At 37.8% G+C, this 288,358-nt stretch overlaps 2 protein-coding genes across 2 annotated transcripts; one reads left to right on the forward strand and one right to left on the reverse strand.

The window, feature by feature from the left end:
* Window positions 1–54,773: 54,773 nt before the first annotated feature.
* Window positions 54,774–216,252, reverse strand: NBAS (NBAS subunit of NRZ tethering complex). The gene is made up of 52 exons (XM_033055335.1): window positions 216,109–216,252; window positions 211,755–211,809; window positions 211,052–211,088; window positions 209,337–209,414; window positions 208,371–208,418; window positions 207,239–207,282; window positions 206,705–206,838; window positions 205,901–206,034; window positions 205,680–205,778; window positions 204,266–204,404; window positions 202,763–202,828; window positions 199,185–199,313; window positions 197,265–197,328; window positions 195,865–196,058; window positions 194,532–194,789; window positions 193,629–193,754; window positions 192,332–192,483; window positions 191,446–191,580; window positions 191,096–191,174; window positions 190,295–190,399; window positions 189,875–190,011; window positions 175,414–175,497; window positions 174,836–174,989; window positions 172,637–172,822; window positions 171,460–171,633; window positions 170,376–170,509; window positions 169,538–169,600; window positions 168,738–168,860; window positions 167,187–167,289; window positions 164,721–164,944; window positions 162,260–162,372; window positions 159,669–159,782; window positions 152,603–152,716; window positions 151,580–151,737; window positions 150,139–150,237; window positions 142,070–142,237; window positions 141,362–141,475; window positions 141,004–141,127; window positions 136,414–136,490; window positions 135,733–135,870; window positions 121,655–121,884; window positions 118,490–118,600; window positions 115,010–115,260; window positions 112,657–112,991; window positions 101,967–102,185; window positions 101,518–101,720; window positions 94,591–94,680; window positions 92,166–92,361; window positions 77,208–77,347; window positions 70,927–71,071; window positions 64,944–65,072; window positions 54,774–55,536 (listed from the first exon to the last, which is right to left on the reverse strand). The coding sequence occupies exons 1-52, from the start codon at window positions 216,250–216,252 to the stop codon at window positions 55,261–55,263; spliced, it is 7,146 nt and encodes a 2,381-aa protein (XP_032911226.1). The 3' UTR covers window positions 54,774–55,260.
* A 2,018-nt stretch (window positions 216,253–218,270) lies between these two features.
* On the forward strand, window positions 218,271–238,718 carry DDX1 (DEAD-box helicase 1). Its single transcript, XM_033055920.1, has 26 exons — window positions 218,271–218,329; window positions 220,237–220,288; window positions 221,158–221,221; window positions 221,743–221,772; window positions 222,654–222,750; window positions 224,232–224,279; window positions 224,413–224,496; window positions 225,810–225,893; window positions 226,319–226,395; window positions 227,624–227,696; window positions 227,809–227,885; window positions 228,574–228,688; window positions 229,181–229,319; window positions 230,336–230,396; window positions 231,489–231,587; window positions 232,268–232,357; window positions 232,944–233,132; window positions 234,141–234,192; window positions 234,629–234,775; window positions 235,448–235,539; window positions 236,079–236,151; window positions 236,590–236,662; window positions 236,787–236,829; window positions 237,096–237,191; window positions 237,934–238,054; window positions 238,389–238,718. The coding sequence occupies exons 1-26, from the start codon at window positions 218,314–218,316 to the stop codon at window positions 238,517–238,519; spliced, it is 2,223 nt and encodes a 740-aa protein (XP_032911811.1). The 5' UTR covers window positions 218,271–218,313; the 3' UTR covers window positions 238,520–238,718.
* Window positions 238,719–288,358: the final 49,640 nt, after the last annotated feature.

Below are 288,358 nucleotides of genomic sequence, written 5' to 3' on the forward strand. Positions count from 1 at the left end.
ATCTTCATATCTTACTTATCTTTTTCCTCTCCTCCCTGTATGCTCTTCCTCAGTTCAAAATAAACTTTTTCTTAATCGTGGCAGATTGATTAAATTGATTACTGTGTTGTCCTTTACCTTTTCTCCAGTGGAAAGGAGACAACACTCTATGTGCTTATAAACAATAAGATCAACTTTTTTCTTACTTTCTCCTCAGCTGCTGCATGATAATGCAATATAGCAAAACAGGGCACAACCCAGGAAGTCTCCTCCTCTTTAAGAAACTATTTTGTGCATTCACTATTTCCAAACCTGACTCAACTATTGCCTACTATAGATGCAAAAATAAAGTTCATTTTGAGAGCTACTTTCAGATTAATGAGCACTCTGTCCTTATAGGCATGCTTTCTCTGTAAGCATCTACACATGGGCCAAGTCTGATGCTACAGAAAGGTAAATTAGAGGCAAACTCTGTTTCACTTCCCACTGCCTGCAATAACTTGCTTTAAGGGAATGTCTGCCAGAGGATGCAGTCATGCTTCCTTCATGGGCTAAGCTGACTGCATTTCCCACAGGCACAGATTGCCACACCACTGTTACCTGAAAAAAACTGGAAAATGCAATGACTTACTGTGGTAACATCATCTTTGCATTTAGGTTTTTGTAAATTGTGAAAACTTAGGGTTGAAGTTTTACACACTTCAAGTGATGAATGCATTTGCTTCAAAAAACAGAACAAAACTACATTTTCCACAGTTTTCTATCTGTTGCTGTAATTTAAGAGGTCTGTTTCAGACTGATAAAATTGGAAACATTTCTAAGTGTGAGCAAACATTTTTGTTCAAAATTATCAAAGACTCATAGCATATCTTCTGGAACTTTTGACGTTTTCTATATAGGGCAGACTGAGCTCAGGAATCAGGAAATAATTTCTTTGGCTCAGATCTAAGCCAAGTAAGTATAGAACTTTGTTAGTTTTGATTAGGCTTCTATGCTGAGAGAAAAAATATTCCTGGCAGCCAAAAATTTTTTTTTCCTTTTATGTCCTACTCAGAAATAGACTAAATTAATATAACAAAAAGAAAACAAAATTATTGATTCATTAAGTAAGTTTGGCTCATGAGCAGATTCTTGAGCTAAGTAATTCTGAATTGTCATTTATAGAAATATATTAGTAAGTTGATTCACTTGAGTAGCAAGGAGGAAGATGGGTTGTGAAGATAATAGTATATAACAATATATAACTATGTATAACTACCTATAAAATAATTTCTGGCAACATCTGGTGTGAGGGAAAGGCAGAATTAGGAGGAACAAAGTTACCTTATTCAGCACCTAATTCCAAGATGACTGCATTTTCAGATAAACAATAGGTCAATGGAAAAAAGTCAAAAAACAAAGAGTTCCCTATTTGAAACTTTTTGAAGTGACTTCACCTTAAAAAGAGAACGTGAAGCAGCACACTGTTGAAGTCTGAATACATGCATAGAAAGGAATTTGAATAGGTAGTTAACAGCTGTTATTGATTAAATTGTATGCAAAAATAAAAAAGCATAATAAAAAAAAATTGTCCTTGAAAACCTGAAATCCAGTACACTGTGTAATGATAGATGAAATGTATCAAGACCCCTGACAAAATGGTATGTGTATTCAACCCATTTTTAAATACAAGGCTAGAAAAGCAGTGAGCTGAATCTCGTATGGCTCCTGCCTTAGCTTCTCTTCAAAAGCATCTTTAAACGTTTGCTTAGCTTCAAATGCTTTATAGAATTCATTATATTGTGTGACTCACGCATGTGCTTAAGAGTCTGAATAAAATCACTTTAAATATGTGCTGTGTTTGACTAAACTGGACTGTAAATGTATCTGGTGCTTTTCCCAGTGGGAAACAGAACCTGGCAAGATTGTTAATTAAGGTCTAAATTAAACTAGTCATCTACGTTTCCTTGTCACTGGAGACATGATTGCTCTCCAGAGGTGATTTTTTTTTCCTCGGCACAGAGCTGTTCCATCTGGACAAGTTTAGACAGACAAGTAATTTTGAGATGGCTCCCATGCAGACCATGCAGAGCCAGGACTGATTTAAACACGCTGCCTCAGGGTCCAGCAGGAGACTGCCACCTCCAACAGGGACAATGTCCCTACTTGTGCCACTCACACTGCTCCTGCTCCTTCAGCAAGACCAGGAATGTCTTCCATCTGCTTGCATATATGAAAAACAAGCAGTGCAATATCATTGCCTCTCCAAAAAATACATATTCTTAATTGCTTTTTTTGGCACAGGTTGATTCTCTGAAATAGTTTGAAAAAGAGGACAGCAGGTAGCACTTCATGACTAGAAAGAAGTTGGGAATAAGAAATTACAGAAGCATTTCAATGTAAAAAGGAGTGAGACTTGGGAGTTATCATCATCCTCAGCAGGCTGCCTGCTCAGTCTGCCACTTTTCATGGAATCCCAGCTGAAAATTTTCATCCTATCCATTATTCAGGAAACCAATCTGTTCAATCCAGGTGTGGATTACAGTGCTGAAAGAAAGCAACCTAAAAATTATCCCCAGCAGTGTCTGAGTGAGATGTCAGTGTTGCACCAATGAAACAGCTGTGACAGTGGTAGAACCCAGAACCAGGACTGTCCCACAGAAAACACAAACTTTCTATCTTTTGGCTGAATCCTGAATTAGATAAATCAAAATGTACCATACACTTCTTCACAACAGAGGGGCAAATAAATAAATTTCAAGTTTATGATACTGGGATTTTGTGAGAGCATTTATGTAGAAAGAACTACTCAGCACTGATGATGTCAGACCTGGAATACTGTGCTCAGTTACAGGCTCCCCAGCACAAGAGAGAAAGGGACACACTGGGGACAGTCCAGTGAAGGGCTGCTGAAGTGACTGTACTGGAGCATCTCCCCTGTGAAGAAAGACTGAGAGAGCTCACGCTGTTTGTTCAGCCTGAAGAAGGCTCAGGGGAGATCTCATCAATGCATGTAAATACTTGGAGGGGGGTGCAAAGAAGGCAGAGCCAGGCTCTCTCCAGTGTGCCCAGACAAGACCAGAGGCAATAGGCACAAAATGAAAAGCAGGAGGTTCTGTGTAGTGGTCTGCTCATCCTGAGACCAAGCAATGCAGCTTCATTCTGTACAGATCAGCTCTGTTCTTCCTAAAATAAAGTGGTTTCATCTGTTCTGTCTTATAGGTCCATGACTTTTATTAATCGAAAACTAACATTATCTGGGCTAGTGCTAAGCAGCAAAACCGAAAAAAATGTGCCAAGGAATGCACTAATGATTAAAGACTATGAATAATCCCGTGAAAATGCTGGGACAATATCCTGGGCTTGTTCAGTTTAATGGTATAGATATAGCTTTTATATTTATAACAAAATAAAGGACATAAAATAGAACTCTAATTTCATCGCATTAATATTCAGCATCAATTTCCTCAGCAACATCTTATTCAGTGCTAAATCTTATAGTGATGTCTTTGGTTTGATTTCTAACCATTACTTCCTTTCTTAATAAGATTATAGTTTTTGGTGTGAGATGCCTCCAAGAAAATCAAGAATTTTTAAAAATAGATTGTTTGTCACTATTGTCATTAGATTTGCATCTATAAATGCACATAGGGCAGAAATCTCTAGAAATTTATTTTACTTTCATGTACTTTTTTTATAACTTAAATTTAAGGAATAAAAGGCTTCTTTCTGTTTCTGAAAATGAAAATACAAGTTAGAAAGCTACAACTATTTTTGCCTGAAATTTCTATACATTTGTATCATTAAGCATTTCTTATAGGAAGATGCTTTGTACGTATTTCAATCAGCATGCCTGAAAAGCACATAAATAAGCAAAAATAAATTATGCACCACTGATTAAAGGGAAATACATAATTAGGTATGAATATCAGAAATGTTGGGTGAAAACCAGAGATAGAAGGCTTTGTATCTTTTAAGGCAGAGATTTGTAACTCTCACATTTGCCAAAGGAAAGTAGTCACTCCAGCATTATTTTTTAGTCTGAAAATGTGTTACAATTCTTTGCTTTCCTTATGGCTGCACTGGTATCAAATTTAATGATCCATGTTCTTACTAAAATTAGTCATAGTTTTGAAAAATCAAGTCTCTTGTTTCTCAGTTTCAAACAAGAGTAAATTTTCTTCAAATACATGAATAATTACAACTCCTTCAAATATAATTTAATATATACAGTTCTTGGTTTTGAATATGGACAATGTAAGATACAAAGCTTAAGATAATTCAAAAATATTTTTACTACACTTTCAGTTCAGACAGTGTCATAGAAAAACTGATATGTCATTCTTTGATGAGCCTATTTTTCTAAGAACTAACGAATGTGAACCTTTTCTGAGTAGCAAATTGTCCTTCAAAATAATCATGCTAACAGGAAAGGTCAGCTTCAGATTAAGTACAATTTCATTGTTATTTCTTTCATTACATCCTGATTAATTTATATAAATTGATGTTGAGCAGAGGAGTTATGGTTTGGTGACTGCATGAGCATTAATTTGTCCCTCAAAATATACAGGATAGTCAGAAATTCTTCTTTTCAACAATTACCTGTTAACACTGTACAGCTTTTAACCTTTAAACAAGGAAAGAACCTCAAATTAAAATTAATAGCTTCTATCCTACACTTTCTGTTCAACACCAAGCCTCCATTTCTCCCTTCTTCCTCTGCCTTACTTGTTTCAGTACAGACATTGACTTTGCAAGGAATATAAGATTTCATCCTATTTGTCCAGTGTACGTGCCTTTGAAAACAAGGAGCCATGGTCAAGGTATAGATCACAGAAGGGGAAAGCTGGATTCTCATCTTAGCTTTGCCTTGACAGTTTTCAAAATCTGTGCAAGATTCACTGAAGTTTATTTTCTGAAGGTATAAAGGGAAGAAATATAACCCCTATTATTTTCTCAAGTGCTTTAGGGATTTAGAAATGTGAAATGAAATGTTAGATTGTGGCATCCCCAAAAAATATTCTTGATATTTCTGTAATCCCTGTAGATACAATTAATAAGATGTATTTTGATATGAACAAATATTAACAGATCAGAAACACCTCATATTATATGCATATAATTTATTATATTATATTATATGCATATAACTTAACAAAGTACATAATTTTAAACGCTGATAAATATTGAAGATATTTTTAAAATTGGAGTTATCTTTAATTTGTGATTTTTCCACTAACCAGAAAATTTGAATCTGCTTAGTCATTAATGGAATTTTTTAACAATCTTTCTAGATTTTACTTTGCTGGGGTGCTTTCATTTTGCCATGGACTTTCTATTTATACTGCAGGCTGATAAACATCATGTTACCTTGTTCACCTTATGTACTCATTACACAGATAATTACTTCAAATGTTCATGTCAAACTCTAGATTTCTTACTTTTCAAAACATAGGGAAGGGAATGTAGTATGTCTAAAAAATGATTCCCAGTCTGGACTCTGGGTAGCTCAAACAGTCCTTGTGATTGTCTAAGTGATGACATCTGGCCTTTCATCTCTTATGAAAAGATGGTCTAAGTTCTCTAATTGGGACGTGATTCTTCTCCAAATTGTAAGAAACCCCAAGAACGCTTCATCCAACATTCATCAATGTTCTTTTCTATTTCAACTCACTCTCACTGCATCACTCTGTTTTCTGGAAATCTACTTGTAGCTTTCTACTGTGACTTCCATAGGAAGATCCCATTATTTAACTAAAGACAGAAGACACTGGGACAAGGATGTGAATAGGGAATAAGGCAACTCCAATTAATCATCATCTCCTCCATCTCACCTGCCACAATAAGATGAGAAGACATCAAAAACGTTATTTCTCTTTTTCTGGTGTAACCAGTTTCAAGTTTCCTGGCTAGGAGAAAACTGTTTTGGTGCAAGGCTGCAAGAAGCTGCAGGAGTCAGGGAAATTGCTGGAAACAGGGCTGCAGAGGAAGTGTACATATAGAGTCCTTGTAGAAAAGTGTTCATCCTCCCCAAACATGGACCGGATGTGCTATGGATGAAGTTGGAGTGGGAGAATGGAAAGTAACCAAGAAGGAACACTGGGAGTTGGACTGTGAGAATTCTCAGGGGACTGAGGGCACAGGCAGCTGTGCCAGAGGTCATTTCTGTGAGGGAACAGGGAGCAGTGGCCATCACTCCAGAGGAAGCTGGATGTCAGCCCCCAGCAGGGCTGGAGGTCCAGGGAGAAGCAGGAGCAGCTGGGAGGATGACCCAAGTATAAACATGAAAGCCCAACAATGACATTAGAGAATGGTGGCTCTGAGAGATATGAAGTTATGGCTGAAGCTGCCCTGTTGGAAAGATTCATTAATCTTCATCACAAATTATTCACTTAGCCCTGAATTTAATCAGTAATCTTTTACTGCATCATAATATAGGAATAATAATGTTTAAATTCTGTTATGAAGTCATATTCTGATGTGATCCTAAGCAAAGTAGAGTGGATATTTAAGAATATCACTAGGTAAATATTCACAGATATTTCAAGATACACACTTTTAACAGCTGACACTTGTTAAAAATATGTATATGTATATTTCCATTTTGAAAAAGATAAAAGCAATAGGTATTGATTTAATGCTCATTCAAATGATTTGTTAACAGAATCACAGAACACCAGGTTGGAATGGATCCTCAAGAACCATCTGGTCCAATCTTTCTTGGTAACAGCATAGTAAAATACTGGTCTAGACAAGATGGGTCAGCACCCTGTCCAGCTAAATCTTAAAGGTGTCCAAAATGGGGAATCCACGACTTCCCTGGAGAGATTAATACAAAGGCTGACTGTTCTCACTGTGAAAACTTTTCCCCTTGTGTCTAACCAGAATCTCCCCAGAATTAACTTGTACCCATTATCCCAAATCTTATCTAAAAAGGAACTCTCCATCTTCTTTGTGGCCACTTTTTAAATACTGGAACATGGTGCCAAGTTTTCACCCTTCAGGGGTGAGCACCCAGATCTCTCAGCCTCTCCTCACACATCAGGCTTCCCAGTCCTTGGATCACCTCTGGACCCTCTGCATTCTGTTCACATCATTTTTGTATAGGGGGACCAAAACTGACCACAGGGTTCCAGGAGTGGCCTGACAAGCAGGAGTAGAGTGGGATGAAGCCTTCATCTCTGCTGCTGATGTCCCTGTTGATGCATCCTCTTGGCTTTCTTTGCTCCAGAAACAAAGAGGTTTTCTTGCACTTATTTTCCAAAGTTTCTTAGGTACTAAGATGATGCTTTCAAGACATAAAGCTTCTCTCTGTCATATGATCAGATCTTTATCTTCTCCTCCTCCTCCTTCCAGCTTGTAATGGGAAGCCACAGTCTCTTGTTTATTAGGCCATCGAGGCAATTAGATGACAAAACTTGCAGCCACTAGTAATCCTACTCCGAAAAATGTAAAACATTTGACTATATGTAGAATTGACTTTAATTAAATCTTGTCAAAGGAATAAATTTTCAAAGTACAAACCCCACAGCATGCAAGGCAATACAATCATGCTTTTCTAAACAAAAGCACTTCATGTGAAATTAATTTCCTTCTAAACAAATTAATAACTGTCCCTTCTGTACCCAATTATATATTCCAAACTATGCATAGGGGAAATACAAACAGAACAACACAAAGAAAAAGAAAAAACAACAGCAAATAAACACAAACAAAAGCAAACTAATAAAAACCAACCACCCCCCCAAAAAAACCACCAAAACCAAAAAAAAAAAGAAAAAAAAAAAAAAGAAGAAAAAAGAGAGAGAGGATAAAGCTATCCATCTACTTTCATAAAAATTAATGATTATAAAAACGGAACAAAACTCCCATTGTGCCAGGATGGATATATTATCAAGAGATTAATGAGACATAAACTCTTTCTCTATGAAATCTGTTTAAGAGCTGGTTGTCATGACACTGGACCATCTAAAAAGCAACTAAAAACCTCTATTTAACACATCAGATTACTTATATGAAAAGAGTTGGAGCCTCCATTCATTCCCTAATGGACTTATTACTCACGATACATAGAAAATATGTGAAAAATCAGGTGTAATTCTCTCTCATCCAAAAGTACATCTCATGCTATTCTAAACCTTAAACAGTTCCTCTTCTTCCATCAGTAGCTTACTGTGTTTGATTTTATTCATTTGAGATGTGTCAAACCCAAAACCGGAGTATTTACTACATATATAAATATTTATGTCATGATTCACACAAACTCCCCGATTTCTCCTTTATGCTGTTCTTTCACACTGCACATAAAACAGAAAAGAAAATCAAGCCCGAAAGCTGTCTATGCTAAAGGCAAAGAACTATATAACATAAGTAGGGTGGAGACCTTGTACATCCCCAGTGCACTGTGCAGTTCTGTTCTTTAGGAACAGGGGAAAGAAACAGGAAAGAAAAATATGTTTCACTTTGGGGAACACAGGAAGTCTCAGAGAAGTCTACAGCAGCAATCAAAAGTAGCGCATGAATTCCTGGTAAATTATTGTGTTCTCTGCACAGATTTCTTCCTGTATACAGTCACTCCTTTCCTTAAGACCACATGCTTGTTTACACAGCTAAAACTGATGTTAATGAAAAACAGGTGTTTGTGTTCTCAGGTGACTAAACAGAAATGTCAGATTTGTGTTAACCTGCACAATCTTTGTTCCTTCCCTTTATATTTCTATTCTTTTCACTGAGGCAGCTATTTTGTTAGGGAGAAAAGACTGGTGAGTGTATGTGTAGAGTTTATAGCACACTGTAAATCCTCACAGTTTCTGAATGGAAACTGGGAAAGGGCCAAATAGATATGTTCATTTTCTGATTTTTGACTACTTATTTCTACAATTTATAAGTCTTCCATCTGTGGCAAGGAAGTTCTTAAAGAGAGGATGTGGTTCTGGTTCCAGGTATAAGAGAACTCAGCCTAGTTTCAAGGAGTTTCTGCTGTGATGAAGAACATCATTCCCAAACAAGTCCTGTAAGAGAAGCTGGAGCTGTATATGAATTTGAGGAACAGATTCAATCTTGTTTTCACTTTGTCCACTCAAACCTCAGTCCCATGACAACTGTTCTGACAAAGTTCCAGTGCAATTAGTTTTGTTATTACTGCTTTTGAAACGGTCTTTTCAAGCCTATAAATGTTGTCTTTCTTCACTATTGTTCCATTAAACTGCTAAACCTTTTCTAGGAAATGCAAATGAGGATGGAAAGGCCAATTTCTAAAGGTTGAATGACTGCAAGGCAATCAAAATGTATATGAAACTATGGAATAAAGCTTGAGAACTTTTTCCCTTACAAATGTCAGAAGTTCAAAAATCTCTTAACAGACATCAACTTCTAGAAAGGCACCAAAATATATACAGGAAATATTAATAAAAATGCACAGAAATCAAATGTAAATTATTAAAAATAAGTAGATGAAAGTAGAATTTTTCCTTGTTTATGCTCTAAAGCTTCAAAACAGACTTAAATTTCATTCTAAAACTCAGGTTGTCTGCCTTAAAAGATGATGGATTGCATCACATGTGATGAGGTGCTGAGCAGCTGTACCATTCACAGATAGACGAGAAAACATCTGATCACCATCTAGAAAAGATTTATCAACATGTTAAGAATATGTAAAGACATAAAAGACAATCAGGAATGCAAACCTTCATCCAAGGTGGATCAACATCTTTCTTCATTACATGCCCACAGGAAAAATAAAAACATACTAAAAACATCCCAGTTTTTTTTCCCTGTTTGTTTTTTTTTTAACACACACACAGACAAAAAATAAACACTGTCCCCATCCCCCCCACCCCCAATATCCTTTTGTAACCTGTATTTAATTCAAATAGGCATAAAAATAGCTGTTATTCACCATCTCAGATGCAATGAATAAGAGCAGGATCCTTTTCTGGGACCAAGATTGTAGGCCTGCTGAGGATCAGTATGAAGGGCTGATAAGGATTTATCAGTGAGTAAATGAGCACTTGTGAATTATCTTTAAGAAATGTGTTTTGACTTTTTAATAGCTAGATCCTTCTTACCCCACAAAATATGTGCCACACATAATTTATATTTTAAAAAACTTTTAGCTGTATTTCTTTCAGCCTGTATTCTTCATATTCCATTTTATTTACTCCTTGTGCTAGTGAAGCAGCAAAAATATTCTTAGGTCAAAAAAATACTGAGAGAAACATTCACTGTCACTGAAAATAAAATTGAACCATGGGTTATTTCCAGCCTACAAGAAGCTGATAAAAAAATACTGTATTAGGGAAGATAGCAGGATATAAGCAATGATCCTAACATTTAAAGTGCTAAAAAAGTCTGGTAGCAAGTCAATCACCTGCTACCTTGTAAGCAACAAATGAGCATTTCTAAAACCTAGCTTGTTATTCAACTAATGTAAACTACTGACTTGGACCAGGAAACATATTCCAATTAGGAATTGACACATGGGATTTTATAACCACCTTTTAAATTTTTTTTCAATATTACTCATAAAAACAATAGATTTTAAAAAAGGATCAAGCATTTTTCAAGAAAGCACACATCCATAACTATTGCTACCTAGTCTTTCCTATAGAAATAAGGAGTGAAAATTGGCCAGTGCTGAAAGTTATGTTCAGTCAGTAATGAAGCCAAGCAATTCACACCTACTCAGCAAATCTTCAAGTTATGCTTCCCACAGAAAACACAATCCACCAAATCCACAGACTTTAGTTAAAATAGTGCAAAAGTAGACTTGAAAAATTTATCTAAGCTGACAACCCCCAAATGTTTTCTTTTGTTAAAGTTATTCAGTGACAGGAAATCTCCAAAGGTCTCAGGAGATTTATTCCAGTATTACATTATGGTTACAGTTCAAATATTTTCCCAAATGTGTAAACTGATTTTTTCTTGCTGCAACTCAAATAGATTATTTCATGTCTTATATACACTGAATCTGTAGAAAAGGTCACCTGCCCTTCTTTACAACAAAACTGTGTATCTGTGAGCAGTAACTGCAGCCCCATTCACAGCCCCAGTCATTGTTGTGCATATCATATTGCCTTAGCCACCTCCTGTTGGTCTGTGTCTTTCCTGAAGTCCAGAAGAGAACCATTCCTGGAAAAGGCTTTTGAGTAACAGACAGTGCAGTTATAGCACTTTACAGATCCATATCTGTACTTAACTGTTCCCATTAATTTACAGTACCTTGTGTTATATTGCAGAGCTTTGTCTTATTTTCATATCATATCTTCAATTTCTTATGACCTGTTGAATTCTAATCTGTACTTCAAAATAATTTCATTATCTCCCAGTTTCAGGTAGTCTGAAACAGCAATAATTGAAGTGTTTAATAGAAGTACTTAATAATACAAAATGTAGATGTCTTACATTTCCATTAAAAAAAAAAGCAAACAGAATAATCCCACCATGAAATTTCTCTCTCTGTATGTTTGTACAATCCCTGTTTACCCATCCTACAGTACTTTCCTCAAGAATGTCTCAACAGCTTTTCTTGTAAGATGGGTGAAACAGTGCCAAAAGCTTTTCTGAAGCTAAGATTTATCATATCTACAATTTGTTTCTATAGAAAGGCCTCTTACCTTCCAGAATTATTGAGGAAATTGAAGATAAGTGTCAGGTTTATAATCCCCTTTTCCTTTTCCCTTTCCTGCTTCTTCAAACTTGCACACTATATTTGTCTGGTTTCAGTCTTCTGGCATTTCATGAGCCTTTCACACACTATCAATGAGAACATTTCTGAAATTACCACAGACATCATTTTACAAATACTCAAATGAAAGAATTTTCCAAGAGATTAATTATTTTTAGGGTCAATATGATAAATTACACTTTAAGGAAAAAAACACCCCACCATAAGCTCCCATTCTGTATCTCTACATTGCAGAACAAATGGGCTTAGTGTCCACTTTATGGTAGTCAGGCACTGATCACAGCAGCATGTCAGGACCATGGTGGCTCATGGACAGCTCTCCACTTGCAACCTGGATTACATAGGAAATGCAAAGGAATAGAAGAAAAACTCAGGGGGAAAAAAGTACTAAACTAAATGTTACATTCATAAAAAATACACTTTTCTAATCCAAACATGCTGATAGGACTGAATAAGCACATTTTAAACCATGATGTTTAATTTTCAACACTTCCTATTCGGTTCACCTCAATCACAGACTTTTCTTAAACAAACAGTTCATGATCACACAGGTGCCAATTAAACCTGGTTTATGTGGATTCATGCCCATTGTTGACAGATTGTATCTGAAATACTAATCTTAGAAAAATTGAGATTTTAGTTAAACTTAAATAATTGATTGATCGTCTGTCATCTCATGTTTGCTCAGCTGTGCTTACAATGGGAAAAGACGAAACTGGTAAGCAGGCCTGAAGAACAATCGCAACCAGAAACCCATTCTTTGAAAAATTGGAATATCCCCAGAAATCATTTGCATTGTAATTAATAGAAAAGGGTCAAAAGTTCAGGGCGAAGAAGACTCGCCTTACTTCCTCCTTTTAGGACCCTCCCCACAAAAACGACCCCAGACTTAATTCAAGAAGCCAACCACGCATGCTTAATAGCCATTCAAGCTAATTACCATAGGAAGCAGGGGGTGGGAGAGGCTGCTATTATGAATATGTATTTATTTAAACCTTTTGTCAATAAATAGACTCTGTAACCACCTGTAATTTCGCAGTGCATATTAGGGGACTACCCCACGCTGCTGCCCAGCGCTGAATAAACATTCCCTTTCTAACTTTAAATTGTTAGAGAGTCTTTTGTCCGTCACAGTTGAGTATCAGTGTTAGACCAATACTCATATTTTGGTAGATCATATCTTTTCTAAAAATTGGGAGTTCTTTAAAGGGTTGCCTCACTTGTGAATTCTCTACTGCCTGTGCTGCAGAGCAGTGCCATGGAAAGGGACCTGGGGGTCCTGGCTGATGGCAAGTTGAACATGAGCCAGCAGTGCCCTGGCAGCCAGGAGGGCCAGCCCTGTCCTGGGGACATCAGGGACAGCATCACAGCCAGGCAAGGGAGGGATTGTCCTGCTCTGCTGTGCTCTGGGGCAGCCTCACCTCCAGTGCTGGGGTAGTTTTGGGTGCCACAGTGTAAGAAAGGCTTTAAACTATTGCAGTGTCCAAGGAGGGCAGCAAAGATGGTGCAGGGCCCTGAGGGGAAGCCGTGTGAGGAGGGGCTGAGGGCACTGGGTCTGTTCAGCCTGGAGGAGACTGAGGGGAGACCTCAGTGCAGTTACAGCTTCATTGAGAGGGGAAGAGAGGGACAGACACTGATCTCTGCTCTGTGCTGACAGGGACAGCACCTGAGGGAATAGCCTGAAGCTGAACCAGGGCAGGTTTAGGTTGGACATCAGAAAAAGATTTTTCACTCAGATGGTGGTTGAGCACTGGAACAGCTGCCCAGGGCAGTGCTCACAGCACCAAGCCTGACAAGAGTTTAAGAAGGGTTCAAGTAATGGTCGGAAGTTAGGCTTTGATGATCCTTGTGGGTCCCTTAGTATATTCTGTGATTCTATAATCAAGAAGTCCATGCTGCAACCTCTGCAGCAGACAAGATTCTTTGGCAGTTATTCTTTTTCCTGTCCACAGCTTTCACATTAGTTTTATAACTTTATGAATTCTTTTCCTGCTGAAAGTCTAAATCAGATCATCTTGCCCTCAATAACTAAAAAGAACTTGGAGAGAGTGAATCCTGCAATAAAATATCTTAAGACGATCCCACCTTTAGAATACTCTTATAGTGGACAAAGATACTTTAATATTTTTCTGAATAATCCTTAGCTTTTCTGCCTAAATCACTAAGTGTCGTTTAATAAGAGAAGTCTTCCTGGTACAAAACTTGAAGACAGTGAAAAAGTAAAAATATTACATCCTGGTAGTGAATTTTCCTTGCCCTAGATTTCACCTTCAGCATCAGGAAACACAGAGAGAGAAAAAAAAAGGCTTGGACACCTGAGGACTTGTCAGCTCAAAATCTTCAAACTAAATTCAATCTGCTCCTTCTGTGAGTTAATAGCATGAGCTGTGGGAAATACCAGGAACAAGGTTTTGCAGACAAGAGGTAACCCTGGGATGACACAGCAGTGAGTTAGCACAGCAAGACAAGACATTCAGCAGATTCTTTTCGTGAGTACAAGATTCAGCAATGCAAGACAGAGAGTTAGAAAATCAGCCCACAGCTCACAAATATTTTCAGGATATCATGCGCAGAAGTGTGCATATCAGATTTGTGTTCACAGGAAATAGTATTTTTACTTAATTATTCCAGAAATGGAAACTCAACAGAAATGTATCTGCACAATTAAAACAGGGATTGACCACATTATCAAGTTTAAAAATAGCAACAACAAAATTTAAATTAAAAAATAAAAATCACAATTAAGTAGTGAAATGTGCTGCCTACAAAAGGAAGTTCTTATGAAGGTCCATCATTGTTTATTGGACCTTTTTATCAAAATATCTCTGTTAAAAAGTAAATTAACTTACTCCTTTTAACTGCCTGAAAAAATAGCCTTTTTACACTAAGAAAATTGTTCCTGACTTTTACCTCATATGGCCTTGTCTTCACCTAACAGTTCTTTTGCAGAAATTTGGAATGTCAGCTTTGCAGTGCAGTCACTACACTGCTCTACTGTCTCCTGCAAATAGACCTGATGCCTCTAAGTGCTTTTATGAAATACTTTTTTCTTTAAAAGTGAAGGAAGGTAGTAGACATGATGTAACAATAAGGAAATGAAAAAAAAAAAAGCCTCCATTCTTAAGCCCTGAGGATGAGAGAGTAGACGTGAATTTGTTCTCACCCAATGAGGGGTACACACAGACTGGCACTGGGAATCACCCCTCACCCCTGAAAACTGCTAAATCATGGCACCCATCATTTGGAATATTTCTGCTTTAAAACAGTCAAGAACATACTAGGAATCATGATAATAGTTCATCAAGATGATCAGAGTGCTCACACTGTCCCCGGCTGTGCTTGGTGTGCTGCCATGGAGCCAGGCAGGGTCTGATGGGGAGCTACTGCAGATACTGAATACTAGGATTGCATAGCTTCCCTTTCTAGAAACTAATTTCTCTTTCAAAGAAGCCTCAGCCAAGGAATGGAACCAAAATCTGTTTTACAGGAGATAAGTAACACTGCTGAATTTTCTGACAGAGAAGCTATGATAAAATTGACTAATGACACAGAACAAAACCTGAGCGTTACATTCAAAAGCTTCAAATCAAAATCTACCCCTGACATGTCTTTGTTCTGACTAGGTCTGAAGGCTTTAATAATTTACTCATGTAAAATGGCTTTATTAATATTTAAGCTCAAGGATGGGTAGGCATGTAGAAAATAACATTAAAACCACAGAGCTTTTTTTCTTTATTTCCCCTCTAGTCATGTTTTACAGCTGTAAATATCAATGGAGATGTAATAATTCTGCATTTATATTCTGTCTGGCATACTGGAGAAAACCTAAGTGACATATGCTACATGCTATATCATACAAACCACTGCTTAGCTAGTTACACTTAAAATGTGTTTCTCAAACCCATGTGCAGGCAGAGACATAGCATTGATATTTCCTTACTGCACACATATTAACTTGCTCTGTATGCAAAATCAACAGAAATTCGACAAATTCCTTAACATTTGAAATGAGATTTATTTATTCTTTAGTTTAGTTACAAACTAGGGAAAGATTTTCCTTTTTTCCTCAAGAGGTAATTTAAAAATCAGAAACATTCATAAAAGCTAATTAATGGTTCTTTCACTGCTTTCCATTTCTTTGTTCAGACAGACACACAACTCCCAGTCACAGGCACTCCTTTTGCACCAGCCTCTGCAGGACTGGCTTTCAATCACAGACAGCTAGGCAACAGAGCTAGATATTTTGGGTTTTTTCCAATGTCTAATTCAGAAACCAAGGTAGCTGTCCTCTTTCATGAGAGAGTGATGAAGGCAGTCTCACTGAGCTTAAATGCACCTGTTAGCTGAACTCACTCAGGTGGACTAATTGGCAAAGATAACTGTCATACTATGTTATTATCTCATTATTCATTATTTCTGCAGACTAGCTGGTAACAGGTTCAGGCTTTTCTTGGGGGAGGAATTGCACATTTTTTCAGAAAATACAAGGAAGGAAGACAAATTCTGGTGAAAAAAATATTCTTTTAATGTATTTAATCCTTAAATTAAGACTGAGTCATTGTAATTTTTATTATGTAACATCTTAAAATGAAAAGGAAGTATTTGGGATGAAATGGGAATAATCATCCAAATTAGCCATGTCTATTTGAGGAAATAAAAGGCTGAGAGCACAGGCTGAAGCACTGGCATACATTGTTTTACTTTTCGACATTTAATGAGCGCTGTATCACAATATCAGCACAGGCTTTCCCCCAGTACCTGCATGTAGTTCAGGGGTTGGCTGAGCCCCAACAGACAATTTTTGTGCAGTCATCCTGTTCTGGGGGTGTCAGATAATCCAGCTGGAGGGATATATCTGTGCCATGCCAGCTGGCCTCAGGCCAGCCATCAGCCCCTCTATCATTTCATTTACCAGCCTGGCTGTAGCTGTTCGTTTATAGAGAAACATGAGAAAATGTGATAAATAGTGGGATTCCTCCATGTTTCTTCCTTGGACACAGAAAAGGCTTGCTGTCCTTAATAGAGGTAAACAAACCCAGAATTAGACCTTACAAAAGGCTCTTTGGGAAATCAGGACCATCAAGCCGTGTGCTTTATATGTTGAATCACAGGATACAACTGAATTCTTCCTTTCAGATTTTCACATCCCACTGGCTTTATCTAAAGAGCACTTTGTTTTTCTGTTTACTTCATACTTAAGAAATAGCTATCAAATTGCACTTAATCTTGAATCAGTTGAATGTTACTTGAAAGTTTCTTTCCCCAAATAGTCTGACAAATCCAAAGAAATTTAATTGTTTATACCACTGGTGAAGGTGGTGGGGGATGAAGTTTTTCTTCTGAGCCATAGAACAAACAGAGGTACAAAGGTAATTTGCTGCATTTAATAAAGATGGCAAGACATTACCATTGCAGAATCCTGTAAAACTACAAATACTACCATATAAATGTAGAACAGCTCATCTACCCATGAATGAGGTATGAAAGCAATGGTCATAATTGCAAAGTAAGGTGGGAACTGGCATTTGGAGGGGAAGGGGCCACACCACACCTGGTCCTGCAGGAGGTCCTGCTGGTCCTCTGGTCAGGCAGTCACACGGAGTTGTCCTGCTGCCACTTGTGGATGTGCAGAGTGTGTGACAAAGTCTGCAACTACTGCAAGAGATAAGAGCTCTGCAAAAGTGTGTAGGAGCTGTATCACCAGCCAAGGACTTAATGACTTGTGAATGACCCCAGCATTTTCTCAGCAGTGCAAAAGCACAGGCAATAAAGAGCAGATGTGTCAAGAACCAGTTAAACCTGGAGATTCATTTTCACATATAAAGGCTTTTATGTCAAGGTCATCAGCTCAAATCCAGCTAATAGTGGGCCATCCATCTACAGCAGTTCTTGTAGGCACTCATGGGAGGTGAGGCTTCCCCAGTTACTGTCGAGGAAATACCTGACACTGATATTCTCAAAGTGGAACACACTTTGCCATCCTCTTGCAGACCTCCTGAGCTTTAAGAATGTCATCATGACACACACACTTGTGTATAAATGGAGACTGTTTTATACAGCTGACATGGCAGATCTCATATGTATTCCATTTGTCTTAGAAACAAAATATGTGCAAGCTTATGTAAAGCCCATCCCAGGCATCAGTAACTTGGAAGCTGTTTAAACTGTGATAGCAGAGCTCGTGATGGAAGTCCACAAGGAAATAGATATGCAAACACGGTGGTGTGTGCATTGTTGCAGGAGATGAGAACTACACAGCCTTAAGCTGCACCTGAAATTCATCCTAGACTGCAGAAAGACTCGTTTATTAACCTGCATACTGAAATGTTTAATAAGGTCTGCAATTTTCCTCCAAATGTTTTAGACTCTATATGCAAGGCTCAGTCAAATCTTATGGGTGGATAAACCAAATCTTATGGGTACAGCTAAACCAATGTTCAGTAATCCAGAAGGGTGCAGTAATTCACAGAAGAAAACTGACCCAAAATTATGGCGATGTTTTTTGTCTATATTCTTTGATTATATACATACAGTAATAGAAGGTATATCTCTCTGCTTTACAAACACAACAGTATTTTTGGACAACAAATTAAAATATGGTTAAAAAGTATAAATAGAAATTACTGGAAAAAAATTTGGAATAAGAAAATGGAATAATGTATAATTTTATCAATATAATATATTTATAATTTAAATTAGGATCTTTTAAGAATATACATGTTATTATTATGCTGAAATTTTAGAAAAGATGGCCAATGGAGCCAACACTGAACATAGACACAAACCCCAGAACAACAACAATTCAAGTCTTTGTTAGTTCTAGTTAACATAATTTTCGTTATTTGTGAGTGAAATAATACCTGACTACCTGTTCACTGTTGAATCATCTGGCAGCAAAACCAAAACAAAGACTTAAAAATAAAGCCAGAACTGAAGCTGCTTCTCTATCATGTTCCTCAAAGTGATACAAATTTTTAACTAAGCATCCAGCTACCACTTTACACATTTTACTATAAATAACTCTGGGATTCTGCACAAATAAATGAACAAAATGTGGTTCTATGTGCTACATTCTTATTTCAGATCTATGTCTTCATCATCTCTCCTCTTTAGATATATTGCTCTGGACTGAAAAAACCCCATATCTTAAACAGAAAGAAAAGATTAGTGTCTTAAATTTCTCAGTTTATACATAAGATTTTTTGTAAAAGAAGATAAAAATTAAAGTTCTAAAATGATAAAAAGATAATAAAAATGCAAAAGACCTCTTCAGAAGACCTGTTCTTCTGTTTTATATATTTATGCTATATATTCATTCTATTTTATATATTCATGCTCTTACACTATACGAAAAAGATAAATGAAGAGGTGTTCTAATGTCTCCAGCACTGATAAAAACAACAATAAAAATGCAATTTATTTAAATCTTGTTTATAGTCAGTAAACATTTGGCTAAGAAATCACTTAGTGGCCACTGATAAATTCACCAAATGTCTGCTAGAATTAACAAATACAAGAATTTAAAAACAAATCCATATTGAAAAATATTACATTTCTCAACAGGTCAGACAGTTACTTTAATATTGTCATTTTTTAGCTTTCATGTGGCAAAACAATTAATGATCAGTAATACATTTTAAATAATTATTTAGATAGAAAATCAATGTTATGATATCTCACCTAGAAAATGCTACCACTATTTTTTTATTGTTTCCTACTCTTTTCTTTAAAATTGGAATTTTCCTATTTCAAAGCCAAATCTATCTCTATTTATCTTTACTTCCCAATTTTCTCACTTACTTTACTTTCCATTTTCCCTTGCTATGACTGAGAGATACAACAAGAAACTGAGTTTATAAAAAACGGGGCTTTTTAAGTCAGAATATGGAAACTTTTAACATCTGTATATTTTTAAAGGGTTATCATACACCTCATTTTGCAACTCAATTTTCAATATTTTTCTCTGTCTTGGCATTACTGGCTGACTGCTAAATCCAAATTAGTATGAACAAAGTCTGTCTTTTATTTCTACTCTGAGCTGCACAGAGGTGCTTGGCTGTACAAACTTCAAGGATGTTCCATACAGGAACCTTAAAGTGTGGTGCTACAGATGCAGTGAAAAGCTGTAAACAAACTGGCCAGGAAGAAAGACAAATTGCATCATCTTATGCCTTTGGTATCACGTTTTCTTAACAATGAAGCAGAAGGAGTGACCCACATGACCCATTTTAGTCAAATTATTTGGTTTATAATATGCCATGCTGCATAAACATTTATATTTCTCAGATTTGACAGAATCCCAATGTCAAAGTCACATATTTAAAGAGTGTCAATGCTACCCTCTATGTATTTATGTATAAAATTACCTGACTGTATTTGGAAGTGCTTCCAATTTGCAGTAAAACATGCTACAAGAAGTGAAACCATCTGCTTATGAAAACAAGTATACAGCTATCTTATATTCCATACGACAAGAACAAACCACCCTTATTTTTCTCCATTTAATCTTCTTTCCAGCATTGTCTCCTGGCTCATTTCCTCTTTCTCCTTGCATTCTCACACCTTCAGCTTTTATAAATTCAATTTTCAAGTCCATGTATTATATGGCTACTCAGCCATCTACTTCTGTGCCTTTTACCTCATCATTTGTTTATAAATCGGGGAACGGATCTCCCACACCCCAAAACAGCAGGCAGCCTGAGCACTTTCTTTAGCAGGGAATTTCTGTTGCTCACCCCTCTCTTGCTGTCTTTCTTTGGAGGACAAGGTATCAGGCTCAGCAAGAAGATTTAATTCAGCAGAGAACACAAAAAAAAAAAACAAAAAAGAGAGCTGGGAGAAATTAGTGGACTGGAATGGAAGAAATAGCCCTTGACAAATGCAGTCAAAATGTGTATTAGGATAGGCCATAATCCAATTTTTTTGGTAAATTTACAGTCCCACAATATTTACAATTCCTAATCCTAGGCTACAGCGCCTCCTAGTCTGGAGTGTGAAATTTCTGAATAACCCTACATCACAGATAAAAATACATTTTAAGCCACCTCTATCATAGAGATTAAACTTAAGGCAATGTTTTTCACAATGAGTGGTTGAGTGCTGGGATGTGATTCCCCTAAAGGTTATGGAATCAATGTTTCTGGAAATACTCATATCTCAGCTGGAAAAAGCTCCAAATAAACTGATCCAGTTTTGGGAATGGCTGTACTTTAAGCAGTGGGTTGAACAAGATGATCCCCTCCAATCTAAATTATAGTGCTTTTATAACTGAGAGATGCTTAAGAAGTGATCACAAGCATGTCTTTATTCTTACCTGCTTCTGCTTGGAGACAGGGCAAGGAGGACTGACTGCAAGGTTGTGGATTCTAAACAGCCATCTACTAAAATGGATGGAGGAGTACATTTACTTCCTCTGCCAAGAAGCAGGACAACCCATAAAGTGAGACATTGGAGCATGGAAGTGTCTTCCTGGAACAGCAACAAACCCAAACCAGAACACTCAACAGTTTCTATCACAGATGGCTTTAGCCCCTGAGGACTGCAGGGATTTGGCAAACTTTCTGTCCAAGATGGAACATATAAAATCTGAAGAGCACAAAGCAAGTTAAGTGATACAACCATATAAATGTTAAGGCTGGAAAAGGCCTCTAAGATCATCGAGTCCAGCCATCAACACACGACCAGCACCAGGTTAGACATCGGGAGAAAATTCTTCACTGAAAGAGAGATGGGCACTGGAATCATCTGCCCAGGGAGGTGGTGGAGTCACCATCTCTGGGCATGTTTAAAAAAAGACTGGATGTGGCACCCAGTGCCATGGTTTAGTTGATGAGGAGGTGTTAGGTCATAGGTTGGACTCAATGATCTCAATGGTCTTTTCTAATCTGGTTCATTCTGTGATTCTGAAAAGCATGTCTTCCATTTTTCCAACACTTCCAGGGAGGGTGACTCCACTACTTCTCTGAGCAGAAAATTCCAATGCTTTACAACCCTTTCAGTGAAGAAATTTTTGCTAATACCTAATCTAGACCTCTCTTGTCACAACTTGAGGCCACTTCCTCTTGTCCTGCCTCTAGCTACTTGGGAGAAGAGCCCTACCTCCACCATGCTACAGCCTGCTTCAGGGAGTTGCAGAGTGATAAGGTCTGCCCTGAGTCTCTTTTTCTCCAGGCTAAACACCCCCTGCTCCCTCTGCAGACCATCACACAAATCCTCTCATCAAAATATGAAGTTAATTTCGTGAAGGCCTCGTTTCATACCAGATAAAGATCAACTCAACAGCGGTGTCGACAGCTGAAGCTCTCTGAGCTCTACTGTACTATTTGAGCATTTAGCTGCTGAAACCAATATATGGAACACAGTAAGAGCACAGTTTGATCTGCTCACTTCAAAGTACATACAGGATGGTCAAATATACATGGGAAAAGAATATTTTCCTCTAATGAGTTTTGGACTACTACTTGTAAAGTTTCATTTGTAGAAGCCTAAATTCAATCATTCCTTGAGAAAAAAAGATAGTGAAACGAAGTCTGCTGACTCTGAAATGTCCCCTTAGGAATTAGATTACCAGAGCCTGCTTATTGAGATATCTTTTGTGATTATGATTTATGCTGACAGTTTTAAATTGGAGGTGCAGTTGACTGAAATGAGCTAATTCAATTTATAAATGCAGACTGCAAGAAAGAAATAGTTTTTTTCAGGTCCAAAATGAATTTCATTTTACATTAATTAGGAGAATATGGGGAAACAGCTTCTAATTTACAGTATAAAAGTAAAAACAAGTAGTTTTTAAGATCAGTCTTTAAAACAAGAAATAGACAGTGTAAGACTATTGTTCATTAATCAGTGCATATGCTTCTGTATTTATCACGCAAATTCTCTGGAATTAGATTAAAAATCTCAGTTCATTTTCAACTGCTTAAGCAGCAGAAGAAAAAAGCTAAACTAAGGTCAATGCATATGACATGGGCATGAATTATTATTTTACACTTTAATATTGATATTTAGGGAAATATTAATCCTCATGGCAAGATCGAGTCTGACGGATTATTTCTCAGCAAGTAGCAATAATCTTGCACAGAAAAAAAGCACTTAATCCTCTTAAATACTAGTAAATTGTTAATACTAGACGTTGTTTATGGGATGGTCCCTTGCTTCACTGTCAGAAGAGTCTTTGAAAGGAGAGAAGATGAGCACTCAGAGTTAACAAATCAGACTGTACATGCAGAATATGCAGAAGATTTATATTCTCTGTGATGGGAAGAAGAAGAACATATTTCAAATATACTAACTTGCAAATGATACCCAGTCCTTGGTATAACCACAGCAATAGATTCAACCTTCATCAACAGATCTGTGACCAGAAGGAGATGTACATACACTAATAGAAATAATGCAAATGCTAGACTAGAAAGAGCAGTTTATGTCCTAGAAGGAACATTAAATTAGTGGATAATTGTTTTCATGACACCAAGTCTGCAGTTCTGCATCCACCTCTGGGGTTCTGAGCACAGGAAGGAGTGGACCTGTTGGAGAAAGTCCAGAGGAGGCCACCAAGATGATCAGAGGGATGGAGCACCTCTGCTATGAGGAAACACTGAGAGAATTGGGATTTTTCAGCCTGGAGAAGAGAAGGTTTCAGAATGACCTATTTCTGCCTTCCAGCACCTGAAGGGAGCCTACAAGAAAGATGGTAGAGAGGCTCTTTACAAGAGCCTTTAGTTATAAGACAAGGAGGAATAACTTCAAACTGAAATAGAGTAGGTTTAGACAAGCTATTAGGAAGAAAGTTTTTACTGTGAGGGTGGTGAGACACTAGAATTTGTTGCCCAAACAAGCTGCAGATGCCTTGGCCGTGGAAGTGTTCAAGGCCAGGCTGGACAGGGCTCTGAGAAACCTGGTCTAGCGGAAGCTGTCTCTGTCCATGGTAGAAGAGTTGGAACTAGATGATATTTAAGGTCCCTTCCAAACCAAGCCATTCTATGATTCCATGACATTATACTTTCAACTGCTTTCCTATTTCACTATAACCTAAGGAATAATACTAAACTGCGCTTAATTCCCGAAAGTCATGGGAATTGGAATGGCACTCTGCTTAAGCCAGATTCTTTGACTGCTGAAGAGGTTTCTTTAGTAACATATTTTACATTTCTTTAATTTCATCCCAAACAGCATCACAAATACAAAAAGTGAAATCAACATAGATATGTTGAGTGCACCTCCATCCCAGGAAGAAGAGAGCTATTCCCTTCCATCAGCCTGGTAGATAGTATTAAATAGTAAAAGAGATTTCTCAAAATTTATAATAATATATATAAAATAACTACGGTGCAAGATTAGGTGTTTGAAGAGGATAAAGAAATGGCAGTGATTTCAAAACCTGCTACATGGAAACTTGGAGCCTTGCCCTTCCTCCACTGAGCTGAGACACATTTATTGGTTTGGTTCGCTTCGCCCTGATGCCGCTGGAATTGAAGAGCAGTCAACCTGAGATTCACAGGGAAAATGGAATAAGTACAAAAGTCTGCACTATATAAAAATATTCAGCCATGTCTACAAGAGCTCATACTGAAAACCACCTCTTGTGCTGGTGTTCCCAATGGCTTGGTGACCTCTTTTGAAGCTGTGCTTGTGACTTTTGGGAGTTTGGGGCTGGAGGCAAACTGGAAGTCGATAATCAAGGACAGGATAAACCATAACTCTTCTCCAGCATTCTGGCCTTGTCGTCAGAAGATTGTTTTCATTAAAAATAATTTTTTTGTTCAAGGCAACACCAAGGATGAATGTCACGCATTTGTGTGCATACAACTCTCTGACAAAGGAAATAGTTTGCTCCTGAAGCTCATACCTTTCCCAATCACACAGCAACTAAGATAGCAGTGCTTTTTTTCCTTAAATAAAAAGACAAGCAATGACAATAGCTGCTAAAAAATTACTATAGGAAGATGATAACCATGAGAAGAAAGCATTCCTATTATCATAGCATTTCATAGGAGAAATAACAATCTCAGAAATATTACAGATCAAAAACCGTGTTATTTGTCTGCCTTCATCATCAAGAAATGCAAGTTTTACAGCATTTCTCCACAGCCAGAGGTTATTAGAAGGTTTTAAATAATAAAAAACCCTCTGGAATTTCCACCACCTCCCTCTACCTTAATGAAAGCACGTACCACGATTTCCAGGGCAAGAGGTAAGGTTGCACTTCTTCCCCCAGGGACTCTGCAAGGGAAGCTGGAGAGGTATCAGAGTGAATAGAGCAGAAGAAAGATAATTTTGCACATTCTGGGACTTTGCAATGCCAATATATGCTCTTCTAAATATACATTTCAAAAATGCACCTGGGTCCACTTGAAACCACAATAAAAGCAGGACCAAAGCCAGGCAGCAGCAAGATCTGAATGAAGCTGAATGTGACATACAGAGCCCTGAGAAACAAGCATACAGAGCTGAGACATACTGCAAAAAGTTGACTCTTGGCCTGGGAAAGAGGAGGAGGAGCAGCTTGCTAGGGCTCTGCAGCATCTCTCTGTAACTATAGGACTTGCTTGCACTGTTTGGTGCCCATAGTTTTCAGAATTCGTATTTTTTCATGCACATTGCAGTCTGTGGCAGTTGCAGGAGTGTACATATTTGTCATCACGTCTGCTGAACACAATGAAGTCTCTATTATATTGTCATCTTCCGGTAGGTTCAGGTCAAACAATACACACATTTCACATTTGTGTAGGAAGACAAAAGTGTACTCTGAGATCACCAAAAATAAGGAGCTTTCATTATCAAACTCTTTTGGCCTCCAAAAGTCATTAATTTTACACTACACTGATATTATATAAAAATACCCAAACCAACCAAAAAAAAAAAAAAAATCCCACCAGCCCTAAAAAAATTAAACCAAGCACATACTGGGGAAGGTGCATGAACTGGCAGTCATAGATTGTTGCCAGCCCCAAGATCACAGCCACCCTTCTCAGTCAGAGAAATAGTGATGTATGGACAAGAACAGATTCAATCATCTGGGGACATTCAACAACATCCAGTTGTTCTGGAGTGTGCTTTTACAATAGCTGCAGACTTCTTGTTTAGTAATCATCTTTCCCATTTTATTTATTTTCTATCCTTCCTTTTAAAATTAAAGTCAGAAATATATTAAATTTCAACTTCTGAAACAATTAAACCTATGGAATAGCTTCCAGGGCCTATTATTTATTAACATATCCCCACATTATTAGTGAGCTTATCAAGTGAGTTTAATATTTTTCAAAGAAAAAAGACAGAAAAAAACATTGCAATGGACAGATGAGACAAGAGGAAAGCCACTATTCAGTCATCACAGGGACTCCTTCAGAATTATATCTTTAATGATATGGATGTGTAAGCTATAATAAGGAACTATTTTAATGCCAGGTTATCAAGCACAATGCAGTTTTCAGTTTCCACAAGCTGTCATAGAACAATGCCATTATTTGCAATGTAAATTTTCACTCACAGAATGTTCATTGTGAAATGTTTAAGATTCCTAGTAAGTTAACATTTTGAGAAAACATCTCATGTTTTCTCATTTTTCTGTAAACATTCCTGTATTTTAGTAAATTATTGCAATTTCAGAAGTTTAAAATTTCTTCCTTTTCTTCTCCAGCTGATTCAGCTCTGAGGATCAACCTTTGCTACAGTTCCCAGGTAAGGTAGAACCCATTTCATGCTAGAACAGTACAAAACTTCCCCAGGAGTTTCGGGTAGCAAATGCTCCAAAAATAAAACCACACAACAGTATTAAGACTTTGTGCTTAACAGATCAAAATTCAATTAAAGTTTCTAGGCAAGGAGAGACCATAATTATAACTCTTTTGAATTTTGTATACCCCTGGACTATTGGTATTGATATGATATGCAAATCTTCCTAATATCTGTAGCATGGGCAAGTTTCTAGGAAGATAGAATTTGAGAATGCTATTCTATTTTTTTTAAATGGAGAGAAAAATCAAATATGCAGTAAATATTATATCATCTTAAGAGTTAAAAAAGCTCACTACTGCCTGTAGAGTCCTTAAAAACAGTGTGTTCAGAAATTTGCAGGTTACTTACTATCAGAAATTACTGAATCCTCATTTGCAAATAAATTGAAATGAAATTAAAATTGGAATTAATTTGCTACAGTATTAAATATTTTTTTAAATCTATCCTAATCTAAAGTTTAAAGGTGAAATGTAAATTACTACAATAAAATACTGAGAACTTACAGTATTTCTCAGCCACAGTTCTAAAAGTATTTGAAAAGTTGCTTTTTAACAGCTTCAATTTATCAACCAACTTACTAGAACCTGAATTTAATTCACTTGAGTCTAAATAATGCCTACACAGATATGCTACCATATATTTGATACATACATATCTGTGTAATGTTCATTATTGATCCACAAAGTTGAATATAGACATTTGACCAAGGAGCCCATATTATTGTTATTAATTATACAAAACAAAACAGCATTAGAGAAGCCAAGGGGAGGCAAACATCAACTGCTTTTCCCTCCAAACCCTCATCTCCTCTGATACTGCACTTTAAACATCAGCTCCCCTGTCATTTTTTTAAATTTTGCCAAAGAAAATTTCTTTAGTGTGAAAAGATGCAGGGATATCCAGAGACTTCCTGCTGCTCCCGGACTAGCTTAGTACCAGGAAGAAGCCTCGGATCCCTGCACGAACAGGATAAAAAATTCAAGAGGCTCTCTCCTCCGGAAGAAATTCCAAGGTTCATTTCTGGAGGGTTTCCAGGAGAAAAGAGGCCGGGTACAGAGGGTACAGGGATATTCAAGGCTCAGAGAGGGGCAGAGGGAACTGGACCCCAGCCAACCAGGTCAGGTCAGAGGGGAAAGGGGAAGGAAAGGGGTCACAGCACAGGACAAGCTACAGGGCTCTAGGGATAAACCATTTTCAATGCATCTAGTGAATTACAAGAAGAAGACTTTGCTTGAATCCAAATGAAATCATGATAGTCACATTAACTGGTTTTACTGAAGTGTTTTTCATCAGAAAAGGCAGATTTTACTTTATTTTCAGGAGGCTGATGCAGATTTGGTTAAGCACATATGAAATGGATATTACAATTTCTTTCTGGCACCAGACTAAACTTCCAAAAGCAGAATCCTCGCGTTTTTCTTTCTTATTCATCTATAATACTTCTACAGTTAAAAAGAAAAAAATTAAAAAACCAAAACCAAACCAAAACAATCAGTGTTTTGATCAGAAAATTAGTTAGAGGTTAAAACACAGACCAAGATCCATTATCTGTTCAGCTAGGTCTGTCTTGTCAGTGCCAGCGCTCAGTGACCCTCACTCAGAGAAGTGTTTCCTGATGCTCAGGGGAGCCATCCTGTGTTTCAGTTTGTGTCTTCTGGTGTGTACAAACCCTTCAGTGCCCCCTCTCCACTGTGCCCTTCTCCCCCTGGTACTGCAGAGCCTGTAGCTGGAGCAGTGCTTTGGGTGCTGCCCCACCAGTGCTGAGTCCAGGGAATGTCACCTCCCCCATCCCACCAGCATCACTCCTGAGTGCAGCCAGGGGGATCCTTTGCTGCCTTTGGTGTTGGCTCATGCTCAGCCTGGGATCCATGAAGACTCCAGAGTCCTTTGCTGCAAAGTTGCTTTCCAGATGGTCACCATTCCTGCCAGCACATGGGACATGCCAGCAATTCCCAGCTCTCATTTCTAGGATTTTCTACTTAAACAAGAGAAAAGTGGGAGGTTACATGGTGTCTTTTGAATTTTGCAAACAGCATTTAAACTCTTAGGAAAGGTAAAGGAGAGAAAATTACAACACAACTCTACAGCAAACAGTAAATCCAAAATATTTCAAGAGGCCAAGATGGTTAATGACAAAAAATTGACCACTTCAGATAAAACCTACCTCTTATTCCTGGTAATGTTTACTGATATAACAATGAGGATTACCACAACTCAGTTTTACCTTAAAGAGGGTGTCCCTATGATATTTACCCAAGCCTAAATCATTGTAATATTGATGCCTGGCACAAGGGCTGGACCAGGGGATGTGTGGGAGGCTCTGCTGCTGAGGCAGACAGGTCTGATGCTGTGCTGCCAGCCAGCTCACACTGCAGCCAGCTTGGGTCCAGCCTGCTGTGCCTCCTCTCACAGAAACCCAGCAGCACTTTTAATTCCTTTAGAAGGCATGGCATTGCTACAAGATTCACACACTGAATGCCACAAATCCCAGTTCTCTAAATAGATTCCTTCTCTTTCCTTTGAAACCATCTTTATGTGTCTTGCCTGTGTGCTCTTCCCTCCAAGGCTCCAGCCTTGCTGGACAGGCATGCTTACACAAACTAGATGAGTTCTTAAAGTTTTGTATGTTAAAGTATGTTTGTAATTATTACAGTTCTCTCCTGTTTACAACACAGTTTTTTAAACAGAAACAGACACCAATGTTATAAGCCAGATGTGCAAAGTAGAGTGGTCACACCTTCTCAGTCCCAGACAGATGCCAGGACAGTGCTGCTCTCTAGTTCATTGGCTGGCCATCAGCAGCTAGCCCCAGGATAGAGCTGCTAGCCCCCTGCCTCAAGAGCAGGGCACAGGCAGAGTTCCTCCTGTCAGGTGTCAGAGCAGCTGAATCATTTCATCTCTCCTTGCAATTACATCTCTCTTCTCCTTTCTTTTGTCTGCTTAACCTCTGGAGCAATGATTGTTTTTGTGACTTACAAGACACACATTACACACTGTGTCTGGACCTCAAGTATAGGAAATGGAAGGAGCCATTGGGACTTTCAATATTCCTCCCTTTTCAGTTTCTCAGGGTTGGCCTACCATGCTTACACAACCACTTTCCTGTTACAGGTAGGATTTTTTTTTCCAGGACACTCTTATTATCACAGCTATGAAGAACAGAATAGTATTCAGCCTTAAGGGAGAGTAAAACCTTTTCTAAATAGCTCTCCTACATGGGGGGCTCCATAGCCAGCTGAAAAGGCTTTAATTTGATGCTACAGGATTGCTGCAGTATCAAAGTAAAGGGTTACTTCTACTAAATATTAATCAATGCACTTCTTGAAGTTATGATGGTAATAATCTTTCTCAATATCTTAAATCATGTCTCAAAGTAAACCTTATATTATTGACCTCTCTCAGTTATAAAACTGCAATAACACATCTCAATTTTAGTGAGCAGTGAAATCTTGAAATGGAAACAATTATGTAAATAAATCACACAAGTACAGGTAATATAATCTGAAAACACAATGAGGATTTTTCACCTGATAAAATCAGGAAGTGGACAAAATACTTCAAAAAATAGCCTTGAAAACTATCCATATAAATTAATATCAGAGATTTACTGAAGAATGAACACCTTCTAACTGACTTTATGTGAGAGTATCTGATAACGTAGAATGGTATCTACGTGCCTTAATCTACATCTGTGTGCAGAAGGGCACTTAGTCTAAGATGAGAATAAATTAGTTAAATTCTAAAGGAAAGAATTTTGGACATCAGCTCACCTGACAAGATGTTACTCTATGCATTTACTGCAGAAACTTTTATATGGGTTTTACTAAAGTTTGGTCATCTGAGAGAAAATACCAATAAAAATAGTAAAAGGTTAAAGAAATCACTTTTTAAAAATATTTGTTCAAGTGGTTAATTGTATCTACTGTTTAAAAAAGTTTCTGATTAATCCAAAGCCTTCAGCGTATTGATAGCTCTACACTTACATGTAAAAATAAAACCTTTTCAGTCCTCCATTTGCTCCACTTAGGAGAGTCTTATCCTCAAATATCAAAACACCTCATAGTGCTCTTTTGCAGAACTTTCATCATACTAAGCTGCCACTGCAAGACAACTATGAATCAATTCTAAGTTCTCAGTAATTTTATTGCATTTGCAAAGACTTAAATGACTAATCCACTGACTCAGCTATGTTAGATGAAAATTACCTTCTTATCCCACTCTCTACTATCCTTATCCAGCACCCAGGGATTAAGCTTACCTTTTCCACCAGGGCAGGAAAACTAGGAACACTTCATCTAGTGAAAAATTGGACATTTTATGTGAAAAAACGTTATTGAAAATTTGAAAAATTAAAGAGATCGAAATATATTTCCTATTTCTCATAACCATAGCAAATATATATTCTAACTAGGTAGAAGAAAGCACTGCTGCCTTGCTTGACTTCATTGCATGAAACACCTTAGGCCTGGAAACAAGAACTTCCACCTGAATGATTCTTTGTTCAACTTATTCATGGAAGACTGAGTTTGGCTAACACTCACTTTGTCTCCTTTCAAGCTGCTGTACTAAGACACTTGTGGTTGTCCCAAATAGTTGCTGGCTGAGAGAATTAGTGCCCTTAAGGGAAGATGAACAATTTCAATTTTACAACCATTTTTGGCTGAAGGACCAGACCAGCGTGCTACCATTTTTCAGAAACAAGACCTTTAGTTTTAAATCATTCACATAACTGCTGGCTGAGCTCCAGGATTTTCTTTTCTTTACCTACTCTGATTTGTGAAAAAGAATGGATCACCAAGAGGATCCTCTGGATATTCCTTTTGTAAGATCCCTAAAGTCATGTAATTAGTTCCAGCATAAGATCCTTTTTCTTGTTACAGATGGGAACTTGAGCTTACAAAGGTCCCTTACCTCATTTCATTTGCACTCCACTTAAAGACAAATGTTGAACAAAAGAGTAAATCAGGTTCTTGCTGCATACTTTACCACTGGGTTCACTTTATAGGGAACAGACTCACTTCTTGCTCTTTCAAGAGAATCATTACTTAGATATGTCTGTGCCTGGTCCTCTTTACAAAAATATCAGGAATAGTTTTGAGGCAGACTCAACAGTAGTTTGGAATGGTGTCAGATGTCTAGGGGGTTTTATTATTATAAATGTATTGGGCATTCAAAACATAAACAGTGCAAAATTTGCTATCTCATTGATGGTAAAGTCATGCTGACCTTTTAGTAAAAAGCAGTGTGCTTAGTGGCTATTAAATCCATTTTAAGTCTCGAGTCACAGATAAAGTCACTGTGTCTTATCATTTTAATGGGCCCTTTCCCACCCTTATTGTACTGAGGGGTTGTCCCACTCTGCTCCTTCTGACTTTGTTTATCAGCCAAGCACACTTGCTGCTGTCACTGGTAAATACTAATAAGAAGTAAATGGTATGTGATTCATCTCCAACTGAAACTTTTTTCCTCCTGCAAGAGAATCCTTGGGACTGACATCCCTTCTCTGTCATCGTGGTGCAGACACCTGCACCCAATGAACTTGTGCATAAACCAGTGGAATGGACCTCCAGGTGTGCTGGGACCTCCTGCCACCGCCACTCAAAGGTAGCAAATAAGAAGTCCCTGCAAGCCTGTCTGACATGGCAGGACTGAAAGGGAGTTTGAGGCAGCACAGGCTCATTTACATGTAGCTTACACTCCATTTTAAAAGAAGTCCAAGTCTCTTAAACCTTTCTGAACTGGTAATTCTAAACTGTTAACAACAAAAGTAATTGCTATATGTAGATTAACCTCAACTGTTTGTAAAGTTCAGCTCCATCTCCAGCTCTGTTTTTCACAACGTAAGCATTCCAGCAGATCTGCATTTCATTGCACAGATGGTCTCTCAAAAAAACCACCGCAACAAAAACTACTCATTGTTAATATGTTTCTGGTTCCAAGACACACAGAAGGTTTATATGCCACTATGGAAAGGTAAGATTGAAGCCAAGCTGTTTCTTGGGTAATAAAATCATCTTTTATTTCGTCTTCTCTTTCACAAGGGTAGCTGCTAGCCTGGATCTCACTAGGTGTTCAGCGGACAATATAAAGGAACTTTCTTTCCAGAAGCATCAGCACTTCTAACTAGTTTGTTAAACCAAACACGTTTCTCATGACCATTCTTGACTTCCCTAACAACCTGTCCAAATTCATGTAAATCACAGCCACAGCAATCTGATGAGAAACGTTGCTGCTAGCTCTGTATTCAGAGAGCTCAGCCAGGTAATCCCTGTGTGGGGCACAGCCCTGTGCGTGGGGACAGGCAGGCTCTAGTCTCAGATATTAAAAGCTCTGGTTTTAAACTCAATTCTGCCAAGAAGTACATACTTTTATAAATCTAATCCTCATCCAAGTCTGGAATTGAGTGTCATCTGCTCAGTGCAGTACTCTTATCTATTGGGACAGATGAGTTGTCCCAGTAAGTCTGAAAAGATTTTGTGAATACAAATAAACTTTCATTTCAACCAAGACTGGGGAGAGGTTTAAAAGAGTGCTAAGTCATGGAAATCTCTTGTTTCTGCCAGGACAGCATCCATGAGCATCTCACTACACAGCAGTCCTCTTCATTAATATAGGCAGCCCCACCAGCAGTTTTTGAAAGTGCTGTAGAATCAAAGAAGCACAAAGCCAAACTACCCATTGTGCTGAGGTGTCAGGCAGAAGGGAGACAAAGGATGGAGTGTCATTTCAAGGTGACAGACAGCTGTGGCCAGCTGAACTCACTTCCTCCTCACCCCAGCTGTCAGCATGCTACCCAGCATCTACTTTCTATTTCCCAAACCAAACCAATTAAACCAGTTAACTTGTAATTGCTTTTGTTCCTTACATCATGCTTATGGCAACTATTCCATAGTGCTCAGCAAGTCCTTGGGGATTTCTTTTCTAGTTTCAGTGTGATTAGCTGCTCTGTCTTGGTCTGCCTGTGACAAGTCCCATCAGCACGTTGGCCAGCGATGTCTCCTCACTGTGTGAAGAGTGCACATCAGACACACAGCACCATTCCCCCTGGGCAAGTGAGTGTGATCCTCTACACACAGCACTGTAATAAACCAACCAACCAACCAACCAACCAACAAACTTACAAAAACAAAATAAAACAAACAGAAAACTTTGTTAGCCCAGGCAAATTCAGAGTGCAGGCACAAGACACAGTTGCATAGGACAGTCACAAACATCACAGATGACAGAGGCCTTTCTTAGCTGCTCTCAGATCTAACAACAGCTGTTATCTCATGTCAGAATCCAAGTCTTTCTTGCAATATCTTTTTATACTATACACATTTAAGAAAAAAAAAACAGTAGAAGTGCATTCACATAAAGCAGCAGTGTGACTATTTCAGAGCCTGCCCTGTCACCTTAAAACTATTAGTTCTCATTCCCATCAGATGGTCTGAATTCTGCAAGTGCCATAGATAGCATCCTTTTTCATTCATCAAGAAAAATATAGCAGTAAGAAGTCAAATGCTGAACTATGACTTCTTTGCCACAAAAATTCTATTTGCTACCTGGAAGAGATAGTTCAGTCACAAACAGCACACTGAAATTGCAGGGGGCAGCTAGGTCAAGGTAGTGCTTGTGGATGGTTAATCCACACTCATTGTCTCTGTCTGCTGTGGTTCTTTCCAACCTGGCACACAAGAAAAAAAAAAAGAAGAAAAAAAATTAAATATCATTATCACCCTCCTTACCTCCATAATCTAATCTAATGTTTATGGATTTTGTGGCTGTAAAAAGAGATATCCAGTACAGGTACCAACCATTTCTTTCTCTTGCAAGTACTTAACTTTTGAATCCTGTATTTATCATAGTGTGTGGGCTTGCACAGATAGATAAACCATTGTACTCCACATAGGAATATATACATAAATCACCACTTTCCACAATTAGCAAGTTCATTTTGGCCTGAAAAATGTTCCAAATCATTAACTAAATGGTTTTCAATACATTCCAGCTCTACTGTTCTGAGTGTACTGGAGCTGAAATAGAGCAATACATTAAAGCCTGCAGAACTTCTCCTTGATAAAGCAAGAATTAGAATTAATTTTAGAATAATTAATTAATTACTTCTCCAGATCTACTGGACAATCCTTTAAAAAAATAAGATGTTGAAGCAGAGGAAGTTTTAGTGAATGAAACCAGATATTTTTTAACCCCAAATCACCCACTGCACCTTTCTGAAAACAAAATTAATTTCAGTGTTTAAATGACGCAAAAAGCAGATAGCTCCATTTATTTAGAGCAGCACACTGCTCTGACTTTACACTCAAAGCTCACAGAATGGGAAACACAAGATCCAGTCTTAAAATTCAGTATTTTCCTGCTGTAGCCTGGGATCACTCTTCCTGGGGTGCTGGACACCCATTGTTGGCTGCAGAGCTCTGGGCCTTGTGCTCTTGTCCTCAGCCCTGGCTGCAGCAGCCCTTCAGCACTTAGAGGGGGCTCTAAGAAAGATAGGGACAGACCTTGTTTTATAGAGTCTGCAGTGACAGGACAAGGGGTAATGGTTTAAAACTGAAGGAGGGTAGGTATAGATCAGATAAAAGGTTTTTTACAGTGAGGGAGGTAGAACAATTTGTCCAGAGAGATGGTGGGTTGCCCATCCCTGGAAGTGCTCAGGGTAGGGTTGCACAGGGCTCTGAGTGACCTGACCCAGCTGAAGATGCCCTTGCTTGCTGCAGAAGGCTTAGACTGGCTGACCTAAAGCTCCTCCAAACCCAAACTATCCAATGATTCTGTCAGCCTGGCCCAGATGCTCAGGATAAACACTGAACCTACTCAGTTGTGCAGAGGAACTGCCCCAGGGTCTCTGCAGGCTGATGGAGGGAGTGCAGCTCCCAGCACTGCACAGAATCTGTCACTTGTGCTTACTGAGCACCAGTTCTACAGCGAGTGTGCACATATGTACATACACAAAACACACAACAAACACTGCCAGCCAGTTAAACATCTGCTGCATACCCAAGAACTGTAAAACTCATCTATTTCCCATATTCTGTAGACAGTTTCAGGGTTTTTTTTTAACCTCCCCTCCACTAAAATGTTCACAGGATATCGTCATTAACACTTGTTCAGAACACAGACATACACAAGAATTCACTTGAAGGGGCATGAATTGGAGAACATACACAAGAATTCACTTGAAGGGGCATGAATTGAAGAACATATACAAGAATTCACTAGAAGAGGCATGACTACAGAGCAGTCTGAGGGTGGCAAATACACCCCCAAACTCATAAGACCCCTCAGTTATTCTGTGCTTGAGGTGCTGAATCTTTTTACAGGTCACCAGGACACAGGAGGGGAGAATCCAGCTTCACCTGCATATGCCAGGCTGGAGTTAGAGGAGAGCAGTGCCTTTTTTCCAATTTGCTTAGTGAAAACTGAAAAAGAGCATGGGAAAAATCCGTCATTCAAATCCTTCCTCCAACGTGCAGAGAAAAGCAAACGGAAAACACCAACAATTTTACTAATTCTTCCCTTCACATTAGGAATGCAAGTAATTGATCCTTCAGTTTTCCTCTAGTTTTTGCTTCTTAGAGTACATAGAATATAATTTCTTCCTGCAAAATATAAAATAAATTGGTCTAGTTAACAATTTAGCAGAAAAAAATTGTAAAATCTACAAATTCATAAATATTTCTAAAACCAGGACACTAAATTTCTGGTCTATTTCAAATCATCACGTGGAGCTAAGCATAAGAGAAATTCTAAAAGAAAAAAAAAAACCAAACCCTAACTAAATGCAATAAAGTTGTTTATATCATTGGTGATATCACATTTGAATAATTCTTAAAATTTAATGTTGATATAAAATCAGCCAAAATAATCCTTTCAGTGAAGTAGTTTAGAAATAAAGATTAATTTCATCTTTCAACTATGGTGAAAGTTTGTTTGAAAGAGTTATCAAAATAACACCCTTCAATGATGTTTTTATTTCTATAAATTTATATTTCATGAACCAGTTACAAATGTGGCTCAGCTAGTTGGCTTTGTCCAGCATCTATCTGGATTTCAAAATTCTTCTACTTGGCCATCTTAAAATTCCCATTTTCACAGACAGTTCCTCTCTGCTGCTTTCTCTTATAACTTGATTCTTCAAATTCTGACACCAGGGGTTTAATGTGTGAGGGGTTTTTCCTTTTTCTTTGACTGTCAAAAATATTCCTCTTTTAGCTAAACCATATCTTTCATGTTATTGGTACTTCAAATTGTGTATTTTTGTCTTTGCTTAGCCCATTAATTTATATATATAATTTAATTAGGTTCAGTTACCAAAAAAAAAATCAGAATAGGTTATTTATATTTTTTCATAGTATTTATTTTGCATTTTGTTTTGTGGGAATAATAAATATTAAGCCAGTCTCCTTAAGATAGCACTGCTTTTATTGGCAAAAATACAACAGGTGCTGATTCACCAGACTTTTATTAGTAGAAGCTAGGTAAGACCGGAGTAAAATAAGATTGATTTTCTCTTGAATCCTCACCAATCATTTCTCTTCATTAGACATTCAAATTCCACTGTGATGAGGGGCATAAAACTAAGACAGATTTGCAGATGGAAAGATCATTATATTCTTTCAATATAATCTCTGCTCAAGACCCCATCACAAAGTAATAAGGACTTCACTTTCAGGGACATGATGGAGGTATTTTTGTGACAGTACTTAGGAGGTTTGACAGCCCAGCTTCTGCTTGTCTACAGTAAGCTTTTTAAACATTTCATTTAAAGGAATGCAGTTATTTTTCAGGTTTCCTGAAAGGCGTAGGAAAAATGAGAGCAATCTGAACGTGCTTAGATCATAAGAAATAATTGGATTGAGTATGAGCCATCAACTTAAGCATGAGGTAGATATGCAAAGATTACCAGGAAGCACAACTAATGAGATGAGATTGCTAAATAGTCAGAGCTGACTCGTGTTCTCAGCCCAGGTAAAGTGACTGGACTTACAACCAGACAAGCAGTTTCAAAGTAATTAAATGTTCGTGCTCTCAGCTGCAAGGTTGCCTCTCCAAACTCACAGCATTTTCACCAGCATCCAGCAAACTGCTAATAAGAATGAGGAATGAAACAGCTGGGGGCTGCAGAATCACGTTGCCATAGAAACCACTGCAGGTGCGTGGTCCAAGGAATAATAAACCCCAGATTTTTAGAGTTTATAAAAAAAAAAGGAAGAAATGAAAAGAAGACAGAGAGAAATAAATAACATAAACCAAGGACATTGCAAACACTTTTGAGAGAAGGACAGACTAGTATTGTTAAATGGGACCTGTCAGAGAGAACAGTGCAGGGGACAAAGGGACTGAACTGAAAAATATCTCAGTGCATAAGTATTCCAGAAAGAGGAAGAAGAAATCAGAACTAAACAAAAGAAAATACAAACACCAGAGGGCACTGAAACAGAAATAAAATCTATTACAGGTCACTGTGTTTAGTAAAAACAACAGAAGAAAAGAAGAGTTCAGAAATTGATGTGGGAATCAGGACCTCTTGGATTGCCTAACATAGTTCTAGTTCTCTCATGCCCAAAATTATTTGTACATCAAGTCTCCCACTTGTATAACTCATGCACCAGCCTTTCCCAAAATAACAGCTCATTCATCTATGTACTTTGCAAATCTGCTGGATCTGATTTTCAAAGGTATTTGGAGTCCCAGTACTGTAGCTGGTGGGATTTGCTCAGCTCCTGAACAGGCTGAGCACTTAATTCACATTCATGTCAGTGAACTGATGTTCCTCATGTTCACCTCATCTGTCTGAGGACTACTGGCACACCAAAGTTCCTCTACAGCAAGGGGGATGTGCAGCTCTAAGATTTACTGAACCAACCAAGATTTTAATTGCTTTCTCTCTCTCAAGTGACTCTATAAGACACGTTATCAATACCATTTTTATTAAGATTACATTGGTCTATGCAGCTTCCTATTTGTAGAGTTTATGAGCAAAAGGAGGAATGCTGTCTGGAGATGCCATGCAGTGATTTCATTGCAGGCTTACAATACTCAGGAATGCAAAAGAGGAGTCTCAGGGAGACCACAATGCCCCCAACCCCATTTGTGGTGGTGGCTCCTCCACACCCTGGGCACATGCTGCCCTGCAATGCAGTTACCCTTCACAGACAAGGAAAGCTGGGTTATACAGGTGAAGGATTCAGTCACCAAGACCACTGGTGACAAGAGTTTTGGTGCTAGAAAGCCTTCTATCATGTTTCTGACTAAAAGGAAACAATGTCCTGTTTTAAACGGCACCTTAACAGCAAATCCAGGGACAGCAGCTACGGTACAGTGACATGCCATAATCCAGAGAACAGCAAGAGAGAGGTTCTGCAGGCAATATGCAAGTTACTACAGAGAGCCCTAAAGAACTCCCTGACAGCACACCCTGCATTTACTACTTAGTGGAAAAGCAGACAGAAGGTGAAATCACAGTGCAAAAATTACAAATTAAGTCATAAAACCTGTGTACCTTCAAATACAGAATAGAATAGAGGATGTCAAAACTCAAACAGGAAAATACTTTGGCCAGACTTGAGTAAAAGAGAGCGGGAAACTAAGCAAAACAAAAACAAAACCAACCAACCAAACAACAAAAAAAAAAAAAAAAACAAAAAAAAAAAAAAACAAAAAAAAAAAAAACCCAGAATCTAAACAAAACAAAACCAAGTAAAACCCATAAAAACCCCCACCAAAACCAAAGCACAGTTATATTAGGCAACATACTTGGTTTTCATACATGCGTTCACTTATTGAGCAGGTTAAAAAAATGCAATGTCCTCTCCCCCAAAACCTTAATGAAGTGGTTTATCTCAAAAGTGACATCACACAGAAATAAAATTGGGAAAAAAAAGTTATTTTCAGATAACACATGAAATCCAAAAGGTGCAAAATTTGGAACTATGACAGAAATTGTTTAAATATATCATCCTAACAGCTGAAAATATAACCAGTCATGCCTGAAACACAAACTAAGACTAGATTGTCCACAGGGATGAAGCATGAAGTTAGAGAAGCTGCTAGAAATAAGATGGTCTTTTGAGTCATGTCCAAACAAAGAAGGAAAAAAGAACTCAAAGAAAAATTAAGGTAAGCAAAAAAAAAAAAAAAAAGGAGGAAAACGTTGCTAAAGGCATAAAACAAATAGAAACTACTCCTTCATAGAAGCAGAAAGCCTGACAAGAGTGTCTCTAGGGCTACTAGATGATCAAGGTGTAAAAGAAGTGTTCAGAACAGATATTACCCCAGTAGAAAATCTAAACAGGTTTTTTTTATGACTGTGCTTATCAGAAAGAATCACAGTGTCATAGAACATCCTGAGTTTGGAGGGACCAACAAGGATCACCGAAGTCCAGCTCCTGGCTCTGCACGAGTCACAGCCTGTGCCTGAGAGCGTTGTCCAAGGGCTCCTTGAGCTCTGCCAGGCTGGTGCTGTGAGCACTGCCCTGGGGAGCTGTTCCAGTGCCCAAACACCCTCTGGGGGAAGAGCCTTTTCCTGATGTCTAACCTAAACCTCCCCTGACACAGCTTCATGCCAAGAAATCAACAGAGACAGAGGTTTTAAGGAGAAGTAGACCAGTAAGGTCAGTGTTTGTACTGCCCTGACTGCATAACTGAAACTGCTAAAAATAATGCAGTTAACAGATACACAGTTAAGTATCAAGTATCTGAATAAATGTCAGAAAGATGACAAACAATCTCCAAACCATTAATGGTTTCCTGCAAGAGCTCAAGGAAGGTAAGATACATTCCAGAGTATAAAAGTACTTACCCTTACACGAAAAGAAATAAAAACACATCAGTCACTCGGGAATTGAAGATCAGACTCTGAAAGTGGTTGATATCTGAAAGTGGAAAAAATTTGAAACAATTCATTTATAGCTAGGACACTTTACTATCATGAGAAGAAATATGAAAATGGATTTTATAAAGTTCGCGATGACATAATAATGAAATTTACTTCTCTGACAGGTGAGGGGAGTTGACTTTGGCCTGACCAGGAGCCCACTAAAGCTGCTCCAGCCAGGAGCCTTCTCCAGCACAGATTTTCTGTGAGGTCACAGCCTCTTTCAGACACCTACCTACTCTCATGTGGGTCCACCAGGAGCTGCAGGTGGATCTCTGCTCCCCTGTGTGCTCCTCCCTGGCTGCAGGTGGATCTCTGCTCCCCTCTCTGCTCCTCCCTGGCTGCAGGTGGATCTCTGCTCCCCTCTCTGCTCCTCCCTGGCTGCAGGGGCTCAGCTGCCTCTCCCTGGGCTGCACCAGGGCTGCAGGGGAATCTCTGCTCCAGCACCTGGAACATCTCCTGCCCCTCCTGCACTGACCCTGGGGTCTGTGGGCTTGCTCTGCTCATGTATTCTCCATCCTCTCTTCTCTGGCCACAATTTCTTCTGCACAGTAACTTCTCCCTCACCTCTGTTATCCCAGAGGTGTTACCACCACTGCTGGTGGGCTCAGCCTTGGCAGGGGTGGGTGAATCTTGGCAGGGGTGATGTTTGGTCTGTTGGACATGGGGCTGCTTCTCACAGAAGCCACCCCTGTGGCCCCTCCCAGCCACCAACAAGTTGCCACACAAACCCAATACGCAGGGATATCGGCTAAGTGGAAGAAATTTAATTTATGCATCTTGTCTTTGGTAAAACATCTGGAATTTGATATTTACCTCGGAAAATTAGGGATGTATGGTTTAGGCAAAGTCAATATTAACTGCCTGTGCAGCCAAGTGACAATAATAAGAAAACAACATGTTCATAAAATAGTTATTAATAGTTACTTTTAGCTTGGAATGGTGGGAGATTAATCTGGAGATCTGTCATAGGTTTTGAATTATATCCTGAATTTTCTGTAGAGATAGAGTTGAAAGGAAAAACAATTTGTGGATGCTGAAAACGCTTTAAAGATTCTCAAGGACATGGTTACAGCCCCTTATCAAAGAAATGCCATGAAACTTAACCAAAGAAATTGTACACCTGAGAAAGAAGAATTAAAGTAGTAAATATAAAAATGAGACTGTTTACACAGCAGATCCACTGCAGAAACGTAGCTGAGGCTACAATAAACCACAAATAAAAGGAGTTGAGAGCATGAGTACAGAGCAGAAGTAATTCTCTAATGAAGGTAGAGAACTATTTCATGAAGGCCAGCAAAAATAGCTGTTCCATCCTGCAAAGTATTGACAAGCCCATAACTACGGTACAGTAATTCAAATAAAATTTGGCAACTCAAGGAGAAACCAAAGAAGGTGTTCTAGAGTAACATGAAAAAAATTAAAAAAGAAAAATCAAAGAATTATATTTATTGAAACTAAAGACAATGTTTTTAAAAGCCTTTCAAAACATACAATTCATAATAATGAAGGGGGCAACAATGAAGTATTCCTCAATATGCAAACAGTTAATTTGAGAAATAGATGTTTTTCTATTGCAGTTTTAGGAAAATTAAACAACACAAAGCTTTTCAGCGTGATGTCAGTTAAGTACTAGGAGTAATTAAACATGGAAAGTACCTAGCACAGCTTCTAATTTGGCCTCTGTCACTGTCACAGAAGTGCTTGAAGCAGAGTGGCAGGATAAATACCCACCAGTGCAGAGCCCAGCTCCTGTCTGCTGTCCCTGGGCTGACTTTGTTAGTGTCGAAGATGTTTAACCTGGTTTCTCTGTGAGTGGCTGGGATGAAAAAGGATCTTCAGGGAATTTATTTGTACTATATATTTGCAATTGCTTGCTTACAAGAGGATGGGAGTGCTATTTTTAAAATGACAAACTTTAAGGGCAAATTAGCTATTTGCTAAATGCTTCAGGCTTTGAGTTCTGATGTTAGCATTGAAAATAGAACAGCAGCAGAGTGGTAGTAGATATAGTGTGCAACTTCCTTCTGACTTACCAAGGGCATTGTTTTTTCAAGGCTTTTCATTACAGATAGCAGATTTCATTACCTTAACTACACATTTTGCACTGTTATGTCAAATAAAATACCAGAATATCCATGAAAACATGAATTTGAAGTCAGAGAAAATAATATCTCAAAGCTGAGGATAAGGAAAATACTCAATTAGAAAAGACAGATGCATCTTACAGTTCAGGATAGAGATCATACTCAAAGATAAAGTGATACTTAACAAAACTTAGGCTGAATAGAATGTTTTTAAGGTATTCAGTTTTGCAAAAAATAAAAAAAAATCCCAAGACTTGGTACCACGAATTGGCTAGGGTTTCCTAGAGAGATGATGAATATGGGGTGGGATGGCAGGACAGCTTAACAGGAATGGAAATGCACACACCTGAACAGGGGTACTCCCTGCCCACAGGACAAGGGACTTCACATTCTGTAGTGCAGAAAGTTGTTTATTGGGTATGTATAAGAAAATATTTGGTAAGGGGAAAAAAAAAAGGCTACCTTGGCTTAATAATATTCTAAAGGACTTTATAATATTTTACAACAGGGCACAAGATTACACAGGATGTCCCTTCTGTTTGCATCTTGGGAAACCAATCAGGTTAGAAGCTGCCTAATCAAAATATTGTGGAGCAAAACTCTGAAGAGCATTAGCTAAGAAGCCACATTAGTAGCCCTAAAGAAAAAACTAAACCTAAGCCATGGGCTGACCCTCTGTCCAATAAATCCAAGACTGGTCCAGCAGAAAAATTTCAGAAGAGAAATCTTTTGTCAGTCAACCTAATCCTGCCTAAGATCTGCAGCTTCAGACTCACAGGAATCACCAGGTCTAGGTGAGAATGGAGAGGTCTCACCAGTGTTTGTTAAACTCAGCCTAACCAGGGGCAGCTGACACTACATCCCCCTTTCATGAACAAGAGCTTTCACACATCTTTTTGCTGGCAGATTACAGACAGAAGGTTGGACAAGCCCTGTTCCTTCCAACAGGTTAATAAGAATATATGGAGTTAGTTCCAGGCCAGACAAATCCTTGCTAAATCAAAGTAGAGACCTAAAAGATCTATGTAACATCACCTGGTTCCTGGCAGATAGATTATTTCACAGCCCCTCCCAGGCCGAGCCATAAACTACTCACAACACACTTCAGGACACAAGCCATGAATTCACAGATTTTATTCTAAATGTCTGCAAAAGAGATTTCTGCTCTTAGACACAGGGATTCCTATGGAATTTACATAACACAGATTCTAATGCACTTCCAGCTCCAAAAATGTAAAGAGCTTTAGCTAAGTATTCCAGGAGTGAAACAATGGCATATATTGGGCTTTAAAACCCTCTTAGCTAAATGAGCATTAATTAGAAATCCTAGAAACTCATAAAAGTAACAAGTTGTGGTAAGAAATCTGGAGAATAAAACTTGTATTAAAATAGCTACTTGAATATTTGAAAAATCTAAAATAAAGGAAAAAATCTAAGCTTGTCTGCCAGAAACTCAAACAGGAAAGTAAGGCTACATTAATTCATTTGATTTTCCATCATAAAAGTCTGGAATAGATCTAAAAAGAACAAATTTCTTCCATTTGTCCAATAGAAAAATGAGCAAAAGGACCTGTTGTTTCTTCTGATGAATCTGTGGAAGAAGCAGCCATGATCTTACTCAGTGTGTATTTCCTGGTGGCTGCTCTAAAAGAGAGGAACAGGCTGGCCATGCAGCAAAGTTTCTGGACACCTCTGGAAAACCACCTTCTTCTCACTCATGAACTCTACAAATAGGAAACTGAATACATAAGTAGTATCCAATTTATAAAATTACATTGGCAAAGTAATTTTAATAAAAATTTCATTGGTAAGGTATCCCAGAGAGTCACTGGAAAGAGAGAAGACAATTCAAATTTTGGTTGGTTCAGTCAGTCTTGAAGTTACATATCCTCTTTGCTGGTCTCTGCAATTAAATTGCTCCTCAGAGAATGTTTCAAAAAGTGCTACCAAAAAAATGTACTGTTACAGCTTTAATACACAGACATTGTCCTACTTCAGGTTGCCAAATTTTTGGCAAAGCCAGAAGCTGTGACTGAACATCACTGGGGCCACAGCAGTTGTAATAACTCCTAAAATTCTCCAGGCCAATAAGGAAAAATCTTGGCATACTGCAAAAGAACAAGCAAACACAAAGCCCTCCTTCATCTGCCCACAGTTCACTTTTTATAGCCCATGTGCAAACCAGGAACTGCAAAGAACAGGCAAGGGCAATTTCACCCTGTAAGGTCGATATCTCAAAGATACAAATATTTGCAGCAATGCAACATGAGCCACAGCTCTTTGGAGCCGGAAAAGCTCCAAGCACTGAAAGCTAACACCCCCAAAAAGCTCTTTTCCACAGCAGTGCTAAATACTAGTTCTTAATCGAGGGGAGAGCTCTCAGGCAAGGGGTTAAGCCAAACTCATCAGTAAAGCAGGGCTTTGAGACGCTGGCTGTCAACCACCGCTTCCCAAGCGTGGCTGTGCGACACCTCTCAGTAACCTTCAGTGGCAGCTCTGTAAACACTGGAGGTTGTGTGCTCGAGCTTATCCTAGGGATGCCAGGAATTATTCCAGTCTTTCCCCCACAGTTACAATCTTTCTCTGGTTAAGTCTTTGTGGGTTTGAAATTTGATCTGATGGAGCATAGAGCTGTTTTAGGATTACAAAACCCAGCTTGCTGATTTCCGTTCACCTGCAGATGCAATCCTTAATTTTTGAACTGTGATCAAAACCAGAAGCTAAACTAGCAGCTGCAATAAGTAATACGGTAACAAAAGGAGATCTTGCCAACTAATTTTAGTTGTTTGTTGGTACCAATTGTTTTTTTCTTGGGACACATTACATCCATGGGACAATTGATCAGATCAGAAAGAACATTTGCTCAGTGCTGTCAGTGGAAATTCTCAACAGCATAGAACAGCATTAAATCCTTGCTGAAAATCTCAAATGTCACAAAATGCTGTGAAAAACAAATGAAATATGCAGAACATTGCCAGTGCCTTCAGTCACAGCAATAGCAGGGAATTTAACATAGAGAGATGATTCTGCTCCCCATTTTATTCCACTGTTGATAGTCCTGAAGACCTAGAGGCTTTTCCAATATTTGTTAGATACACTGAGATCAGTGAGAACCTGAGTGAGAAAGGAAACACTTTCAAAGGTGCTCCCTGCGTTTCAGGCCAGAAATTTAGGAGATGGAGCTGCAGCTGCTCACACTTTGCTGTGTGTATAAGGCATTGCTCTTCAGCAAAGCTACAACTAAGACACTGGCATAAACATGACCTGTGCTCTCTTCCCTTACTTCTCTGATTTTCAGCTTACAGGATGGAAAGCCCAGCTTTTAAAGTCAATAATAATTCACCACATTTAAAGCAGAATACAGAGAAGTTATCAAAATACCAACTATTTTTAGAGGTCTTATGTAGGCAACTGAAAAGTATTTTAGTGGTATTTCATGGAATTAGTTATAAATATGTTCACATGCTGCTGTAGCTAGTAAAATGCTAAGTGCAAAAGTTATTTGCTTTACCCTATGTTTTTTCAATGCTGACAATTTTATACATAAATATGATTTATGGAATGTTAAGAAAAACAGTCCTCTGGCTTCAGAAGACTGGTGGCTGTACTAGGACTTCAGCAAACTAATGTTATGAATCTCTTCCTCTGTTTTTGCTCCTAAAACACTCTTTGATACATAGGGAAATCTGAAGAAATATCCTCTTTTTCACATGTCCTCCTGAAAACCACTGAGAAAAATTCCAAAATAACTTCCTGTTCTTTTCTAAATAGAGATGCTCTTAAAGCTGTTACTGATATTCCTTAATTTCCTCTGAAAGAAATAGAGACCAGGACTGCCCAGATCCAGGGCATAAACAGAGCACTGACATTTAACCAGAAGCAGCATACCGTTTCTAGTCAGTACATTTTTCACTGATTATTGGCACATAAGACCAAGTTTCAATTTAAACTAAGAATCCTTGGATGAAGTTGGTGAAAGAAACAAATCCAATTTGGTGAACAAAACCAAAAAGAAATCTTCAACCTGGTAAGGTTCATGTTGGCAAAGCCAAGCAGATGCTGAGCAGAATCTGTGTAAAGATCATTTTGTCACAATACCTTCACTGTTTGTTTTCTCTAAGCACATAATTTCTAACACATCATGTAAATATTCTGTTGCATGTAGGTGCAGAGCTTTCACAGTGAGTCTCTTTACTGGGGCATCCTGGGAATCCTACTATAATAAACACTGCCACCTAAAATCAAAATAACCTGAAAGAATCAACAAGTAATTAAAAAAGCTAGAGCTCTAATTACAAACAGTAGCTTGTTGTCCCCTTCATTCATTTACCTTTGCTCATTGCTCATTTCTCTGAGCAAGATATAATACTGTCATTCCTCTCCAGACCAAGACCCTGAGACTCCCGAATGTTGTAGATATTTTAGAAAATCCCACAATTAAACTGAGCTGCTTGGTGTGGTCATTCCAGGTGTTTCTCCATCATTACACTCAATAAAAAAAGCAACCACAGCACTTAAACATTTGCCAAGGTGTTTTGTTCCTATGGAGACCTATCAAATCATTGAGGAGATATAGATTATACCAGGATATGAAGCTAGCAATAACCCAAAACTTGTAACTTTAAATATCTTGAATCTTGAACTATCTTGAACTGGGCTTACTTAATATGGAAAGCAATATCTCACAATCACTTCTATTTTTTCACCCAGTTAAGTAAAAAAATTTTGAACAGTCTGAAAAAATGCCAAAAAACTGGAAAAAAATCACACCTTAGGAGCATTTTTGTTACAGAACAGATGTGTCATTTTATAGCTCCAAAGACCAAAATCACTGAGGATTGTTTTCACTCTACTATTCTCTGCATTGTCTTTATCAGAAATAACAGAATCACAGAATCATTTAGGTTGGAAAAGACCTCCAAAATCATCAAGTCCAACCTTTGACCAATCATCACCAGCCCTCGGTGCCACATTCAGTCATTTCTTGAACATTCCCAGGGATGGTAACTCCACCACCTCCCTGGGCAGCCCATTCCAAAGCGAAAGCACCATCTGAGTGAAGAGATTTTTCCTGCTGCCAAACCTGAACCTTCCCTGCTACAGCCTGAGTCCATGCCCTCTTGTACTGTTGGCTGTTGATCAGAAGAAAAGACCAACTCCCACCTCCTTCAACCTCCTTCCAGATAGTTGTAGGAGTTCAAGTAGTTTTCTCCCCTGAGCCTCCTTTCCTCCAGGCTAAACACCCCCAGATCCCTCAGTCACTGCTCTCAGGACTCACTCTCTAGACCTGTCATCACTTCATTGTCCTTCTGTGGACACGTTCCAGCCCCTCAACCTCTTCTGAAGGGGCCCAGAACTGGACACGGGATTTGCAGTGTGACCTCACCAGCGCAACACTTAAATCATCACTTTGACAAAATAGTCATTAAGTGTCTAATTGAATGGAAAAGGTCACAAAAGAAACATCACAGGACTGGACCTTAGACTGCACTCCCATTTCCTTTTCAAGATTATATAGGATACTGCATGTATTCACATACATATTACTGAAATCTGCATTCAGATACACACACACTCTTGAAATTTACATTTGTGTCCTTGTTCCTCTCTAGCCAGAGCCAGTGCAGATGGTACTATCAGAATAATTAAAATCACTCCCCTGCTTCATTCACAGCTTGTGTTCTTTATTGTTCTCCCATTTACACTAAACTCCTTCTGCTTATTTGTTTTCAAACATTATTTTCTATTTTAAACAGCATATATCTGATTTGCTCATTAGAATAATTATTTTACATGCAAATTAGGCAGATAAAAATTGTCAAGGAAAAAGGCTGTTGTGAATGTTTTTGTACCTGGATTATAAAGACCTTTTGACTATAAATCAGAGCTCTGTCTGGAGCTGGTTTTCCCGTTACTGTGCCCTGAAAGCATGGGAAGCTTAGGAGGGTATCTAAAAGGACATGCAGAGACATTCAGTGTGCCAGCACAGTGTGGCAGAAGATGCTGATGTCAGAGTGAGAGGAACACGTTGAGCAGATAATTCAATTCCAGTGGTAATCACATTCTTTATGCTAAATTTTATTTATGATGAATTTTGTCTCTCTTCATTTCCCTGCACCACCAGGGATGAGGAGGGAGAGAAAATCACTCAGCCTGGGAAGAGAGGAGAGGCGAGTGGAAGATGTTTTAATATTTGGTTTCTATTTCCCATTACTCTATTCTGGTCTGATTGGCAATAAATTCATCTGATTTCCCCAAGTGGAGTCTGTTTTGCTTGTGATGGTCAATGCAGGGTGATCTCTCCCTGCCCGGATCTTGACCCAAGAGCCTTTTCATATTTTCTCTCCCCTACACAGCAGAGGAGGGCAGTGACAAAGCAGTTTTGGTGGGCACCCACCACCCAACCCAGGGTCAACCAAAGATTTCCACTGTCATGTATCTGGTACTGAGAAGTGGTACAGGAAGCTGGGGTATGGAAATGACAGGCTGTGCAACAGGGAAGCTGTCAGGCTCTCTCCCATCTGCTCCCAGGCAGCTTCAGAAAGCAGTCTCTATTTTTAGGTAGAAATGCTGACCAGCTTGTCAGATCCAGCTATGATTGAGCTGGACATAACATCAGACTTTATCTTGTGTTTGCACAGCTCAGTGTATCCCATCGAGGCTCAATCAACATGATAAAATACCCTGCTTTGTTCAACAGCAGAGTCATTAGCATGAGCACCAAGCCATCCCCTTTGTTAGCCAATCTCAAAGCAAGTGAAGAAAAATGACAGATGAAATTTATCTCTATAAGAAGAAATCAAAGTAAATATGATTTTCATGTTTCTGAATGCCATATTAGACAGAAAGGCTTGGACAGGGATTTATTTTTTATAAAGTTTTAGCTGTAATAATTGCCTACTGAAAGTTGTAGTAAAACCAAACTTTCCTAAGCACTATGGAAAGATGAGGCTCTGTCCTTTCATTGCTAAAATCTTCCTGCACTGAATGGGACACTCATCCACTCTGCAAACTCAATACTCCATCTCCACCCAGTGCAATAGAGCATTGCTGAGGGCAAACATAAAAGTTTAAGGCACTGAGCTCTTGGGGAGAATAGAACCATGCCATGTTTTAGCCAAGCTAAAAGAAATAGCCTATTTCATCTAGAGAACATTTATACTTCTACTTTTATCATGTGCCTCATCTTCAGAAGAACGAACTGGCAATTTTCAAGTGTAGGCAGTTGCCAAAGAGATTCAGGTTTACTATTTTCTGTGTCTACAAAAGGGCACTAATTATAAAGTCATCAAAGTGCCGTTGCATTAAGGATATAGGAATTTATCAGAACATTCCAGCAGGTCCTGAGAGATCAGAGGGGTGGTAATGAAGACAAGTTTTTGAGAACTAGGGCTTGATGAAAAACTGTTAAAAGTCTACATGAAACACATTGTCTGGGTGATCAACTCCCACTGAGTCACAAGGTTCAAAGTGGACACCCTTGCCAAACTTAGCCCCACATGTCACCAAAGGTTTAGGTCTAAAGTTTTTAAAAGCACTTAACAGCACTTAATCAATAGCTTAATTTCAAAAATTTAATGAAAGATTCTTGTAGAATTTACCATAGCACAATGGTAACTCGCTTATAGACCTAATTTACTTATGAATCTAATGTACTTAAGAATTTAAGAATATTCATAAAACTTTAATGTGCCCATACTCACACATACAGACTTACAGGAGTATGTACAAGGTATATACATCCCTGTGAAAAATTCCCTATAATTTCAAGGAAGTACTTGCATTGGATGTCTTTGGATCTTCTCAGCAGATGGAGGTTGGTCCCTGAGGAGTTAGGGTATCAGCCCAGGCTCTCAGCTTTTGGCAGCAATCCTCCAAGTAAACCCGAGAGTTCTCTGGCTCACAGTGGTGTCTCAGAGGGAGATGCTGTCCCAGCCCCCTGTGGTCCAGGAGAGCTCAGTGGGTCTCACTTGGGACCATTGTTTATAGGTCACAAGAGTGGGCTTTAGTCATAGTAATTTTTCATCCTGACCACAATTCAGGTCAGTAACTTTTTTTGAAAATTCACTAACAAAAATGTTCCATTTGAGTTGTTAGGCAGGCAGGAAAAACAAGTTTCTAAGGCTGTTCATTAAAACCAGGAGCTCATCAGACACTGTAAGTTCCCGAGAGTGGAGAGTGTTTCTGATACACTCAAGAGGAGCTGAGCCCAGCTTCTGTTCATCAAGGCTGAGGCCTAATGAGCATTTCTGAGATCATAGTGTGGCCCAAGGAGGAGAGGGCAATTTTACCACCACAGATGTACAAGAGAAATATAATCACAAATGAACTGTAACAAACATAGCAATTTCAGATTACTTCTACCACTGTGGAAAGGGAGCTTAGTGTCAAACAAAATAATCCTATGCAAACACTACCTCAAGTGCTCAGTAATATAGTTCAATAATCAAATTGAGAAACATTTGTAGGCCACTAGCAACATCTGAGGCAAGGTTCTGTCTGCTCCTGCCTTCCATGTCTCAATAGATACACTAAAAATACAAGAACATTGTTGGTTTTGCAAGTGCAGGAAATTACCCCTATGATGCAGGTATCCACATTCATGGAATAGTTTGGGTTGGAGGTAGGACTTTTGAAGGTTATCAATGAGCAGGGACATTTTCAATTGGATATCACAGCCCCATCCAAACCCTGAAGGTTTCCAGGGATGGGACAGCTACCACCTCTCCAGGCAATCTGTGTCAGTGTTTCTTCATCCTCATTGTAAACATTTTCTTTCCTATATCTAATCTAAATTGACCCTCTTCTAAACTATCACCCTCTGTCCTGTCACAACAGACCCTACTAAAACCTTTACCCACATATTTCCTACACACCCCTTTAAGTACTGGAAGGTGCTTTGAGGTGTCCCTGGAGCCTTCTCTTCTCCAGGCTAAACAACCCCAGCTCTCTCAGACTGTCCTCATGGGAGAGACGCTCCAGCTCCAGCCTCCTGATCTTTTTTGTGACCTCCCCGGACTCTCTCCAACAGGTCCATGTCTTTCCTGAGCTGGGGATAGCCATACTCTGCACTAGATGGCCACTCTCAAAGCATCTTCTCACCAAGCAGAATGTCACACACAGTAAATGACAAAAACTATAATTATACAAGGAAAATATCCAAATCATCTGTAGCCCACCCCCCCCCACTCATTGAATTGCATTTTTTGTTTATAAATAGAAGTGTCTACTCTGCATGTATTGCAATGTCATACTAGCTATACTTAGTATTTCCAGCAGAAAAAGAAATTCTGAGTTATGATCTTTCTTGCCTAATCTCTGGTTCTAATTATTCAAAAGAAAGGTGATATATTTAGCTGCTTTGCTCTGTCTCCCAAGCAGCTAAAAGCTCCTTAAAGATCCAAACACTATCAGTGTCTTTCACACAAAAGAGGATTAATTGCCCTAGGAAGCACTGCTGTTGGAGACACAGTTCTTTATTCACCTGCTTTTGGGAGCAGAAATATCTCCAGAACGTAGAATTGTTTGAGGTTAAAAAAAAAAATCCGCTTATACTGTATTATGAACAAATCCCTACTGCAAATCAAGAAACTGACAGAACTGAACTGTTCAGTGTTCAGTATAACAATAACCTGGCTAAAAGGAGTACCAAGGTGAATTTCTTAACCTTTAAAAGAACAAAAGGAAACAAAAAACCAAAGTCCAAGCCCAACTCAATAGCACCTGCTAGTGTATCCTGCTCAATCCCAGAGTATTAAATGTAATTTTCCAATACAGAAGATACTAAAAGGCTGGCACTGGGGTGCAGGTAGGTCCTTGTTGTGTGCCTTTCCTTTTCTTTTTCCTTAAATTTTATTTGAAACATGCATTAATATAGGTTGATCTTTTTGGATATACATACTGAAGTAATACTTTTTCTTACAGGTGAAAATTTTGAACACAGAATAAATCAGGAATAATCCAGGCTGCAAGGAAAGCATGTATCATGGATTTGCAATGCCAGCAAACCAGAAAATGGAGAGGAGATCAGTAACACTCATCAGAAGTTTATCTAAAGCTCAGTTTTAGAGTGACACTAAACACAAACTTCTCATGATCCTGAATAAGAATGGATTTACCAACCTGAGAACAAAACCTGGAGACTAAAATGTAAAGCACTGAAATATCTTCTACATAATAACTCAAGGTTTTCTTGCTGGAGGTGTACATGTTGTTTGGCCACATCTATTGACTGCTACTTATATTACCTTTTTTAAAATTTTTCCTTTCCTCTGCAATTCCAATATACTTGGTTTACTAGTCTGGGGCTCTTGGGACTGCTATCATAAGAGAACAGAATTAAGGCAATATAGCTGATGACAGAAATTGGAATTTGGAATGCATGCTAATGCATGGATGATATAACCTTCCATAAACACTGAAGAACAGCTGGGACGAGCAAACACAAAAGGTAAGTTAACAATCTGAAGAATTAAAACATTGTTAAAAGTCTCATTACAAGTCCTGTGCAATGGGGGAAGTAAGGGTGACATCTGAGCTGTTTTCACAGTCAGTAAAAGCTGGTAAAATAAAGCAAATCCCAAGAGGACAAACAAAAAGCTTTTCAACATGGGAACAGCCAATACAGTCATCTTTGGAGGTTTTCCAGACACAGCTGAGAGTAGGCTGGAGCAACCTACTCCAGCCATACAGGCATCCTGCCCTAAGCAGGAGGTTACATTGCATTACCCTAGAGATTGCTTCCAATGTGTGTTATGTCCCACGGATCACGTAATGTGTAATGTTTCTGTACATTACTACATCAAAATTAGAAGATAAGATTAGGCAAAAGATTTACAGACTAATTTTAAGAAGTATCTATAAACACGAAACCCTTCAGGTAATACAGTGTAATAAACAGACAGTGCCCTTGTTAAAAAACCTCTGAAAACAATTGTTTTGTCTTATTAAGACAGAAAGGTATTTGGAATCAGTGCCTGGTAAAGTTATGGAGCTTATGCTGGGAGATATTTGAGAACACCAAAAGACAGTGCAGTCACTGCTCACAGCCAGCATAGCTTCATGAGAGCAAAGTCCTACTTATCCAACCCAATTTCCTTTTAAGACAAGGTAACCCACCTAGTTGATGAAAGGATGAGCATTGTAATAGTTTTGGATTTCAGTGAAGTTTCTGGTACTGTCTCTACTACAGGAGAGATCTCTACACGATCCTTCTGGACAAAATGTCCAGCATACAGCTGGATAAACTCATCATGAGATGGGTGAGCAACAGGCTCATGGGTCGGTCACAAAGGATTTCAGTGGATGGGGTGAAATCAGACTGATCACCTGTCACTAAAGGGGTTCCACAAGGCTCCATCCTCAGCCCCTGACCTGTTCAACATCTTTATAAATGACCTGGATGAAGGATTGGAAGGGATTCTGAGTAAGTTCACAGATGATACAAAACTGGGAGGAGCTGCTGACTTCCTTGAAGGCAGAGAGACCTTGACAAATCAAGAGGGATGGGCAATCTCCAACCATCTACAGTTCAACAAGGAAAACTGATGGATTCTGCACCTGGCACGAGGCAATCCTGGATGTACAGACAGACTGGGGAACAAGAGGCTGCAGAGCAGTGCCATGGAAAGGGACCTGGGGGTCCTGGTTGATGGCAAGTTGAACATGAGCCAGCAGTGCCCTGGCAGCCAGGAGGGCCAGCCCTGTCCTGGGGACATCAGGGACAGCATCACAGCCAGGCAAGGGAGGGATTGTCCTGCTCTGCTCTGCTCTGGGGCAGCCTCACCTCCAGTGCTGGGGCAGTTTGGGGTGTCACAGATGGTGCAGGGCTCTGAGGGGAAGCCGTGTGAGGAGGGGCTGAGGGCACTGGGTCTGTCCAGCCTGGAGGAGACTGAGGGGAGACCTCAGTGCAGTTACAGCTTCATTGAGAGGGGAAGAGAGGGACAGACACTGATCTCTGCTCTGTGCTGACACAGACAGCACCTGAGGGAATGGCCTGAAGCTGAACCAGGGCGGGTTTAGGTTGGATATCAGGAAAGGGTTTTTCAACCAGAGAAAAAGTGGCTGGGCACTGGAACAGGCTTGGACCTGTGACTCCTGGGGATGGAGCTGTGCAGGGCCAACTTGACTCGTGATGCTCGTGGGTCCCTTCCAACTCAGCATATTCTGTGTTTCTGCAAATATACACATTTATGTAATTTCTCAGAAATCAGGAAAAGTACAAGTAAATACTTTGAAAGCACATTCACAAAAGGTATCAACAAATGTTCAGGATTTGAGATGGAGCTTCCCAAATGGGGAGAAAAATATCTCTTAGACTTTAGCTTGTTCTCATGAATAAACATCACTAAGGAGAGACAGGAATTTCAGAAAAATGGGCTGAAGAAAGAAAATATTTATCTGTCTAAAGGCTGAAAGAAGAGATAGTACATAAAATGCAAAATATTTTATTTATTGCAAACAAAAGCTGTGATAACATTGCACAATACTGCATTTTAAGGTTCTGAGATTCTCAAAAATCACTCTTGTGACTTTTTTTGCTCCATATATATCTTTATAATTATATTTTTACATTAGTTTTACATTATGACAAGAGTAATTACTTACAGAAATTAAAACAAATTGTGTATAGCCTGCTACCTTACTAATGTTTCCTTTATATGTAACTGATTGTAACCATTTAACTTCAATCTGAAAGGATGATCAGATTCAATGCTTTGCTAATCATACAACAGAATTATACAGTCTGCACCAATAGTTTTTTTAACAATTAGAAGTATATGGAATTTACTGTGTGCTGTGTGTTTTCTACAAAATGTAGGTAATAACTCACTTTGTTGCCTTACTAGAGCAACAATTTCTCCCTTTTGTGTAAGATCTCCAGCAAAATTGCAGACAAATGCATAAATCCAACATTTTCAGATCCAATGCTGAACAGCCTGGAGGGTAGTAGTGAAAGTCCTGAGAGCAGGATGGGTCCCTCGATGAGCCATCAGGAGGGACCCAGCCTCTGCACTGAAGCCTGCTGCCTTAAGCTGTTGTGCAATTTCCTCCACATCCCAGCCTCCCTGTCCCTGGTTAGCCAGGAGGTGCTCAATAAGGCGTGGGCAGAAGGCAGTGGGCATGCACTTCACCACCAACTTGGCGTTGAGGAGCAAGGAGAGTATTTCAGCATCACAAGTGGAATCATCAACCTACAAAGAAAGAGAAGTTCAAAGTAATTAAAATTTAATTACCAGATACAGCCATCAGCCAGAACATGTCACAATGGTTCTGACTGCACAGTGTGACCTTCAAAGTGAGAGCAGTATTCCCCACGGATTAACTACAGGGATACACGCTTTGCATATGTCAGAATATGTAAAGGTATGTCTTTAACAGTCTACCACATTAATATAAATATCTGACCTGCACAAAGCTAAGGAATAAGAATGCTTAACAGCCTGGGATTACAGCACCAGCTTTATAGACTTTTCACAGGTTTTCAGTCCCAGTGCAGCACAGATCACACCACTTAGCTCCATATCAAGAATGACACTCTGAGGAAGGTCAGAGCAGAGTATATTAAATTTTGGTCACTTTATATTAATGTATTACATTACATTTCACATGTTAATATGACAGGTAACATTCACAGACTCAATCAGCACCCACAGCAAGCATGAGATTTTTGAAAGAATGTAACATATTAGAAGATGTGAAATACAGAGCTGCCACCTCTGAGACATCCTGGATGCCTCAAAAAATGTGGTTATTTGATAGATGAGAGCATAACACTCTCTTGAGAATCTTGTCTGTAGCTTTACAAGTAACACTATGGAATACTTTAAATTCTATTTCAGTTAATTTTGATATGTTCTTCCTGGCTTCTTTGAAATACGGTGCTGTGTTAACTTACCCCTATTGAACAACTACATATAACCAAAAAAGGGAAGGGACCCCAGGCAGAGGGACCCTGACAAGCTTGAGGGGTAGCCCTGAGCAATCTTCATGAAGTTCAACAGGTCCCAGTGCAAGGACCTGCATCTGGGTTGGTGCAATCCCAAGCACACGTGCAGGCTGAGCAGAGAATGGATTGAGTGTAGCCCTGAGGAGAAGCACTTGGGATGTCAGTGGACAAGAATTTCAACATGACCCATCCAAGGGCTCTCACATCCCAGAAAGCAAATCATACCCTATGCTGCATCCCAAGCAGTGTGGGCAGCAGGGCATGGCAGGGGATTCTGTCCCTTCTCTCCCAACCTGAAGTGCTGCATTCAGCTCTGAGATCCCCAACATAAAGATATGGACATTTTGAAAAGAGTGCAGAGGAGGCCACCAGGATGATCAGAGGGCTGGAGCACCTCTCCTATGAAGACAGAGGGAGATGTTGAGTCTGGAGACAGTAAGGGCCCAGAGACATCTCATACACAGCACCTTTCGGTACCTACAAGGGGCTACAAGAGAGCTGGAGAGAGACTTTTTACAAGGGCATGGGGTGAGGATAAGGAGGAATGATCAAACTGTAAAAGGGCAGGTTTAGATTAGGTATTAGCAATGAATTATTTACTGGGAGGGTGAAGAGGCACTGGCACACACTGTCCAGAGAAGCAACAGGCATCCCATTCTTGGGAGTGTTTCAAGGTCAGGCTGGAAGGGGCTTTTAGCTACCTGGTCTAGTGGAAGGTGTCCCTGCCCATGGCAGGAGGATTGGAACAAGATGATCTCTAAGGTCCCTTCAAACCCAAACCATTCTGTGACTGTAAAAGAACCAAAGGAGGGCTAGACAATAATCAGTTTTCAATTATTGCACCTTACCAAGTTACAAATAAATGAATCAGACTATGATACATTTACCAAACAACCTCCCAGCTTAAAAGACAAAAGAAAATTGGTTACTTTCTGCTTCATTTTCTAAAAAATTATGTACCAACATACATGATTGGTACCAGGGTACCAGCAAATAATAAACACCCCAGGATAACAATTACCTAGCAGCCTTGAAGAGCAATTCAGCTGCTACACAGGACCACAGGACATGACTACTGCATACAGAGTGATTAGCAGTGATACTTTACAGTTGTAATCAAGCCATTTTTAATCTAATTAGCACAGCAGAAGGTACAGTTTACAAAACAGTTCTAAGAACTGCAGGGATGTCTAGCCTTTAGGCTAGCCAACCTTAGCCTTTATTTAACAACTGCCAAAAGTTAACTACAGAAACGTTCTCCTGCTGAAGACAGGCTGATCATTACATAAAATGGGTCAACAACAATGAACCAGACTGTGCCCAGGTGGCCATGAAGCCCAGTGGCATCCTGGCTGTATCAGCAACAGTGTGGCCAGCAGGACCAGGGCAGAGCTGGTCCCCTGCACTTGCACTGGTGAGGCCACACCTCCAATCCTGTGTCCAGTGGCCTTGCACTTGCATCAAAGACTCCAGGGTGCTGGAGAGTGTCCAGAGAAGGGCAATGGACTGGGGAAGGGTCCAGAGACTGAGTCAAATGAGGAGCTGCTGAGGGATCTGGGGCTGTTTATCCTGGAGAAAAGGAGGCTCCGGGGAAACATCATAATTCTCTGCAACTGCCTGACAGGAGGTTACAGTCAGATAGGGGTCAGCCTGTTCTCCTAATTAACATGCGATAGGACAGCACAAGGCATCCTTGGGTTGTGCTAGGGGAGGTTTAGATTGAATATTAGGAAAAGATTTCTTTATGAAAAGAGTTGTCAAGCATTGGAACAGGGTGCCCAGGGAAGTGGTTGAGACTTGGTTTAGAGAGGACTTTGCAGTGCTAAGTTAACAGCTGGCCTTGGTGAGACTTCACAGGTATTTTCTAACCTAAATAATTCTGATTCCAAAATTTCTAGTCTTGGCATCTTGCAGCACACCATGCAGCATACTAAGCCATTACCCAAAGAGCTGCCACCTCTTCTGAAATGGGACTGAAGGGATATTCTCTCCCACCTCAAAGCTCTGTGTGCTCTATTCTTGACTTGTATGTAGAATGGAACTTTACACAGGGCTTCACTGTTTGATTTTATGAACATAAAATGCTAATAGTAATTACAGTAGTGAGACTGACAGCAGATGCAAGATTTAATTTAAAAATTTTAGGTTACTATTCAGTTAAGCAAAAGTGCTATAGATTAGTGTGATTTCATATATCAAAACCCTACAAAATTGAGAGAGACAAATCTGAAAGAAGGCCTTTCCTAGAATAAATCATTGAACATCTGAACTATACTATGGGGATGAAGATGCCCATGCAGCACCCAAACAGAGAAATCTGTCTGCACTCACGAAGAAATGAGATCAGTGTGGTTTCACACATAACCACAAAAAAGCTCTTGGGTTGTGCCCCACAGCTCATCTTTAGACCCAAATAGATCAGAAGGTTCAAATTGATTAACATTTCCATTTTCTGACTTGCAAGCTGTCTGAAGACCAGATAAGAAAGAGGAAACTTCTGTAATTTAGTTGTCTCCAGCAACTGGATGGAGACACATGATGGCAACCAGACCTGTGAATGCATTTCATGCAGTCAAGGCCATTGTCTGTCCCACCACTCTTTGGCCAGTCTATGTAGAGTCCGGCAAAAGTGTGGGAAAAACACAGACACACCACGGTTTATTACTGGATTTAAAACCAGGCAGCAAAGAAAGCTCAAATGACTGTGTATCAATTTTACAGCTCCAAATCATGTAAATTTTTTGGCTATCAATTGAACATGTAGAGACATTTCTAGTCATTAGTTTAAATAAAACCAACAACCTACAGAGATTGTCAATGAATTGATACATGTTTACAAACTTTAATTAAGACAGATTATACAATGAACAGCTTTGTTTAAATAGAACTAAGATTTTTTAAAATTAAATCAATGTAAATGTAGCTTAAGACTACATCTATTTAAAATCAATTATAAATCAGAACAATAAGCATTAAAGTAAAAATAACTACTAAAACAATATAAAAGGCAAACACACAAAGCATGTATTTTTAAAAAACAGACCACAGATAGCACAGTAGCATGTATTTTTAAAAAAATACACCATAGAGAGCATAGTAAGTTTTTTATACAGGAAATTGCTCAGCAAAACTATGGGTTTTGCTCTCCAATCTAAAAAAGAGACAGCTTAGAGGGCATAGGGCAGATAACAACATCACTAAAATTATAAAGGGATTAATTAAAAACATTATCTCATTAAAGAAAACAAAAAAAAATATGAGGCATCAAATTACCTAGTGTGACAAGATTAAAAGAAAATTAAAAAAAATATAGGATTATTTTCACTCTGTGAAATTATACTGCAAGATGTAAAAGTTAATACAAATTTAAGGAGAAATTGCACAAAACCAAAAAGAAAACCACTGGCAATTACTTAGTAGATACATACAGTTGAAAATAACCAAAAGTTTGGAAAGCAATATTTCAAAGAAAGAGCCTGTACCTCTGCCCTATTCTCTCTCCCCACAAGTCTTGTAATTCTTCCATCTGTTCGAGCCAGGATGCTGTTCCAGATAGAATTTTGATCATCAAAATTTTACATTTTAAAAATTATTAATGGAAATCAACCTCCAGAGTTATATTTGCTTGCCATACATAGGAAATATTAGCCTATAGTAGATACAAACTCCTAAATGCACTACATTGTCATTTTCAAAATCACTCTTTTGAGTCTGTAAGACAGTAAAATGCAGCAAGTAAAAAACAACCACCTTACTATCCCAGTTTTTAAAAGCTGTTTTTAAAAGCTGTTTTTTCTGGGCAGACAGCTCAGTCAAGATCTTACTAATGAATCACTTCTGATCTGCCTGCAGATGCAGAGCCCTTGCTATCCCCAAGATGCTCACTAGGCCATAAAACTAAGACTATTGCTAATCCCAGAGTCACTGTTCCAGTGATATGCTGCTGACTGCAGTTTAAGCAGGTCTCAGAGGTGCAGGTATCTTCTGCAGAAATTAACACCCAACCACTTCCCATATTGTGTGAATAAACTAGGACCCACAACAATGACAGAGTGTATATGTAAGAGAAAAATCATTGTGCCTATCTAGAACTCCATGCTAGGGGTGATACATTTTCCACTAGAGTAAAATCTGGAAGGTTTAAATGGGAGCAGCTTTCCTTTTTCATATCCCTTTCTCCTTCAGCAGAATTTGACAGTGTAGGTTTAGCATGATGCCCACACACCATGTCCATGGTTATGGGTAAAAGATCTAATGGGGGTAATTACATTAAGGACAACTGACTTTTTTCCCTTGGCTCTCCTATTTAGGTATTGGCTAATATCTGCTTTCAAGCATTGAAGTGTAGGCATTCAAGTGGTACCTTTGCTTTTATGAGAGCACTTGGGAGTACTGCATCCAGGTGTGGGCCTCCAGCACAAGAAAGACATGGACTTGTTGAAATGGATCCAGAGAAGGTCATGAAGACAATCTTAGGAGGGTTGGAGCACCTCTCCTATGAAGACCTGTTAGAGCTGGGGTTTCAGCCTGGAGAAGAAAAAGCTCTGGGGAGACCATACAACAGTACAAGAGAGATGGAAAGGGATGTTTTACAAGAGCATGGAGTGATAGGACAAGAGGAAATATCCAATCTAAATAAATCCTCTTAGTAAATGGTTTGGATTATATATTAGGAAGAAATTCTTCACTGTGAGGATGCAACAGGTTGTCCAGAAAAGTTGTGGATGCCCCAACTCTGGAAGTATTCAAAGCCCAGGACAGGATTTGAGCAGTCTGGTTTAGTGGAAGTGGAAGGTGTCCCTGTCCACACAGGTTTTGGAATTCCCCACCAGCATTGCTTGTGCAGGCATCCAGAGGTTCTGGTATTACCAACAGGCAATATTTCACCCATAACTTCTGCATTAGAAAATCCACAAGTTATGAAAGATAAGAGCTGCTGATGACCTGACAGCAGTAAAGAACTGAAACTGCTGTTTCCCAGAGGACTCCCTTCTCCAACACTATTCCAGATAAAAATGCTTTTTATTTTATTCCTTCCTGGAGTATATATCTATAGAACAAATAAAAAAGGGGAAAAGTAACCGGTGACATAAAAAATCCCGGGAAAATAAACTGGAGAAAGATATTTTATCATAATCACCATTAGTTTATAATTTAACTATTTATTTTAAAGATTAAGCCCCACTGAGTAGCCATAAATGGCATAACTGAAGAACACTAGAAATTCCATTATTTCACACAATTTTTTTGATCTTTCATATTACATTTTTCAGTAAAACATATTATGAAGGTAGATTCAGTACTTCATCACTGAAATTATAACATGCAAATGGAGCCAAGGTATATTTTCAGACTACAACTTTTTTCTTGTTCCAGTTTCTATTAAAGCATTGGTTGAACAAGTACTTGCACTGCTTATATTAACCCCCACTTATTAGTTGTTTTAACATTATAGGTACCAACAGGCAACAGAATATTTACTTGCTCTCTCATGTATAAAAATCAGTTTTATCTCTGAGAGATAACCCAGTACACTGAAATCTCTCTCAAAAACAATCTGACTTTTAAGGGCTCTATTGGCAGTTATTTAGGTAAACAGATTTTTTAAATTACTCACACAGTACACAACATAGGGGAAGAACAGCTATTTCTGTTACTCAGAAAAGACAAGTGGCAGTTCATTAAAAGATACACAATAAAAAGAGGGGTCTGCAATTTCAAAAAAGCTTACACAAAAACTTGGTTGGTTTATTACAGGCAAAAGCTGTACAATTTCTAGTATCAGCACTTCAGCATCATCCTAAACTGTAAACATCCATAAAGCTGTCAGCAACATACAACAAATGGCTAACTAATACATCCTATCAGCAAGCAAGTGCTGTATTTTTCTTGCAGCCATGTTTGTGAGCCGTGTTAGCACTGGATCAGGGAATCAATAGCTATGATTCCCCTCTGCCAGATGTTATTTGTGTTTCCTGTTTAAGCAGAAGTGGCCTTCCTATGAAAAATTAATTCAGAATTTAACAAAAAGCATTAAGTGTGAATACCTTTTTTTTTAAAAAAAGCAAAAAGTAGGCATAGAAAATACTGAATAAACAACATTGGCTTAGCTAAGTAATATATGCACTTTCAGTACAACAGCAAATAATGTAATCATAAAAGATGCATATAAAACAAGGAGTAAGAGGTACTTTTTATACAAGAACAGCTTTTACATTTAGCACAGCACTCTTCTGTACTAGCTGCTTTTCTAACACTGTCACATTCAAGGCAAGCCCTATGCCTGATGTAATAAAGTCAACAGTTAAATCTCTATTGACTTAAAGTAAAACGTTAGACCAAAGCTAACTGCTTTGAAAATTCTAGGTTATTCAGCACTCTCACAGAACTATGTGCTCAAATTTATACTGAATTTAGAAGGAAAAATTAAAAACAGCTTATCAAGCTGCCTCTTGTATAAAAAAGCCAAAGGAAGTATTATTTTGGGCATGCACAGGTATACAAAGTGCTAATAAGGTTCCTGGCACTAAAACTCCAATATAATGTAATCAGAGTGTAGGAAACTGAAAGCTGGAGCAAACAAGAAAGAAATGGCCAGTTTAAAGAGCAATACAATTAGTAACCATTCAGAAAGTGCTACTGCACAGCATTATGCTTCAAAAATAGTTAAATGAAATGTACTTGGACACTTATTACTGGTGACAAGCTTCAGAATTAGTCACTTATACAGGAGCTTTCATCTGTTAACAAAGAAGTCAATTTTAAAAAGCTAACAAGAATACAGAGACGAAAAAGTTCATGCATATATCAGATTATCAGATTTGTGCTTGCTTTTCAATGAGATCATCCTGTTTAAAAGTTACAAAAAAGCTTTGTTTTGTAGAAATAAAATCTAAAATTGCAGGTGGTAAAAGAAAACAATCAATGTACTATTGTTTTGGTGGTGAATATTTATACAATTGTTTTTTAAAAAACCTAGAAAAATTTGTGGTTTATTGGTATAAAAGAAGGAGAACAAGAACACCGATGTGTTCTTAGCTTAAATACCGAACTCAAGCAGCAAACACTCCAAATTCAAACTGGGTGCTAACAATGGCATTAGAATTTTGGTAGAAGCAGATATATGTTACATGTAATATGTCCTGCTACCTTCCTTTCTACTATTTCAAATTTTCAGAGAGAACATGCTAAAAAAGCTGGTGCTTCTTCCATTTTGGTAACAAAGTCCTTTTGAAGGAAAATCAGCAATATAGGAAATGGAGACTATGCTTCTAGATCCATTGCTTCTCTGGTTAGTCTTCACCAGTTCTGGAAAGCAGATGGATCATTTCTCAAACTTTTCAAAGGATGCAAAAAGAGAAAGCTTCTGGAATACATTATGCATAAGAAAGAAAGACACAGCTCATGAGGAAGAGAGACTTAAGGGAGAGTTCTGGGAAGAGCAGGATGGAGAATATTTTTGCTAGGTAATAGAGAATGGTGTAGAAGCAGGGGATATGATTTGCACATTCTGTTACAACCAAGGAATCTGAAAACTTTGTGGCAATCAGTATAACTAGAACAGAGACTATCCCTAGAAGGAAGTTATAATTTCAATCTGAATTCCTACAAATCACACTTTTAAAGCTTTTGCATTTGGGGGAAATTTATTTTAAAAGGTACATGGTTTCATTTTTTTCTATGTGGGCAGTTTCACTGTGAAGTAGCACATGGAAAATATAACATAAGTTATATTTTGTATTGCAATACACAACCAAAAGCTCCCTAAGATACGGTGCAGAACTCAGAAATATTACAGATGAGACTTTCGTACCTAAATATTGTAATTCTGGAAATTATCAGTGCAGTTAAGTCAGTCAGAGGAGAAAGCCATTTTCTTTCATGAACAGATCAGAGTCAATTGTTTCCTTCTCTTTTGCAGCAGAATGTTAGATGGCAGACCATAGCTAACATAAAATCCAAGAAAGTTAGGCTGTAGATGCACAAGTTCAGTTAAGAGCTTCAAAAAGCTCAGTTTTCAGATAAAAGATACAAGATGATAATGCTTTTGCCTAGGACACTTTCCTATTTTTAGGTGCTCCTTCTTATTTGTTGAAAAGACAGCAATGTAATGTTAATATGGCAATTGACAAATATGCATTAATGTCTTTCAGTTCTTGTCCAAAGAAAAAGACAGTATTTATGCTTCTTCTACAGAAAGTTTGCTGCAGTATGGAATCAAGTCTGTTTAGAATGGCATGAAAGTCCCCAAAACAAAACCAGTGACATAACAGCTCTCCAAGTATATATAAATAGATGCCACATTTGTCAGAAACAAGCTAAGTCATACTATGATCACTTAAAAAACCCCAGAGTGAGGGGATATGAACACAGAGGTAACAATCTACTTCACATATTAGAATAGTTTCTGTTCCACCACACTGACTTAAAACAGCACACTAAGTAATTTAAAGGAAGTGCTATGAGGTTTAATCACCTCAAGTGAGTATAAAAGCTCTCACCAGCACAGTGTTACTGCTCACTGTGGACACAATAGCTGCGGAAAACCTTTATAATGGTAAGTGTCTCAGTAGTCTCTGCTTACAACATAAAGATAAAAGAGCTAACTTATTACCTCAGCCTCTGTAAGGGGTTTCATTCAACTGTTCCTACCTTAGCAACAGCTGTTATCTGCTCCAGTGCCACAGCATGAAGGTCTTGGTCTTTGCTTTCTACCAGCAGTTTCAGGGATGGCAGCAGGAGGGACTGGTTAAGCAGCAGCAAACACAGTTCTTTTATACACTGAAATAAAAAGTAAATTCTCTCAGTGTGATCTCTGAAGATACTAACATCATCATTCACAACAAAATTTATGAAAATTTTATGTCAAATGCAAAATGAAAACCACACTTCCACAACAAATTAATTCCCTGTTGGAAACACCTTAGAAATTTGACAGAATAAATTTAAAAAAATGTGGAATACTGGTTAAAGTGCAACATTTGTTAGATTAAGACAAGGCAGGTACTGAATCACCATTACAACCAGGAGTTTTACTGAAAAAATTACAGAGCAATCACAGCTCTCTGTGGAACTACCATATTTGTGCTTAGTGAAATATTGCAAAACTCAGGAAGAAACACTGACAGACACCTGTGACAATTCTGTAACTCAGAAAAGTAGAACAAAATAAAGAGGAAATAACAGTACATACCAGAGTTCAATAATGCTTCTGTTGCAAAAAGCTTCAAAATATTATACAATATTTTATATACAATTAAAGTTCAGCAAAATAACTTTCTGTCATTCATCTACTTTCCTATTTTTGATAACACAGCATAAATTTAGCATCACACAACTTCAAAACAAAACTGGCCAGAAAATGCCTTCTAAAATAAAAACCAAAACATCCCTCAACAAATTTTCTCTGCACTTCCAAAACTTTACCTTGTCCCTTACTTCAACAACCAAACAACATGTCCTACACGTGAGGTGTTTTATTTTTCTCAATATTGTAGGGATTTGTTCATTTATACATCAAAAATATTTCAAGTGACAAATGATATTATAAACCAGATTATAACTTCCCTTCTCCTTTCTGTCGTTTCTGGGAATTTAGGTTGCATGCCACAACCTGTTCCCAATGAGGCCCATCAGAGATGTCCCATTTTCCAAGGCACTTTACACTAGGGACTCTGGATATTTTATGGTAGTTACATTGAAAATGGTGTCCATCTCTTAAGAGATACTCTCTGTTTCACTCCAACTATGCAAGAGCAATTGTCAAAGGAGCTCATCAGCTAAGTATTAAGCTGAGAGAATGCAAGTCATGTATTTTTTGTGTCTTTTGAACTTTAATGATAACTATAACAATTTAACGACCAAGATGATCCACACATCCAGTAGCATAGTTTCAGTAGCTGTGAGCCTAAAAGCCTAAATATTATTTGAAGATGAAGAGACATTAAATACTCCAAAGTGCTGCACAAACATCTGGTTTTGCTTGGGACATGGAGCTCTCTGGCTGTACTTGCTCAGTCTTGTCTAAATTTGCACCTTAAAGAAATACAGCCTAGAAGAAGATACTCCATCACACTAAGCTCTGAGTCACTAGGGTAAGCCTTGGTCTCTTACTCAGACTTGTTACTTTAAACTTGTATTCAGTACTGCTACTGACTATTGATGCTTAGAATCATACAATATGCTGAGCTGGAAGGAACTCACAAAGATCATCCAGTTCAACTCCTGGTCCTGCACAGCACCATCTCCAAGAGTCACACCCTGTGCCTGGGAGCATTTTCCAAATGCTTCTTGAGCTCTGTGAATCTTGGTGGTGTAAGCACCGCCCTGGGGAGCTGCTCCAGTGCCCAAACACCCTCTGGGGGAAGAACCTTTTCCTGATATTCAACCTAAACCTGCCCTGACACAGCTTCAGGCCATTCCCTCAGGTGCTGTCCCTGTCAGCACAGAGCAGAGATCAGTGCCTGTCCCTCTCTTCCCCTCTCAATGAAGCTGTAACTGCACTGAGGTCTCCCCTCAGTCTCCTCCAGGCTGGACAGACCCAGTGCCCTCAGCCCCTCCTCACACGGCTTCCCCTCAGGGCCCTGCACCATCTTTGTTGCCCTCCTTGGACACTGCAATAGTTTAAAGCCTTTCTTACACTGTGACACCCAAAACTGCCCCAGCACTGGAGGTGAGGCTGCCCCAGAGCAGAGCAGAGCAGGACAATCCCTCCCTTGCCTGGCTGTGATGCTGTCCCTGATGTCCTCCTGGCTGCCAGGGCACTGCTGGCTCATGTTCATCTTGCCATCAGCCAGGACCCCCAGGTCCCTTTCCATGGCACTGCTCTGCAGCCTCTCATTCCCCAGTGTGTCTGTACACCCAGGGCTGTCCCATCCCAGGTGCAGAAACTGGCACATTCTCCATACAGGTAGGGATCGCCCATCCCTTTGATTTGTCCAGGTCTCTGCAGGGCCTCTCTATCCTTTACGGAGTCAACAGCTCCTATCAATTTAGTGGTATGGGCATGCTTTTTGTGAATGATATGACATGGATCAAGAAGACTAAATAAATACATAAAGCTTTGTCTAATCATTCATATGTTTATTAAACTCCTGGTAATTTCATATTCCACTGTATTTCTTTTGAGTGGCATACCTGCCATTCCAGCAAACTTACAGAATGAAAAGTCTTGGATTCACTCTACACATCATCTTTTCTTGAAAATGTTTATTCATAGCAATAGATGCAACTTAAGTTCAGAAAAATAAATTCTGAGAGTCATAAAACACATAATTTGAGCAAAACAGCAATTTTACCATGCTTGGTAACATTTCCCTCTCAAAACCAGCTGAACAAGTTGAATAACCTTCTGCCTGATGGTAGCCTGTCTAGCAGACAATCTCGGCCTTAACTACCATGCCCCAGTACAGAAAAAGCAATAATCTCTTTTCAAGAAGAAATACACATTCCAACAATTGCATTTCTTTTTCCACAGGATGGGACTGCACAGCTTGCCAGACACTGAAGACTGTCCAAATAGCACAAGTACCAACTTGTATCACTGCCACTAATGACTGTAAGGTTGCTCTGGACAGGGATTGAAAACCCAAGCCCAGGAAGGAACTCATCACCCACAGCACTTCTCAGAGCAAGTGGGTTTCTGTTCTGCAGTGAGCACTTGAAAGCATTCAAGTGTCGACTGCCTGCCATCAGAGGCTCTGCTTAGAAGGGGTTTGATGTTATCTGTGAGAGGGTCAAGGGAAGGCCCAATTCAAAATCTGAATTACCATTATTTAATTGTAACTTTTGTAAGACAACATTTTTCTTCTATCTAGATATGCAGCTATCTGTGGTTCACATGACATCAAGCAAGACAAATAAACTGTATGCCATAGGAGTCTCTTTTGAGTTCAGTATTTTCATGGATTGCTTAAAGGACTGGATAATGCATACAAACAGCATTATGTCTGGAGAGGCTAAAAACAGACTGAAAAGCAGCATTTAAATTCAACATTATCTGAAGAAAATGAGCAGACACAATTATATATGAACAAAATCACACAATCTAAAATCATATATAAACCCCAGGAAAAACTAGCTACAAAGATAGAAGAAAAATGAGACCAACTGTCTGCTGTACTATTTTAGGAGGTAAGTATCTCATAGCCACTAGGACTCCAGGGTGATTACAGACAAGGGACTAGATGCATTCTCCCATGTTAGCTGACACATGACCAACAGGCTGAGAGAAGAACATGAGATATTCAGAAGAGTCACATTTTTGACAATTACCGGGGGGAGAATGATTTATCCCTTTCTAAGGAGATTAATGGCAGTGTAGATGTTGGGCAATCCAAGCATGTGTCTTCCAGGCAAATAAAACAATGCTTTCTTCCACTAAAAGGAATGGAGGCATCTATCCATTGAATAATGCAAATTAAAACCCTAAACAAACAAACAACGCCACTAAAATAGCCCCCTAAAGCAAACACAGACACAGATACAAAGATTAAAGCTATGGCACTATCCAAAAGACATTAAAAAAGTACTTGGCTTAAAAAACTACATAGACCAGTAGGATATGGAATGAAAAATAAGAGATAAATACTTCATGACTATATCCAAAGTTGGTTTTTCTAACTTCTAGGCCACATGGCTTGAAGCTACATGTGTTTTCCATTGCAACCTTTGAACTTGGCAAGGTTGTAATGGGAGAGAATTTGAATGGTAAATTTTTTTCATGATAATTAACTGGTTTCAGTTTTTAGAATTCTCTCATTCCAGATCTGTCATCTTAATCAGTGTATTTACTGAAATGTGAAATCATCTAAACAGGTTGTCAGTGATCACATTTTCATCTTATTCAGCCACACAACTGCAAATCTGTCATTTGAGCATTTAAGTACTATAGCCATACATACAAATAAATTACTTAAACTCATACATGTCATTCCCCCTCTTCCCAAATAGTGACTTACAGGAATGCAGCCTGTGTTTGTAGTTAACTGTACAATTACAGATTTTCAGTGCAACTAACTCCTTGTTACTGCACAGCGTTCTAGCCATAAAAAATGTATTTTACATCAGTAAAGCTGTTTAAACCTTGAAGATCAGAGTAACTTCCTATCTGTAAGTATAGACATACTTACATGGTGGGCTCTTTCAACATCCTGTGCCATTGGAAAAACAAAGGAAGGCATCTCCAACTAAAGCTGTCTACCAATCCCGACTGTGTAAACAGTGACTTGTCATAGAGATCATGCAAAAGTTTACTCAACTAAGAGAAATGCAAACCATGACCCTTCTTGAGCAGAACTCTTGGTGAACTGACTGCTGTATGACAGTGACATTCACAGGGATTTGTCTCCCTGCATCACTGAGGTGAGGCAGAACATTCTACTTTGACAAAGTTCAGCTACTCCTTTGCATACTATGATTGTGAGTTTACAAGCTACAATGCATCATTTCAGCACCTTACAAAGAAAAGCTACACATAATTATACCTGTCCCAGGGATAGAGATCTGCCTTCCACCAAAGAGTTTTGGTGGGATGAGTAAATTAATAAATATACTTATCATTTCAACTTACTGCCACCTTCTGGAATCATGTTTTACACAGATTTCTGAACTTGACTCAGATCAGTGTGTTGGACTGGGGAAAAAACCAACAAACTACAAACAAAAGCCCACACACCCACCTGTCTGTATTTTAAACAGAATGTGTTGTTTTTATTCTGCTTCTCTTCCTAACATAAGCTGTTTTCTATAACAGACAGTGACTGTTTAAAGATAATTATAAGAGACTAACCAATCTACTAAAATATGCACAACTACTCTGAAATTGTGTGAAGTTTATTAAGAAGTTTATTCTCCAGACTGTCTTCATTAATATACAGTGTTTACATACAAAACACTTCAAATAATTTTATACTTAAGAGATGTTTGTATTGAAGTATGCATACATAGTTACAGAAGACAAGTCAGAATATCATAGTTACCACTTAGCAATTACTTGCATATTAAGATTTTTTTCAATCACCATGTTTTTCAGGGGTTCCTCACTAAATCTTTATGCATTTATTAGTAAGAGAATTAATGATAATTTAAGTAACAGTTTTTGCATCACTGATTTAAATAATAATAAATTATTAAAACCTTTCTACAAATACATTAAAAAATTATTTATACTGTAACAGACTTATAAAGATCAGCTAATCCAATCAGCCTCCAACTCAAAGAAAGTCCAACAATATCAAACTGCCTGTGACATGACCCAGTCAAGTCCTAAATACCTACAAAGACAGATTCTCCTCGTCTCTTCTAGGCATCCATCTGCTGTAATATTTCACTATTTCAAAGATGAAAAATATTTTCCTTGGGTGCAGTGAGTTTTTGATGATGTAACACATCTCTATTTCTTCTTGATATGTATGTGAACACATCTGAAAAGAGACTGACTCTAATTCCTCTCCTTGTTTCCTCATTTGATTACTTAAAGACACTATCTCCCGTAGTCATCTCTTCTCAAGACAGACTGCACCCAGTTCTCAGCCTCTCTGTTAGCTCTCCATACTTGATCCAGTATGGCAATTCTACTTGCAGCTGGGACCTTGAAACAGGACTCATAAACACGATACCCAAAGTAAAAACTTACCTTGACAGGGAGCATGTGCTTTGTCTCATACAAAGAACGACAGATTTTCAAAATTTCATTTCCTATGTTTTCCTTTTCCTCAGGTGGGCATCTCTGCAGCATGAAAGTCCCCAGTTTCACCCAGGGATTATCATCTGTGCATGATCTGCCCAGGAAAAAAAAGAGATGAATACAGAACATAAATATACCTTTTTCTGTAAGTTGCTTCTCATGTGTGACTTAAAAGTAAAACTTCATTAAAGAAAGATGAAGTTTTGAGACAAGTTACTGTCCATAATGCCATCACTCTTTCAATGCAACAAAGAAGTTTATTTTACTTGGAATTATGACATGCTTATTACAAACCCTGAGGAATTATATACTAGATAAAGACTGATCAAATTAGAATTGGATCTTCTCCTGGCTTTACACCAGCTGATTTCCCAAGCACAGTGGTATCGAGGGAGGGGTGACAGGAATCCAGCATTCCTAATTTTGTTTGCCTTGATCACATTCTAGCAGCTTCTGTTTCTCAAGTATCTGTCTCTTGCATCTGAGAGGAAAATATACAGCCAGATTCACATTTTAATTTTCAGATCCAATGAGTACCAAAAAAAAAAATACTTTTTTCCACAGCTCATCCATAAAAGGGTTAGAAAGTGGAATTACATGCATCTGAATTCTGCTAGCAGATATGGATACAGTTACATTTGTTTTACATATTTAAAATGTTCTTTTAATTCCACATAGAACCTCATGCTATATCACCATTACAGAGTCAGACATAAACAGATGGCAGACAGTAGATATAAGTAAATTTCATCATGCAGGATGGCAAAGGCAGTGTTTACTGTGAAGTTGTTTTTGTTGCTGCAACACTTTTTCACCTATAGTCATTATCTGGTAGATCACGGAGAGATTTTGGATACTTTCATTAGGAACAGCTATCCTGGCTAGGAGAGGATGTAGTGACAGAAATGGGTAACAGACCACTTTAACTGATGGCATGAAACACAAGACTGGAACACACCTACGCTGCCATTTTTCTAATGTAAATTAAGTCGATGCATTTCAATTCCCACCTACAGTGGGCTAAAATTATGCACAATTACAGCTTATATAATGACTGTATTAAGCCTATGTTCATCTGTGCATAAACTTCAGGAGGCACAAGAGGCATTTTAAAAATCACCCCATCAATTTCTCTGGTCAGTAATCAGCATCCCAAAGACATGGTAAACTTTCCACTTTAGCTTAAAAAAAACCAAAACAAGAACAGAAAAACAACTCGCAGCAGGACCAACAATGGCAGTTCAGTATTACAATTTAGTGAAAATTAAGATCCTCATTTAATACATGTGACAAGAAACAGTAGAGTGCTGTCAAAGTGCTGCTTTTCAAAGTTATTATTTTGCAGCAATTGTTAAAGCAACACATTAATATAATTGTAAATGGAGTCTGTTAAGAGTCTGTTGGATTGACATACCAAGTGTCTGACAGCTCTGGAGAGGACAACCACCAATATCTACCATTTCATACATAAAAGCTCTCTCCTGCTCATTGTCCACTTTCCAAAGTACACACTGTAAACAAGTAGAAGCACCTTCACATGCAGCTGTCATTACAGTCCAACATGAAAACTAGACAGAGGAGCTAGGAGTGGGCAACTTTGAATGCAAATTAAATAGAAGTCATTGTCTTTCTTCCTTCTGACAACTTAATTGAGCCTTTCCATCAGTCACAGTCACTGAGCACAGAGCTGTCAGAAGTCTGGCTGGGAACAGCAGAGCTCCTCCTCTCCACTCCTTTCAATGTGATGGGTTGAACCCCAAGATGCCAGATTATTCAACAAAAAGAACATGAGGCACTGAATCTGTGAATCCCCAGCAAGGGCAGGAGAAGGAAAAAAGTCCCTGCAACTCTACCTTTGCTACTGGTTAAAGGGACAGCTCTGTGCTCCATTTCTTGCTTAGAGGCACAGAGTCAAAATGAATTTCCATTTCTATAGCTGCTGCCCCTGGAGTACATTAAGAAAATCTCTAAGTATTTTCCATTAGAAAAACTAAAAAAAAAATCACACTACAAAACACAAAAACAACCAGAAAAATGCAAGGTCCTCTAGGCTTACCATATGAAAATTTATTTAAGCAAAGTACCAGATTATATAGTTTACATATATAAACCTTTTCTCATCACAATTCCTTATAACTATTTCAAATACTCCTGTGCATTATTAACAACTATCTATCTCTAATTAAAACCAAAATTAAGTTACTAAAATCTGACACCTACAGGCAGAATTCAGTTTTCTTCTCTCCTGAATTTTACTTTCGTTCAGCTGTGGTAATAAAAAATTATTTCTCATAATGAAAAAAGCAATTACTTCAAAACTGCAGCAGAAATACCTTAATTTTTTTTTCCAAAGCCAAAAGAGGAAAATCTGGGATTAAGATTAAAAAAGTGAACTCAAGTACTGGGTCTCTAACACTGGGGTTATTTCAGTTCCAAAACACCTTATCAATATTTATAATAAATATAAAAAATGCCTTTTGAATATAGGTAGCAAGTTCCAACGGACTGCAGAGCTTCAGATACTGTCAATAATTTTTTTAAGAAACACCTTTATGAAATGTTTAAAATGACACCTGACTATGAGCCATCTGTGTGGAAAAGCATGCATGCATAACAAGGGTATGAAAATAAAATTTTAATAAGTATAGAGCTTTGAGTACTGACTAAAACAACGAAGCTACCTCCCTGTTTTCTCACAGTAAACACAACATATTATGACAAGAGGAGAATCATATTTGCAATAAGTATTATTTTAACTGTTCTTGTTTCAGAAAACAAAAACTCAAACATTAAGTATGGACTTACTAACATAGAGGTTACAAAAATTAAAAGCCTACCAAAAACTCCCTCAAATCTTAGTTCTTTCATTCTCCTTCCTTTTATACCTTTAGAGAATGAAAATTGTGTTTTCCAGCTTCATATTAAATTGCAAAGTATTTACTGCTGATTGAAAACCTAAGTTCTAAGCATTCACATGATCACACTTAAATTCCCCAGTTCCTGTAAGGATCATTACATTGGCTGCAAACAATAAGTGATAATGACCCTCTTCCGAAGGAGAGGAGGAAAAAAAAAGATTAAAGTGTAAACAAACACATGAATACATATAGTTTTAACTTCATGTTTTCCTCTTTGCTCAAAAATTTGTTAATATAACTTGCTTTAAAATGAAATTGTTGAAAATACCACTAACAAAACAGTTCCTGTTCTTTACTCCATATCATCCTAAAGAAAGGCTTTTCAGGAACACAGATAAGATAAATACATACATAAACCCCTAGGCTGCTAAGCATAGCTGAACACTGTTCACGTGAAATTATGGAATGGGAGAGAAGAGAGAAGAATTATGACTGTGCAATTGCCTAGGAACCATAATAATTACTTTAGACTCTAAAAGAGTTATGATACAGGTATGACCTAAGTATTTGCAGAAATTTTAACTTCCAGGATTGCTAAAGTTGAAGAGGTGTTGATTTACCAAAATATGAGTATTGGTCTAACACTGATACTCAACTGTGACGGACAAAAGACTCTCTAACAATTTAAAGTTAGAAAAGGTATGTTTATTCAGTGCTGGGCAGCAGTGTGGGGTAACCCCTTAATATGCACTGCCAAATTACAGGTGGTCACAGAGTCTATTTATTGGCAAAAGGTTCAAACAAATACATATTCATAATACCAGCCCCTCCCATCCCCTGCTTCCTATGGTAATTAGCTTGAATAGCTATTAAGCAGCGTGGTTGGCTTCTTGAATTAAGTCTGGGGTTGTTTTTGTGGGGAGGGGTCTTAGGAGGAGGAAGTAAGGTGAGTCTTCCTCACCCTAACCTTTTCTATTAATGACAATACAAATGGCTTTTGGGGCAGCTCCAGTTTTGCAAAGAATGAGTTTCCGGTTGCAATTGTTTGTGTTCTTTGGACCTAACTACTAGTTTCATCCTTTCCCATTGCAAGCACAGGTAAGCAAACATAAATTGACAGACAATCAATTATTTCAGTTTCAGGTAACTATCTCAAGCCCAGTTTCTTTTAAGTAAAATCCTAATTTCTTTATGATTAGTGTTTCAGCGTCCCACCTCTGAAATTTGATCCACAGTTAGTTAGGACTACACCTTTTTTTTTTTTTTTATTCTTCACTTTAGGAAGTCAGACTGAAGGAACATAATACCATGAGGGAGATACAATTACATAATTTTTAATGTCCTTGGTAACAGAACAGTAGACAAGAACTGCCCATATACAAGGGTTCTCCTTTCACAAACTCTTTAGTCTTTCTATTCAACACAAAGAAAATGGTTTTGCTAATTGCAGCAGTATTTCAGTTGACACTTTGTTCTTTAAGTTTTGTTTTTTTGTTAAAGGCAGTGTGTAGATTAAAAAAAGTTTGACAGTTCCCACACACTGTGAGGCATCCAATTTTCAATTACAATCAAAACCAAAACTTAAAATGAAAGTTGAAATGTGAATGTGTGACAGTTCCTGTAGCACTCCTTGTAATTCCTAATGTCCTGAAGACAATTTTTGGCTTGTAAAACTGTCACTAAAGAATTTAGGTTAATGCTTACCCAGAAATTCCATACAAACTGCAAGCTTGAATGTGAAAAACCTTTACAGATTACCTTGTAACCCACCAGTTCTCTACATGTGCATAAGATAGTTACTTCTTTGAAAAAGATAAGCTTTAACATTTCTGAAAAATCAATGCACATAAACACTGCGTGTGAATGTAGTCCTCAAGTTAAAATAGGTTGTAATCAATACCCCTTAAATAATCCAAAAGAAACACCGTTTCATGACTCTAACCTAACTACTGTCTAGCTGGCAGCCAAAAATTAATATTACTGCTCTCTGAAAGATATGTGACTCTTGCCTCTCCAGTTTTATTTGAATCCTTACATTTTAGAAGTAATTAGCAGTTACAGAATACAACAGCTAAATTTTTTACTTTCAAATGTATTCAGAAAGTCACAGACAAAAACAAAAAACTGATAAAATATAATGTAGTCTGGATGTTCCAAATTGCTACTTCCAGTTAATATCCACTTTGATGGATGCAATTCTGAAGTCTTACAATTATTTTAATCTTAAATTGGTTTGGATGCTTTATTCAGAGACAGAAATAATAGGTAGTGGATCTAGACAAGAGAAGTGCCATACTGTGGTACAATTACCCTCCCAGACCTCCTGCAGACTGTCTGCCACATCCATCTGAATGTCACCTTTCAAAGGCCTTTCTCCAAAGTGTAACCTTGAATACAAAGAACAGTCAGAACTTTCTGTCCTTTTTATGTGTGGGAAACCAAGACATCCCTCTGGCTTCCCTGGACGGTTCGAGACCCAGGCAGGGGGCTTAGGAGCCTTGGCACAGTGCCCAGAACCCCTGTGCCTTTGATTTCTCTCCCTAGGAAAAATTACCACCCTTACATGAAGAATCACAAGTCAAAAAAAATGAGTATAAGTTAGATTATTATAAAGTGAAAAAGTAGGTTTTTAAGATTGTTTATAATAAGGGTCTGGGGTCAAGATGGAGGAATCTGGGAGTGCTCTGTCCTTTCTCCTTCTTCCTAGCACACATCTTTTAGGTGACGTTGGCACTTCTAGATTGGCTTAGAGTAGAACCAGACTGTACAATATAAGTGACAGGTATTGGAAGATAATTGTAAATAATGTCTACGTAGTTTATAGTATAAAAAGATAATGCCACCCCAAGGGCAGGCAGAGTGCCTGGGACTGATCTGCTGAATGGACCTCAGTTAGTCAGGGAAAGAACTTTTAGATTAGATAAAATAAACCACCTCTGGAAACAACAGAAGATGTCTCCTGACTCTTTGTCTGGCGCTCGGGCTGGGACACAGAGACTCTAAAACATACAGGTGGTCGGCTCAGGCTCCAGAGACACCACTGACCACATTTATGGACTGTTTATACTGCTAAAGACAAATGAAAAATATGTACCTTGAAATTTAAGATAAAACACTCTTTTGAGCAAGAGTTCAGGCAATAAAATGTTGTTTTGCTTTCCACCATGACACAGCCTACATATGTGTATATAGAGGTTTTACAAGAAACTGATTGATTCAATTCTGCTTTAAAAAAAAAATTTATTCCTCCCAGTATGACCAAAGGACACACTTTTACCAGCCATGTTTGAATTATTTGACTGAAAACAACATGATATCAAGCAGGAAGACTTTGAACTCTTTTCTTACACAGCTGTTCGGAGAAACACTCACCCATTGCTCCTGTCCATTGGCGGCCAAGCCTGAAGCAGCAAGACCAAGTGCTGAAATTCAGACAGACTTTGACTGGACTCCAGAAGTCCCAGGAAGAGATGGTATCTCTTTTCTTCATTTTCAATATCTGTTATCTCTACCTGAAGGAGACAAAAACCAACCAAACTAACTAACTAAACCAGATTTATTTTTTTCCCCCAGAAATCAATGATTTAAAAGCAATCGACAAATTATCTGTGAAGAACATCACTGTTCCAAAACAATGTAGGAAACACAGTGAACACAATTTTCTTGGAAACCCATTTTCTTAGCTCTCATTTTCAACTACATGCAAATAAAATGGGAGAGCACAGATGATGTGGAATGACTTAGGTGGACATTCCTAGAACAGTGTAATCCTCCACAAGTATATTCTTTGATTAGTTTAGAGGATCAGATCTCTGTCTTCTTCAAACAACCAAAAATTCCTTAAATTTCTTTTTCTCAATGTATAGACACATACACACATACGTATTTTCAAAGAATGACTACACCAGTGCTTTCCTAATATGTACTACCCTTAGTCACCCATGAAAACTCAATAGTTTGATCTGAATTTACAGCACCTCAGCTTTTGTCCCCTCGAAAAAGAGCCTTGAAAGATGCTTCTCAATTAATCTACCCAGCCAAGAACATTTGCTAACTAGTAATACAGTATTTCTCTGCACAGGTATTTGAACACCAGAGAACCAAAACCCCACTGTCCTATTAGCTCCCAGATAATTCTGTTTTGGGACAAGTGCCTATCTCTGTTGAAAATCTGCAGCTTTTGCCTGAACTTGAATTCACTCTAGCTGATGACAGGTTCTTTTAAAAGTAATTACTGCCTGCAGTTTCATGGTAAAAATGTGCAAGGTAAAAGGTCTGACTGTTGAAGGAAGGTTGCTGTAAATAAGAACCAACTTGCTACTAAATGAGAAGTTACTTCTGTTTAAAAGTTTGGATATCACAACAGGAGGGCTTTCACAAATGGAATAGCAATTCGCTGCCTACCTGACATACACAAGTTTTTGGAGTTTAACAATTATTTGTCACAATAACAAAGTAGCTCCCCCTGTATTATTAACACATTCTAACACTGAATTTTTCTTCCAGAGTTCAGAAACTTCCAGAATATCAAACACTTCAGTTCCATCTTATAATTCTGCTGAAGATACACAGCATTAAATGTTAACTTTTTCTGTTTCAGTCCAAGTAGTTCTAAGACATCAAACATGTACAAAGTTTTCCTCAGTTCTACCGCTACTCTGAAAGATTAAAGATCGCATCCCAATCTCTTCAAAGTGGCTCTGATACATCAAGGGCAAACTTTCAAAAGAGGGTGGAAAACAAACATTACTGATGCATTTATTGAGTTGCCTACATAATCTGTGACTTTAAAATATTTAGTGTTGAAAAACTGTTTGCCTCTGCCTCCAGAGTATATCTGAAAGCACCATACACTAAGGCATTTCAGATAGTGGAAAAATGTTTCCTAGATCTGTCCACTTGAAATATTTTTCTTTACTGCAAATGTCACATAGCAGACATCAGTTACCCACTTGCAATATATATACTTGATAATATAATATAATCCTAGATATTGAAATGACAAGGTTGAAAAGAGAACAGAGATAAGAAAGGAAAAAAGGGACAAAAGACATTACTCTCTCAAGTTCCAAAATACTTACCACCTTAGGAAATTAAGTACTAGCTAGACAACACAAGTTCTCATTCTGCTTACCCATCCTCAAAGCCCTTTTTCAGAAAGCTAGCTCTTTACACATTGAAACCAAGTACAGACCATTCTGGATGGTCCTCTGAGGACATTTGAGTACATCTTCACAAACAGCACATTACTTCAAAACACAACTAAATATTAAGATCTTTCTACTGATAACCACAGAAATGGCAATGAATGGCAAAGACAACATCAATAGAAGAGGAAGGCTGTCAGAGAAGGCCCCCAATTAGTAGCAGAGAGTAGACCAGACATCCTACTCAATGTGAACTGAATTCCAATAATTCTGCCTAATAATGCATCTTTACAGACTTGGGTTTACATTTTTTTTTTGAGCCTAATTAATCTAGCACCATAATTTTGTTTTGGACAGCTGAATCCTTGCAACATGATTGCTCATGACATAACACATACTAATTCAACTGAAGTCAACCAGAAAAATTACCTTTCTATTCTCAAACACAGAGCATTTCTGCAGCATTTCTCTCTCATGGATTTTTTTTCACGCCACCTATGTTTCTCATTAAGAGTAGTAAAAATAAAGTGAACTTCCTACAGTGTTAATGATTTGTGGTTTTTAAGAAGACTAGTGAAAAATCAGTCTTTTTATGGCATTTTAGATGCATGTCACTTCCATTTAACATGAAACTAGAGATTTCAGTGATAGTTCCTAGCTAGAAGGAAGTAATAGATTGAAACAGCACAAAGGAATGAGGTTTTAACTTATATTTACTATGTGTGTGTACATATATACATACATATATCTAGATAGATTGATCTCTATAAAACACACACAGAGAACTTAAGTTTTGCTCTGTATTACTGTCTTCACTTTCTAAGGGAGAGCAAAGTGTGGAAGCAGATACCTCCCACAGCAGAAACAGAGCATGTTCTGTATAAAAAGGTAGAAATTTCACCTTTACAAAGTGAAAGCTAGCTGAGATGAGTTGCTGTGGTAAGACAAGCCCCTTGTTTTCTTGTAATAACAGATTTTTTTAAAAATCCATTTTTATCTGAACACTCTCTTTGTAGCAATATTGGATGATCTATTCACATGACTGAATGCTGTTAACACAGGGTAAAAGGACATTATCACTCTGCTTCCCCTTCCTCCCTTTTTTTTTCAAAGCAAAACCCCAAAACATCTTTTGAAACCACCTCGAGGTTATCCATGCAAAGATAACCTGCCATGAATTGCTCAGAGCCCTCTCAACACAAGTGCCTGAAAAGAATCTGTCAATAAACAGAATAATGAGGCCCATAGCCAGGCATGAACTTCAGATGACCCCAAATAAATATTAAAAACAAACGGAAAAAAAAAAATCAAACAAACAAAAGCAAGGGCTTTCAGTTTTAACAACAGATTTGCTCAATTCTAACTTGATTCTCCTCAGTTTCAGGCAGTCTCTTTGGCAGAAGAGCACAGCTGGCATCATGTTTCTCATTAAAAGGCTGCACAAATATTTACCACAATGGGGAAGTCAATTAGGGGAATTAATTGTAGAAATTATACTCATGATAGATTATAAAACAAAATACAAATTAAGTAAAGCCAAACCTTATGTTAAACTGTTAAAACACACAATTTCCTTATTGAGGGACTACATATGTTCAGAATCGAAAATATACAAACATCTGCATATATTAATGTTCCTTCCAAAAATCATACAGGAAATTCACAAAGCAAAATACTGGCTACACAAACAGCGTGAGTTTGTCATAGTCTACAAGAGATTCAGTGTTGAATTTAAAAAATTGTGCACTTAAAACTTGTCCTCAAATAAATCCAAATTTTCTGCCTTACGATCAAATCTTTTGGACTTACTTTAAATCTTATAAGACTCTTTCCTCATAGATTAGATCCCATTAGATGCCCAAAATGTTGAAAGCACTCACTTTATTGACTTTAAATGCACAAAGTTTTGACTCGTCAGCATTGTTCTACAGATTTGTTATTGCTTCATACTCATCACCTGTGGTATGGATGGATGAGTTCAAACATGAAATGTTGCCTCCCCAGTTAGTTCTGTAGCTTCTGGAAACCTACAGTTTTACAAAAACTGAAAGATGATGCACTTGAAGACTGATAAAGGTAAATAAAACTGTGGAAATCATACATGACTGATAAAAAAAGCCTTTGGTGTGGCAGACTGAAGAATCAGTGGTTTAGTTTTGGTGTATTATCTCACTCCTGAAATTACAGTTAGTTTAAAACCATTTACAGCAAGTTTGGAATGTTGCTGTATCTGAACTCCATCCTTAAGTTAGATATCCACTAATGCAATGGTCTTCTGATCCAACATGACAGACACATCTGACAGACCTGTAAATGCTTTATTGCTAAAGCCATTTAATTTGACAATCTGACTGACTTGGCTGATGAGAGTGCCTTTTGTTTGGAAAAAAAATGGAAATGCCAATAAAAAGATCCAGTCAATTTAACCCTCTACTATCTCTGAGATAAAAGAAAAATGCTACTTTTGTATAAGAATGGTGAGCAGGAAAACTAATGCAGGCAGACCTCGACCTCCCTCTGCCCACTGGTATCTATTCTGCAAATTCTGTTTTACACTATGTTGGTGAGACAGTCACAGCTTTTATCAACAGATTTTGCAGACTACAAAGGAAAAAATGATAAGGATGTTCATAAATGAAACCAGAAAAATATTTTCCTATAATTGTTTGTTTATTGAGAAAAGCTATATCCATGCTTAAAAACAACTCACTATACTAAAGGAAGAAAAACTTGCTGTTACTAAGGAATGCAACCAAAAACTTACTGTTTTACATGATTATAAAATTAATTTTATTACATCTACCAGATGGTAAAGGTATTTTAAAATGTGTTCATGTTCGACACTGCAGCATAAATTTGAATTAATATGGCATTGAAAATAGAAAAACTAAGCAGGCATTTGACTGGTCCCTTATTGCTACAATAGACTTGCAATTTGTCAGAACTTCCTTGTAAAATGCACTGGATTTGTATATCTCCCCACGCCCCTGCCCAAGCTGTAGTGGTAGAGAATTCATCTGTGCTGAACCTCAGAATAATAGGCAGATGTGACATCAAAGATTTTACTCAGATTTGACATAGGGAACACTGATGTTAAAACTTCCTTCCAGTCATTAAACAGGGCTTAACATTGTTTATAAACAATGACTAAAAGAATCTGTAACAATTTGACTGCATTCCTGTAATTGCCATCTTGTTGTGCTGTTCATGGTTCAAAAATACAGCAGCCTTGTCCCAAGGAGTTTACAATCTAATTAATAAATCAGAAAAGAAAATACTGTCCTTCTTATACATCAGGCCAGTAAGGTTTGGTCACTGAATAAAGTAGTCTTTCCACGTTGCAGGTCATGCTGTAATCTGTCATTCCCTGTTCTGCTGGTATCTGAGATACTAGAAGCCTGCACAAATATCCTGAAACCTACCTCCTGTACAAGGCTGCAAAGTTAAATGTTTGTTACAAAGATATAAAAGACATATAAAATCACAAGCTAAATGGAAATTTTAAAGTCAATTATTCCCACTATGAACACAAACATCAAAAATCAGTAAAAAAAAAACCCCAAACACAATCTGCAACACTGTTCAACTGTTCCTGAAATTGCATAGCTACTGACTCTGCACATGTAAGATTAGGAGCTTTTAAAGACTATTAATTATTTCATTCTCTTCAAACTGTTTCAATATGCTAGAAATCCTATCAGCCTTAATGTTAAACAAATTTGTGATACAATGCAAAACCACAAGCACATATTAAACATCTTATTCAAGATCTTCAACGCCAGAGCAACAGTAAACCCTTTTTAAAGGCAAAGCCACAAGTTCTATACTCTGCAACACACTAACACACTACCAGTATCCCATTATTTCTCAACTGGGTTTTTTTTAAAAAAAGTCCAAATTAAACAACTTCTAAATTGTGATTGAGGGGGAAATCCTCCAGAACACAACAGGGTCAGGTTGGGAAGAGTAGTAACAGGCTTGGAAGAACAAACCACCAGATCACTCAGCCACCAGTCCACCAGCATATGGGCAAGGGCATGCAGGATGGAGAAAGTCAAGGGCAAAGAAACCTGTCAGCTTTAAACAGACCACTTTGATTTTACTTTCTCCATTTACCATAGTTCACAGTTTGATAATTCTACTTTCAACCCATCATGGTAAATGGAAACTTATGTGGTAGTAAGTCATAGTTGAGAGATGGCATGTTTTAAAAAAATAGTTCCACTGGCTTCACAAAAAGCTCCTGTATAATAACAGGATTTAGCTCTTGTTTATTGAAAAAACACAACAGATAAAACATGATCCAGTTTGCTGCAGATTAAATTCCCTTGCTTGAAAGCAGCTTTTTTGAAGCTATGCTTATAGAGTTACCCCAGTTAATATAAGGCAACAGTTTTATTAAGGAATAATTGCTTAAAAACAATACACTGAAACAAAAAAAAAAATTAAAAATTCACCAACCACATTCCAAGGACTGTGTCAGGGAGGTTTAGGCTGAATATTAGGAAATGGTTCTTCGCCCTGAGGATGGTTGGAGCAGGGCAGTGGTCACACCACAAGCCTGACAGAGCTCAAGAAGTGTTTGGACAATGCTCTCAGGCACAGGGTGACTCCTGGGGTGTCCTGTGCGGGGCCAGGAGTTGGACTCAATGATCAGGGGCTACTCTGACCTAGTTTGACAGACCAGAAAGAAGTGCCTGCTATCAAAACTACCATCTTAGAGTAATCTATTCAAAATTAAAATTAAACTCAAGCATTTTGCATGAACAAACTCTGTTTACAACTGTGCCTTATATCCCAGAGGAGGAAGAACTCTGAAGTCAGGCTTTCTTTCACTTTCCCAAGAGTTGCACTTCATATATTAAAACTATTACTGAATTCTGAGCACATATGCAAGCCTGCTGCATGCAGAAACTAAAGATATGCACATAATAGCACAGGCAAAATCCTGCTCAAATTAAAGCCAGTGTACAAGATAAGTAAGTTATAGGATTCAAGTTTAAAAACAAATCAACGAGAAGCCTACTGGTGATGAATCAAACTAAGGCTTAGCCACATGTTGCGTTCTTATAGAAATACCCAAGAACTTTCTTCTTCTGATTGATTTATATATTGTTCAATTCCTTATCTGCTTCATATGCAGCTCACTAAGAAATGCATATAGATTCAAGAAACACAAATGTGTTGCCTAATGCATAAAACTGAGTAACTCGTGCAGAAAATAAAATCCATTCATTTGTATTCTGCAGGAGACTATGTCCTAATCTGCAAATACATTTCAGCATAGAGAAAACCTCTGAGGACTGTACACAGATATTGGTAGGAAGAATAAGAGCAAATAATGAAAAAAAAAGATGCATTTGAAAGACTCCTATAGCTAGCTAGCTGGAACTGAAAGAGACAGGACTAACAGACGCTATTTAAATTGTATATTGACTAGGTGTCTGTTAATAGCAAAAATTTGGATGCATGTATAGCTAAAACTAACACCTGTTTAGTTTTATATGGGACCCACAAACATGTTAAGTAATCTTCTGCGTATGCACCAACTACTAATCACTGTTTCATAGCTCAGAATTCATGTATTATATACTCTAACATAGAGCAGACAACAGCATTGGAAGATACAACCTAGAAATGACTTTAATCTTTAAATACTTCTTTTAAGCTGGTAACTCAGCAGCAGCCATTTCCCTCCACACCATACACAAGTGGTTTTTAATTTACCCTTCTAATCACCACTACCATCAAGCAGCAGTATATCCAAAAGCTCACAGTATTCACTCCTATGTATAACTGCTGTCTTGATAACCAAAGTCTGAAACTCTTGCTAATAAAGCAAAATTCTTTTAAAAGCTGTTTACATGTAAATGAAATGTCAAAATTAGTACTTCCAAAATATCTTCCTGCAGACAGGCAAGACTAGCAAAGTCAAAGATATATTTCCAAAAAGAAAGATTCACACTAAACTAAGATACAGTCTTACAGGAACAAGAGGTTGTTGATGTCAACCCCAATTTTAAATAATATTTCAGCAATACTCTTTCAGTTAAAAAAAGGAACTGTATATTTTTAATGAAAAATTCCATTATTGTTTATCCGTATTTATGACCTAGGCCAGGAACAATTAAAATACCAGCTGGATTGTTATCACAAAATTACTTAAACTGTAAAAACTGAAATAAGTGAGTAGCTCTGTTGCAGCCATAAAAATAATCTGAATATGGTAGGCAGCATCACGCACCTGTCACACCAAATGGCATTACAAAAGCACTGCAGTTGGGTGATTTTCTTTTTGATTTGGTGTAGTTGCTGTCCTAGCGGTCACAGTCTTGATAGCTGTGTCCCTGAGTAACAACAGCAGCAATGTGGATATAAAGAACCCCTCACTCCCTCAATCAACACAAAATATCACAAATTAGTATAAAGTAAGAATTATTTTAAGAGTACCTGAGTGAGGGCCCTCAGATGATACAGAGTTTGAAGACTTCTAAATAAGAATTGTCAACTAGCATCATGACTAATAGAATAAGAAAACTGTTTGGAAAAAAGGACAGCATCTACTGTCACAGTTATTAATAAAAAATACTAATTCAAGATACTAAGACAATAATACCCAAAGAAAACCAGTTTTACAATTTACTTATATTTTCAGAGGGCTTAGAACAACATTGCTGACTAGAAATCACTGAAGAACTTGATCTACTAAGAGGAAAAAAAACCAAAAAATGCAAAAAAACTCCCCAGTTTATGATTAAATAGTAAAGGTAAAAAGTAGAATTTCTCATGGGTTTATGGCTACTTCTTTGTTTATGTTTTGGGGAGACTGCAAGCATTGAAAAGACAAAAAAGCAAATAAATGATGGTCAAGGCTAGTTTATGTCAAAAGAAACCTCCAATAGACTAAAAAAAAAAAAAAAAAGTCTAGGGTAAGTAAATGACTATATGATGGCAAATAAAATGTAACAATGGTAAAACTACTGCATTTTAAAATATGCTAAATAAGCCTAATGAAGTCAAAGCAGTAACCTGACTCTCACTGAAGGAAATCCAGAGACCTCTGGCTGATGTACAGATGAAGTCAAGAGAGCATTCAAGGTATTGGGATGCATAACCACGGACTGTTAATTTCCACAAGGACAGCACATCCACTTCTCCAATTACCTTTCTCAGAAGGTGTACTATATATCACAGTGGGCTCTGAGATAGAAGAGAGGCTACTTACAGAGAGAAAAAGCTGTGGAGGAGGTGGTGTGACTGGAATTGGTTAGTTAGAGTAAACAACAGGAGAAGGGATAAAGTGTAGTGAATAGAGAACTTGATTTTCTGGATTTTAATATCCTAAAAATCCACAGAATGTAACAAATCACATAAAAAGGTTAAGTCATAGAAACACAGAATGGTCTGGGTTGGAAGGGACTTTAGAGATCATCCAGTTCCAATCCCACTGCCATGGGCAGGGACACCTTCCACTAGACCAGGTTGCTCAAAGCCCCTTCCAAACTAGCCTTGAAACACTCCCAGGGATGGGGATCCACAACTTTTATGGGTAACCTGTTCCAGTGCCTCACCACTCTCACAGCAAAGATCTTTTTTCTACCATCTAGTTTAAACCTACTCTCTTCCAGTTTGAAGCCATTCCCACCTGTCCTGTCACTTCAGGCTCCTGTCCATCTATTTTGGTGGCTCCTTTCAGGTACTAGAAGACCAAATTTAGGTCACTCCAGAGCCTTCTCTTTTCCAGGCTGAGCAATCCCAACTATCTCAGTCTTTACTCACAAGAGAGGTGTTTCATCCCTCAAATCATCTTGGTGGCCTCCTCTGGACTCACTCCAACAGGCTGATAGCCTTCTGCTCATGGAGACCCCAGAGCTGGATGCAGCACTGCAGGTGGGGTCTCAACAGAGCAGAGCAGAGGGGCAGAATCCCCTCCCTCCCCTACTGCTCATGCTGCTTTGGACACAGCCCAGGACACTTTTGGATTTCTGGGCTGCAAGGACACATGGCTGGGTCATGCCCAGCCTCTCACCCACAGCACCCCCAAGTCCTTCTCAGCCAGGCTGCTCTGGATCTGTTCATCCTCCAGCCAGTCCAGGTGCAGCACCAGCACTTCGTCTTGCTGAAGCTCATGAGGTTCCCATGGGCTCACTTTTTGAGCTCCCAGGTCCCTCTGGATGGCATTCCTCCTTCAGAAAGTTTCAGTATCTTTTATGCTCAGTGATGCACGGTGTGTACTAATGCCGAAAATCTAGCGAGAGATACCCAAGGTTCAATCACAGTTTATCCACTGACTTTTTTGAAACGTAGTAACAGAAGTCTGATTATATCACTAATAAGCTCTTAATTTTTCTGACACTGGGATCAAAGCTGAGTATACAGCATTTCAACCGTTCTACACTTACACCTTCATTACAAAAAACCTATTAGGGAAAGTGAATTATCCCCCATGAATCCACTTCAGAGCATTCTTACCTTCCTCTGAAGCAACTGCTACTGGTCACAGCACTGCAGTGCCCCAGGCTCAATTCAAAACTTGTGTGCACTCAAGCTATACTACTTTTCTCTCCACTTTGTCTTATCTGCTATACTTGTGTAGTTAATGGAAAATATTTCATTTGCATCTAAAAGTATTTAATTAATCATGCTACAATTTATGTTCTCCCCTCCTGCAAAAACTCACGTTTTCATATGGATAAATTGCATCTTCAAGGAATGGAAATTAGTGTTTTAAAATATTAATTAAAACTTAAATTAAATTTCTTAAGCTTAATTTTTATGCATTACCAGTAGAGAAACAATGTCTCTAGAATTATAAACAACACCGTAACAAATTTACTCAGAGTTGATAGGTACATAAATCTTTCTTCTAATTAAGCATTTTTCACAAATAAAAGATGGCTGAGGATGAAATAGATACAGTTCCTTCACTTGTATTTTGCTAGATCAAGCTAAATACAGGTCATTGTCACCCGAGAAATGGCTTCAGCAAAATGACTTCTCGTGTTTAAATATCTGACATGAGAAGAGGAAATGAAAAAAAGCTGAAAATCACTGGACACTGACATTCCCATTGAGACCATTCTTAACGAAGTACTATGAAGAAGCACCATGGAAAAAGATACATATTTTTCCTTAACAGGGAAAAGAAGAACAAAAAAGCAATGGAGTCTTGACAGTCACCCCAAGTTCTCAGAAAGTCAATGCAGACATTACTAAGATTGCTGAGACACAAATTTGTATATGCCACACACTGACTGCCATATAGGCAGGAAGGAAGGAAAACGTGTTTTGTACATCCCACACACAGAACACCAATTAATCTGTCAATTTTTCAAAGCTAAACTTTAGAAAAAAAATAAATAAGAGAAGTGCCCAAAGTTACAATTTGAAATCCTTAATAGACATCCCTTCCAATTTTCAAAAACATTCAGCCCTCAGCAGCTCTCTATACCCCAAGATCATGAAACAACCGTAATATAACAATACGAGGGGGAAGGCTAAATGAGATTACCTTCTCTAAATGACAAAGCTATTTGCATTTAAGTGGCATGCAAGTACTAATTACATTTTACATTTGCATAATAATGAAACAATCCTTTTAAGAACAGGTGTGTCTTGCAGAAGCTTCACAATGAATAACTTCGTATCTTAAAGTAAGCCTTGGTTTACTTACAGGAGCTTTGCTAGTGCCACTGTAACTTCCTGGGGCAAACCCTAACTCACTTCTGTAACTGATGTCTTGTCACTGAGCTGAACAGCCAAGTACACACACACACATAACCTCTTAGCTCACACTTTAGGCTTGTTAGACACTACTGAGTCATTACAGACTATATTTTATATATTATTTGAAAAGAAATGGATTTCCCATCTTATATAAATAAAGATAAATTTTGATACCAACATTCTAAACAATGTCTTTTTTCCCCACCAACGTTTTTTAATATATAAAAGTCAGTATTTTGACCCATATTTTTCATGCACCAGTTAACTAGAAAATTACAGAACCTGAAGAGCTCAGATAAAATTCATCAAGGGGATTAAAACAAGGCATGCCTCCTCCTCCTCCATAGTGTGGGATGCTACTGGAATGTGAATTAAAGACTCTCAAGCCTTTGAAAAATGAGGACCCCTGAATTTTTAATTTTGTTAACTAATCATTAGAGAACTGGAAATCACTGTGTTTCAGAGTGTTTGATAGGTAGCTGCTTCCATAAAGTACATTTTTAATTTTGTAAGAGCTGGCCCGTTTCCCAGTACATTGATTTGTGGGACCACTACTTACAGCACCTAGAGCATAATTAAATATTAAGTCCCTCCTTGATGTATGCAAAGTCTGTCTAAGAGGATTAGTAGACACACTAAGGGTGGCTTTCACACGTTTTCTGGTAATTGAACACTGCAATATCATTAAAATTATCTTTATTAAATAGAAATCCACATTCATACTTACTAATATCTGCTGTCCCTTTTTGTGCCAAGGAATGGTAGAGAAAAAGAGGGATGCCCTAAAAGCATGCAAGAAATGCCAAGCAAGGAATAATACAGCAATCTGGAAGCAAGATAATTAACACATTTTTGATCTATTTGCAATTTAAAATTCATTAAAAAACCCTGAAGACCAACAAACTTTAAACACATTCCTGTAAAATCTAAAACCAGCATTCAATCCATAGCCCCCTCCCATCCCACTTATTTTAAATGTGATTTTTAAAAAAATTATTTTGCTGGATGAGAAAGGAACACCAAATTCATAAAGGTGTAGTGGTGCTAGATAAAGGGATGCCTACAGACAAGGCAGGCTGACTGACATAGTTTGAAAGATGAGATTCCTCCTGTCTACTTCTTCATTCAGGATTACTCACAACCTGATTAAACTTTTAACTTGTCCTTCAATACTCTGTTCTGTAAAAGAGGGTTGCTTTTAAAGGTCTTTGCACCTGAAGCGTGAACTTGCACAAGAAAATTGTGTCTTAACCATAATGCTCTGCCAAAGCTCATACAGAAATCTCTCTTTACTTTTCAGCAGCCATGTAAGCACTGACTTCTGCAGGGTTCTTGCTCCACTAACGTACCTGAAGGACTGGGAAATGCACAGTTTTCAATCTGCTATTTTATGAAGACATTTTCCTTGTTTGTTAATTTACAAAATATGCAAACTTAATACTCAAACAAGGCCATCACTTGCTTTTCTATCAGTTTATAGACTAGTATTTGGTATCAGCTGACTAAAAGAGGAAAAAATTCCAAAATAAATAGTCTACATCTAAGACCACTTATTTGTTTTCTGGGACATTTGTGAAGAACTCTGAATTTCAGTGACAGGCATCTAATGGACAAAACAACATGATTCTTCTGTCTAAATAACACATTAGTTACCTAGCACAAAATATTTGAAGAAAAGAAAGAGTTCTTACCAACCACACTGAACTTCAGCTGATATGAAAACGAGAATAACCTTTAATATATTCCAACAGGACTCTTTAAACTGCATTCTGTAGCAAAAACTGGGGTGCATAAACAATGTATATTTAAGCACTGCTTTCACTATTGTCAAGCATGAAAGCTATTTCCACACTCAGCTAAATAATAAATAGTATATACAGAGAAATTAGTGTTACAGTGTTATGTACATATTTTCATACAGTTAACTCTTGAAAGGTTTGAGCTTATCTAATGCATTATTCAAGCTTTTTTACATGTCTTCTTGCATTTGCTTACTCATCAGCCAAAGTGTAAAGTACTGAAGTGATCAGTAACTCTGTGTTGTCAGTACAAACTTGTTCCCTCACAAAAAGAAAACCAGGTTTTCCTGCTTGAAACTAGGCAGATTCTAATAATCCCTTCAGGAAACAGAAAGTAACTAATTATATGGAGAGGTCTAAACAGGTTGGAAGACTGAGCCTGCAAAATTTGCACAAGGTTTAACAGCTGTGCTGCACCTGGAACAGCAGAGGAGGGGACAGGAGAGCTGTGGCTCTGCTGAGGGAGCCCTGGGGTTCTGGTGGGCAGTAAGCTACACATGAGCCAGCAGCATATGAAATGCATTCAATTAAGTCCTAAAATTTGGTTTTGCAACCAAATGGATGGGTGGTTTTTTTTGTGAAGTCATATACATTCTGACTTACAAGATTATGGGAGAAAACAGAAGTTTCATAAATATTTAGGGTAAAATCACAATGTAATGAGTCTCATAAGGCTTCTGTCAAATACAGGTTATTTTCCTGTCTTCTACAAACATGGCCAAAAGCTATTACCTACCTGTAACTTCTTTCTTAAGATATACTCTAGCTGAATGCTTTATAATTGGAAATGGTTTTGAATTGGAAAGCAAGTCACGGGCAACACAAATACTGACAAAGGATTGAACTGAAGATGAAGAATGCAATCACAGACACCTGAATAGTAGTTGAGGAGTTAAATGCTGGTATTACTGTAAATACAAGAGAAAAAGTAATTTACAAAGAAGCCAAGAGATAAGTACTTTCTTTTCCTTTTAAGATTTTTATTAGGATTGCTCCTTTGGATGAATTTAGCACAGCAAGTCAAAACTGAGATATTGCTTTCGTTTTATATGAATATAAAGTGGGTTTGTTCATAGATTTTTTTGGGAAGTATTAGAAATATTCTATTTTTGTTCTGTAAGGTCTTGGCATGGGGGGAGGCACTTAGAAAATGAACAAAAAGTAACTCTGCTTCTTAACAATTCTGAAAGCAGCAAGAGCTATTCACATGATTTCAAAACTGCTAGACATTAATGCAACAACATTTAAAGACTCAAGGAGAAAAGAGTCAGTGGCCAGTAATTGTCATTTGAATTCTGAGTGTGAAAACAAGTAGAAGATAAAGAAAGAAGAAAAAATTGACAGAAAAAATGGTCAGAAAAGAAAGAAGGTACAGAAACATCCAAGTCAATGTTTGACATGGAGGAAAATCACTAGCATTCAATAAAGTTCAGTATTATGCACTCCTGATCCTAAACAAAAATCAGAGAAGTCCATTACCTTTCTATAACTGTTTTTCAGAGAATCAGAATGTATCAGAAACTTGATTTAAAAAGGAAAGTAGGATTAGCTTCCAGACAACAGGATGCATCACAATTATACACTGCAGACCATTTCATTATGTAATCCTCACACAGAAACAGTCTAATGCTGTAATTCGCAGGTATCAGTATTAATACCTTTGTTTGAGGCCAGCAAGCTCTGAGAACAGCCTGGGTCCTGAAATACACAAGTAGCTTGCTGTCTTCATCACTGAGATGGAAGGCTTGCTCCAGAATTTGCAATACCCTGATGCGAGGCTTCACTGCCAGGGAGTCATCACCACAGAAAGGTCTCAACCACTCCAGAAGGTCCTCTGAAGAAACTATTTTCTCCCTGTAATTAAACAATAATTAAACAGTCTCAGGTAATAATCCTAATGAAAATACTACGTGCATTTTTAAACCTTAACAAGCACATTCAATATGTAAAAAAATATGTAACACCAGGAAATCTGGTGTTTAGATCTGTGAAGCTCTGACCTCTGTGAGGCTGCAGGGAAACTGGCCCTTGTAAATCACGGTGCCAAGGCTGTGTGGCATAAGAATTTCCAGACTTCAAATAACCATGTAATACCATAGCAATCCATCTGAACACTTAGAATATTCTCCTACAAACTACCCTGCTGCCATACAATGGTGCTGGGTTGCAGCATCTGGAAATCCAAGTCTTTTCAGGTGTCTGGGCCTGACTGATGATTGTACTATCACACCATCTGACTTTATGGAAAACCAGCTTGAATGCTTGCATTTTTAGTATGACATTTTTATCTCTGAATGCTTATTCATACTGTCATCCTGCACTCTTTTTCTTCCTTCACAAGCCCTTTCTTTCCATTCCACAAAAATTGTTTTCTCCCAGTTTTTCCCTAGTCTTATCTTTCTTTTCCTGTACCATCTCTAGCCAGTTTGTTCATTCTAAGTTCTTAGCATGATAATGCTTGAAAATGCCCAACGTCCTTAGAAAGAAAAAATGAGAGATGTTACATCCCTCAACTTTGGGGTTGAACTTTGTTAATTATAAAAACTCTTGAGTACTTAATTTGATTCAGAAGGTGAGTTATATCAAATACATTCTAACTATGTGGAAGCATTCACAGTTCACAGATAACTGTGAACTGACCAACCAGTTCACAGCTGGAGACAGAATAATCAGTGATGTCCCTCAGAGGCTATGGACTAACAGGTACTAAATCAATAAATGCTGTTTTAACTTTCAGTCATATTTTAAACTCCAGTAAACTTTCTTCTTAAAACAATGAAGTCAAGCAAGTGGCTCCTGGTGGAGTGTGATTTGTAACTAATGTTCCCTTATTTTTCTTAACGAGAAAGATGGGAAAGTAATATGAGACAGAAAATACCAAGTTAACCTGTCTTGCAGCTAGGAAATAATAAACATTGACATCTGAGGTTTTCATCTTACAAGAATTTCAATTTTACTTAGGCTTTATATTGTCTGAATAATGCTGTTAGCTCAGAACTCCAGCTGAACAGGTGGCATTCAAACTATAAATTACAAGTTTGGGAATTAAAGGGACTTGCTGGAATATTTCAAGAGTTTGTAGAGGTTGCACTTGATGCTTATATGTATTTTCCTCAGGAAAATACTTCTGTTTTGTAAATTGAGTCACTCAATTTTAAGGTAATAAATAAGTATTTAAAGGAATAGAAACAACCTCTTGCAATATAATTTCTTTCACTCCAGCTTATTGTTTTAGCAGTTAAATGTTGATGAAGTATACAAATAAAACACCCCAGAAAGTGCATCTCAGAATAAAATAATACTGACTCATCTACTGTACCTTAGAATACTGCAAATTATATTTCCTGTAAATTTTTACATCAGTTCAGTCTACTTCAGTACCCAACATTCAATTAATTTAATTTCATTGGAGAAGCCTCAAAAAATAGTGCAACTGTTTTTGTGTGGCTACCATAAAGTATGAGATTTTATTACACATTAATTCTTTCTTTGTACATCTGGGGAGAAAAAGCTTTTTTTGTTTGTTTCCTCCTTGTCTTTATAGGGAGTGAAATGGAAAATGTCAGTGAGACATACACGCCATTATGGGATCAGAAGTAAGGACGTTCCAAAAAGAGGAGAAAAAATGTGGTGAAGCATCATATACCATTTGAGAAATTCTTTCTGCACTATACCTTACAATATGGACAAACTTGGATATCTAAATTCAGGTATCTGAAAGTGAATCATAATTATTTGAAATTTATCAATAAATTGAAACAAAAGCAGTGACATGCTCCTGGTGGATACACAATCTGCAGTAATCACAACTGAAAAACCATTTTCTCATTTCACTGTAATACAGTTATCAAAATTTTAGGTTCAGTGCTTTCTTCCAAATGATCAAGTTAAGGCTTCTGTCAGGGCTCAGATTGTGAACACGAAAAATTATACCCCCTTCCAGAATAAAGTCTTAGAAAATTAAGTGCAAACCTACAATATATATCCATGAAGAAAAATCATCCATATTCAGTATTGTACCTTCAAAGCTTTCATAAGACGCTTCTTGCAAACTCTTACCCAAGGAACACAAGAAGCTCTTACCCTTTTTCAACGCTTGCATGCACTGCAGAAATTATACCTTCAAGAATTCCAAGTGGATCTTTCTCTGTTGTAGATGAGTCACCATTTCCACTATTAAGGGAAGACAAAGTTACCATTAAAATGGCCCTTAATACTGTATCTCATTGTATGCACCTGTAGGATTTATATGAATTGTTCAATAATTATAAAAATGTTCTATTTTGATTTCTTAACTAGTACCTTTATTTTTATGTCAGAGTAATGAAAAAAGTAACAAGAAAGAGTGGGAAAAAATACTAAACTTTTAAATGAAATTGAAAGGAAAATCAAAGTTTAGTGCTTCTAACACAGATTAACAAGGTCACCTGAATATTCACTTATAATCTCACGATCTTAAAGATCAATATGAACTAAACAGACCTAAAGTTATACATAATTGTCACCATCTTCTTTGTCTGAATCCTCTTGCAGTATCTCTGTTGGCTTAAGTTAGCTCAACTGTAACCTGAGTCAGTAGTATCCTATCTGCTGATTTCTCTGGGGTCAAGCCCCCATGGAACAGCAGCCTCTGTGCACGTGTGGAATAGAAAAATGTCCATCATTCCCATCAGATATTTCAGTTAAAATACAGTTTTCTTCTGGAGTTTAGCAACAGGCTGTAAAAATTGGGTGAAAAAAAGAAACAAACAACTCAAAGCCACTCTGGTAGGAAAGCAAGCTTTGCTCCTAACTCAATGAAAATGACATTTTCAGCTAAGGTTTTTCATTAAACAGACTCAGTGCTGGGAGAGAGAGAGATTTTGCCCTAGTGCTCCAACAAACCACACAGTGTCTCCCTACGGAAACCACTGTGATGGCAATGACACCTGGATGAACTGGAAAAACAACAGCTTTGCCTGTCTTAGTTTGTCAAAACTGCATTAGAAAAAGAGGGAAAAAAGGCAAAAAGTTACAAGTTATCTGACTGCAGATGATTCAAAAAACCCAGAGAAAAAGTGTATTTTCCCTATAGCTCATCACCATATCAAAGCTCTTCTGCCACTAAAAACATCAGCCTCTTCCTTGATCTGCTTTCACCAATAACAAATGCATGCCCAGACTACTTTGACTTTTCTAAAGCCAAAGTACAACACAGCTGATATAACCATGATATTCCAAAGTTTTTTTTTTCAAGAGTTAGAGACTATTTACAATTTTGTCATTTATTACATCATTAAGATAAACATATTTCCTAGACAATGATTATGTCATATGGCATAGAGACCTAAATCTTTATAACCTTTAATGTCTTCATGCATTCAGAATTCTCATCTTTCCTATTTTTATTTTAGTAAGTGGCCAGCTCTCCAGTGAACAACACTGAATTAAAAATCAATATGACTCTATTCAGACCAGATGCAAGACGATTTGCTGCATGATGAAAATTTACCATACTCATTGTAAATTATTATATTGCACTCCTAAATTTTGAAATAGGAGTAGAAGGCTGTTGACACTGGTGTCTTTCTCAAAAGATACCATACATATGACCAACAGAAATGCTGTTCTTAGTACCAATATTACCATATGGTAGCTAAATAACTTTTTTAAGAGTGAAGCTTAAATCTAGATATTCTTCTAAACATCTTCAGAATATCTGGAAACAATCAAATTATAATTTATAGTACAGAATATATAGAAATAGTCAGGTTTAAAACTCTCAGAGAAATTATATGTCTCCAAAAGATAAAATCCATTTTTATCAAAACACCAAAAAAATCATTCTCAGAAGGCAAACAAACAAACTGCATTTTCACAGAAAGGAGACATGACAGAATTGAATGCTCTGTCTAGGAAAAAATAAAAAAAAAAATACACCTTTAGGACAGAAGTGTGAAAATGGTAACATGCAGACCAGTATTCAAACAATCATTTTATGCAACTGGCTACATGCAAAAAGAGATGGTTTCAACTTCCTTAAAAAACATAAAAAGCTAAATAAATTTATTGTATTCCTTAGAGTGAAGACAGATATAAGGCACTTCATTAATGCTCTTTTTATAAGCCACTTAGTTAGTGATTTGTTTCCAGGCCAGATTTAAATTTTCCATTTTTTTTTCCCATGTGCCCTTTTTTCAATTGAGTTTGTAATAAAAACACATCTACAAAGGGCATTAATGTGGCATATCAAAAGGAAACTGGGATAATTTTAACACTTGCACACTAAGAGAATGGGGATTTAAAGAGAAACAAACAGGGCATTTGCAGCACTTCAATACTTAAAGGGGGTTTTAAGAAAAATGATGACAAACGAGATAGCCAATTCAGACTACTTATAAGGAAGGAATTTTTTACTGAGGCTGGTGAGACACTGGCACAGGTTGCCCAGAGAGGTGGTAGATGCCCCTTTGCTGGAAACATTCAAGGATTGGATGGATTGGATGGGCTCTGAGTGATCTGATCTAGGTGAAGATGTCCCTGCTCATTGCAGGGGGTGTTGCACAAGACAACCTTTAAAGGCTCCTTCCAATCCAAACTGTTCTATGATAGTACAGTGTACAGAAAGTGAGTTCTTACTGCTCTACTTGCATTTACTTGTGTTTGGTATACATGAACAACTACCATGTCAAAGGAGACTTTAGGTATCCTCAATTTACAGTTCTGGACAGTCCTAGCCCTAGCTCTTCAAAAAACCTTCATTTCTCTAAGCAGAAATGAAAGTTGTTAGTTCCTGACACAAGCAGGTTCTGAGCTCCTCAAAAAAACCCTAAAAGAAAACAAAAATACCCCAAACAAAAACCCAAACAAACAAAATAACCCAAACAAACAAATCCAAACAAAAATGGGTCAAAAGAAATGTATCTACAAAAGCTAATGGGCATTTCTGAAAACAAAATTCACTGTTTCTGACAATACATATGTGAACCTGATTTTCAAGAACAACAGAGGTATAACATTTACAGAAGTTCAAGTTTGTCAGACACAGACAGATGTCTTTCACTAAGCATAAGGAAAGGAGAAAAAAGGTTTATCTAAGCAGTATGCTACAGTAATCTAGAAGAGGGAAATATTTTCAAAATCTAGAAAAAGTGAAAGTTAGCAATTTAAGCTTAATACTGTCTTTACTGCCTAATGGTTAGAGGAACTAAAAACAGATGACAGCTCATGAGAAAAATAATCCTGTCAAGTTTCCACAGACTGCTGCCTTGTTCTTTTCTTAATAATTAATGATTAAAAATAAGCAGCTACTAACAGAAACAAACATAATTAATGAAGGATTAGTCTTCCACATAGATTATATGCTATTTTATGCATGTTTTAAACAACAGAACATGATTCAGTGTTCACCTCAAAACTCCTAGGTATGAGCTAGGTGTAATTACACTGATAAAGGCTTATTTTGATTTCAGTTCAGTGTCAGAAAAAGTGATGCATATTTAATCACATTCCTCAAACAGAATAAAGTACAAAGAATGCTCGGAAGAATAAATTAACTTCATCTAAATTTTTTAATCTAATTACTGCATTCATTGAAAATACTCCAGCTTTATTTTCCTCCTTCTGATTGTGCTTTGTCATATTTAAATATGAAGAGAATAAGAAAATAACATACTGATGGTGTGGTATTTCAAAGCTGGGGAAAAACATCTTAATGGCAAATCATCATTTCCATCTAAAATACCACAAAATCATTATATACAAGTTACAAAATTATTCTGTATACAAGTTAAAAAATTACTCTGTATGACCCCTGCTCAAGTGAGAGGAGGTAATAACAAATCTGATTTTTCCCCTGTTAATGTAGCTACTCTTTCTAGCAAAGCTGGATTTACCTTCTTCAGAAAACACCGGGCATTAAACTAGGAACTCAAAACTTCACCAAACCTTTCCTCCTCAATGCCTGGTGAATGTTTTCAAAATTTCATGAAACACAGTATCTAAGGGAAGAACACTAGGAGCTGCAGCTGAAGGAGACCATAAAGTCTTCAACAGACAAACTGACCAACCATGGACATGACTGCAGTCATGGAACCATGGAATGTTTCCTATCCATCATCGAGTGACCTTAGGCAAGGAATTAAATTGAGTCTCAGGTAAGACTAATGAGGCAACCAAATTTTCTAAAATATTTTTTCATGGTTTCTAATGAAGAGGTAACTATTTTTATTTATAGTAGCTGTTTCTACAGGCAAACAAGGAAGTGCACAATATGTAAGTCATGTAAAGTATGAAAATATTCTCTGCTAGAGAGCTTTTACACATAACAATGGAAGAGTTTCTATTTTGAATTTTGTGTGCCAGAACTAGAGAGTTAAGGGAAACAAAAGCAGCTAAAATAACTGGAGGACAATACTACTTTTAAAATTGCAATTTGATGATTTACAAATTTACAAATTGCTGAATTAGGCAAGTAACTATGCTATATTTAACAAAAGAAATCTGTTTCTGAAAAGGTATCAAAGTTGTTAAGTCTGTCGTATCATACACTGATGCAAAACGAAGCCAAAAAGTAACTTAAGCTTTCATGAAGACATTACTTTCTAGAAGGTTCTTCTGCAAGAGTGACTACATAGGCTAGTAACAAAAGATATTTTACTGTGTTTGAAGGGTGGTTGTAGTTAATGCAACTGAAAGAAAGGATGTATATTTTCAGCCACAGAAGCACTGGACTGCTGCTTAATTTTCAGGCAAATCACTGACACTACCAGAATTTTTCATATCCATACAAGCCTCTTTCACTTGTGTTTGCAATACCTTAATTACATTCCTTGTCACCATAGCTATTCAAAGTCCAAGTTCAGTGTTACAGCCTCACAACTGCTACTCTGAAGGTCAGTTGTCAAAGCAGCAATTTTCCAACACAATGTCTTTCAAAACTACTATAAAATAACCACACTGTGCAACATATCAAAGCTCCAGTAAATAAACCTAAAAAAGGTTTTCCCTTAAAATGTTGTTGTTGTTATGGAGTAGAAGTCTGCTTTTCCAGCTCCACTGGCAAGACTACTTCTTTAATTGTAGAAATGCAAGTACTGAACAAGATGTTGTCATTTGTGTTGTATCTTGAAAGTGAACATCTGAGCACAGGATAGAGATGGATCCAATTTTATTCACACCAATAACATGAATACCAGCAGGCTTAAGAGATGCCACGCAACAACCTTTCTTTTAATTCCTCCCTTTTAATTCCTCCCCATATTTAGATTATATTTAGTGCTTTATAATATTAACCCTATCTGAATTTCATCACAGGAAGGATATTATCTCAAGTATTTTCTATTTTATTTTATGCTAGATTTTCATGCTTTTTATCACTGTAGTAGGGAAACTTTCCACGGTTCAGAACTATGTGAAATTATCTTTCTCTTCCTTTTTCCCAAAAAAGCAGCGAAGCGAGAGTGGAATATTTCTGCTGACTACACTAGGTCACATCACACACCAAACCATTTTAATTGAAACTTCCAAATCATTTGGCCATCTTTGCCACTACAGTTTTCTCTATAAGACAGTCATTCTCTTCTTTCCAGTGAAGTGCTGCACAGGAGTTACTGGAGATGGTCACCGTCCCAGAACTTCAAATCAACTTGCAGCCATTGCAGCCTTGCAATGTATATAAAGAACAAGCAATTCAGTTCACATAAAAGTGTTGATAAGAAGCAGAGTAGAAAGGAGAATTTTGAATGAATTTTGATCGGTTTATCATACTCTACATGTTAATGAGACTCATTATAGTCAAAATAACCGGACTTTGTGAGCTTTGTATGCAGATACATCACACTGCTAGTCAGGAACAGCAGGATAGTTACTATCAAAAGCTAAATTATTCTTCTTCAAATGGACCAACCCAGACAAGAAATGCTGTATTACCTATGTTGCTGTGCAAAAGCTCTATCATTATTGAGGATGCTGTGAACACTCTTAAACTAAGTGACAGGAGAAATCAATTTTCTGCCAAAGAGGACTGCAAACAATTTGACAGGCTGCCTTCTTTTCATCTGTGGCACTTCAATCTGCTGTAATATATACATGCATGCTGAAGAAAAAGTACAGCCATAGAAAATTTTCCATGCTAGACTTGTTTTCCAGTTCCTGGTGTGTGCATTCAGATCATCCTGCCCATGTAATTTTTCTGCATGCAGAACAACAGGATAAATTCTCAAAGTTTTAGCTCTCTAAACTGGTCTTAGAAGTCCTAAACAGTGTTTACCAGACATCTAACAGCAGAATACTCTTTCACACTTGTTGCGTGTATCTCTTTGAAACAGAAATATTTCAGAAGAGAGTTCTGTATGAATAGTTAAATGAGAAGCATCTGTTCAATTTATAATTGATGATAAAAAATTATCCTCCCCTGCTTCCCTGTTCTCCGTGAAGAAAATGAGACGGAATAAAATATTTCTAATGTATACCAAACCAGTACAAAAAAAAACCCGGCTCACAGAAATGGCTCAGCAAGTTTTTCCAAAGATAGAAATTGTACAACTTCTGGAAGGACACACTGGCAGAAGCTATTACCAGGCCTCTGCTGCCCAAATGCCTACATGAGTTACCATTTCCAATAAACATGCCTTTTAACTCTGTTTAAGAAGGAAGAATTATGTGCTGTTGTAAATGTTACAAAAATTCACAAGGGCACATACACATAATGGAACAATGCTGTAAAGCCAATGCTTTTAACTAAAAAGCACCAGTGAACAGGATAAGCTCCATCTTACTTTGTTCAAATTGCTCTGGTTTCCCCAACTCATAAAAATATAACTAAATATGAAATTATAGGTAAACAGAAACATAATCAAAGAATTCCCCTGTTACTGCAAAATCCAGACTTTAAAAATCAAACAAATATTCACTACAAATAAACAAAACAACCCAACCAAAAACCCCAACAAACCAACACAACTCTCCAAAAAAACCCTTCCAAAATGCCAAAAGATAGATTTTTGTGCTTAATTAAGGAAGTGTGCTTACCTTAATATACCTACAATTTTTTTAATAGCACATTGGACAATATCCTGGGGAGAAAGGCCTAGATCTCCAACAGCCACTTGTAACAACTGCTGCACCATGTCCAGGGGCTGACCATCTATACACATGGCTACTGCTTGCTCATGGATTTTTTCTTTCTCTGACCTGGATAGATCATATAAATAGCCATACTTCTGTAGTAGATCCTGTGAACAGACGGTTTTTGGAACACTAATCAGTATACTCCTTATTTAAAGGGCTGTATCAGTCATTGTTTCTGATAGGAATTAGCATATACTGAGAAAAAGGAAAGATTGATGGAACTGAATTTTCAAAACCCAGGTCAACAAAAGCAAAGGCAGAAAACATTAATAAAATATGACAGAAGATTGATGTCTATCACTGCTAGTCATGGTACCACTCAAAGCAAGCACTTGATCAGTAATCATTACCTGTTCGCTGCTTTTCAAGGAAGTGATAAAACTGTGAGTGAGTGTTTCCAGATGAGCGAGAGATTGTTGCAAATGATTCAGAGTTTCTTCATAAGCAGCAGATGGGTTTTCAGCATCTTTCATGTCATTATCTGAAGTTTTTTTTCTTGATTTCTCAGAAAGATGTTTGACTGCCTTAATAGCTTTCTTAGTCACTTCTATCCTGGCTTCAACTGGCAGCTGAAAAAGATTGCTCAATTATTTATTCATTCATTACCTGCACACTACTATTTGTATTACAGCAGTGCCAAGAGGTCAGGTAGCTGCACAATACAGCACAGAACTAAATGAAGTGTTTAATGGGAAACAACTTTGTTTCTAACTTGTCATTTATTAAAATGATCAGTGTTCCATTACTTTCTTCTGCTGTCTTTTTTACTGATCTTCTTACTGACTCGTGTTCATTTTAAACCATGTGAAGTTCTTTTCCTAATAATATTTATTATTTTTGTAGACTGCCAACTTACAAGATTTGAGTTTTAATTTGTCATTGAGAGATGTCTGAGAATCACTTTACAAGGCTGACTGATAATTCACTTAAGGTTAGTTTTGTCAGGTTTAGACCACTGTTTAAAATACACCTCTAAAACTACAACTATAAGCAAAATCCCCAGAAGGATTGAGAATTTTAAAATCAATCCATTTAAAGCCCAAATTATGCAAAATAGTAACTATACACTACTTTTAAAGACCTGTACAGCTGTGACTAGGCATTAAACAGAACTTTCCTGTTTCGCGAAAGACACAGCTTCAGCTCAAAGTCCAAAACAACATCTGAAATATGATTTGAGACGTTAATGTATGATTTTTTCATTTGTAACTTCATGTACACAGTTTTAACAATGCTTGCAATATACCTTCTAATGAGTGGGATTGTCCTCTGCCTGAACTCTAAACACAAAGCATTAGGTACTTTTACCATCAGGTGCTTTAGTTACTGAACAAAGACGAACAATTTTAACTTTCAAGTTGAAATACACAAGAAATAGAAAAAAATGCTTGAATCTGTATGACACAGTGAATAGGAAATAAGATGAATTATCATAAAAGAGGGCAAATAAATTGTTACAGCATTATTCATACATAAGATGAATTATCATAAAAGAGGGCAAATAAATTGTTACAGCATTATTCATAAAAAGTCCAAGAGATGTTTACATCACTAATTCAGCTAGCTACTTGTAAAGCCACAAAAAGTTTGATAAGAATTATTTAATGGAAAGCTTTACAGTTTACACACTTCCTCCCTCTCCCCTAGATAAAAAGTCACAAGTGAAAGATCTAGAATTTACTCCTGGCTTTTTCTGCTGTTACTGTGAACCACACTAACGGTCTACTGGATGTTTTAAGGATGAAAGCAAAATGAGTGGACATTACTGTTGGGAGTTTTTGCCAGTTTTAACACAATACAAAAGAAATTTTACCATACAAATTAAAATGCAACAGAGTTCCATTTCCACTAAAAGTTTGTTACTGAGAACAAGACCTCAATATCAGGTTTTACTCTATGTAAGGAAAAATTTATAGTTCCCACTATCACATTAAAATCTAACAACCACAGCTGGATTTATATATCCATTTTGTAAACATGATGAAAGAAACAAACAGCTACCTATTTCATTTTTCCCTCTTCTAGTGTACATTCCAATGTTCAAAATGCAATCAAGAGAGATGCAAAAGCCAAACAATTTAACTATTCCATCTAACTTAAATCCTAGAGAACAGTGTCAATATACTGCTAGTTTAGAAGTCATGTTGCCATAAGCACATGCAGAATAAAGCATTCCGATTTAAAAAAAGAATAAAGAAAAGTTTTTCCCAAGCCTATTTTAATTTTGCATTCACATTTGCATAGTGCCACAACACAGCACTATGAACATATCATTTCTCCGCTTATTTTATTCCAAACCATGAATAGCTCTCCTCCGTACTTCTAGTCAGCTTCAGTAATGAGATTTGGCATCAGAGCCAGTGATAAAAATGTAGCTTAAGGGCTAGTTCAAGCTTAGTTTGCATGTGAAGTGAAGTTTTAGATTTAAAAAGCTTTTACAGTTTAAGAAGATTTTCAAATCTATAGACTATTATGTGTAATAAAAAATCCTAAAAATCTCTTTTCAAACCAAAGAACATCACATACTATTTCACCTCAACAGATTTTACTCCTCAGGGTAAAAACTCATCTCATAAGCCTATGCTCCTCAGGGTGTATAAGCACTTCTTAATAAAGTATAGAAGGAGTAACATTTACTTGGATGTGAAGATGTTGGCCCTGCTGCTCTTACTGCCAATGATTAACATGCAATGTAAGATTATGGAAACAGTTGCACTCCTTTTAATGGCACAGGAATCTGGGATCCCAGCAACACTAAAACACAGAATGGCTGGAAGGGGCCTCCAAAGGCATCTGCTTAAACAGAGCCACCCAGAGCCGGTGGCCAAGGACCACGCTGAGGTGGCTCTTGAATACCTCTCCAATGTGGGAGGACTCAACAACCCCTCTGTGCAATTTGTGCCAGTGTTCATTCACACTCATAGTGAAAAATGGGTTTTGATGTTCAGATGGAACAGCTGGGTCCAGTTCCTGCATCTGCTGCCAAATCACAGAAACACAGAATGGCCTGGGTTGGAAGGGACCTTAGGGACCACCTAGTTCCAACTCTATTGCTTTGGACAGACTAGACCAGATTGCTCCAAGCCCCACTCAACCTGGCCTTGAACACTTCCAGGGATGGCACATCCACAACTTCTCTGAGCAATCATTTTTCCTAATGTCTAATCTAAGCCTGCTCTCCAGTTTGAAGCCATTTCCCCTTGTCCTGTCGGTACATGCTCTTGTCTGTCTCCATCTTTCTTGTGGGCTCACTTCAGGTACTGGAAGGCCACAATTAGGTCACCCCAAAGCCTTTTCTCTTCCAGGCTAAACAATTCCCAATTCTCTCAGTCTTTCCTCATAGGAGAGGTGCTCCATCCCTCTAATCTTACCCACCTTTTTGTTTGCTACCCCTGAGCATGACATTAGATGGCACAGAACACACCTTTGGCCAGCCCAGGTCACCTGTCCTGCCCCTGTCCCTTAATCATTTTTGTCTACCTGCAGCCTATTCAGGGCTGAGGAGTTGAGATAAAAATTAAACCTTGACACTGTACAAGCAGTGCTCAGCAAGTCAAAATCCCGGTGTAGCATCAACACTGTTTCAGTCAAATCCAAAGCACAGCCCCATTCAGGCTGCTATGATGAAAGTTAACTTAATTCCCACCAGACTCTGTAAAATTCATCTGGAAAAAGTTTAAATGTATGTAAAGAACTAGTTAAAGAAAAAAGTATTAGTGAAGTTTCCTACTAGGTACTCTCGAAGCAGATTTAATTAAAATAACTATATAAACAAAAGGCACAAGAAAGTACCTTGCACTGATACTAGAAAAAGTACTGTCAATATCCAGGAAAAAAACAAGGTCAGGTAAGGCAAACGCATTGAACTGGAGCACAGTGATAAAAAGTGATAAAATGAAGCCAAGTAATTCAAAAAGTAACATCTGAATTCAGTCACACTATGCAGGAACATTTCTTGTACACCTTCAGGCAATGTCATGCCCTGTCTTTTTCCTTAGTGTTTTAAACAGCATGAAGTCAATCAGTCAGATAAAAGACAGTGAACAATATTCTGGGGTTTTTTTTATTGCTAAGCTTTTTAAATACAGTTATTTTAAACAGCATTTAGCATCTTTAAAGTCAAGAAAATTATGCAGGTTCATATCCAGTTGTAACAGGTTCCCATTCCACACCTCTTTGGTATGTGGTCAAAATGTGGACATTGTATTCCTGCTCGAGGAAGCAGAAAGTAAAAGAAAATGGTCAAAAGAGTACTACTGATTCAGAGAAAGTAAGTCAGCCTTTCAACTAAAATCACTAAGTTGCAAGAAAAGTTCTTTGAAATATTTTAAATTAGAATTTAGGAAAAAAGTTATAAAAGATGGAATGTTAAACAAAAAAACAACAGCAGCTGTAGTCTGAAAGAATGTGGCTGAATTTGTGAAAGGCTGAAAGAGATTACCCATGTAAGGAAAATTTCAGCTTCTCTTTCTCTACAGAGGACCTGACTGATGATACCACTGCTTTTTATTCTGTTTTTCCTATCTAAAGCTGTAGCTTTTTCTTCCTAATCAACATATTGTGCCAATCTCCATTTGTAGTGTGTGTTCAATAATGAAAAAACAGTGATTAAAAAAGATTGTTTTTACTTATGTTTTTGTCTTGCTAGGCTTTTTTTCCAGAGTACTGTTAATCAAAAAACCATCAGGGCAATGACCTATGAGGTCTGAAACAGATGGTTCTTTGAAGACATAACCAACTCTCTAGCACAATGAACAAAATGCTGGTAATGAAGGAATTTTTTTTAAAAATCCCCAAACTATCTAAAATGCTTCCCAATGATCACAGAAACAGGAACAAATGGGAAATCATCATGATAATAAGTCGATATGATCATTGCTATAATTAAGAAACTATGTCATCAGTATTATTTAAAAGCAAACAGAGCTGCTGGAAAAAAAGATTACAGATTCAAAATGTATGCAAAAATATAAGCAGTCATTCCAATGAGTATTTGGAATATCTCCCATTTAGGAAGATATCTGTTCCATACATGCAAATAGCCTATTCTCAACATTACAGAGATCAAATTATTTAGTCAGAAAGACTTAAGCAGTTATTCAGAGTTAAAAGTATATCTGAGTAGAAGTGCCACAAGCAGGAACCTCTCAGTTCCTTGCAGCAGTGAGCTTCCATGGCTAAGGGATCAATACTTCTTCAGTCCTTCAGTGTGTGAGGATGGTACTGACAAAGCATTAAGATCCTTGCCTGTTTCATTTACCACAAACACAAAAAAATACTGCATCCCTCTTTAACTTCTTCAGCTACATTAACCATGTTACTTTAGGTCCATGGTTTACTGAAGTCCCACTGTGATGCATCTCTGCACACACAGCTCCTACCACACAACGTCACCACCTCATGAACCTTTAAAGCCTGGGAACTGAACCTCATCTTCCAGGTGGTAACTCATTACTACTGATTGCAAGAAACATGGGTGAAAAGACTCTTGGCCTCTCAGAGCTAGAAGTATCTAAAACTCTGTCACATCCTGAACTAGACAGTATAACAATGATAGTTGCCTTTTCATAAATGCAAACTCATCCATTTCTCCAATTTAGACATTCTCTCAATCCCTTTGCCCAGTCAAGCTCATTCACTCACTGCTAGCCCAATTAATGAGAAAGCTAAAATGAAGAGTTTGTGGAAGGGAACAGGTAAATAAAGGGCGCCTGTCAAAGTCCATCACACTCCTGTCTTTGTCAGGAATAACAAGGAATTGCAGAAGCCAGCACTAAACCCTGTGTTTCCATTGCCCTTCTGCATAATTACACATTGTGCTCCCAGGTTTTCTGCCATATCCACGACACACAAGTAGAAACAGCTGCCTATTGCTTTTCTGGTCCACCCCTGCCTCTCTTTTCTTCTACTGACATCCTGGAACAGTGGGAGATACAGTAATTTCACAAATACAAGCCGCAGCAAGAAGACTAAAATTTTGGTGGAAACCCGGAAATGCGGCCAATATTCCGGTGCGGCTAATCTATGGACAAAAATGTGATGTCTGCCCTTACCTAGTATCATGCTGGTCCAGTCCCGAGCCAAAACAGTCTGAAATCCATGGTTTCCCGTTGTTCCGACGATGAACCAATCAGAGAACAGCTTATTGCCTGCCTGTGGATAGCGGCGTTACTGAGGGGCGGGGGTTGTTATCGGGGTGAGTTACCTCGGCAGTTCGATAAAAGTGTGTGATATTTCTCTGTACTTTTTAAAGTGTTTTCAGTCTTGTGCGGCTACGGGGCTGGCTGGGCTCGCAGGGAGAGGGCTGGGGGAGCCTCTCTCCCCACAGGGAGAGGGATGAAGCGGGCAATCGGCTCGCAGGGAGAGGGCTGGGGGAGCTGCTCAGCCCGCAGGGAGAGGGCTACAACGGCCGCTCCCCCCGCAGTCGCAACGGCTACAACGGGGCCGCTCCCCCTGCGGGGCTGCGAGGGCCAGAGCGGCGCTCCCCCCGCGGGCCACGGGGGCTAAAACGGGGCCGCTCCCCCCGCGGGCCGCAAGGGCTACAACGGCCGCTCCTGTGCCAGCACGGAGCACGGAGATGTGGCTCCGCTCGGAGCTCAGCTGCCTGCCCGCGCGGCTGAGCGGCTGTTTAAAGGCAACGCGGATCCATTGGGAATGCTCGCAAAATGACCACACTATTGTTCCTGTCTTTTTCGGCTTGTAAATAAAGGGTGTGTCTTTTTTCACTTGGAAACAATGTTTCCGAGGTCGGCAGTAAGCCAGTAAGCCCCAGCGATCCCGCGATTGTGTTACTAAATGACGATTTTGTGAAAGTTCGCTGCGAACTAAAGTGCGGCTAATATTCCGGGTGCGGCTTATCTATTAACAAAGGCAACAATGTTGCCAACACACCAGCAATGCGGCTTATATTCCGTGCGGCTTGTATTCGTGAATTTACTGTACTCTGATGTCTGTTTGCTAAGTTCCCACATGGTGACAACAACGCTACCTCTGAAGTTGAACTCATGTAGCTTACACTGCTACTTGAAACTTCATTGTTTCTGACCAAAAGGGGTTTTTAGATGGAGATACTATCCCACAAGAATAACAGTGGAGTGCATCTCCTCATCTCCCAGGAATATTCTCTCGCTCTCGTTTCCCACCTTCCCCTTCTGACACTCTGAAGGAGTGGGAGAGAGCTGAGAGGGTACACAACATTTGCTTTTTGGTTTTTTTTGCCAATTCACTTCTCAGCACTTCTAAAAAACCTACTTCACTATCTGTCTGTAAGCTTCCTCTCAAATTCCCTCTATGACAGAAAGCTCAGTTGTCTCAGCAACAGTACAGATTATCTCATGATAATGACCTGGTTTTTTGCATTTTAACTAAGTAACAGCACTTCCATGAAATACCTAAATGTTCATCTGTTGTGGGCATAAGAAACTGATACAGTGAAGTATTTGGCCACAGAACTAGAGTGGGAATAAAGTGCTGAATTTGAGATTAAAAGAGTGAGCACATGACTAGGGCAGCCTCAAAACATAAAATTTAATTAAGAGATGCAAGCCAAAATGCCATTTTCAGGTATGAAGCGTTTTTCAGACAAAAGGTAGAGGAAAGAGACCCCAGAGGTAAGTTCCCATAGTCTACAATGATAATTCCTCATTGTACAATTCTACTTGAGAACTGAACAGGATCCTGAGACAAAACTAGTTGCAAGTTGATTAAAAAGCTGTTTCAATCCCAAAACCTAGGGCATGGCACATCATATGACTTGACCAACTGTTTCAAGCACTTCTTGGGCACCTTTCATGGCCAAAAAGCTAACAGGTCTCTACTACAAAATTCTGCCTGACCACAAACCACAATTATCTTGCCTTTAGTGTTTCTTTTATGCTATTCCTACTCTCTACTCTCTTGAGACTAGAGGAAAATGTATTAGAATCCTGAACAGAAACAAAGGGAAATAATCAGTTTTTTTAAAAGAGACACACAGTGAAGGATATCCACTCTTTCCCCGCGCCATTCATCTGGAATAAATGAGAAATAATCTTGAAATGCTCAAGAAACATTAACAGCAAGATTTTCAAGTAGTCAGTTGCACTGACCATATGTACAGACAGTATTTCCTTCTCATTAGACAAGCCATGCCCTTGCCACCTCAGTTCAGGGTGAAGTCTGGCAATTAAGGATGAGTTCGAGTCATTGCTCATAAGCAAGAAAAAGTACATTTATGAGATAAAAGGGATCAAAACACCCAAACCAAGACAATCGTTCTGCTAAAAAGGCTTCAGAGACAGCTGATGAAACTATTGATAAAACATATTGGTCTACCATGACAGTCAGATCACAGAATAAATTCCATGCTGACCAAGTTTCTTATTATTCAAGTTAGCAATTTTTTCACTAAATTCTGACACAGATAGACGTTAGATGGGCTCTAATGAACCTATACTAATATTGTGGGAACATTAAAACAGTATTCAAAGAGGGAACAAACTCAAATTCACTTCATTAAACATGATGTATAAATAGTTCAGAAAAACTGTCACAAACCAAAATAAAGAAGATACACACAAAAAAGCCCTGGACACTTTGTCACCTTTTCATTTCAGATAAAGTTAGTGAAGACATCTCTAGATGTTTCAATAAGGTAAAATCTAAGAAAACTCATTTCTCTTTTGTGCATCACTTTAACGATATATAAGAAAGCATGGGTAAAACTTTATGCTAGAAATATCCTTGCAAGTAAGTTTCACTGGGCAAAAAGAAACTCCACATCTATGAATATATGCCAGACATATAAAAATGCATTGTTTCAAAACCACACTTTCAACCAGATGGAGATTATGACAGTTTAAAATTTACATTATTACAATGCTTAGAAACCACATGCATTGGGCCAGAATACCTTCTCTGTGGAACATTTTATTCTGAATGCAAAAGCCTGGCACTAAGCACAAGCCTGTGGCACAATGAATTTTAGGATGAGCACAAGTAAATAAATACAACCACCCCAGTATGTGGTGGCCTGACAACGCAACAGAGCACAGGAAATCCAGGAGGTTCCCGGAATGCATTGATGACAACCTCCTTCTCCATCTAGGAGAGGTGCTATGCTGGAACTTGTTTTGACCAACAAGGGCAGGCTGGGGAAGGATGTGACATTCAGGAGCAGCCTGGGTTGCAAGTAGCCAAGAAGATCCTTAGTGCAATGAGGAGGGTGAACAGAAAGTTCACTACTCTGGACTTCAGGAGAGCAGACTTTGGTCTCTTCAGGGATTTGCCCAGTAGAATACCATGGGATAAAGCACAGATGGACCCAAAAAGACTGGTTGATATTGAAGGATAGCCTCCTCCAAGTGCAGGAGCAATGTATGACAACGAAGAAGTAGCCAGGCAAAAACATTAGGAGGCCTGCAGGGATGCACAAGCAGCTCTTGGAAAAACTTTAAACACCAAAAAGAAAGAAAGCCTACAGAGGGTGGAAACAAGGACAGGTGCCCTGTGAGGAGTACAAAGGAATTGTCCCAGCAGCTGGGGATCAGGTTAGGAAGGCTAAAGCATTGTTAGAACTAGATATTGCCAGGAACAGCAAGGGCTACAAGAAAAGTTTCTGTATGTACATTGGTGACAGAAGAAAGATTAGGGAGAATGTGGGTCCTCTCTGAAAGGAAGTAAGAAACGTGGTGTACCTGAGATATGGGGAAAACAGTCACTCAATAACACGTTTGCATCAGTCTTCAGCAAGTGTTCCAGTCATGCTATCCAGGTTGTAGAAGGCAAATGCAATGACTGGCAGAGTGAAGAACAACCCTCTGCAGGAAAAGATCATGCTCAAGACCATCTAAGGAACCTGAAGGTGCACAAGTCCTGGGTCCTTATGAGATGCATCTGTGGTTTCTGAGGGAGCTGGTGAATGAATTTGCTATGCCATGTCCATCCATTTGAGAAGCTGTGGCAGTTTGGTGAAATTCCCACTGACTGGAGAAGGGGAAACATAACCCCCATTTTTAAAGAAGGAAAAAAAGGATGACCTAGGGAACTAGGCTAGTTTCACCTTAGTGCCTGGCAAGATCATGGTGCAGATCTTCATGGAAACTATGGTAAGGCACTGAAAATCAGGAGGTGGCTGGTGATAGCCAACACAGCTTCACTCAGGGCATATCGTGCCTGACAAATCTGGTGGCCTTCTCTGACAGGGTTACAGAATTGGTGGATGAAGAAAGAGAAAGTGCAACTGGCATCATCTACCTGGTACAAAGCATTTGACACTGTTCCACATGACATACAAACTGGAGAGATGGATATGACAGATGGACCACTTGGTGGATGAAGAATTGGCTGGGTTGGCTGCATCTAAGGCTTTGCATTAAGGGATCAATGTCCAGATGGAGAGCACTGACAAGTGGCACTCCTCAGGGGTCAACACTGGGTCTGGCACTGTTTAACATCTATGTCAAAGACACGGACAGTGGGACTGACTGAGCCCAGAGGAAGCCACAAATATACTCAGAGGGATGGAACACCTCTCCTATGAAGACAGGCTGAGAGAGTTGGGCTGTTCAGTAAGGAGAGAAGAAGGCTCTGGGAAGACCTTAGAGTAGCCCTCAAGTACCTACAGGAGGCCTGGATGAGAGCTTTCCAAAGGGTGTGCAGTGACAGGACAAGAGGGATGGCTTTAATGAAAGAGGGCAGAAATGGGAAGAAATGCAGAAACCATCCATGGCAGGGGCGTTGGAACTAGATAGTCTTTAAGGTCTCTTCCAATCCAAACCACTCTATGACTCTGAAATACACAGTATCTTACTCTCTGTTGAATGAGCACACAGGGACTTTGGAGTTACATCAAAACTCTCACATCCACTGAATAAAAATCCCTTCTTTTTGTATTGGCAGTCATAAAAAGTAGACAGAGCAAGGTAGGTTTACAAATTTATCTTTAAATACTGCAAAATGAAAACTATAACATTTTCTGAGACCTTCTTCTTGATACTATATTGAAATCATATACTATATGCTTCAACTGAGGACTGAAATTCTTTGAAAGTATCTGCTTACCTTTGTGACAGCTTTGGAAGAAAAAGTAATTTCGTCAATGAAAGTAACAATATCATCTGGATCAAGTCTATCAATGTATTTTGAACACATATCATATGCATGGAGCCACTCATCCATGGTTTCTGGTATTTTTTTAATGAGATGATGATCACCATTCCAAAAAAGTTTTTGTAACCACACAGCATAAACAGAACTTGGTGACAGCGTGCTGCCATCTTTTTTAAGAATTTTGGGAGCCAGTTTGGAAATAGATAAGATATTTTGACTTGTAAGGACGGGTTCCAGTGTTTCCAGTGGGTTTTCATTTTCATCTGTTAGTTTTTTGTAATTAAGACCTAATGACAGAAGGAGAAAGAGGTAGAAGTTATTAATAATTAAATCTACTCACACTTCACAATTACATGTACAACAATTAATACACTAGCATCTGCAGAACAAAAAAGACTCTAGCCCATCCCCTTTCACAAACATATACACTGAAAGACTTAGATTTTATGATGCCCTAGTACATGGCAAATTTCTCAATCCATGGAACATATTTTAACATTATATATCAATCCAACAAGGGCAAATGGGTTCAAACTGAAAGACATAGGGTTAGATCAGATTTATGGAAAAAATCCTTCACTGTGAGGGTGGTGAGTCACTGGAACAGGCTGCCCAGAGAAGCCATGGATGCCCCATCCCTTGAATTGTTCAAGGCCAGATGGGATGGGGCTCTGAGCAACCTGGTCTTGTGGAAGGTGTCCCTGCCCATGGCAGGGGATTTGGAACTGGTTGATCCCCAAGGTCCCTCCCAACCCCAATCATTCTGTGAGTCTATGACACAACCTGAAAAAAGCAGATACTCAAAGAAGTAGTAACATATATATAGTATATAGAATTGTGCTAGAACTCAAATGTAAATCCTAGAAAACCTCATGCAAGTCAAGGCATAAGTCTTCATTGATTTAAAATAAGTATTCTGATCATGTAACAACTGGTACTTACCACTCAGCAAAAATTGCAAGGCACTAACTACAAGTAAACTAAATAAGGCCAGCTAGAGATAGGACATGTAGATCCATTTTACATCAGTATTTATATAATCAAGAGTCTTTGCTTTCTAGAGGAATAACATCCTTGCAAATTAATTTACCAACAACAGAAGTATTTCTAGCAATGATACTATTTCATTTTCTTTGCATCTAATTTCTAAGATAACTGACTTCTATTGCCATGCTCTTCCTCATCGACTTTGTGGCTGCAACCTCTGTAAACACTTAGCTGTTTTAACTTGACTCCTATCTCTAAACCGTGCTGAACACTGAAAATTTTGATTAAGGATGTAATGCAAAGATTTAATTTTATGTCTGGCATATGGTCCTAGGAAGTTTTAGTTTTTTTGTTTGTTTGGTTAGGTTGGGGTTTTTTGCTTGTTTGTTTCTGGTGGGTTTTTTTTTTTCTGTGTGTTTTTTTGTTTTTTCGGGGGTTTTTTTTGGTGTTTTATTTGTTGGGGTTTTTTTTAATAGCTTTGAAGGTAAACAATAATTTCTCGGCAGAATTTTCTTGGGCAAGCAACACACAACTTGAGTGTTGATTAACATCGATAAGAACTGAAGGTTATCCCTCCTCTCCAAAAAAACATATTGACTTTTTTCTTCCTGCAATACATGAATTCATGTGCACTATCTCTTCAAACTCTGCAGCACAGTTAGTGTCCAATACACATTAGGTTTCAATATTGATCAATTAATTCATCCTCACAGGAGATAATGCTACACAGTGTGCAATTTTCATTCTGAAACTGGATTTGGAGTTGTATAATTAAATTCAGTCCATAGTAGCAGTGTATTTTACAGTAATTGTCTGAAAATGTACAGCTACAAACAATGCTGTAATTTTGGGAAAGCAAAAGGTAACATTAAAGATAAAACAAAACAAAAAATTAACCTCTTTCAGACAAACACAAAATGCATAAAGTCCCAAATATATTCTGTAATTCAGACTCTTGAAAAGTAAACTTTCTTAAGTCATTTGAGAACTCTCATGTTAAACCTCTAGTGTTAAAAATTATACTCTAGGAACTTGATATTTTTTATTTAAAATTTCACTATGAAATATCACCAATAATTTTAATTTGAATCACTAACTGAAAACTGTTCTTAACTATTTTTCCTTGCTGTGATCAAATCAATTTCCAGTAAAACAAAAAGAAGGAACTTATGGCTATATTAATTGTATTTATCTCCTTTGCTCAAAGAAAAAAACCAATTACCTGGAAAACATAAACGAGCTAAGCATGATCATGCCAATACTTACATTACAAAATAATAACTACAGAGATGAAGAAAACAAACGGGTACTCTCCTACCTGGTGCAACTGCTTTGAATTTTTTCAGGAGGCGGATGTGAGTTTCAGGTTTAAGAGTATGGCTCACCACTTCTGAGCAGCCACAGTTCTCCAGGAGTGTAAAATAGTAAAGCAACCGCTGGTGATCTTGGCCTTCAATACTTGGGTAAACATATTTAGCCATGTGTTCATGGAAGGTTTCAGGACTGGTTTTCAAAGTCTCAAACAGACCAAGACTTTGTGCTCTTTCTTCTATTTCCAGTGTTGATAACCTGTGTTTAAAAACAACTTTTACTTAAAGGCCTGGATGTGCCATGAAAGACTCTCAGAGCTGTACACTTGGGAGACAGGACAATCCTCTTTTTAGGCTCTCACTCACAAACATTTAGATAATTGTACACACTATAAACAGAAACTAAGCAACTGTTGTATTTCCTGATCCTGTTACCTGTTAGCTTGGACATGCAGATTAAGGCTTACGAATACTGAAATGGAATTCAAAGCAGGATTTCACATCTGTGAGTACAGCTATAAATAAAAGGAAAAATACAACCAGGATATGTGTAAAGGAAGATTTTATTTAAAAAACCAAACAACCACTTGTGGCTGAATGATGCCTGAGGATCCTATTGCCCGGTTAGAAACTTTCCCAATCCATTATATTCTACTGCCAGTAGCTGATAAGTACCTGTGCACACCTGGAGAGATATTATCACTGAAAATTGGCTCTTGCCAGCAATTAATCTATTTGGCAACTATTATTCATGTTAGGACAGTTTACTAAGACTTTGACAGTTTACCAAGTTGCTTCTCAAACTGTCATCCACAGAAGTTTATGGAAATACCGGTAAAGCCTTAGGTTGACCTCACCCAATGTCACTGCTTCAAGAAATTCTTTCCTGAATCTTTTCAAAAGAATACATGAGCTCTTTCACAGCATGAATTCAGACACCTCCAGCTGACTACACAAAAGATAATCACTCCTTTTTGCCTCAGCTGGGAGAAAAATGGGTGCATATCTCCTTAAGTTTATATCTTTCTCAACTCAAAGTTTTACCTAAATCTGAGGAAAGAAGTAACCTACAGATGATTCCCACCTAGAGCCGCCCCAGAGTCCAAGCATATGGCACATAAGACAGTACATTTCATTTGGAAATCTGAGGTCTTCTGATACCATTTGATTTTCCTCTACCTTTAAAACTGATTAAATTGGAATTTCATAATTTCTCTCCCTTTATATAGGCTGTAAGTTAGTGTTTCTCTTTAATATCCAAGCAAAATGTCTCCATTTCATTCTTAAAGATGATTTTGTTACAGCAAATACCACAAACACAACCTTCTCAGTTTAAAAATTAACTGATTTTTTAGGGAGAATAAGATATTTTTGAGTTATTTTTACATCTACGCCTACTCCAAGATAATTAACATTGCAAGCATTCTTTTAATTCTATAGATTCTTCTTATTTGTTAGTTTTTCTACAATATTAATGAAAACAAGTACAATATTAATAGAAAATAAAGTACTATTTACTCTTCATATGAGGGAAAGCAGACACTTGGACCTGAAGTATCGAGACTTCACATCAAGACTGTGATAGGACTATATTTTTGTGTTCATATCCAAAGTTCAAACTAAAAGCTAGTTGAGCATTAAATCATATGAACAGGATTGGCAGATGTTTGGAGGGTGTTTTCAGGGCAGGAGTGATTGTGGGTAGGAAGAGTTTATGATGTTGTTCAGAAAGACTCTAGAACAAGAGATTCTGTGACAGACAAACAAAATTTTGTGTTGCTCAAATCATAAACTGCATTGTACAGAGTTTTGATAATCAAATGTCATCAGATTCCTCAAAAGAAGTAACTAAATTTCCACTTGATTTTTATAAAATGTCATTCTGAACAATTTCCAGAATCATATTCTACAAAAAAGTAGTAACTCTTTGTCATCAAGTAATCAAAGAAATAGTTAATATAAACTATGTTAATACAAACTGTAAAGCTCTTCTGAGCTTCTCCCTATGCAAAGTGGCTTATAGAAATACTGCATATTTGCTGAAAGAGATTAAGTCTTAGAATAAACTTCATTTCAGTTCAGAACGAATGCATAATGAAACATGTATTATTAATACCATAATTCCAAGACTCAAATATACTGTAATGGTCATTTGCTGTCAATCAATTTCAAAAAGAGATTATGATACAACAAAAACAGCTCAGCAGCATATTATGCTATTATACATCAACTTTTAAGACTTTTCTGAATTTCACTAGGGAAAATATGGTTACTCTGTACTTCTGTGACTTCAGAATTCTCTGACTACTAACTCAAGGAGGACAAGAACAAAGAAAACGATTGAAAACTGTTTCAAAACATCTTAGGTAATATTTTAGTCCCAGAGAAGGCAGCTGGCTCTTTCACATTCACTTCAGTGTTGCCATGTTTATATCCTGTCTGTTTTGTTTAAAGCAGTAAATAATTCAGCAGCATCAAAATTTAGAGGGTATGACTTCTCTGTTTTCTGGAGGAAGTGAAGAAAATATCAGAACATTATTTCATCTTCTCCAGACAATTCACCAGGTTTTGTTTTTTATCCCTCATGTTTTATAAAATGTTTTAATGCTTTTTAATTAATCTCTGCTGCAAGTTAAAGGTGTTTCAAGAATTTAACACTTGAAACAAACCAAATTAATTTGATCATGTCTGTCAGAACAGTAGATAAGAGCTGCTGCATTACACAGGGAGTTCTAAATCACTGTCATCTGCACGTGCTATTCAGGCAAGTAGCTCGGTCCTCCATAAATGGGTTTATTCCTCTTTCAGTCAGTAGGCAAAAAACTGCCTGACATGATGTAAGAGGTTAAAATAAGTAAATTAATTAAAAAACAAAGGCCCTGAAGCCACTTTGGAGTAGAGACTATAAGCACCCCTCCCCTTATGCCACACCAGTGCCAGGTTTGTTCTGCCGTAATCTTTATAGGCTTGAACAGCCTCAGTAAACCATTGTTAAAAGAAAAAGCGTGTTTCTATAAAAAATGAAACTGAGGTGAACATACATAATGTGAATAGGGAGCTCCAATTTATTTATTTCCTCTGTTATGTAGAATAGAGGTAAATAAAGAGTAAAACACTAAAAGACAGAGAAATTATGAGGTTTCAAGATATATTACAGGAACTGAAAGAGCAACTACAGGATAAGTTGCTACTGAAAGAGAGAACTAAACATTCAAAGTTGTGGAAACTTGAACACTGAAGCAAAAGTCTTGGAATACTCTGAAGAATAATAAGATACATACGGACCTTTTAACCTTGCCTGCAACACCAGTTTTCACAGATGGTTGCAGAAGCATTATGTGGAAAAGAAAAAATTTCCCCAAACTATCCCAATACAAGACAAATGAACAGTCCAAACTCCGCTCCCAAAATAATTAAATTCTGCCATACATTAGCATTTATTTCAGTGTAACAGAATTGTATGTGCATTTGCAGAGGACACAACTTACCCACTGTCAGTGAATAAAAATTCCAGATGGGTCATGTAAACTTCCCAAAGTGGAACACTGTATCGCTGAGCCAAAGAAATAGCAATTTTATAGACATTTTCTTCAAGTGTCCTGGTAGAGGAGAGATATGAGAGAAAACAAGGAAAAGTTACGTTAAGCCCTATGAGACATACCATGAAAATAAATCCTTATGTTAGAAAACTCATTATTTCTCTTTTTTTTTTTTTTTTATAAAACAAGAACATAGAAAAAATTTTAAATAAAAATATGTTAGTGTGTCCTCCTGCATTCACTTATACTTGGTGCTCCATTTGGGAAAAAATAGAAAAAAAAAAAAAAAACCTACAGAAATATTTTAAAGACAGGAATCTACTCCACAAACACTGGTTCTCAATGGCAACTTCTATTCAACCCTGTGCTAAAGCAAAAATCTCAGTTTTAATTTCAATTACAAAGTGATGAAGGATGTAACTTCTCACAGTGAGCATTTATTTGATTTAGCTGCAACATCTATGGTTTTTAAGCACAACTGGTATATAAATCCTCAAAGTTCTTCCTAGTAGTTCACAGACAGAAACACTCCTAGTATTTGTAGACTAAAAGGTGTGGAGATGTCCAGCTCACTCTGTCCTAAAATATTAAAAACTGCTTTTCTGTTAGCACCTAATCCCTTTGATGAAAAAATAGATGGAGAATATGGTAAAATACGAAAGCCTAAAATTAACTTCTTACTAATCTTTAGTAATCCATACAGGAAGGTTCAAATAGAGATGAATGGTTCTTGTTTCTAGGCTGGCATAGAATTAAGTCTAATGCTGGGATTTTTGGGTTTTGGTTTCTTTTTAATTGGGTTTCAGCAGATAATGTTTTTCTTGGAATTATCCTGAAGAGAAAAGACCCAATCTGTGTGTAAAAAGTTCCTAATAGGCCTGTCATGAATACATTCTTTATAATGTATTTAAAGTGAATGAATACTTGAGGTGGTTCTGGTTGAGGAGGGGGGCTGGGCAAGATGACCTCCAGAGACGCCTTCCAATCTCAGCCATTCTGTGATTCAGTGAAAGAGGAAGATGGTATGAATGCTTTAGCTGCAAAATAATCCAGTCAATCATACAAATCAGGAGTGGCTCCAACAACTAGTGGGATCCATTCCTCCTGGAACTATATCAGCTATACCACAGTCCTCCTTCCTGCCAAAGAGTGGCATGCAGCAGCAGCCTAAGGCAGTGGTGGTTTAAGGAAATGATAGCATATAAATGAAGAACAGTACAAGCAATGTATTCATTGTCAAGGTAACAACAAAAATGAGCAGCTGTTGCACATTGAAAAGCTGAAAAAAAGGTCCATTACCTTGCAAAGAATCTTTTAACTTTATTTTACACACTCTTTTTCATGCCCAGCCCTGACTGCCTGCCGGTGTGAGCCCAAGGACTGCTAAAAGAATCCTCACTGAAGGCTCCAGCACAGGCACACTTTGGATCTATTTTGGTGTTGTTTCACCCAGACTGCAAGCCCAATAAACAACAGTCTCCAAAGATATACACTGAACACAGAAGATAAAGCAGACAACTACTGGTTAGGTAGCTTTAGCAAATTGCTCCTTCTAGTACAAAGCTGTTTTATAAAAATGATGCAATCTCTTCCAGGTGTTGGTCCTTTAAACAGCACTTCATAAAAGATTAAAAAACATGAGATGCTTAATTTAAAAATAAGAACAAATATGCTACATAATTACAGTGAATTTGTGAATCTTTTCCATTAGAAAATGCAGATTAAGACTCCACTGAGAAGATTAAAGCAAGGAAACTGCAAACTGAACAAGTAATTAACTGGATCTTTGTAACTGCCCAATATGGAAGTGCCACTCTCATTCATATACTAAGAAGCCTTACTTCTTCTAATCCTTTCATATTGTGTTTTTACCTCTACTTACTGTAAGGAACTTTCTCTTTGTATTTATTTTATTTTACAAGAGACAGTACCTGTGAACTCTTGGGTGACAATGAAGTAACCCTGCTGCAATCAAAGTAAGTATCTGTAATAACAGAAGACTACTTGTATTGAAATTGCTGTAGGTAGTCATCAAAATGTAACCTAGTGACACACTAGTCATATGTGCTTAATAACAACATATACAAAGCAGGTAATTCTAATGGAAACATTAAAAGATTATTGCAAGCTATTTTTATGAATGCAGTGAAAAAATCTGTACAGGTACAGATTTCACAGACGTAAAGTAGCTTAATGTTCAAAACCTCACCTTATACAACTACTCATATTCAGTATATAAATTCAGTTTAGTAGCAAATTTCCATTGGAATTGTAGCTGAGTAGTTACACACAGGAAAACTGAAAATATTTACATATGTTCTTCAAAAGCTTTATGCAGACATCAGCTGAAAATCTAAGATTATATTTAAAGCTTCTTATTGCAGAGAATTCTTCCTCTCACAGTCTGTCAACTATGCAGTTATGACTGTCCCTAAAACACATTTATGGCTTGTTCACAGCTTGAAGTACCTGCATGCAGATATTAATTAAAGGTATTTTTAAAATGAAAAGTACTATCCTTTATCTTTCTAATTTTTTCTATTCTGGATTTCTGAAAGGTGAGATAAAAGCATGCTAAATATCATAACATATGTGGTAAAGTACTTCCAAATTACTACAGGGAAAAAATATAGGTATGCAGCAGCTCTAACTAAACTATTAAGGATAAAATACAGTTTAACACCTTATTTTTTTTTTTAGCTATAGTTCATTCCAAACTTTGATGCATGGGCATACTCTAATTGATTACTAGGGCAGGTTTACAGGAGATGAAAGGCAGAGACCAAATCTTCACCTATGCTCTGCTTTCATTAATCCCTGATTAACTTTAATATTAGCAGTTAGTAAATGAAGAGTTATAGATTCAAAATTAGCAGTTAGTAAATGAAGAGGTATAGATTCAATTATAGATCCATTTATTTGAGCAACATTTCATTTAAGTAGAGCAGTTACATAGAAGAAGCTCCAGTTGTAGCAGCATTACAGTGTAAATCTCTAAAGCAAGTAAATTATCTCTCTAAAGGTCAGGACTACTTTCAATTTACTCTCCTAATTTAAAGCTTAAAGTTATTCCAGTCTAAAATGGAGAAAACAAACCTAATAGGTATTACTTACTCTGCCAATCCTAGTATTGTTTCTCTCTTGTACTGTGCATCTGCTGTAAACCTCTGCACATCCACTCCTTTGCCAAGTCCTTGCAGAGTCCGAGCTTGAGTGAAGTCCAGCAGTCGTTCATTGTAGTAATGCAGCTGATTTACCAAAGTGGTGATTTCTTCAGGCCAGTCTGCATGGGCATACTGAGTAACATGCTTTGTGACCATCTGAATCAACTCTTTCGGATCAGCCTGCAAAAATAATTGACAAAAAACTAAAAAATCCCTGTAAATTCAGAACCAAAAAAAGATCACTATATAATTAATCCCTGTGTTCAGATCTAGGAAATTTGTTTCCATTTCTGAGAAATTCTGAGTAAACAGAATTTTAAATTTTCTGTAAGGCCTATTTGCTCTGATATTATGATTTATCCTTCTGGAATGTTTTAGACTACTCCATATGATACAAGTATTACGAAAACCATACAAACTTACTTGAACAAATTAGTAGCAACAAGTGTTTCACTTTGACTGAATTTGTTTGGTTTTAAATTAATTTTTATTTACACTAAACTGAACAACTGACTGGTCAAACACTGAAGTCAGATAGATAGGTTAAAGATAAGTTACTGAATTTCTGATACACTTCTATTATACAGAACTGAAGTGAGGAATAGCTTTTAAGCATTGAACACTAATACTTTAAAAGAAGTATTGCAGGATCCACAAATTACCCCTGAATCTTCAAAGAATTAAATACTGATCATCTATGGACTACAACAACTTTAGTTTTCAAAAAAATTTAATCACAAATAAAACCTACTTTACTGTGTTAGAAATTACATACATCTCTTATAAGCCATTAACTTCTGTAGTCAAAAACCCTCATAGCAAAGCAGCAATTTACAACACAAAGCATGAAAAATGAATGCATGTACATGGAGTGCTGCAGTGTATCAAGATCTGGACAGTGTCTATGTCTAGGAACCTCCACTTGAACAGAGCTCTGTGTAATATGTAAACATTTGGCTTACTCGATACCTTGATTTCTCTCTTCCATGAAGAAGCCAGAAAGAAGCACTGTGACTTCTGTGCGGCAGTCACTGAGGGAGGAGTACCTCCAAAAGAGCCAAAAATACCTTGGCTTGCCAGTGTAGTTGAAGTATTTCCAAAAACAAACAGCTAATGCAACTGCTGTCATCTCAAAAATGTTGAGCATACCAGAGCAATATACTTTGGTTTTTCACTACAGAATTTTTCTGCTACATTAGAAGATAAACTTGTGAATGTTGACTGGAGTGCACAGCTGGGTAAAACATGCACCAAAAGTTTAAACCTTGAGGCATGATTTATTTTTTCCATGACTTGGTGGTCATTCTAAATTGATTTCTTTTCAAGTCTTAATTCACAGGCTGCTCACCAAGTCACATTAAATGCTACAGGGCATCCTTTTTCCTCTCTACTATACACTTTCAAAGCCCTCCAAACATTACAAACTCACTGGTTTTACAAACAACAGAAGTACTTCTTTCAAAGCAGCTTAGACGATTGGTACTAGAATAACAAAACCTCACAAAAAGAGGCAAGCAGAGCAATGCTACAACACAATTATATCAGCTGGAAACCTATCCACTGCTTATTATGTAGCCTGGTATCTCATTCTATGTGATACACTAGAAAATGGAGCATGGAGATAGGGACAGTCAGAGTAAGACAAGGAATCATGTTTAACATAACTTGCTAAACCCTCCAGTCCACTGAGAACGGCAGGTCCCTCTGACAACCTGTGGGAGTACATTTGCTCTCTTTTGTTAGGTATCCCCTCTCTCCATTAAGGCCCCATTTGCTGTATTTCTGTAAAAGCACCTATGTGCAATCTTCCATGCTCCCTGTTTATGGTTCCAATGACCTTATCTGGAAATAATGTCTTGGGGTCTATTGGTCTTACTAATGTCAAATTTAGAATAAAATAATCACACGCTGTGTGAATACCCATGTATATAGAACCACACATATATACAGCAAAATAAAGTGCAAAGTCTTCATTCTAGAAGATAAAAAATACACATTTAGATTAAGAAAACACAACTGAAGTTTTTTTTACTGCAAGCAGTTGCCAAAGATTGCCTTATTTTCTTCACCACCAGAAATCTTTCAAAGCATTATCCTCTTATCTCTTAAAAAAATCTACAGTCCAAACTATCACAGCATATGAATGCAATACTAGTTTAGAGATATCCCACTGTCTTCTGTTTGGCATCGAGATGCATAGCACTTACATTTAATAATTTTAAATACTCATTTTTTAACAGCTTCACATTTTTAATAATACACACATTTGAGAAGAAAAACAAAACTATTTCTACATCCATTAGATATCTAATTTAATTAGACGTGATGCTTGTTCTAATGAACAGTAAGAGAAAAAAATCACTACAGCTGTATCACCAGATTTCAAAAGATGCCTTAACAAATTTTAATTGAAAAAACCGTAACAACTAGCTAGTAACAGTACCTGGCCATGAAGAAAATCAGCAAAATCAGTCAAGTCTGAATCTTACTGCAGTATTCACAGAGTTTATAAATTCTTGGACTTTCTTTAAATTGTAACAGACAGCAATTTGTGTAAATACAAATTAATTTTGACAAGTAAGACCAATAAGATGCCATATTCAGCTTGTTCCCCTTCTAACACCACCTGTCAAAAACCATACCAACAACCCCCAAACAGCTACTACACAATTCTCTCTGGTGGTTTTTCAGTCCTTTGGCCAGTTAGAAATTGTACTTCGGTGTCCAGTTTCCCAGTTTGCCAGATAATCTCCTCCAGTACTTCTAGACGGACGTTTGAACAAAGTTTCCTCTCCTATGATCATGCAGGAAGGGCATTTTACATGCATACATTGTAAACACTGGTTAAGTTTCCAGAGAAGCCAGAAGAGCTGACCCAAATGTATTACACCCTTAACTCAGAAGCCTTCCTAGCATTGCCAGGGGAAATCCATGAGAAACCCCCTGCCAATGCATTCTACTCATCTCTTGAGCTAACACTACATTTGTGCTGACAGAGGTGCTACTTAGGAATTAAGAAAAAAAAAAATGGAGAGAAAAGAAAAAGTACACATCACTTTAGCATAAAGCTAATTTAATTTCATGCTCTTAGATGTGATTCACTCAGCACAGGTCAGATTTCTATCCCTATTGCCCCACTGGTCATTACCAATAAGCCTCAATAGGGCTTCAGAGTCCACCTGAGTAAATGTTTTAAAGCAGTTCTTCCTCTTTGACCATCCTCTGCAAATGACATCAGTGAAGCCCCTCAATATGTGTGCCAATGTGTGATAAAAACCTGTGTATAAAAGCAACACTGGTTTTAAAAGGAAATAGGAGATTTTGATCTTGGAATGTCTTCATTCTTATGCCTGAATTATTCTTCAATTTTCTGGGGCTTTTTTCCTGACAAGATGATATGTCTTCTTTCCTCTTCCAATCTATTTAAGGCTTAATTCAGTCATACACATTAGAAACAAATAAACAAAACAAAAAAAAATGTACAAGCTATGATGCTGTTCCTCTCCTGCTCAGGAAGGGGCAATAATTTTACAGCTAAGGTAATAAAAAAAAGAATAATAAAATAACAAAAAAAAATAAAATACTCTACTGTGAACACTTTATCACTGATATAACACTGTAAGGCTATTTGGCTTGTTTACTTCTTTTCAGACCAAGAATCCATCCAATTGTTTATAAAGAATATATTATTCTTTTGATTCTCTTTTTAATGTAAATACTCTACAGACTGCAATACAGAAATGATCAGAAAAACTGGTTAGATCAGCAGAGGCCAATCTGCTCATAATCACTTCAATGACATAACTGACACTGTGGACCTTTCAGGATTGAGGTTCCAAAGCATTTCCATCATCTTTTGAATTGAAATCTTTTGGCAATGGCCGAAAGCTGCCACTGAGGTCAGACACAGAAATCCAAAGTGGAAGGCAGAGGACACATTCCCTTGTGCCCAGATCCCTGTAACATCAGGTTTGTTTTATACCATTTTAAGCAATCCTAAGAAAGAAGTCATGCTCCAGAGGGAGTCACATACAACAAGCAAAGTCCTCATGGTTAGCTAAACAAGGGGATGACAGCACATGAGCAAGGGTGACCAGGGAGCAGGGTGAACATTGCTGCTGCAGACACAGTTGTACTCTGCCCACTGCCCTGCCTCTGCAGGTGCTGCCCATCACCAGTGCAGCTGGGAACCAAATCACACCTCTAGAACACATTCATATTTCAGAAAGGAGAGCTCTCCTTAATCCTTGTAGCAACTGCCACAGTCCCTGCTGCAAGAGATTCAGTGTGCTACAAATTTGATGGAGAGGAAGGCAAGAAAAAAAGAACAAAGTGAAGCACATAGACAATAATTTTCCTACATACTGAAGCAGGAAAAAAGATTTACAGGAACAAAATAGTTCACTCAAGAAGTGAAATCCTGTTCACTCAAGAAATATACTCCATCTCTCGACAGGACAGCTCTTCATTAATTAAATAAATGACACTTGTCTTCAACTTAGGCTTTTGTCATGCTGTGAATAAGAGTACTTTAACTTAGATACAGCACCACATGAATTTGGGGTGGCCAACCTTCCATATCACAGCTGTCTCACAGCTTTGATCTACTCAAAGCAAAAGACAAAATGTATGGTTAAAATGTAAGACCAGAACATCTCAAAAATAAACTTTTACTGTCACATCACTCAACTGTGATGATATCTCAACATTATTGTCCTTCCACTGCTGCAGCTGCATGTATTGTGTGACAACAGTTTTGTTCAGAATGAGCTCTCACAACCATTTTTTAAATGGGTACAGGAAGCAGCAGATCTCATCACTCACCAATGAAACCACACCAGATCAATATAAAAGAATAACTACCAAAATACTTTCTGTAAGCTACAAGATGAATTAGGATCAAGTTGTGCAAACTTCTTTTAAAAATGAAGTAGAGAATCTACTGCTTATCTCATCTTTATTATTAAGCCTGTAAATCCTACACATCCAGACATTAAAACAATATTCTGTTTATGATTTACAATCCTAAATCATCTATCAGAAGTTTTTGTAACATACTCTAATGTCTCAGTATATTTAAGTATAATAATTTTAAAGTCTGTCCATACTCTTAAAAAAAAGACTCTGACCACAGTATGGTACATGGTAATGCAAACAAGGTATTTCTACTGTACTGAAAAAATTATATCTGGATCATGTAGATCCAGGAATGCAGCTGTGGACTTAAATCTCCTAGTTTCCCTTCCTACCTTTACCATAGATTTCATGCAGATGTCTCTTTTCCAATAACTAAATGTTTAGAAGTTTCATTCCAGATGTATGACTATATAAAAAAAACCAAACCAAACCAAACCAAACCAAACCAAAACAACAACACTTCTGGATCACAGCACTGCTGCAGGAATGAAAAAAAATGCAAGAGGCTACTGTTCAGTAATAAAACAAAACTAACTGGAATGTTGTCCAGGCAGTTGTTTCTACAGTTATTTCAAGTGACTTGGGTTTGAAGAGTTGAACAAACTGCTCTAGTGCTCTGTTTTCACAGAACTGCAGAATGGTTTGGGTTGGAAGGGACCTTAGAGATCATCTCGTTCCAAGCCCCCTGCCATGGGCAGGGACCACCTAAACTACAAGAGGTTGCTCAGAGCCCCATCCAGACAGGCTTTGAACACTTCCAGTGATGGGGCATCCACAGCTTTTCTAGGCAACCTGTTTCAGTGCCTCACCACCTTCACACTGAAGAATTTCTTTCTCATACCTAATGTAAACCTACCCTTTTTCAGTTTAAACCTGATCTAAACCTGCCTTTTTTCAGTTCAAAGCCATTCTCCCTTGTCTGGTCACTACATGCCCTTGTACAAAGTGCCTCTCCAGACTCTTGCTGCCTCTTCAGGTACTGGAAGGTGCTATGAGGTCTCTCCAGAGCCTTTTCCAAGCTGAACAACCTCAATCCTCTCAGACTCCTTGCAAGAGAGGAGCTCCAGCCCCCTGAGCATCTCTGTGGCCTCCTCTGGACCGGTTTCAACAGGATCACGTCCATTTTGAAGCTGTGGGCTCCCGGACTGGATGCAGCACTGCAGGTAGGGTCCCACAAGGAGAACAGGCAGAATCACCTCCTCACCCTGCTGCCTACTCTGCTTCCGAGGAAGCCCAGGACACAGTTGGCTTTCTCAGCTGTGAGCGCACGGCTCATGTTGAGTTTCTCCTCAGACAGTTTTTTTGCTTTGATTTCTATCAGCTATTCCAACAAGACTGGGGAATAATTTGTCCCAAGAGTAAATGTTTTCATAGGTTTTCTTCTACCTTGTGCTCTCTTACAGATTTTCTGATTGATGAGTCAGGTTTAGGTGGAAAAAATCTCATTTCATCTGACAGCTCTTTTAGTGAAAATAGCATATGATGTATAAAAGGTTAGAGTGTCAACCGAAAGAACATTTCTGAAAACAGAAAATTACTACATGGTTTTGAGTGAAGTGCCTACTAAATTCATAGCATATAATTCATCTCCCATTTGCAGTCAGCATTACTCTCAGTTAATAAGTGCCTTATTTTTGGTAATTACCCTAACCTTCTGTCTATCTCCATTTTGTCTAAAAAAACCATTGTGCCTTCTTTTTGAATAAGGGATACTATTTATTATTCTTTCAGAACATGTCTTTAATCTTGACCTATATGGTAGTAATGTGGTCATATAGAGACTTTGCACACACTCTTACTGTAAAACTGCAGTATTATGCAATTTCAGTTTAAGTACAATACTGTTTCTTTTTAATTTGTACAGTTACTTGACTGGATACATGCAAATATTTCTATATCTTACTAATCTAAACATTGAAAACTAGATATCCCACGAGCTACAAAAACACTTAACCTCCTCTTCCCTGACAGCTATTAAAATGCCAGAAGGCAGACATTTTTCATCCTAATCCAAGAGCACTGCTAGCACTTTTGAGAAGTACAGGTTTCCCAGTGATCACCTTACGTTATTGGGATGTACATTTTCACGAGCAGTCTCCTCAGCTAAATACAGAGGCCAATCTAGCATTTACCCTCAATTATCCAAGATGTAAAAAATAAACCAAAAAAAACCCCAAAAAACCCCAAAAAAACCCAAAACACCAACACAAGCCAACCAACCCCACCTAACTCAACCAACCAATAAAACCCACAGCAAGGAATTCAGCAGCTGAAAAGTAACCTATATTGCCCACTCAGATGAATAAAATTTTGCTAAAATATTCTTTATTACTAGATGATAAGCAAATTTCAAGCAGGCTACCTGCAAAATCCATGATGGTCTGTATAACTGGAGAAAACAGTTACAGAAGCTTGGAAAAGGAATGTTAAAAGAGAAGGTAAAGCCACTTGACTAGGGTAAGACTGCTTCAAAAAGCTGTTGGTCACCTCTGTACTATTTCCCAGAGAGGAACAAAGCCCTTCACAAGAAGGAAAAGCATTAGCACTTATCCCAGCTATTTCCCTTGCATGAAAAACCACAACTATGTCTCCAGAGAAACATGGGCAAGCTAAACCTCAACCCTCTGCTGAAATGAAAGAGTAGTTTGAAGATTTTTTTCTAAAAAGAAAATTTTTGAACAGCTGTCTAAAGAACAACTCTTGCTCTGCCTTCAGAAGTAGGATTTGACAGAATAGCTCATACAACCCTTGAGAAACCGAAATAAGCAACACTGTAAGCATCTCATTTCATAAATACACTTTATCTTGAAGAAATGAAATAGGGGGATGGGAGCAGCACCCAACAACTCTTCTGGGTCACCTAAACATTATTTGGTCCCAACCAAGAATGGCAATACTTTGTCATGCTCTCTTCTGAACAAAGGACTGTGAGGATCTGTGAAACATTGGCTTATCTATATCAAACACATCACAACCAGAAGAATCTGCTTGTTGCAATCTGGTTGCAATGTCCTTAATTGCTGGATTAGTTTTTTAGAGATCATACCAGAAGATGTTCAAAACTAACCACAATGGCTGGTAGCTAAGGAAAGCTTACTTGAACTTTAAGACTTTGGACACACCACAGTTTACTGGGTTCTCCACTTCTGTTAGCTTAGATATTCACTCATTTAAAAAATGTGTGATTACATGTTGAGACATCACTGAAATCAATGAGGAAAACTCACAAAATATGACAAGCTAGAAAGGAAGTTTTAAGTGCTAAAAAAGCACCTGGAGCATGTTTTATAAAGAGTGGAAAAGCTGATAGAAAAAGTTCTGAAAAGTACTCAAAATCAGGAAGCCAGTTAGAGAAGTGGCAGGATCCCATGGAGAAAAGGTGTGGAAGGAGCATTCATGGTAAGCCCATAGCAGAAGAAATCATGAGATTGTTGTGGGGAGAGAGCTCAGAGGAGCCACATGAGGTGGATGAATCCAGAAGGTGTCAGTTATGTGCCTGCACACCATGACCAGCTGGCATTCATCCCTCAGTTCTGAAGGAACACAAATGTGAAATTATGTTAAATGGCAGGCCAAGGTGCATCAACAAACATTTTTAAAAATAACAAAAAGATAGGAAGCAAAAGGGATCTTTATAGTGATTTCAGTCAAATGTCCACTCCCAGTAAGACAGCAGACTATATAACAAATAGTATGACCACTGAGCATTAAGAGACTGGTGGGAAAAGATCAGCATGGCCTCTGTTCACTGTCTGGAGGGCTATGAGGGTATCAAAGAGCCCATGGACAAAGGGAATCAAATACACAGAAATTTTGCAAAATACTTTCACAAGTTTTCACACCAAAGTCTAGACAGAAAAGTTATTATTGGACTGGAAGAATTGTCCTTTCACTAACTGAAATCTGCTAAAATAAGAGGTAGAAGCTTGGAGATCACTTTTCAGAAAGGAAAGAGTCAATAGTAAGTCCTGAAGAAGAAGGTTTTGAGACCACTTTTATTCAGAATCCATTACTGATGATCTAGAGAAGGATTCTGATGATACTAAGGTCTTTGAATTCTCCCCCAAATCAGTTGTTAGTCTGCCTGGTAGTCCCATTCATGGTGCCTTCTGCCACTGCCCTTTTCCCTGGTTCTCCTCTCCATCACAGACTCTATACATATGAAGGAAGACCAAGGAGAGAAAACAGCACAACATAAATTCAAGGAATTATACACTTATCGCTCCCAGTTTTGCTTTTCTAACTATTAAGTATACACTGGACTTGAAAACAGAAGCATACATCAAATTAAAGAGATGCACCTACCAAGTGTTAATGACTATCAGTACCCGAACGTGTGTAAGAAAGCAGCGTAGAATATAAAACAAAAAGTATTAGGCATAAACAGCAGCATGAAAGACAAGTGGAGCAACCCAAAGACCAGCAAAGAAACTTGGACTTGATGCAAACACACAACAGAAGTTTCCAACAGTGAAACAACAGGCAAGAAATTACACTGCCAAATGAAACTTGCTAGTTTTCAGCACCACAAACAAAACAGAAAGAGGAGTCAGAGATGAGGGCTTGAATCAGAACTTAAAAACCCCAAGTTTTAAGTCCATCACAGGCCAAAAATAAAGAGCACTAATGTTTTACCATCTACAGCAGCCTTAGTGCTAGCCATTGCATTTATGAATGGAAAGCTGAATGTCCAGGTAAAATAAAACAAGACTGCCTGACACAGTTTGTCAGTTTTGCATGTCAGTTATGTACATGATGTAAAACATCATGTACATAAATCCAAGTTGAGATTAAAAATGTATATGTAATCTTTAGTAACCTGAAGTCATAATTTAGGAATGCAACAGGATATGCAAACCAATATGCAGCCATTTAATGAGCATTCCACTACGAGATTTAGAGATTACCTCGTGTAGAGACTTAACCTTCAGCTGCACTAGAGTGCCAGGTTAAAGCCATTAAGACATTATGTAGTATGGGTGATACATCTGTTATCACATGCATCAGATCTGGCTCCCTCCCCTCTTCCTGTATGCAGCCTTCTTATATAATATCTATTTCCATTTCAAATTAAGTCTTTATTTTCAACATCCTATATTTGCAATATTACAAAAAGCCGTAGCATATGGACCATGGCTGGTAGTTTTAATTCTCTGGATTAATATAACCATATTTATAATTTATACCCACCTTTTACAAACAAGCAACAAAACCATCTTGGGAGTCAGGTCAAGTCAGCAGAATGAAATCCTGACAGACCAACAGAAATTTCTATACATTGCATCCCAAGTTCAAAGCACTCCTCTTCTGACCTAATTCTGCTTCTTAGAGATGTTAGAGGCTTTCCAAAGCAGCAAGCAACAGAACAGGGAAGCAGATTAAGTGCACAAAGCACAAGTTCACTGTATAAATGTACCCTGTCATATGGTGGATAAATACATATCAGGCTAAATATGTATCAGGCTACTGAACTCTGTGGGACTGAACTCCCAGCTTCTTCATCACCTGCAGCCATAACAAGAGAAGCATCGCTAAGGACAATCTCTGAGCTTACCAGCTCAACATATTGTCAGTTGCAATGCACAAAAGGACAGGAATCACACTCACCTTCTTGAAAGAAAAGTAACATAAAAGTGGAGAAAATAAACTAAGAACTTCCTGCTAACAGCAACTTTCCTCATCTGTTATTAGGTGCAAAAGTCCTGTTCCCCTCTGCAACTTAACAGTATTTCTTGTAGCTGTTATTTGAAAGAAAAAGCTTTCCCCCTCAGCTGAGGTCAGTCAAATAATCCTCTTCAAAACAACAGAAACACCTCAGCAACAGAGTATTAGTATGAGGACAGGAATGTAACATATTAATTAACCTCAGGATAATTAAGTATTTTCACTTCCCTCTAGAGTAAACAATTTATTCTGCTCAATTATCAGATCACCAGGATAGGACAAATGAGGAGATAAGCTGCTAAAAACAAGAATTACCAAGCGTCTTGGTCAGTTGTACAGTTTTTCTTGTTGATCAAGACTGGGAATTAGTGAGAGGTGAATCCGAGTGGCAGTGGGGCAACAGCCTTGATGCTGTGCAAGCAAGGTACAGTAACAGCTGAAACAGGCATGTTACCAACCCTCCTAGCCACAAATGCAAAAGCATAGCACCACAGAGGCTGCAATGAAAAGTCAATCCCATCCTGTTACAGACCTAAACCAAAAATAACTATAGGTCCTCAAAGGGTAATTAGTCTTCTCATACCAGTACATTCTACACACAGTCCATTTCTGGAGATTTTGTTCTATTTCTCTGACCTTTATCTGCAGTTTTCCTAGGTTGGAGAACCCCTTTAACATGTTCCCCAGGACAAGAAAGTAATATAACTAGGATGCCCTAAACTGTGACTGTTATGTTTATCTTATCATCGCAACTAAAATTTGAAACTGTCTTGGGCACAAAATTAAAGCAATACTTTGCAGCCAAGTCCCTTTGTTTGTCCTTAATCAGAAACTGAAATTATCAAGATGATTTGATTTGGAGTATCAACAGGACAAAAAATGATAGTGAGAATTTCTGACAACTTAAGATTCTGGTTTGATGCATAGATATTAGATGTCAGTACTTCACATCACAATTATAAAAAAAAAAAGAAACAAGCCTTCAGACCCAATCATTCCTTCAAAATATCTTTCTTGACTAATTAGCAAGTCTTGAAAGTCTGTCCTAGCCAATGGAAGAGGAGCTCTTTTCCCATTCCCCATTGTCCCCATTATGCTCTGTCATTTCCATTCTACCAACATTTCTCCTGTTCTGCCAGAGGTACTCAAACTCTTTTCAAACAGTGTCATTTTAAAATGAGAAACACAGGAAATGTAGACTTTTCCATGCTTCTGTAGACTTTCCTTTAAATTCATATCGTTTTCCAACAATATACTTAATTCACTGGACTAGAAAAATCACAGCTACTGTGACTCAGATGCTAGTAGACAAAAATAAATGTTCTGTGATCTTGAGGATTCACCTTCTGAGCAGGGAGCTGAAGTGGCAGATTTACATCATTACTGATCATGTAAAGAGTGAGAATAGGGGAAAACAAGGATTGGCTATCACCTTCACCCACAAACATGCATTCAGATACCTTCTAAGAATAATGCACAGCTTTGAGGCAGGTAAAGGACCTAGGGACACACTTCTGCCATGAGATAAAGGTGATGCAGGCCACCAGTGGCACGAGTCATAAGGCAATCTACTATGGAATGACATCTCCAGCTGAGTGTGACATGTTCATAAAAGTTTGGGATCAATTTTCTTTTCCTCCCACAAAACTCTTAAGAAACACAAAAAATGTCCAAGATCCATGGTTAAATCTATTCCCATGGACAGAAACTAGAATGACATTGATGAAACCAACTTGCATGTGGACCCATTCTTTATTACCAGCATCTAAGATGTAAATTTAAACAAACACCTGTTTTGCAGTATAAACTGGGAATTTAAGGCTAGTGTTTAGGGGTTTAGGTTTGGGTTTCTGGAAAAAAAAAAAAAAGTGTGTGTATTTTGGATAAAAGTATCTATTTCTTGTTTTTTGCTTCAGTGACATTCCTTCACTCAATACTCTTGGAATTAGTAACAATTAGTTATAAATTAGTATTTGCCTATGTTGTTTTCTTACCAGCATCCAGGCCAGTTTTTGTGGGTTTTTTCCTGCTTTTTGGTGTGCTCTTCACTCAATCTTCTTATACAGATGTTTTTTGTTTAAAAGTAGCTTAAATATAGAACCTACTCTTTCTGTGAAACAATTTAGAATCCAGTATTTATCACAGTCACATAAAGTATTTTACCAAGATGGAATGAAAGATTACCCAAGATCACATCACAGTTAAGAGATAACATGGTGCCATTGATAAGACTTTGCTTATTACATAGCAATAGGAGTACAGATAGTTCAATCTAAAATCTCTGTCCTTACACTTATGCCTTTCCAAAGGTTTCTTAGCTCTTCCTGGAAAATAAGACTGCTTAAAAAAGCTAAAATAAGAAAAAAAAAAACCACAAAACTTTTTTCATCAAAGTTGTCTTGCAGAAAGAAGATTTACAGTTTCAAACAAAGCTTTTTAACAAACATGAATTAATTCTCTGCATCCAACATGCAAGCCCCACAGTTGTGTGGGAGCATTTAGTATCCAAGCAGAAGACAGTAAAATGAATATCTCAGCAGGAACATGAAAGGTTTGCTAATTGCAGAATTGGGCGAATATCAAAACAGGCTTTCTGCTGTAAATCAGGAGTTATTCTTACCATGGAAAAATCCAATTCTCTCAAGCCACAGTAGTGATTACTCCCTTTTCAGAAAACTTGTGACCAGAAGTGTTCTTTTAGATACAGTTAAAAGACAGGCTGAAACCCAAACAGCCCAGAGAGCTTCTGGAGGGAGGAGGAGGAAAGAACTACTGTAAATTCAGAAAGGCTCTCTTGGAGTAAACAAGAGTTTTTACACAGGTACCTCAGTAAGAATGGCAATTGGTGCCTTGTTAAACTTTTCTATGTTACCTCTTCTCTGTAGCATGGACTTCACCATGAAACTGTTTTAACCATTGGCAATGGAGAACGGGGAAAAGTAGTGCTATTCCAAAAACAGAAACTTTTCAAAGGAAATTTAAAAAATTCCTCAATGAAAGAGGATGAATTTTCAATACACCATATGTAAACTGAAATACAACCCAACACATCCTAGGGGGGTGCTACGGAAACTTTCCACAAAGCACTGCTCTTGTTGAAATGGACTCTTCCTGGGAAGTCCTATATTGCCTTGTACACAGTATTGCAAGGTAACAGCATAGGCTATACTCATTACTGCTCAGTGCTTGTAAGCTACTTTGAAGACTGATAGTGCTGTCACCTAAAAATGACACTTGATATTGTGCTTCAAAAACTCTTGCACAAATTGTGAAGTACTGGTTTGTTTACAGCACTGTAGAAGAATAATTATGCATAACCCAACAGGCTGCTCACAGCATAAGTCAGATCAGCTCCTTAGCAGGCTTAACTCATGTACTGGCTTTTTAGAATAGCTTTTATGCTGAACATTAATGAATGTGGCTTTAAAAAGAAAAGAGTATACTAACCCTGTAGAGAGGGTGACATTTGTCCTTGAAACATGGTGCCAAACGAGCATAGATCTGCAGGCTATAGTAGTAACTTGCCAGCTGGAGAGATAACGCAGAAGGTAATTGCTTTTCAAAGCACTTGTTGGCATCTACCACCTAGAAGAAAGAGAGCATTAATTTACATGAAAGAATTAGCAAGCATACAACATTAAGCACACAAACTTTCTAAAAAGCTACTTGCTGTCATTTAGAAATAACTCTGTCTATGTTTTTCTGGCACTGAAGTAAATCAGTAACCTCCAGATATAAAGATAATTCTACATTATGGTGGTTTTTCCCCCCTTACACAAACACCTAACCAAAATGTTTGTCCAACTACACTACTGCTGCTTCTATACCACAAGGTTATTATCCACATTTCTGAGTTACATTAAAATTGTCAGTCTGGTGGCACAACTTCTATTTTAAGAAAGAAAATGTGTCTTTTCACCAGTGTCATGCTCAATGGATTGTCCAACGGCATTTGTTCAGTTTCCTTTATATGCACCAGCTCAATCTATAAAGATGTGTATTAAAATGAATTCAAATACTTAAGATTTTAAAATCTTAAGGAAATGAAATTTTCTAATGGAATTCTGAAATGCTATGAATAGTGTCCTTCCTGGCAAAATCATACAAACAAAGCCTCTATCAACATACCTGTGGCAGTGCAAGTAGATAGGCAAGAGACAAGGCTGCATCCTTTGGTAAAGCATCACTTGCCAGCTGTAGCAGAACTGCAACACAGAGGGAGCAAACACAAAGTCTGGATTACTGACCCACTTGGCCTTGAGAACTAGCACAGGAAATATTTTCAGGGTAACTATATTTTACTAGACACTAGCCTGAAGCTCTCCAGACATACTTAATTAAACACTTATCAGCACAATCCAGAAAGAGACAATATATAATTAAACTGCAACACAGTTTTACCTTAACTTCCAGGCAAAGTGTTTGATGCATTGACCAAAGAAGGAGACTAAGCAGCAACAGATGCTAGACAAAGCCACCTGCACTGATTACACAAAGTAGATATTTTCCTTGTAAAATCAAGGAAGTAACGTAATGTTGTACGGGCTCGAAGACAGCAAGAAGAGTTCCAATTCCCTTATCACTGAACACAACAGGGCATGCTGGTAAAATCCTGATTATTTAATACACAGTCCCTCGGTGAATTGTTTGCTCCAAAGAATGATTTATAAAAGGGCTGGATGACCAATTACAATTTTTAGATTATCATTAATTTGCCATCAGCCTGAAGTGGATTTACACACTGGCCCTCAGCCAAATTCAAACACTAAATTTCTATGTGACAAGTCATCGCAGAGGCTGCTACATAAGCCTGTCCAACAGCACCTATGCCTTATGATTCAAATGGCTTTTATTGTGCTTCAGACAGCTTCCTGCTGCTGACAGACTGTTTCTGCTACACTCTAAATAACCTGTATGCTGTCCAAACAAAGATAATAAGAACTCCAGAAATATCTAATATTAAAATCTTGATGAAAATTGCTGGTTCCTCCTCTGATCACAAGCAGTTACTTTACATATTCTTACAACCACCTCTAGTTAAACAAAAAAAAAAAATGGGAAAAGGGAAGGAAGAGTTTCAGCACTGCTCTCTTTTTGCTTTCTTCAGAGAATTAATGTCAGCAAAACCTCCTGAACACACAATACATTGTGGGTTTTCTTCCAGCTTAACATCCTCAACATGATTTTTGCCACGCTTGCAAAAACTGATCTTCACCATTAGGACAGCAATAATTACAAAGAACACAGTACCAATATGGGGCTGGAAAACAATATTAACTTGTCACTTCTGCATAAAGCTTAACACAATGGCATCCCAACTGCCAGAATGTACATAAGAAGAAAGAACTACTGTCATATCCTTCCGAGAAAAAAAAATTCCTCTGTTCTGATTCAATAAACTTCCCCCAGACTAGTGTATTCATGATAGGTTTTCATGCATCCATACTTAAATGTCACTTTACATACACACAAACACGTGTATACACAAATAACTTCGTACAGTTTTATGTCTCCCAGTGAAGCCCTACAAGAATCCTCTGCAGTCTAACAAGGCTGAGTTCAAATGACAGGCTTCAGACATTAGTAGGATGCCATTCTGTCCTATCATACATCTTCATAAAATTTACAGGAACTTATATGTCATTTCAGACCACTGCCAAATCTGGAATTTGCCAAAGGGATTAGACATTACAGGGTTGACAAACCAGGGATGGCAGGCAGTGACAAGCAAAATGCCAATGCTGATATCACCCCCCGCTGTCCCACAAGCACAACTTTCTCAGGAAAACAGAAAAATACTTTGATTTTACAAAGATTTCCATTTCCAGGTCTTTATGCCACAAGCTCGTTTAAGAGGCTAAGTAGGGAAAAAAATGGTTTATTTATAAAAATTGGCATTTCCCAATACCTAGAAAGTTTCAACTCACTTTCCATGGATTTTCCTCTGGAAAAAAAATGCAAAAACTGCTTTGAGTCTTCAATTGCTCATTTAGCCCATGATAAAATCTCAATAAACTTAGAAGCATATACTGCAGTTAAACAGCCACACCTACAAGCAACTACAAAATTATGGAGAACACTGAGGTATTATTTGCTCTAAAATTCCTGAGGATTAATAGGTATGGCTGACTGTCTTGGATTTCCTCCGAGTTTAGCGCCTAATCTGGTTACAAAAATATACACTCATCATTTCAAACCTCATCTTCAACCTCCTGATCAATCCCTAAGGCCTATGGAGAAAGAAAATGTCAACTAAACAGAGATGCACAACACAGCCTCAGCCTCACCAAGACTGGGTGCACTATCAACACACAGCTGAGCAGTGCTTTACAGGACCCAGGGAGGTGAGAGTTACCACTTCATTGGAAAATACTCAGCTTACCACCTACATCCAAATAGCAAGGACAAGAAAAGTCAAGGTCCAAGGCTTGTAACACTATCAAACCCACAAAAGCAGTAAAGTATCTTGAGTTTTATTACAGAGGTTTTCAAGGCCAGACTGGATGGGACTCTGGTCTAGTGGAAGGCATCCCTGCCCATGACAGGAGGTTGAAATAAGATGATTTTTAAGGTTTGTTCCAACCCAAACCATTTGATAATTTTACAGTGATGCACACCATCTGTGGGTAAAGTGTTCTCTCACACTGCACATGGCACTGTTAAGAGTAAACAGAGTTTTGTGCCTACTCCAACCTCTCCTAAGAGAAAGTGCCAAGTATAATGAAGATTTCTTTGCTACTAAACTGCATCTCCCTCCAGGTTCTTCAGTTTTTTTGATGTAGTTGAAACCTGCTGCTGTAGCTGTCCTAGAAGACAGCCAGAAGAAAACAGCTGGGATTCAAACTTGTCAGCAAAATCAACTGAAATCTGCTATACTTGCAGTTACTAGACCAGCGCAGTTGCTGACACTTCATACTAGCATTCAAGTTTTGTATGGCAAAATCCTCCCAAAAACATACAGGAAGCCTGAAAATAAAAAATGTAGAATAGTAAGTGGGATTCATATCTGTGTGATTTCTTAAACTTCAGCAGTGTGCTATCAATATGTACATTTTCAAGTTGTGCAATCCCGAACGTGTTAACTCATCATAAGGTCTTTCATGAGAATTCACAAAGCAAAGCTTTAAGAAGGGGGAAGAGGTGGGATCCAATACCATTAATCCAAGGCTAAACACACCACAAATAGCAAATTAGTAGTCCAATTATTTACAGAGAGTTATGTTACATTTATGCCTAAAAATAGTTTACTGACTACCAAAAGGTGTAACACAGCAGGACTGATGAGTCCAGAATAAACACATCCCATTTTTTCAGAGGAAAACACAGAACTCTATTTCAAAGCACAGCTGGAAGGACTCTTAAGTGAAACTCTAACCATAGAATAATAGTGGTGGATGTATTATATGGTAAAAATATTACGCTGCACACGTAAGAAGAAGGAGATAGATGCCCAAAAACTAAAGCTAGAATCTAACATTTCTTCTTCAAGCAAAAGTCTTCTCCACCTCAAAAGCAGCTACTGAATTGTAAACAGTTCCGATTATTTAAGTTCGAGCAGGAATTATTACCACAGATCTGCCAAATAAATCATTTTCCCTAAGAAAGCAATAAAAACTTTTCAATTTTGCCCCTCATCCTTTAGGACACAGGAATCAAAGCTAAAGGCCTATGGGCATTCAGCATGCAACAAATGAGATTCTAAGTACTGAGCTTAAAGGATTTTTTTGCATTAAGAGAGCATTTAAAGAAGAAAACATGCACACACACAATTTATACAAGCTGTTGCTAACCTTTTCTGATTCACAGTGTTGTTATATTAGAACTACACAGGTTATCTGTACAAATACCACATATCTCAAACTACTGAATCATATACTTGTAAGACAAATATGCTGGTTTTCATGAAACAGTCTGAGTAAATGTATGGTTTATGAACAAAGCCTGTCTTGAAACTTCTCATATAGCAATTTATTTAATATACTCATTTTTCATGACAGAATTTACCACAATCCAAGTATAATACATATATCTTTCTTCAAAAGACACTAACAGCATGTAAATATTTAAACAGTTAATTTCTTAAAACAGTGGGAGATCTCCAAAAGGAAAGATAAACAAATGTAGGTTTTTTTTGTCATTTGTCTGTTTTATAAAAGTGAAATTGTTTCAGTTAAGAAATTATTAAATATAATCTATGAAGTGTAGACATTTCAGAAGAAGACAAAATGTTGTGATGATTCCAGAAGCTGTAGTTAAGCATTAATTGGTAAATTAAATACTACAATGAACCTGCAATACTGAAAGCTGGATACACAGTGTCACAGAATCTGACCAACTGAATTTGCAGGCATACAGACAAATAATTCTCACTGGCTTGCAAATGCCCATTACCTTACATGATAATATTCAGGAAACCTTCAGGAATTTCTCCTATCTTTGCCAACCCCCAAATAATGCTTTCTGCTTATTTAAAGACAACTTCCATTTTTCTAGTCTTTGCTGAGAAACTCCTCCTAAAATCACCAATTCCCTTGAAAACTCTGCATCTACTTCTAACAAGTCTTCTTACCAACAAGACCAGTTGAACCAGATCACAATTCATGCAAAACACCCAGACAATACTTCAGATTGTTCTGTGCAATTCTCCACACTTAAACCCACCTACAGATACTTCTGTATTTACCACATATGGAGTGAATCTATACAATATGTCCATACCTTCTGTAGTTGGAAGTAGGTCTCTTCCTTCGCTCTTTGTTTCTGCGAGTTTCCCTGTTCTCAGCAACACTTCAGCAAAGCTTTCCAAAGAATTGCTCTGGTATGTCCCATAGCTGACTTCAGACTGGAAGTAAAAAGACAACTGTCATATGCACTCTACACCTGCATTTTTATTTTGATCACTTGCATCACATGCAGCTGCCTACCTCAGTTCCTCTACTGGTTTTCCTTTGTTTAATTCTGTTTTTTTTCCTACTACAGCACAGAATTTCAAGTCACACATATAATCAAAAACCTGTATTTTCACTTGATTTAAGATCTCAGTAAGAAACTTCAGAGTTCTGTAACTGTAACTTACTTCTGCAACATATGGATCATCAATTAGAGACTCATAAAACGGATGACAGCCTTGTTTTTCCACAGTAGCATTTTCTCCTTGCCCATTTTTTAATACACCTCCAAATTCTTGGCCCTGGGAAAAATAAGTATAGTTGAGTCTAGTTGTAAAAAAGCTCATAAAAATTCTGTAAACACTGTGCAGAAGGGAAACAACTGTAAATGAAAAGGTCATTTAATTCAGTGGGGAGCAAGAAAGGAGTCATCTTACATAAACCAGTTCTGAATGAAGTCCAGAAATCTTAAAAAAGGAAAGAGAATCATGTTCAAAAGCACTATCAGAAAAAACAGTATCACAAGCATAACAGAAAATCCACTGAAATAGAGAAAGTAAAAAAGAGAAACTGAAAAGCAACAGCTTTGAATACAAGATGACAGCTTAAAGAGTGGCCTTTACTGTGCTTTGTTCCCCAAAGTTTTAAAGTTCTGCCAAATTTCAATTAGGTGTTCTTACACTATGCTCAGGAAACAGGAAACAGGAGAAAATAGACTAGAAAACAGCTTTAGAGCCCTTCTTTCATTGGGACTTCCTTGCAAATAGTCCTGTGATGTCTGTAGTTCATTAATTGATTTGAGGCCTTGAGTTATCAGGTCCTACAAAGGAGTTGAGTTTTTACACTAATGTATCACAAATGTGTAAACATCTGGAGACACATCAGCAATCCCTTACATGTAATGGTCGCAGATAAGTTAATGATCTCTTCCACCACTGCCCATCACTGACAGCATGCAGCATGGCTTTGGTAGTCAGAGTTGTGTTGGACAACACCTTCACGGTTTTGGATGTCGTCCAGTGCAACAAATCAGTGGACTGGCCAGAGGTGACGATGGTTTCATCCTGTGACACATCCAACACACAAGCAAGGGTTAGACTCCTGCTGTAATTAGGTTAAGACCTAAAGCTAAACAAATGCATTAGAGTTCAAGCACAATACATTAATAACACATTTGAATGGTCATTAATTCAGGCAGCAGCTGACAAAGATAAACAAAAGACAAACTAAAAGTGATTTAGGAGTTTCATGTGAAGTAAGCATTGTGATTAGCAGAAAACTTGGCCCCTTACTCAGTTGTTACCCCTTGTTTCCTCAGACAGCACTGGTTTTAATTTCAAAGTTTATAATGACACCAAAGTTTATAATGAATCTTTCCACTAAAATAATCATCTCTCTACAAATGCGAGGACTGAGTATACTAAAGTTAGTCTTTGATAATTCAAGAAAGCTGATACTAGAGACAACCTTGTACTTTTACTGAGGTAGCATTAATTACCTTGAATTCCCAATATATACATATATATGTACATATATATATGTAAGTATACATCTCTAGAACAAGTGATAAAGTATCATCAAGCTTTGAAATTCTGCAGCTGGCACACAAAATACTGAAAGCAGCTAGCCTAAAAGACTACAAGAACCCCAACCTTTTCTCAATCAAAAACTGTTTCTGCAATGCATGTACATATGCCTTCACTCAGCATGAACTCATACATAACTCCACTCTTAGAAGTAGAAATGAGTTCCACAAATGGGGCCCTCTATACCAGCTCTTCCTCATGTAAAGCATTGAAATAATACCCAGAACATCCATGTTGTCTGATCTGTGTTATTCCAGCTCTCAAAGGTTTGTGTTAGTTGCATGCTTTACAATGCATGCACGTTAGTCATAAACATGTAATTAGTTTACTGAAGTAAACACACAAAAACACACAAAGACACACAAAAAAACCCAAATATTACCCTCCATACAGCAAATTTTAACAGTCATATATTTATCCCTAATGACCCCACTATTAACTTCCCCATACAGTGAAGTATATTGAAATAGTGAAATTCTACCTGTTTAAATGCATGGGAATTATTAGTTTACAACTTATTAACTCATGACAAACATGAAAGCCAAAGGATGCCAAGTTAACTGAAGAGAAATACAATCCACTGTAACCTCAGAGGAAAAACTTCAGCTTCAACAACATGTAGAATTTCACGTAGAAAACTTTATTTTTAGTACCTTTACTATAATGTACAGTGAATTACTGCCTCAGTCTGACCATTGAGGTAGCAGCTTCACCATAAGTCCTTCAGCATTTGTTTAAATCTTTTCTGAAATCATATTGTGCATTTCACAGATGCACCACTAATGAATCAACTGACTAAACTTGGAATTTCGGTTCTTGCTTCTCCAAATGAGAAAGTGCAAGTACAACCTGTCAGAATTTTTGCTGCTCAGAAAAACTAAACCAACTGGAAACTCTAGGTTTGGTGGTTTGGGGGGAGAATTTCTTGTTCATGTGTTTTTAAAATAAACCACTTTAAATACTTAGTTAGAAAACTTTTTGTAATTTATTTTAAATATAACATACAGAATACTAATTCCTCTCTGCCACCATTTTCAAGTATATGCTGATTTTTCATGGAGGAAAAATAAACCAAAACTAAACCAAACAAAACAGAACGAGGAAAAAAAAAATCTCACCCAAGTTGTAAATTGCATTTGATTTAAAGAAAAGTGTTTTGCTCAATATCCTTTCAGGAGTGTGAAAACTAATGAGCTAACTTGTATGCAGGTGTGAATGCTTATGCACTAATGCTATCAGATAAGGTATACTGACTTTTGTTTAAAAATAATTTCACCTCTTGCAAGTACAGTAATTTCACGAATACAAGCCGCACCATTTTGACTAAAATTTTGCTCCCACACCGGAAATGCGGCTAACACTCAGGAGCGGCTAATATGTGAATAATTTTCTGACATTTACAACCCCGGAAGTGCCAGCCAGGGAGCCGAGCTGAGCACCTACCAGTTAAACCCAGGATTTTGCGATTGTTACAAATTGGTTAATGTGTTGCGCGGCAGGTGGGGCAGCGCGGAGGGGGAGGGAGGGAGGCGGGGGAGAGGCGGGGGGCTCTGTGCTGACATCCCCACGGCTCGGGGAGGAGGCGGGGGCTCCGTGCTGCCATCCACGCGGTCCGTGGGGTAAGCGGGGGGCTCCTGCCCCCGCCTGCTGTGGCAGGAGTGGGGGTACTCCTTCCCCTCCTGCCTTCGCCGCCGCGGGAGCAGGGGGGCTCCGTCCCCGCCCGCCGCCGCCAGTGCCAGCGGGCTCCATCCCTGCCTACTGCCACGGGGCAGCGCCGGGCCAGGATGAGCAAGCCCAGTAGCAGTGGCAGCCGGCCCCAAGCGGCCCCGCCGAGCAGCCCCACCAAGCTGGGCCACCTGGCCCCGTCGGCAGCCCCGAGCGGGCCGAGTCCACACGGCTCGAGCCGAGCCAGTAAACCCTACCATCTCACGATTCTGTTACTACTTGGCAACTTCGTTGCACGCGGGTCCTCCCTGCGAACAACAGAGCAGCTTATGATTGGGTGCGGCTTGTGTATGGACAAAGAATGAAATGTTTGCCAACACCTGGAGATGTGGCTTATAGTCAGTGCGGCATGTAATCGTGAAATTACTGTAATGTTGGAGATCTCATCTCAAGAAGACAACTTTAATCATATCACTTACAGTAATTTCACGATTATAAGACGCACCTGATTATAAACCGCACGTCCGGGTGTTGGCAATGGTCTTGGGTTACAACATAGTGTGTGATAAAAGATATCTATCCTATCACCATCTGTTGAGGGTGGGGGCAGTGATCCTTATCTCCGTGGGAGATGTTCTGCTAATGGGCCATCCACTGAAACCAGGCAGGGCACTATTCTTTATCTTTTCACAACCCATCCTTCCTCCACCCAGTCATTTTCTGCTCATGGCCATTGAGTCCCACTGTGTGACTGATAAAATTACTGCATCCCATTGGAAATTGCTCCAGCCAGGGGGAAGAGTCCAACATTTCTTATCAAGATAAAACAGAGGTTTTGGGACACTAAGGGAGCCCCTTTCTCCACTGGACTCCAGAGGAAAACCGGATTTCTCCACATCACCACTGGACCTCCGGAGGGAAACTGCACTTTCTGTAGGAGCACTGCTCCAACTGAGCCACATCTGTCACTGCAAGAGGACTGCAGCCACCATTTAATGGGACTGCTACCAACACCCTGCCTGACTTTGTCAGGGTTTGGAGTTTGTTTCTTTGCAGTACTGCATTTCTATTTTAATTTCTCTAGTAAAGAACTGTTATTCCTAATTCCCGTATCTTTGCCTGAGAGCCGTTTGATTCCAAAATTATAATAATTTGGAGGGAGGGGGTTTACATTCTCCATTTCAAAGAGAAGCTCCTGTCTTTCTCAGCAGACACCTGTCCTCCAAACTAAAACAGCAACTTTTCGTTTTTTGTCCATATATAAGCCACACCTGATTATAAGATGCACTTCTGGGTTCGGACCAAAATTTTAGTCAAAATGATGCGGCTTATAATCGTGAAATAACTGTAATTGTATATTTAAGGAGAAGTTATATTTTGGGGTCTCTGAGAGGTGTTTGGGGGAAATAATTTTCTTCCATTAATTCTTCCTGACATTCTTTATTAAGAAAGCACTTCTGATTAAAATCAAAATAATAATAGCAACAACAACTTATTAATTAGCAGCCAAATTAGCAGATTGAAAATCTGTTTTAATCTAAATGGTATAAAAAGACAACCAACAAATTCTGAATTATCAAGTTACTCTAAAATAACAACTAAAATATTTATATATATATATATATATATGCAGCATATGTTTATATACATATACCTTTACTCCTATATACACTTCGATAATTCAACACAGTCCAATAGGAGGACAAATAACAAAGCCAAGCCGCATAAGAGAGAGTAATAAATCAGAACAATAGCAGCATGGATTTTAGGATTGGCTTTGGTCTTTAATGACAATTAGTTGAAGTGCAAGGATTAAAACGTGCAAAAACCATACACTACATACACTTTATCACTTTATATGTTAAGAATCATTATGTGTCAAAACTAGAAAGAAATTAAATGAGGTAGAGCAAAGTCTGTTCAAAAACACAGCATCACACATTAGGTCTTTCTTTTCCCTTTTGGTACTTCCATTCCCAAACAGGAATTTAGAAGAGTCTCTTTTACGTAAGTATTCATGTAGAATTTACATGTATTTTTTTGTGCCTTGGAGGGTTTTATATTGGGGATTGTTAATTTTTTTTTCAATGTCTGTTACAGCTATTGACCAGTTCAAGTGAAAACTTCAGTCCTGCAATGATAAACCAGACCCTAAATGAGAGATTACGGAAAAGATTCAGGTCAAGATGACAACAGTAATATGTCCAGGTTCTTATTAGGGCCATAAAAATCACTGGAAAAAAAATAGCCCAGCCTTAAGCAGACAATGCATTTGATTCAGCTGCTGAAACACAGCTTTGATGACTGCCTGAGATACACAGCAGTAATTAAGACAGCTGCTTAACACCTGCAGATCTGACAGAGGACTAGACATTTTGGGGCAGCAGCTAAAGGACAAGAGGATAACTGATCACAATTCCCTAGTGTTTTCTAGACACCTGTAATAACAGCGAGTACCTACCAATTTAATGTAAACAAATGTTGTAAGAGATTCTGTCTTTTCCCAGATACAGTGCTTGGGAAAACTGGAAAAGCAAAGACACTAATGCTCTGTTAATCAGAAATTTTCTTTTCTTTGTAAAGACTTAAAGAAAATCATTCTTATAATTTGAACATATTCTCCTCTAGAAAATACATCTGCTTTTCTATCAAGAGTTCATTTTCAAAAATCTTTAAGCTTAATTTCTCTTGGGTTGATGTGCCACTTTACAGTAATTACGCTTTCATATTCAGATATGTAAAAAATAATGATTTATAACAGTTGTAAACATACTTTAAGTATTATGCAGAATTAACAAAATCAGGGCTAATTTACAAGGCAACTAATTAATATTGTTTTGTGCTTATATACAACGCAGCATCTCTTGACTAAGCATTTTATTTGAATTTAATAATTTTACCATTAATATTCTGAAAGACTTTTCATTAATCAAGTGCTTAATCTTCTCACCAAGATATTTTGGTTGAGAAGCACAAGATTAGTTGTTTAGGAATTTGTAGCACATGCAAATAAAAGGAATGAGGAAGTAAAAAGGATAAGGATTGGTGAAACTTAAAATTTTGCTTAAAAACAATCTGGTACATTGGAATCATCATAGCTTCTAAAGGATAAATTCTCAAATGGAGTCCAAGAGTTCAAACAGCAGTGACAAGCTGACACAAAGCTTGCGCAAATGCATTAGCTCCTGTAGAATAATGACATGCATCTTTATCACAGCATTCATTAATTTCTTTTAGAGTAGGACCACTAAAAACTTAGAGAAAAGTTATGCAACATGACAGCAACATTAAATGTACCATTTCTAAGCAGTCTATGCATATATATAGCTAGCTCCTATCAAGATTGCTTCAAGTTTTAGGGGAAAAAAATCGGAGGAAAATTTGAATTAAAATGAAATTGGATCAGAAATTTCTAGAGGAGACTTCACCAAGAGAAAGCTGATGAGAAAGTATGACCAGCTGGTGATGGCATAAAGGAAAAAATGGTAGTGGAGATTAATAATTCAATGCTAGACAAGAGTAAGAAGGATAGAAAAAGGTCACTAAAGGTTTAAAAAGCAAAACTGATACACTTACAGATAGGTATTCTGAATGCATAGAAAAAGGGATGCCCAAACAAATGTATGCCAGACCTTAATCAAGTCAAGTCAAGAAAACTTACACGTAGAGCACCAATTTGAAAAGGTATCAGTAAGTGAGAAAGAACATTTGTCAATTCCCTGAAATAAGGATTCTGTAAATTAATCAGGATGTAAGTGAAAATGAAAGGAGTACAAGAAAAGGGAGAAAAATCTTCCAGTTTTTTATTTTTCTTTAAAGAAACCAAAGATTTAAAGATCCTGTGTAAGACAATGAAGGTGAAGCACAAGGAATTACACAAAGTGATTGCATTTATGAGATTCAGTGAAGTCACAGAAACTGAGCTATTGAATATATTGCTTTTCTAACACTGCAGATGTCTGTAACAAAGGAAAGTTATACAGTGAGCAAATTTTTGGCTATGTTTCCTTCCGTGTCATTCCAAGAAATGAAGAAAGCTATAAATCCCTATTAAGTCAACTGGGAGAGAACAAAAGGAAAGAATTAGCAAATATACAGAACTTCATTTCCTAGTGTAACAGTCTGAAACATGACATGCCAAGGAGCCATATTAAACAAACAGAAAATACACCTCAGTGCAGCAGCATACAAACTTGCCAGGTCAATTGTCTACCTACTTCCAATTCTAAAGAGACAATCAACCATAACTAAGGGAGGGAGGGGGGAAGGGGAGGAAATGAAAGTGAATTCGGAGAAATTTTTGAATGTCAATTCTCCAGCATAATGAAAATTGCTTCCAATATGCAAACTGAAATGATAGCAAAGTTAATTAGTGAGTTTACTCAACTCTGATAAACCTTTGAATAAATTTCTGAATCATTTACATGCATGCCTAATTGTTCTGCCACAATATAATACTACAGCATATGAAAGGTGATGCATGACGAATTTTTATAGACATTAAAATACTGTAAACATATGCATCCACACCCATATCAATTTTATTAACATCTACTTAATAACCTCCCTCTCAGAGATGCACCTAAGGATTTCCACAAAATAAAAAGGTGATATAGAATATTTGTGCCAGTGAAACAGACCTGTTCATCATATTGATGATTCTGGCAGACACAAAATGTTTGGCCCTCTTCCTCTGAATACTGTCTCAGTGCAAATTTACCTTCCTGCCATTTATTTTATATATATGCAAATACATACATGTAAATATATGCCTACATATGCGTGTATATACATACATATACATGCACACATATTTATACACATGTACATACATAAAAACCATACACAAAATATGGACATATTCTCCAAGGAGGATGGAACTCACATAATTTCTCAAAAAGCCACCCTAAGCAACATGAACCTTCTCTTTCTTTCCTTTCCTCTTTCACCACCCACTTTTCACATCTTCTTTCCTGTATTTCTTTCAGGTTTTGACCCCCTCTCCTCACACCTAGATTTATTTATCACTCACTTATTTAATTAAACAACAGACAGAGAAAAGAATAAATTAAATATAGAATTTTCCACTTCAAAGAGTGTGAAAAACATTCCTGTTTTTATAAAAAGGCAATTACATCTTCAAACAGAGAAAAGTACTTGCAATTGTACACAGACATAAAATAATAGACATAAAAGTAGAAAGAATAATAGAGGACTTGTTTCCTATTGTCCTACCTGTGGAACACTCAATGTTCCTTCTGATCTTACACATAAAAACAATTTCATATGCAATATATGAACATTATAAAATAACAGGTCATAAACTTCATGATGCACAGAACTAAGGGGAAAAATAAGTTTAATTCAAAACATTTATTGGTTAAGTAAGTATTTCAGGTTTAAAATGTTTTGAAAGTAGGACAGATTAAAAAAAAATAGCAAATCAAAATAAATGTCTATTTTAATGTAAGTTTTTTTCACTTTTCCTGCCTCTGGGTTTATATTTTTTTTCAATGGTGCTAAGACTGTGTAGGCAGAAGCAACTAAAAATCAGAAAAAAGTATAACTACACAAGCAAAACCTTGAACTTAGAAAGTCCTGTATGTCTAATGGTGCTCGTTTTATCTAGTAAGCAGACACATGTTGCTGAAAACTCAAATTTGTTTCTTCAGAGTAATGTCATTATTACTTCTAAAACTCATATTCAAACTTACCTCTGTATCCTTACTGATTGACAAAGGAGGCCCAGAGATATTTGAATTCTCACCTCCTTCAGAAGGAAGAAACTGGTAATTCACAGCCTGATAAAGAATCTATAAAATAAATAAAATAAATATTAGCTTTTGCCAGTCAAATAAGCCAATGAAAGAATTATGACTGATTTCACAGGGAATCCAAGAAACTGTGACGTAAAGGCTTCCATAATAGAAAAGGGTGCAAGAGAAGATGTAAAGAAGAAAACACAGCATCTGACATCCTCTCACTGTTGTAGTTGCTAGACAAAATGACCTTTCTTTCTCCATGCATTTTGTGCAGTATTTTCCCCACAATCTAAGAATTTTTTTTTTTTAATTTTATGTACCATGGTGAACAAAGCAGGGTAAAGAAATGTCATGAAAACATCCATTATCTGAACTGAGACTGAGGCATTGGGCAACTCTACAAAGACAAACGTTCCACAGGACAGCAGCTTTGTGAGCAGAAGTTCTGCACAGAACTTCCACCTTCCCAAGTTGCCTGTATTCTCAGACACTGCTACTCAAGGGATTTTTTAAGGAAAAGGCTACACACTTGTAGCTGCCTTAATCAGGCTGCACATGTGCTGTAGCTATAACTCCCTTCTCCCTCATTCTCACATTCTGTGTCCAAAGACCTCTAGGATGTTTCCATTACACAATTATAAATCTAAGAACATTGTGAACTCTTAGACAACTAAGACAATTATGAACTCAAATAAGTCATAGTATGTAGGCCAAGCCACAATTACAGTGAACAGAAATTTAACATTTCGACAACCTAAATTACTGCCCTTCAGTTTCAAATAGAACTTTTGCTATGTCACCTTGACATAAGTTGCATTTAAATGCCAGAATTATGTGTTTTCATATATATACTGTGATCAGCTCAACACCTAAGGTGTGATTCTATCAAGTCAGTCAATGCAGAGTCAAAAAAGGCTGCTCAGACACTTGCAGTTGTTAAAACTATTACATCATTGAAATCTATGAGAAAATAATTTCATTGTATATTGGGTAAAGATCATTAAAATCATAGAATAAACCCTTAACAGACATTTATGTGGGCATTTAATGAAGTTGCATTACAAAGTATAAATACCTGGAAAATATTTTAAAATTTCATCAACTACATTTGCAAATAAAATGTTTAAACCAGGCAATCAATAAAGAAATTAAAAGTACTAAAGACAGAGACACACAAGTGCACTTCTACTTGAGAAACCAACTCATCACACAAAACTGCTTAGAAAAAAACCTCATTTGCTGAAATACAGCAATGAAAATAGAAGAGTAGAGCAGAATAAATATAAATATACTAGAGGGTAGAGCTTGAAGGAACAAACTTGAAAAGGAGCCCAAGTTCCCTTTACTTTGGTAGGCACTGAATTTTGATGACAGAAGCTGCAGAAACAGGTACCTGTGTTTGCAATGAGCTGCTGACTGCCAGCAGCGCCTCGATGGCACTGGGGGGACAGTGTGTCAGAGCAAAGGCCATGAGCTCCTGGCGCATCCCCAGGTCCTGGTACCCTTCTGACTGCCCAAGCTGACTGCACACTTCCCAGCTTTTAGAATAACCTACAAGGAAATACAAAACACACTGTCATAAGTGAAAGGAGGATGCCCAGCTCTTATCAGATGAGATATAGGAGGGCATGCAGTATTCCTGTCAAGGCTTATTCCCTGAAAAAAGGAACTATAAAACAGAGATGCAGCTCAACTTTAGACTGACCAAACACATAGAAGACTAATTTTTATCATATTACAGATAACAATAAAATAGCCATCTGTAAGCTTACATCCTGTATTTTTACATATTACAAAAAGAAAATCCTCACTTATTTCAGAGCATGATACTGAACCCCTTACTGGAGTGGCTGTAAAAAACAAAGTACAAAATATATCACTCGATATATTTAAAAAATCTCAATACATCTTGAATTTTCCCCCTCATTCTCAAAGCAGGAAAAAAGACTCAAAGAAACAAATCCCATCTTCCTTAGCATCTTGATACATGTATTTCATTTACTTCCACTCATACTGTCACATATATAAACTATAAAAATAGCACAAATATATATATATATCTTAAAGAATTCTGATAGAAAGGTAGACTTCTAAAAGACCTGCACTTTCCTGCTACCTGCACATGGTCTTACCTCTCTGAGAGGGCTACAGTGCAGAAAGAAACAGAAATTGTGATCCAGAGGCATACAGAAAAGCTCCCTGAGGTTGCACATCCAATAGTTCAATACACACTTATTCCATGCAGTATTTGCTGTATGTGTCTCTAATCATTATCAGTGCACTTCCACTAACGAGATGTAACTGCTATTTTAATGAAATAGAACAATCTGAAGTGCCACATCTCACAATAAGACAGAAGTCAGAACTCGTATTTCCACCGCCATCACCTCATGCATCCCCTATTTATTCACTTCACCTGTAGCCATTAACTCCTGGCAATGCATACTAGCTGCTTTGTAGTCCTGGAAACTGAGAGCATGTTCCACTAAAAGGATTAAAACTTGACCTTTTCTCTCCATCTGATCATCTCCTGTAAGAAAAAAAATCAAATTTTTTATTAGTTAATTGGAATTAGTGATCAACTTAAGCTTGCTGTTTTATTTCTTAAAAATTAACTATATACCACAACATGAAAAGCCCCTCTTGAAATTGAAACAGAAATAAAATTATCTGCTTTTTCCTGAAGGAACAATAAAAGGAGTTTGTATTTTAAAAAAATTGGCAACAGCTTGTAAAAAACCCCAAACCAATTAGCATGTTATGTCAAGGTTAAAAAAAAGAAGGTTTTGAAAACTGCATTTATCCGATGGCCAAAGCCTAGATCAAAACGGGTATTTAAGCTAGGTGACATAAAAATCAAAATTCTGACATTGAAAAAAATAAAGTCTATGTATTGTAATAGAAGAAAAAAATACAAATGTTTGTTTTCTTATAATATGCAAAGACCCATTTTAAACTGCCACTACATGGCTCCAAATAATGCACAAGATGCAGAAAATGTAAGCATTTAAAAATCCCTAACCTCATAAATTGAGTGAGTAGAACTGAAACTAATTTTTCAACACCCTGCATCCCTCTCAGTCACCAGACCTTCTGGACAATGCCTCTTCCACTAGTTATGAATCAAAAGTTACATTTTAGATACTATTGAAGCCTTCTGACTAAAGTTTCTTTGTAGAAGAATCTTTGTAGAAAAACATCCTGACCTCAATTTTAATACATCAGCATTCATAGACAAAAATGTAATGAGACAGCTCATCTCCTTTTCAAAGCCAGTAATAGTCAATACAAATAACATTTATACCTGTCACCCTTTGCTAGATATCTATATGTTTTTAAAACTTTTTTCAATTTAGATTGAACAATTTGCTGGCACTAGTTTGTCCAGTCTTGTAATCAAAATACTATGTATCTCCATGCACTGTATGAGAAGGTGATGAAACACACACAGGAAAAATAATCTATTAATTTAGGAAAGAATTTTTAGAATAAAAATAAGTGGATTTTTAAAATGTGAGCTTTTTGCTCATGCTTCTCCTCTATTATTAAAAGCAATTTTATGCAGTGTTGTTACAGTCATTTGAAAAGGGCACTGGTTTATGAAACTGTATTACTACAACTTGTGAAATGCAAATATTTCAGAAGGTTAAACAGTTCCAGCTTCAAAAACCATTTAAAGAGTACATGTTCTTAAATTGCATAGCTGTTATTTTTAGCTCCACTTTGCAGATCCATCACCACAGACAAAGCAAATTTCTTTTTAAAGCTTTCTGAAAAGGAAAGCTGTAGCAGTTGCACTACAATGACATTCAGGCAAGTGAAGTTACCCTAATTACTGATCTCAATCAAGCCTCCCCTAATCCCCACACATCACCACTAACTCATCTGGGAGAACAGGTTAGCTTCCCATCATTTTATCTTCTGGCCTCCTGCTCAATACACTGCCAGCACTTGATGTTGCAAATTAATCACATTCAAGGCTCTCCTGCTGCAAAATTTTGCCCTCTGGAACCTGGGAACCTCTCGTTCGGGCAAAAGCAATTACAGATGACAAAGAGGTGCCTCTATCCTCAGAAGCTAAATGTGAGCTGTCATTTCTCTAAGTGAGGGACACGTACTTGCCACTCACCTCCTAATGCCCACTTCACCCTGACAGCTTGACTTCTTACCGAGAGATCTGACTAAGTAGCAGACACAAAGAAAAAAGTCAAGAGGAACAATCAAACTATTGCCCCTCAGATTCCAGACAAAATAATCACTGCTATTTATGCACACCTAAAAATCAGCAGGATTGAAGGAAAGAAAGGAAGAACATTTGGACCAAGGAATAGTTTCTTTAATTGTGCTTAAGCAGCTGTATGGGATCAAATCTCCCATCCCCAGTGCTTCAGCCAAAGACTTTTAATGCAGCAGGATAAGTCTCTGAATGTTTTACACACAAAATAAAAGCACAAGTATAAAATACAAGGATGATTTTCCTTCCAGTCCGTGGCTATACTTGCTCATCATATCTCCACTCACTGACACTTCCATTACCTTGGCACTCTGTTATGGCACAGAACAACCACTGGCTCCAGTGTTACTCAGCGAATTCCTGAGTGAAGTCCTTTTTCACACACCTTTCACTACCATGCGGTGACTGACAGTGCTCACTGCACAGTTTAGTTGTCTTCTATTCAGACAGAAGAACACACTGCTTCAGCTTTGTAACATACAATTTCATGGTATTTTAATAATAAAATCTTATAAAAAGAAAAGTTTTGAATCCTAAATTGTCTCCCCTTGCTATTGTGACAGCTGTCCATGACTTAAAACCAAGACAGGAACGACAAAATTCTTCAAAAGGTAAATAATTTTGATTATATTACATAGTAATTCTGCTTTGAGCCGTAACACCTAACACACAGACTCAAATTCAGAAACTGGAAAGTGGAAGGGGATAACCTAAATGATTATGAGGTTTTAATAAAAATAACAAGAGAAAAAAATCATGAAAACTCAGAAATAATAGAATTTTTTTTCTTTAAAAATAAGGGATATTCAAATAAATTTTAAAAGCTTGGATCCAATCTGGATTATATAAAGAAAAAAGCTTACTGAAATACCTTGGGTAAGATGCATGCTATTTGTAAATGGTAAAATAACATTATCCTGGACGAAATCATGCCATTAAAACATAGAAGTCAAATGATATCAACATTGTACATACATTTCAGAAATTCCATGTCACCCAGATTTAGGAGATCTAGGAGATCACAAACCATCTACGTGGTTAATTCCAAATGCATGAAAGTCAGTGTTCAGAAAGATGGATTTTAAAAATAAGCTTTAACTAAGGAATCTGAGTAAAGTTTAAAGCTACTCGATTCACTTATGGATATTAAAATTAAATAAATTACCATAGAAAGTTGTGAGTAAAGAGACTAATGGAAACATTTCTAGCGAGCCTGACAAAGGAAATAATGACCAGCACCCAGTAGATCTCTGTTGATATAGAGAAGATGCTCCAGATTTCTGATATAGAAACTTCTTTTCCTATTTTTTTTTGCACACATCTACTCAAGTAACTGCATAAAGTGAATTCTTTACACCCATTCTTAACAAAGAGTACAAATTAAGTGAGGACTGCAAGACACAGAACAGCTCCAGCTCCCTGTGCACGTGCAGATTTTCTGGCTGTCATGCTGAGCACATTCTTCCTCACTCACTTTACCCATCTGTGAAATTAAGATAACAGTTGTGGGCTTACTTTACAGAGGTTCTGACATGAGGCTTAAGTAGAGTTCACTGTAATTAATCAAATACTTTGAAGCAATTAAGAAGCTAGCTGATATATCATTACCTAAGCAAGATTTTAACTTTGATAAGTATGAATATAAATTCTATTACTCACTTTCAGTGCTGCTCTCTAAACAAACTGTATTCAGAGTACATCGTTCTCCTTAATATTGACTCTGTGCAATCTACCTTTGCATCCACAATAAATGCATTATTTTAAAATTTAAATATGTATGTTCTTAGGATATTAAAGGCTATCTGTAACATATAATAAAACACAGCATATGCTTTATGCTCTATATAAATTTACATAGACATGGACAGATGTAGCAAGCAGGTATTTCCCAATCAGTAATTACACAAGGTAGAGTGGCAGGGGAAGCAAACAGTGGAAAATACTGAAACAAATTCCTCCACTGAGCAGACAAAACAAAAGTCAACACTGTACAAAGAGGATTTGGAACAGAAGGGACCACAACTTCAAACATGCACAACCAATACCAGTAAGTATGTTCCACAGCACAAAATCAGAACTTTTTACACAGCAAAGGTGCCTCATAGATCAGGGTAACTGTGTAAGCAGTGAAAACCAATTAAGGACAAAATATCAAATCTTTCTCCTGGCAGCATTTTATCTAATTCTTCATTAAGTCCATAAAGTTCAATCTGGATATTTCTCAATATCCAGACCCATTCCAAAATATCTCAATAAAACCATTTGCTTTCATTGTAAGCTGTTAGAAATCATGACACCCTTTCCCAGCAGTTTTAAATCTGCAAACAAAGACTATCCATCTGAAAACTGCAGGGTAGGTTTTCCTTTCCTAGTATTAAGTTTAAAATAAAATGTACAAATTCAAAAATCTTAGAATCTGTATGCATGATCTGGCCTTTTGTCTAATAACTAATTTGTGGAATAATAAGTGTTTGTTTTCACAATAGGACTACCAAGTCCTAATATAATTCTTCATAGATTAAAAATAGTATTAATAATATTAATATTAATTAATATTAATAATTAATTATAACGCAGTAACTTAAATTACAAGTTGACAGGTACATAAATACCATTTCTACATGTCTTGTTTCAATTAATGTTTTCAATTTCTACCATCAAATTATACAGCGTACCTCATTACAGACTATAACTAAGACTATACCAGCATTCCACCTAAAATCTTTCAAAGGCTATTAAAATTCTATGACTCTTTAAATTCCATGTGAGGTTACCTATTCTAAAACTCATCAGAGGTACACAGAGGAACAAAGAGTAAAGCTCTACAGCCTTTATTAAATAATTTGGAAAACTATTGTATTTACATGCATGATTTGAAACTATGACAATCATGTTTCCTTTGTACCCTACTGGGTCATCTTCTGGATACTTGTCAATGGGCTATAGTCAGGCACAAAAAATTTGCAGTTACAGTGGTATGCTGTTTACAGCTTCCAAATCCAGAAAAACAAGCAAACAAGAACATTTCAAAAATACTGAGTTTCTTAAAATTAAATGTTTTCAATAGACCATCTCCAGATAAAATTCACAACTATGGCATTCTCATACCAAACCATATCTTACTCATAAATGAACCTTCTCTACAGATAATAGCTTTCCAATCTAAGGAATACAACTAGTCATACTTCAGTGACAGTTTTTTAATCACAAAAGCTTAAAATTACTTATATAAAATAAGAATTAAAAAACACCTCATCACATCCCCCACCACAGAAAGTCACTACTGAAATGTACTGAAAATACTTGCTGTATTTTCCCTTCAGATAAATAAATGTTATTCTATAACCCAAAGATTACTTTGAAAGTGCCCGAGTTACTTGTATGTTTAGCCTAAGAGAAAAGTGTCTAAGTAGTGTATTCCTTACCAAGACTCACTTTTAAACCATACTTTTACTATTAAAATTCCCTAGTTACCATAGGAGCAACCATCAGCATTACTCCCCAGGTTAACCACTGAAGTCAGAGAGCTCAACAGTCACAAGATAAACATGTCACCAGTAGAGTAAGTAGTAGTTTTTATATTATTCACCTATTTAAAATTAACCACCTCACACATTCATCTTCTGGTTTTCTCTAGCCTGGGAAGTGCATGGAAGGGAAGAATTGGGGGGCCATTTCATTATGTGGCTTTAAATATCTCTTTAATCCCTCTTTTCAGTGGTGACTCAGTAAGAGTCACTGTGATTCTAACACCAGCACAGACACTACTGTATCAATGAACTCAATACAAATCCCCCAAAGTTCTCTACATATTACGCAGGAGCTGCCATCTTTCAGTCTCTGGAGATGGGAGCCACGAATTTGATCCCTTTTCAAAGGTACATATTAGGGCACTGTAAATCCTACTGCAAAGGCACTAGATAGCACTGTTGGACAACTGGCATTATAGAATCTCTCTGCATCTTGGTTTTCCCTTTTTCCCACAAAGAGAATCACTTAGATAAAAAAAAAAAATCAGCAGCATTAGTCCAAAGACTATTAAAAAAATTCAGATTTTAAGTTGAGTAGGACAAAGAGAGGAGAAGGAAAGGGCTGTACAGTAATCTTGTCTTATGAACAAATAAGGGAGACTTTTTTTCCCCAAAGCCTTACAAGCAAAGAAAAGGAAATTACAACTGTCATTCTAATTTTTCCAGGTATTACATATTAAATATGTAGATTGGATCCAGCTACCCAACATGGTACCATCCTGTCCCCTCTTCCACTTTTCATGAAGTAGTGCTCTGCTGGCCAGAGTAAAGATGCTTCCTGTGACTCCTTTCCTTAGGACTAAAGTATCTTGGGACAACAGCCTTCCATACCTCAGCCTTACACAACTGTCTCATGTATCTCCCTCCCTATTTACAATACTATGCAAAAAATTGCCAGTACTAAGCCTCCTGAAAATGTAAGGAAAAAAAAAATCTTAAAGGATTTAACAAATAGAGAGGGAGAAAAGAATTAGCCAGGCATGTTTAATGACAAAGCTGGAATGCATTGATTTTATATGCCATGCTGCATAAAATATAAATATTTTATATTCTATTTCTACATCATAAAAATACAGCAGTATTGTGTTTATAGCTGCATTGATTAAGTATTTTTCAAAAATTAAAAAAAAAATCAAAATGCAGACAGTTTAGGTAGGCTATAAAAAACCTCCTAATATCCTCAGGATTCAATCTTTGAAGATGTTCAGCTCCTCAAATGAATACTCAACTTAATGCATTATTTTTAGTGCCCAAAGGAGATACATGCAGCATAGGCTGAAGTCTAACAGCTGAAATTCATGCTTTACAGATGTTTTTCCCCCTTGTATCTTAAATGTAACTATTATTAAATCAGGTTACCTTATTTGACACAGGTAATAACATTCACAGTAATTTCAGTACTACCAATTAACTGTAAAACAAGATATTCTCAGACACAATTCCTCCAATCTGAAAAGAGCCTTTACTCCAACTCTAGATTAAACAAGGCTTTTTTTATTTCAGGTATTAGTGGAACATAACAGCTGACCATTTCAGCTGTTTTACAGATGAAACATTCCACTCATGTGAAATGCTTCATTCCTGCCCAATGACTGCTCTTCCAGGTGACTTTTTAGTGATACCTTTGAATACATATTCTAACAATCACCTCAAATGTCCTAAAGCATAACATAAATGCTCATTGCACTGCAGTTCAGTGTCTTATTAACACCACTTACCTGCAACCCTCAGCAGGTTTGCCAGTCCCAGGAGCTTAGCAGACTGTTTATAGTTTGTTGACATCTGAGCCAGACAGTCCTTGATGAGACTGAGTCGATCAGAACACAAACGCACTGTTGAAAGCAGAACTGGTTTAGAGACTGCACAAATGAACTTGACTGCTGTGCTCCTGCTTAAACAATACAGGACAGGAGGAGTGCTGGGGAATATAAGAATGCAAACACAATCTGAAAGCCAGCTCAAAGCTGCTTGCACGCAGATCCTCAATTACACCTATAAACAGAAAGTTAAAATAACACCACAGGATATCCAGCTCCAATCATTAGCAAGTCAGGCTGTGAAGGGAGCAAAAAGAGGAAAACTGACCTGAATGAAAACTCTTTTTCAATGTGTACAATTAATTGATATACCTTTATACAATTTGTTAAATTATAATTTTTGTAACATCCTGTAAGACTACTAACACGGGCATTAACTTTTGTTTAGAATATTGTAACTAAGATTTCATTTATTTATCATGGACAAGATTAATCACACAGACTGAAAGAACTATCACTAGAAAACATTTCAGTTCATTTTAATTTACTTAAAAATTTCCTGAGGAAGTGGAAGGATAGTCTGCAAATCACCAGGTTCTGTCAACCATATCCTGAGCAGCTTACAATTAGTACTGTGTTTCAAACAAGATTTCACCAAGAATTAAACAATTATTTTAATTGCATAATTTAATATTATTTAATATTATGAACTAATTCCAGTACTCTCTTTAGCTAGCTAGTGGGTGGCTAACTTCAGGCTATTCTATGCTGCTTTAAAAGGCAATGCTTTCATACTATGCAAGTTCTCAGAACACAGAGGAACAGCATGCAGATATTCCACTTAACACTCAGCAAGAGTGAATGGCTGCGTGGGGATAAACTCTGCATTAGCATATTGGGCTTAAAACAGGGTATCAGGCCTCTCAACAAAAGCAAAGACATATTAGTATAATGAAAACAATTATTTCTGGAAATTAGACTAAAATGAATAAGAATGGAAAAGCAGGAAAAGGTCATATTTTTAGTTTCATTTTTAATATTCTATCACAGGCATATTATTAGCATACAATAATAAAATGTTTTCAGTCACTGATTATTTAAGCAGAATTTCTTAATATGTAATATAACTAAAAGTAATCTGATATACTATCGGGGTCAAACACTTAAAGATGGACTTGTCTTTAAATTTTATTTTAATAAGGAGTCTTCAGACCAGATTTTATCACAATATAGCATAATGGTAATTTATAAAGTTAAACTGTTAAGTTTGCTAAAAATAGATGTGGGGGAAAATCTACAGAAAACTAAAACAGACTGCAAATAAAAGTCTATTGCTAAAAGACTATTGCTGTAGGAACAGCTGATCCTTAGTGCTACTTTAATGACATTCTATCAAAGTAAAAAATTATTTAAAGGCTTTCATTAAAACTTGAAAACATCACTTTAATCTTACTAATTTGATTTACATGAAAGATACTGAAGCAAGAAGTCAGGATCATTAATGAAATTACATGCATGATTTCACATATTCTAATTAACCTAGACCAGTTGTATTACACATACTGTTAATGCAGCATTATGTCACTACTTTTTAAAAATTATACCTCCATGACCACATCAAAAAAAGTTGAAGAAAATACATGCACTTTTTTATAGGCTGAAAAATAATTTTACTCTAGCAATCAACAGGCCAGTACTGCAAGATCTAGACTCAGACACTCTCAGTCCAGAAATTTTAAGATTTCTGAATGTAACATTTGGAACATCAATTTACTTGAATAAATACTTGGGAAAAAAAGAGAACAAAAAGAGAACAACAAAGTAAAGTAACAGCTTCTGAGAGCATCTTCCTCATTTTCCATGAAGTGGAAAGCACTAGAAGTGCTTTCCATAAATCCCAGTATTTCTCTGCACAATGCCAGAAGTAAAACATTATCATCAGAACATCTTATGGCTCAGTGCTCATTCTCAGCCACTTCCATAAGTAGTGTTCATGCAATTTCATTATACATAATCATAACTTCTTTCCAACTTTTGTCCAACAACTTTCTGTTCAACTGGAGTTGGAACTCCAAAAGATTTCGTTTTAAGCACATCATCAGAAGAAATATCTTGTAAAAGTTCACTTCCACTGTCACTGGGTTTTATATACTTCACAATGAAACAGCCCAGTGGAGACATAAAAAATGCCTCTGCATGAAATACCTCTCTCCTATCTGTTATTTTAAAGCACACAGGCAAGTGCAGATTATTTGGCAAATAAAAGATGAGCTCAATTTCTGGTCAAATCACCAGGAGTTTCATATACTTGATACTCTATTTTAAAGTCCTGCTGAAAGTCAAAAAACAAAGACACCATATGCAAATACTGTTCTTACCTCACAAGCTAAAAAATTCTGTTTAAAAAATTGCTTTTTCTATGTGCCTTTAAATGCTTGGAGGCAGTATATGGAGTCTTTAATCATATCACACTTATATAACAGTAACTATTTCTCATGCATATTTATGCCTGTGATTCAAGTAATCATATAAAGAATAAAATTATGCAGTACCTTGCAGTGGTAATACTTTCACACCAAACTCTTCCAGGTAGCCCAGAGCACGAATGAGGTCCAACTCCTCCTGAACAGCATTTGGACTGTCCTCAATAAGCTGCAGACAGCACCTAAATAAGAACAAAACACATTTTCCTGAAGTCTGATGAAAACATTCAAAATTAAACTTGTGAGAAAAGTCAACTGGTGAGTAAAACAAAATAAAACAACCACCAGCAGTAATTTACTGTACTTACAAAATGTCAGAGTGCTCACTATTTTTGTACTGCACATGGGAGGTGTTTGGCACAGTCTATGTCTTAATGCTGGCTAAATATTTTAACAAATTTCTGGCTTTGCACTGCCTTCAACTGGTTGTTATAAGCACATCACCTAAATCCCCCTGAATTTAGACCCGTGATGAATTTAATAGATGAAGGTGTATGTACTTAAATATAATATTATTTTGGGAAATATTTCTCCTACCATTATTGTGTTTTGGTATTGCCATATAGTAGAAGATAAAAGCAAAACACTGTAAAAAGTTGACTGGAAGTGAAACCACAAGAGTCATTGTCACAAATCCAGTTTGCTCAACTAGGTATAGTAAATTTAAAAAAAGCTTATTAAAAAAACAACAAAAAAACACTGAATTCCTCTGAATATGAATTAATGTATGTAATTATTAAGAGAACCTTATTCTAAATACATTATTAAAATCATATTAACAGTATATTATTGTAATAAGTTTTTAGATTTTTTAAAAAATATAACCTGCATTCTGGTACAGTGTATTCATATGTAATTTTACTAATACATGTTGAACAAAGAAAATCAACATGCAAAATCATAGAATCATAGAATTGCCATAGGTTGGAAGGGATCTTAAACATCATCTAGTTCCAAATCGCTTGGCTTGGGTAGGGACACCTCCTGCTACACCAGGTTGCTCAAGAGCTCCATCCAGCCTGGCCTTGAACACTTCCAGGGAGAGGCATCCACAAGTTCTCTGGACAACCTGTTCCAGTGTCTCACCACCCACACATTAAAGATTTTTTTTAAAAAAACATCTAATCTAAACCTATTCTCGTGTGGCCTGAAACCATTACCCTTTGTCCCACCATGTGCCCTTGTAAAAAGTCCTTCTCTGTCTTCTTGCAGGCTTCCTTCAGGTACTGGAAGGACACATTTAGGTCATCCCAGAGCCTTCTCTTTTCCAGGTTGAACAATCCCAAATCCCTCAGACTTTCCTCACAGGAGAGGTGCTTCATCCCTCTGAATTCTCACTCCAACAGCTCCATGTCCTTCCTGTGCTGGGGATCCCAGAGCTGGATGCAGCCCTGCAGGTGGGGTCTGAGCAGAGCAGAGCAGAGGGGCAGAATCCCCTCCCTCCCCTGCTGCCCACACTGCTTTGGATACAGCTCAGGGCACTTTTGGCTTTCTGGGCTGCAAGGGCACATGGCAGGGTCATGCCCAGCCTCTCACCCACAGCACCCCCAAGTCCTTCTCAGCCAGGCTTCTCTGAACCTGTTCATCCCCCAGTCTGGAATGAAAGAGGGGGGTGCCCAGATCCAGGTGCAGCACCAGCATTTGGTCTTGTTGAACTTCATGAGCCTTACAAGCTTCACATCTTGAGCTTGTCCAGGTGGCAACTCCTCTAAATGATTTTAAACGGCCTAATTCACCATACCCATTAAATCAGGAATGTATTTGATTTGTCCAGTCTATCATATTTTTTTCTCCGCATGTTAATTAAGAGTACACATTTTAAATCAAAAACAAAACTGTATGTTAGCCGAACATCCCATGTGAACCTATCAGATTTTTCAGGACATTGACAAATATTTCAGGTTGAAGATTAAAACAGGAGTGTAATAAAGGAACTAAAGAGAAGCTGTTAATTGTCTGCCAAGGGAAGTGGTGAGTCACTGTCCCTGGATGTGTTTAAAAAAAGACTGGATGTGGCACTCAGTGCCATGGTTTAGTTGAGGTGTTAGGACATAGGCTGGACTTGATGTTGAAGGTCTCTTCCAAACTAGTGATTCTGTGATTCTGTAAATACATTCTACCTAAACCAGCTCACACACAAAGGCAACTAGGAGACCTACACATGATAATCACTCCCAGAAACTCAAGTTAAGTTACCACGAAACAACTGATTGAAGGTAAATTAGAGGAGGATCAAAACATGCTACTAAACAGAATGAACACATAGTCACACATTCATAGCAAGTATCTGAGCTATAAACCATGTATTTTGAGATATCACCATAATACCCTAAGAGAAAAGTTATGCATCAAAAGGGTCTTTAAACTCCTTGTATTAAAAGCAACACTACTCTCTATTTCCAGACCCTGCTTATGAAAAAGATTGTCAATACAAGACTGAATGGGGGGGAGAAATACTAACAAATAAACCCTAAATGCTATGACAACATTAAATCAGTTGCATTTATGTACATGATAGTTGTAAATATACCTGGCCAATTCCATACAGCTATCAGACAAACTTGCTGAAGAATTGAAATATTCTCTACCAGCAGCCAAAACCAGTTCAATACTTCTTGCATAGCTGACTCGGTACTGCGGCTTCCCTTTTGATGAACCTGGTAGATCCACTGACCAAACACTGCAATGCATCATTTGCCCAGCCAGGTGGATATTGTCTATACTGCTTGAGCATAAAAGACTTTCGGTGAATATCTAAAAGAAAGAACAGTAATTTAATAACCTGCAGCTTCAAACAAGCTATCTGCATTGTATGGCATTAACCCCTTTGAATACAAGGATGTTTGAAGTCAAAATAATATATTCAGTCCAAGCAGAAAATCTACCACAGAAGTATTTCTACAATGCACTTAAGTAAAGCTAAAATTAACTAGTAGCTAGTTTCTATTTACTGGAATTTTTTTAAAAAAGCATGTTAACTGTCTTTTTACAGTATGACTTAAGACATCAAAATACACCTACATTCTGAGGTGTTAATACAATGTAAGAATCTGAAAGGGCAGTTCAGTATTAAGACCTTAAAACCAGCAATGTAAGCGAAGAAATTTTGTATTCCTGATGTAAATTAAAATTTTTAGAACTGAGTATATAAGATGTTCTTTAAACTTCAATCAATACTATCTTCAAAGAACGCAAACTCATATAATGCTGCATCTGTCACAGAACACCTAATTTATTTCAAGGCAAAAGTCTTGCCCAATTTAAGACACTCAAAATTATCTCAATTCCTTACAAAAATAATTTGCCTCTTCTTTATGCACAGTCATTATTGTCCTAATGACAAGGAACATAAAAATTTAATCATCTCAGAAATATCACAGCTGCAACAACATGGCCATTATCAAAGGTTTAAAAGTTCATAACAAATTCCAGAGGATCAATGAATCACAGAAGAGCCCAGGTTGGAAGGAATCTCAAAAGTTCATCTGGTCCAAATTTTCATGGGAAAAAGGGCATAAATGAGATTATTTAGCACTCTACCAAATCACACTTTATTTCAAGTTATTTCTTTTCTAGGAAGAACGTCTCCAAACCATCTCACGCTCTGGAAAGGAAAACACTTCAGTGCTTCTTAAAGAACATGACACAATTAGATCATCTTCCATTTCACAACATATTAACCCTCAAGGAACAGTGAAAGATGCAGAATAGCACAGCTGACCCTTTCTCCTCAAAGATCACACACAGAACATTTACCTCTCTCAGAATTTATGAAGTCAAGAGGACAGAATTCACTACACATGAAAGAATAACAGAGTAAGCATCACACTAAACCTCACTTGGGATTGAAAATCCTTACTGCCTCATCAGTTTATCAATTTTGAAGTTATCAAAGTATAACTGGATATGACAGCACAACATTTCAAAGCATTTTCAGCACTCCTACATAATTTTTTTCCAAAACCCATTGTTGTATTTCTTTGTAAATTATATGGTTCAGAGTTTAAAAAAATAATTTAATGTTAACAGAAAACTTACATTAAGATCTGAGTAAAGGAAATTCCTTATTTGCAGAGTGCTCTAGTATTACAATTTCTTAACATGTACTTAGAATAAATTTCAAGTACACTAAGTTGTACCCTACCACAAAACCATGACTATTAAACATGTTGCAGGTTTTCTAGCTGTACAACTACAAAGAGTGATTTTTCTCATATATAAGTTGAATAGCATATTCTTTTTCCTTCTTTTTTTTTTTAATTTGCTTTTAAAACTTCTCCCAAGAGCTAATCAGAGCAGTAGCCATAAGCAATTAATTCTGTAAACTGCAATACAATCTGCTTCTATACAGATATAAACATTAATTATAGGGGACATAGTAATGCATCTCTAATAAACTGCAGTACATTGAAGTAAAAATATAAATAAACACTGTATGTCACAGCAAATTCTATATCTACCTAATAGCTGCCTTTTGTAAATGTTAATGACATGGGTTTGGACCTTATGCACATGCAAGGGTTTTTACCTTCCATGAAATCGGATTTCTTATCTCACACAATTTTACTTCAATTGCAAAAGCATTAGAAAGTCCATAATCCTATAATGATCTTGGATAATATTATCAAACCAGAAATCCATATTTAAGAAATGCTTGAATGAAGATAACTTTTTATTTTCATTAGTCTGTAGTGTTTATTGCTAAACACATTTGTACACAGAATTACAGGTTATGTAAGAAAAATCTGACAAAGTTGACTCAATTTCTAAAACACTGAATTTTAATAAAAGATATACAGGGTATTTATTAGAGGAGCTTTAAAGAAAATGAATAAACACCAGAAATTTTTTACTTAAATAAAATACTGTAAAAAAAAAGGCAGCAGATAACCAAGTAACAACACAGAAAAATGTATTTACACCTGTAAGGAACAATATGAAAGAAGAATGTGTAGCTTACTTGGGACATAAGTCAGTCAGAAGACATAAAACTCACCTCATAGCAAGTATCTGAATGTAAGCACCTATATACTTTCTGCTGCATGTCCAACATATCCTGGAGCAATTCCTTCCACTGTGTCTCACCAACAGGCGGTTGCCTACAAACATTTTTTTAAATTAAATATTCTCTTCCCTAACAATTTTAAAGAAAAGCAGTAGATTTCCATGACCAAAAGTATTACTTTTCTCAAATGCTATTTCAATATTTAATTAGACTTTTAACCAGAAGTGATACAAAGACAGAAGGTTTTTAATATTAATATTAAAACAGTATCTGTGGGGTAAGATGGTTTGACAACAACACAGTACCCAAAGTGTTTTTTCTGTTTCCTGTGGGATAAGACAGGGATTTAAGCAATCTTTCTCAAGATCCCTCAAGTTTTGATAAATTTTCCATAATACATCAGGAAGTTGGAAGTGCTATCTTCCTGCTGATCTGGGAACTGTAGTGCAAAACCAAGTCTGTAACAGCAACTGAGAATCACTGAAGTGCTGTTCATTGTAGACAATCTCAAAGGACTAATCAATGGCATGCAATCACAGGAGAATAAAGCTCCAGTTTTATTTTGTTTCTTAAAATTGAGTGGTATTCAGATTCTTGACCCTCTGGATCTATGGATCTCTGTTTACCCACAAAGCTTCCCTGTGCTCCACCAAAACTTTTACTAGTAAAAACACTGTGATTGTTTCTTGATACTATCTTCTGCCTTTCAGATTAAAAAAAAACCTTTGTAAATTACATGAGCTAGTTACAGCTAATAGTGATTTTCTCATGTGGCATTAGCTTTTACTTTGGCAAAACAAAGGGTCTCCAACACAAGTAGAAAAATCAACATTTTTCCAACAGAGGCATTGTCTTGATCTTTGAAAAGAGTGGTTTCTAAAAGCCTTAAAAAGCTTTCAGACTACTAAAAATATAAGTACCACTCTACCATCATGGATAAACTGTTGTGCATATTTGCTTTAAATAGGAAAGAAAAATCACCCGCAGTTATAGCTTGTTTTCCCAGGATTCATAATTTTTATCTGCTTAGACCAAGAGCCATTTAAAAATTCATATACAGTTGAAAGATTTAAATGAAAGAGGAGTTAAACTAGAAAAATTTAAAGATTATACTGGGAATGTAAGTGGTAGAATCAATATCTAAAATCCATAAATTACCCTATTACAAGGATTCCAAGAAAACAAGCCAAAAAAACCAAAGAATTATTTTACAAATCCTACACCTTCAATAAATTTAAATAGGCCTTAAAGGATTCTTTTACAATATGTTAACTTTAAAGTTCATCATCCTGAAGTATTTTGCAGCCAGTGTGCACTTTAAGCTTCTTTACTTGAACATGAACATACTGAAGCAGGTTTGAAGGCAGGCAGAGATTTTTGACTGTGAACAACGCAGCCAAAACACGTTAATCATCATTTCAGCAGAAGTGTTTATGTACATTGTCCTCAGGGTGAACAGCACAGCTCCCTACTGCCACAAAGCAGGCAGGCTGATACCTCACTGCCCTTCCCTCCTCTCCCCACTCCCCCTGGAATACTAACTTGCGAGCTGTGTGCCTTGTCAGCCTAATCATCAGCTTCCGCGCCGCCTCCGCATTGTCCTTGGTGTCTTTCACAAAGGAAACCGGCTTCTGCAGCCCGTGCTTCTCCAGCAGCTCCGACACACTGCAAAGAGTCAGCCTTTTGGAACCCTGCACAGCTGCACAGCCACTGCTGCAGCAGCATGACTCCTAAAGCTCTCTCAAAATATGCACTGCAACTGCAAACAGTCTCCATAAAATTTCTTACAGTATGGATTAGCCAAAGTAGCATTACCTACATTTTTTAAAATATATCTATATTAGTAATATTGTAGGGTAAATGCATACCACCAATATCTGATGACAGATATCTGATACCTTCACAGTTTTAGTCTTTGGTCACTCAAAGCATTATAGAATGTCAAGATCAAAACAAATTCCTCACGTTAACCCTCTTCCCCCTCCCCAGAAAAACCCCACCAAAAATGCAACAAACAAAACAAAAATCCCCAAACAAACAAATTTAAAAAAAATTCCCCAACAAAGACCCCCAAAAAAACCCAAAGAAAACAGGAAAAAAAACCCAAAACACAAACCCCCAAACTTTTATTCCAAGAAAAATATCTCTAAATATTTATAATATTCAAATAGATAAAACCATTCAAAATTTCTATGTTCTGAGTATAAAAAGCATACAGATAATCCTGCTGACAATATTAAAAATATATAAATATTTTTGCTGGTTTCTTATCATAGAAAGTTCTTGGCTATGACTAGTAATTTCTGCAAGAATACACTATTTATTTCAGTAAAATTAAATACCTAAGAATTTGCTCCAGTTCATCTACTTCATCATGAAGAGTGTTAGTTTTATCGGTTTCAGGCCTGCAATGATATCACACAATTAAATACATACACACATACTCCTTATAATTTCCTCTTGCAATTTGTATTACACAAATATGAAGATAAGCAGTCTGACACACTCCTTGATTAAAATCAAATACATTTTATATATTTATAAAATATATATAAATTTTATATTTTGAATTTTTCCAAGTTGATTTGGAAATATTAAAACTGTTGGGCTTCTTGCTGTAAAGACAGTTAAAATTTAGAGTCCCTCAGTTTCCCAAGAGCAGAGGTATTCCTTGTTCCTTAGACTTTTCTCAGGCTCTCCTTCCTTCATGTAAAAGATACCGGAAGAATAGTTTGCACCTCACAGATCACAGAATATCTCCTCTTCAAGCTTTTACTTCCTTGAGCATCATTTGTCCCTCAATAGGTTTTCTATCTTCCCTCTCACACAGAGACATATTGCTGCTTTTAAGTTAAGTGCAAGATGCCACAATTGTAACAAAATCTGTAAGACTGCACTAACTTGGTCTCAATTCATCAGACTATAAAAATCTAAGAAACAACACAGAAGCAGGTCTAGGCTGCTACTTTAACTCTTGTTTTGCTGCATTAGCTGGTAGAGTATATACACATAGAAATATACAGATACACACATTACTGTCATGGCAGCTCAGAGGTGAATAGAATATCCCAGTAACTCTGTCTGCCCTTTAGTAACTTAACAACTCTTTTTAAAGCATTAATTCACAATCATATTTAATATTTCTAAAATATTTCCAAATAACCAACCAAAAATGTTTACCCATATCCTCTTTGTGGAAGGCATTCCAAAATATCATAACAGAGAGAGAGTTGGTCATCTCGCTCACAGCTATAAATACACTCCAATGCTGTAATCATAAGCTGGTCCTGATCAGGAATAATTTTTTGCTGACACTAACAAGAAAAGAAAGGACATTAGTTTTTATTTCTTGTTTCTAATTCAACTGTTAATTTATTTTGAATATAAAAAGATGTGTACTCCAAGTAAATTAATTGTCTTTGGGTGCAATTAGAATGTCTCTTGTTAACAACCTGGCAAAGTCACAACCTGAAACTTATCTTGGCTAGTTTTCTGCAGTAAAGACACTTGAAAGAACAGTGGTATGCCTTTCTGAATTTGAGAAGTAGAGAGGGTGCAGGACAGAGGGAGGCAACTGCTGCAAACATGTATCAGACTGATTTAATATGTACAAGAGTACCAACACACATAAAAGAGCTGTGGTTGTGCTTTGCTGGTTGATTTCTGTCCATACACTTAGAACATTCAATAGCATGCAAACATGTGCCTGTGTGATTTGGAATAATTATTTAAGCCATAGAAGCAGCATGAAACACACAGCAGGCAACTTCAACCCTTACTCATTGAACTCTCACCTCAAACCTAATGGCCCCACTTTATTCTTTACATTTGCTGTGAAAGGCAGGAGAGGGGGAAGCAACTTGAAATCTACTCCTAGCAAAATTCCTCAAGAAAAAATAGTGAGATCACTGAAGTCTTTCACATCCACTTTTTATAAAGGAAATATGCCAGGAATTTATTTTAAACAGGTCACCAGGAAATTACTTTGAAGAAGAATCCATTCAGTAATTTTTATTCTACTAGGCTAGAATCATTATTACATTAGTTTGACAGTCTCATCAAGGACAGTTTAGCTGCATTATATTCTATGGTAAAAAACTTTTTAATTAATGTTTTCTAAAGCATAACAAACCCTGGGCCCAAGGAAATGGGAAAAATCAGAAGGATGATTTGACTTAGATGAACTAGTTCTATTTCTGAATTAATCTCTTCAGGACAAGAATTTCCAAAGAAACCAGTATAATCAACAGAGCTCTCTACTTACAGCAGGTTTTGAATTGTGAAATATCTTCAGAGGTAGAGTCAAGTCTTCCTTTGCCAATGTTACTAAATATTCTTTAAAAAGGGCATTTGCAAGACCAGGGGACTGGTTTTCACAGCGGTGGAGAAAAGGGATCATCCACTGATAAACATTCTTCACATATTTTTCATCTGAGGACTGGAAAGCACAAAGAGTTACAGAGAGAAAATACAAGAACAGGTTCAGCTTCATTGTCCAAAACAAGCAGAAAAAGCAGAAATCAAATAGAACCTTTTTGGATCAATATGACTGAAACAGTTATCTTCACCTATCACAAATAGATCACTACATCATGAAGCACTGACACAATCTTTCTGCTACTTTCAGGGGAAACTGAGCAGAACAGAAGTAAAGCCCATTACATGAGGAAAGCCTGTCTTCCTCCTGCAGATTCAGAATGAGTTAGAGACCATGCAAGTATGTCAGAGCAGCATTACTTTCAGTAATTCAGCAGGAATGGAAGACAGAAAAACAAGTGATAAGTGGTTACATAAATCCAAAACCAAAACAAACCAAACAAAACAGAAACAAAAAACCAAACAATTAAATTTAATTTATGAGTATTCTCCTCTTTTCCTTTGGTGCTTATGTGTTCTTCAACGGAATTTAAGATCCCTGTTCCATCTCTAGCTATTTATCAACCCTTCCAAGGTCTTTTCATATTCTCAAGTGCCATACTCAAGCTCAATACAGAGACAAAAACACTCATCAATGTTTCTGGTGCAGAGGCAAATATTAAAATTGCTTGACAATATTTAAAGACACCAAAAAACATCAAAGGAACACATTCAATACTGTTGTATCTGCAGCATTATCAAGAGTTACACTGAAGATCCTTTAAAAAAGGCGAATGAAAAGGCAATTCACAGCTTTCAAAATAAGATTTATTGACATTGAGCCCTCAGTCAGGGATAAGGTGGGTCTTTGAGAAAACTGAACAAATTTAGCTTTTGTTAGGAATAAAGAAAGAAACCCTCCCACTACAACAACAACAAAAAAGGAACAGTGAAAATGTAGAATTTTTATTGAATTAAAGATGGAGGTTCATCAGAAAAATTACTGCCTTTATATACATAGAATCCAGGGTAACCTGAGTTACTGGATTTCAAGGTATACTTATTGATTTATTCAAAATACTTACATTCTTCATCAACAGTCTCAGCTTCTCAATGTCTTTCATCTCTAGAAGTTCCTTCAAAGTCAAAGTTCGATCACCATCAGTCTCATAAACCACTGTCTCAAGAGTGATCAGATTGTCACAAAGCACCTGCAGACCAGGAATGTTCCTCTCCATGCCAAGACGAACAAGGGACAGAGCACAGTCAACCTGAAAAATAATTTTAAAAAACACAGCTGTACAACTGCATGCCAAACACCAACTTCAATCTGAGTTCTGTCTGTGCATCTATTGCGTTCCCCTGTTGCTTAATAGGCAATTTGAAGTTCCTAGAAGTTCTTGTGTATATTTTGTGGACTGTATGTTCCTAAATGGATTGCCCTTCTCAGATTCATCAAGACCACATAAAATGCTTAATCTTAGGGGGATGATAGCATTATATGCTTTTAACAAAGATGCATCATATTGATGGATGTAAATTAGAATATTAGTCCTTCTGGAGATCACATGAAGCTCATCTCAATATATGGAACATGAAGAAATGCTTTAAACTAAGTCAGGTAACTGATATGCAACATGACTTTTCTAGTTGACCATGATTTAATAATTTTAATTGTTGCATTTTATGTCACAAAAACCAGTGACAATTTTTTTCCCAAGTGACAAACTACCCATATATGAAAGATTCTGTTTTGATTTCAAAGAACACAATACTGGCTGTAAGTATTCCACAAGGCAGACGTAAATACTGAAGAGCAGAATGCAATTCAATTTACATGTTACATAATCTAACTGATCCTTGGAAGTTGCTTTTATTTCCATACGTACTGATTGGTTGTTAAGATCACAGGCAAGTATCATTAAAAAGAGCCCTGGAGGAGTGCAAGCTCATAGAATAGAAAAACTCACTCATCAGAACTAACCTATAGTGATACTTCCAGTGATGAGCTCTGTTATGTGCAATGCTTATCTTTATCTCACAGAGCTTCAAAACACTTTCAACATACAAAGAAAATCAAGCAGAAATAAGCAGCATGGTAGTCCCACAGACATGCAATATACAGTAATTTCACGAATACAAGCTGCACCATTTTGACTAAAATTTTGCTCCCAAACCAGAAATGCGGCTAATACTCAGGAGTGGCTAATATGTAAATAATTTTCTGACATTTACAACCTCAGAAGTGCCTGCCAGAGAGCCAAGCTGAGCAGCTGCAAAGTCGGCATTTTGCGATTGTTACAAATTGCTACTCTGTTGCGCCGCGGGTGGAGCCTGGTTGCCTGCAGGCAGCACGGGGGGCGGGGAGAGAGGCGGGAGAGCTCTCTTTCCTCCTCTGCCACAGCCCGGGGCAGAGACGGGGGGCCCTGCGCCGCCATTGCCGCGGCTCGGGGAGGCGGCGGGGGGCTCCGTCCCTGCCTGCCACCACGGGGCAGCGCCGGGCCGTGGTGACCGAGCCCAGTGGCAGCAGTGGCTGGCCCCCAGTGGTCCCGCCAAGCGGCAGCGCCGGGCTGGGCTACCTGGTCCCATAGGCAGCCCCAAGCAGGCTGAGCCTGCACAGCCCGAGCCGAGCCAGTAAACCCCGCCCTGCTGCGGCTCTGTTACTAATTGGCAACTTTGTTGCACGCGGGTCCTCGCTGCAAACGACAGAGCGGCTCATACTCGGGTGCGGCTTATTTATGGACAAAGAACGAAATATTTGCCAACACCCAGAGATGTGGTTTATACTCAGTGCACTGTAACTGCCAGAAATTTCATGACGAAATCATGACAGTACCATTTATTGACATAAGTGACACGTGTGACTAACAGATATCAATATATGTGCCATACGCCTGCCAATACACACACAGTAGCATCTGACAGGAAATAAAACAATCCCAACATGCTGTGCACAACTTTCCCTCCCTTACAAACATAAAATGCAATGGTAAACACTTCTCATTATAAAAGACCTACTGTTTGCTATGGTAAACCAAATGAAGCAGAATCTACTAGCTTCCTTACTCATTTCTATGGATTAATTATTTGGCTGAGTAAACTTTAGAGCAAGCCTAATAAGTACAATGCAAAACTAAAATCAAGTACTTCAAAAGCCATAATGAAGTTGAGACAGAGTGTACATTACTGAGGAAAAAGCGTCTTATTAATATGCAGTACAACTGTTAAGGATCCTGTTGAAGAAGGCAGCTCAGCCACCATCATTTCCTCACTGCTATTCTCACCTGCATTGCATATTCTTCAATTTCCTGTGCTCTGCTCAAATACCAATCAGTGGCGAGATCTACAGAAAGGTCAGTAGTCCTGTACTTCAATAACTCAGGCTGTGTTTCATACAAAAACTGGCCTTCATCTTGCAAAGTTGGTTCAATAACCATCCTTTAAAAAAAAAAAGTATATGTTTAAGTATATATTTGTTTACCAATATTTTTATCAGCCTTTTTCCTAAAACTTCTGAAAGAAAATGATAAGATCAACCTAAAACAGTGAGTGTTAGTTTTTGTCAGCAAAGGAACTACTAACAGATTTTGAACAGGACATAGATCATGAAAGAAAGAATCCCCTCTACTGAACTAGTAAGAGATTTCAAACATGTGACAGATCACGAAAGGAAGAACGCTGTCTATGGAAGATGTGGGTTTGCACAACCTCTTGTTTTCCATTTCCTCAGTCAGTCTCCCTAAGAAAGCTGAAAACACAAGTTAGTGTGCACAAAAATAATAAGTGAATCTTACTGGGTCAATTCCACATTTTAATAATTAGTAAATAAATTCTTTATAATTTTGCTTTTATATATACTTACCTGCATTCTGGTTTTTCACACCAGTCTTCTTCACGATGTTTCTGCTCATTCCAAGGAAGAATTTTCAACGTCCCCTTCCTGTAGCTGGTATGACAAAAAAGAGAAGCTTTACATAATTTTATGTCTTTTTAATTTGTTATGGCACTCAATTAATAGAATACAAAGCATACAAAAATATTTCAGTGAATTTGTAATAAGCTTGTTAGTCAATTACAGTATCAATTATTTAAGATTCATTACTTCTTAATGCAGCTTTGCAAGTGTGGTTTTGCTTGTATGCTATCCATACAAACCCATATTCTACCTACACTATTAAAAAGCAAATAAAAAAAGATTTATAAATTATTTTACTGACCGTGCTTTAAACAAAGGAAATAACTCACTATATGCTCTGAGAGTTTTCACCATTTCACACTAAGTATTCTGACTTCATAAGCTGTCACGAAAGACTGAAATGAGTAAAAACCTATGATATTCACAACTTGAAAAAAATTACAATTGTTCAAATTTTAGCACACATCCTCATATTGAAACTGCATATACTCTGCTGTGCTGATATTCTCAAGTTTAATGTGAGTTTCTGACCACAAACTTCTACAGTGAAATATCCTCTAAATACTGAGGTTGAAGAAAAAAAAAACCCGTTTAAGATGCAGGTTAAGAACATCGTGGATTATTACTACAATGATTAGTTATGGTTTGGTGTAGAAGGCTAGCTGTTTATGCAGCATAAAGTACTAGAAAACCATGTCAAGCTATGCAGAACATAAACCAGTGGGGAAGAGAAGAACTTTATAGATTCTGGCACTTGTAGAAATAAGAAACAAACCATGTACAAAGTAGAGACATTAGAGTTGCAGCATACCGGAACAATAAGCTATTTTAAATTTAATTCATTTTCTCCTGACCTTGAAAATAAACAGCAACAGCAATACTACACAGACAATCCCTATTTATAAACTAACAACTGACACAATCTTCTCATCCCTTGAAGAGCAGCACTGTAACTCAGTAGTTTAAAAATAAACACAACTCCAACCAACAAATCAATTTCACAATATAGTAAGAGTCGAAACAATAAACTAAAAATCAGTAACTCCATCTCATTTAGCAACAGCCATTAAACTCCCTGAACAAAGGAAGGCATGCTCATAACCCTGCCCCATACACAAACACATCTCACCCAGAAGGCTAGTCACTCTTTTCTTTCCCTCCTCTGTGCATTAGCAAACAATACCTTGTGTTTTAACACAGTCATTCCAACCCCCCAAATTATACATGCTGAAGTAATCCAACAGTAAAATGGTAGAGGCAGGTATGCAGATTATATTAGTCAAACAAATGAAAACTGCTAATTCCTGTGTCAGAACTGTAGCAACATCTGCTTTCAATTCCAGTTCATCTGAACAAGATACTCCATGGCTATCTTTATAATAATGCACCATGTAGCAACATCATTAAAAAATAATTCATAGAGAAAACTCCAAACTAACATGTGTGGTATAAAGAGGAATAAAGTCACTTCCTTGTTTTTGAAAGATTCATCATCAGCCCACACATTCTGGGGATAAGGGATGATAGAGTTGCTTAGACCTTAAACAACATAATTTACTAATAATTTAATGTTCAAAAATTACTTCATAAACTAAATTAATATAGCCATATTTCAAATGTCCAACATGATAATGTTATTATGGAAGGCTCAGTTTGTAGTGAAAAAAATTCTCTTTATCAGCTGAAATGGCAAATACCAGAAAAGCCAAAGTGTGATTAATACTGTCTTCCAAAATATAAAATCAGGACAGTACAAGCAGGACTTGATATTTCAGCTGATAATGCTCTCCTTTTCTGTGTTCTACTTAATAGAAAAGAAAGCAGAACAAGATTTGTCTAAGACAATTTCATCTCTTAGCAAATTTTTTCCATTCATTTCCCAGTAGGCTTAAGAAGACATGTCAAGGGGATATTGCTTGGTTGGTTATTTTGTTTGGGGAAGCAGGGGGGTGTGATTGCAGGGAAAAGACTGGGGGTAAAATTAAAGAAAAATGGAAAGTTACAGACATAGCTGTAACACCATGGAAATTACAGAGGAAAATGCAGTTGCTCCTCCTGATTTCCCCCACACAACACAAGCCAACAGGCCTAAATGAAGGGTGGAGCAGAGCGCAGACACCATGGCCAGGCTCAGCTGAAATCCTTACAGAGGAGGGAGTATTTTTTATCTGGTAAATCATAGAGCAGCTAAAGCTCAAAGGAGATAAAGGAAGATGTCTTGCTGTTGAATCACCAGCTGAGGCAAAACTATTCTCCTTGGACTGCTGCATATTCCCATCCCAAAGTTTTATCAGATACTATACCAACGTTCCCTGCCTCCAAGGTGCCTGCAAAGTACCTCCAACCCTCACTGAATAGGTATAAAAGTATGTACTTTTGTACTAATTTCTTCCCTTAAATGTAAAGAAATAGTATAAAAGTTAGGAGGTATAACAGTATATACTTTTATACTAATTTCTTCACGAAAATGTAATGAAATAGTATAAACGTTAAGAACAGGCAGAAGTCAGGAAAGACTCCATTGTAACTTCTGGGGTCTGAACCTGTCTTCTCCCCCACAGGGATGCCCACTAGGTCAGAACCATGTTCCATGCACACTCAATAAGTATCTCAAGGAACTTTTGTTAGGGAGTAGAGCTTGTTGTATTATGTAATGCATATTACTTTGAATACATTTTTGCAGTCAGATACCACCAGCAATCCTTGACCCTTAACCTGTCACAACTTTCTTAATAAAGAGTGTTATTCCATTAACTGTAAGCCTGAGTCTTCCAAGGGGGCTGGCAGCCACTGGCAGTGGGGAACACACTTGAATAAAGGTGTGGAAACCCAGGAGGGGTCTCTGGCACAGAACTGCCCCCCAACCTAGCACCACTCCATGAAGAGTCCCCATAATGGGACGCTGCCAGACTGGTCTGGCACAAGGGTCTCGGAATAATCAAACATAAAGGGTTGAGGAGACCTGTTTTCATATGACAGGGGACTTGTTTGGTTGGTTGGGTCTGGACTTTTTGTTCATGTTGTTCTTTTGGGAGGAATTAGGCGGGTTTGGTTTTTTTTTCTAATATTAACACATTAATTCTTAATGTGGGGAAAAAAAAGGAGCTTTTATACAGCAAAGGGCAGACAAGAGTTTCATTTCAGAAGCAGTTTCAAATGTCAGCAAAACTATAGCAGAACTACTAAGACAGAATAACTTTAAGAGCAGATTTTCAGGTAACAACTCCAATTTCACATTACAGATAGCTTTTTCCTCCAACATTAGCTCACATACTAATGTCTCAACTATTACTCTGTCTCCAAAATTTGTAATGCATTTTGTTAAAATTATTTTATGTAGTCAAGTCCTACAGGTCCATTTGAGATTATTTCTTTATTAGTAAAACAATAAAATAAAAATTGCTTTTTGATAAACTACAGGAGTAAGAAGAAATTCAGCTGTTGGCAAGGACCAGATGGCAACAGAAGCTCTAAAAGTAGTCTGAAGGCCTGAGCAGTTTCAGAGGCTGAAAAATAACAAAGCAAAGAATTTGCACTAAATCCTGCCCTTCCCTTAGTCTCATTCCTTCACACTGCTCCACTAAGAACAGCCCAAAGAGTACCAAGGAACCTGTAAAACAAGGTCTGACCCTCTCTGCCAGTTTCTCTCACTCACCTCTTGGCTGAGTCCCCATCCCTGGAAGGTATTTAAAAGGCATGAGGAGGTGTCATTTAAGAACATGGTTCAGAGGTGACCTTGGCAATGTTAGGTTTGAAGTTGGACTCAATCTTAAGGGTCTTTTCCAACATAAACTATTCCATTACTCTACTAAAGAGAACACAAACTGTGCCCCTAACCCTCTCTTTCAAAATCTGTCTCCTACAAGAGTGGCTGATGCATTTACCTGACTGTGGAGCAACTGAGGAGACACACAGAAATTACAGCAAGACCTGTTAAGAAAATTGCAGCACATGTCACTCATTATATTTACTCTGAAAGCAAAGTCTTGTTCCCAGCAGTCACTTGCACTTCCGTGACTTTCTTAAGAGCATCCCACCTTAATAAATCTTCCTATCTAATCTCAGAAGCCCAAAAGAAACTTCAGGGAAATTTTCTTTGGTTTGGCTGCTCCTCCAGTGGTTGCTTTGGTTGTTACTAAGAGAAAGAAGTCATGCAAAATAGTAAGGAAAGAGGCACTTAAACTTCAACATTCTCCTCCTTAGACTAACAAATTATTAAAAGAGAAAATTACTACAAATAAACAAAGACAAATGTTGAGAATGCAAATTTAAAACCACCCTGCATGAATGAGATCTGAATGACAAGGAACCAAGTCATCTCAAAACACACATACACAATCCTAATGCTACAATCCTTCCATATGAGATTAGAAGGGAAAAAGAAAAGAAAAAAAAAGACACAAGAAAAGGGGAAGAAATCTACTGACCCAAGCCTGTACTGTCAAATACCATATTGACCACATTCTTCATAATTTTGCTGTCACATCCAGCATACTTGCCACAGATGTGGTGAACATGCAGGACATATTGTTCCAATTAAGAAGCCATTTCTTTACAGATTCAATAGCACAAAAGGTTTATAATTAAAGTTGGCAAAACTTGCATATTTTTAACTGACTTACATATCAATATGAATTACATGTTTCTAACCTCCAATTATTCTTAACTTAGTTGAGTTACTTTGCTGACTCTGATAAACAATTATTATACATAAAAATTTTAATTTTTATGCAAGCAAGTATTACTCACCCTGGTCTAAAGTCAGTTACTAGCAAATGCTTCTTTTTGCAAACATGCAATCACCCCATAGCCCTAGCTATTTTCAGAAAATAATCTGCATTTTCCTCTTCCCATCTAAAAATTCATCCTTTCTTTGCTATCCCTGTAACACAAAAGCTACTTGGGGTTGCTCTTAAATTCCAACTGCTTCAAATATCATTTTTTTTAACAGACTTTAAAATAGAATCCTTTCCAAATAGCAGAAGTAATGAATTACATACAGACTGTTTTAAAAATCATTTCCCCAACATCCCATGTTTATAGTGTCAACTGAAGTAGGAGGTTTACTGCTCAAAAAAAAGCAATGATTAAGGAAGATCTTGCCCAATTCAAGTTACCTGGCTCTCCCCTCTGTGAAAGTCGCTTTCCTTCCCACTTTCCCTGCAACTCCAAAATCCATCAAGTGATGAAGCAATGTGCAACTCTGTCTCTCTGCCTGTTTTCTCAAAAGGGCACAATAAAAATAAAGGTGAAAAGTACAGAGACAAGCAAGATGATTGACTAGAGGCAAGAAGTGTATGATGTCCCTTTTCTAAATGCCAGAGCAAACTGAAGAATCCTAGAAGAAAGAAACAATATGCCAAGACTGATACCATGTTGTTCATGTTATCATTTCACTTAAACAGGAAATCATATTTCACTGTACTTATTTCCTACAATGGCATATATACTGGTAAGACTGGGCCTCCTTTGCAATAAAGAGCAGATACTGTTTTACACAACATGTAGCTAAGCTGTTAACTACCTGCTGCATGGCACAGAAGACAAACCACCATGTACTTGGGTTCAAAAATAGAATGAATTCCTGGAATAAAGTCATGTGAAAGTTTACTACATATAGAAAAAACACAGTTGAGGATATTTGAGCCATGTATTTCTCACTAGAGAAACTTCAAGAAAATGTTGCAGTGTGCTTGCCCGTACCTATTTTCCTCTCCTGAAAACTGCTGTTGGTCATTTGCTCTCTGGCCAAATCTAAGACCAATGTCATGTTTCAGCACAAGGTTCTGCAGCAGTGAAACCTACAGCTGTCCAGACACCTCAATTCCAGAAATGCTAAAAGCATACTTCAGAAGTCTTTTACAAAAGCTTATTAACAGACCTCACTGTGAAACACTAAGGAAAAGTTTTTTTTATTTCATGGGAAAAAATCACCATGCAGTGCAATCTTGACTGCAAAATGTGTACCTCTATCTTTTTTCCCTTCTGACAGCAGAAAAAGTTAAATATTTTAAGTCAAGTATATGGATAAGCCATGGAAAATACTTTTTAAAGTATTTTCTGCTCTAGCTCCATTTGCCTCTTTAAAAGTATTCAGGTCCACAACTGGAGTATGTTGAGAAAGGAATTTCAGATTTTTTAATTCTCACCAAGAACCAAGCAGCATTCAGAAACCATCTTCTCTAAATGATTAAAGAAAACACCACCAAAAAAGATACAGGTGTGAGATTTTTCATCCTAGTAGAAATCAGCATTTATGTAAAATAATTGTTAACAAGTAATTTTCTTGGTGAGCTCAGAACACACATATCCTAGCAGAACCCATAGCACTCAGAGCCGATCCCTAACTCCATTCACCTTCTCAACAGTAATAAAATATGTAACTCCCTCTTGCCCCCTACATGATTGTATGCAACTGTCCTTACTATCTCTTCTCATTCTGAAGAGTTAATAAAAACTCTTGTATTTGAAATTTAATACTGGAATAAACCAGTCTTGACAAAAGCAAAGGATGAGACACGCCTGTATCTAAGCCCTTTATACAGGCAAAGCTAAGAACACTGTTTATCTCAACATTTATCACAGGGTTTGTTCTTAACTGATACTCATGCTTTAGCACAGACTATTTTTTTTCCTTAGATTTCTATTGTCAGTAATTTCAGTGACTCATGCAGAAACAGAAGGTAACAAAACTCTGGAAAAGTAGTTGTTAAAATGGAAGCAAGTCTGTTGAGAAAGACTTCAGGTGTCAAAATACCATGGCAGTCTGCAAAAAAACATGCATACAGATGAGACAAAAAGATACAGGCCTGAAAAGAGACAGAACTCCCATTTTTCTACAGTGCTTTTGTTTAAAACACCTGTAGAGCAAATCCAGCTGAACGGGGGCACATCAGCACCTCCACACACATTCTGCCTGCACACCAGAGCTAGCAGGGCTGAAGTGGTGAATTCAGCACGCACAGGCAGCTGCTGTATATGCAGTGTACACTGTGCTACTGGATCCAGAGTTCATTCTCCTTGTGCTACACAACTCTGCAGGCTTGTTCTTGTAACTGAAATCCCACAGAGATCAGAGACATGTGCAGGTTAAGTCTGCATTCCTATGCACTTGGAATTCCAGACACAGTGACAGATCACTGTAGTCACTAAGGCAGGTGGCTTTCTTTCCCAACTAAAGAAACCATCAGTAGTGCCCTCCTATAACTGTACACAAATATTAGCATGGCTTTGAGGTATTTTTTATTTTTTCCTGAGCCACTGTTTCTCCCCCACCCTTTACACTTCTCTCTTTTCAACATTAGAATAAATATGATTGGAATCCAGTAAACTGACTGATTATGGAGGTATTCAACTCTATTTCTTCAAAAAGAGCTGACTTTTCCTGTATTGCTCTTTTCACTCTATTGTTTACGTTGGCTTGGCAATTCTTCCTATTCTTCTCTTTGACAAAAGAAGTCCATGCTATTGTATTGTAGTTTCTATATCCTACCAACTGCATGTATTGAAATCTGCAGATTATTTTTCCCTCCAAGGACAGGCTTTCAAAAGAGGAAGGTCTAACTCAGTTTTAAGGTCAGATTCCAATTTTCTCCATTACCAATACACACTGTGTGGGTTTACTTTTTTTTTCCATTTTAAGCATTTCATACAACAGGCCTGTCTCCAGGACTCTTCAAGTTGAAAATGCATACTATTTTTATTTAAATCTTTTCCCTTGTAAACTTTGCATCCACATTGCATGCAAAGTGCAATTTTCCCCAACACATTTACGAAACAGTATCTTTTTGGTGAAAGACATTGATGTTTTCAGAAGTAGGTTTGGGGCATCTTGGAAGTAGATTAATCTTTGCTTTGTCTTCTTTAATTATGTCTCCCTGTTAGAAGCACTCATTAATTGCTTATCTGGAAATCTGTTTGTAACATACATAAAATAACTAAAATATTCTATTTTAATTTGATTAGAAACTCATTTTTCCAAAAATGTCTTTTGGAAAAGACATTTGTGTCTTTTCAGCAACAGGGAAATCAACGTAACTTTCTGTTTCTCTGCAATTCTTATGTCTCTGAAACAGTTTTGTTACGTCACAATTATTCCATAGCTGAGGATGAAATATAAGAAATGCATCCTAGATATACAGTCTCAAACAGCTGTGATATGTATTGCGTTGTTCATACTGCATGAAAACGTTCTTTTCTTTCATTATAGTATCTGAACAGTGAATCAGTAAATGCAACTACAGAACTGATTGCATGTATTTTTAGGTTTCCAACTGTTCAATATACTACAGGATACAGAAGTGGTGGGCAGAGAGAGAAGTGCTTCATTTTCCAGAAATATCCACAGGACGTGACAAATTTATCAAGACTGAAGCACAGCTGCATAAAACATCATGCATTTTGGGAAAACTGATGTGCATAAGCCAGTGGAAAAGGTATCCCACTGCTTTTGGCCACCAGAGTTAACTAACCTTCAGAATCCCTGCTGTGCACACTGCAAAGACAGGTCTTTTGAAGCAGCTCTGCCACCAGAGGAGAAAGTTATAACTGATTTCATATAAACAAATCAAGTTATGTTTTAATGATGTGGTTAACCTCTAATAAAATTTGGAGAGAGGGAAACTTTCTTCCCTCCTCAACAACCTAGAATGAATAATATCAACATCAGAAAAGTCAGCTAACACTACACAAGCACAGTTCAGAAACTCACTGTGGGGTTTTTTTTCTTCAAGTATACAATTAAAATTGTCAGGCAATAGCCCATTTTGATTTTGTAAAAGCTATTTTAAAGACAAAGCTGAACGCCATGAAAGATCAAAGCCATCTGCCACCAAATCATGAAAACACTACTTCAGAAGTGTACATTTATAAAGCATAATGAATGCTCCTGGGAGAAATAATATTCTAAACCCTGCAAAAGAACAGCAAACAGATGAGCCAATGGCAGTGGTACACTTCATTAGAAGACTGGACAAGGCAAGGCAAACTCCAGTTCAGCCCTATGCAGGCTAAAGACACACATGGTAGATGAAGTCAGGACAAGTCCAGCATTAACCAGCCAGAAATACAAAGCAAATCATGTCCATATTCTGTGAATAAACAGCACAGCCACAGTTCAACTCAAATGCTACACGAAGTTTTGTGAAGGCTGCCATGCTGAACACACAGCTCTCTCAGCTGAATGACAGCTCAGCTCCAGCACAGCAGGTTCCGTGAAATTTCTCTCCTTTCTCCCTGACAGTTCGTGTTCTCCACAGCTCCCTCATGGCTTCAAGTTCTCATTCTCTTCTTCAAAAACTCCTCACAACCAACTTCTGTGGTACTTTTGCCAGCTGTCTGCAGCAGCCTCCTGGCTGTAATGAGCTATTCCTGTTGCTATCACAGATTCGCACACAAGCAGTTTGCACAAGAGTCTTTCTTCCTCCAAACCACTGCTTAATTTTTTCAAGGACAAGAACCTTCCTTTCTCCTACCAGAAGTCAATCCAGATGAGAACACGAGTGTCATCCTGACAAAGTAATCTTTCTCTCAAAAATTATTTTTTTTACTTCACAGAAGTTCAAGGTAAGATCTGCTATTTTTTTCTATCAAATTCATCCATGAAATAATATTAACTACATTTCTCCCCTGAATTGTTTTTTTCTTCCTGTTAGTGCAAAGAAAAAAGACATCCATATAAAACACAGGCCCTTATTATTTTCACTGTAGCACTATGCAAATGAATTCAAGCAAATTAAAAAGAAAAACTGACCATGTGATTAATTCTTTTAACATGAACAACTCTGAATTACACTAAAAACAAAGGCAGTTCAGTTTAACAAGAAAAAAAATAATATGAAAAAGAGGGGACTATATATTAGATAGCTCTGAAGACATTCTGCTATCAAACCTATTTACATGCACATATAAGGAAGGGAAGCAATGAAGCTCTAAGAGCTTTATTGAAACTGCAGTGCCACAGGCAATGACTAAAAACCTAGTTCAGAAGTCATCATTATGGAAAGGGAAAGTTAACTGCTTATGAACTCTTAGTAGTACTTACTCATTCATACATGAAAGGCAACCACATGGAAATTTTCAGGTTTTAAAACCTTCACTAAGTTTTTAGGAGACACTTCCACATTCCCATCCCAGTTCATCAGGCAAATGGAGATCATCCACAATGCTCCAGTAAAAAATTCAGTTTATGTCACAACTGAACACCAGTATTTGAGGAAGTTAAGAAACAAAAACACAGCAACATATAAAAAGTTGCTATCTTAGGGGGAAGATTTTTACTATAGCATAATGTGCAATACAGCAGACTTATGGCTGCTGAGGGAACCATACATTTGAAGTTCCAGACCTCCGTGAGTTGAAAATGTGAGCAGTAATGTTACAATACAGCAGTTAAGCCTGGTAGAAAGGATAAGAAGCTTTAAAAACTGGAAAAATACTCTGGTTATGTATTTGTAATGGTGGTAAAACACGACTTTGCTAGATAACATATAAAAACCTCAGGGCAACAGTCTTAACTATAGATTTAGAACACTAGCTGTAGCTATTAAAACGGAGATTAAAAAGAGCTATCATCTCCTTTGAATACCTAAACTTTTACCACCTTCATTCCAGTTGTCCTAACAGATGTAGCCTGTGCATCTGATGGATCTTTGAGAAGGAGCATGAATCCCAACAAGAGACAGCAGAGACCCAGGAGCCATCATTATAAAAGAAGCTGAGAAGTAATATGAAAAGAAGTAGGAAACATTATAATCCTAATTCTGCAAAAACACATTACTTAGTAATGTCCATCTATCACAATACCAATTTGAAGCCAATACCATTTACACCCACCAATGTGTCTTGGTATTTCAGATTCCTTCTCAACTAGGGAGCTGTTGAGCTTACTTAAATCACAGACTTTTGCAAGAGTCTCATGAATACATAAATTCCCTGCCTAGACAGAGAACTCCTGAACTCTTCTGAGTAACCCAAAAAGATGCTAAGCTATAAAATATATGCCAAAAATGAGAAACCAAAGGATATCTACCATTTGAAACTTTTTACAAGCAGATACAGGAAAAAAGTATATGTATTTCCTAATAATCTGTCACAAAAGGGCAAAAAAAAAATCCAATTTTTTTCTCGATTTACTATGCCAGTTCTTACTTAACTGACAAGACCCCAAATTTTTGTGACACTACCCTTTAAATGCCATCCTAAGGTAAATGACATGTTCAAGTACAAGAAAAACACCTGCTTTATGCCCAAAGAAAACACTAACCAAAGGAGCTTTCTTTCAGTAGATACTTAGAATTTATTACTGGCAGCTGAACTGGAGGATGCTGATGAACAGTTATAACCCAACCTTTACAAAAACATTTCTTACAGGTCAGGAAATTCTTCATACCTAGCACTTGTACATGCATTCATGTTGGTGGGGGTGTACAGCAAGCAACTGTTTCAGTGCTCTTACCCCAGCTGTAGATGGAGGTGCCAGTTTACCCACCTCACCTGTTCCATGCCCAAACAAGGCAGCACCTGCTATACAATCTCATGTTTTTCCTCCACCAGATTCCCCTAGAGACGGAAGAACTAAGTGAACATAGAGCAATACAGTGAACTCCCAATCCCCTCAGAGTACAATGTGCAATGTACACAGACTCAACAAGGTTAAATTTAAAACAGTACTTCATCCTATATACACAGAGCCATATATGAAGACACAGAAGACACCTGCACCAAAGTTGTTTCTGATCAGCAGGGGGTCTGAGCAGCAGGAAACTGAGAAACAAAGGCATCAACGAGGTATGAACAAGCTGTTCTTTAAGCAAGGCCACTGGATCAGGCTGCATGCTTAAACAGGCAATGCCATCAGCTGATCTGTCAGTGGTCTCATCACATGCACCACAACAGCCAAATACCCTCCTGAAATCTGCTGGTACAGACATTGCAACCAAGAATTTTCAGCAAAAAACAAGGATCTAAAAGAAAACACAAGACACCAGCCCTTTTTGCAACTGCACTTTCTGCAGGATACATCCTATTTCCCAAGTGCAACAGTGAAATTCCAAAAGGGAAACCAGACAGTCCATTCCTGATTCAGAATCCTATTTGCCTGAAGCTCATCAGCACAGATTGATTCACTGCTTGTCCCAAGACCCCTGTAATTACAAGCTACATAAGTTAGAGACTGTGTGGTAATTCTGCAGCATTTTTTCTACCAATTAAAACACTGGGTTCAAATTTTTGTAATGTTTTTCTTTTGTTCAGAAGTATATTAATTACAGTTACTAGTTACAAATTTTTAATGTCCTGTGAGAATGAATAAACTGTATCACCATGCAGCTCAATTAATTTACAGAAAATTATGTCTACATACTGTCTTCTAATACAAAGAAAACTAGATAGCACACTTATTTAAATGACTTTTCTTAACAATGACAACATATCTACAGAATGCCAGTAATTTTACCATACTAATAAACTCCTTAAAAAACAAATGCCAGAGCTAAAAGGACAATAAACTCACAAAAAATGACTAAGAATTTCAATTCTCTTTGATTCACATGAAACAAGAATTGCCAGAAGCCTTCTTAAAATAATAAGAAAATTTCACTTTATACAACTTGATCTATTTTATTAGTATATTGTTCTCAATAATAGATATTGTCATCAGTACATATTTAATTTAATTATATTAATAAAATATTGGTTTAGGGAGTATATCTCATAATATTATGTGAGCAATCAGTTTTGAAACAGAGGAAGTTTTAGAAAAAGGTTAAATCAAAAACACAGTATATTTTTGTTTTTATAAGTATACAGGATTTGTGTATATAGGGATTCATCTCATCCTCATTTTGTAGTTGTCCAAAGAGAAAATCTTCAAAAGACACACAGCATTGTCTATTCTGCAATCTGGGGGATAAAAAGCATGCACATACCTGATGCTAGCACTGGAAAGTTCTGCCTGCTATGAGAATAAAGATTCAACATATAGATTTTCATTTTTCAATAGCAGACAAAAGTAAATTCTTGCCTCATAACTTCACATCTTTACTATTAGATCATTAGTGAAATGTTTTATTTTAGCTGTCATCTTGCCTCTTGGCACGTGAGTCAGTTTTGCAAACAAACCAAACAACAAAATAAAATTTTTAAAACAACCAAAACCAAGAACAAATAACCCTTCAGAAACATGAGAATCCTATTTATGACCAACAATAGATCATAACCACATTTAAGATCACCCTTCTTCCCTACATCTCACATTCTAAATCTGAAAAAAAAGAAAAAGATTGGAAAGATCGTTTTACCAATTTTATAAACACTGCAATAATTTTTCTTCATGGTCCTAACCTTTACCTTAAAGAAAAGGATAAAACAAGTATTTTCACACCTTAACTAAAATCACTACCAACAAATAAAAAGGGAAGCATTAGCTACCATGAAATAAAGACTATTCTTTCTCTTCATGTACAACAAAATTGGTAAGTATTTTAAGTTAGGAAAAGTTTCAGGGGAATAACTTGATGAATTGAAAAACCCTATTTTAAAAGGAGAATTGCCCAAATGGGACTGGAAAAACCTTGAAATGAAAAGCATAACTATAATAATGGAAGACTACAAAAAAAATTCTATTAGCTCCTGCAAAAACTTCCTCTCTGAAGTAAGGCTTCAAAGTCCTATTGTAAAATACCAAATAATGAAATCTGTCCATCTCTTTATGAGCACTTAACAGTATGCTTCAAAACGAATTTCATAATTGAAGTGTCTAAAAGAAACACTCTAAAAGCAAAAAATTCTTCTAATTAATATACAGAACATAATTATGATGTTCAAGGAAGACTCTCTTAAAAAATTTTTATGAAATTCACAGTAAAATAACCTTTTATGCTGAAATGAAACAGTAGGAAAGTCTGTATTTAAAACTTTTTATGATTCTACCTTACCAAGTTGAGGAAGAATCAGTATCAAGAAGATTAATGATTTTGAAGTTACTGACTGCCTAAGTGTTCAATTACTTCACAAAACAAATACAGAAAAATGTATTTGCTTCCAGGGACCTCAACACTTGTATTATTCATTTCCTAACACTAGTTGTTACCACAAACCAATTAAAGACCTGTACTGCACGTGAAAATCTGGGCAGTTTCAGGGCAGAAAAATCCATGTTCCCTCTTAGATATGCAACAGAGAAAAGAACCTCTAAAATCCCTACTTTCCTGTTAACAACCAAAAAGATCCCACTAATGGCACAAAGTAAAGCAGAAAATGATGACTGGTCAAGTCCAGACCTATACAGACAAAGCTGCTCTCTTGATTCCAGATCATAACCAATAGTAGACTGCCACACATGGAAACTGATTTATGCATTAATCTAAAAACCATCTCTTTGAGTCAGTATCTATTGATGTACCCTTACCAAGCTTCAGGTAACAGCAGAGCATACTCGTGTGGTGAAGTAGTCTCTGGAAAATTGGAGAGGATTGCCTGTCTGTGTGGAAGTAAAGCTGATCCATGGAAGGTGAACAAAATTTCCAGGGCTCTGACATTGCTTTCCTGAAGGACAGAAAAGTAAGTTGCAGAGCTTAAGACTGATTTAGACTGAAAATGAGCAAGAAAACTTAAATTATACAACAAACAGCTCATTTTTAAATTTGCATTAGCAACAAAGAAAACAAGGTCAGGGTCACAGCATTCATTTATTTAAAATCAAACAAAGACACCACCTCTTAAATTTCCATTGAGATTCTACAAAGTTCAAAGGGAGGAGGAAAAAGTACTTTAGTGCAAAGAGCAGTATCAAAACAACATTGGATTCTAGCAATATAAATATTAATACCCGAGCATAAGTTCTTGCTGAAAGTACAATATTCTGATTTCTGAACTTCTTAAAGAATTCTCCATCATAATGCTGCTCAGCTGCATGAGGCCCTCCAAGGATTTCCTTTTAAAAAAAAAAAAAAAAAAAAAAGACTGCTTTTTATCCAACATTTACAAAGGCGTCAAAAAGTCTTTGTATCCTAGGATGAGTAAATATGAGATATATACTGAAAAGCATGCAGGGGTTTTTGTTTCAGTATGAAAAAAAAAATGCATTTTTGCATTTCTGGTGGATAAGTTAAGACAATTTTCTGCCTTATTTTAATAAGGTTTAGACATCATTAGTTACAGAGATGTGGCAAAAGCCATAATGGAAGCATGTGCATTGCCAACTGCAAATTTAAAATTTAAAAACTTAGTAAAATACAGTCTGACTTTTCAAAAACTTTCACTTTCATAAGCTCATGGAAGAAAAAGATCTGTTAGAGAACCTGCAAAGAACTTGCCAATTTGACTGACAGGGAAATCACAGTAACCATGCCTGAACTCTACATCCCCTAATTCAACTCCCTACAGGCACAGGATGTTCAAAGCAGGCTTGTGCCCAACTGCACCTCCCAAGACTAGAGGATTCCTTTTTAAACAGTGAAGCAGGAGAAACACAGTCACTTGAACAGAACACATCTCACTTTTCTCCAGTGACAAACTAGCCTTTCAACAAGGCTAAAAACATTAATGCCACAATAAATAACAAAAAAGGCTAAGATGATGTGATGCAAAAGTTGCAGGAATACCTATGGTGTGAGAACTCAGAACTCACCTCGTAGGTCTCAAGGCGATCCAGGTAAGTTAACAGCTTCAACCTGCTACGGCACAGCTCCTTCTGTTCCAGTGTCAGCCTGTGTTCAGAACAGGAATTTTCACATTTGCCATTAATATTTTATGTCATGTGCATATGAAGACAAAGGTTACACATTTTAATGACTTTGTGCACTGGGATATAACAAGAAATTAAGTAAACCAAGAACTTTGACACAATATAACACCAACTAAAATTTAAACCACTTTTCTGGGAGGAATAATATATATAATATTAATTGTGTTCTTGTAACTGTGTAGTTATTACAAGCCTGTAATTCTGAATAAAACATGGTCTAATATTTCACTTACTTTGAGAAGTTTACTGATAATAACAGTTCTTGACGTTTCTTGGCCTCTTTCTCCTTTCTAGTATCCACTTCTTCATCTGGTGACAAAAGGTCTTCATAGGGAATTTCAATGTCCACTTCCCCCGGTAAGATGAATCTGGAAGACAAAATCAACAATCTAAGCAATGAAGGGGGAACTAATTTTTGAAGAGACATAATAAAACAGCTTTTTGTCTGTTTTGACTAAAAATCTGCACATTTATAAAAAAATACTGAATCTTCATGTTGGCAGCAAGCAGGGATTCTTCCCAAGCCAACAAGAGACATCAACTCTTGTTTCCACTCCCTCCCTAAAACAAACCAAAACAAAACTTGATTAAAGTTTCTGGATTCCATAGCCAGCAGTGGGACTGGCAGCAGCTTTACAGCACACAATGGTAAGAGAAGACCACACAAAGAAAGAACAGCCCCTTTTTACTTCTACCACAAGAAACTGAACACTGACGAGAATTCTCTCTACTGTGTCTTGCTTCAGCTTGATCAATACAATTAAGACATATAACAAAACACATTTTTAGGGTTAGCTGCAGCTTTCAGAAGCAGCAAGAGAAACAAATTCTCATAGTAAAATATTGACATCATATATTTCCTCTGATGAAGAAATTACAGGGCATATATTTACAACTAAAACTGTATTTTATATACATAGAGAGGTAAAATGTATAGGTACTTTGTGGATATCTACAGAACAGTCTGAATCAAAGCATGTTCTTTCTCTATGTCCTGCAAAAGTCTCTCAGTATTCTCACTAGTGGTTGATAAGAAAAAAAAATTACAAAATTACTATAAAATACTTTACACACCATTCTTTGATAAGAAAACAAACAAAAAAAATACTCTTCCCAAACCTGCCACCATCTTCTCCTTTTCCTATGGCCACAAGAGCCTCCAAGTCTGTGCCCTTCAAGCCATACTGAAGCAGCTTCTTAGCAGCATCTGCATTTTCTGGAACTCTTTCCAAGCACTCATGAAGAACCCACGCACGCTTCTTGATTTTGCTCTGTCCAAGAACAAGAGCACAGGCACAGTGTTACATGCTCCAATCCAAAGCAATGGAACCAGAGATAAGTTAAAGTTCCCTCATGTATTTCTTTCACCTAAGAAAATGTCCAGCTTCTGTGGTGACTGACAATGCAAACCAACAAAAGAGATGAGAACACAATAAACACAATTCCCTCAGAGTATATGTGGCAGAAAAGAGCACAGAAATACTAAATGATTTAGCAGAACTTCCACAACAACTGGAACAGAAGCTATTATTTGTACTTTCTAATTGATGTCACTCCTTTTTACACTAAATAAAATGTGATGGTTTGGGAGTAAAATATGTTTTATAAAACAAGTGTCGATAGCACTAGAGTAATTTTGAATATCACCCTCTTCACATGCCAGTAAGATTCTGTGACAGAAGAGGCACCAGAATTACAAAATATATCTGCCTTATCTGCTGATGTTTGGTTGACACTACAGATCACATACAGAATGGCTAAATTTTGGCATTCAGACAATATCTGACTTGAAAAAAAAATAGATTACATTTCTCATGATCTCTTGTAATACTTCAGCCTAGACAAGCATACCTATCTACACTATTATATATACACTAATATACCTATATTACTAAAACTGTATCTACTGTACTAAGCTATGTATGATACTAATTATATATATTATATATATATACTAATAGTAGATTTCTATTACTAATACTTTACTTCCAAGCCAAAAAACCCCCATGTTGAATTCTACTGAAAAGCCCAGTTACAGTTCACAGAATTCTCTGTAAATTTTGTTATTCAATCTTTGTGATATAGTTACTGATACCAACTTCATCTTATTTCATTTATTTCCTATAATAATTGGGGGGAGAGATTACACACAGAAAGTGTGTTGCTATTAACAGAAGTTAGAAGATATTCCAAAAGAAATTTCATTAACTGCCAAGGTTTCTAGATCAGGCCTTCAGCTGAATTGCTCTCTTACACATAACATGAAATGGAATTTGCAGACAATTCTTCAAACTGCCACCAATTTATGTTGCATAAATTAGAATACAATTGAGAATTCCATTTCTGTAAAGATAACACAGTCAGTCTGATAAGCAAGCCTAAAAAACAAATTAAAAATCACAAAACACAAACACACCAAGTAGTCTTGAATTGAAGCAACATTAACAGCCGACTTCCTCCACTGTCTTTGGTACACAAGATCTGAATCAAGGCCATAGGTTTGAGCTAAAGACAAAGCTTCCCCATATTCTTCATTATCAATCTAAAAAGCAAACACATGAAAATGAAAATGAACAATGAATTGTTAATTCTGTGTGTTGACAGAGGTAGAGGGATAATTACTGTGGGTATGCATAAGCAGCTAGCAAAGAGACTGGTTCAAGATAGAGATAAGTAAGACTCAGATTTGATGAACACCCCTGGAAAATCAGAGATTTTCCCCTCAAAAGAAGGAAGACGTTATTTAAGTAACACCATATTAGTTATATATCTTGTATTTAGTCTGACATCAGCATTCCCTGGGCACTGTAACAGGTATAGAGTGGGTTGGTTTACCATCAGAACAACTGGAATGGCCTAGACAAAGCAGTCTGTCCACGAGCCTTAAAAACAAAGCAGTATCTGTTTGATAAGAATGAGTCAGAGGCTTAATCTGCACATATATCTCAAAAAACATGCAAAACATTCACCGAAGACCATAAGTTCACCCACTCCTGGGCCAACAAGTTAAACTGATTGCATTCAATATATCTGCCAACTCTTTCACTACATGCAAACACATGAGTACATGTCCAAGTCTAGCCAAGCCAATGATGCACAATGTCTCCCAGTGGAAACATCACCTCATTCCAGTTATTATAATGCTAGTTTTAAAAAAGGTTCTCTTTGACCAGGTGACACAGAACACCATCAGTGAAGAGACTCTAAGAAATACGTCCCTAAATCCTTTTGTCAACACAGCAGGAATTAAAAGAAAAATAAAAAGTTCTTTATAAATACAGCTGATTAAGAGAGATGTGATTTTTCCTTCTAGACTTACTTTTCTCTGGTACAGTTCCTCTGGAGTCGTGGATCTTAAGCTGACAAGGCGGAAATTCTTTGTAATAGTACGTGGTCGTTTCCGCGGAGGAGCAAATCGTTCCATTTCTGTCACAAAGTACAGGCCTTGCTTTAGGTAGCTGAAGTATCTGTCCTTGGCAGAAGTTTCATCATCTGAGTCTGAGTCATCTTCTCCCTCATCTTCATCACCAGGCCTGCTCTCCAAGCGCAGTCTTTTTGGAACAAGTTTCATCTCACACTGCACAGAAAACAGGAGCAAGAAGCATCCCCCTAGTACACCTAAACTAGTGTAGTAAGAACTGAGTACGTCTCCACTTCCAGGACTTCAAATTTCAGAATCAACATCCTTCCTCCATCTCTCCTTTAAACCCTTTGTTTGCTTAACCTGTTCCAGAAACCCTGACTGCATCTGTCTCCTGGATCTGAGGCTTCATCCCTCACCTACCAAAGTGAAGGCTTCTTAGTAACCTGCTTTTACACTACACCTCCTGCACCAGCCAAGACAGGGCACAACAGTGGACACATCTTCCCATGCTTTTCTGTAGCTTACTGCAGCATATAGAAATGTTTTCCACTCTCAGTTATTCAAAGAAATGTTTTCTGTTCAACCCAATCTCAGACTACAACCTTAGGCTGTACTGTGCCAGTCACTGGCTGTATATATTATTTCCAGAATACAACAACTTTCCAAAAACATACACACAAGCTTTGGTGAGTACTGAAATTTTCAGATTCTAATATTAAACTTTTGATTAAGATGTTTAAGACCTTTCAGTATAAGCTTTAGAAAATAATAACTTTCTCCATTTTAAAGAAAATTACTGATGAACATTGTTATACTTTATTCCCTTCTGGAATCCTTTTAAAAATAAACAAAAAAAATGTATCTCTTACATGGCTCTGCCTTCATTGTGCTCCTCATGTGTCACTCATGTATTCACTCTATGAGCCATGTATTACAAAGTGGAAGAGGGATGGTTGCAGTGTTCTTCAGATGCACTAACATACAAGGCAAGGTTACTGTCAACACTAATTCTTTTCTGTTGCAAGGTTCCTCTCATTGAAATTCAACCTTCCAGGAGTTTTGCCTCTCCTCAAGTTATTTATTGTTTTATCAAGTTCTTCTGGTAACAGTTAAGCTGCAGCAAGTTCAGAATCTCCCTGCAATGCTATCTACAGATAAGGAAGTAGAATCACTTCTCCTATTAGTAGTAACATCTTCTATTTTAACCTTCCTACCTTAGGATCACATATAAAAAACCAAAATGTTATACTGCATTCCAAAAGGATACCTGTTTGTACACTTTCCTCACCTCCAGACTCAGAAATCCTCCATCATGAGCCGAAGTGACCTGAGGAGAACTCTCAAACCATTCACAGGCCTTTCCCAGCAGGTTTCTTAACGTCTTGACTGATGACACAGTCAGTGCACCAGAGCACCGAGCAAGGATGACAGAATTATCTGCCCACCAATTTACATCTATCAATGGGTAATAGGATTCTTTATCTAAAATAAGAATGCACCATATAAAGGAAGATAATGTTAAACCACAGGTAAGAACAGAAGAGACTTCCATTATGAAGAAATATGGTCTAATCTAACAGATATTTATTGTTTTATTTGCAACCTTGGTTCACTAAGTTTGTATATTATATCAATTATCTTTTATATTAAATAAAGCTGTTGAGAACAAAAAAGTCAGTTACAAATTTTTATATATACATATAAATGTCACTTGCATGAAAAGTGACAGATTTTTGATCTTTGATAAAGATCTACTCCATTGCCTATCAGGCCATCCTGACATGACAACAAACCTAATATTAATGAAAATTAGAAAAGCCTACACTATTTTTGAGGGCAAATAAACCTATCAACATATCTCAAGAGGAGTTTGTTAGGAATATAAACTAAAAAGCCAAATAAACAAAAAAGTCTCTAGGACTGAGGATGGAAGTTGTGGCATTTCCAGTCACTGTCTTGATTATGGTAACTGTGTTGGGATAAAATGCTCATCAGAGAGCTGGGTCATTTTGCTCCCACATGTCATTTTCCACTACTCTGATGAAAACAACCTTTCCCCAAACAGCACTAAGAAAAACAGGTCAGATTATTCCTTTTTTAATAGTGCTCAATCAGCAGCCTACTTGTGAAGGTCAGATGAATTTAACCCAAAGACAGAATTCCCAAGTAAAATACTACAAAGAAACAGGAATCTTTTAATAATATAGATGTGTACAAGCAGCAGCAAATGGATCATGGAATAGTTATTGATCTCTGCACTCTTGGAGCAGCCATGCAATAACCAGGTGCTAAATGGCTGCACAGATTGGCTTGAACTTTCAGAAAACAATAAAGAGTGATGAGGTAAATCCAGTCAGAGGGAATTGTTTTAGAACTGTTTTTAGCATTTTAAACCAATTTCTTTAAGTTACAGTAGCATCCAAGATTTATTAGACATTCACAGGAATAAAAAATGAAATCCTGTGCTAACTGAAATATCAACTTCATTATGGCTATAAAAGCATTCCTAAGAGAGAATCTGAAAAAACACTATTGTGACACCCATTTAGTTCTGCCATGCTACAAATTCAAATCACACAATTTTGGCAACCTGACAGATTTAATTAAGCCATTTCAGCCTTCATATATCTGCATTACTATTTTTAACAACACAGTGATATAAAATAATAATCTAACTGTACTGCATACCTTTTATTTTCTTTCTTTTTTCACTAGAGAGTCTCCAGTCTGGGTTAAGCTCATCATAGCCTGGCTGAAAAAAAAAATATATGCAAGTAAACCTTTATAAAACAGACTCAATTTATTTACTCTGTTGCTGACTCCCTCATTTTTCAATTAAAATGCTCCCTATAAATTCAAAATCTTCTCAAGCATAAACATACAACTGCTGCAGTACCAGTGTACTTTTCTACCAACAATTAAAAATAAAAACAAAACAAAACCACAAGTCATGGCCTGGCTGGCTTTAAACAGTAATCATACCCTAAAGATTTCTGAAATAAAGGTTCTCCAGCAATCAAAAGCCAAGTGTTTGCTTTTCATGTCTATACACAGGACTGCAGATACAGGCACATAAAATAATCTCCAAAAGAGTCTGTGTAGTGGTCCTTTGTGACAGTCTAGTACAGTTCTGTTAAGTATTTTCCCCAGCTGTTTTCAGAATTATAAAGCCCCTTTCAAGACTGGTGCAAGAAAAGCAGCAGAATTATTAATTGATGCACTGCAAGGTTTAGAATTATGTTGCAGTACTGTTGTTTTTAACGTGATTTAGCAGTGACAGAAATCCTGCCCCCAAGTGCAATGCAGTGGAAGTACAGGAAGCTGAAATAACTAAAGCCCATTTGAGTCAAGCTAAAGGTGTTTTTCAGACTTGATTTTTCAATAGAAACGGAGAGTCTCTAATTAAAAGTAAACATGATGCCCCTCTAAGTTAATTTCACACATATTATGAAAATACACGTTATACCTGGACACCAGTTTCACCAATAAAAAAATTTTGAGAACAGTCAAGCATTAATATTCTTTTATATCACCCTCATTGAATTACAAAGTCCTGAATGCTCCTTCAGAACACATATTCACTATTGCCAAAAAGAAAGAAAAAATACAACTCACTGTAAGCATCCTTGAGCAAAATATCTCTGAAGTGTATATTAAAAATAGAGATAAAGAGATATGCATATGTATACACACACACTTATCCCAACACTAGAGTAGAATTTCTTTGAAGTTTTTTTGTTTTGGTTGCTATTTAAAAATACTTTTCTAAATAAGCTTAAAATTACATTTCAATCCCATTTGTTTACTCTGTTAGGAACTGATACTGGTTTGTGTCTTGCAGGTTTAGAACATAACACACAGTACTTCAAGTGAAAAGCCTTTCTTTATCTATTAGTCAAGGAATTAATGGGAAGAAAATCAGAACACTTCACATACCAGTGTGCATCGTTTCAGATTTTTCACTTTTCAGAATGCATTTCTGCATTAAAATGAAGTTTTATTCTTTGAAAACTAATTGGTTTTTAATTCCAGTGTTTAAATTCACACAAATCACATAAAAGTTTGCCACTGTCTGAGCAATTCCTAATGTAAGTTCCCCCACTTAGTTTTGCAAACAATTCCTGTAGAAAGCATTGGACTTAATAGCAAATTGATTAAGAAAATATTCTAGAGCATCATCTGGAAGCAGGTATGGTAAATTTGGAGGGAGGAATAGAATACATTAAGACATCTAGCAGAATTTGGTTTCCACCACTGAAACATGTTTACCCATGTTAGCCTCTACTTCTCTTCTAGAATAGCATTTCAGTCTAATGGCATTGTAGTCTAATTCTAACAGTGTTACCTACTTGGCACCAAAATGCCTCATGAAAAATTCACTGCAACATGGTTCTTTTTCTTAATTTTTCAAGTTTACAGTTTATGGATATAACACAGAAAAATTATTATAAAAGTAAGTATAGGGCTCTTGAAAAACATGGAGCTCACTGGGAAACTCGTATGCAGCTAATGCACCCTTACCCAAACTCGTCTCATCTCCTACAAAAACACACTTCCTGAGAAGTAAGATACATAATTCAAGTTTCTAAATATGTACATTCTTCTTACCTGAGCAGTTTGGTCCCATTCTCCTTGTTGTCTGAGAGATGGAATGGACCAGATTGTCAGTTTTCCTGAGAAATGAATAGCTGCCAAAAGAGCTCCATCAGGAGAAAGGTTCATCTTGAAAACTCCATCCTGCCAAACATAATATCCAAGCAAATAAACATAATAAAAATATACACCAAGGAATACCCCAAAAAATTCCTCCAAATATATTTATTTTCTATTTTAGGGAAACAAAAAATTTTAAAAACTCCCACTCTTAAAAGTTAACATGCCTTAAATTAAAAACAAACAAAAAAATCCCTTATTCTCAAAGAAAAAGATAGGAGATCAGCTGTGGCATGGAAGAGCAAAAACAACCTGCATAAAGAAAGAACACTATCTTAGTATGAACAAATCTTTCGGAATGTAAACTTCTGTATCACACTGCCATTCAGCAAATAAAACCTGGAAGTGCAACATTCCTGAGAGAACGCCCTGACAGCAATGCAGAGCTACTTGGAGGGAAAACTGCATGTCTTTCTCTGTGCAGAAATAACATTCAGCAGCCTCATTTTTTGCTGTCCTGACTCTGGTTCACCCAAGGAAGACTATTACCAAACCACAACTTATAACAGCTCTTGCTCCCTGGGACCAAAAATCTAGGTGGACCTTATTGCAAATCAAATTCTTAAATTAAAGGGGAAAAAATGGGATACAAGAAATGCAGACATTAAGAGATTTTGGAAGAGCACATTGTTCATTTCAGGACACTGAATCAGAATCCAAGTATCTCTCAAATGACAACAGACCAAGTAATAAAATACTGAATATCAGATTAAGTCCATATAGATAAAATAATGCAACATTTGTAAGTTAACTTCATCAAAGTTACAAAAATTCTTCAGGATTAAATTTTCCTTCAGGTCTGGATATCTTAAGAGGCAAAACATACTTCTAGCCAAATACCTTCTTAAGGATTCACAAAGTCCTGGACTTTTACAACTGGATCTGTACACTATTTCCACAAGACACTCTAAATACACGCTTAAATTTTAGAGTCAATTTAGTGCCACTGGCAATGAATGACAATTTCTGAAAATACATTTTACATTTATTCACCCCTCTCCCAACAAAATTCTACATTTTCAGAAAGACCATTCAGTTCTTAGAGTGTCTCATATTCCCTGAAAGACAGCAGGATGCAGACACCCAAAAATTACATTGTTCATAAAATCTCATTTTGTTAGTTCACTTAAAAAAAAATTTTTGTAAGGATTCAGAGTTATAATTGTCCAAGTTTGCAGCTATCAGCTTTTAGGCCAGCACCTCCCCTCTCAGAAAATACCCCAACATAAATGAAGCACAGAAAGGTTAGCTGACATTCATCAATTAAGAAGTTTTAATGGCATTTCTATAGAATGTTACTGGTAGGTATTATTTGAAGGTAGAAATATTCTTCTCAGGTCAAGGCGTTTGTTTGGACTCAGGGGTTTTTTAATTATTGTTTTTATTTCATTTCTTAGGCTTTTAAAGTTCGAGGTATGCCATAGAAGCAATGACAATCAAGAAATCTGTTTACTGTTGAACAGTGGTTTCCAGTTGCTGAGAGCACTCCTTAAATTCAAGCCTAAACTGTTTTTAATTGAAAAGGAGAGTATTAAGGGGTTTTTCAAACACATTAAGAATTGTAAGAAAAAATTCGTATTCTATGACTATATTCTTAGGCAGCTGGAGTACTTTCAACTGTAGTTTGTCCAGGAATTGTACATGCCTTTGAATGGCAATTCTCTCTTTACAAGTCAATCTGCATGCACAAAGGACAAAGAACAAAAGATTGTTCAAGGACCTAGAAACACAGAGCTAAAATCTACAACCTGTTCAGATAACTGATCAGGTATACATCACAGATCCTGAAAGGAGGTAAACATTTATGCAGCAGTCAGTAATAATTCTCTGGTTGTGAGATTTAGATATTGGGTGGCCATTAACACACTCAAATTTACCACCCAAGCCCTGTTATCTATAAAAATTAATCAGTCCTTTTCCAAAGCAGGCAATGTTGTCTCCATAAACAGATCATCAGCTTAAGGGAACAGCAAAACAAGATGTTGAGAAACTCAGCAGGCTGGCACTTCACATTTTTAAGTGTCATTTAACAACACTAAGAATCAAATCCCAGGGTAGTCAGTTCTAATATACATGTCCTCTAGCTGCTGTGTCTGTCATACTTTAACCCTGGTGTTAACTTCACACTAGGAATAAAAACTATACCTTACATATTTAAGCCACAATCTCTTAAACTGGATCAAAACATTCAAGGATGACTAAGTTTCCACATTTCTTCATTAATTTAGTAGTGGCAAGTGCAATGAAGTTGAAGTTTAGTACAGCCACACTACAAGCTTTTCAGCAAAAAAAGCTTAAGTCAGCTTTATCTTTAGCATTTTCAGTGAAGGAAATAAAATCTCTCCCCATTCCACCCTTGAGAAAGATTCAGAAAGATTTGTTTTCCCTTTCCAATCAAGCAGACAACTTCTTCTTTTAACCAATCCCCTAAAACATCCCAAAAATCTATTAAGGTCATTTCCAACTCAGATCAGCTTTCTTTCTCTCAGGAGGACACAGAGTAAATGTGGTAGACAGAGATTCTTTACTGTTCTTTCCTTGTAAACAAAAGATGGGAAAGCAATTTTGTTTTTACAAGAAGGGCAAGGGGATAGAAAAAGGAATCAAACCAAGGCTACACACGATGAGTAGACAAGAGATAAGAAAAGGAACTGCAGTACTGCAGGGAGAGCTCCTAAGGCATGTAGAAGAAAGTCATGAGCACTATGTACAAGACCTTAGAAATACAGAAAGCACAACCTACACCTCAGCATGACATTCAAGATTTAGCACTCGTTCAGGGCAGAGAAAAACACAAGGTTCATACCCAGAGTTTGGTAAGAGTAAGTTGATTCTGATCAGCAGTTTCATTAGGTTCACATGCATCCTGGGAGTAGAAGTCTGACCCATAATAAATTTTTGAAGTTACTCCGCAAAATGTTTCTATAGTATCTCAGACTGTAAAAACAGAGCCCTTGTGTCTCCCCTATTTAAGCCATGAACAAAGAGTTTGAATCCACCTACTTTTTCTTCCCCACATGGTGTGAAAATTGTAGGCTGAGGAGATTTTATTGTTTTCTAGTAGGAAGATATAGCGCAGAACACTAAGTTTTGCTCTTATTCTTTATCTCTTGGGCATATATTTGAGAAACATCATCACAATCTACTTTCTTCTTGCAGAATATATAACACATCTAACATAGTCCGATTATCACATTCATTAACAAATAATTAGGTGGCTTCTTACAGCTTCTTTTTTGAATAAGGGTTTACATTTAATTCTGAACTCTACATCTCTAGACCTGATCCTGAAACCTAGTGATTCAAGGGGCAAGCTACTCCATTTAATGCTAAAGCTTTTTGATTAATTTAATAGAATGCTAATTCCTAAAGTGCATAAATTAAAACCTGCTTTAAGTCAGTCTCTCAGGTAGTCATGAATAGACAATTATGTTAGTAAAATACATTTCTGAGGTAGACCTAGATCTTAATACCTGTTCTGTTCCTCGCCTGCTGTAAAATCTTAAATTCATAATCCTTAATAATCCTCTTCTCTGTGCCTGTAAGAACAGAAACAAATCATACAATGAAAAACAATCTCATACATTGTTTTATGCACCAAAAATTAAGTCATATTTGAAATACTAAAACAACTCTGCAAGATTCTTTAGAGCCTCTGCAGAAAGACCTTGACAAATCAGAGAGATGGGCAATCACCAACCATATGAAGTTTAACAAGGCCAAGTGCCAGTCTCTATCTGAGGGAACCCTGGCTGTGTGCACAGACTGGGGAATGAGAGGCTGGAGAGCAGCGCTGCAGAAAGGGACCTGGGGTCCTGGCTGACAGCGAGTTGAATGAGTCAGCAGTGTTACAATATATGAAAGAGATTAAGTCACTTGGAGTGTCCAAAGAAGGCCAGAAGGATGGTGAAGGGCCCTGAGGGGAAGCCATGGGAGGAGAGGCTGAGAGCACTGGGTCTGTCCAGCCTGGAGGAGACTGAGGGGAGACCTCAGTGCAGTTACAGCTTCATTGAGAGGGGAAGAGAGGGACAGACACTGATCTCTGCTCTGTGCTGACAGGGACAGCACCTGAGGGAATGGCCTGAAGTTGTGTCATGGGAGATTTGCATCGGATATCAGGGAAAGGTTATTCACCCAGAGGGTGTTTGGGCACTGGAACAGCTCCCCAGGGCAGTGGTCACAGAACCAACCCTGACAGAGCTCAAGAAGTGTTTGGAAAATACTATCAGGCACTTGGGTGTCCTGTGTAGAGCCAGGAGTTGGACTCGATCTCTGTGGGTCTCTTCCAACTCAGCATATTCTATATGTTACTATTTTTAAACTTCCATAAGATTGCCTACTCTAAAATAATGCAAGCAGAACAAAACCCAGTTTGTATAATTCTGTCCACTTCAGCAGGTATATAACATGTCACAGAAAAGCACTACTCATTTGCAATTAAATTAACAACTCACTTGTAATACTAAGCAATACCTATGTAAGAGTAAATACTGGAATTTATCCTGGTATATGATAAATTGATTTCAGTATAACCAAGCTGTTACCAAATCAAACATTTACTTCTACTAGAAGAAAAAGAAATCAAGAGCCGGAATTAAACTGAAACATTTATTTCAGGTGTGCTGCCTTTTGTTCTGAAGTAATTTTGTAATTTGTTTTTTTCCAACAAAGACAGGTAACATATCCCAACGTACAACTAAGAGCAAAAAATGTAACAGCTTGGAAGTTTACAAACTCCTTTCTTCTTGTTTTTGGTTTTAAAACCACAAGTGATAATTAAGAACTTAAAGTTCAAGTCATACTACAGAAAAAGCAAAAAACAGACAGATGCTGTGGGGAAAAAGATAACTGTTTAGACATACACATCATAGCTTAGAAAACAGAAAAACATCACATTAAAGCCATCTTTCATAAAGAGATACTTTTTGAGCTTCCAGCGGCAATATTCATCCAGTAAAATGAGGACACATACTTACTGTTCTGACATCATCTTCGTAACTAGTGACCTGTTTGTAATGGGGAGAGCCTGACAGAATTCTCCAAGCAGATATCCCACAACCAGCTGCTTTAGATACTCCATCCTCATCTGTTTCACAGCCTCCTACAAGGAGAAGTCTATAAAATATATAAAAATGTATTATGATGCCACATTTTTTTAAATTTTAAATTTTCTTAAATCTATACCAGTTTGCTTAGAGTAACAAAAGGTTAAATACACCAAGACACTTAACAGTAACAATAAACTTTGTCTGTAACTAAACATCCTGAAATCTAAAAATACTTCAATATTATTCAATTTTATTTGCATCATGTATACCTACTCATTCTCATCTCTAGCTTTCCAGGTAAGTCATTGGTTCTTTTGTTTTCCATCCATTCCATCCAATTGTGCATTCTTTCAAGTGTCAATTTTTCAACTTTACTAAGCCACTCAACAGGCTGCACACAGCAGGAAATACTACAACCATCAACCCTGGTCTGATCAAAGGAAACAATGGGTTGATTCTGCTGCCTGTAGTAGTAGTCCATAACTACTATCTCAAAACTGTAAATTACACTGAGTATTAATTATGTGAAATCACTAAATATTAATTAGGTAGAAATACAAAGCCATATACAAAATTAATCTCTCAAAATAATAAGCTAGAAGAACATTATATCTCATTAATAATAATTTGTTTTCCTAAGATAGATATGACAGCTCACTTAATACTGAAGAATGAGAACAAGTTTTTTAAATAGTGAGTTTCTTCTGGTATTTTACAGCTAAGCCTAATTTCCATTTAAAACATTACAGTGATGTAACATTATGCTGAAAGATTTAATCCTAGCAGATCTAATACAAGAAAAATATCTAGAACACAGCTTAGTTCCAACAACTGAAGAGAAACAGAAATAGAGTTGCTGAGTTTATCTTGCTACATAACAAATCAATACTAAAAAAGTAGTCAATTCCAGATAGAAAAACAAAACAAAACAAAAAAACAGACAAAACAAAACAAAAATCCACCAACTAAAACAAATAAAAAACAAACAACAACTAAACTTATACTTCAACCTTTACCCATCTTTCATCGCATTCAGAAACCTCTTATCCTCTTTTGAAGCTATTCTTGATATTCTAAAAAGTGGATGTTGCTTACACAAGGTACTCAAACAGAAAAGGACTTTACTAATAAATAATAACTTTACTAATGGAATAAAGTCAAGTGAGATGAACTAAGGTTTCTCTTTGATAGTAGAGACATGACTTTTTATTACTGATGCCCTAAATAGCACTTTTAGAATAGATTTTTCTCCCCCTCCCTATCCAACACACTTCAACGCTAATTTTGCCAATTTTTGTTCATCACTTACATACCTATGTCAGATAGCAAACAGAATGCTTACCTGTGACCAGGATGATAAATGACAGCTGTTATCCCATGGGGGTAGTGGCTGCTAAAGCTGAAACTATGACTTTCTTGAAAGCTTTGATTTGTCCCAACACTAAGGTATGCCAGGGAAAAAGAAATGCACACATTAGTTCAGATTTATTTCCTTAAAGAGTAGAAAATAATTCCTCTGAAGTCCACTGTGCCTTCTCAAAGCAAGTCAAAATTCATGCTTACCTTACAAGGTAACTTCTCAGTTCTCCACGATAATTAACAACAAGGAGTTCAGCTGACCACTGGGCACTTGCTTTGTATTCCAGAAAGATCAATCCAGCAATAGCGTAACTCAGATCGCCTGGAAAACTTGCTGTCTTTACCCAAAAATGAAGGCAGACATTGGGAGAGAAAGGGGATTTTTAAAAAGTGTTACTGAAAGAACAAGAAAGTTAAATTAACTTTTAAGTATTTTTTAAAAAATAAAGTTTCATAGTTTGCATTACAACTGAAACATATTTTCTTTTATTTGATTTTAAAGAAACCACATTAATAAAAGTCTGCAAAGACAATATACTGAGGAAATACACTTGAACCACCTTCACAAATACACCCTTTGAAGAAACAAAATAGAAAATATATTGTGTGAGGCCTGTCAACACCAATTACCTAATATTGTACCAAGCAAAGTACTCTGGCAGCAACATTTCTTGATTTGCAATTGACTCTGCATACACAGTGCAGATTTACAGTCTATTACTTCAAATTGTGGAGAGTCCATATTTTCACTGATGCACCTACAGATCCACCACAATTCCAAAACATGTAAAACATATCCTTTGTGCTGTTGTAAGGGCTACACATGACTTTTGTTGATCATGTGATGGATGTGTTGTATTTTTTATGGTCCATTTCTGCATGATATTCATAGTGTAAGCATTTATAGCAAACTAAGCCCTGATTTGAAAAAGATCAAAGAGTGGAAATTATCCATGATCCTTAAAAGAAGTTCTGCTGTATCTGTAATTTAACTTAGAGAGCACATACCGGTGAAATGACCAAAAGCTCACTACCCATCAGGTCAAACACTCTGACAGTTCCACTGCTTTCAGCATAAGCAAGTAATGTACAATCATGACTCCATGCCACTCTCCTCCACTGAGGGTTAGGATCCTTTGGCACTACGAAAAACAAAGTTATTAATAAAAGCAAAAAGTAAATATAATCCCTTAAACAGAACAAAATTTATTTCCCTCAAAAAAATACTAGGGGCCTACCAGCATTACAAGCTTATCTCAGAGGAGGGCAAAAAAAAAAGAAAAACCATGTGTGTCTCCCAGAGCTATTAATTCTAACTATAATTTCATTTTAGATTCAGGTTTCATATATTAATCATGATAGAAAGAACTGGCAGAGGGAGGGTAATGGAGCTCGTCACAAAGCAAAACTATTAAGAGACTCTTTCCAATGATTTTAAGAAGTTGTATCACCATGGTTAAAGTAAACCAACACACCACCATTTAGCAACATATGAATAACAAACAGTGATGACACTAAGTAATGATGAAGAGGTTGCCATACCTTGACATTTTCCAACTATGGATACAAAGTCATCCTTTGCAGACCTGCAGAAAAAAAGACTCATATGAGTTTAGATACGAAAAAACCCACTATTCAATTTTCTATAACAGAACACTAGAAAAATATTCCAAGTGCACAATTCAAAGGTCTGCATGCCTCTAACTATTTGTTCAAAAAAGCAGATAGTAACTTTCACCATTAGGCAGCTACAGTAACTAACAATAGTATTTTAGAAACCCTGCTCCAGCTGCATAAATACCAACATCCCTCATATATTTGTAATGCTGTACAAAATAGGACACCATCATTTCAGTGCTTCATGTAACTTTAGGGAAAAAAAGCCTAGTCGGTTTTCTCTAGGTTACAATTTTAGAAACAATCCAAGAATATAGTTACATTAATACAGTTGAAACACAAGATTTATTTTATAGTCTTTAAGCTGACGTTTATGGTGCTCACACCACTTTTGATTGAACAATTTTCATACACTTGCTTCTTTTACATATAAATGGAAGGTCTGACCTTCTAGCAAATGGATTTTTGTGAAGCAAGTAAACACACTCAATCAAGATCTGTTCTGCAGCTAAATGTGCTCTTGAACTGGAAAAGGAGAGCCTGTTGTTAAGAGTGCACAAGAAAAGGGAAAGCATCAGTCTTTACAGCAATCCACACCACTTGTAAAATAAGGTGAAGTATTATACATGCCAGCTACTCCACAGAGAAGAACACTAGATATTAGCTCCTTGTCCCATTTTTAGTTGAGAATTTCTAGAGGGCAGAAGGGCAGATTTTAGAAAGACCATGATTTATGCTGAATGTTTTTGAGGATTTTGATTGTTTTTCTTTCACATCTTGAAAACAGAGAGAGAGATACAGATATATAAATACATCTATTATAATTACGGGCGGTCAAGGACAGTTTATGTTTGGTTTGGGTTTTTTGTTTTAATGGGGGATGGCTGAGAACTAAAAAGAAACAGAAGGCTTCTGCTTTTATGCTCATTCCACAGAAAACCTCACAATATGTAACACTGCAAAATAAAACAAAAAAATCTTTCAAGTATTGCTAGCAAATGACCAGAAACACTTTCTCAGAACTCCACATCTGAAGCAACAGATAATGCTAAATTACCTGATTTCTACACATTGGTCTTGAACAACTGCCAACAATTTACCATTGCTGAAAGAAAAAACATACATGAAAGTTCATTTCAAGTCCACTCCTTACAGAATGTGCATCAGAGAACCCTAGGTGCTTTTCTCCACGGTTAGATATAAATTGCCTCATTCATAAATTTAAAAAAAATTAAATAGGAAATATAAATTTTTATTAAAAATAAGCTATCCATGCTATGATACTCCTTTCATTTCACAGAAATCTATCTCCCATTCTTTTCTAGCAGCACTAAGAAAATGTCTAAAATCCTACTGCATGGGAGATCAGAGTCAAGATGTTGCTTACAGATAATTTTACAACAGCAACAGATAAAACTATGTATTTCTTTATCTGGTATAAACAAGTATCATAAGTCAGTAAGTTACGTGTCTTTGCATACAACAAACTAAAACCTTCCCCACTGAACCATTTTTCTGTGCATACTTGTGCTTACTTTCAAAACCCAGTGATCTCAGTAATATTGCTAAAATTCCTGAAGAACAGCTGGTTCTAGCCTTGGAACTCTCACTCTTCTGTGTATGCAATAGCAGACAAGCCTTGAGGATATGCATTCACTCTCAACAAATATAAATTGCTTATTTTAAAATTATATATTCTGCCAAGTTATAAGTCTTTAATCAACCAAGTTCAGGACTTGAATTTGAAAATGACTGCACTGCAAGCCACTTTGCCTCAAAAGGCAGACAGATACTGAGCCCTGAGTGAGGGGTGCAGTCACTGCAGGGAAGCAGGTAGAAGCCCCTAGGTAGCACATTGAGGGCACCTGTGAAAGCTTCCAGCATTTCTCTTGACCAGAAAGAACAACACATCTTTAGCACAATATCAACTCAGCACAGCTATCAGTGGGAATGGTGGAGGGAGCAGAGGAAGCATTAATACCTTCACTCCTGTCAGAAATGGCAAAGGGTGGGAGCTGGTTACCTTGCAAGTACGAGGTGCCAGTTGATCTGCTTACTAACCAGACGAACCAGTCCAGCAGGCAGGGAAAACTTTGCGGGGCTGAAATACCAAAACCATTAGGTTAAATCAGAACACACAGTGAACAAATGCAGTACCTGAGATGCACACACCAGACAACTCAGCTTCAAGGCAACCATCAATTACCTGAGAGGGTTTGCAGCTGAACATGAATCAACACTGCACCCTGCCAACGACAAAGGCAAACAACAGCCTTGTTTTTGCTGACAGAACAAAACTGCATAATAAGGGAACTGATCATTTATTTATCACTCTTTATAATCTGGTCACCAGCCAGTTTTCAAGAAAACAGGAGGGGTACCAAAATGGTCAGGGGACTGGAGTACTTGCCCTACAGTAAGTCAGATGCTGTGGGAATGGTATCTGTTTAGCCTGAAGAAGGGAAGGCTTCAGGATGACAAAACACCAGCATTCTGGTTGATACCTAGGAGATTACCAGGATGATGGGAGCAACAGAGGTGCATGGCAGGAACACAAGAAACTATGATCAACCCTTTGGAGGACTTGGAAGTGCTGAGGTAACAGTTGGACTCAATGACTGTAAAGATCCTTTCCAACTTAAATGTCTCTGTAATTCTAAACCAAGGAGATTCCAAGCCAACATGAAGAAAAGATTTTATCACCATGAAGACAGACTTGAACAGGCTGAACAGAGAGTCTGGTTTCTCCATCCTTTAACCTTTCCTAAGACTTAGCTGGACAGAGCCCCAAGGAATCAGTCAGAATTCAGTGTTCTCCTGCTTTTAGTGGGAGTTTAAATTTGAGACCTCCCAAGCTCCCTCCAAAACTCTTTTATCAAATACATGAAAACAGCAACTAAAATAATTATAAAAGCTTGACATTAGCTTTTAAATAAGACTACTGGAAGGAGGGAAGAAAAGTAAGTGAAATCTGTCTACCATTAAATCCTTACAACTAGACTCACACGACAGTATGGTGCTCGTAAACATCACCACCTCACAAGAAAAGGATGCGGGGAGTAGGTGCAAAAATACAGTAGAACATCAGCAATAGGGAAAACAGAATTCCCTGCCAAATTCAAGTATGGTACTGTTTCACAGGAAATCACATTAATGTCCCTTTCCATGTAACTCAAAACCAGCAGATTATCCCTTAAAAGGGGAAACTGGTATCTTCAAACCTGCTAAGTAGTGTAAACACAGAGGACCATTTAATGACTTTTTTAATGACTTTTTGAATCAAAATTTAAATTTATAAATGGCATGAGTGCTGCTCAAGAAGCTATCAAGCTTTTTGTCTATGTCTGAATTGTCAAAGAAAAAAAATTCAAAATTATTCCTCCAAAGGAAGCAAACCCTGTCCTGCCATCAGTCACTGACACTTAACAAACGCTGCAACAGCTTTCCTTGCAACATCTCAGCTGGGAGTAGAGAGGACAAATGTGTCTGGAGAAACCTGTTCCAACTGCAAGGTTACTTCAGCTTCTGACAAATGCACAAAGTCAAACTAATATGTATCAGTCTTCTTCTATTTAGGTTTCACATGCAACTCAACCAGCTACAACTCAATTTATAAACAGAGGCTATTCTAAGCATTGCTTGGACAATATTCTAAACAAGAATTACTTTCCATCAAATCAAAAAGCTATAAAAATATTATCAAATAGGACAATTAAGCAGCATTCTCATAAAACATACCTGTACCAGATGTACCGAAGCAAAAACAGTGCAGGACCTACAATGGAGAGAGGTAAAAATTATATCTCTGTTAGTCTTAAAACACTCCCCAGCTTACTGCACAGGGAACCTCAAATTCTCACTGAAGAAAAAGGTATTGAGGGGAAAAAATGTTCTATACTAGGCCAAGGAATTCCGATGTTAGAATAAACGCAAACAGCAAATCAAAAATAAAGAAAACCAACCAAACAAAAAAATCACTGCACACTTTTTGAAATTCTAAGAGACATTCCTACTGGAAAGTCTCTTATAGAATAGAAAAATAGAATTCTGTTCAATTACTGCCATTCAACACTTGGTTTATGCAATGACGTATCATCAGAATGTAAAACTTCCTCATAGAGTAAGTAGCGAACAGTCCAGTGGAAGAGATGTTAAGAGAGGGGGAAAAAAAGGCTCAAGTACAGTTTGCAAAACACAGAGCTTGTTAACTTTTTAGATGTATGGTTTATTAATTTGATCCAACAAACATATGGAGACAAGAACACTTACAAAACTGACATAAAAATAACAGCCATGTTCACAATCAGAAAACATCTTCCTGAAAACACATCCTGCACTCTACTTCCATTATATTAGGCCCTCTAAAGGGCAGAAATTGCAAAATTTACAAGTAATTCACACAGTCTTAGAAGTCATGAATGTAAGAACAAGACATATTTACCTGCAATTGCTCTAGAGATGATAAATGATGCACCATGTTTTCTGTTGCCTCTTGGCTGCAATTATGATAATAATCATCAGACAGCATGTCACACATTTTTAACTTAAATACAATATTCATACATAAATTCACTGATTAAATTTAAGTTGGCTCCTAGCCTACAAGTTCTTCATGTATTTTCTATTACTCACTACTTCATATAATGTCTGCTTAAACTGCACAAGCTAAAACAGGCTACAACGCCAAATAATTTAAATGCCAAGATGCAATACACAAAATGTGCTACAGATTGTCTATTGATTCGGCTTGGCCTCAGTCTTTGGGTGGTAACAAAAGACATTGACTTCTGATTATGTTCTCCTGCAAGCTACTATAAATCATTCTTTTTATGCCAAATAAATGCCACAGTGATCTGTAATGCCTACCAGTCCAAGTATTTGGTGTATAACACATTACGCTAATATCTAAGTGCTAAGCTACCTAAAGATTGCTCATGGAAGTTTCAGAAACATTAAGAAAAACAAACTATATCTGAAAAAAAAACAAAAACCTCTTTTTACATCGATTTGCACTATGTAGCATGGCTACTCAGATAACCACCTCTACTCTATACCATCTCACACAGCCTTTCTACCTGCCCTGCTCTACTTAAGGCAGAGGGAGCAACTACAGTCACTATAGAAATGAAAGGACGCTCCAAACACAGAAAAAAGGAATCCAAAACAACACAAGATATATATTCTTATCTACAACAGGAGATAAAATTATTTCTCAGTAAGAAGCAGGAAAAAATATACAAAACTGAGACAAGAACAAGAATAACCAATAAGGAAGGATCCACAAACAAATCCACAAAATAAGCAATCATGCTCTCTAATGAAAATATTAGAGTATCCCAAAATGAGCATTAGAGTAGGCAATTACTGAATTTTCTCTTCCATTCAATTTAAAATACACCGAGCAAATTTCTCATTAACTGAAACATCCAGACCTCACCAAGTTACAAAGCAGTAAACACTGGAAGACAGATTAAATTTATCAACATTTTAGAACATGTCTATGCTTAAAAAATAATATTTGGGTTCCCAAATTTAAATTATTGAAGTAAAGATTAGTTTTGTAGGCAAAGTTTGCAATCCATAAATAGTCTTCCAAATAACCAGGTTGTCATCTCACAGCATGCAAGAAGCAAACACAGCTGTACTAATAGATAACATTCCATATTCAGGTTGATCAGCCAGGAAATAACAAGGCATTACAGTAAAATAAGTGAGAGCATAAATTATTTCTTACAGCTACCTTAGTACCTCAGGGAGAACTGTAACTCCCTAGGGACCTTAGAAGCAGAGCTTGTTGAAAGTTGTTGGATTATGAGAAAGTTCCCAGCCAAAAACATTTCCTAAATTTGCTTACATCTCTTGAATTTTTTTTAATATTTTAAGTGTCTGCTCCTGAGCCTAAACTACAGACTGCTATTCCACACATCTTAAACTCTTCACAAAACTGATTAACTATTAAATCCTGAAGACCTGAATTTTACTTTTTTATAATACATTCTTATCATTTCATCAGTAGCAATGGTTACCAGATATGTTGTATTTCTTTTTTAATTCACTCCTTCTTGAGAAAACAACTTCAACTTCTCCTTCCCTAGAGCATTCCAGGAATAAAATCTAAATAACTTTCTTGCTGACAAGACACCCACTTAGTTTTGGAATTTTTTGCACACACTGCAAGCTCACTGGAAGGACAGAAGCTGCTGGGTGTTGGGGAAATCTCAAAACATTTGACTGTAATGGAAAAAAAAATAAAAAACACAGGACCAGGTGATACATTTTGGAAAATAAATTGAAGAAGAGAGTTCAATCTGCCTATATTTCCATAAATCACTTCATAAGTCCTCTCTTGCAACCTTGTCCACAGCCACTGCCTCATTCACTAGTTTCACAGACCTACTACTCAGTAATTCCTTTTATTCTCATTATATATTTCATCATTCTCAACCAGTGCATTATATGCAATGGCATCACTATCCTGAATACAGACTGTTTAATTTCCACACCACTCTCTTCCTGATATACTCAGTTCCTCATGTGTTTCCTTCACAACCTCCCTGCCCCTCCTCTTCTTCCCCAAAAAAATTCTTACTGGAAAGCTCAGTACATGTGAATGACAATACTAACAAGAACTAAAATTAAAGCAAATCTGGGCATTCAATGTACGAGATCCAGTTTTATCAATGTCTTGAATTTAACATGATTTTACACTTCCAACACAAGACTCATCTTCCAATAATTTGAGCTGTAAATTCTAGTACTCTGCAATTAAAAATTAATCATCTCAAATGAAATAACAAAAAATAAAGTCGATAAAGACCTGTGAAAGTTTAAGGTCTGTCTTTGTAGCCCAGATTACTGCATAGGAAGACAATGAATTTCATTTCCCAGTGCAGCATTCAACTTCCTTTCTCTTTCTACCATTCCTTACCTCACTTATTCCAAAAGATTCAGTTCTACAAGAAAGTAGAGTGTGATTTTTTTCTGAAAAGTGTGAAAAAAAAGGATTAAAAGAGACAGATGTTCCAAGGGAAAAGTCACAGTTACCTAAGTAATATCACTGTTAAGGCACCTTAAGGCAAAAACTGACTCATACTGACAAAATAATCTGTTTGCCTTTGATCAGTGCAAAATCAATTTCCCACTGAAATGGTAAAGAGACAATCAGAAGTGCCCTTGAGTACTGACAGTTTCCAAGAAGCATGTAAATCAAACTATACAGCATATTATTTTCAAACCTTCCAACTTCTGCTATTGAAAACAGGTAAAGTAAACAGCAAGAAATACCAAGTTTAAAATAAAGAGCACCATCTGCTTAAGCTGACAAGCAAATTCAACTATGCTTAGAAATTCTGACTACCAAGGCAGATAAGGACTCTCGGACTGTGGTTACACAGTCACTTTACATCGGCATCCCCACGTGCTGCCACTAAAGGGAGGTGTCACTCACTGACACAGCCCCCTTGGTACCTACAGGGGTACCAGAGGGACCACTTAACAAAAGGAGAAGAAACAACACGATTGCTTCTCAGACTAATCAATTCTTTGATCAACTTACCATACAACTTAAGAACACTAATGGCAGCAGAAACTTGTCAGAAATGTGCCCCCTTAACAGGGCTGTAAAAGAACCCAGGCTCTTGTCATCTAACTCCTTCTCCTTGTTTGCAACAATTTGCAAAATTGTTTCCATATATTGCTAAAAACAAAAACTACCTACCATTTTTCAAAACACAAAATCGGTGGAACTATTGATTCTTCTATACAAACAACCTATTCAGTTAGTAATTGGTAATACAGTAATTGTATTTTCCAAACACCCATACCTGTTGCTGCAACTGAGGATTTACAGATCAAGACCAGCAACAACAAAAAAAATCTTTCTGATAAATGAAAACCAATTTTTTGAGCATGGCTCTAGTAATTTTTTCCACTTGTCATGTTCAGTTGTTCTCATTAAGCATAAAACTTTGTATGTGTCTATTAACAACTTTAAGTGGGAAATACACTAAAAACTTCAGTGGATTTAAAAGCCACTACAAGAAAGAGAAAAAAACCACATTGCTTGCATCCTCTATATGCAAGTCAGACAAGAGCAGACACAGAGGCAGCAAGCTCAGCACATTGCAGAAGAAAACATGAAAAAGGAAAGAAGAGCTTCTCAGCTTTTCTAGTGACCCAGGAAGAACAACAGATAGAAACAACTAAAAACTTGAAACACAAGAACAGTGTTTTCTAATTTCTTAAGTACTGGCATCCATTTGTGCGCATTGTGGACATAAAGTGAAATTATTATTTTTTTTTATATATTTTCCCTGTTACCCCACTCCTGCAAATACAGACAGAACTATACTGATACAGGAGTCTAGAGAGAAGATCTAATTTTCCTCATACAAGGCAAACTCAATGAAGGTCCTGTGTTCACCAGGACAGATTCCACAGCTCTCTGTACAGCAGTTTCTAGGGATGAGACCTGCACTTCATTCACCGTAAGTTCGCTTATGTCAGCTCCACAGTCAAACCCGATATACGTTGCTCAACAAGCCAGAAACACTTCAGGGCATCCCAGGTGGCACATGCCAAAGTGGGAATTAAGTGACACGAAGGCACAGCAGACAATGGCCGCACGGACACCCCGTGTCCCCGCCAGGAACAGCGCGGACATCCCGCTGATGCTCCCTGGATGCACCTGCAGCCTCCAGCATCCCCCGCAGCCCCCGGGGCGCCTCCGCGTCCCCGCCCGCGCCAACGTGGCCGGTCCCCACCCCCTCCCGCGGCCGCGCCGCGGCCACACGCACCTGCACCTCGGTCTCCGGAGGCCATTCGGTGTTGACCAGCAGGTCGTACAGGATGTTCTCCTCCCCGTCCTCCGCCTGCTCGCCGGCGCCGGCCATGCCGCGCTCCCCGGGCGCCCGGCCGCTGTCCCCGCCGGCGGCGGCCATGCCGGCCCGTCCCGCCCTCCCCGCGCCGCCACGGCGACGGCGCCCGGCGGGGGCCAAACCTCCGCGCCGTTAACTCGCGCGGCGCCGGCCCGCAGCGTGCGGGCTCGGGCTGGGCACCTCGGGCTGGGCATTGAGCCCGTACGGAATAGCGGCAAAAAACGGGGGAAAAGCAAAACGTGGATTTCTCGCAGGTTGTTCTTCCAACTTTAATGTTGCTACGTGGGACTTCTAAATATTTCAGTCCTACAAGTTGGAGTTCCTAGCGTTTAGCTCTCTCAAGTAGATAAAATGAGAATGTTTGTAAGTTCTGGGCCCCCTCACATCAGGAAGGACATTGAGGGGCTGGAGCGTGCCCAGAGAAGGCCAGGGAGGTGGGGAAGGGTCTGGGACACAAGTCTGTGAGTGGCTGAGGGAGCCAGGGGTGTTTGGCCTGGGGAAAAGGAGACTCAGGAATGACCTTAACACTCTCCAGAACCACCTGAAAAGGGCTGCAGCCAGGTGGGGATTGGGCTCTTCTCCCAGGCGAGAAGCAACAGGATGAGGAGGACAGCCTTAAGCTTCACCAGGGGAGATTCAGCTTGGACATCAGGAAGGATTTCTTCACAAAACGAGTTGAAACATTGAAATGGGTTGCCCAGAGAGTTGGTGAAGTCACCATGGAGCTGTTTGAGGGAGCACTGAACACGGCACTCAGTGCCATGGTCTGGTTGACACGGTGGTGTTCTGTCACAGGTTGGACTCGATGATCTCAGAAGTCTTTCCCAACCTAATTGGTTCTGTGAATTAATTACAAGAGAACTGATGTTTCAGCCTCTTTCCTGCTGCTTTATAAAGCATTTTTAAAATAGAAATAAAATTACTTCACATCCTGACACTTCTGCTCCTGCAGTCTAATTTTCACCTGTGTTTAGTAAGCTCTTGTAGGCAACTGTGCAGCCTAGAATTAGGTTAAACAAAAATTCAAATTCTGAAACTAGCTCTGTTGGATACCTGGGAAAGACTTCAAGAAGAAACAACTACTGAGAAAAAAAAAGCCTTTTTACTGTTTCTATATTTTTAAACTATATTTGACAATGTAACTTGTTAAGCAATAGTAAATAGTGTAACATCGTGTTTGTAAGTTTCAAAGAATTGTGGAAGATTTAGAGTAAATTACACTGCACGTCCCACACCAACAAGCAGCAGTCTATATTGATATCAAGGTCTACAAGCAGGTTTTCTTAGAGTTGTGGTTGAATCTGTACATTATTCATATCTGTGCCTCTAAAAAAATCACTTGTTCTGTCATTTATCTGAAAGCAAGCAAACTAATGATTGACAGGTATAGAGAATAAAAGTGAAAGAAAAGAGGCACATCAAAGGAAGATACTCCCAAAGGAATTATTAATACATGAGAAATCATTGCAATGTAAACAGCCTGGTATGAAGGGTATAAAATTCACTGCTGTATTTTTCTCTGCATGACACCAGTTTCTAGAGCATAAGTTAACAGTGGGGCTCAGCAAGTTTTAAAAAAGATCTTGGAACGAACCACCAGGACAAAAACCACTATTCAAATTGCAACACAGTAATCAAGAGAGCTACAGTAAGAGATGCTTGTGTTGGGGGATTTTTGGCCTTTGAACCAGATGGGTCGCCATCTCATCTGCCTGGAGCTGTGTTTCACAATGGAAAGCAGTGGACAATAGTTCATACTGTGCCTTCCACAAATGCACCATTGGATCTCAAGTAACTAGCAGCTGCATTCCTGTGCTTGCAATCTCGTTTTGTTCTTCACAAAACCCCGAATATCCTCGCGTTTAATGTCACTAGAAGCTACCCTAGAACACGATAGTGCAGAATTTGGGGAAACTTCTGTAAAAACTGGAGAATAATGTATTCCCATTAGTGTACGTCTAACACTCGGTGCTGCTTGTCTCTGGGGTGCTCTGGGGGCCGGGCCGGAACGCGCGGCGGGCGGAACTCGAGGCGCGGCGGCTCCTGCGCCCACCCGGCCCCAGAAAGCGGCGCTCGGGCCGCGCGCCTGCGCCGTGCGCAGCTCGCCGTGCTCCCGGGGCGAAGATGGCGGCGTTCTCGGGTACGTGGCGTGAGGGCCGCGGTGTCTCGGCCCTAAGGGAACCTGTCGCCTCTTCCCGACGGCTCCCGGGCTCCTTGCGGCGCTGGGGAAGCTCCTCGGCCGCCCTCTCTGCCTGGCCCGCGGTAGTGTGTGGCTGACCATGTATCAGGCTGGAGGTTGCGAGGCCTACGGGGGATGTAGATGCCTCTCCCCGTGTCCTCAGGCTTCTGTAGGCTGTGAGAAGTGGTTATCGGAATGGTTTTCAGGTTTTGTTGCATATGTGGATTAGCACAGGGGCTGCTTAAAAGTTAGGCTAGTTCCTCATGCTGACTGGTTTCAGGAACAGGAGGTTTATCATAACTGTTCTCTGTATAGCAGTGGATAATTGGCTTTTTACAAGAGAAGCTCTGCTTGATGATACGATTTAGCAAAATATAATATATAAGCTGTATACGTGTATACGATAATATAGTCCAAAATCTTACTATTAAAGGAGGAAATACCACTTTTTATGTCCCCATGCAGATATTTGTACAAGTAGGCAGATCGGAGTTCTGTAAAATTTTAGTATATATAGGGTTTTAAATTTGTTACTTTTAACTGAACATTTTGTATCTTATCATGAGGGGGAAATGCTGAAGCTTCTTCCCGAGATCTAGAGGTTAGTTTGGATGCTATGCAGCAGGATTAGCTGGGATGTAGTTGAGGAAAATGTCATGATGTCATTGTTTGATTAAATTCTTACAGTTTATATTGAATTACACTGTGTGAGTTGGAAGTATATAGGAAAAAATATCGGTATTTGTTTGTGACTTGCAATCAGTAAGAGTTTGATTGATATTGACTCTTTTGCTTGTGTGGATTGCCTACTTTTGTAGGAGTACAGGGCAGTACTTGAAAATATTAAAGCTTCCTTAAATCACATTACAAATAAAACACACTTCTTACAGCATTTGCGTCGTAGCAAATGGAAGAATAATTTTTGGCAGCACACACCCATCTGCACCAGCCCAGTTCAGTGTGTGTGCATGTGCATGCTGTGTCTGAAACCCAGCATGGCAGTGCAGATTCCAGTGTGTAAAACCTCTGCTTGGAAAGGTGCATGTTTATAGTTGAAGGAATTGATTTATAGTGACCTTATGTACCCAGAGAGATGACCAACAGACAAATTATTATTTTGATGGTCTGCTGCCTTCATTTGGGTTGCTTAGGTTGCTCTTGCCCATATTGAATACCCCATTTAGGTTACTTTTGCCCGTATTGAATAGCTGCAGGTTCCTTTTGTTTTCCTTGTTAAATACAGAGGGTTTGTTTATCAGCATACAAGCATGTTGCTACATATTTAACTTATGTCTGAGGTACAGCCATCAGATCTTGATATGAGTTTGCCAGAAGGGGTATCCAAGGAAAAAACCTTTCAAAGGTGGATGTAATTAATAACTTTATCAAAATTGTCTTTTTACTGTACATGCTGTAAGTGGGTCAGGCAAGATTTGGTGAGCTAGCATCCTTATAGGATACAGGTTTTTTCTACTGTTTGTACCTCATTGTAGAGAAGGTTTGGTGTTTGTGATCAACAAAGTCTTCCCTGTTGTCTACATTGGCACTTTCCTTAAAGGTGCAAAGATACGTACCTTGCCCTTGAAATGGTGCTCTGTTCCCAGTGTGTTTGCTTGCTGCTGTGTCTCTACCTGCCCTTGTGCCCTCTGTATGCTTGATTTACTCTGCTCTAAATGGGGACAAGTCTTAAAGCTGCTTGTGAGGAAGGGAGAATGTTTCTAGCACTGGGTGCTGGAGTGAAGGCTGCATGTGCCAAAAAGAGTGGTTTTCCATGGTTCTGTCTGTAGCTGGAAGTATTGGTGCTTGGCAATCTTTTGGGCAATGTGAGGTTAATAACACTTCTTGTTCCTTTTTTGCTTGTCTTACAGAAATGGGTGTTATGCCTGAGATAGCTCAAGCAGTAGAGGAGATGGACTGGCTGTAAGTAGGAGTGTGGCAAACTCTAGTTTGCCTTTCAGCAATGTATGACAAGCTTCTTAAAGCACCTCTGCTGTCACATTAAAGCAAAAGTGGATGTTTCCTTTACCTGTCATTGCATCTCATGCAGTTCTCTGTGGTGTGAAAGACTAAAGAATACAAACTGTGACTGCAGTGGTAACATTTAAACTTGGGCAAGCAGAGCATGTCTTCTTATGTTTCACTTCTTTTGTTTCAGAAAAGGCTCTGTGCTTCTGGTTTATTTATTATGTATCATGGGTTATTGGATGAAATACTGTCATGTAATTAATGCTAGTTTAGACTGTGGTCTATGATTGTGTTTTTCAAACTTAATACTTGTGTGTCAGTTCTTCCAAAAAAGTTGTTATTCTTGTGTTTGGTTACTTGTTAGTCAAAATGTTTTTACTTCAGAGTTTGTTTTGAATTATCATTCAGAAAGTTGTCAGTGTGGACAAACTTAATGTATATAGTTCTTTTCCTATGAATATTAATTAGCTGTGACTGTCTGAAAACGCTGTTTGGATTCAGTTATGTTTAGTTATCTTTACTTGGTTTTCCAGTTTTGAACATGTAAATGAGGTCTGCGTAAGTGGTTCTAATGAAAAACTCCTTTGAGGAAAAGAAGACAAGGAATATATAGTTAATAAGGTTTCTTTTGCAGTTTGGCATAATGATGTCTAATGTGGCCCTCTTAGCAAGGTTCAACTGAATCCACTGCAAGCCAGGAGGACTAGCAGTTACCTGTTTTATCTTGCAGATGACTGTGGTTTCTGTGAATTTCTATATAAATAAAAATTTCTTTTTCTGCTGATGTAGAACATTACCTTGTGTCAATGCGTTCTTTCCTGTAGTCTCCCTACAGATATCCAAGCAGAATCCATCCCGTTGATCTTGGGAGGTGGTGATGTACTTATGGTATGTATGCAGGATATCTCTATTCATAGAAATCCTGTGTTTCTTGATTGTTAGTTGTGTGGTCAGTTTTGTCCTTGCCTGACAGGTCTATAGTTAGCTCTCCTGTCCTACTTCAACAGAAAGTATTTTCTTCAGGTAAAAGCCTGAGTTCATGGTGTGTTTCCAGCTGTTCTTGAAGATGAAATTCTGCAATAATTAGGCTTTACTTTTTGACACCTTGACAGGCACTGCCACATGAATCAGGGCTGTCTGATCTCATCTATTCTCCTTTTGGCTGTAAATACCTGACACAGCTCTGTATGGAACATGGCTCATACTGCCTAAGCCAATGCTGCAGTATCAATAACCTTAAAAGTATCATCATGTTCATCATATGCCTTGTCCATCATATCTTTTATGGATCTCTGTGTTGATCATTCCATAAACCAAAATGATACTTCCTAAAAAGTAAACTTATAGAAACAGAATTCTAGAACAGCCCTTACAGTCGTAGTTAAACTCCTGTGTTTTCCTTCCTGTAGGCTGCTGAAACCGGGAGTGGAAAAACTGGTGTAAGTAATCAAGTTTAAATTAGCAGAAAGTAAAAGTCTTTAAGTGGTGAGAGGTGGCATGTATGCATAAATGCAGAGAGAGTGTGTGTACATGTTTAGGCATTCTTGGTAATAGTCTTTACCAACATACATGTAGGAATGTATGTCAGTGTTTCTGGCTGTGGGTATTGCACTGTCCCGGTTTAAAGGGACAGTATTACCGGGAAAAGGAAATTCAGGAACTCACAGGCACAACAAAAGGTATAGGTTGGGAATAACAGTTCTTTACTGATATATTTATAAGACAAACGAAAACAGCATCAGCTATATGAAAGAAAAAAAAAAAACCAGTGACAGAACAGAACGGAATTCAGTCCCAGTCCCTTTTTTCAGTCACCGATGACTCTCCGAAGGAGCAGGGCAGGCGGCTTCTCAGTCGCAGCTGCTGCAGGGGCAGGGGAGGGGGCCAGGTGGCCTCATCGCCCCAGGTGGAAGAAAAAGGTGAGGAAGGAATTCTGCTCACCGTGGGCGTCCCAGTTCCCAGTTGTTCAGAGGAAGCAGGAAGCTTTAGCAGTCCAAATCCAAGAAGCCTGATCCCAACCGGAGAAACGGAACCTCTCTCCTCCAGTTCGGCCAGCGAGCTGTAAGAGTTCTCCTACCCCCAGTGTCCTCTTACTTGCCGAAAACAAAAGCAGGACTCCACCTTTCCCTAATGGGGTCATCAGCTTGCTTCAGCTAGTCCTTTGTCTCCAGCTCTTAACGGCTAATAGGAGAGCCATCCCGGCTAGTTTAACATAATAATGGGAAAAATTTCTGAACCTCGCCAACCCACAACATGCACCCAAAAAGAAGGCTGGAAATAAGTGTATAACTTGTGGAATTAAAGTAACTTTTCATTTTAGGCTTTCAGCATTCCAGTTATCCAGATTGTTTATGAAACACTGAAAGACCAAATGGAAGGCAAGAAAGGAAAAGCCACTATTAAAACTGGAGGGGCAGGTAAGTTTTCATGTGTCACACTGCTTAAATTGAAAACTCTGGTAACTCATGTTGATTTTTGTTACTTTAAAAAGTAAAGTTAACCTGCAATGTGGTAAGGTTTTTTTTTCCATAATTTGGGATAACATAAATAAAATATCATCATTCAGTGTCTTATTAAACAGTGAATATAAATTTACTGGTGGAATCATGGGAAGAACTGATATGTATTGCACTGCAGACTCTTAGTAATGGTCTTGTTTTCAGCTTAAGGCTGGCTGATGCACACACTCCTTTCCAGTGTTCTTCTCAAAGCCATACTAGGTTAAGATGTGAAGTGGTAGTGGTGTCCATCTTAAAAGGAGTTTAAAAACATCTTTCTGTTGCAGGAATAGGTGAGACCAGCTATGACACCATGGAGTTGGGGCCTCTTAAGTGAGCTTGAGCAGAAGGCTCTTCTAGGCTCAAACGTATTTTTGTGTGACTGGGGTAACAGTGTAGGATCTTTCAGTTCTGCTGTGCTGAGTAGAGCTGTTGTGTTCGTTTTGGCACCTGCCTAGGTTTGAGATTGAATAACGTCTTGAGTTGCTGCAGTTTGTTGTAAACATTGAATTGAGCAGGAAATGCACAGGGCCAGAACACAGCTATACAGAATGGATTGTAACCATGATAAAATCTTCACAGTATTTGGTAGTCTATTATACATCCATTTAATTAATCTTGGAACTGCAAAGCCAATAACTGTGTCTAGTCTGTGGTATTGATAAGATTGGGTTTTATGTAAGTGAACAGTACTTGTACAAACAACACTCTGAAGGTGTTACAGAAGTCATCCTCATTGTAGCTACTGTTACATTCATGTCAGTAAAGTCAACTTTAAAAAAAATCCTCCTTGAAAGAATGTAATATATATATTACACTCAGTGGATACACTCAGTAAACCTAATTGAAATTGCATCTGGGGTTTTTTTAAATCATGTATAGATGTTATTACAGCATGTTGTTTGACTTACGAAAAATGAAGTCAGAAGTGCTATGTGTATATATCTTAGCTCCTTAGTAATGACATTGTAACCTAGAGCCTGAAAAATACCTTAATGTAAGCTTGGAACAGAAATGGCAAATAATGCATTTCAAATTTGTTGTTCTTAATATAGTTTTGGATATTTTATATCTGAAATTGATTGTCATTGTGTAAAAGTACCATACTTTATAAATTAGTTAGTGAAACAGTCTTCACTGTTTTCAGTTGCATTTTTAAATAACTTAAGCTGTGTTCTCCTTAATGGAATAATCTAAACTTCCTTAGAATACCTTTGTGTTAAGTATTTCTGCTCCTGCTTCAGGCCTTCATTTTGAGCTCTTATCAATTTCATTGCAACAAAGCTGTTCCCCCAGAAAATTAACCCATCACTGTAGAAACAATTTAAACTTCTAATTTGAGTTTTTCAAGCTTGCTTTGTTGATTTAATGCTTTTTCTGCTATTGTCTTTCAAATTTAGTGCTCAATAAATGGCAAATGAACCCCTATGACAGAGGATCTGCTTTTGGTGAGTTCTTCTGCTTTTCACTTCTGAACATTTACTTAATAAAAAAGAATAAACTAGAGGAAAGCGTGCCTGAAATTTTCTTTTTAAAGCAGTTTGGCAGTTTGTTTTACTAAGACTGTCTTGTTATTTTCAGCAATTGGATCGGATGGTTTGTGTTGCCAAAGCAGAGAGATAAAAGAATGGCATGGATGCAGAGCAACTAGAGGTGTGACTAAAGGTAGATATCAAGTGATGTGTTTTGAATACTCTTCTGGAAAAGTTTGAGCTGAAATGCGTGCTTGTTGCCCACTGTTAATGTAGATGGTTGCATTAAGAACTTTCTATCCATCTGAGCAAATTTAGTAACTTAAGACTTTGAAATGACAAATACCTCTGTTTTGTTCTCCTTGTGTTGTAAATTACCATTTCCCTCATAGTGATGCCTGGAAATAGAACAAAACCTTCCCAAATAATGTTAAAATGATAATAGAAAAGCAAACCTTTACTTGAAAACCTTCAAATACACAATATGGTGAAAACCATGCCCCAAATTAGATTCATACAATTTTATAACATCAGGCAGTTAGAATATCCAACTAATATTGTCCAGTTAGAGGAGCAGTCATTAGGTAATCCCCCTGGGTTCTGCCCCATTGAAAACCTCTGCCCTGGTCCTCTATGATACATGGTACAGAATGAAGTGTCCTTGGCAAACTAACAGGCAAAACTAAACAAAATTTTGAGAATGCATCAAAGAGTTTGTTCACTGTAGGAAAGAAAGCTGGAAAAGTACTAGAAGTTACACCTAGGCATTTAACAGTCTGCTGAGCTACGAATACATGAAGCATACATAGAAAGCTAAAAATCTTCAGGCATCAATAGGAGACTGAGTTGAAGGAGGCAGAATCATAACTAATATTCATCAAAATGCATTTTTTTAGGAAATGGCTGTGCACACAGTACTTTGAGTTGATCCCACACAGACTTCACACAGATGTGTGCATGCAAAAATTTCATGGTTCTGTGCTTGTAGCAATAGTTGAGAGGCCAACCACAACACTTAACTCAGAAGCAGAGTCATCCTGATACTCCAGTGCTTCAGGGTGTGTGTTCAGAAAGACCCTAAACAGTCTCTTTCATAGGATGTGCAGATAATTCTGTAGTTTGTGTGTCCATAACAACCAGCTGAATGTGCTTCATGTGGCACAAGCAGTTGTTGATGCTGGGGCATGATGGTGGTCTGGTATTCTGCAGAACCTCATGTCCTGAGTTTATCACTTCCCGTGCAATCAGTAGGTCCAGTCTTCTCTCCTGCTTGTCACTCCTTTGGAGCATTTCACACACTACCTCTCAGTGTGTACTTTGTCTTTTGCCTGCTCTTCATTCCATGCATAGGTACACACACAGCCTTTTCACACAAACACAGTAGGGGATTTTATGACACTTTTAGCAGGACTGGGAATGTTAGATTTGTATAGGCTTGGAAGTGGCAAGACAGAGCCACCTTAATGAATTTGGGGATTGTATTTATCTTTTATTTTTCTTTTAAAGGGAAATACTACTATGAAGTTTCCTGTCATGACCAAGGCTTGTGCAGGGTTGGTTGGTCAACTATGCAGGCTTCACTAGATCTGGGTGAGTTTCCTTCTGAAGAACCTATAGGTAGTTTTTATATTGACATAGAATGGGTGGAGTCCTGTTTCAGTATTGGAGAGAATGGACCCCTTGGGAAGGATCCCAATATCAGAGTGTTGAAAATGTTTATGTAAGTATTTTACTTCCTATAAGGGGAAGTCTTTGGTGGTGGCAGTGTTTTCTTGTCTTCTGTGATTTTCTGCCTTTTATGTCTTTTTTTTAATGAAACTGATTGGAGGCTGGTAAAATCAATAAATGTACTGCTGTAAAAGTACTAGTTTGATGTACATCCAGGTCAGAAATGTGTAGTTAGCGCTGTGTATTATTTGTTTATGTGGTCATGTTGGAAATTTCAGTTGCTAATACCAAGAGAAAAAAACATAACCTGTCAACCAAAAGATAAAAGCCTATTTTCTTGTCTTCAGGCACTGATAAATTTGGCTTTGGCTTTGGTGGCACCGGTAAGAAATCTCACAACAAGCAATTCGACAGCTATGGTGAGGTAAGCTTGAATTGCATTTGGTAAAAATATTATTAAAAGTTTTGCCAGTTAGTTTTGTGCTGTTAAAATCAACTGTCTTTTGAAATAGTGCTCACTGCTAAGGGAGACTCACTGGGCAAAAGAACAATGGAATATTGAAGCATTTTTGGATAAAAGCTTATTGAAAGATTCAAAAGCAGTCGTAAGCTTGAGTGGTTAGGCTGCAATTGTATTGACTCTTAGTAAAATTTTACTTTGTGTTACAGGTTAAAAGTTAACTGACCTCTTGAGATTTGTCTTGACTTACTTCAGTTTTAGCTTGAATAAATCAACCTGTCCATATGCACTGTGAACATCCAAAATGAGGGCATTGTATTCTGTTTACTAGGAATTAAAATAGAAATAATTGCACAACTCTGTAATCTGTCAAAGGGCATGATTAATTGCTAATAAGACATAGAGTACGCTACTTATGGCTATTGAGTTGGATTTGCCATTATCTTAATGTACACTTCTGAAGTGCTGGAAATATCTGTAGTGATTTTTGTGTAGTTTAGCAGTGGAAGTGAGAAGATTAGGCATAATTTATATACAGGAGTATTACAGCAGAAACTCAAGTCTTTTTGTGGCAATGATGAACTCAGCATCATAAAACTTTTTTATAAAATTTTTATGACTGCTGTAGCTTGTTTAATAATGACTCTTGAGCTCTTGATTAGAAGCACTTTATAATATATAAATATTAATGACTACCTTTAACATTGACAGGTCTCAAATAAAGCACTTAAGTATATATAACATGCGTATAGCATAATCTTCAAGAGTTAGTCTTTTATTCTAATCAAAATATAGGTTTGTGTTGCCATGTTTGGTGTTCTAAGCTTAGATTTACATTGGCTAATGTATGACTAATGTGCTTTTCCATAATGCAGAATACTTCCAGGCAGATGACTTAAATGTATCATTGTCATTGTGTTTGGTTTTTGAAGTGAATTTACAGCAGTAATAAATGTTTAAATATCTAAAATTAATTGGACCGTTTACTGAAGACTTGTAATTAAATAAAAATATGTGTTCTATTTACAATGGCCTTACTGAAATAAATTGAACTTGCTTGATTTCTCTCAAGAATCAGCAGTTATTAGGGAGAGTTGAGAAAACTAAAAGCTGACAGAATATAAGCACTGTGTCTTCTTAATGCACTGGAAATGTCTTAGCTTCACAAACCTTTTTTTTTTTTTTTTTGCAGGAGTTCACTATGCATGATACAATTGGATGTTATCTAGACACAGAAAAAGGACAAATAAAATTTTCCAAAAATGGTAAGTTCTAGTCTCTTTCTGTGGAATTTTATTTGGATGCTTTCACTGAGGGGCAGGGAGGGAGAGGAACGTGCACACTTGCAGAGTCTGACTGAAGTAACCCTACTTTCAGGGAAGGATCTTGGCCTTGCATTTGAAATCCCACCACATATAAGGAACCAAGCACTTTTTGCAGCTTGTGTACTGAAGGTAACAGGAATATTACAAATGTCCAAGATGATTATAATTTTTCTGGGTTTGTTAATGAGCTACTTAAGTATAAAATGCATAGCCACTTACAGCTACTACAGCTGTGCATGTAAAATCAGTTTTCTTTGGTTTATTACCAGTATTCACTACTAGAGTAATATGTGTGTGTTAGCTTTGATTACCATTTAAGCTAAATGTTTAAATTCAAATTTTAATCTTGAATTTATAGGTAGAATAGCATGGATAACTAATTCCTAATAAGAGTGCTATGTTGTGTGCATTAAACTTTGGTATGCTGCCATTCTACTGATACAAGCAAATAGCTTGAAAGTCAGATATCCTGTTGTATTTGTTCTGAACTCTAACATTACTGTAATGGAGTACTATATCATTCTGAGTTAGTCTTTTTGAGTCTATCTCTCAAGCAGTAAAGATTTTAACAAAACCTTTCAGTGGTTAGAGAAATGTACAACTTCAGAAAAAATGCTTTGCTTTTTTTTTGTTGGCTTTTTTCTGTCTGTTTGGTTAGGGTTTCTTTAAGTTCCAGCAACTTGGGGAAGAGGACTGTATAAGACAGGAGACCTTCCCTATCTCCTTGTCTCTATGTTTTTTCCATTATTGAGTTGTTGCTCTTTTTATGTGGTGTCTCTCGAATCTGTGTGTGTAACACAACTTTGTTGAAACCTAGAATGCTGAATTGAAATTCAATTTTGGTGAAGAAGATTTCAAGTTTCCACCAAAAGATGGTTATGTTGGTCTTTGCAAGGCTCCTGAGGGTAGTGTTGTAAAATCACAACACTCAGGTAGGTTAGATTTTTACAAACTTCTCTTTTTCTATATTCAGGTTGTGTTACCAACCATCTTTTAATCCCTTTAATTGTGATCAGAAAGATCTTGAATACAGCAGTAATGAAGAAGTGCTGATGATTTTTTGAAACTATACCAGATTGTCTTACTCATAAATCACCAATAGTCTTTAACACTTTGAATTCAGAAATACATCAGATGAAAGACGTCTAACTAAGTTTTTCAGCAGTGTTATTGTAAAAATATGTGTGGGTCTTTATGTCCTGCAATAGAATGGGTTTTCCTGCATGACCAGTTCACCCACTTGTAAGTTCTGATCACTATTCTGAAGTTATTCATAATTGAGAGAGCAATCACATCATATTTTAATGGAACATTTGGAATTATGAGGTTTTAATTGCTAATAGAAGATCCAAATCTGTTTCCAATAAAAAAAATTCCAGAATAGGAATGTAGTTTGTCTTAATGGTGATTTTTTTTCCGCTTAGGAAGTGCACAAGTGGTTCAAGCACAGAACCTTCCAAATGCTCCAAAAGCATTGATTGTAGAACCGTCAAGAGAGCTGGCAGAACAAACTTTGAACAATGTGAAGCAGTTCAAAAAATATGTTGATAATCCCAAATTAAGGTAATAGTGAATTTGTTAGTTTAATTTATGATATTTTCTATGGATGTAACTTCATGGGGAGATGGGGGGGGGGTGGTTCCTCTTTGTAGCTGAGTGAACCATAATCTGCAGTGCTGCTGATAATATCAGTAATGATCTGCTACCAACCAAACTTCTGACTTTGCAACTACAGTTAGACCTTAGGGGGATTTTTGGTGTGTTTGTCTTCTTCTCTTATAATGAATTTGGTGGATAGGGGTTTTTTTTAATTACCAATGATAACTAGTGTGATACTTCACATGCTTTTCTTGACTAGAAACATTATCTGCTTGCTGAGATTCTTTCCTAAACATTTTCCTATGCCCCTATCTCCCTCTACTCCCTCATTTTGTTTGTTTTTCATCTCCATCAAATAGTTATATACAGAGTCTGCTCTCTTGAATTAATGTGCTTACGGGGCAAATCATCATGGAGATGCAATTCTGAAAAATGAATTGTCTATGAGTTGCTTTGGTTTTAAGTTGTCTCTACTTGGACTGTGCTTCTAAAACTTAAACATTTCCCAATTCTAAACTGCAGTCTGTTTGCAAGAGTGCATTTACTAGAATTGCTGGGACTAAGCAACAGGAGTGGGCAAACTACAATGAAAGATTCATTTAGTTTACTGTTGTTTGCATTTCTAACTTTCAAGGACACAGGCAACTTTATTGAACTAAGTTATATTATTTTTGAGATTATTAAGAAATATTTTTTGTAAGATTAAATTGGCTAAGGTGTTAATTTGTTTAATACAACAGTGATAAAGTAGTCACATTCAGATACAGTTTGGTAACAAAGCTTTCACTTGAAATACAATACACTACATATGAAAGGATGAATTTCAAAATTAAATTTTTATATTATTCTGTTCTTCAGATTACTGTTCAGAGCTGTTAATTGTCAGGTATCAATAAAATAAGCAGTCTTCAGACAGATGCTTGGTATACCTTCTGAATATAATAAATGGGTAAATGTCAAAAATATTTATGTAATTTTAGGGAACTGCTAATTATTGGTGGAGTTGCTGCAAGAGATCAACTCTCAGTACTGGAACAAGGTGTAAGTTGTATTTTTTTCATATGATTTCTTAGTTTGGGTTCCAACTAATTTATGATGTTGCTAGTAGTAACTCATGTAATAAGAATAATAAACATGTTAAAAAGAAAATGTACAGTCGATAGCAAGCTCATGTGGTACCAGTCTAGCAGTTGTTCCTTTACTTCCATGTCTAGACATACAAGTATTTGTAGTACTCAGTCAAATTCTGTTGAAACCTGAGTACTCCTGAAAATCTTAACATAAAGGTGTAATTGTTTGCCATTTGTCCTTAAACAACAAGACAGTTTTCCTATTAAATTCTCTTCCATGTTCATGTGAATAAAAATAGTCTGCAGTTAGCAAGACGAACCTACACTACAAGCCAGTCCTACATAGAAAGAAGCGATCTGGTTTCAGCAGCATGGAATGTACAATTGATTGGTTCACTCTATAGGGAGAACAGAGTCACAGGGTCATGGTTTTTATTTAAGACTCACTTTTGGAAGTGAAAACTTATCACTATTGATAAATTTTCTAGTGGTTCTGGCTGCCAAAATATAAATTTTCTGATTAGCCAACTTGAACTGGAAGATTATTTGACTTCCATGTGAATGCTAAATTCTTGATTGTGAACCCTTCTATCTGGCAAAATCCTTCCACTGTGAGAAAAATTTATCCCTATTTAAAAACAAATCTGTTGTCTTTAGGTAATAAAATTACACAGCTTGGGGTTCAGGGAAGGGAAAAATGGGCACAGCACTTCCCAAATAAAGGAAGGCTTCCTCCCTAAGGAGGAAAATGACTGTAGAACCAAAATGCAGGTTGCTCAGAGATGAGGTTGTAGGGTCCCTTTCTAGAAGGAAAAATGGTATTAGGCAACTACCTAAAGCAACTTGAGAATTGTTCTCGATTTGCATGTGAAGGTGGGGGGTGGAGACCAGATGATCTCAAGAGATCCCTCCAACTCAAATTACTCTAGGATTTTATGAAGTTATAATTAGTAGAAGATACAGCATTATACTGATAATTGTCTCCTAATGTTAAGCTTAGATAAAACTTCTAATGCCTCTAGTTAGTTACAGGACCAACTCATACTCTTTATGTACTTGGTAGGTGGATATTGTCGTTGGAACCCCTGGAAGGCTGGATGACCTGATCGCAACGGGGAAGATTAATTTATCTCAAGTTAGATTCCTGGTTCTGGATGAAGCTGTATGTAGAGAACTAAGTGCTGCTTAAATTCTGTTCTTAAATGCAATATGTTATTTGCAAAAAAAAAGTAAAACATGATTGTTTTATAGTATTTGATAATTCAGTTAGATACCTATAGACTGTTCCAGCTTAATCCTCTCATCATTTGCAACCATCATAACCTAGGTTTTTTTTTCCCCTGCCCTGATGGCCTCTCTGTTAAATCTGTTTGGAATTTTTCTGATAGAAAAATATATTTCGAATTACATCTTTAAGGTACTGAAGTCTGTCCCTGTTACTGCAGGGAACTTGAAGGAAAAAGACTAAATGTTGGTGTTCATTAACGCAGCAGGTCTTGAAACCAGTGAATGTTGTACTCAATATGCTGTGAAATATGGGCATCTCTCTAATCTGTTGTAGTACAACTGAATATTCACAAAGATCAAATGGCTTGGGGTGTTAGCTAGGAGTAGCTGCTGAGCTTCTTGTGAAGCACAGCAGCTATAGTGTAAATGCTCCACATTTTTACTGGGCTTTTTCTCCTTAGTAATAATAGCCCTGCCATGCATTGACCTGTCCAGCTAATTAAAAGCAAGGACTTCTGAGAGTAGGAGTGTATTGCTTATCTAACTCAAGTGTAAAGACTGAGAAATGTGAGAGAAGATTTACAGCGTCATCTCTTTTATTTCATCTCTGCGCAGGATGGCCTTCTCCTCCAAGGTTATTCAGATTTCATAAACAGGATCCACAGTCAGATTCCTCAGATAACCTCAGATGGAAAGAGACTTCAGGTATAAAATGTTTGTGATTTGGGATTTTTTTGTTGTGGGGTGGGTTTTTGGTCTGCTCATTTGTTTTGTTTGCCTGAATTTTTGGGAGGTGTGTGGTGTACTCTGCTTTCAGTTGTTGACTATTATTTGGCATGGAACATGCTTCTTTGAAGTGGAGTTTGCTAAAGCTCTTGTCCAAAACTAACACGTGTTAACCGAGTTCGGTAATTACCTGTAAATATGTTTTTAGCATTCTAGATGTTGAAGGCCTAGTGTTCAGCAGTTTTCAATTTAATTTGAATTATTTATATATAAATATAGCAAACATGACTGGAAGTGTAGTTTGATTTCTAATGCATTAATAATCTTGATTCCTTCCTTTTCGATAGTTTTGCATTCTTCCTACTAATTTATTGGGCCTTTGTAAGAGAATAGTTATTTTGTGTCCTGACTCTTGCCAACTGAGTGGTTCCTGTGATGAGGAAGTCCAAATTCTCTGTTGTGCTACATTATGCTATTCAACTACATAACATTCATTCATTTCTACTCCCACCTTTTTGGACTGGGAGGATCTTATCTTCAGTAGTATCCATATGACTCTCCTCAGGTGATTGTGTGCTCTGCAACACTGCATTCTTTTGATGTGAAAAAACTGTCAGAGAAAATCATGCATTTTCCCACCTGGGTTGATTTGAAAGGAGAAGATTCTGTCCCTGAAACTGTACACCATGTAGTTGTGCCTGTGAATCCAAAAGCTGATAAACTCTGGGAACGGCTCGGCAAGAATCATATCAGAGTAAGTGAAAATTGAAGTTATGTGTCCGTGTTTATTTATTTTACCTGCAGAACAGGGGCCTAATGTTGAAGGATCTTTGCTGGCTATTGAAACAGCTTAATCTGAAATGAACATCATATCAGTGATGTCATAACACTATTTCTGAACAACTCAGTGTTACAAAAATGACTGAAGAGGAGCTTGACAGAGTAACAATCTGATATGCGCTAGAGAACAATGGCACTGTGCTTTTTCAGTCATTTCACAGCTAATGGTCTGTGGCCTAACTGTACTTAGTACCTCTTTCCTGACTTGGCAGGAGGAAGTAAACCTGCCAAGATAGATCATTCTGTAAGGTAATTCTGTCTCCAACCCATGTGAGATGAACAGTTTTTGCAGGAGTGGATTTCATATCAGACCTGCATTTGAGACTCCAGATTCTACATTCACCTCACACCTGTTCATGTGAGAAGGTGTTGGTTGTTCGGGTATTTAGTATTCAAATTCTGAATAACCTGGAACCATATTTTGTTCTTGATAACTCTGACAGATTTACAAGTCTACAGGTTTTCTTAATCCCTCTTTGTCTTTGGAACCTCTGTTTGTCACGTGTTAGTACCTTTTCATTAAGTTTGAGTATGAGTTTATTTCTTTTGGATTTTAAGTTTATACCTGATTCAGCCTAGCATAGGGGAAAAAATAATGAACTACTGTTTATGTGATTTAACCATATTTTACAATATCTTTTTATTCAGGTTTGTTTGGGTGTTTTCAATTTTTCACTTCATTCAAAGGTTTTCCTATCCAGTGTCTACATAAATAGTTTTATTGCCCTTTTTTATGAATAAGTTTTGTGTGCTTAAACACAAGACTTTCCTTCATCTAATAGTAGGTAAACATGGCTGGTGGGAGAACAGAATTACTTTTCAATTTTTATTTCTTCCTGGTTACAAGTTAATGGAGTTATATATTTTTCTGTGAAGAGTGGACTACTGACTTGAGGGACTTTTTTGTTTGTGTTTTTCCTAGACTGATGAAGTACATGCAAAAGACAATACACGACCGGGTGCTAACACTCCAGGTAAGGAGCAACATTAAAAAATAGCTTGTGAAATTTTTGTAAATGTTTTGAAGTAAAGGTAAATTGTAGTAGATACTGGCCTTGAGTCGTGTTCCTCCAAAATTTTATTTCTACATTCTCATAGTCTTGAAGAGAAATGTGTTTCTGTAACTGGATAATGGGAAAGAGACTTGAATATATATTTTGAAGATTTGTAGACAAGTGTTTGTTGGTGTGTGTCTGAAACCTGAAACTTCTTAGTGTTTTTGTTCTTTCTGTGTTGTATCACCTGGGAGCATGGAGGGGAAAGGTAGAAACTGAGGGTTTAACTTACTTACTCTAATAATAAAAGTTTAACTGTCTACTTGAAGACTAGAGAACTTCAGAGGTATGCAGTTCAAAGGTTCTTCATGTTTTTAACCAATTTGAGTGAAATAACTTCTTTATTTCTATTTAGAAATGTGGTCTGAAGCTATTAAAATTCTAAAAGGAGAATACACTGTTCGGGCAATCAAAGAGCACAAGATGGATCAAGCCATTATTTTCTGCAGGACTAAAATAGATTGTGATAATATGGAGCAGTACTTTATCCAGCAGGGTGGAGGTAATGCTTTCATGTCAACCTTACTTAGCTCACTTTTCTCACTTCTGTGTTTTTTCAACACCAAATTTGTATGACAGAGGTCATCAGTACTGGGACGCACCAAAATAAAATTGTGCTTCAGTTTTTTACATACTGAATGGGCATAAAATTCCCAGTAGGGAATTGGGTTTTTTAGCAGGCAGCTGCAGGGGTGCCCCTTGTGAAAGAAAGCAATGAACTGTCTTGTGTTCTACTCAGTTCTGAAATGGATGGAAACCCATCATGCACCAAAACATGAACCAGTGAGAAGATATAAGGTGCCTCTGTTGAAACATATTAGTAAAATTGATAGTTGGTAAGGGCAAGAGACATGGGAGGAAATGTTCACACATAACAGGACGTAGAAGGAGAAATGTGAAAGAAAACATGGGAACAGTAAAAGAGATGTGTGAGGAGAAAGGTGAAGACAGGCATTTGAAGAAATGGGGAATTTAGAGCAGCAAGGAGTAAGGAGAAATGCCTGCACAGACATGTTCTGGGTAGGAGAGAAAAAGGGTGTGTAACTACTTGTCTTGTATTTTTTCCAACCCAATGCCTGAGAAAATTTTTTTCCCATGAAATTTTTTTCCAGTTTTGTATGATTCTGTGTCATAGCTTCTATGTGACGTTATTCATGCATATAAATTCTTTCAGGCCCTGATAGGAAAGGACATCAATTCTCATGTGTCTGTCTGCATGGTGATAGAAAACCTCAAGAAAGAAAGCAAAACCTGGAAAGATTTAAGGTGATTCAGCAGATTCTTGAAGGCTTTTCCCTCACCTCCCAGTATCTGAATTAATATGTTAATTTGTGTTTCTAGTTCTCCATTTAAATTAAATTGCACTCAAATGCTCTTGTGTCCCACTTCCTGAATTTGTGAGGCACATTTTCTGTAGGTGGAAATCTCTACTGGTAATCAATATGATCTTTGTGAGTTTGAGTTCAGAAGATAGTGGGCTTACTTTGAAATAAAAGCCTAACTTTAAACACTATAGCAATTGCATTGTTTTTTAAAGTCTTAAGTATTTGATTACTTTAAAAATAAAAAAGTTAAACTATAACAGTTTAGTTTTGATTAAGCTATTTGTTGATTTTTGCTTCCCTTATGGTGTTGGAGAAAGAAACAGGGATGTAAATTCACCAAGCTATTCATGCTTTATTTGAAGTGTTTCTAAATGTACAGAGACTTCAAGGTGAAACGAGTGCAGAGGACTATGGTTTCATAGCTTGGGATTTTGCTTGCTGCATTTGGCACAGCAGTTCATTACAGCTCTGTTTTTGCAGAGAGGAGATGTCCGTTTCTTGATCTGCACAGATGTTGCTGCTAGAGGAATTGATATTCACGGTGTTCCGTATGGTAAGGCAGTTTTTTAAACTTGAAGCTCCAATGCAATTCAGTAGCTTAATATATTTGTGATCTTGTCCTCTAGTCAAAATAACTGCTATAGGTCATATATTTTTAATAGATTTATGTTGAAGGCTTAAACTAGGTGATATTTAATTTCATTGTACATCATAAATTCTCAAATGGCTGATGATTTTCTGCATTTTTGGAAATTGTTAATTTAGTTTTCCATTCTTGCCAAAAAATAATCAGGGACAAAGCAGTTGGAGAGTAAGAGTCTTTATTGCAGGTATTGCAGGTTACATCTGTAATTGTTGTAATAAAGTATGTACATAGGGTAAGGAGAGGAATTGCAGCAATCAAAATTATATTTTAATGTCTGATGTCTGATCTTAGTTCATATATTTAAAAAAAAACTTGTGTTCTCTGTGGACTGTCTATCTTACACAGTTATCAATGTGACACTCCCTGATGAAAAACAGAATTATGTTCATCGAATCGGGAGAGTCGGCAGAGCTGAGAGGTATGTGAGCAGTCACCAGGTTTTCTTGATTTTTTTTTTTTTTTGGTTGTTGTTGTTTTTGTTTCACTAGTTGGCAATAGTCACTGAAATACATTTTTCCCTCCCTTCTCCTCTAATATTTCAGGATGGGTTTGGCAATCTCCCTTGTGGCAAAAGAGAAAGAAAAGGTAATTATACTTCAATGCAAAGATGAACAGATTGTTTACTGAAGTTCTGTCCACACCTGCTATCTGACCTTCTTATCCTTTACTGAAGTTCTGTCCACACCTGCTATCTGACCTTCTTATCCTGCACTGAAAAACTGCTAGTTTGTCCATGCTTAATTGGAGAACTTAAACAGATTCCTGAATTATTTTTCATTCTATAATTAGTCAAAATAAATGTAATAAACTCTATTTCACAAAGTTTAGAAGTTGTTTTGCATTATTTCTAGGTTTGGTATCATGTATGCAGTAGTCGTGGAAAAGGGTGTTACAACACTAGACTGAAGGAAGAAGGAGGTTGTACCATATGGTACAATGAGATGCAGGTAAGCATTTTGCTTAAATGTTCCCCAATTCCTCTAAAAGACTCAGGAATTAAGTTCTTGTTTAACCTCTGTAGTTGAAGGACAAAGCTAATCTTAAGGTGTTTATAACCTTTGATTCCATTTGAAGAATAAATTAGAAAACTTTTCAAGTTATATGTTCTGTAAGTTGTGTAATTATAAAAGCTTATTATAATATTCCCAGCCAGTTTTGTTGGAGTTGTACTTTCAACTTCCTGATAGTCATCTAGTCAAAGTCTGTTAAGATTTAGAGGGTGTTAGTTGTACACTTCTGTTTAGATGCTTTGTTGCAAAACTGTCACGCAAAACTGTGGTTTCTCTAATCTTGAAACCTACTGAAGTAGATTTTCGTTTGGATTTGTATATCAGCAATGAATGCGTGTTAAAAAGCATTTTTGTTGCTCTGAAAAAGAAGGGGAAATACACCTCATCTGTGGTAAAATGAGCCTGGACTGTGAGCTCTTTAGGATAAAGTAGCCTCATTCATACAAGTAGGGTAGTGTATGAAAGACTTCTAGGTAGGGTAAAACCATACTGAAATTGGAAATGAACTTGTATGGTCTGAACTAATACAAATGTGTTAGTTTTCTGTATCTGTGACCAAATTGTTTTCTGTACCATTCCTGTTGAAACTACTCAAATGTGACTGTTCAGAGCACTAGTTTAACTAGTCTTGGACCATGAGAGTACTTAAAGACTTAATGTTTGGTTTTTTTTCTCTTAGTTACTGGGGGAGATTGAAGAACACTTAAACTGCACTATTACCCAAGTTGAACCAGACATAAAAGTACCGGTGGATGATTTTGATGGGAAAGTGACATACGGGCAGAAAAGAGCTCTGGGCGGTAAGAATGAACTACTCTCGAGTTCCCTTGCTATGCAGTGCTCAGTTTGCTGGTTGTCCCCTGTGTAACTACAGATAATAGATTATAAGTAAATAAATAATAGATTATAAATAAATGGTTTGTGAAAAGCTGCTAGTCCTATGCTATCTTTCACATTTGCTACATGCAGCCTATGAGTTACAAGTGACCAGAATATGTGTATACCTGTTTTGGTTTGTTTGTGCTTTTTTTAAAAACAATGTAATCAACTTTCTGAATGACTGTGAGTGGGCATTGTTAGTTCTGCTGAAAAATGGCTTTGAACACATAATTTAGATTATGTCTCTCTTGGCAGGTGGATTGTATAAAGGCCATGTGGATATTCTGGCACCTACAGTACAAGAGTTGGCTGCCCTTGAAAAGGAGGCTCAGACATCTTTCTTGCATCTTGGCTATCTTCCTAACCAGCTGTTCAGAACATTCTGATTGTGCCGCACTAGAGAGAAGGCTTGAGTTAATAAATGCTCTGCCCTGCAAATACAAAAATCCCACACTGTCTCAGAGTAGAGGTAGTTAGAAAGCAATTAAAACTAAATACACTTCTTGCATGAACAACAGAGTGTTCAGCACTGTTAACTTTGAGTTAGCTGTTCTCCTAATAAAATAAAACAAGTCAAAGATTAAATGGTTTTGTTTGGTTTTTTGCCTTAAAGGATTAATTTGCAGAATCATTCTTTGCATGGTTTGTTAATTTATTGAAAATACAAGAGTAGTTAGGCAAATACAGGAGGAAAGTTTTATATTTCTATTTATTTATATTTAAAATCATAATTACAGTAATTTGACGATTACAAGCCACACCGATTATAAACTGTGCTTCCGGGGTGTCAGCAACGTTTCGTTTTTCCTCCATAAATAAGCCTCACTGGATTGTAAGCCGCACTTTCGTTCGCAGCGAGGATCCGCGTGCAACTTTCACAAAGTTGCCAATTAGTAAAAGAATCGTGGGATCACAGGGTTTACTGGCTTGGCCCTGCACGAGGCGGCTGCCAGGGAGCAGCCCCAGCCTCGCTTGCCGCTGCTGCCAGGAGGAGGCAGAGGGGAGTGCCCAGATGGTGCCGCTGCGCTGCCACTGCCCCGCCGCCCGGGGCCAGGCGGGCTCCGCCTCAGCTCAGGGCTGCTGCTGGCTCGGACTTCCGGGTTGGGAAATTTCCAAAATTTGTTCATATATAAGCTACTTCTGAATGTAAGCCGCATTTCCGGTTTGGGAGCAAAATTTTAGTCAAAATGGTGCGGCTTATAATTGTGAAATTACTGTATTTGTGTACTGTAAATTTTTAATGCTGGGCTGACTAAAGATAGATTCATATTCATTCAGACAGGTGTTTATGTTTAAGATACTAAATAAGAAAAAAGCCTAGATCTCAAGTATGTATTTGAAACTCTTTGTTACCCTAAACCCCTGCACACAGGCTGGTAACTGCATTTTGATTCTGTAGTTCTAGACTTCTTAAGGTTAAGGGTTCTTGAATTTCTGCAATGGATTGTAAAGTATTGTAGCAATATTGTTAGAGAGATTTCTACAATACTCTTGAATTCATAGGGGAGTGCCATGTGAGTATCAAAGCATTTCATAAAACTGCAGGAAAAGCTTTTTCATACAGCAGTATAGGCTGAAGCATTTAATGCCTCTTATGCTGCTTTCAGATAGTTTGAATTTGTGAAGATGAAGCTACTGCAGTCTGGTTTGGAATTTCTTTTTAGCTGTTCTTTTTCTCTACTGACTCTTCTAATTAGGAATTTCAGCAACTTTGCCTGCAAATTGTCATCCAAATATCCCAGGTCGCTGGGAATGCCAGAAAACCACAAACCCCAGTAAACTTTTGCCTTCTTTATGAAGTCTTCTTTTCACAGAACGTTCCATCCCCTTGCAAAAACAATGACAATCATTTTAAACTCAGGTTGAGCAAATAATTTTTTGTAGTGTTACCTGGAGAGAGCAGACTGAGAGACCTAGGAATTGTAATAAAAACCATAGATTTCTCATTCATTTAAACAAAAGTTTTCATTTACAGCAATTTGTGATACTACAGCAATTTCACTATTATAAGCCGCACCTGATTATAAGCCGCACGTTACAATACAGGATGTGATAAAAGGTATCTGTTCTATCACCATCTGTTGAGGGTGGGGGCAGTGATCCTTATCTCAATGGCAGATATTCTGCTAATGGGCCATCCATTGAAACCAGGCAGGGCATTGTTCTTTACCTTTTCACAACCCATCCTTCCTCCAGCAAGTCATTTTCTGCTAATGACCATTGAGTCCCACTGTGGGACTGATAAAATTACTGCATCCCATTGGGAGTTGCTCCAGCCAGGGGGAAGAGCCCAACATTTCTTACCAAGATAAAAACAGAGGTTTTGGGACACTAAGGGAGCCCCTTTCTCCACTGGACTCCAGAGGGAAACCGGATTTCTCCACATCACCACTGGACCTCTGGAGGGAAACTGCACCTTCTGCAGGAGCACTGCTCCAGCTGAGCCACATCTGTCACTGCAGGAGGATGCAGCCACCATGGAATGGGACTGCTGCCAACACCCTGCCTGATGGGGTGTCAGGTTGTACTCTGACTTTGTCAGGGTTTGGAGTTTGTTTCTTTGTAGTACTGTATTTCTATTTTAATTTCCCTAGTAAAGAACTGTTATTCCTAATTCCCATATCTTTGCCTGAAAGCCCCTTGAGTTCAAATTATAATAATTTGGGGGGAGAGGGTTTACATTCTCCATTTCAAAGAGAAGCTCCTGCCTTTCTCAGCAGACACCTGTCCTCCAAACTAAAACAGCAACTTTTCGTTCTTTGTCCGTACATAAGCCGCACCTGATTATAAGGCACACTTTGGGTTTGGACCAAACTTTTAGTCAAAATGGTGCGGCTTATAATCGTGAAAGGAGAGGGATGGTTACATGGGCTACTTACTACGACAATGTGGGAAGAGCAGTTTTATAATGTATTGCATTGGTCTTGTCAGACAAAAGTAATGAAATCTGTCAATCCTAAGCCAGTCAAAATTAATTTATTGCAATGTCTAAAATCATTTAGATGCAGAAGGAATCATACTATATCGAAGCTGAGATAAAAATCCATTTCATCTAGACATGCATCTTGGGAAATATTTTTAAATCACAGGGAAATGGTGGATAGATAGAATCAAAGTCTTAGGAGCATTGATCTTTTTGTTGAAATATGCCATTCTAAATTTGCTACATGTTCCCCAAGTGCTGATATCTTTCATGGTTTGCTGTTGGGTATCCAAACTTCAGTGAATAATTACAAATCATGACTAATTGGGGCTGAAAAAAAATGCTAAAAATGAAAATTACTTTAGGCATATAACCTAGACACACCAATTCTTACGTGAAATTTGTGTTTTCTTGCTGCTGGAGCTGTAATTGCTACAATGGCCTTGCTTTCAGAAGGGTTTTGCTGATATGCCTTCAAATGCAGTAACAGAAAGAGGTACGGGGCAGTTTCTGCTTGAGAGACTTCAAAGGTGGTGTGAGATGTCCAGAACTTAACTACCTTGTGCTATATCGCAAAAAATCCCCACTGCCATAATCAGTAATCTCTAGGAAAAGTATTTAGATCAGATGGCATATAAACTAGCAAATGTTTTGAGGGATCTGGTCTGGGGTTTTTGTATTATTTCCAGTTACTGCTGTCTTAAACCACTAAGATGGACTTACTAGAAAACTTGATGGTTTTTTTTCAGAAAGCAAGTATGGCTATTTAAACAAACAAACAACAAAAAAAGAAGTTAAAAACCAAAATGAAATAAAAAGTTGAATGGAGTTACACTAAATTAAGTTCAGACAATTTTCTTTGACGTGATGTTCTCTGCCTCTTGTTATTTTTATTTGGGAATGAGCATGCCTTTACATCTAGTTACAGGAAGTGATAAGCCTAGATAGACTGGCATGATTCCAGTTAAGAACTTCAACTGCCTCTCTTGAACCAAGCACTGACTTGCTTTCACACCAGTCAAGCTATGAAGATGTTTCTGTAGTGAATGTTAAAAGTCAACAGCTGCCTAAGAAAAAAATTTACAGCGTCAGGTGATGTTGTACATCTCATGGGAATGTTCCAAGTGATTGGGAAAAAAATATTCTCTCATAGAAATCAAGTTACCTAATTTTTGTCTGCATCTCTAAAACTACTCTAAAGGTAGGCTGTTGTGTGCTCCTGTCGGGGCTGGGGTGATTTTTCCAAAGGTTTTTCCTTGGCTGAGCAGTGCCTGCCTCGTGGTGGTGCTCACGTCTCATGTACGCCCGTTCCTTCACCAGCCTCCAACTGGGTCAGCTACAGTCTCCCTATTCTTTTTTCTCTTTAGAAACAAACAAACTCCTAAACAAAAAAAGAACTTAAAGCTGTTAGGGCTGTTTGTGTGGAACACAAACTCACAATGAAAGGCCCCTGCTTCACCGCCCGACTTCTTGTCGCAGCTTGAATAAACATGCAGTGGGAGCTGTTCGGATTGTTAATCCACTAACTTCTGCTTTAAAGGGCTTCTTCCCTGTCTGGATACAAAGCTAACTCTTGCTACTGTACATGTCAAATCCCATGTAGGCATTCTTGCTCTGCTTCAGCTTTTCTGACCAAAAGGAAGGAATATTGGAAATTCAAGATTATCCTGAGTAAAATGAACAAAATATAAATTCTAGTTTTAACCTTATTTTTCTAGTTGTATTTTAATAACATATAAACTAACTTAACTATAAAGTTGGGCTTAGGGCGATATTTTTGTTTGGTTTTTTGAGTTTATCACTTGCTTATTGGTGCACCCTGGTTCAATAGCTTTGTATTTTTGGCCAATTTGCTTTAGTACAATGTCTTTGAGAGAACTCACATTCTTATTGGATGATTAACTATTCATTTATAATACTGGTAGTAATCTTTCTTTGTTTTCTTTTACACTCCTATAAAGGTTCCTTTTATGGAAGGGAAAAGGATACAGATGGTGTTTGCCACTCAGTGTCCAAACTACTGAGCTGGGGCCCCCTTTTAGCAAGCTCCAAAGGCAGGAGGAGTTTGCTGGTCTCTTGTGCTTTTAGTATGGTTCTGTTTTGCTACTGTGAAAGCAGACAAAATTGCTGCTGGCAACACAGACTTGTACTTCAGTCTTCTCATGTTTATGGAATCACACATACAAATAAACGTGCCTGGTCTATTTGAAGAGGTAATTGGCCTGTGGTCACTACCATATGTGTATCCATATAATGCAGTAAGCTGGGCTCCTGCTTAAGCCAGTTAGCAAAATATCTGCATCTCAAGTAGATTAAGTACATGTAAGAAAGAGAAAAAATGGGTGGAAGATTCAGAGGATGAACTTTATCTAGAAGTGTGTAGCCCACTGCCTTGCACCTCTGTTAGTAGCTAGGAAAAAGTGTAACAGCTAGGGACACTTTGATAAACCCTTTATCACTGCAATTGCACCACCACTTGCCTGTTGACAAAATGAAGATATACAAGGGGTGAGGGAGACCAAAACCTGTTTTGTGTAAGGAGTTCTCGACAATAAAAGCAAAAAGTTGCTACTTTTCAGAGGAGCTATTTGTTGCAGTAAATAATGCATTTAGTGAATGATTTAGTGAATTTAGTGAATTTGCCTAAAACTCACTGTGCTTCTTGCAGTGATTTTTGTCTATATCTCTTGGTTTCTCACAAATGTATCCAGATCCACAGATGGAAAAACTGAGGTAAAGAGACGTAGCAATCTGCTGAATGTCAGCCAAGACTGGCAAGAATTGTCATAATATCTTATGAGCAGTAGTATGTTAAATGCTGTTTCAAGGTACTCAGCGCGTGAATGAATTAGTCTTTTTCATAATGGTTGTTATTATGGGAGAACATAAAGGTACATTCATGAAGCATGTCCCATGACTGCTGAGCACTGCTGCTTACTGGAGTGCCTAGGATGTATAGCAGAAAATTTCTCTTGTCCTGAAGGGATTTTCTTTAATTTTTCTGCTAAATATTAAATAAAGCTACAAACAACTAACTGAATACACGGAGAACAGATTGCTGGAATTCAGATTCTAATTGAGCTAATATTGTTGTCAGTGACAGGATAATCTTGCCACTCCAGAAATTACAGGTCTCCTTTCAGTAAGTGTTATGTTGGACCTGCCAGTGCTGGACAGAAAATTCAGGTACCCTGTCTAAACAGCATGAAGAAGTTGAGACAAGTTAAACTATCCTCTGTGTAAAATAGAGTTGAGTTAAAAACTCTAGCACATATGGAAACATCATAGTACTTACATTTTCTACACTATGTTGCCTCTTCAGTTTGCGGTCTTTGGGGAGCACTAAAATGCTGTGGAATTGTCCAGTGGTAACTTAGAAGAAAGTTTGTTTATTGTTGCAATGCACAAAGCTCATAGAGGATTTGGATGGTATCAATTAAAACTGTCCTTCCACAGATGCCTTGATGGGAAGCAGCATCCTTTTAACCAGAGCTGTAATTGTTTTAGAATTAGTTCAACTTATTGTATGAGTAATGAAGAATATCATGTAGGATAACAAAATGATAATAGAAATTACATCCAAATTACTTCAGGTGTCATTTCTGAGTCTTTGTTGTATATCAGTATTACAGATAGCTGCTCTGTTATTTAGATTTTAAGCAGTGTATTCTGTTCTGTTGTACTAAAAAACTTTTGTGATTGTTCTTTGATTATTGCAGTTCCACTGAACAATAATGGTATTTTGAATGAAGTGATCCAAAATAGGAAGTAGAGATTTGTTAGTATACAGTATATGCAGTTATGCTTTAACCAGCCCTGCACCAAATGCAGTAATAGGGTTGAGGGGTTTTTATTGAGTCTCAATCTTTTTTGAAAAAAAACCAGCTAACTTCATTGCTCATCCTTATAACAAGAATTTAAGTCATGTTTGACTGAAATGGTTAAAAAGAAGTAAGTTTTACAAAATATAGTCTATTCACCTCTAAGCACTGATCTTTTGTGGTATTTCTAGTGGCCTAGAACAGTGAGAACAGAATTTAAATTCAGTTTAAAAATTGTAAAATAGTCTGAAGTCATCTGTAGTTTTCTGTCAGCAGCCCAAACTTTGGTTAGGATTTTTGCCAACAGCCATTGTTGCCAGGTGATGCTTTTAACTACAGACTGCCTTTTCTCCAAGTCTCTAAAGCTATGCAAACTAACTAGTGCTCAGTATATGGTATATATATCTATTTTTTCTTATGTTCTTGGTAAGATTTTGTTTTTCTGGTATGTATGTTCAAACAGCTTTTCCTGATGGGTTAAAAATAGTCTTTTATATCAAAAGGGGGGGAAATCTTACTGTTAATGTTTCCACATTAAACTTGGGGTTTCTCCTGAATGATGCCTGTGGTATCAGAGGCTTCCTCCATGTGTTTTCCTTATCTCAATTATCGTAGGTAACTTGTGTAAATGCTGTGCTTCAGGATGCGGTCTCCTTAAAAAAGCAGGAAATCCCTGGGAAGCTTTCCAAGTAAACGCTGCACAGGCTACCGAAGCAATCAGAAAATATAGGTTTGTATACAAAATATTTTCATCAAGCCTATATAAAATCCCATTAAAGTTGTCTCTTTTTTTTGTAAGGTATCCAATACAGTGACCTTTCTACTTGTTAGACACTGTGTGCATCCAGGGTCCTTTGGATTGCCTCTCCTGTTACCCTACTGATGAAAAGTGAGCTAACTTTTATTCCTATATCAACAGGATTGTTTCCATGGGGACTTTTACTTTACAGCTCTTGAAAATCAACCATGGCTAGGGAGAAAATGTATCAGGTAATATAAGGAAGAAATGAAAACTCCATAAATTAAAGAAGGAATTCAAATCAAATCCTGATTGAGACCTAAATTGCCAGCTTGAAAATAATCTTCTATATAAGTGTTTCCATAAGTGACATGATTTGGGGTAATTAGGTTTGTGGTGCCCAAATACGCTGTGGTTTTAAGGTTATGATCTTCAGAGATCAGTGTCTTACAATCTCAAATCTATGTGATAATCTTGACTATGCAAATCAACATACAGCAAATACAAATTCTCTTTACTCTCTTGCATACTACTGTTGTGGAAGGCAAATTAAAATAATGTGGTTTGATATGCCCTGATGAAAAATCCTCTCACTGAAGCATCTGTGTTTCAACAAGATGTCAATCTCTGCAGCTCATTCACAAATACCAATTTCAGCTATGTTCTGGTTCACATTAGGTTTGCACTGAACAACAAAAGTAAGCAGGAAGCAATTCCACCCCCAAATGAGGCTGTTCCAGTGTTTTTAAGTGTTTAATAAAAAACTTAACAAATTGCCAACTCAGGTAGAACTTGTGGAATGCTATTGTCTCTCCTTTTGTATAGTGATGCTGTCTTGTTCAAAGTGTCACATCCAACAGCCACAATTTCTCAGGCAATACTTACCAAACTCAAGCCTCTAGCTCATTTATTTGAAGAAGAAATCCCCAACTCCGCAGACTATTTCCTGCATTAAACTAATTAACCTTCAGACAGAAATTAGGTCTTGCAGAGGTGGTTGTTTCCTAAGAGAGTACCCACAGCACTCCCGACAAGTGTTTGATGTAGAGAAAGAAAGTTTTAAAGGAATTCATTTCCAGAGGTGCTGCTGCTACGAGAAACAATTTCCATTATTACATGTGTTCTTGGCTTATCTTTGTTATATTGTTAAATGTTTTTCTTATTGTGTCAGCAGCAAGTACATTTTTATGTTTTGTTATAAGGGTTTTATTCTCTAAAGTTTTTGTATTAAAAAGTATTATATATGTATAAGTATTTTGTAGGACCAATGTCAGGAACTTGCCTTAGTTTTAATAATTTAGTCTGTTCTTTTAACAAGAAGAAAACTGGAAGAGGAAGATAGCAGTGGGCAAGGATAGCCCATCCAAGGTTTGGTCTGATACAGTGATGTGAAAAGTTTTTACCTGGAGTTCTGCTTACACCATCTGTGTGCCACAAGTAAGCACTATCATTTTTTATGAACTGACCCTATTTCAGCCTTCCCTTTGCATGATGCATCACATTCTTGGCTCACCTGCCTGTGCCAGGTGCTGTGTTATTGCTTTCCCTTACCTGTGGTTTAGGGGATGTGCACAAGGAACACCAAAGATATCTGCCAGGTAAGGCGGCAGGGTACAACAGGACAACATTCCTCCCAGTACTCTTGCTAGCATGAGACCTAAGAAGAGGCAAAATTATGGTACTGTAAATCATTCTCCATTTGATTGGGGGGGAAATGGTGAATCACATGGCACAGTCTGGTTTATTTTCTAAAGCCCCTGTTTTGCCATTGTGGTAGATGAGAGCTTTCCTAAAGTGATGCCTCCTGATGAGACCTGTCAAGAATGGCTCATTTTCCTCACTGCTCTCCCAGAAGGGAATTATATGAACTCTTGGGCTCAAAAACTTTCTTTTCACGGAGCAAACAGGCAGGTTGAGGTTTAGAAATAATGAGCATTATGAAGAAAGGAACAAGTTTGAGATGATCCTGGGTTTCTCTGAACGTCCACTCTATCCTCCACAAAATCCATTTCCTATGCCAGTGAAATTTTTTCCTAAGTTCTGCTGTGTCAGGAGGAGAAAGGTGCTTTTTTTTCTGTGACAAATTGTCCTTTAGTTACACTGGTTTCTTTGAGAAATCGAGGTGTGGTTTGAGATACTGTTTCCTGGAGCACAGCCCTTCATGTAAGGAATGAGATCGTTATGGTTGGTTGAATCCATGTAGCTGAGCAAACACGTGAAGGCTGAATGTGTTGGAAGTGAGTATAAACAGATTCCATGCCCTGAGAGGTAATTCCTGAATGGTGGCAAAGATGTGTAATTATTGCTAAATTTACCAGCATAATTGAAGTCCTCTAGTCAATTATAGGTGATAACACTACTTGTGCACACTGACAAGAACTTATGGGAATACCTAAATTGCAGGTTAGTTGGCTGGCTCTGTGTGTGGTTTTGCTGTTTAAAAGACTCACTAAATTCCCTCTTGTGCTAAGGAGTGGTCTGTCAACACAGCCAAGGACTAAGCCAGGGACTACATTTTCCTTTATACTTTCTCTTACAGCACATTGGCACAGTTTGTACTTTGCAAAGGTCTAGAAACTGGTTGCAAGGTTGATTTACTTACTGGTTTATTTGCTGTTTTGCATACTCTGACAGATTCATAGAAAGATTTGGGATGGAAGGGACCTTAAACATCATCTAGTTCTAACGCCCTGCCTTGGCAGGTTGTTCAGAGCTACATCCAGCCTGGCCTTGAAAGCTGTCAGGGATGGGGCATGCACAACTTCTCTGGGCAACCTGTGCCATAAAGAATTTCTTCCTGATATGTAATCTAAACCTTCCCTCTTTCAGTTTAATGCCATGTTCCTTTGTCCTAGCAGTACATGTCCCTGTAAAAAGTCCCTTTCCAGCTTTTCCTTTTCCTTTGTTCCCTGGTTCAGAAGTAGCAGTTGAGGGCAGACCGAGTGGTGTTTTATTGTGTATCCAGACTGACAGATCAGGAACAAGAGATCAGCCTGGATGGGTCTGACCAGGACCAATCTTGCTTCATCTGAGCAATCTCCTGGAGGGGTGGGGTGAATATGAGGGAATGCTGATTTTTATTAACAAAGTGAGCATTGATACACTCTTAAAGAAGAGTGGGAGGATGCAGCCTGTTTTACTGCCACTAAGACTGCCAGACAGATCACATTCTTGACTGCTCCTGCCTGTTAGCTGGGGATGACATGGCAGCCTGTCTGTGAGAGGGATCCTCACAGAGAATTACAGCCCCTGCCCTTCTTTAGGCACCATTTTCTGCTGTCGTACTGGGTGTGAGTTTTAATTGTACCCATATATGTTTGCAAATGTTTTAAAAATGGAAATTTTTAAAAATGCCTTTGGATGGTTTAATTTGCCTCAGCATTCCTTTGCTGTAATTTTATTTGATCAAAATCAACTAAGGAATACTTAGCTAAGGATTTTAAAACCCTACTTTTGCTGACATGCTGAAAGATAGCAGTGGAACAATATGGCTATTGGAATATAGTTGACTTTCTGCATAAGTACTGGAGAAAAATTCAGAAATAGCTATTAAAAAATCTACTTCAGAAAGAGAGAAGCAGTCTAGATGATCACATTTTAAGACATCTTTGTGTGCCACTGTGCCTTGCAGATAGGTGGCATCAAGATCATAGAGGTATGCCAAAAAAGCTCTGTGATAATGGTTCTATGTATTGTTGTTTTTTCTAAAAATACAGGGGATTTACAGAAAAATGCTTCTGATAATAGATTTTAAATGCTTTTGCCTTTAGCAGCACATTTTTTAGTGGAAGTTTTGGCTAAAGACTAGAAGATACTGATTTGCTGTTGACAAAAATGGTCATCCTTTAGCTTACATTGCTTTTTATGTTGCTAAACAATTTTTTCCAAAAAGCTTTTTTTTCCTGTAACATGCACTGCAACTTAGCTTTCTGAAGCAAGAGAGAAAATACCAAACTCTCATGTGCTAAATAAAATTGTAGCATTATTTTAAAAATAATCACTCCTGCAAGTATACTCTCTAATAATCTCCGTCTTGAAATTTAATTTGCAAAGGTGAATCTAGAAGCACACATCTCTCATGTTTCTATGTTAAACTTCTGTGAAGTTTGAACCGAATGAGGAATTTTCTCCTTCTATAAATTTGGTGTCTCCATGAAATGTGAGTTCATAGACCACAGAAAAATTCAATTCATATGCATTAGTCCTCTTGTGTGTAGCTATTACTTTCACATGCTTTTATGCTTTTCACAATGTAGGATAATGACGCTTTATATATTAAACATCAATATTTTATAAATGCAATCAAAAAACGCCATTTAAATAAAGCTAAGGGTCTAACTAAAATGTAAAAGCAAAAATTGTGAAGCTCAGGTAGGAAATTCTGGTCAATTATATTCTTCAGGATTTTCAAGACCCCTGCTGTTTTCTGATGGATTTTCTGCTCTGATGTAGGAAGACCTATATTTAAGTTCTGATTGTGAAGATTAAGGATTTTTTTAAGAGAAAAGTGAAAATATATATTTAAAATTTTCATTTTCAGATTTATGAGAAGTTAACTACTGGATATGAGCATATTTATGTACTGGTGCAAAATTATAGATCATTGCATTAATGCACATTTTATTATATGCTCCTTTATTTGAAAATTATTATGATCAGGTGTTTAAATCTGTATGAAAAGACACATGGATTTATTCTATTAAGTTCTTTTCTTTCAAGTGTATTTGTGAATTGATTACAAGGTGAAAATTGCACCCATGATGACACATAAGGGGTTCTGAACAAGACCTAGAACAGCAGTGAAGAGCATCTTGATTTTTGAATTCCTGATGTCCTGAAAATTGTTTTTCAGATGCTAAGTCCAAAGTTGTCTCAGTTCTGCAAATAATTTTCTTACTGAACTGCACAGATTTCAGGAGCCTTAAGTTTTCCTTCAGAAAGTAGCCAAAAGTGGATCAATAGGACAGGAGAGAAGCTGGGGTCTGTTTAGTGCATATTCAAGGACCACAAGTTAAATATTTCTGCTTTCTCTGTCTAAATTGTCTGCAAATACTTTTAGAACATGGCTGATGGGGATATTCTCAAATGTAGTAACATTCTTTCCTTTCTCATCAAAAAAGTGGTGTCATCACCAGTGATAGCTTTGCTCTGTAGATGGATGCTTAGAGCATTACCTGAGGTACAGAGGACTGGAAAGCAGATCCTCTCTTCTGCCTATGAGCTTTTCTCCCATGTCACAAGAGATTACACCACATTAATCAGCTTTAAACTAGTTTTGGGACAGGGCATGTTCACCTCCCAGCCCAACTGCAGAGTAAAGGTTCACTGGTCTAAGGCATAGGCCAGAGAGCAAAGGAAAGAATCAATAAACAATAAATTATTCTGAGTTATTTTTTGAGTTTTATCTAATTGCTGGTCTAACCTTTCTAGCCTAAGATCACAGAAATGGAAACTTCATCTTTATCTGGACTGAAAAGCTTTCTATAATGACATTTTGTCCTTAAATAAGTACATAAGAAATAAGTACCTGCAGTCACTTATTTCTTTGACAGAAGTTATTTTACTGAGTGCTCAAGTACCTCACAAAGAAGTAAATTTTCTAATCCTCCCACCATTGACTTCTACTCAAAGTCTAAGTCTCCAGGGTAGATGTTTGTCTCTGTGTACCAGCACCAGGAGTGCTCCAAATTCAGCAGCACTATTTCCAAGCACAGAGTTTATGCAACCTCCCTTCCATCTGTGTATTTGGCCTTTAAAGTAGGGAATCATGATGAAAACTTGATATTACTCTCTCTCATTCTTCCCCTTTCTTTTTTCTTCCAGGGGCTGTTTGAGGTTATAGCAGTGATTATTCTCAGAGGTAATACTGTATATATTGTCATATTTAGGATCAAAGTACTTGGTTGGGTTATGAGGAGGCTTGTACTACACTGGGGTTTTTTTTCTGTCTTTTGACACAAATAACTTGTGGGGATCCAGAAACCCCTACATTCTCAATGATGTATGTCCATTTGCAGTGTGTTTGGAGACCTGTCAGTCACATAATTTTACTGATATGAGCTATGCTACGTTTTTTACACCATAGTTGCTTATTTAATAAATGAATAGATAAATAAGGCGGTGCCAAATCAATACTGTAAAGAGATCTAAATACACAATTTCTCCGCGATTCTATTTTTAACTAAACTTGTAATTTCATCATAAAACCTACCAGTTTAGCTTAATGTAAACCCATGTTGATTGGCATTAATTGCATTTTCCTCCTTTAATTTATTAATCAAGTCCTGTGCCAGCCAGCTCTTTTGCTTAGGATCAATGTCAGTGTGACAAGCCTCTAATTATCCAGGTTGTCTTATTTGCCCTTTTAAAAAATCCTCAATTTCTCTATTGTTTCATGATTTATTGAAAATAAGCATTAATGGTCCAAAGAGTTCCTTCACAAGCTGTCTCTGAAACCTTTAAAGAAAGTTATTTGGACACTCTACATTTAGGAGCTACTTTTTAGTACCTTTCCGAGTTACTATTAAAATGGGAAATATTTTGATGTCATTATCAACTGAACATGCAGGGGAAACTTTATTCACTAATGTGTTTTGGAAGTCCTTGGGAAATTCTTCTGAAATTTCACTACTGCTATTGAGATATTTTTGTTTGCAGATCGTAATTTTCTAGTAATGGTTTTAATTTTCTAGTAATGGTTTTCAGATTCCCCACCTTGCTTTCTCACAGGATCAAGCAAAACCCTGATCCTGTGTTTGATGTCTATTCGCCATGGCAATCCCTGTAAAATCCAGGGCTAGAGCTGCATTGTCAGAAGACACAAATGAAAGGGGGTGAGATTTGAGGTAAACACCATATTTATGGTGTTACAGGCTCACCTGGAGGCCACACATAAGACTTCTCTCTCTGTGTGGTTTCAGCATCAGTTATAATGCTGTGAAAGTATAAGATGAGGGACCTTTAGCAGAGCTGAAAAGGGGACACGAAGAGCCCAGTGCCACAACAGCTGCAGTTAGTGTAATGGGGAGGACAAACATGTTTGACAGCCTGTGCTGAGGCATTGGATAAGCCTTGCAGCATTGTTTTAAGATAAATGTAACCCATGAACCCTTAGACCCACTGATGTCTGTCAAACCCGATGTTCATTTGCTGAACAAGAAAAACAGCAGAAAAGCATATATATCAGTTAAATTGTGCAGGATAAAAAAGCCTCTTTAAAGCTGGATAAAGAGCAATAAACATGATAGAGGGGATGCTTGATGGGCTCTCAGCCCCGGTGCCGTGAACAGCTCCATTGTCAATTGTGCCTTTTCTCTGAACATCACTTCTGGTGCTCCAGAGCAGCAGGTCTCCTCGCTGGTGGGGTCCTGCCATGCATAAACACCATCAAACTGCTGCTCAGTAGTGGTAAAATCAGGGAAGGCTTCCTGTGCTGCTGCTGCAGCTGATGGCCTGGAAAAGGAATGCTTTTGAAATAGGCTGCGGTGTTTGCAGCTCCCCTTGATTGTTTCCATCTCTGCATCAGTCCCCCATTCAACACAGCGTGAGCTGGCTGTGGGTGAAGGTGGGTGTCCCTTTGGCAAACAACAAAAGGAAAATCTTATACCAACTTTTATAGAAAATAGGTGTTGTCTGTATCTTAATTTCTAAAGCACAAGTCCATGGTGAGTATACCTAGCTGCAGACAGAAGATTATGTGCGTCCTTTATCTCTTTGTGGCAGTACATTTCTCTCTCTGTTGGGTACTTCTGCCCAGCTGGATTAACAACTCCTTTTCAGTGTTTCACCACAGTCCCTTTTTGTTGAGACTGGAGGCACATTCAGTTAAAGGTAAACCTAAGAAGTCAATGCATCCTAATGCTCAACACCTGATGGTAATCCTTGTATAAACCACTATGAAATGTCAGGTTAAAACAGGTAATAAAAGGTTCATGTTTTGCCAAAAATGCTTGACCAGAAATCAATATCTGGCTTTGGTAACTTCATAATGAAAATAATCTCCTATATTTTATTGCTATGTACTCTCTGTTTCCTGAGGGGCAAGATCTAAAATCTGTTACAGGACAGATCAGAGGAGACATTTCTTATTCTGCCAACAAAATCTCCAAAGGCTTCTGTTCATGTTAATCATTGTGGAAAGCTTGATTTCAGCACAGCAAACAAACAGACAAAAAATTACTGTGTTCAGTGATTTTCATGAGCTCAAAGACTACCAGGGAAAGACCCTATAACAGAATATACATTCCTTTTACAAAGCTGTTAAAGTCATTTTCACAGATTTTAATCTCCCACTGCTTGCATGCTATTCTATCTCCCACAAATATGTAAAAGACTTATCAATTAAATACAGGAAATCATAGATCACAACCTTTTTCTTTCCATGTCTTCTAACACAGGAATAAAGTTATTTTCACCAAAAATGAAATGAACTTGCAGCTTTTCATTCTGTGTTGTACTAACAGATAAAGCTGCTTGTCTCAAGGTAGTGTGCTGGTACACTCAGCCCTGAGTACATGAGCTTTGATTTAACTATAATACAGGACAACAGATAACATGTGAGACAGATGAAAATCAGAGGAACAGTGGTGGAATGTTGCGGTGTTAAAGGTGAAGGGGGGTTCTAAATGTTGCTGCTGGCATTCTGGAATTCATCACTATAGAAAACAGAGGAAAATTCAAAATTATATAGAGTATAAGGATATATAGTGTTAGATCTGGGTATGGGTATCTGTATATATAATAAATATATCCTAGGATGTGATTGTTAATGCTAATAAAAACATTGATGGCTACAAAATTTTCTGTTTTCTTTTGGATTAGGAGAATCTTTAGTTTGATCAGTTAAGACTATAGCTGTGCCCATACCCTTACCATCATGGAAAAGAAACTGCTCATTTTGGGAAACTGATCATGGGATTGTTTCTTGAGAAGCTTTAAAAGGAAAGGTAATGAAAGGTAGAGGAAACACAGAAAGCAATTCTACAGGAAAAGCATCAGACTACCAATAAAAGTATTTATACATTTAAGGTTGCTGCTTTTTATTGATGAAGTACTAAATCTGATCTTTCCCTCCAGTCTCTCTCTCGTGTATTATCACCACATTTGCAAATGCCACTGACTATTGAATTGTAACGTTAATATGAAAGAGAGTAAATTTCCAAAGCTTTGTACTCAATGGTCTGTTATCATTTAAATATCAGGGCATGTTACAGAAAACATCTGTTTTTCTGGACATCTTCAGGGGAAGGGATTAGAGAGGATGGGATAGGCAGAATTTAAGATAGATTGGACTAGTGCTATTCATTAATAATAGATAATATTTAAGCATTCAAATATTATGACAGAATGTAAGTAATATAAAGGACACTGTCCTTTATATTTTGTTACTGAAATAAATATTAATAATCATTGCCAAATTTTTGTCTTGTTGCCTTACTTGCCACTAATAAACCCTGACATTTGCTCTGCCAACTTTTCCCACATATTTCCAAAAATTACTAATATTTGCCTATTTTCTTCTGTGTTCCTGAGTTCAACAAGAAATTAGCATCATGTGCTTTCACTAGTTTGTTAACTGTAAAAGTATGGTGAGCACTGCTGGTTTAAAACCAGTCATTTTCTTTATAAGGATATTAATAAGTACTAAATTTAATCATTCATTAACAGAACATCCCTTTTCTGTAAGAGAGTGCAGAGACACAATGCACTGTGCTTGCATGGGAACTCCCTGCTGCAAGTCTGGATGATGTTTTGCAAAACTGTGTGCTGCTAATATCTCAAAATTCTCCATCAATAACCACAATAATCATACTGTTCTATGATTCTGACTTTGTTCTTTAACTTTGTTTTATAATAGTATCAACTCTTTGACTTGATCGAATTCCTCCTCCCACTCAGAACAGAAAGCAGGTGACAGTAACCAGAGACCCATTAATGTGGAATATTTAAAAAGTGTGACTGCTTGGCCTGCATTTACTATCTCATTAAACTGGATTGCAATGTTCAAGTTTCTAGCTTATGGATGGATAGGTACAGTAATTTCACGAATACAAGCCGCACCAATTTGACCAAAATTTTGGTGGAAACCCGGAAGTGCGGCTAATATTCCGGGGCGGCTAATCTATTAACAAAATTCTAAAAGCTGCCAACACGGAAGTGAGAGCCCGCGGCAGCCCCAAGCCAAGCTGGAGCCCGGCCGGCCCCGGCAGAGGTGGGAAAGCCTGGCAGAGGCGGGGCCAGCAGTGTGGGGGCGGGCGGCAGAGCCTGAGCCAGCAGGGCGGGGCAGGGAGGGCGGCAGAGCCTGAGCCAGCAGGGCGGGGGAGCCCGGGAGAACTGGGGCTAGCAGTGCAGGGGAGCATGGCAGAAGCAGGAAGGCCGGCGGGTGGGGCTGCCTGGCAGCCGGGGAAGCCCAGCAGAATCGGGGCCAGCAGCGTGGGGGAGCCCGGCGGTGCGGGGGCCTGCAGTGCCGGCCAGGGCGAGGAAACGCGGCGGCGGTGCAGACGGGGAGGGGGCGGCCGGCGAGCGTGGTGGCGGCGGCGGCAGCCCTGCCGGCGGGGCGAGCGAAAGCGGCGCTCGCGAAGCGCCGCCGCCGCTCGCGAAGCGCCGCCGCTCGCGAGCGAAGCGCCGCCGCGGCGAGCGAGCGAAGCGCCGCCGCGGCGAGCGAGCGCAGCGCCGCCGCGGCGACCGAGCGAAGCGCCGCCGCCGCGGCGACCGAGCGCAGCGCCGCCGCCGCTCGCGAGCGAAGCGCCGCCGCGGCGAGCGACCGAAGCGCCGCCGCGGCGAGCGAGCGAAGCGCCGCCGCGGCGAGCGAGCGAAGCGCCGCCGCGGCGACCGAGCGAAGCGCCGCCGCCGCGGCGACCGAGCGCAGCGCCGCCGCCGCTCGCGAGCGAAGCGCCGCCGCGGCGAGCGACCGAAGCGCCGCCGCGGCGAGCGAGCGAAGCGCCGCCGCGGCGAGCGAGCGAAGCGCCGCCGCGGCGACCGAGCGCAGCGCCGCCGCGGCGACCGAGCGCAGCGCCGCCGCCGCTCGCGAGCGAAGCGCCGCCGCGGCGACCGAGCGCAGCGCCGCCGCCGCTCGCGAGCGAAGCGCCGTCGCCGCGAGCGAAAGCGCCGCCGCGAGCGAAAGCGCCGGGGGGGCGGGCGCGGCGCTCGCGAGGCGCGGCGCAGGGCGAGCGAAAGCGGCAGCGGGGCGAGCGAAAGCGGCAGCGGGGCGAGCGAAAGCGGCAGCGGGGCGAGCGAAAGCGGCAGCGGGGCGGTGCTGACGGGAGAGGGGGGCCAGCGAGCCCGGCGGCGGCGGCAGCACCAGCCGGCCAGCCCCGCCGAGCCGTGGCGCTGAGCTGGGCCACCCGGCCCCGTCGGCAACCATGAGCGGGCCGAGCCTGCCTGGCCCCGCCCCGAGCCAGTAAAAGCCCGCTATGCCGCGATCCTGTTACTAATTGGCCAATTTGTGAAAGCTGCGCACGGATTCTCGCGACGAACGAAAGTGCGGCTAATATTCGGGGTGCGGCTTATCTATTGACAAAGACAGCAACATTGTCGAGGCACCGGGGGTGCGGCTTATAATCCGTGCGGCTTGTATTCGTGAAACTACTGTAATTAAATAATGAATTTAATTAACTTCATGCTCCTTGGTTAGTGATATACTTTGTGCTGCCAGAATTCACATATTGTGATCACCGTTTCTGAATGGCTCAAATCGTAAACCTCATTTCTGTTTTCTACACTGTCTAAAACATAAAATCAAGGAAATGGGAAGCCTATTCTCTCTAACAGCATGGTTGGTGTTTCCTGGACTGGTAAATAATGATCCCTATTAGCAATTTTTTCCTCCTATTCTTCCTGCTTTAAAGCATCCAAATGCACAAACAGGAGTCGTGCCAGGTTAGGCGATTGGTTGTTAATGAAACCTCTGTGTGAAGACCCTCCCTCATCTACTGAACCCTCCAGAGATCAAACAGAGAGTTAACAGAGCAGAGCAGGTTATATGTGATGGATGTGTGTGTATAAATCACTTCCTCAAAGCCAAATTGTTCCAATTCACTCAGTGGCAACAAACTGCAAAGAGTCCCACAGAAATGTAACACTCCCTCCTCCTCCTCCTCCTCCTCCTTGGTGAGGATTATTGGCTGGGAGATAGAAAACCCCTGGGAATCCAGGTAATGGAGTAACAGTGCAGGAAGCAGTAAGCCAAGTAGGGAATAAAAGCAAGCGTGTGAGAGAAATAATCATGATTTTTGTCTCCTGATAAGCATTTTGTTGGTCCTGAGGAAGTCCATACTGTTACTTTGACTTTTAATATTGAGCAGGTAACTTTGCTTAGATGCTCTTAAAGAAGGTAACATTAAATGAGATGTATTGGCAGAAGAACAAGTGATGAATATTTAAGGAATTACTTATAAAATTATGGAATAAAATTCAGCTGTAAATCACAAGCTCCTAAAGGACATTTCTGAAACTGCTTCCCAATAGAATTTTTTTTTCTGGTTTGCTTTAGTTATTCTAATAAAGCAAATTTTTGGAATCTGATTAAATGAAGAACAGTTGCCGTTGTACTCATTAATGTCTTTCCTGTGCCTGCCTTCTCAGGGATCTTTTTAGGAACTAATCTTAGAGCTCCTAGACAAGAAAAGTTCACTGGTTGCAGATTGTGCTGACACTATAACCATCTCATTTAGTTTGAGAAAATCTGCCCTTCATTATTATCCCACTGGTTTCAGCAAATCCTATTAATATATCCAAGAACTGAATTGCATCTGAGGGAAATTTTAAATGATTGCACAAATAAAATTCAGTTAAATGTGTTTCCATATTCTTTATGTTTCCCATTTAAAATTATTCTTCATATGTTTACTACTTGTGTTTCTCCCTCTGTGTTTTACCCTGATCTATTTCCAATGTGCATTTTCTTCCTAATAACCCCCTCCACTTATTTTTAGCTTTCTCCAGGCTCCAGAAAAAAACTTCTGAGAGAAAAAAATCTGCTTATCACTTCTGTTTATTGAACCATTGATATTCATGGAGAGTTGTTCATTAGGAGTTTCTGCTGAATACACACAATAGAGTAAAGGAAGGTTGAATAGGTCATGACTGTAACTATGTGAAGAGTTCAGTTTGGAAAGAAAAATATAGGAAGAGTGAAAGGCTCAGACGTTTGCCTGTTTTGTATTTTAAATTTATTTTCACTGAAGAAAATGAAGCTGAATATGCATGTTTCTTGACCATGGTCATAGATCCAAGTATGGTAATTTACATCTTTATCCAGATGCAAAATATTTATATGTGAGATTACTTGAAAATATATTCCTTGACTATGAAAAGTCATTAATAGTGGAGGAAAAAAAATATAAACAGGTAATTTCTTGGATAAAAGAAGCCCCTTCAAAGCATTAAACTACATTCCTGTGAAATTAATTTAACTTCACTCAATACTACTGCAACTTGGTCACCTTTAGTTCCCTTCTTACTGGTACTCTTGGGTGTGCCTATGACATCTGACTTTATAGTTGATGTCTTTAGATTAAAATGAATCCCACCTCTCTTCTTTGGTGATGTAGAGTCCATGATTAATTGAAATACTGACATCTACATATGGACATCTACATAAGTCTATGATATAGACAGCTGCATATGTCTGTATTGATGCACAAACACATACATTTTGTCAGATAAATCCTGCCCAAAGCAATATATTCAGCAGCCCCATGTTTTTCCTTAAACCACTCTACATGAACATTTCTAAAGACATTCAAAGTGTAAGGTTTCAATTTTGGAGCATCATGTGCAAGCAGACAAGCTTTAAGGCTTCAGTCAAATATCATTTGTAACAGCTGAGCTTGACAACAAAAAAGCCCCAGTCCTGGCTGGTTTTTTATAGTGAACATACTGACAAATCCTCTATTATAATAACTGTATGGATGAATACAATAAATTAGCACTGAAAGCCAACTGATGTCACTTCCTTCCATACATTGTGGAAAACATAAAGTATGCCTTTGTACATGACAAAAATTAGTTTGGTTCAATTTATTGTGTGGGTAACTCCAAATCTTTAATCAAATCCCTGCTTAGTCTTCATGCCAACTTTTGCTTCTAACTTTGAAGATTTCATTCCAGAGGTTCAGACAGGTCAGTGCAGAGAACTGTGTACTTCTCACACTTGATCAGCTGGGTCATCTATATCTAGGGGACAGGGTAGTGGTGGTGGGAAGTCAAGCAACAGTGCAAAATAATTGCTTTTTCTCTTTTTATATAGAAAAAAAGGAATATTGTTGAAATGGCTAAGTCTTCAAAAGGCCATTTTGCAAAACAGAAATACACTTAAAAGCATATAATCTTTAGCTGGAGGCCAGACTGAGTATGTTTCTGATTATACTGGTGACCCTCACCCTAAAATCCCTTTGTAGAAATGCCTTTATTCTAGACAACATACTGACTAGCAAATGATCTAACAGATTTCACAGCACATAAATTAAGACCTAATAAATTATTTCAAATTCAGACTCCCTAATTACTGAATCAGTGAAGCATTCCATTTACAATTGCAATTATATAAACAATTAATAACTGCAACTGGGGAATCACAGAAAAAGTATTTGATACTTACTATGGAAAACAAGCTAAAATTTTAAGCACCAGATAAAACTGTAAGGACTGGCTAAAGCCTATTAATCATGGTTTTTCGAGATACCAGCATAGGAACATTTCATTATGTTAGCTTATCTGAGTATAAATGATATAAACCTCTTTCACTGACTAATTTTTATACTTATTTGAAATGTTCCACTCTTCTATTCCTCTGCAGAGTAGTAGTGTGCTAACTTTAGCAGAAAAAGGTTTCTGAAGTGTAGACTATGCATTTTATATATATTTAAAAAATATATAATTCCTATATATTTCTTTGAATTCATAGATATGGAAAGAACAAATGTACAATTAGGAAATGTACTCTGTTTATAAGTATGGCTATGGCTGTGAGAAGATGGCTTCTACACAGATTATTGTAAATTAAATACATTTATATTCTCTTATCCCCCAATATAAATCTAACAGCAGGAATGCATAGCACCTATAAAATATAAAGCAGCTCACCCTATGCACATAGTGCTGCTTCTAAAATACCCTTCTTTTGCCTAGTATTTCCCCCAAGCCCAGAAACAAATGTCAAACAAAGAAAAAAAAAAGAAAATGTAAATTGCTGATATCAATTAGTTTATTTGTGTTTTTGGGATATCTTCAATGAAAAATTAAGAGAGTCTTTCAACAAAAAGAAGTCAGTATTTGTGTGTAGGTATGGGGTATGCTTCTGTCCCAGGACTTTGTATTCTCTCAGGCACAGTTAGTGAACAATAATAGCACTGCTGTCCCAGGACTCCATGTCTCCATGATTTCTAAGGATTACATTGAACAAGTGCAGTGGGATGTCATCTATTCCTCCACTGCCATCTGAACAAAATAGATGAAGATGTTGAAATGTAGTACTGAGCTTGTAGCAGAGGTTCCTCATTGCTGGCTGTGACCCTGAGCAGCAGAAGGTTGTTTATTAGAGATGGCACTCGAACGCTGAGCGATGCCAAAAAACAGGGAAAGGGCAAACACAACTGTAACTGCTGATGTTTATTGGCTGCCACGTGTAGGTGTCTCCCTAGGCCAAACAGTGCATTAGAGGACACGCTGGGACCTGGGGAGATAATTTCAGAGTGTTCACACTCTTCGAAGAGTGTTTCAAGACCTCTGTGACTTCTGTTCAAAGCTGTGGGTTCAAACGCTGTGAGGGAACCACTGAAATCAGCACCTGGTGGCTCTGAATTACTCTGGAGGAGAAAGTTATTCAAACAGCCAGTTCTTTCCAGAAACTATCACTTAAATCTGATATATCACAATGAGATTATGAGTCAATTATGAGCTTGTTAACAGAGTTTCAGGGTCTGGTTACAGAACGAGGACTGATGAGGAAAGGTGCTGAGAAAAGTTTCCCTTGCAATTGCTCCATGTAGGTCTAAAGAGATCCTGCATTGCTCTTTCCCTGATTCTTCAGATTTTCTGAGATCATTAACTGCTGGTAGAAGAGTGATAAAATAATCCATTCAGATGACTGAAACACTGAAAATTAATATCTGTTTTGAAATGTTGGTGGTCCAGCAGTGTAATCCTCCATACCTCAAATACAGGCTTCTTCTTCGTGCACAGTCAGCATGTTTTTGTAGGCACAGCTTGCTCCATATAAAACCTGAAACAACAGATAATAACAAAAAATAGCTTATTAAACTTTGCACATTCATCCTTGACATCCTAACTATGTTAATTTTTCTTGCCAATCACATCTGAAATATTCCATAGGAGTATAAGAAATCTCATGGTGTTCAGACCAAGGACCAACACGACCTCATGCTCTGCTTCTGACAGTGGGAATAGGACACTGAACATCAGCTGTGTCCGCTCATCTTCTTTTCATCAATCACCCCATATTCTCTCTGTCCCACTTTTCTTTTGTAACAGTAGGTGGTAGGTTTTTCTTACTTGTGAGTTTATCACTGCTTGTTACACAGGCAGAAAAAGTTCTCTGGAGCATTTATAAGGAAAGGACTAGGAAATGTGAATTTTACAGCACAACATTTTTCTGAAGAAAAAATCCTTCCACTTAATTAACAGCAGTGCAATAGCAAACCCTAATTATATCAGATTTTTCTAGAGTCATCTCCTGTGATCCTTACTGAGTCAAAGCTTCATTCTGGATGGAAGTTTAGCCTCAGTAATAACAGAGTAGTTCCAAGGTTTTCCCCTTTGTAAAATAATTTGTAGTTTCCCACTATTGCTGTTATATAAATTAATTTCCCTTTCACTCCTAGTCTACACAGGAAGCTGTTTATATATTTTCTGGAATGCTAAGAAAACAGCTGCAAAGCATCTATTAGGAATTGGATTACAGAATCTCCTAAAGCTGGCTAGCTTTTCTTTGCCAAATACTTCCTACTTCTTTTAATTCAACTTACTAGGAAAAAACAACATCAAGCTGCTATACATGTCTTTCCATGTATTTAATTACTGGCATTTTATAAGGAATACACATAGGTCCCAATGTGCACCAAGAACTTACTATACATTTATTTGCAATATCATATTCCATGTCTTGGAGTAAATTATATTTGTAATACTACTTTGTGTAATAAAACTCTGGTATATTATTTATTATACAGTCTTAATCTTATTACATTCAGTTCTTGGACTCAGTTTTAGCCAACTGAAACAGCAAGAGAAAGATTCATGCTAAAATTCAAGGAGAATCATAGCTGTGAGGCAGGGATGATTCACTTATGCCCAAGTTAGAAGGTCACTCTCCTGAACTGCACCTGAGGAAAGGGAACAAAAACCTCATCTTCAATTGAATCAAATAAGACTTGATTGAATAAACTATTATCAGTAGGTTATAGCAGCTGTTCAGCATCCTGTAAGAACAGATTATTTCTTTAATTTCTAGTGAGGAAACACCAAAAATTTGATTGCCAAATCTGGCAGCCTAGGCCTTTGGAAATAATTTGTGCTCAATAATTTGACCCTCAATAAATAGCTGAAATAGTAAAATTGCAACACAAACTTCTCCTTTTGGAGTCAGCAGTTTCTCTGGAAGCTTGATCATTGCTATTTTGATTGATGATCATTTGTAAAAAGGTAATGAAATGCAATGGCTTTAATTCTTCTTAGAATAGCTAGAAAACTATGAGTAGTACATGTTATTACTTTCTCTTTCATACCAGTTAGAAGCTTAAGACTTGTTCCTGCTACATCACCTATTCAGCTCCTCCTAGGAGCAGGCTTTGGTTTTCAGCAAATTCTCAGAAAGGCTATAAAATCCAAATTGATCTCAAGAGTCTCTTCTGCCTGAATTACAAAGCAGTCTGGTGCAATGTTTGAGTAACAAAATTAAAAAATCAACCTAGAAGTCAAACTCCTGAGCTCAGTTCCTCTGCATTTTCCATGTCAAAGAATCTGCTTGAATTTTGCGTCTCCATTCCATTCCAATAGCCTGTGCTGTGAACCAGATACTGTCTCTGAACCCCAAGCATTTGTAGGATGGGTGGGGGGAAACTATTTATAAATGGTTAATCAAGCACTGGAACAGACTAAGGTGTAAAATGTAGAGCTATATTTGTTTTGAAAAAGTAACAGCTAGATCTGGTTTGCCACTCTTGCATAACAATGTAATTGAGCAGTAAATTCTGCCCATTAGAAACCAACGCCTCCACTGGAAAACTTGTGTGTCCTCAGACTGACTGTGCCTCTAACAGCTTGTGACTGACTGAGTGTGTCTCCTTGTTTTAAACTGGCACCACAGGCACGATTGTAATCTTGATTTTAAGGATTCCATAACACATTTCTCACACATCTAAAATGCTCAGTGAAAACAGCAAGTTTGTATTCTCAAGAAATATAGGAACCAAGGTTTGTAGTTGTTGCTCTACCTTGTTTTTTTTAATATCCAAAATATATTCTAATCAGTCAGCTTTATCATCAGCTGTCTTTATGATTTACATACATTCTATTTCCCTGGGAAAAAAAAAAGAACAGATAATTACATTCTGTGCATTAATTTCACTGTCCCTAACAGAGCTAAACAAGGAGGAAAACTGAGTATAGATTTTCTTTGTAATCAGATTTTAGACTCATGTAACTGCAGAAAACAAAAACAATACTAAACCCCTAAAATCTATCAGAAATGTCAAACAATCTAATTGATCTTCCAATTGTGCTATTTTGCTTAAATTCACAATAAATTAACATTTCTGCTTCATTAGCACCTGCAGTGTACCACTGTAAATAAGTATGTGTAGCAGCCCAGGTGCCTTGAGAAAATGAAAATATACTGTTCAGAACATACAAACAACTACATTTGAATTTATGAATATCATAATTCCTTCTGAAAAATGTGTACTGTTTAAACAAATGATCCTTTTGAAAGTGTTTATTCTAGAAAACTGTATTTTCTTTCCCAGAAAATTACATGCAGCAAGGGCTGATGGTTCCAGTGATTTGTCAACCATGGCATTCAAAGAGATGAGAGCTTTGAGTTTTTCCTTAGAAACTGGAAAAGAAAAAAGAGACTCTGGTTGTCAACTAGAAAGTGCTTATGAAAACAGTCTGAGAAAAAATAACAAACACCTTCTGCAGTGCACAGTTTAAGGTTAACCTCAAACACATTTGGACGCATGTGATTTTTGCCTTCACCCACTCTTGTGTTGAGAGACCAGGAATAGACAGGTCCATATCTACATTTGGACACCGGGTACCTCAGAGTGCTGTGTATAAAATCCTAACAAGAAAGAGGTTTTCCTGCAGCCCCCTGTGCTGCTGGGAGCCCCCACCCCTGCTAGGGATGGGTGGTGGCACTGCAGCCAGGTGGATGCAAAGAGAAGGAATTTGCTCAACCCACGTACGTCCCTCAAAGTTCTGTGTGTGGGGGCCTTAGGCTTATTGCTGCTGCCCAGTTTGACTCACAGAGGTCCTGTGATGGAACTTTGGCCTTTGAGAAAGGCATGAGCTAACGAGTGATCAGCCTAAGAATATCCCTTCAGGCATGCCATTGCCTACTGCTGTCACTCCTGATGTCTGGGTGCTGGCTCCAGGAGCACAACTGACCACCCAGACTCAGACACCATAGTTCAAAGTACGTTGAATAGGAGGAGACAAATAGGTTGGAATACCCTGCACATTAAACTGGACAGTGTCCTGTGAAACAGCTGCTCTGCTGGCAGTGGAATTACTCACAAGGCATCCAAGAATTGTAAGAAAGAGGGATGCCTGTGAAGTCTGCTATTTCATCTTGGGCTTAGATTCCTACCTGAAGCTCTGACTTAGATGTCTCTCAAGGCTAAATTCAAAAAAACCAAACTAAGTCTTACAAGAAGAGGTCTCTTAGAGTGCAGGCAGCTATTTCATAGATATTTTAAGCACAGCCAGAGGAAGCAGGGCTGCATGCCTTTCACATGAGCTTAGTGGCAGCAGAACTTGCTGAGGCTCTGAGATGACTGGCTTTTACATCTCATGTATGTAAGGAGAGGAAGATAGAAGTAGGCTAGCTCTGCAAGCAAAGGATAAGGTTACTTTGCTGAGGGGAGAAGGTTTTGGGGTTCCAGTAATTCCCTCAGTATTTTTGTTTTTATCCAATACTTGCTTACTGTGCAGTATTTAAATGCCTAATGTACACTGCAAGTTCCCGTGTGCCCAGGTAGTTATGTGGGGATTTTGCTTATCACTTATCTAAACTGTTTTCAGGATTCACAGCCTGAGCCTGAAAGAGACCTTGTAATGTGCATCCCCCTCCAACTTACTGTGCTTAAGACCAATAAAATATTCTTAGCACTTCTGTATGGGATATTTAGCTCCTAGAGGTATTGCCAGGTTTTTAGGCATGGTTGTAACAACCAACAAACAATCTCAGAGCTAAATACACGACTGGGTCCGTTTTTTGCTTGGTTGTTTGTCCCAGCAGGGATGTCCTGGGCTGGGAGCACCAGCCCTGTGTAACTTCTGCTGCTTGCTTTAATGCCTGAATATAAGCAGGGGATTCTGCTGCATCTGTTTTCTGTGGACAGATCATCTCTTGAGAGAGAGGAGATCCATTTCTTGTAACACTCAGGCTTCCATAAGAGTTCAGGAAAACCCAATCTGTTCTGTGCACCAAGAAAGATTCATAATACCTTTAAAAGTCTGTGATGTAGATGGGTACCTCTGGGCTACCCACACTGGTTCATTTTGTAGTCCACTGAGCCGAACATTTCCAGCAAGCAATTCCTCCCTTCCTAACCTTTGGGGCATTCACATCCTATTTTATTACCTGAGTCACTCAGGTGCAAATGTCTGTGTTTGGCCGGAGCTTTCCCATCCTTTTGTGCCTCACAAAGTGACAGCTTTAAATGAGCAAATGGTCCCTATCACCCCGTGCACATTTGTAGGGAGAGGTGATAAAAAAAAGAGTTGTGTGCCCTTTCCCCTCCATCAACCCCCTAAGTTCCTACAAGTATGCTCAGGATCATCTGAAAACAATAAAGGCAAAGCTGTCATCTCAGACAGATATCAGCAAGATGCACATCTTGCTGGTATCTTCTGTTAGCTACTATTGTCATATGAAAACTAAGCACAATACTTTTTTATTTTGGAAGCTTTTATGCCATCTGCATATTTAGAACTCCTGGTGTTCACTGATCACCCTTCACAGATCTGCCTTGTTCTGTATCCAGTTTCAGAGATGCTTTTGTGATTTTTTTTTTCATCAAAAATCTGCGACGGCTAAAAATATGGCAAATTTTGCCAAAAAAGGAGAAAATTGGAGAGAAAATCAAATAAAAACTTTCTGAGGTACCAAATGGCTCCAAAGTTTTATCTAAATATGTTATTCTGTTTTGCAGTATTGAAATAACTTTAAATTGCAGAGGAATATCTTATCCAATACCAGCTGGTGTATGTAATGCTCCTGGTGTACTCATATGTATAAAATATTTAGATGGTTCTGGAATGGCATTAGTTAAAACACTTGATTTCTCTATTTGCCTGGGGTTTTTTGAGTGCACTGCAATACTGATGCTGTCAGTTAATACAGACTGTCACATCAGCAGCTGGATAAGAGTTCATCACAAATAACAGCACTGTTAAAGAATGACCCTTACAATCTGCATAGATTGCTTTCTTCTTTGATGTATTTTTATTGAAAAACCAAATCATTTTCCCTCAGCGTTTGTTAAACAATAGAATACTCCTAGCATAAAATTACCACAGGGAACTATTTATGTATTGCCACTCTTTAAAATTATATAACTAATGGTTACAACTGCAACTTTATATTGACCTTTTTTTTTTTTCAAATCAAACCAGAAATACAATCATGCAATTTGAAACACTTTATTTAAATTGCAGCTTGTTACCTATCTTCCATAATAAAATGTTTTTAAATCATAATAATTCAGACCTTTTAAGTCTGATGCTCTCCACTCTGCTAGCACTACAGCTCCATGCTAGATGTCAGTGGCATTCCATGCAGGCACAGGCATCTCCACTAATGAGCCTGAAGCAGATGAGGGTCATCATTTATGTTTGACTGTGTATTTACAGAGGGAGATTTGATGGGGAGTATGGGCAAGAGTAATAGATCTCCCACCTTGCTTCCTTATCCATAAACACTGCTTGAGAACAAGTGGCTTGTGTTTGACTATACACTTAGATGGATTTCAGTCAAGTTAATGACCAAATATCACTGAATTTCCACAGGCACATGAAATTTTAAAACCTATTTTCTTCCATTTTTTTTCTGAATAAAACTTTGAACCTGATGCAACACAAATTCCATCAAAGCATGTCACTTACCAGCACAGAAAGGGAGTGCCTTTCACAGGCTGGTAAATGAGAGTGCAAATTCACATCAATTCTGCAGGAGAGAAGTGCCCCTGAGCAGCCAGCCCATCTCAGAGACACCTGATTGTAAAGCCACAGTGCAAAACCACGCTGCCACCTCAGCTGTGTGTCCACATCACCTGCTTTCAAAGGGAGAGGATTGGGCAGGGAATCAGCCCACTGACTTCAGCTGGCTTTGGATTAATGCCACCTCTTTGCTACATCCATGAAACCACTATGAGAAGCTTGAAAATGTGTTCCTGGATATCCAATCCCCATATCTTGAAGAAAGGCAATTTGGTAAAGTAACTGTAAAACACAATTCTCCTTGGCTTTAGTACCATTTATGACCTATCTAATAAGATATTTGTACTAAGGGTGATGCAAAAATGACCTGTGGAGCTGTTGCTAAAGCTACTGGCAGCATCCCACTTCTAAAGACGCTGGATTTATATTTTTTTCCTGCTCAATATTATTACTTCAGGAATTAGATCGATGTTTTTGCTGGATAAAATCAAACATGCCATGAAGCACAGGGCTGGACAGCAAGGTGATAAATACACTTGAATCCTACCTACATTTTATTGTTCATCATGAGTGCCAGCAGCACTGGGGATGAGCTGTGTTTGTTCAATTCCAGGCACAGGAGCTCAGGAGTAAATTCTCTTGGTTTCTGTGGTGGCAGTGAGCACTGTGGGGTCGAGTGGGCAGAGCATGACTGTGTGTGTTCGAGGGGTTGGGAGGGCCATCATGTTTCACAGATTCCCAACAACAAATTCTGACAAGTGAAAAATGTTTGATTTTAAAATGTCACACAGCTCGCCTTTTTAAAACACTTTCTGTATTTATTTAACCTAGTAAATAGGTTTATTAGCAAGGTTCCATTCTTTGTAGTTTGGGTAATGGATTTACCATATGTTTATGCTTTAAGGACTTGTGTAAGACTGCTAACACCTATTCCTCCACCTCCTGTCTCAGGGGTTAAGACCTTGGTATGTTGCCAGTGTACTGCTGTGGTCCCTTCCCCTTTTATAATTGCAGTCCTTGGAGGAAATTCCCTGAGCTTTTGCTCTAACTAGCCACAATGTTTCCCTACAAAAAGGCACTTCTTTAAAAGAATAAAAGTAATAAAAGTTTCACATTATTAACTTTTTCCCTTTTAAAAGAGGCTGAAAAATGCCATTGCACCACATTAAAGACCTTGCCATAAGACTCACCATTGGCTAATGAGCCTTGCTGTACATTCTACCACATGCAACTGCCTTCAAGTGCTGCTTTTAACTTGACCTTGATGTAGTGCCAGGAATGTGCAAAGGATATACTTTGATGGCAGGGGCAGTCCCCTCCCCACCCCTCCCCCTTTCCCATATTGGTACTCTTCAAAATGCCTCTAACATTCAAATTTTACTGTTGTTTAACAGAACAGCTACTTTATATCCTGCAAAGGAGGAATGAGTAATCATCTGCCCTACAGAAATAAGCAAGCACATCAGTTGTTTACAGTCGAAACGATAAGAAATTGTTGATACTTTGTACTTGTGCAGCGACTTTCTTCCTGGAGATACAGAGCACTTCAGAAGCATCCTCACAACTCCCCTGTGAAGAAAGTGTCATAATCTCTGCTTTATCATTAATAAAACCAGTTCAGTGAATTTCCAGAAGATGACACAGAATATCAGCACCACTAACAGGATCTGAAGAATTTTTACTTGCAGTTCCCTCTTTGATTATGACTCATTTCCTCCCATTGCTGGAGTGAATTATTTTGGTAACAGTACTACTGGCATCTGTTTAAATTCTATGTTATGGTCAGATGTGCTGTCCATAGAAACACGTATTTAATTCACATTATAATATTTGTAACACAGGTAATATTCTGAAGTAACACTACTCTCTCTTTGAATAAAATGACTATGATATTGAAAATTAATCTTACACTTTCCATGAAGATTATTTATAGAAATGCTAATTTTCTTGAGCTTAATAGAGTTGACTTAATTGTTTGTCTGTTATTTCCTAGACTGCCTACTCAAAACATAAGAGCTTTTATCTAAATGGTTTACATTTCCATAATTTGAGAATTTTGTGAATAGGAAGAGTGGCAGATATTCTTGAAACCAGACATGAGAGGTCATTCACAAAGAGCATATTCAAGGGTGAAATAGATGACATGGTCAAGGGACAAAAATAAGTTTACCTGTATGCAAACATGAACATTTTATCGAGGCCAGGCTGGAGGGGGCTTTAAGCAACTGGTCAAGTGGAAGGTGTCCCTGCCCAGGGCAGAAGGGGGTGGAATTAGATGATCTTTAATTTGCATTCTAACCTAAAAGAACCCAAACTGTGAAGCCATTTTTCTCTAGGAGTTAACCATGAATTTTCAATTTACCAGGACAGTGTAAATGATGAATAACTGAAAGGGAGTATGAATTTAAGTAAAGATTGAATTAAATCTTTCAAAAGTAACGGTGATTTAAAATGAGGCTTCTTTCCATTCCATCCTCTTCAAAGTCAGGAAGGAAAATATTTTCCACATGCCAGCTTCTGTCATGCCAGCAGAAAACTGGTGCTCAATTACACAATTTACCAGGTGGCATAACTGCAACAACATCTTTGAAACAAAGTAAGTGGAAATTAAAAGATTACAAAAGGGTATTTGTCGCTCTTTCCCCCACTTTCTGTTACTGCATATTAACCACTCTCTGTGACTGTCTTGCACTTTTGTCAATTCAATTGTCTGTATCTCTAGAATAGTTTTCTAGAACAGTCTTCTAACAGAGCAAAATTAATTTTCCTAATGTAATTTTAATTTTTTTCTTCAAAATATTGCTAGCACTTAGGAGGAATTTGGGTCATGTCACCATATGGAGGACTGACTATAATTGGTTGAGATGTATTTTTTACATATTTATTTGAGTGCTTTTTATTGTTTAATTAGAACATAAATCCAAATTTTGAGGGCACTTATGAAATATTTTCAAAATAATTTAAGGTATGTCTTTTTAATTAAAATCCTGTGGCTCTGATTTTATTCCCCAGACAATCAGATATTTTGCTTAATTAAAAAAAAAATTTTAAAAATGTATAAAAAGGACATGCATTTTTAGAAATAGTAATTTTTCAAAAATACTCTGATTTAGTTCATATTTTGAAAGGAAAAAAGAACCATCAGCTTTAAAACATCAAAAAGCCTTGCTATGGATATATTGAGACTTCAAGTGTTTATTCTCTGCCCAGTGGATAATCACAGTAGTCATGAGGTGGAAGTTAAGATGATGGTAGAGGCAGGAGAGAAGCACATTTCTATTGAAGAGAGACTGGAGGGATAAAGTAAAAAATTATAAGATTGAGACTGAGATAGAGCAGGACTTTAAAAGTGTAAAATGAGGTTCACCTGACTAATTTGTTCTCACACTCCATTGAACTTCTTATAATTATTATAAACACCTGGACAGTTTGGATAATTACAGAAAAGAGTTATGTTGAAACAAAATAGAAAGTTTTAAAAGACAAAAATACGTAAATATATAAACACAGCACTGTAATTTCCTGAAAAGTTACCTGTATGTATATGGAATATGATTTTTGATGGGGGTTTGGATAAGAATCCATATGAGCTGTGCCTGTGTTCCATACAGTCTCCTTACACAGAATTGTTTTATTTTCTCTGTGAGTGCCCCTGAGTGGTATTAAATCCCTATACCATTCTTCCTTGCACCATGTTTGTTAATTAACTCTTCAAACACTGGCATGTATTAGAGATTAGTCAAACATGATTTGCTTTGTTAATAACTTCAAGGAGAAAGGATCAGACATTTCCATTAATCATGTTATTTTTTTGAGACAGAGCTTCATATCATTTAATCTACAATAAACTTAAAGATATTTTCTTACTGATTGAGAAATTCTGGGATTTTCCAGAATCCTGTGATATTTGTGGACTTCAGTTAAAAATAAAATTGTTGATCTTGCTTTGCAAGGCTCAACTTGCTTTTCAAGGAAAAAAAATCACAAACAGCTGCTGTTCTTCTCTCCACCTAAGGGAACAGAAACCTCCACTGAAGCACAACCAAGTTTATTTGAGCTGCAGACACAGAGGGATAAGTGTCTGCATGAGGAGAATCCTATACAGTGGTCAGCCAATTACCATTTCTGTGAGGAAAAACAAAATAGTATTTAGTTACTATCTAATAGCTTACGTAGATCTTATCCTTCAGCCAACCAGGAAAGTAAATTTGTGGGTTTAACAAAATCTAGATCCTCCATACTGCTGGGGATGGTGGAAGTGTCTCTAACTCCACAGCTCTCAGTTCCTTATTAGGCTCTTGAAGCTGTATTGTTCTGAACTCTGAACTTGCTGAAGTTGTTTCAGTGAAGAACTACAATTTAGGAAAAAAACTGCTTGGAAATCATGTACTTGCTAAAAGAATGGAAGCTCTGGAGACTAATGAATAATAACCAGCCACATTTTTTTGTTGTTGTTGTTGTTTGGTTGGTTGGTTTGGTTTTGGGGTTGGTTTTTTTTTTTGTTCGTTTTTGGGTATTTTTAGGGTTTGGGTTTTTTTTAAACAACACTGTCCTTTTATAAGGACTGTCTGGCTCAAAAAAATGGTAAAAGTAAGGAACTCAGATAATAAAGATTTTTCAGGACCTCAGCTTCTAAAACTAGTGGGTTGTCTTACTAAAACTACTTCCTTTATTTGTAAATTTCTTAATTATAAACTCCTTCCTCCATAATTCTATTAAAAAAGACATTAAAAGATGACACCACTTTATGCTCTGCCTTGGTGTTTGATGAGCTGCTACCACTGTCATGCAGCTTTTGGTGACTGTAGTGCTGTACTACAGAGAACACTGTGGTATGCTCAGAGCTAACTGTGGCTGGGAGGGTGAAAACTGGAAATCAGCTGAAGCCTCTGGTAGGCAGCATAAGCCTCATGATGGGTAATGTAGGAGGAGACTAAAAATAATTGAAATGGGGAGGGACATCTGGAGATCAAGTTCAAGCTCTCAGCTCAAATCAGGATCAGCTGGAGCAGTTTGCTGATGGCCATGTCCTTTTGGCTTCTGCAAATCTTCAAGAACCAAGATTTCATAACCTCTCTTGGCAATCTGTTCCAGTGCTGGCCACCCTTATCATAAAAATGTTTTTTACTAATATTTAGATATAGACAGTGCATGTCTGTTGTTACTTGCTGTTCTGCTGAGCACCACTGAGAAGAGTCTGTCTCCTTGTTCTTAATCCCCTCATCAGGTGTTCACAGTCCCCAGTGAGATTTCCCCAGAGCCCTCTGCTCTCCAGGCTGAGCAGTCCCAGCTCTCCCAGACTTTATTCATAGGAGAGATGCTGTAGCTCCTTAAGCATCCCAGTGGCCTTTCACTGACTGTCTCCACTGTGTTCATGGTTCTCCTGTTCTGGGCAGCTCAGAACTGGACAGAGCTCTCCATGTGTGCTCATCAGTGTGGAGCAGAGGGGAGGATCACCTCCCTCTACCTGCTGGCAGCACTTCATGCAGCCCAGGATGTTCTAGTGCAAGGGCACATTGCTGGGTCATGTCCAGCTTGTTGTTCACCAGGACCCCCAGGTCCTTCTCTGCAAATCTGCTTTCCATCCAGTCAGCCCCCACTTTGGTGAGCATGATTGTTCTTCTCCAGGTGGAGGACTCACACTTCCTTTTCTCAAACTTCACCATGTTCCTCTTTGCCCATTTCTCCAGCTGCAGAGACACCCAGGGTGTATGAGGCATTTGTCCCAGCTCTGTATCATCTGAATGCTCTGTCCCACCCTCCAGATCATTAATGATCTATTAAACCACGTTGACCTCAGTATTTTCCCCTGGAGCATTGCACTGGTGACTGGCCCCCAGCTCAACATTGCACCACAGATCACAACTTTAAACACTGTTGGAAACATGTCTGTAAAAAGCAAATTTGAAAGAAAGAATCCTTGTACAAGGGGCACAGACAAAAAATGGACAAAGACGAGCTAAAAATGCCAGCCTTCCTATCTGCAATGACAGTCTGATGCTGAAATATTTTGACAGCATCTCAAAAGTGTGTTCATGATCTATAGGCAATCACAGAAACATTTGGAGTTAATGGGTGTGCTTACCACACTGAGTAGGAATAAATCATAGCAAAATTAAATATGCATTGAACTGTAAGGGAAGTTGTGATTGGGAAAAAAACCAAGAGAGGACAGAGGAAACATCCTTGATCACTCCTGGAAATGCACTGGAGTTGTGCATGACTGCCTGTGACGGGAGGATGTCACCAGAACCATGGGTTGCAAGAGAAAAGAACAGCACACCTGGAACTACAAGGAATCCAAGGAAGATTTTTTTTTTCCTCCTTGGAGAAAAAAAAGGTAGAGGGAGTATGACTGTCAAGAAAGCAAGTGTGGGTTTTGAACATGCACATGGTAGAATGCTAATTGCTCCTGTTATATTCAAGGATTAAGGAAAGATCTATAAGATCTATTTATAACCTAGCATTAAATATTATGATCTTGCCTTAGACAAAAATGGCAACTGTATGCTTCCTGCAGTGAATTATTCACTCTTACTGTGACAGAATTCTGTCCTTGCTGAATGAAGTGTAAACACACACACCCCTCTCACCAAGAAGTGCTTTGGTGTCACAATTTCGTTGTGGTTGCATCTCAGGACAGGTTTGGCAGAAAGGGAATATAGGAAAATCAGTGTAGCAGTGGATGTCTGGTGTCTTCCAAAGCCAATTTTCACTCTTCTCTATATTACATTATAAAGAATTCTGGCAGAAGTGGATGAAATGCTGTGAAAGAAGGGCTCATGAAATGGAATTTTAATCAGTGTCCTTGGTAATTTTGCTAAATGGTTGCACTGTTGCAAGCACCACCCCTGGGCAGAAATAGGAATGGGGCTCTCTTTCCAGTCCTACATTTATACTGAGCATAATCTCACTGGATTTTGTCTCTTCCAGTTGACATTATTTTGTCACAAATAAGGATCATTCTCTGCTGACAGGAGGTTTCCAGGGTTCAGAGGGAAATGAGGGTCAGTCTGCGTGCTCCAAACTGGAACAGAGCACAAAGGTAGGCTGGACCTGACTTTCAAAATGTGTTTTACAACTAAGGAGAAACTACTGAGAGCCCGCAAACATCCACCAGTCTTTAAAACTCTTGGGATGAGAATTCACATTAAAAACTACTGGTGTCTGTGATGTCAGGATCACTTCAATAATTCATGTCCTTACACTGCATCCTGTTTTAATATGAAAAGAATTCCATTCAATTCTGTGTTTACTTCTTCCTTTAGTTCTTTCCTTTTGTCACTGTTCTGTGGATTGGCTCTCACACAGTTGTGTGCACATACTCCCCAGATTTTCTAGTATACACAGGATAACTTATTTATAGAGATTTTTCCAAATCACTTTTGCTACATGTTAGCAGATTTGTGATCACTTGGCTCATGCCAGCAGAATGGGAATTTAATCGTCAGACAAAAGATAAAGGTGCAGTGACTTTCTTTACTTTTGAAACCACCAAGGAGGAAGAAAAAGACACATCTTTTCAGTTAATCAGAGTGCTCAAATGTGAGTTTTCAGGTAATGATAGCAATAGCTCACACTGAATATTTCTATCCATGCTTTAAAGCTGTGTAAAGCAACTTCAGCTGTTACACAGTGCCAGATACCCCCCTTAACCCTTTGTCCCATCACAATCTAATGTCTTCAGGTTCTTGCAGTAATAGAGTGAAAAACTGAGGAGAGATCAATGCAGCAGGGATTATTCTCTTATGTGCTGAAGGTAAATTAGGCAGAGAAATTATACCCTTTTGGGTTTTGTTGTTGTCTAAGTGTCAGACTGTTGTCAGCCAAGTTCCCTTGAACTGCCATCACTTTGCAATTCACAGGAAAGTGGTGCTCAGTCTTGGGCACATAGCTGCCTTTCCCTTATAGTTGTCCCTTGCACAGAGCACTTTGTGCCCTGTGGGATGCAGGTATAATTTCTGTCTCAATACTTTAGTTTATAATATCAGACAGAAGCAGAGCTTTTGAGACTCGTGATGATAAAACACTTTTGAGATGTTGAACACTGTGACTCCAGGCAGCTCACTGATGATCTCAGTGTAAAAAATGCTTCAGAAATTTTGAAATTCTGTTCAAAAATGTATTTTTGTGGGAAACTGGTTTGCAGCACCTACTCCTGACTTACATAGGGGGTACATAATGGGTCTTGTACCTGAATCCTCTTTCTTCTTTGTAAACTGCAAGACTCAACTCCATTTTTATATGAAAGTGCGTTCCCATAAAGCAGATGGTGGGAGACAGAATTAGTGCATGGGAATTTTGAAAGAGATTGTACTTCAGGTGGTCCTACCTGTCTCTCAGCTCACTGAGGGGTTTGAAATCATCTTGTAGGTATAATATTAATAGTAAGCATTGTTCATATAGATTTTGATGTTCCACTTCATGCTTTCTAGCTATTGTGCTACTTAAAGCATTATGGGTGAACAGTAGTTTGAAATACTTTAAATAACAGCTATTTCACACCATTTTCAACTGACAAGCAAAGAAAAATGTCTTGCAAAAGTATCCTGGCAACAGGGCTTATAGCATCAGTGTAATTCTTGTACATGTATTAGGATGCTGTGGAACATCTCTGTTCAGAAAAGAGAGCTGCAAATACATTTTTTATCCTGAAGTGACAGTTTTCCTGAACTATAATGGTAGCTAACCACCCAGACTGGGGTATCTGTGTAGAAAAGACAATAGAAGTCAAATAAAATCAGGTTACATAAGCATTTTGTAAGACTTTACCATTATTTGAATTTAAAAGCTCATCCTATTTTAGAATCAGCAGTCCTCCATGTCACAGGTGTTTAAAATGCTTATGAGTGATTTAGAAGTACTTACAGAAAACACTAAGCACTGAAACCTGCAGTGAGAAAGGTGGCATTTTTCACAAAGCCTTTCCATTGGGAAAGAACAGTAGCTTAAGCCCAGCCAACAGAGCTTATTTAGTCACAGGCAAAGTAAAGAGTAGCCTACAGTGACAGACTGCCTGAGATGGCAGATGAGGACAGGCATTGCCTGAGTAGCCAGCCTCTGCCTCCTACCTGAACAGCCTTCTGCTCTGTCACTGCTGTCACTGAGCAGGGGATAATGTTTGTGCAGCAACAAGAAAGGACCAGTGGGAGTAGGAAGCTTGAATTGCTTGGGCTCTTTGCAGCTCTCTGGCCTGGCACTGCTCCTTCCCCTCCAGAGTGACTTGTCCTCATTTCTTCTAGCAAAATGTCAGTGTTGTGTAGCCTGTCAGGAAACCAAGGAAAGAAGTGCCCCAAGTAACCCCAAGTACAGAATCAGTTCCAAGTAGCAGAGCTCCGGGAGTGCCATGAGGTCTGCTAAGGACTGATCTAAAGTAAAGGAGTTTCAACTGGTAGTGATATGGAGCATAAAAAGGTATCAGATACATCCAAACATGTCTTAAATGTTTCTGTAGACTACAAAACTTTGAAGGCCCCAATATGTGACATAATTTAGAGCAGAAGGTGGAAAGAAAAAAGGAAAAAAAGGAGTGTGTGATACGCAACTACTCTAACAATGTGAAACATTTGAAATAAAACTTTTAGAGGTGTTGAACAATTTGTGTGTTTGCATTCTGTGACAGCACTACGGTTATAAACATCCCTTACTCCAGCCATGACCAGAATCACCTGTTTTCACATACCCAGTGTAAAACCAGTAACAACATTATATCACACATGCAATGTAATTCAGCAGGAGTGTGCTTCTCTGCCCAGGTATGATTCCAGCTGAGTCAGGGGAGGCTTATGCTGGACATCAGGAAAAGATTTTTCACCCAGAAGTTTTACCCAGACTGTGCAAAAGGTCAGAAACTTTAGCTAAGCTTTAGGTTTTGACTGATTTTCTGTGCAGCTTGATCATCTCTGGGAATGTCTTCTCTTTCTCATTAAGATGGGATAGTTATACATCTTATGAAGCATTTGAACATGAAAGTGTCTAGGTTTGTATAGGTATGCAGGGAGCATCAGGATTGGATACATTCTTTGCATTTTCACTCAAGAATAATGGATTTTACTGAGCAAAAATACCTTATATAAGGCTAATTGGCAGCTGTTGGTACAACCAACAAAATGAAAACTCTGAGCTCTTGTCATTAATTAGCCCCAAGCGTTTAATTTGTAATAAACTTGTAAAGTTTAAATGGGGTAAATATGTTTTAGATCTTAAAATTCCTCTAAGTGCAGGAAGCTCTTTTTCCTTCTCTGCTCTATAATAATATGTAAATTTGAGTAGCAGCAGTACTGCAGGTGGTGACAGTATTCCAGTGGCAGATAAATGTCTCCGTGTTGAACAGGATTTTCAGGTGAAACAGAGCTTTTGTTGACTTGGGGCTTTTGGTGTTTCAAGACTGCATTTTGTCAAGATTCTTGTATGTGAGGAGTGCTTGAAGAACAAACAGACAGACAGACCATGCTGGCTTTTTGCACTAACTGACCAGGTATTTCTGCACTGCAGATGTGAATGAGAAATGGAAGTAATATTATAGGCTTGAGGATCTAGTGTCAATGATCTTTAAGACATCTCCTGATGTAGAGTATTGATTTAATATAAAATAGCTTGGTTTAGACATATTTTCTTACTTTAATTTTTAAAAATAAAAAGTAAAATTGCCTTTTGTGTAAAAAACTAAGATGATTTAAAGCAGTTGTGTCTAGCCCGATCAAATGTTAAAAGAAGAAACTACAGATTTTGGGGTAAAAATGTGACAGGCTGTGGGATTTAGGTATACAAGTACACATTAATCCTTCTGAAAATGTTTGCTGTTCTGTTTTCTTTATCATTAAAGAACCAGTGTAGGTAAGAGTGCTAATAACATAATGAAAGCAATGATTAGCAAGCTGAACAATTCTATTGCCACCATCCATCTGCCTGTGGCATCACATTTTCATGACACAGTGAAAAGAGACAAAAAACCTGTCAACCAAGAGAAATATTCCACTAAACACCTCAAACACGTTTTGTGGATGACAAAGACAGATGAAGGAGGGAGACAAATAAAGAGGAAGGCTAAGGAGAGTTCTGCTGAGAGGCTGCTCAAAAAGGATGTGTGAGAGAAGGATCAGAGGGTAAGAGAGAACGGGAACTGCGATCAGCAGGTTGACTTGCTGCAAGACACGGTGCATTCTAAAGAGGACCACAGGAAATTTCCTGAGGGCAGAGGCAGCAAAATATTGGAAGGCAATTATAGCTGTTTTAAATGGATAGAGCTCTGACAGGCCTACACAAATTACATCCTTAAATCTGAAGAGGAAGCAATGAGGGAAGAAATAGGAAAAACCTTGGCAAGAGTTTTGAAATGTTGCCAAGGATGGCAGTGACCCCAGAGAAAGGGACAGATGGCTAACTCAGCTCCTGATGCTAAGAAATTAGTAGGAGCAACATGACCACAAAGTTGACTTCTGCTATGAGAAAGATTTTGGGATAATCAGCAAGGTTTTTCATTCATTTTCATCTTTTATGCTTCGTTTCTTATGCTTCCAAGAAAACAGGATGGACTACAAGGTCTCTTGACATCTTCTAAAGTCTTGCATTTTTAATTTCTCTGATTTCAAATAACTTGTCAATGTCAGCTTTTTTATTACAAGAAAATGAATTTAAAAATAATTTTCTTTCATCTGGCTGTAGATACAGACCTAAAACCCAACTCCATGATGGGACAAGATCTGAAAAAAACCCCATACTATGAAATATAGGAGTTATCACATTGTATGTAGCAAAGACAAAATAATAGTGTATTTGAAGTAATTTGTATGGACTCTGCAGCATGGTGGGAGGCTGGAGGCAGATAGGACCAGCAGTGTAATAATTCCTACATATTCTGTAAGCTGTTGTTTCCTTTATGTTTCTGTTTTGAAACACATCTACCAAGGTACAGAAATTATTACTCTCTCAGACCAAGCAGAAAATACATTCAATTTACCTTCTGGTATTTAGCATCACTGAACAATATTCTGGGTAGTGTAGGAGAACTGTGTAAAAGTCTCTTCTTGTCAAAGGAATTGCTCTCAAGTATCAATTAAGATTCCTTTCACTTAACAGAATGAAATGTTCCATTCATTGTGCTTGACAAATCATCCTGCAAAAACTGCTTCTGAAGATGGTGTTTGATCACTTTGTCTCATGTTCCTTCTCTAATGAAAGAAGAGATGGATGTTAAACAGAAAGAGTAACAGGTAAAGATGTATAAAAATCAGCTTTTATTAACTGGACAAACATAAATGCCACAAGTCACACATAATTAAATTCTCCCAAGTATCTTTACATGTACAGTCCCTTAATCCCATTATGGACAATTAATTTTCAGTAATTATTTTTACAAGTTTAGTAGTAATGACTTCACAAATATGAGAAAGTAGGAATACATATTTACCTTTATCCTTCTGCATTAATAAATACCACTGATAAATAGAATATAATGAAAATTCTTTCAGGAGAGAAACTGATAAATCTGGGATTTTTTTCTACATATTTTCTTTTTTTCTGATGGCTATCATAGCAATGGTGTTTTATCAATTCTTAAGATGTTATTTTCCAGATTTTTTTTTACTTTGCTAAGGCAAAAAACATTCTCCTAAACTTACCTTCTTTCCTAGAAAATGGCCTATCTTCACCAAGAAAGTTGCCAAATGTTGCACAGTGAAGTGTTAGAAGAATTATTTCTTTCCAGAAGAAAACTCTGTAGTGAGGTAGAAATTATAAATTTCAAAATTATTAGACAGAGAAGAACAGATTCTGACTCTTGCACTTCCTCTGAGCTGAATATGCAATCATCTTTTTTGTCAGAGAAAAACTGGGTAACAACATCTATTCTGCTGATGTTTAAAGACAAGCTGTATCTGTGATCAATTATGTTAGCTGGTACTTGGTATTTTTCTGTAGGGAATCTTATATTTGGATTCAGATACACCAAGAGATCTCTTGGAGCTGGCCTAAGGATATCAAAGCAGGCTGCAATTTCAGAAATTGGGGATTCTAAGTAGCTTCTTCCTCAGTGTATGAGGTTTCTCACTGTCTTTCTGAGCTCTGCTACTCCTCTCAGTCCTCATATTAAGAAGGGAGAAAATCTAGATCTGTGGCCTTAATTCAGCAAATGAGATGGTGTAATGCTAGTTTGTGTCATTATGAGTTTTTTTTATTCAAATTGTTCCTTAGGTGTAGAAACCAATACATAAAATCTATGAACAAAAACTCTATGAAATTGTTGGGTCATTAATGAGATAACCAATATTCCAGGCTTTATAATGCTCCAGGCTCTGTAATTCTTACAGCAGCCTGCCTATGTCCATCAATTTTACCTGTAACTGTTCTCCAAGTAGAGAACTAGCAGGGACTTCTTTTCCTTTGCCTTCTCATGATCCATCTTTGTGAGGTTTTTGTTTGCTTCAGTGCATATATTTATGCATAGAGTCTGACTGATAGGCAATAAAATTACACAGTGGAAATAAAAACATAACTCCAGATCCCATTTTAAAAAAAAGCTGTTGAAATCTTAGTGGAATCAGTGGTGCAAAGCTGTTACATTAACAACAACTCTCCCTTGAAAATAAGCAAAGGCTGAATGCAAGTAATTCATTATTCAGATTCTTTATCTGGTTCTTGCAGCCTTGAGATCACTTGCCTGTTCCCAGTTAGCCAGAAATCAAATCCAATTTGTAAAAATAAGCTATGACTTTGAATGGATCAATCACAACTGGTTCTCTTTATTACTTTAATTGAACCACCTTGTAATTACTGAAGTATTTCTTCTTAATTATCTGTTCTCATTTGTTCTGAATGACTATATTCTGCTTCATTCCTTCAAGAACAATTTAGAAATATACCATGAAAATCTCAATAGGTTCCATTGTGAAAAAAATAATAATGAATTTAAGAAGCGAATAAAGGATAATGATCATCCCAGAGATATAGCAGTTAAAATATCAGGGAAAATTATATTTCCAAAGTAAAGCATTACTTTTCACCCTTTAATAAAAGTGTCACTGTCACATCATGACTATCCCTAATGGTATTAATTCACCAAGGCTCTTCTTCAACTTTATCTGTCCTTCTGAGCTTAGACAGTCAAATGTACTTCTCTGTTCCTAACCTGACATCAAAGCTTCTTATTCCTCTGAGTATATAGGTCAGCTGCTGCTCCAGAAATGAGACAGTTACCTATTTCCTGTAAGTTCCCCTAACATTGTTACTGATAGCTTAATTAAATGGAAAAAATAGACTGGTTGGGCACTATAGTGAAATTCCAAGATATTATGAACTTAGCCAAATTTACAGAGGTGAAAACTTGCCTTGGCTTTTACCACAGCTCAAAATACATTCCTGACTAACCACTGCTGAAGCAGAGAAAGAATCCTGTCTAAAAGATACAACCCCTCCCAAAGATGGAGGTAGTGAATTTGCACCTCCTCCACCTCTGCTTTTCTGGGAATGCCTGCCTCCAGACAGAATAGCTCATTGCTCTGAAAGGCCTTTACAATTAATAGACTAACAAATATTTTCAGATGTTCTCTGAGAAGGAGCATCTTTTCCATGGTCACTTGAGAGTCTGTCATCTGCATCAGTGTCCAGTTTCCCAATGCTGTGTTGGTGCCCATTAACTGCTTGGTTGCACTGATAACATCACTGATCCAGTGCTGGGAAGGCACCAGCACCTGCAGTACTGCAGCTGCTCAAGTATCTTGTCACTGGTTTAAATGAGACATCAGGAGTCACCAAATGAAATGTTAGAAGGGCTGGAATAGGAGTGAAAAGTACTGCTGTGCTGCTCTGTCATCTAATTTTCTGTCTATGGAAGTGATTCAAACGTCTTTAAGTATCTCAGATTTGATTGTTCCACTCCTTACACCAACACGGAACTTGCTGTGACTGTACTCATCATTTCTTTACTTATTTGGGATTTTTGGAGACAATGAACTTTGCAACATATATTCTTTCACTACGAGATGGACTTCTTTATTTTTGATCTCCTTTCACAGGGACATAAATTAAAGTAAAGCTGTGGTTTTTGTAATGCTTCAGAGTTCCTCATTGTGGCCACTCTGAAACTCTGACCTGCAAGGAGGTGCTTCTCCTTCTGGGAGCATCCTGATGATGCTTATGGCTCCTTTCCCATTTGTGATATTCTATGATCACTTAGTCCTATTCTCTGCTGTCTCTGTCACAGTTAACTACACAAATAACTTGTCATGTATTTTCCAGGCCGAGGAAGCAGTTCTCCTTCTAAAGCTGCACATCAGGAAAACATTTCTTGACAGTCATGGTAATTAGTTGCCAATGAAAAGGCTCTGAAGGCATTTGATTCACTGTCACTGAAGGTCTCCAAGAGTAGATAATGTACAAAGAGTGAGAGAAAAACATAGATACAATCCCTTTCCTGCAGAGGGCAGAGGGAAATGATCCAAGCCCATCAGGTCTTTTCCATTTCTATTAGATATAATTAATTCAGGAAAATATTTTCCCCCCCTCCCTTCACAGCTAACTAGATTTCTGGAGGCCCTATGTTTCCCTTTCTCTCAGCTAGATCATTAACTGTTTGTTTTCCCTTCCCTATGTACACATTAAAACCCATTGATATTAATGAAAAATACATGTGCAGAGAACAATAAACATAAATATTTGGATTCTGCTAACACTCCTCCCTAGGGCATAACAGTAAAAAAGTTCTAGAAAAATACATTTGTATTATATATTTGCAAAAGAACCAGAAGCACACAAGGAGCAAATTTGATGTCTCTTTTATCCCACTGCAGTGAGATAAAGAAGCAATGGAAAGTATATTTACATTCTCTTCAGATAAATCTGCTCACATATAAGATAATAGATATTCTAGTATTGCTCCAACAACTGTGTTTCAGGTACATGGCTTATTTCTGCCTAGCAGGGCTAGATATGACATTGGTCAACCTCTTAAAAGATAGCAGGGTTCAGTAGAGGCCTGGAAGAGGCAGCATACAGAGAAATGTTTATTCAAAAATCTTACTGAGATTACTAAATTAAGATCATGGCCAACTGTTGCTTCATCTGCCATCAGCAATGAATGGGATAACAGTGACTTCAGTGACCTCAGAGGATCCCAGGTGAGAGGAATCCTCTTGGAGTGGCAATGTCTTAAAAGCCATTAACAATGTATAGTGTGTCTGTAGCATGTCTGCTGCTTTATCACAACACTTTAATGGTATCACTAATATTCCAATTTTGGCCCTGTTTTTCTACTTCTATTACACGACGACTGGAAAGTACCATCTATGTCAGCAAGGCCAAACCATAAAAACTATTGGCATCCCTGTCTGTGTCAGGGGGGTTGGAATTAGAATATCTTTAAGGTCCCTTCCAACCCCAAAGCATTCTATGATTCTATGATTGCATGATTCTATGATTCTATGGTTCTATGAACTTTAGGAAGCCATGCATGAGCTGGTTTAGTTAGGAAGGTCTCATTCCATGTGTCTCTGCCACCGCCTCTGCACCACCATACAAAGTTACCAAATACCTGCAGCTCTAGGCAAAAAGCTGCAATGACAAAATGGCACAGAAAGTGGAGACTGATAGTGCCTGAGAAGGTGCTGGGACTCAATAAACCCTCTAAATGATCTTAGGGGACCATGTCTCATGCCACAAAGAGGTGAAAAATAAGCACAGAGACACCTTTGCCAGTATGATTCAGGGATTACAATATCCAGATAGATCTAGTGATCTGAGTGTGTAAACAAGCTCCACAAATTGTCCCATACAAATTAACCACTGGAGAGAATTCAGTCTTCCAGGGACATCAGAGCAACTTGACTAGTTTTGGCCAATACTCTGCATCTTGGGAGAAGGTGAATGTGTTCTCACCACTCATCACAATCTCTGAAGCAAAACCAGGAGATCATCAGGACTAACAAGAACAGAAAGTGAACAGCATAAATAAATTGACAGCAATTTCAGACTCCTGTGCATACAGCAAAACACCAGAGAGACCGGGTTTCACTCCAGGAGTCTCCCAAAGACAGATGTCATCCTGCTCTGCAGGCTGCTTGGGATAAGGGTTTGTGTGTGTGTGTCAGGGGAGAGGAGGGGATTTGCTGGAGCAGGGAGGCATATGGCAGCTTCTGCCACACTCATCTCCCAGCAGGGCAGTGTCTACTGGGGAGCCTTGGTGGCCTGGACCCATCTGGATCTATCCTGGGAGCCCTTGGGCACCCTGATCCACCCCAGCACAGCCGAGCCCTCGGCACCTCCAGGAGCGCAGGGACCCCTCCCTCCCTGTTCCCGTCTGCACTGGGACACGAATAATTATTTTATTTTTTTTCAGAAAGCTTGTAGGACTGCATTTTTTCCAGGGGAAGTTCAAGCTAGCATGAATGCAAGAATTTGTAGCAGCATGTAGCACGTTTGTTTTGTATCCGCTGCAGCCTCTGGGGTGCCTGGCTCAGGGAAGAACAAGCGCTTTTCCTGAAATTCAGAAACCTCTGCCATGGCAAAGCTCTAACTACCAACACGCCTGTCTCACCTTGGGCTAGCTACTGGCAGCAAACCTATGAAAACAAGGTAACATTTCACTCTCTTCTGTCATTTCCCTAAACCCACCCTCCTACAGCCCAGCCAGTGGGGAGAGGAAGCTCCTGACACTCCTTTTCCTGAAGGGCCAAACCAGTGGGAAATAGCTGAGCAGCTCTGTGGCCCTGGGCAACTGCAATAACCCAGAACACACCTGGTTATTATAGTGATGATTAGCAAGCTATGAATGTTCCTCTTTCACATTTTTACTTTGTATTAAATTTGTTGATATTTTCCTTCGTTAGGAGAGTCAGAGATGTGTGAAATTGTGAACAAACACTGAAAATTGCAGAACACTTCCATCAACTACGACATTCAGATAACTACAGAAATAATAAACAGCTTTCTGGACAACATTATTTAAATCCTTTGGCAGGGTCCCATCCCTTTTGAAGAGGGGTCACAGGCTTCACTGAGTGTGCTGGAGTATTACTGCAACCATCACTCTCCTCGTGAACTTGCATGCTTCCAATACAATCTCAAAGGCATCCACACAATGGTGGATGTGGTCAACGTTCAGAAAATGATAAATAGCACTGACTGCAATTCCAGAGAAAGAAAAAAGTCAGGGGGAAAGAGCAGAGTTGAATATTCATTGCCAGATTCCTTATGATTAAAAGGAGTGATTTTCAGTTTTGTTTCCAGTGTTCTCTTCAATAAGTGTTTTAAAGAACTATCTACTTTAAAAAAAAAAGAAGCATTAGCTTGAAAATACTCCCCTAGAAGCTGTGCCTTGTTTCTTGAAATAAAAATTCAGCCAATCTTTAAGATCCATTCCAACCCCTTAACATTTTATGATTCTGTGGTTTTACAGGGTTAGAACTAGAGGCAAACAGGAACTCTGTGTACAAGCTACTTGACCTAGTATATCCATAGAGACTGAGGACATAGCTGGTTATTTATTTCCCCTGAAAAAGTTCACTGGCAAAGCAAGCAAATTAGAAACACTTTTTGTCAGTATTTTCTAGCAAAAAGCCCCCACACCACCTGTTCCATGTCCATTCCTTGCTCTTTTTTGACAAAGTTGCTTCTTGGTTGTGGGAAAGGGTAGAAAAAGATTGGTAAAACTAAATAAAAGTTAGATAAAATGGATACTTGTAGAACAGAAAACAAAATCTAGCCAAAATGTTTCTTTGCTTCCCCAAATCACTTCTCTGACAATTTTTGAGCCTTCCTAGTTATAATTGTATATAAAGACAAACTACTTATATATGTGGATCCCTGTTCCAAGTTGTTCTTGTTCAGTTTAATTCTTCCTGGCTTTTAGCAACCATAATCTGTTTCAATTGTGAGCCTTCCTTAATGAAGACTTTCTTGAAACTGTCATTTAAAATAAAGTCATTAATTGTTTTCCACTCCCCATCAAATATCATAGGAAGCTATACCATTAATTCTACCACTACTAAATCCCCACCATTGCCAGATGCTGAAGCAGAATAGGACTATGGATTACAAAACATATGGATTTATTTACACTAGGTAACTTCTTTATTAAAATATCTTAACACAGTCATTACTGAGACTTCTTTCCCAAGCCCCTGCTGTCACACTCTGCTCTGCTCAGGAACACACACCACATCTGCTTTTCACATCTGCTTTCCAGCCCCAGTCCACCCACAAGGGCCCCTCTCACAGCAGTGTGTGCCCCTCCTCCCCAGCCTCAGATGCAAACACACAATGGGGCTGCAGCACTCACAGCACTGCAGGCTCAGATGGCCCTGGCTGCCTTGGAGGATGCCACCCCTGCTCTGCTGTCCCTGCTCAGCAGCAAGAGGCTCTCCTGCCCCTGTGGCTGTGCAGGGTCCTCTCTGACAGCACTGCTCCCCAGAAGCAATGCAGCTTCTGCAGCATAAAACTGCCACGGCAGATTTTTCACTGCTCACACAGAACAAGGCATTTTTAACTCATTAAAAAGAAGTCTAAAAAGCAAGCCCACACCTTCTGCTCTCCTTTTCTTTAAGCCACAAGAGCCTGAACTGTAGACTAATGCTAAACACAGTCCCTTGGCGTTGTGGAGTAAGAAAAGAGAAACACCCTGGGATGAACTGCAGGTTTCTCTTTGCTTGAAAACTGCTCAGACACCTCTCTGAGCAGTGTAAGAAAGATGCCCTCTGGAACTGATGGGTGAATTTTTCTGAAGCTTTTAGTTCATCCTTAGTTTGCATAGGTCTGATTTTCTGAATGCAAGAGCAGGCTTGCCCTTCCCCTCCACATGAAGCTTGTTCTCATTCTGCAAATACATAACCAGTAAAAAGTGGAAACTATTCTTAAAATGTACATTTTGCTTCCTACCTGTCTCCTCTTTCCATAGTTACAAACTGTCTTTTCCTTATGAGCAGCATGCTTTTGCCTGACTTTCTGATTCTCCACCCCTTCAGTGATATATTTCATTTTTTAAAAATTTCTGGGTTATCGATTTTCAGCCAAAAATGTGTGACCTTTTTTTTTTATATTAGCAGAAAACACATTGTAACAAAGGACTTTTGAAACTGCCTCCATAGCAACCAAGGATTCTTTATAAAAGAGGATGTTCAAGATCTGCTCATTGCTTAACAATGTGTTTCAAACCACAGCCCCCCTTCTGATGAACTAAATTTACAGTGCATATCTCACCACTGTCCCCTCACATTAAAATACTAAAGATACAAATAACGACCTCTAAAATTAGGAAATAAATAAATAGGGCTTTTTAATAAGAACTATATATTTTCCCCCCTAAATTTACCTTCTATTAGTGTCACTAGTATGAATTATTTCTCCCTAGTAC

This window comes from Catharus ustulatus, chromosome 3 (genome assembly GCF_009819885.2).
Source record: "Catharus ustulatus isolate bCatUst1 chromosome 3, bCatUst1.pri.v2, whole genome shotgun sequence".
In the NCBI taxonomy this organism is placed as follows: domain Eukaryota; kingdom Metazoa; phylum Chordata; class Aves; order Passeriformes; family Turdidae; genus Catharus; species Catharus ustulatus.

What these genes read in the sequence shown, in the direction of transcription:
- NBAS (XM_033055335.1), bottom strand. Translation starts at nt 216,252, where the DNA reads ATGGCCGCCGCCGGCGGGGACAGCGGCCGGGCGCCCGGGGAGCGCGGC. An exon ending in CCAGGAGTTAATGGCTACAG is followed by an intron (nt 151,738 to 152,602) that starts GTGAAGTGAATA and finishes ATTTCCTTGTAG; the next exon opens with GTTATTCTAAAAGCTGGGAA. An exon ending in CCAATGGACAGGAGCAATGG is followed by an intron (nt 71,072 to 77,207) that starts GTGAGTGTTTCT and finishes TTTCCTGGGCAG; the next exon opens with ATCATGCACAGATGATAATC.
- DDX1 (XM_033055920.1), top strand. An exon ending in GTAGAGGAGATGGACTGGCT is followed by an intron (nt 220,289 to 221,157) that starts GTAAGTAGGAGT and finishes TCTTTCCTGTAG; the next exon opens with TCTCCCTACAGATATCCAAG. An exon ending in GTTGATAATCCCAAATTAAG is followed by an intron (nt 229,320 to 230,335) that starts GTAATAGTGAAT and finishes ATGTAATTTTAG; the next exon opens with GGAACTGCTAATTATTGGTG.